The sequence below is a fragment of the Camelus dromedarius genome, chromosome 25, assembly GCF_036321535.1.
Source record: "Camelus dromedarius isolate mCamDro1 chromosome 25, mCamDro1.pat, whole genome shotgun sequence".
NCBI lineage: Eukaryota > Metazoa > Chordata > Mammalia > Artiodactyla > Camelidae > Camelus > Camelus dromedarius.
The window spans coordinates 9,527,699-9,749,561 of record NC_087460.1 but is presented as its reverse complement, the minus strand read 5'-3'; the positions used below and the strand labels follow the sequence as shown (position 1 = coordinate 9,749,561).

Sequence of the window (221,863 nt, the reverse complement as noted above, 5' to 3'; positions counted from 1 at the left end):
TTAATTTTCATAGTGCCTTTTTCACATGAGTCAGCCGAAAAGTCTGCAATAAACAGTATTTGCTATATGTTAATAAATGGCTTCTGTTTCATTGGCACAAGGGACCTTTGGCGTGGAGACTGGGGACCGGGGGTGAATGGAGTGCAAAAAACAGAGGCCTGCTCTTGTTTTTTTTAAACTGATTTCCAGTAGAGTTCTGAGTGGGTAGAGACCAGTCTAGAATACTTTCTCCAGTTGTTTCTCTCTTTCCACCTCTCTCTCTTTTTAAAAAAAATTTTTTAACCTTTTTTTAAACTTTCTTTATAATTGAAGTACAGTCAGTTTACAATGTTGTGTCAATTTCCATTTTTCCACCTCTCTTATTTCATCATCTTTTTCTTCTACCTTCTAGTCACAGTTGGTCCCAGCAGGAAAAACAAACTTTGTATAGCACTTGTGATCACTAAATGCTTCCACATAAGTACTTTGTTGGGCGTCTGCAGTGAGTCTGTGAGTTGTATTTTGTAGATGAGAAGACTTAGCTTCCTAGAGGCTAATCTTCCCCAAATGGTAGGGGATGTGGGAGCCTCTTGTTTTCAATTGCTCAGTCTCTCCATAACATTGTCCCTCGGACAAAGCGAAGCAAACATGAGAACAGTAAAGAATTGTAGATCTTTCCCACTTCATAAGCACTGACACATGTTTATAACAGCCCTGATTGAAAATCTCTGCAAATGTAGGGATGAGACCAAAGATATTAAAAATGAAAAGTTAAAATATCTTGTGTGTAATGTAGCATATAATGTACCATATCTGATATTAAAAGAATTGGTATCACTTATGTCTGTATGTTATAAAATTCCAAAGGGAACTATCACAGAGGGAGTAATTGGAAGACGTAGGTACCTCCCTCAGGGACGCAGGGACAAAGAGAAGGGTTGGGATCAATGGAATTTAAAAGCTTGAGGGAGAGGTACTGCAGAGTTTGGATGCAGACAGCTGAGGAGCTAGGTCACGGGATGAGATGTTTGGAGGAAAGGACCCACAACTGGCAAACAGACCTCGGAGAAGGGGGCCCAGCCTACCTGGTGCTGTGGCCTCAGGAATTCAGAAAAGAATTCAGCTGAGAAAATAGCTCAGCAAATCCATAGAGCCAAGACTCAGAGCTCCAAGGAGAGTATGCCAGCCAGCTGACCCTCGAGGAAACAAGGAGGCTGCTTCCAGGAGCGTGGGGGTCACTAGAACCCGCCGGGAATCGCCTGCTACTTAAAGAGTGAAGAACGATGATTAGGGTGATGTTGACAAGGAGCAAGAAGCAAAACAGAAGGAAGCAAGTCCCTCGTTCCCCCTCTAGCTTCCTGTGTCCCTGTAAGCCCTTTTTGGACAGAGTCGATGGTCACCCACCTGGCAAAGCCCCAAATCACAAAGATGAGTCTAAAGGGGTAGATTTGAAATGGAGAAAACAGCTCAGTATAACCAACCCATTTCAACTCTGGCTACTTAGCTTCTATACGTCTTTGAAATTCCGTAAAACAAGCAAACAAAAGAAGTTTATGCTTTTACCGCAAAAGGTGCCATCATCCTTCTCTGTTATCTAAATGGTATTTAACAGAAGAAATTGGTTAAGCAAGGCAAAAAGAGAACACTGAGACTTCACAGAGGTGGTAAGAATAGGAAGCAGTCCCCACACCTTGAGCTCGGGCTGCAGGTGAAGAGGCTGGGTTTGTCAGCGTTTAGAAGCCGGGAGGAGGGCAGGGCCGTGGGAAGCGTGGGCACAGGCACTGTCTGATGTTGTGCTGATGCCCCAGGAGCGCAGGGCAGAGATCCCTGGCTGAGCTGGGACAGAGGCCCTTGAAGGGAGATTCTGGACAGTTTATGCTGGTGTCTGACGGGGCGCAGTGATGTTGGTTCTGGAAATGTAGGGGGAAAAACTAGAAACTAGAATTGCCTACTGGAATCAGTTCCTGCTGCCAAAGTGGAAGCCCCTTCGCAGGGTTAAGCCCTTGTTCATGGTGGGGCCTTTGTGGAGTTTACTTCTTATTTCTTGCCATTAGTGTTCATTGAGTTTTGGGAACTGTGGGATTGTAGCTTTTAGGAAATCTGGTAAAATTTCAGTCAATATTACTATTTTTATTTTCCTATCCCTCCTGCTTTCTTTCCTTGGGAGACTCCAGTTTCATGTACGTTAGGCCATTTGAAGTTTTTCCCGAGCTTGCCGAAACTCTGTTGACTTTTTTAACTCATCCTTTTTCCTCCGTGTTTCATTTTGGGTCGTTTCTGTTTCTGTCTTCAAGTTCACTCGTCTTTGCTTCTGCAATTCCTAAGCTGCTTTTAATCTCTTCGGTTTGTATTTTTCATCTCAGATGTTAAGAGTTTTCATCTTTAAAAGTTTTACTTTTTAAAAAATATCTCCCATGTCTCTACTTAACCTGCTCAATATTCCTTCAACTTTATTAGCCGTATGGAAGACAGTAAAAATATGTCTTAATGTTCTTGTGTATTAATTCTGCCATCTTCATAACTGCTAGGTTAGTTATGATGGATTTTTTTTCTTCATTATGGGTCTTACTTTCTTGCTCTGGCTGCTTTCAAAATTCTTTTCTGGACCTTTCTTTTTTAATGTAAATTTTCAATGGGTGCCAGATATTGTGAATATTACCTCGTTAGGGGCTGGATACCTCTGTACACCTGTAAATATTATTGTGCTTTGTTCTGAGATGCTATTAAATTACTTGCTGAGAGTTTGATCCTTTCTGATCTCGCCTTTAAGCTTTGTTAGGTGGAAGCAAAACAGAATTTACATTAGAACTAATTTCAGCCCGCTACCGAGGAGGCAAAACCCTTCTGAAAATCCAGCCTATTGTTCCACACATTGTGATGTTTTCCACTCTAGCCGGTAGTAATATGGACTCCTCCTGGTTCTGTGTGAGCGCTGAGAATTGTTCCTCTCATCCTTTTGGGTTGTTCCTTCCTCAGGCTTGGGCAGTTTTCTCATACGCACACAATGATTCATACCCCGCTTCAGACTCCACTGGGACCCTCTGCCCATCTCCAGAGCTCTCTTTTATGCAGGTCTCACCACGCTATTGTGCTGTCCTGTGAATGTCAGCTAGGCCACGGCCCGGGAGCTGAAGTTCACAGGACACTCTAAGCTTTGTCTCCTCAGCTCAGGGAGCCTGTTGAACTCCATGTGGGATCTCCATCCCTGCACTGAAGCTTGGAAAACTCTCTAGGCAGACAGCTGGAGCAGTTGTAGGGTTTTCTGCCTTCGTTTTTCATCTTTCATTGCCCAGTGTTCAATATCTTGGAAGCTGTTCATATGTGTGTGTGTGTATATGTGTGTAAATATGTGGGCTTTTTTTCATTGTCACATGCTAGAGGGTAGATCCAGTCCCTCTGACTCCATCTTGGCTCAAACTTGGAGTCGCCTTTGTAAAGTCTGTTCTTTACCATGTATAGAAATCTAGGTTGCCGGTTTTTACTCTAGAACTTTAAAAGCGTCACGCAATTGATTTTTGTCTTACATAGTTCCTGTTGAAAAGTCAGTCATCATTCTTATTTTTCCCTCGAGCTGCTTTCAAGATTCTTTTCTGTATCCTTCGTCTTCAGCAGTTTGATTATAAAGCTGATAGAGTTGACGTTCTTGGTGTTAATTCTATGTCTGTTCAGTGGGTTTCTAGATTTTTATATCAGTGTTTTCCTTTTTTCCTTACAATATTTTTTTTTGCTTTTTTTTCCCTTTTCCCCTCCCTAGCCCTCTATTACATATATGTTAGCCACTATCCCAAAGATCCCCAAATCTCTGTTAATATTTTTAAAATCCTTTCTTCCTCTTCTTCATGGAAACTTATGTCAATATGTATTCAGCTTCACCAGCTCTCCTTTTCCTCTGTGATCTTTTTTCCAATATCTATTAAGTCAATATAGTGAATTCTTCTTTTCAGTTATTTTATCACTTCTAGAATTTACATTTAGTTCTTTTTTATAGCTTCCATTTCTCTGCTGAGACTTTGTTCACTCATTAAAATAATGTTTCCCTTTAATTCTTAGAGCAATTTTCTTGTATTTCCATAGCACATAAAGGCTGCTTTATCTGCTAAATCCAACATTTGGGCCATCTCAGGCTCAGTTTCTTTTGATTACATTTTCGCTCACGCACTACGGGTCCTATTGTCCTAACTCTCTGTATGTCTAGTTATTTTCTATTATATATGCTTGACATTGTAGGTGACATGTTTTAGATATTTTAGAATATGTTATCTTCCTTGGAAGAGTATTTGTTTTCATTCTAGGAAGCAGTTCTATATTGGCTGATCACTTTGATCTTGTGGAGCTTTGATTTTTGCTTTGTAGGATGAATTATGGCAAGTTCAATGTGATTTACAAGATCTTCTAATTTGATGGGACTCGACCTATAAACTCTCTCTCCTCTGCAAATCTTCTCAAGACTTGATTTCAGGCTTTGTCTGTACCTATCAAGAGCATTTTTTTTTTTTTTTTTTTTTTTTACTGTGGAGTCCTTACTTCTAAGGCATGCCCTTTTTTTAAAGATGAATGTCCAGGATATTTTGTATCTCAGCTGGAATCCTAAGGTATTAAAATGTGTTAAACAAGACCCTTCACTTTTGCTGGGCTGGCCCTCTGATGTCTCCCAACAGGGTGACCTCTGGGAGCTCTGTGCCACTCTCCACCTTGCAGCAGCTCCTCTGGTGAGCACCAGGTGATGTTGCCCCATGGGAACTGGGTGGATTCACTTAGAAATTTCTGCAGCCACTCTTGGTACAAAGGCCTCCACTCTGGTGCCCCTTTTCAGAATCTCCAGCCATCTCAGTGCCCTGAACACCGATCTTTGCTTCCTCAGCTCAGCAGGACTAACTTGCTCTTATTGGAGCCGAGGGGCTATACCTCCTTTGAGGAACTGTCCTCGAGGAAAGGGCCAGTGAGTTTCCTTCTCCCGAGGATTGTAGTCTTGTATTTCTTATAAAAGGTAACCAGTAAATTTTACTTCTTCCGCTGACCTGACTTAGGAGGCACTGGGTCATGGGAAGCTAATGTGAGAGATACTCTAATCACTTACAACTCCTCCTTCCACACTTTAAGAAAATTCATAGGAAAGTTTGAGTTTCACTTGTTTTCTAACACTATGTTTATAGAGGCTGCATTGCTACTGGGTAGAGATTTCACTAGGCTGGTCCTTCTTGCTTCTCAATGCTTACATAAGAAAGGTGGATCAACATTAGAAAGTCGTACAGATTCAGTAAAAGGATTTTTTTAAAATAAAGACTGGTTGTTTCTGAGTAAGAAAAGACAATGTTCATTCAGTAAACATTTTGTTAAGTGTCTACTTTAAGAATTGGATATTCAGAGAGAATCCGAGATGCAGCTTCTGCCATCAGGGCACACACAATCTGGAGAACCATTTGCAGCTTGCTGTATTAACCCCTGGTGCTAGTCTGACTGATCTCCTGGGGCAAAATTATACCCTCAAACTGCACTGCTGATTTCTCAGAAGCTGTGACTTTATGTTTGTAACATTTTGTTCTCCCCAAAGAGAATGCTTTTAAGTTAGCTTACTCAGAGATCTTTGTAGGGTTGTGCAAAGGGCCCCTGGGAATGAATGGGAAGGGAAGGTAGTTACCATTCTACAATCCTCTTCTTGGATCTTCCTTTCTTTATTTAAAACAAAACACAAAATACTCAAAGAGCTGTGGTAGCTATGGGCAATTCCCAGAGAAGGGTTCTATTTCCAACAGTTCTGGGTCCCAGACAGGAATTTTAGTCTTTATTCCCATCTTCCCCGCCAATCCAACCCATTCTCTTTCCACCATCTTGGGTCCTCAATCCCTTCTTTTCTGCAGGCCTCTCCAAGACCTACCCCCACCCCACCTCACAGCATCCTTTCCTGGATGCTTTGTTCCTTTCTGTTCACAGGCTGAGGACAGAAAAGATGCTGAAGAAGCTGGTGCTCTGAGCTGTCGTCTAAGATGTCTTCAGGTTTTTGATGGAGAGGTGCATTGTTACCAGGAAAAAAAAAATCTTCTAATACCCAAATGTTCAGATTTATCTTATTACATTTGTGAAAGAAAAATTATCAAATTAAAAGTTAGTAAAATTCTGCTAAGATAAAAGGAATTACTAAAAACTGTACTCTTAGATTCTAAACTGAATTGAGGTAGGACAGGTCTATCGGGTCTCCAAGGGCAGTGAGGTCTGCAACCTGTATTTCAGTATCAATGGGGTATTTTAATAGCTGAGATGCTTCCTAAAGAACCTTGGGCATATTGCGTTTAGTTTGGTGCTGGGATGAAGTGGGCAGCGAACCAGGGCTCCTGCCAGGCCCAGATGGTCCTGGTCCAGGCTGGTCACTTGGGCTCTTTCCTTCCTGACTGTGGTCCCAGGCACTTGGCCCAATTCCTACTGCTTTTCTAGGCTGCCCCACCTGGGGCAACCCTGAAGCAGTCAGTCTTATCCCTCAAGCATGGCTGTGGGGTAGAATATAATTTCTCCAGCCTCAGTCATTCCCGCTATCCCCCTAAATGAATACCTCGTCTCTTTCAGACAATGGAAAATCCAGGAATAAAACTCATGCACACACACACACACACACACACACAAATGGTGAGTAACTCATATCTGTAGGTCTTCCAGAGCCTGTCCTGATGTATGGTTTCTTTCTCTGAGCTGGGATCATATGGTAAGGGTTTCTTCTCTCTCACCTATTCTTTTTTTTTTTTTTTAATCTTTTGTTTTGTCTTTTTTCTCCTCCCATCTATTCTTGGAGGAAGGAAAACAGGAACTGAACGTATCTGTGCTGAAAACTTTCACATACAACCCCACTTCACAGATCAGTGTGTTGAAACTCAGATATAAGCAGCTTGTTCCACAGTCAGTGGAACGACTCAAATTTGGACTGACTCCCTCAGACTTCTGTATATCCTGCAAATCTTCTTTTCTCTCAGATATCCTAGGTCAGGGTATAAAAAATTTTTTTAAATGGAAAAAGCATTTTTTAACACATGAAATTTTATAGACTTTGCTACTGTGTACAGTAAGTAAAAATCAGAGTTTCTCTCGTTGAAGCGGGAGCCTCATTTGGAAATCACTGGTCCAGGTCCCAAAGATTCCCTGCTCCCCGCAGGCCCTCGGGGGTGAACAGGAAGGTGGATTGGGAGCTGGTCATTCCACAGCAACAATTAGACCAGGAAACACAGTCCTTGGTCTCAACAGTCACTTACTTCTTTGGAGAGTTTCAGATGACCTTTGTTTTCCATGTCCCTAAGGGCTCTGGTGACCCTGCCGTGGACAACCTTCAGTTTTGTCAGCGTCCGCGTGACACGACTTCCAGAGCTACACATGACAATCCGTCTTTAACTGAGCGACCTACCATGATCAACCCTTTTGAGAAGCATCAGTGGAAACTGACAGCAGATGTCCTGCTGTTCCGGAAGGCCGGGACCCGGAGAGATCACGGCTTAAGTTTCCTTCTGATGCAGCCGAACGGGGCTGTGAAAAACCAGAGGTGGTTTTTGTTATGTGCGTGTGTCATGTTTCTGCTGCTTTCTAAGCTCTCTGGCCAAAGTGGATGTCATATTCTGTCCTAGGCACGGCCTCTGAGTGCTCAGCCTGGGCCAAGCACCAGGCTGGTGATCGGAGAGCTAGGAAACGAGCCAGCTGATCTGAAGCACATTACATCAGACATGGCCCGAGGTGGGAAGGAAGGCCTCCTTGCTAGAAAGCAAGGAGGATTTTGGCTCTGAGAGATTGGATTCAGTAACTTCACCTCCTTGGCTGGGAGCCAGCCCTCTTGCCAGCAGCTCTCATATGGTCTACAAAAAGTTCAGACCCAAAGTCCCCGATCCCTGCCTTACGTGTTGACGTCACAGCCTTCCTTGAGAGATCTATCACCTTGCTGGGGGCAGGGAGAGCTTTAAGGAAAGGGGAGATAGCACAAAATCTGATTGAATATTCTATAAGAGTTTAAAAAAATCTTACTAACTTTTCTAACTTTAAATTTGGGGAGCAATGTTGACTCTGTAGTGGAAAATTGTAAACCCTGAATCAGAACGCTGTCCATCCATCACCTTCCTTTCAAGTTAAATAAAACCATATAATGGGTAGGGGTGGCTATATTGGCGTTCAACATTAAATTTAGAAATTAGAGTCTTGTAGTCGTTTCTCAATTAACTTCAGAAATTGGTTTTTGCAGTCAAGGAATTTGATCTCAAGAGCACTTGAAGTTAAATATTTTTTTTTATTCCGTAGTCTCCAGCTCTCTCTTTGCACCGTGCTGGCTACTATGAACTGCACGTGCTAATGGTTCCATGTTCAGGACCCTGCAGCACCTCTCAGATGTTTAAAACAAAACCCCACACACCTTAATTAATTATACAGAGGCCCTGGCTGTCTCCCCTCTGAATTCTTAAAGTTGAATCCTGGGGTGGAAATTAAACTGGTTAGAGGGGCCCAGAGGGTACATGAAAGAATAAAAGACAAAGCACCTTGATAGGATTTATCACATCTGATACCCTTTTCACCCACAAACTAGGGAGCTATTCCCAGGGAAATCCACAGTTCACTAACTGAGACCCAGGAGAGAGAAATCCCAAAGTCATCTGTTGGTACTAAAACCCAAATCTTCTGACAGATTGACCCTTTTCCCATCACAAACTCTCCAATTTCAGGAGCACCAGGGTACCAGTGGACAGTGATGGCTGCAGGAACCCCTTAAGGGGTGAATGATCTGGTCAAGGGCATTGGTGTCTTCTGGTTTTGGAAAGTTGATCTGGGACTATTTGATCCCTATCTCAAACAGGTGCTTAAGAAAATCATAAAATATTTAAGAAGTGCTTTAAGTTTCAGGAAAGTAACGTTCCAGGTGGCAGAAATGGGAAATGTGTTTCAGGTACCAGCTCGCGTCTCCTCGACTCCCCCAAGGTGGCCCACTTCATCCCGGCCTGGCTGTGTGTGAACACCTAAGGATGTCACACGTAGACTTGCCACCTTTCTGTAGCCATGTGTGTTGCTGAGAACAGAGTGATACATTATTCACATGTCCAAGAAGGGACTTAAAGGGGTGAGAGTGAGAAGAGAAGGAGGTAGCAGCAGGGAGGCGAGAAGGGGAGGAAGGGGGGCAAGTGAAAGCTGACAACGCCGGGGAGCCCAAGCTGTTAACCTGCGGGGTCTGGATCTCCTCTGCCGTTCCTCCCGCAAGGCGAACCTGAGACTCGCTGGCCAGCTCTTGCAGAGAACTGTGCCAAGCTCCGCTGTGGCCAGGCCGTCTCGGTGACAAGAGACAGTGGGGAGCAGAGCTGTTCACTTGGCATCCTTCGCCATCACTATGGTCACTGATCAAATATGAAACTGATCCCACACACATGGCTTCATGAAGATGCTCAGGGAAGAAGGAAGCCAGAGCAAGGGGCAGTGATCAGACACACAGGGGCACAGCCTCCTGAAACACACCCGGGAGGTCTCAGGTCAGCCACGCTGCCGCAGTGAAGCAGCCAGCTTGTGTTTACTTTCAATGCAAAACGTTTTCCTTTGTGTATCATCCCATCACCTCTTATTTCTCAGGAAGTGACACAAAGCAACAGGCTTCACGATGCCATCAGTGTCCAGTTTGTCAGCGTTCATGTCACACTACACAGTCAGGTACTGTAACTATACAAAATGCAGAGAATAAAATGTTACTAGTTACATGGGTTAAAATGAAACTGACAGCCCCAAAGAAAACGAAACAGAAAGAAAGCTGTCGGAATCCACAGAGACCCTTGACAATATTACCAAAAAAACAAAAAACAAAAAACAAAAAAAACCAAGCCAAATAATTGTCCTAGCATGCTTCAGTTCATTGCCATAACTTCGTAAGTTCCCAGCTCTTTGGGGGAAAGAAAGTGCGTGTTCACAGCCTACAGTTCGCAAAGAAATAGCTTTTACACATATGCAGGTCAACGGAAAACAAAACAAGAATGCAAACTCTAGGCACCAAGATTGCTCAGACAGCAACGAAGTCTAAAGAACCTGATTTCCAAGTCTTCTGAACCAGATCTGGTTTGTTGAAAAAAAGTCTAGACATTGACATTAGTCTAAGAGGGCCAAGGAAGACACACTTAATTGTTAATAAGGGGAGGGAAAAAAAAAAACATCAAGAACTAGAACAATTAAGACTTAAATATTTTTCCTACTCTACGTTGAAGCTGAATCCCAGCTTTTCGTATTTGGAAAAGATGCGCAGTTGGTCTGCGGGGAGCAGCCCTCTCTGTTCCCCCAGCCACCCTCTCCGCTCTGACCCGGTAGCCGATGGTGGAGGACAGGTCGCACTGGGTGGGTTTCCTTGAAGCAGAATTACCATTTCTTCATGAATGGCCATTTCTCTTTTTAACAATGAGGTATAATCTGACACTAACAATGCCTGTGCCTTTTCTTGGGCTACTAACTTGATCAACAGTGTGGGCAGAAAACACTCCAATGTTCTGGTGAAATCACACACATATAAAAATTATTGCACTTAAAAACAACAACAAACTCAGCCCGACCAGCAAAGGGCCAGTGGAACTCTTCGCAGGTGCTGCCCTTCCTGCCCTTTGCGGAGCGTGTGGACCTTTCTGGAGTCCGGTTGAACTTGGTCCGTTACTGAATGTCCAGAAGTGAGAGAGTCCAAAAGACACTGTAGGCTCTTTAAGGCTAAGTCTTCCGGTGCTTCTATGAGAGAAATGATTTCCTTGGCCACATACTACAAAGCAGGGCTCTTTTTAACAAATGGCTAATAGGGCCCCCAAACCACGCTGGAAGCAAGGGGGATGGGTGCACATCACATCCTGTCCTGTGAATGAGAGAGAGAGAGACGCGGTAAGCAGCCTGGGAGAGCAAATCCACTCAGCAACAGCTCTGTGGCTGAAGTACAGCCGTCTCCTCCTGACGCCATCACCAGCTCTCATTACACTCAGCCCCACGGCCCACGTGGACGTGGGTTCCCTGTGCGCCTTCCTCTGTGCAAGTCCTCCTCTCTGTGGCTCTGAATGCCCTTCCCTCCACCTGCACTGTCTGTCTTTCTTTATTCTTCATCCTCTGCCTCTTCATGCTTTCTGTCTCTGTTGATGGATGTAAAGGTAAAACACTAATCCTGTCCTGGTACCACTGACCCATATCTTTCCATTTTCCTTCCACAACATACCCCTGTCCTCTCCCCACACTGTCAATGCCCCCCTCCTCTGCCAGCCTCAATATATTCAAACACCTTCCATGCTAGGTTTATTGAACTGAATTAGATTATCCTTTACTTCAGCCAAGATTACTTACACCTCCAAAATCTGATCTCCTAGTGAAAATGTGAGCACAAAGCATTGGTTATGTTATGAATTTTTTTTTTCCATGAAGCAATCAAGTAAGTGCTTGGATGACAGATGAGATCAAGGATTTCAAACCTCTGTTCTCCTGAGACTATTGGCAGCATTGTTTTTCTCCTTCGAGGTGTCTACTTCAGCTCATGTCTTCTTTATAACCCCTTGCATGATGCTTGTAATCAATAAAATAGTTGCATAAAATATCTAGATAAATAGAGTCGGATGGTACTATCCTGATATTGCAGGCACAGATCCAACATCAGAAGAATCCTGGGTTCAGGGCGGAGGGGATGGAGGGCAGGTCTTTAGGAGTTGCAGACCACACCCACCAACCAAGGCTCACTGACGCACTATCTGCTTCCATATTTGTCTCTCCCTATGACCACCTCCCTGTGACCACCTCTGTGGGGACAGAGTCCGCACAAATGGCTGCTGCTGCCTTTGGTTGTACCCCTCACGCCCTCTCCCGTTGTTCCAAGTCCAGGTGCCTGTGACAGGCTCTCCTCTACTTACTGCTCCGGATTCTGAACTAGGACTTGCTGACGTTCTCATAGATGACGTCACTGATGCAGAACTGCTGCTTCTTCTTCGTCCACATCAGCTGCACACACTGATGGATGAAAATGTACTGCTCCTGCGCAACAGGAAAAGCACGTTTTAGAGCAGGGTATCTTCGTGCGAATGTGTGCAAAAATGTAATATTTTAATACTTTGGCATTATTAAATACTATGACGTGATGTCAAATAATTCTTATTTATGAAACACAATTTTGTAACTGGGAAATCCACTGAAAATCAACTGTAAAAATATTTTGATTAGTAATAGGGCTTAGACCATCATGACTTAATGCTAAAGACAGTGAATATTCAAACAACTAATCAAGGGGCTATTTTGAAAAAAAAAGTGCATCACCTCATAATACATTGAAAAAATTCTAGGAAATTTAATAAATTAAGCCATAAAAGTATGAAGGAAAATACAGGTTCATTCCTCTCTGATTACTTTAAGGAAGGATTTTTCTAAACGTTCAACAATGAAATAAATTACAAACAAAATTTTCAAACTATTGTATGTAAAAAGCAGTTTAAAAACAGAATAAAATAAAGGGCAAACCAGAAACTAAGAGGCACACAAATATTTTCTACAATTGTGATGAATGTCAACACCCTTATTTTGGTTTAGAAGTCATCGAAATCAGTAACATGCACACTTAAATTGACAAGTAAATAAAATACGCCAACCACTAGACCAAAGGTCCCAGGAAGGCAAGGACTGTGTCTTTTGATTCCTAATGCCTAACACTTAGTTTGTGCTTATTTAATGTTTTTTTAAAGTAAGCTGAGGAAATATTAAAACATATGCAAAAAATGGCCAAGTAATAAAAAATGTAAATTAAAGCAATTGTTTTTCATCTACGTCGCAAAGCTAAAGGAAAAAGTAACATTCTGTGAAGCGTTGAGTCTGTTGAAGCAGTCATTTTTACCTATTGTTGGTGGAGGTACAATTCATAAAATGCTAATAAATGACACTGTGGACAGATAAAAGTAAGCAAGTAGGAAATGATCCAATTTAATGTCCTATTAAAAAGGAGGATGTTTTAAGTAAGCAACGGCATATCTAAAATGAAACATTATTCAGTCTTTAAAACGAGATTTATAGAGTTTTAGGCAATTTGGGATGATCCCCTTAGCACAATGCCGAGAGAAAACAGAATGCAAAATTAGCATATGCGTATAGAGCATTTGAGCTCCATTGTGTGAAAAGTGTGCTTGCCTGAAGGTCGAGTTGAGATCAGCCAAAATACTGAGGGTAGCTGTCTTTATGCCCTGAAGTCAAGGTCATTTCATGATTTCCTTTTTCCTCATTTCCCCAGTTTCTCTCTAAGTAACACCATGATAAGTAACCTTCAAATAAGATCCATTTAAGATAGTCACATGGGATTTCAAGGAGCCTTTCGTGTGACACCCTCACACAAAGGATGAGGTTAGGTACTTCGCACTTCCCTGGGTGGATACCCAGCCTCATTGTATTTTTCAACAAAATTTGGAGAAAATGTTTTCCCTTATTTTGTGACAATGTCACATCAGTAGCTGAGCCTCTCCTTCTTGTCGTGACATGCCCCTCCGTGGTTTCTGGCTCTGTGTCAAGCATGGGGCACCAATAAGATTTCTCAACCCGTAACTGCGCAGTGGCCAAACTTTGTGTCCAAAAAAAAAAATTGTAGCTAGGCCACAGAAAAAGTAAATAAAAGACAATTTACAGACACATCTCTGCACGTTCCTGAGAAATCTAAGCCGCGGATCAGGAGGGCTGGCCACTCAAAGCAAGGCCCTAACTGACCTCCAGGGAAAGCCTGTTAGAGGAGAACTAAAGAAAGCCTTGATGAAAACAGCAGAGCACGCAGGGGAGGCGAAGACCGTCCGCACGTGTCACTTGACAGTTTCAGAGCACTTGTCTAGATGAGCTCAGTTCACCAGGTGTGCACTTTACAACGAACAGTTCATGAATATTGTCGTTCACACATCACAGAGGAGGGGCGGGAGCTCTGAGAGGTGAGGCGAGTTGTACAGTGGTCGTGCTGGGACCCGGGCCTCTTGTGGGGTCAGGCCTGAGGATCCTGCTCTCTGACTACCCCTTGCTGCCCTCATGCAGAGGTCCACACAGCCTGCCTGGTCAGCCGAGAAAATCCAGCCCATGCATTGTGTTGCAGGGACCTGAAATGTGCATCTGAGGATGTGGTCAAATCAATCAGTGACTTCTGTTGTTTGGAGAGAGGGGTGGGGTGGTAGGATCAGGGTGATGGGGCAGCCTAGAGGACATAGGAAAATGAGAAACCAGCATGGGCAGTCACCTGCTACACTATATGCTGTGATTTCTATACACGTATAGACTCAGAAATCAACTGGAGACTCATTCTGGCCTCTTGAAAATCATTAGTTTCAAAGAGGTGCTCTGAGATGCTGAAGCTGAAGAAAATATTATTTTTTTACTCTGCTCTTTTCTTATGAACCATCAGTAAACTAGGAGGCGGCAGGGCAAGCGTGTGAATGGGCTCAAGGAGGATGTTAGGAAAATTCTAACGTTCAAAATACAGGTTGAACCACAAAAAGCACAGGAAGCAGGGAAAACAGAGGTAAATAAACGGACAAGACGTTCCAGACATAACTTACAAAAACCAGCACAAATAAATAACTGGAGAGGATCACTGCAAAATCCTGAGGGAACGCAAGAGTGAACCGTAACAGCTGGGAAAAACAAGTAAACTGTAGTGACCTCCGCCTCTTCTGCTGACTTTGAATTTTCCCATGAGAGTCCAGGGAAGGGATATCATACTTTAAAAAAGACTGTGTCCCTGGAGATGTCAACCTAAAATGCTATCATAAACAAAGAAGCAAGCAGAATTTGGGGAAAGAAAGTTGGGGAGAGAACAAAACTGGTTCTCAGCTTGGCAGAAAGTCACATGGTGGCTGCCCTAGTTTCATGGGATCATCCAACCTGAAGGAAGATAATGGTGCTGAAAATTGGATGGAGGGTCTGTCATGTGAAGGTGGTTTTTAAAAGGGGATTAAGATTCTGTAGTTGGAATGAATGGTGAAAGCAAACAGGCTATAATCAAAGCCTATAAAGTTATAAAGGTTTTAATTAAGCCAATGAGGGCAGACAATTCATCAAATCCAAAATACTTGAAATAAGGAGTGGCTAAGAGCTTCAAAGGAAGCTCGGGGATTAACATACATAATGGGGAGTTTTAATCATATAGTAGGTTATAGATTTATGGAAGTGAAAGCCAAAAATATGGACAGATTCACAAAGCACTGTCTAATCACTAGGTAGTGCGCTTCTCTGGGAAACCAGGACATTTTAAACTTATAACAAGTTCATGTCCCCAGAGCAGTCGGTTAGAAGGCGGCAGGACTGGCATGGGTGGGCTGTTATACTAAGGAAGGGAGGATGCTGTTACAGGACTTAATCCTAATCACCCATGAGCCATCTGAATGGGGAATGAGTTACTCTTCCCAAAGTGCTGTGATCTTGCTGTAGCTCAGAAGTAAACCTTTGGAACGGTTGTGCCCAGCCGTGGTCAGAAGGGAACGGGGAGGTGAGGGAGAAATGTAAAAAGGGTGGGAAAGGGGAACCGGAAGCATGGAGAGACAGCAGCCATTACTGCAGGCTTTTGAGTCACACTGCCATCTAGTGGTGGCTGGTGGGAAAAGCCGGAGGAAGATGAAGGCACCTTTTTTTTTTAACCTCCTGGGAATTGAGTCAGAGGTCAGGCCAGGTTGTGTTGTATCCCACCAGCGTTCCTCCCACACACACTTCTTGAGAAGAAGGATTAGTGTTCACCTAAAGCTAAGAAGTTGCAAGTACGGCTGGGTGACCGGGATTGCGGAGAAGCTATGGTGCTTAGGTTTGGAGCGCACACAGGCGTACGCCGTGCACTGCTGGGCTGATGCCCTCTGCAGGCACCGGCCCCGGGGGTTGCCGCTCCAGCCTGGGTGCATTCTAAAGCTTCAAGGGAGGAGAGGACTTGGGAGAAGAGGAGGAGGAGGCGCACGTAACACTGACAGATGTTTCTGGGGATGCCTTCACATTGTTACAATGATGAATCCACTCTAAATCAAGGAAACTGGTGGCACTGGTAGACTGGGGACTGAAAATCCTTAAAATCAAACGGGGGACAGAAAGCATAAATCCAACCCATGTTATTATCAAAAGTGAACTGGGATAGAGAATCCCACGGGGGACAAACTAATGACAAGCTTATTGAATCAAATCTAGCCTTTTAAATAGAAATTAAATCACATCAACTCCATACCAGATTTGGTGGCATTTACTCAGATGCACTTTTACGTTCACCAAACTCTTAGTCTATTCAAAGAGCTTTATTCCATTATAGATACATCCATGTGTTCTGTATTACTGAAGGGCGTACGACACCAATAAAAGTGCAGGCACTATAAACCGAACAGATTTTCAGAGGCCAGTATCTGTTTCTTTTATACCTTAGAGTAGTTTGAATGCACACAATAAGAATGACAGATGGAAAAATAATTTCGTAGTGATGGTTTTGAAATATGAGATTGAATAATGGAATGTTTTCCCATCAAGGGCAAATTTCAAAATACATATGATTACGTTCCTACCTCTGTCTGTACCATGGACATCCGGTATGACCTCATTTCTGACACCAGCCCAAGGATGTCCACAAACTCATGATCCCGAATGTGCTGCAGGAGCCGGTCCAGGGCAATGAACGTTCCTGTCCGCCCGACTCCAGCGCTGAAAAAGAGGTCCCAACAGTACGTTATTCAGGAAGTGCTTCTATACTGTTGGAAACTAATCGGCCATTCATTAAAAACAAAAAGCCAACAGGTAGCATCACTGAGAAAAAAAGAAGACTAAACTGACAATATTTCCCACTTAGCTGATTTTTAAGTATGCATTGTGGTTGGTGTGTCTCCTAATGGCACAGTTCTGACTCTCACTGCCACCTCCCTTTAAGAGGTATGGGTCTGCACTGCCTTCGCCACACCTGCCCCTCCTGCCCCGGGCTCTGTATTCCTGAGGGAAGTAATGATTCCACAGGGAGCCTGCTGGAGAGTTGGTTCCTGCCCTCAGCTTGTTGATACACATAAACAATTCCAGCTTTGTGAGCAGCGTCAGAGGTAAGCCCTCATGCCCAGCTTGAAAGTCTAGTTGGATGCCCACACCCTAGATCGAACTCTGGGGCCACAGTGAGTTGTGTGTCTTCAACCCTGGGTTGAGTTCATCATCCCAGACCTTCCTCAGGGCACATCTGCCCTGCTAGTGAGTGCTGGTCTGCTTCAATCTCCCAGGGACCTTTTAGGTAGTTGCCTGAAAAATCAAATTTAGTCTTTGGACCCAGTCTCTTCCAGTCCCCAAATCCCAGTGCTCAAAGTGTAGAAGTTTGTGGAGTGATATGAGCTGACCAGTTGCCCACCACAGTCCCCAGGGTTGCAGCGAAAGTCAGCTCTTATTTTCCTCCAATCACGCACAGGCTGAAGCGCCAACTGGTTCTAAACTCCGAATTACGATGCAATACGAGAAAAGAGAAATCAAGACAAATTTACACGCCGGATTTGCTGGGAGAGAAATCCAACATGAGAAACCGCAAGTTCAGAGCCCTGGTTTGCTTTTTCTCCCAGACAACTTTCTTCTATCACTTTAATATGATGAGAAAATATATATGTCAACATATAAATACATATACACATATGGCTTATACCAACAAAATGTACATCAAAATTATGAGCCTTAGTTTTGAGATAATAAATGTGTTTCAACCAACAACATCAAAAAGACTTTTAGAACTCCTAGGACTTCTCTTCTCGGATACAATGTTCTGTCTCCGGGTGAACACTCGGGAAGTCACCTCCGGAACTGTTCCTGCATGAAAGAATCCACGAGTCTGACCTCATGGTTGGGCAGCTTTATTTTCTGCTTTTGGAAAAGACCGTTTGGAGACTAGATCATTTCATCTGGCGAGGCAAGGCAAAGACAGCAAGGACAGTCTCCCTAATCAGAAACCTGGTAGTTTATGAAGCATTTTTCCTTCCAGGGAGACACGTAATCTTCCTCTCTCTCCCTCTCTCTCTCTCACTCACACACACACCGCCTAGCCATTCTAGTTCACCAGGCCAAGGTACTAGATCCAGGATTACTGGCTGCCAGTCCCTCCTCTGACATCTTCACCCCATTTCTCTCTCTCCTGTGCAGCAGGAGCACATTGACACCCCCTGTGCTTCTGAGGTTGCATCAACATTTCACAACACTATTGTGTCACACTGATGGATTCTGATGGAGCTTTGTTCACCTGGCAGGAAAGAAGGCTTAAATTCAGAGATAACCCTTTGCGTCAGGAATTAGCATGGTCCTTGATTTTTGATAACGCGATAGATCATGCAGCCCCTTTCATTTCAGCTGTCTGGAAATTTAGAGATAATCTTGAAGAGCAACCTAGCAAGTATGTTTATCTTCATGAGCTGAATGTTTTCATTTCTTCTCCCTTTCAACTTGCTCTTACTTCCATTTCTATAACTCAGGGCTGTGACTGGATATTTTTAATTTGATCTTGTATTTGGCTGTGTTATAAACCCCATGGAATCTTTGATGGGATAGGATATCCCATCGTGCTTAAAAGCACGGCCTTAGGAGACGGGTGTGCCTGGATTTGAACACTAACTTTTCCATGTTCTCCTTGCATGAACTTGTGCAACGCCCTTAAACTCTCTACTCCTTAGGGCTTTTTAAAATCTGAAAATGGGAATAACAAGATTAATTTTATCAGCTACAAGGTATATGATAGCCATATTGCAAGTAAATTGTGTATCTAGAAAGACATCAGTTAATCAGAAATTTAAAATAATTATAATTCATGTAACTGTTAATGCAATCTGATGGGCATTTATGGGATGGTGGGCAATTTCCTGTATGAAACAAAGCCCTAACAGACAGCGCATTTGGTGAGGTTACCTGCAGTGCACGGTCATGGGTCCTTTGCTCTTCGTGGCTTGCTGCCGGACCATGTATACAAACTGCAGGATACTTTCTGCAGCGTCCGCGGTGGGCACACCGTGATCAGGCCACGCGGTGTAGTTAAAATGCATCACATCCTGCATCTCGTCAGCCTTCGGGAGAAAAGCAAGCGTTAATCTCTCAGTCCACCAGCAGGACGGCTCCGGCCCCCACTGCAGCTCAGAAGCCGCTGCGTAAGGTTACAGTAAAGCCACACCCCACACCCGGTGGGTACACTTCCCTCTCCAGCTCTCGACACTGTGTCTGACACGAAGCAGGCCCTCCAAAAAGGGACTAATTGTCTAAAGCTTCAAATGGCAGGATAAATAGGCTAACCCCTGCCTGTGTAGTGATAAGAGCTTAAGCAGAGCAGGGTTTGCATTCTGGCTCTGCCATGGAGAAGGTGCATCCGCCCTGAGGGATGAGTTAAACGCTAGAAGATGCTGTCGGTACCCGACTTGGGTTCGCTTGGCCAGGCCAAGGTGCTGCCAACAGCATCTATCTAGCGACACCCTCCTCCGCACAGCTGCCTCCCATTAAAGGGAGCTGCTTGGCTGGAAAGTGCCTGAGAGATCGCGTTCTCCAGCTGAGGGCAGTCAATGAGCGACTGACCCTGGGGCACAAAAAGTCAGGATGGGACAACCCTATTGTGTCATTCGTGGGACCTGGCTGAGGCTGAGCCCACGGCTGTGTGTGGCTGCTTCCCTGGGCCATCCTGTACTACTTCTCTTGTTCCCGTACAGATTTTACCCAAGATTACACTTCCGAAAAATCCTCTATATGACAGTCCCTGTCTTGGGCTCTGATGCTAGGGGACCCGAGCCAAAACAAACTCGCTGAACACCAGTTTCCTCTTACTTAGAAGGGTCTAATGAAAGCTAGGGTAGTGTTGTTGCAGGGATTAAGGTGATCATGTTTGTGGAGGGTGGTGCCTGTTCCGTATCATTATCATTGCAACTACCAGGTAATTACTACCGCTCCCTCCCATCAAGCACAGTGCATTTAAGTGGGTGCTTCTGGGAAGGCCAGGAAGTGGGTATGTTTTGTTTATTTCCCTATTCATGTGAACCCAGGCACCAAGTAGACTGTCGTTGCCTCTGACCTGAGTAAATATCAATTAGGATGTGGGTCCTTCAAGAATTATGTTTTCAGACCCTACTAATTTATACACATAAAATTTTATTCTTCTCTTGTTATCAACTGTCAGAAATACTCCAAACCCAACCCTCACAAAGGTATCATGGATCCCCCATCCCTCAAACTTGCTAAGACCCTAGAATCCACTCAGTAGATGGAATACTATATCATGATTTGGAAGAACTTGGTCTGGCTACGAGTTTGGAGCTAAAGTTTAGGTTTTCAGGTATTAAAGAGAAATGGATTTCAAAGAGTCAGTGGTCTTGGGCGAGGTAAAAATTGTAAATGTAAATACATGTAAATAAATAAAAATATAATATTTGTATAAATATAAATAGCACTTCAATTAGACCCACTGTCCCTTTGGCCCAAGGCCATCCATCCCCAGCCATGAGCAGTGCCTCCCTCTCCGCGTTCAAGGATTTTTTCTGAGACACATAGAGTGTGAACTCTGCCAAGATGCTGGCCATGCTCCCTGCTGTCTTCAGGAAGTATGGCAAGAAAGTAACTCAAGCATAATGAATTGTGCAGAATGAATGAATTACTCAACACTATGAGGATTGAAGGCTACTCTACTCCATCACCAGATAACTTTGGTTGCTCAAAAAAGTTCATGAAAATGTTTGTTCTTTTCAAACGTGGCTCACAGGATGAGCATAAACCTTGTACATTGTAGAACATATACGTGTGTGCATGTGTGTGTATGTATATTTCTTCTAATACAGTTGATCTGAAAACATATCCAGCTAAAATTCACAAGGTGGTTCAAAAACAGGAAAGCTTTAAATGTCATCAGTCTCTCAGCAGCTGCCGTCTCAGTGTCAGATGGGCGATTCTTGTCAGCTGAACAGCAAGGCATGTGCCAGTGGGAACAAACAAGTTTTTGCTGGTTTTTCGTCTCCAGTTCTCATTCAGTTCATGCCAAGTTTCAAGTACTGGGAAGTGACAAATTGGGTGTTATGGTCCTTTTCCTCCTTTCTTATTCAATGAGAAAACCCTGCTGGTTACGTCTTACTTCGCCATTCCAAAATGTCTCTTACCAGGATTTCCTTGTTTATGTAATTTTATCTGATTATACTCTGAAAGATTCCACATATTGAGATGAAGGGAATAAGGAAGTGTATAAGCAAAAAATGAAAAATAAAACAGATAAATGTATTTATTAGCAATGCGCAATGAAGGTAATGTAACCTTTGCAGGAGCTTAAAATTTAGACTCTGTATGTCTATGGCCCAAAGAGGGCACTCTGGGACCAGATGCTTGTAACTACTGTACAAAAACATTACCAGAAAATTCTGTTGTTCATCGTTTTATTCCTGTGTTTCAGGTCCTTTGCATGGTTGCCATTGAAAGGTCATCAATTAAGACCAAGGACAAGAAGCACGATATTTATCATGCAGTGATTGATGTCACCTTCCCTTGTCAAGGGAACAGTCCCTATTTTTGCTTTTTTCTTTTTTTCTTCTAGAGGCATAACCTAGGGAAAGATTTATTCTATTCAAATATATCCCCTATCTGTCTAGCAGTTCATACTGGCTTTGTGGCTAAAATAGCCATGACAGAATGCAGAGTTCAAACGGAATTCTGATTGTCAAATATTTTCTCTGATGGGATAAGTCTGTTGATGTTTTCTCAGTGCTTTATTATTTTTGAAAACTTTCATTCAGTCACTCATTTATCCCTTCCACAAAGATTTATTAAGTGACTAAGGGTTGGGATTACAAGGATTATTAAAACTGGGTACTTGCTTCTGACACGCATGGCATACGGGGCCGGGCAGGGAGGCAGACAGGAGATGAGAGAATTGTAACCAACTACGATGCCCTGTGACGGAGCCATATACATGAAACCAGAGCAGGGGAGGAATGGGAGAGAGGTCTCTCGAGACTAGGGAAGGGGTGTGACATTTGAGCTAAAACTCTGTGTTTGAGCAGGAATGCGCTTTGGCCATTTCAAAGAGATGGTACACCAAGGAACGGTTTGTTACAGTTACACTGGGATTTGCCTAAATTCTCAATGTAGCAAAACCATTGTTAACTACTAGTGGCAAAGAAGTGAATTGTTTCTTGTACTGATCAGTAAACGGTGAGTTACTGAGTGCATGTGTGGTATGGATATGAGCTATCATTTTTGTATCGTCTATATGAAGGGTCAGCACACACTTTCTGTAAAGGGCAGGTGGTAAACATTTTACATTCTCTGGGTCATACAGTTCCTTTTGCTACTATGCAAGTTTGATGTAGCGTAAAAACAGTCATAGAAAATCAGTAAACAAACTTGTGGCTATGTTTTAATAAAATGTTACTGATGGATGCTGGAATTTGAAGTGTATAATTTCCATAGTATTCCATGTAAAATATTCTTTCAATTTTTTTCCCACAACCTTTAAAAAAGTAAAACTTATTCTTAGCTCATGGGCTTTAAAAAAACGATGTGTTTTTAACTTATTTTTTTATTTTTTATTTATTTATTTATTTATTTATTTATTTAAACGATTTTTTTTTAAAGTTTGCCACCCTCTGGTCTATACTGGGAAGAAAGGCTGTGGACAAGGACATTTTAATGAGGACTTTCCTGTTAAGCTTTGTCCTCAACAGAGCACGTTCAAGTGGAAAATGCTGGTAAAGCTCCCCTCCTGTTTTCTGGGGCCGCTCTCTGTGAAGAAGGCCCCAGGGAGACTGCGGCTGATGTAAGGACCTAGCCCTGCACACAGACATTCAGCAAGGGCTCAAAGGCCTGTCAGCAGAGGTAGCAGGCTTACAAAAAAAAATAGGCTTTTCTGACCTTCTAACCACCAGAAATCAGCAGCATTTCAAAAGTGCAATGAAACCATGATTAATTAGGTCCAGAAGTACCTTTGAAATAATAAAAACCAAAGTAGAACCAAATATGGGACAAAGCCAAACAAAACTCAAACTGCTATACCTAAGACAACATTTTAGTTTAGAATGTGTTTGTATCTCCTACATACACTCACACACGGTCAGTGTAAGTAGTGACAACGTGTCTCTGCTTGGTCATGCCCGGTTACAGTGAGTCACTGTGTCTTCTGTCACCCTAGGCTTGTCTGAGACGGGGCAGTGCAGCCTTCTGGCTGCATCTCCTTGGGCCCTCCAGCATTTCATCCCCACCATTCTCCATGAAATGGGAAGCAAGCACATCACACCTGGGATTTTTCTCTTGCAGGAAGCAGGGATGTGATTCTCCTGACCCCAGGGGGGTTCCCTCAGCACGAGGACAGCCCTGAACCTGTGCTGCGTGACTTACGTAGTTGATCCGGAAGTGTCTGCAGGCCCAGTCGTCCTGCTCGTCCTCCGAGAGCATCTCCACCGTGATGTCTCCGTAAGCTATAGGTTCTTCCGTGAATGGCCAGTAGTGGTCACATTTCACCTGAGGGGTTAATAGCACAACCGTTTAAAATGAACAGGCGAGGGGAGAAACAGTCTATGCTCGCTGAGGGAAAACAAATGACTTGCCTCTGAAGGACTGTATAGGATTATTGTGAGGATGAAGGATGAATTAACTGGAAGTTTCTGGTACCCAGTAAGCGCTGACTGTATGTCACTGGCTCGTGCAGGTTTTGCTGCTCAGGGGGTGGGGGGTGACCCCACTAGGCACTTACCCTCCTTTTCTCGTTGCACTGTGTGAGCATGACAATAATCTGAGACTTCTGTTGCAGGACCATCTTCCAAAAGTCATTTCTGGTTTCAGGCAGTGGCCCCTGTGTCGCGATATACTCCTGGGGTGAGTTGTACCCCTGGAAGGCAAGGAGCCACAATCAACACCAAATGCAGCTTCACACAAATGAGAAAAACAAACCCTGAAAATTCACTGGGGATAAACTTGGCAAAGGATCACATGCCTGTGTAGGCAGTCATGGCAACTGATGGTATAAATCCGTATGATTTTAAATATTTTTCTCGGGAAGCCTATAAAATCACACCCACGCCTTTTTACAACCACCACCACTGTTTTATAGACACATATAAGAAGCACAGGTGTTCAGGGGGAGCTCTTTGAATTTGGTTGCCGACACCGAAATTTAAACACAAGCAAGATGATCTTTAGTGTAATTATCGACTTTCACGTTCACTAGTCCTTCACAAAGAAATCTGAGTATTACTAATCTCTGGATTTCTTTTTTTCCGTTATTCATTATTCTATACGGGAATAATGGAAACCGTTCTTTAGAACTGCATTGCTTGGTGGAGGACGGCTCTCTGTGGAGCTGTTCAACACATCCCCGTGGCCCTGGTTTTCCTCCTCTGGCTGGGCTAGAATTTGGATGCTTGATTTTAAAATTTTTTAAATTTTGTTTACTTACAGGGATGTAGTTGGCATTGATGTAGTCTGCACCTTCCTCTTCGTTCATGGAGACTAATCTTACTCGGCTAAAGTCATCTGTAAAGAATAAGGAGAAAAGAAAATAGTAAAAATCAGAGTGGATGGAAGAATCATCTTCACTCCTTGTCCCCAGTATCAAGTCAAATCTGTCAGTGAAAGGGCAGGTAGATAAAGTTTATTTTAGCTTGATATGTTAGCCATACTGCAATCTTAGTTTCTTGTTTAAATAAATATATAAATATCTCCAGGATTCTCTCCCCACCAGCGCTCCTGTCCCTGGAAGAGTTGTCTCCAGGTTTTTGGCGGAGACTGTGCGGAATACGCACAGGAACTAAAGTATCTGGTAGGTTGTGTGGAAGGCTACAGAGTGCAGCCTAAACACAGGACTCCCATCTCACTCAGGGGCATCCAGGGAATTCACTAGCTTTGGGAGACCTAGAGAAGTGATGATGGAGTTGATGGGCTTTTGTAAATGGACTTCAAGTGAAAAAAGTCAATCCTGAAATGTGTACAGATAGAAGATGTTATAACAATAATACCACCCAATTTTGTCAAGACCCCTTATGAAGGAGAGAGTTCTCCTTCTAGAGCTTTCCACTTTTTCCTTCTTTCCCAGCTCCCCCTAGAGTGTTGCAGAGAGGAAAGGTAAATCGATATGGGAATCTACTTTAATTGTCCTGTACGTACTTCATGTTACTTTTCCTTTGAATGTTACTTTTATTGCAAAATGCTAGCAAATAGCAGAACTTGCCGGAAGCAAGAAAGGACGCTTTTTTCACACCTTGCACTCCGTCTCCATTTTCAATGAACTGACTGAAAATTGGTTATGAGCACAAATGATCTTACCCCTAATTTGGCTGAGACCTTTTGATCTCCAAAGGGCCAAACTGTCAATCCTTTCAGTTCAGATATAATTCATTGAAAAGCATAATAATTACATCTTCCTACACAGGACAGGGCAAAACGACATCAGTGCACCAATGAGCTCAGCGCAGCCACAGGCGTGGCCAGGAGGGTACAGACCATGACTGGGCCTGCCTGGCCAGAGATCGGTGGGACTGACTAATCCACAATGACAGTCCTTCAACCTTTGGGAGACACGAATAGGATTTGCGCTATCGACAATCTTACATGGCAGGATGTTCGTGTAACGGTTTTTACATCGGTTCAGGGGAAGGTCTGCCGCAAAGTGTGGAATGTCCAGTCCAATCAATTTCAACTCCTGTAAACGACAGAGAACAGATGTGAGATTCCCGCGCATGGTGTGGGCTGGATTATTGTTCACATGGGCTCATTGTTCATATTGGATTATTCTTCACGTCCTGTAACAGAAGGCTCACAGTGACCACACCCCCTTTGCCTTATGATGGCGCAGTGGCTCCCTTTGGGGACAGAGCATACTTCTCCACCCGACTTGTCACCTTGCTTTTGGCCAATGAATTTGGATGGAACGCACATCTAATCAGAAGCTTTCAATGTGCTTGCTCAGCTTACTTTCCTCTCTTGTGCTTCCTGCCATCTGCACTAAAAGAACACGCCCAGGGAAGCTGCCAGTCCCAGGATGAGAAGACGCACGGAACAGACCTGACTCAAGCAGAACCACCTCAGCTGTCCCACGGGCCCACGAGTGAGAAAAATTAATGTTGCTGCGGGTCACTGAGATTTTGAGGTTGTTTCTTATGCAATTTTATTGCAGTAACAGATGACTAATGTAATACACAAACACATCGGATAGCTAAGTGGTCATTTGGAGAAGGAAAGAATTAAGTGCATCACACTCAGGGTATGGAAATTTTGGAAAGCAGAAATAGGTTTCAGACTTTCGGAGGTACAGGGTAACTGAAATGTATGCAATTTGCATAAATATATAAGGAATTGTAGGTATTTCTCCTGTAGGCAATGGGCTTTCGAGAAGGTAGTAAAAGAGAGAATGAGGCGAGTACGGAGCATTCTCCACATTACAAGATACAGGGTCGACAGTCATTAAGTCTGGTAATGAAACCCCCAAATAAGGATAGAGCAGTAGTGGGGAGGCACACCTGTCGATGAAAATAAGAACACCCAAATATCTGCTGGTGTGTCACAGCACTCATGAATTCTAGTACCGGAAGGTGCACTGATAGGGCAATTTTTATATAAACAGATGATCAACGTACTTCAAAAAGGTTATGTTACTGCAAAAGAGAGTTTCTAAGCTGCTCCGTCATGTGTCTGATAGGAAACAAGAGGTTGGAGTCAGGCCACCTGGATTTCCCTGGAGGCACCACTTACACTGTGATCTACATGAACGGTGCTTCCTGGAATTGTGCAGTGCACAACCTATACAGCAGATCCTGTACAAACCTGAGGGTAATATTAGTAACGGCATACATAACCAACTACAAATGGGGTTGCATATATAGTATGCATTTTTCTATAAGCCTATTAAGGGAAGAAGTAGAAACACCACTTGCTGTAAGTTTTTTTTACTCATGTGGGATGTTACTCCTCACACTTCCTCCCAATTATTATTTCAAAGAATCATAAGCTGGAGGAATATTTCTTTGGGGGAAGAATTTTGGAGAGTTTTTGAAAGACTTTTGAGGGGAGTTGGAAACATTTGGCAATGTTTTGAGAAATTGAACAGGGATATTTCTTTTCATGCCATTTGCTTCTTGGTTCAAGGGCTCATGCAAAGCAAATGCTTTAGACATCAAGTTCTTGGTGCGTCTGCTGTGTCCACAGAGAAGGTCGTTGGTAGCTAGTGTGTGTCCTTAATAGCTCTGGGATGCAAGCTGCAGTCAACAAGGATGAAGTGACCTCAGTTGCCCAGATTTCTCTCTTCCTTTGATTTCTCATCACTTTGGCTTTTCAAGCTCATAAAAATCTCAAGTTCGTTGGCCCAAGTTGAAGCCAATCTCCAGATCAACAATGCTGACTTTGATCCTCCAATTCACAAATTTAAAAGATTTTTTCCATCTCAGGCAAAACCTTTGCTTGCCAAATGCCCTTAAACAGAAGCTTGTCATTTTGCCTTTATAACTTTTTTTTCCATTTTAAAGAGTTTTCAAAGACTGATTATATTGTTCTTATAAGAAACAAAAACATTTTTAGCAAACTTCAACCAAGTCAGTGTTATTTTTAGATTAGCGCCTTAGCTCCTTTTGGAAGTTATAAGCTTACTTAAATGATACTTCCATTGCTTAAAATTTTTTGGAAATCTACTTTCTTTGGGGAGTGCCTTCATAGATAGTTTGTCAAAATATCTGGCTTATTTCAGTGGACCACTTATACACTGCTGGGTCTTGAAAAAGCAGTTCAGTTCTCCCTGACATCAGTTTAGTTATCTATAAGATAAGGCTAGTAATTTTTCCACACCTTCCTGATGTACAGTGACTATGAAATGAAATGATTAAACTCAACAAATATTAATACAGCCCTGTTGATCTTGACTGTGAAATGCTTCCTCTTTGTTTATTTTGCTTTGCCAGGCTCCATAATTTCTCCCTCCTTTGCTATTTGCACTAACCAACCAGCAACTCCCGCCTTCGAGTCCCCCGCTTTGAGAACAGACTGATAAACTGCAGGAAAAGGAACTGTGCAAGCAGATTGAGGCTGAAAGCTGGAGCACGTATGGAAGTTGACTAACCGACAGAACTTTAATTGTGTGTTCACTCCCTGCTGTAAATGCTCTCGGTTGATAGCAGAGGTTTAATTGACTGAACACTGGAAACGTAAATTGCCAGAGTTAAACTGCAGCAAATCAGGGACGGCATGTATACACAAAATGCCTTGTGATATTGTAATTTAGCCTGGCACTAAGTGGAAAATCAAATTCTGAGTTTCCAGCTCAATAGCTTTGCAGTTACCTTCTTTCTAACCATATGGAAACTCCAGAGGCTTAAATCTTCATGAAGGCCAAGTAGGAGGTGATGGCCTGAAACCAACATAAATCATTTTTGAAATTTCTTTTGCTAGTTTTGTTTCTGATATAATTTATCATCATGGGGTTCCCTCCCACCCAGGTTACATAGTTACTTATAGTGGATTAAATGATGGTCTCTCCAGAGATACGTCCACATCTGGACCCCTGGAACCCGTGACTGTGGTCTTGTTAGGAAAAAGAGCCTTTGTAGATATAATGAAGCATCACAAGATAAGATCTTTCTATATTACCTGCTGTATTAACCCTGAATCTAATGACTAGTGTCCTTAAAAGAGACAGAAGAGGGTGAGGCCACGTGGAGGTGGAGGCATTGGTTCGAGTTATGCAGCTACAAGTCAGGGATGCTTGGAGGTGCCAGAAGCTGGAAGAGGCAAAGACGGATTCTTTCCGAGAGCAGAGGGAGCACGGTCCTGCTAACACTTTGAGTTTGGACTTCTGGCCTCTCAAATTGTGAGAGAAGACACATCTGTTGTTTTAAGTCACCAAGATTGGGGTAATTTGCTGTACTGGGAAACTAACACAGGCACCAGCACCAGCGGCAGTCTGAGTTGTGCTGGTTGTGTTTGAAGCACTGTCTTGAAAAGCAGAGCGCAAACACGTGCGCTGTGTTAGTCAGCTGGGGTTGCCGACACAAAACGCCACAGACTGGGCGGCTCAGGCAGAAGCGTGTTCTGCACGTTGCTGCCTTTGTCATCACCCGGCGTTCTCCCTGTTTGTCTCTGTTTTTGTCTTTACATAAGGACACCAGACATACTGGGTTAAGAGCCCACCCTCCTCCAGTCTGACCTCACCTTAATTACATCTGCTAGGACTCTCTTCCTGAATAAGGTCACGTGCTGAGGTACTAAGAGATTACGGCTTCAACGTATCTTTCTGGTGACACAGTTCATCCTAGAACAGGTACTCGGGAGGAAGGATGGAATGCTGTAGCGAGGGGAAACTTGGGCAGGTGAGGGGAGACTGGGAAGAAGGAATCAACCTCAGGAGAGTCTGCCAACAGCCAGAGGGGCCGTGGCCTGTAGGGTGGGATTTAGGGCAACACTCCAGTCACCAGACAGATTGCCAGTGCAGGTACTTGGCAACAGGGACAGCAAGGAATGACAGCAGAGAAAACTCAGGTCTGGGAATCAAGTAAACCCCCTGTGTGAGCACTGTTGGAAAGGGTTCGAAGTGACTTATTTCAATGATGGCTGCAGGAAGGTCTCCAGAGAACTGGACTAAAACACAAGTAAAGACAGCCACAAATGGAAACTACAACCAGAAACCAAAGGTCTTCTGTGAACCGTATGGTAAGTAGTGTTGCCTTGTTTTGATCTTCGTAACCACATTTCCGAACAAAGGTGGTAAGGGTTTTCACTAGCATCCCGATCAAACACAAAGCACAGAAATTAATGGCAAAATGAGCAATTTGTGATACGTCTTGTGGGCTCCTAAATCCCAAGCTCTAAAGTCTAGCTCTCCAAAGCCTTTCCAACAGGAGACATAAGAAATGAGGAGCTGAATTTAATTCCTGGGTCCCAAAGCACCTTAAGAAAAGATGTATATTTTCATTAGAAGGATAGTCAATCTATCCAGCAGATCCAAAATCAGATGCAGAGTGAAAGAGAAATTTATTCAGTGAATGCAAATTAGCAGTTCATACAGCTTCACGTGTGATTTATAGTTGTACCGGTGATACATATGAATCTAGACATTCGTTTCAATTTGCATAATGCTTATAAATGATGTAATTTCTCAATATGAGCGCAATCTTTCAATGTCAGTAACAAAATAAATACACGTATGAAGCATCATTATAAACAGGACAAATAAACTGCTCGGAGACTGAATTTAGCTAGCCCAATTCAATATCCTCTTGGGTTCCCATTAGAGTAAGAAATATTTTTTTCCTTAAGCCTCAACTATTTATCAAGTTCAGGGAAATTTGAGGGCTACCACGTGAAAGGTTTGACATGCACCCTGAAGTCAGGTCTGGGAGTGCAACGCGCCTTTGAGAGTAGAGGAGGTTACCCTGACACTGAACCTCAGGATGTGGGTGGAGCTGGGGGCTGGCAATTCCTGGGAGGCTGTCAAATAAAAAAAGGAAGTGAGTCAGACCACTGGGCCACTGCTTAAGCCTGAAACCTGCAATCTAAGCCTGTGATTTAAAACAGACTTCTGGAGAGTAATTTGTGTTTTCTCATCAGAGCAGAGATGCAGTATCAGGACTTGGCACCAACTACACTACATATTTGACCAATTATATTCTAAGAATAAAGGTATGTGGGAAAAAAAATCTTCATAATAAGTAAAAATACTAAACACTCTTCAAATCAAGGTGTGATGGCTGATTTTATGTGTCACCTTGCCTGGGCTACGGCACCAAGGTGTTTGGTGAAAGTATTTGTTTAGATACGAATTACACTTACAATCGGTAGACTTTGAGAAAGCAGATTACTCTCCATGATGTGGGTGGACTTCACCCATTCGGTTGAAGGCCTTAAGAGAAAAGACTGATGTCCTCCAAGGAGAAAGGAGTTCTGCTTCCAGAAAGCCTTTGAACTTGACTGGCAGCATCAGCTCTTCCCTGGGTCTCCTACAGATGGCAGCCTTGCCAGCTCCCACAATTGTGTGAGCCAATCCTGTCAAGTAAATCTCTCCATCTCTCTCTTTCTATATACATGTGTATCCTATTATATTATCATACATAGGATATACATATAATAATTACATAATCATAATCAAAATATAATTATATAATGTAAAATAATTACATAACATAATTAACATTATGAGTGCTTATATGTATGTGTGTGTATATACATCTCCTGTTGGTTCTGTGTCTCTGGAGAGCCCTGACAGATACACCAGGCACACAGCTTGGATGTATCCCTGGCCCACAGTGGTCCAGCGTCTCTCAGTGGAATACTGCTGGCCTGGGACGATCTTTGCTGTGCAGGACTGTCCCACTCATTGCAGAGCATCCCTGCCCTTCTCCCCATTAAATACCACTGGTAGCTCCCTCCCAAGTCCTGAAGACAACCACACACTCCCAAACCCCCTCTAGGGGACTGCCTGGTACGAGCTCAGTTGACAACAACTGATTTTGTTCAAATTAACCATCTTATAGATGAAGAAACTGAGATGATGAGAAACTGTGATTTTTTTTCTCAACATTAATCAGTGGTGAAAGGGTAGTGAGGACCTGGGTTTTTGGACTCCCAGTTAAGTGTATTCCTATCCCCCTTATAAATCCTATGAAATAAACCTGAATGTGTTCATTGATACATTGAGCATATAAAAGTCTTCAGTATGTCATAAGCGTTCAATTTATGACATAAAATGTAAAATTCCACTTTTCACATATTTGAAGCAGCTGAAGCTAAGATCTAATCACTTACTGCTTGGTTCTCCAGTGTCCTCTCTTTGTTTGGAAATAATGCTCCCCCTCTTTGGTTTAGCTGTATAGCGAGAGCTTCATAGATTGTAACTTCAAGGAGATTAAAAATGTACCTAAGTTATAATTTTCATTGCCATTATCAGATTTATCTAGATATTTATTTTCTTCTGCTTTTTGGCTTATGTTTTCTTATCAAAAGTCCCCTCCTTTCGTCGATTTACTCTTTCTGAAGTGTCATCCTCACCAGAGATCTCCAATTCAAATCGAGTTTCTGTTCTTTGAGCTGTAGCATTTGGTGTAGCATTTATAACCTCTTACGCACCAGCAAACAATGGCTAACTGAGCCAGGCTTTATGTGGAAGTTCCCATGACACAGGTGGTAGTTAGGGGGCTTGGTGTCTGATAATGTATAAGGTTCTTTTCATCCTTAAATGCCCTGTTAGAATGAACACCCACACCAGGACTCCTACTGCTTCTTGCAGACCAGAGCTGTCCTTGGCTGATTCCGGGAAAGAAGAAATGGTTGTGAATAATGAGGAGAAAGCAGCTACAGTCTACAACCTGGTGTTTCACAGGAAAAAGCAGCAAAAGGGCTTTTTAAAAAACCCACATAATTTGGCAAAGTTACTTTATCTTTCACTTCTGCTTGGTCTCCCTGAATCACGGACCACCCGAGCCTCCTGTAGGAGTTTAAAGGATGAGAGGTTATCTAGACTGTGTTCTGAGCTGGGAAGTGCATGGGAGGAAAGACTGAGGACCAATCACATCCCTTCCACCACTGAGCTCCCAGACTCGCTCATTTCCATACTCTGACACACGGTCTTAGACTCAAACACTCATGCTTCAGAAAAGGGACATGTTGCTAATTTTGTTCTTCTTCTACACAAACCATGTGTAACTCTCTTTCCCCAATTTCTCCAAGAAAATAAAACCTCCCAAAGACCTATGAGGTCCCATAGTGAGATATACTTTATCCACTCACCTCAAATTGAAGAGAAAATTTATAGTCAGAGTCTTTGGCCATATCCTTGATGTAGGCGTCAAAGTCATCCAGTTGAACTGGGCTTTGTCAAACACAAGAAAGGTACTGATGTTATTAAGTAAAACCATTAAAGTTTAAATGTATTATCTGGGTCCTATAATGCTCTTAAAATCTACCCAAATCTTAACATAAATTAATCTATCAGATTAGTTAATCAACAACTTCAAACAAATATATGTATTGAATACAATGTATTTGCTAATAGGATGTAAAACCACAGGTGGATGATATAAGCTGAGTGACTTGCAGCAAGACTGAGGGAGAGGCCAACTCTGTGGACCCCGCCAGGGTGGAAAGTTGATGCGGAAAGGAGGGGATGAAGTGGAGATGGGAAAGGGGAGCCAAGGGGCGAGGCAGCAGCGTAGGTGGTGGTGGGGCATTTGGAGTGAAGGGGAAAAGATAAACAGAAGGTAACTGGAAAGATGGGGGGAGACTCTCAAAAAATGGCTTGTAGAGAAGGAGAGAGGATGAGAAGGAAAATGAGAAGAAGGAAGGAGGAAGCTGGCTTGATTTGAGGTTTTGGCTTGTGGGCAGGTTCCACGTCATCCACACTCCACCCAAACTCTGGTCCACATCCTCCTTCTCTCTGCCTGGGTCTTGGGAGGAGCAAGGCCTGAGACTGTCTCCCCTTTTTGGTCCCAAGACCCTGTCCTCCAACCTCTCTAGTCTATGCCTCCACCTCACTTCACAATCCAACCAATGATTTTGGGCAGCAAAATCTTCCTATTTCGGTCCGATTATTCCTTCCAGCTGACAGTGTCTCTCCTCTGCTTTGGCTGTTCTTGTCTGTCCTACGTCACTAAACATATGCCAATGGGATGCGTACTGATTTGAAATAGATTAAAGAAAAAACTATTCTGTTATCTCTGTGTGCCCAAACATCCCTCAAGGCTAAGTAGAAATTTTTTGCATCAACATTTCTTTTGTATTACGTGCTTCTTTAGCACAGATACCGTAGATCTGGCTGGGACCCCTAACTGCCGCCCCGTGTTAATTCATCAACATTCTATCCCAAGCAAGTATGAGGAATGGACTTGATTTATAGGAATGTTCCACTCTTTACATGTAGAGTTTTTAACTAAAGGCCCGGAGGTGATGATCTAATTAGGCTTTTGAAATCAACTGGTAGTTAATTTTCACCCATCAGAATTATAATTCTTCTGACTTAATAGTTCAGTGGATAAGTGAAACCACAGGCTAGCTAAAGTAATTACCCTTTTCCATTTATTATAAAGATTTCCTGAGACAATATCTATCGAAGTATTTATTACATCAAACAGAGTAAAAGCCTTTCCCTGCGATAAGCACAGAATTTGAAGCTACAAAGTGGCAGTTTTTGGTGCTACTTTGATGTAGCTAAATGTCAGATTTTTTTTTATAGATTTAGAACAGTAGACTTCCTTCTGCAAGATGTTTAAAATTCCTAACAACCCGTTCTTTCTCAGATTTCATACGGTGAGAATTTTATTCCTGACTTAGTTTCTGTAGTACACTTTCTTAGTGGTCATGGTCATTCATATGTGTAAACACACCAACACTCAATAGTTCAGCTATTATAATATGCATTTGCCTTTTTCTTCAGCATCCCTTCTATTTAAAGGCAAGCGATCTTTTCCACTTGGAAAGTGAAGATCATTATAAAGAATACTTTTTTCAAATGAAATAGTAAGAAAAACTTACTTAGTCAGTTTCCTCTTCTTTAAACCATTTTTACTCCTGAGAATTAAAAAAAGAAAAAGCAAATTTATCTGGGCAAAAGAATTGATTAACATAATGATTAAACTTGAAGAGTTTTAAATAATTACATCAGGCACCTCTATTTTATTTAATTTTTATTACACCTACCTCAAGTTTGCTTAATTACCTTCCCATAAATGAGATGATAATGTTAAAATTTTCAGATTTGTTTTTTAAAAACTTTACTAGATTTCAGGAACATACCTGCACTTTATATTTCAGATTCCCCTCCCCCCCAAAATGAGTTGCTCCTAGGGGTTCAGTTGCTGAAGTGTTTTGTACACAGACAGAAGTTATCTGCTCCCTGGATAGTCCGGGTCCCACAAGCGAGAAGGAAAGCACTGAGGAATAAAGGAGCGCGCTGATGGTGGCAGGTGGGGCATGTCAGTTTCTTAAATAAAGACTAAAATAACCTTTCCGGACACTTTAATTGAGAATGTGAATTTTTTTCTATCAGTGTTGTCATGTATCTTACATAATTCTACTATGGCATTAGTCTTTTTCAGTTTTGAACTAGGTTTTAAGCTACCTGAAGAGTTGTACCTGCTTGTCCTAATTCGTTACTAGTCTGCAAGGTTGAACTCATGTAATACTCATGTATGTTTCAGTTAATTACATTTTTAGGGGGATTTTAGGATAATTGTTTTCCACCAACAAGTAAGATAACAGACGTAAGTCAGATAATACTAAGATAGTATCTGTGGAAAGATTTCATTATTGTGTTTTTATTATCTGATGCAAATGGTGAATACTGATACGTGATTGAGTATGAGTGACAATTTTTATAAGTCATGTTTAGAGGTCTTTCAAGATTGATGGAAGCACCCAGACGTTCAGAACATAAACAATCTATAGTAAATAGCCATTTGTGATCTGAATACTCTTCTGTGCCAAAATTCTAATTTATATTGAAAATTATGAATGCTTGGGTATCCCCATTTCTGGAAAGTCTTTAGCAGAATGAAGCACTGCTTCTTCTGAGCTTTCATAAAACTTGGTTCAGGGAGCATTTCTTACATGGTCTGACCATCAGACACGTGCTCCTCTCCTGACTGTCCTTTGTCCCCAGAGCTGAGCGCAGTTAATGGGACACTAGTGGGTGGTCAATAAACGCTTATTTAGTTGAATTGAAACAAAACACCTTTGTTATGTTACCCACACAATTTTAATTCCATTCAAGATTTGCAGACACTAACTACTATATAGAAAATAGATAATCAACAAGTTTCTTCTGTAGAGCACAGAGAACTGTATTCAATATCCTCTAGTAACCTATAATGAAAACCAATATGAAAATGAATATATGTGTGTATATATATATATATGACTGAAACATTATGCTGTATACCAGAAATTGACACAACATTGTAAACTGACTGCACTTCAATTAAAAAAAAAAAGAATTTGATATTAGATTTGGGCTCATAGGGGATCCCACTGGGGATATGGGACTTGTGGGGGGGGAGAAAGTAATGCCGTGAAAGACACACAGAGAAATATCCACAAAGGCAAGTCGTGCTTCTGATTTTCCTTTTCTAGTTTCCGGTGGTTTCTATTTCTGCCCAGTTTTGAATGAAGACCATCCATTTGATAGTTCTTGTCCTTTTTTTCCTCCTTCATCCTCTTTGTCTTCCATACTTGGGATTTAGAGGAAATAGACATTCTAGTTTTTACTGTTCCCTTCCCTCCTCCCTCCCCCAACAAATCCACTGTCATACTGGACACAGCTGTACCATGTAGGCATTTGGGAACCTAAAGAAATATGTCTCATCATCACTTTTTAAAATTGAAGTATGGTTGATTTATAATATTGTGTTAGTTTCTAGTGTACAGCATAGTGATTCAGTTCCACCTGTACATGTACATTTTTAATATGCTTTTTCATTATAGGTTACCCTGGTCGTTATTAAAGCCTAATTTGTAAGTTACCCCATCAATCTCTGTATTATTCCTTACAACTGCATATGAATTTATAATTATCTCAACATTTCAACATTAACTTTAAAAACTTTAAAAATGAAGATATGCAAATAAGCATAGATTCACCTGATTTAAGCTTAAAACAAACTGTGGAAAATGAGAAAGTCAGAGAAGTAAGCAGGGAAATGAATATAACAGTATATGCATTTTTCTTTCTTTTGTTTTAGTTGAATTCTGTGCAGTGTACTTGAAGGGTATTTGCTGCAGGCATTCTAATAATAAGCAGAATCCTTGAGGATGATCAGTCGATCCTGAGTTTAAAGCAAATGTGTATTTTGAGGGTCAAGATGGAATTTATGTGTACTGCTCATACCTGAACACTATCTGATGTTAAATACTTAAAGTATTGATTGACTATGGTGAAGTCCTCTACTGGAAACTTGTTAAGAATAAACATAGAATAACGTCATTGTAGTAATAGCTTCATCATAATAGCTTCTCATCAGCTAGTACATTCCTCTGACTTAAGTACTTACACATCAGTGTCCACCACGCGTCAAAAGTTTTCTATCTAGCTCTCTTTTTAAAGAAAATACAAATTCCGGTATTAACAATCCCCACTGTGAGGCAGTTCTGTTTTTATATTTCTCCCATTGCAACTCAAAGTCCTACACTTTGCCCCCTGTATTTATTCTGTCTTCGGAGGAGCTGGAGAGCATTTGATCAATTGCCTTTTTGAATAACTAACCCTCCAGATTGCTTAAAGCTTGAACTCTGCACCCCTCCATAAGCCATTTTCATTTCCAGTCTGTGAACAATTTTTATTGCTTTTTTCGGAGTCCTTCTCAAGTTGTCCACATTTCTGGATCTGTCTGTACATAGTTTAGTATCTAAACACCATGGACTAATACTTAAGGACAATGATTTTTTTCCTTTGGGAAACTGCTACCTTTTTCCTTATGGCTCAGAAAAAGCCCTTCTAGATACTTTAGCCTCAGAATTCAAGATTATTATTACTACACTTTATAAAAGTTGAGACGGACACCCTTTGAGGTTTGATTATTAAAATGATTTTAAAAATCAATAAAATAAGAATTGAAAGGAGGTTGCTTTTTAAAAAATTTCTACCACCCAGTAATTTATTTTAAATTTGAGTACTTTCAAATTCCACAAAGAAAACTGGAAAAGGAGCAATCTTTTGTCTGAACTCTTTCTTCTGTGCTCTCAGTGATCTAAAACACCGCAACATCCAACATACACAAACCTCAGGGCAGGGCTAGTAAATACACACAGCCTGGAATCACAGTGCTCTTTGCTCCTGAATGGAATGGTCCCACAGAAAAAGCACAGGGTACGGCATGACACAAGGGCACCTGTTACATATGAAGTGAGCAGAAACACCCTAGCATTTTCCATATGCATGATGAGGAAACCTGCATAGGGCAGAGGGCCTTTTAAGCTCATTTAAAAGTCAGGCAAGTTGTCTGCAATGCATTTTTCAAATAATTTGGAGCAGACTGCAGTCCACTGCAGGATACGCTGATTAGCCTTGTCTTTGTTGGCACTGACAGTCCTCCACGGTCACGTATCAGTGTTTTCACTTTAGCTTTTCTTTGAATAAAAGAAATTTAAATGCATTTGGACAATACATACTGTAAGCTGTTTGCATATACTAAATTTAAAAGACTCAATATTAGAGTTTTTTTCCTTTAAACACAACAGAGTGCGAATCAGGTTCTTCACAACAGATTGAATATTAAGCAGTGCTTCAAAGAATGAAGGGGAAGGAAAAAAGGCCAAGTGAATAAACACTGAAACATTATTTTCAAAGGGGGAATAGTTTCCATGTTTATTCAAAGGAAGTCGCTTTTTAGAGAGGAAAGAACAGATTTCAGAGACACTTGGTTCTGGAACCTGGGTTTTCTATATAGTTGTGTGAGGTTAAGATAGTTAATCTCCTTATGCCTCTATTTCCACATCTGTAAAATGGGGCTGAGAATGCTCTCTGCAGAGTTGTGGGGCCAATTAAATAAGAGAATTACACAAACAGGCCTGCACATAGTCAGTTGTTCAATATTCATTGGGTTACCATTATTATAAAAATATGAAGGCCCCAAATACAGAGTATAGTATTCAGGGTTTCTCTACTTAGAGCATTTCTTCCTTCTTGGAAGTATAGCGCTAATGGATGGAGATGGTGAGAAAAACAGAAAGCATCATTTACAAAGATGAAAAGCCAATGGATTGACTCAACAAAGAAACTAATAACTAGCAATAAGTGGAAGAAAAGCTTGCCAAGAACATCACAAGACGAAAATTTAATTGGGAAGACATTACAGTTAGCATCTTGGTACCATTAGCTACGTTCATCCATTTCAATACATGTTTAATAATTTTACATGCTGCTAAACCCATATACTCATTAAAAAGGATTTTCCCTTCGGTTTACTTCTTGAAAGCTAACTTTTAAAGACTTTGTGTTAGACAAACAGTAAAAAAAAAAAAAAATCACTTACCAAGGATTAATATAAAATGCCAAAAGATAATCAGTCCAAAGACATGAGGGTAGCAGGGTTAAGAAAGCAAATATACTCCTACGCCTGTGAGCATTAATAGATAACAGATGTAAAGATGAAAAAGTGAGCAAGAGTTAGTAATACAAACTGTGAACAGAGATCAGTAAATTACCTGCTGGGATTAATTAAAATGACAAGCACCTTAATTACAATTACATATTATTCAATTCTGTGAAATTTAAACATGAGGGCTTAAGTACTATGATACTACCAAAATCAGTTTTATTCACACGTGGCCTTGTTGTAATCAGATATAATTCTTTCAACTTGGTTTGTGTCAGTTAGTCTGCTATTAGGTGATTACACTTTGCATTCAGTTAAATGAGGCTCTGAAATGCCTCATTCGTTATCTCCAGTCTTACTCTTGGATATTACCCTTGCCGTGTTAAGCGTATTTTAAAAAACCTCTAAAACATCGTTTGATAGCTGACAGCAGCTTGTGTAAGGAAATGTAAATGGTCAGTTTATGAACACTGATTCTGGTAAGTAATTTTTCAGGACACATACTTATAAAGCTGTACTGCTGGGTTTGATGTTCTATAATATTTAAAATTTAAATTAACACATCATTTCCAAAAAAAAAGTCACCCTTAAAACAGAGGTATGGTATGACACCCAGGTATCATTCATTCAAGATACGTAGCTCATTACCTGTCTAGTTTCTAATCTTACTTACATTCAGTTGAGTGGGAGCAAAATTATTTAGTTTCACATTAATTCTAATTCAGACTTGATTTAAAATGCCTGGTTTGAATCAAATTTCAGGTATTTAAACCATTTGTGAAATGGAACATTTATTAATGTAGATTTCAAAATAGCCTAAGTTTGTATCTAGAGTTTTTCCGAGAATTAGGGGAGAAAATGTCACCTTGTTACTTTAGCTACTACAAGTCTCCACCGAGATATGTAGTCTCAGTTAGCCAGAAAATCCTGGTGCTGGCAAAACCGTCTTTACCCAGAGCTGCAAGAGAATTTTCTTAATTTTACAGAAAGGTCCTGGAATGAATTCTCTTTTGCCTCAGTTCTCCCAAAACTGGTCTCTCATGAATTTTCCGTATTGTGACCGATTGCGTAGTCAGTCAATTCACAGCCCTCCTGAGTCACAGGTATAACTGGCTCCGTTCCCAGATGGGCCCCTCATCACTACTCTGTGGACTGGGCTTTTTTAAGGGTGGGCCAGGCAAGAAACAAACATGAGTGAGTTAGTCTCCTCATTCGGGAAACAGTGCTAATTACACTTGAACAAATCTAGAAATGTTTCTTAACTTTTTACCATCCAGAGTTTATCTGTTTCTCTTTCTTCACAGTTGGGTGAATCATATCTGAGTAGCCAAAATTCCATTCAGGTTGAAGCTTCAGGGCAGCACAACGTATTGTCTTGTTGAAAAGAATCCTATTTCAACTAGAGTTTCAACTAGAGTGGGTCTCAACTAGTTGCCCACTTAAGGAATTAGAATTCATAGTTTAAAGAAAGCCCTCCCTCCTTCATTAATTCTGAGGGTAAAATTTCCAGTCTTTATTTCTTTCAGATTAACCATTTTGGGGCGGTTAGGAAATAGAAAAGAATCACTTACTGAGGATTAACCTGAAATGTATGTATATTTAAATGTGCTTTGCATGAAAGAAACAAACTAGACCATGGAAGCAGTGCTGGCGTATGAAGCGGTTACTTAGTCAGCAATCTTGTTGGGTATTCATTGCTGAGTATAGGATTATTAATTTTCCTGTATCACTGTTAAGTGTAATGTCAACTGATTTAACCTCATGACGATGCTTTCTTAATTCTCAGAATACCTCTTCCCTCCAGGTCCTTAATACTCAAGCGTAAAGAAACAGGAGGCTACGTTTCTCATGGAAATTTCCTGGCTTTGACAGTCTGCTGCCTGTAAGCGTAGGAGTTGAGAGCCCTGGGCTGTACACTTCTACTTGATTTTTGAACCAAAGTGGCGGCTCATTTCCCCAGGCACTAAAGTGCAAGTTTTAAATAGTGATCTCCCGCGGTTTGCACGGAGCCTCCCCTCCTGCCTGCAGCCACTCTTGTTCAGCGAGGCTCCTGCATTTCATTCCAGCTCTTCTGCAGCCGCGTCCTGGGTGACTTGCACAACTGCACTTGTCCTTTGTGTAATATGGTAAATACAGAGCCATCTAGTGTATTTTCTCTCCTTCTTAATTGAATTAAACTTATATCAACGAACGTACTCAGTGAAAAAGATGTAATCTTTAAAAATCCACTATCATTGAAATTATGAAAGGATAATCGGGCAAAACTATCTATCCCCCTAAAATAATGCAGTTGGGTTTGGAGCACACACAGCGTAGCTAAGCCATGTAGAGACTCGTTCCAAAACAACACTCACCAGTTGTATGGAAGCTTTCCATCTCGCTCTAAGGATGCAAAATTAACAAAAGTGCCTGCTCCACACTCCCTGTTGGAAAGAAACCACAAAACCAAGGTTACTGCTTGACAGAGTGCTCTTTACCTTGACATAAAAGAAAGTCTTTAACAGCTAACCTTCACAGCATTAAATTTAAAAAAAAACCTGATATAATTTCCATGTATTCCTATTTTGTGTATGATGCAAAATAGAAAGCTAAAACAAAACAATTTTTCACAAGGGCACACGCACCCAAATCAAGTTATTTGAAGCCAAATGATTGGTTCATAATCCTTACCAAAGGGCACTCATGATCCTAACAGAAATCTTTGAACTATTTGGGGTACAATAGTTTTTACAAAAAGCCTTCAATAGTAAGGTATAGAAACTCTCCTGGACAGACCAAGGGCTTCCCATTTTTAGCAAATGTTCTTTGTTTCTATAGCATTTAATTTTCTCTCTATAATGACACATGGCTCCAACTGCATTGTTTTCTTCCTCCAGAATTCTCCCCTCGTATTGTGATGCTCATTTAATTCATCACCTGAGAGTAAAGGAGTGATGCATATGAAAATGAAATAGATGGGCTTTTGCAGAGCTTCCTATCCAGAAGTTTGCCTCTTAATCTGTCAGCAGAAAATATTGTTAAAGTTTTATTTTCCAGAAGTGGAGGAAAAAGGTAAACATAATTCTCATGCTTTCCCCACCTTTCGCTTAATGTCATGAGTAAATAACATAGCTCCCTGGGGCGCATGCGTCTCATTTTTCCCTCTGTAAGAAATTGATGGGCTTATTCAGAACTGAAGCAGATTTTGCCATTATTGGCACAATGTACTAATTACTTCAGTTATCTGCCTGTTCTCATTAGAGTGTTCAAAGACTAGCTTTCTTCCTTGAAAAATACACTAACATATCATTTCATGTTGTATGTATTATAAATTAGACCTCATCAATTAATGTTTCTATGTCAATGTCCTGTATATGGGATTTATTTTACTCTCTAATTCAAGGGTTCTTAATCTGGGGTCCAAGGATAGAATTTAGGGCTCAAGGAACGCAAGTGGGAAAAAGTACACCTTTTTTTCACAACCTCTAACTAAAAGTTAGCAATTTCTTTAGTTATTAAAGTAGGCAACAAGAGCCAATCATATCATCAGTACTTTTGAGATTTGAGAATAGAAATTGCATTTATTTTTCTATAATAGACTTGCTGCTGATATTAAAATATGGTTCACAGTCATCACTCTGATGAAATTATGAGCGTTCTTACACACCTTACTAAATATTGTTATGTGATGTACTAATAAAGATGCATGCAACTCATTTGTTTTCTGAATACTTTGATTACCCTATTTTCATATAATTAATTTCTTTTTTTTAATCCTATGTGTTTTATTTTAGGCACTTAGAAGGAAAGCACTGTTCTTGAAGAGATCCACAGGCGTCATTAGACTGCCAGAGAGAATCACGGCACAAAATAATGTTAAGAATATCCACTCTAATGACCAGCTGGCTGGAGTAGAATCACTCCTCCGAAAGATTCTGCTGTATGCATCACAAAGGATGCTCCTGCAATGATACCTTCATGAATACCACTGCTTCCATTACTCCCTTTGTTTCCGCCTCTCCCCATTACCATTGTGGGCTAACATTTATTCCGTGCTTCCTATGACTCTACCATAGCTGAGTTATTGCTCCTAGCCATCTGCTAATGTAGGGCTGTTATAATCTCTTCCTGATCTACATTTTTTCCTTGGCTTCCAGGACCTCATTCTCTTAGTTTTCCTTCCACTCCACCAAATGCCTCTTGTTGGTCATTTTTTTACCATTATCTCTTATTTTCTCCCTGAAAAGCTTAATATTAGTTTGTTCTGGTGCTTAATCCAGGGCCCTCTTCTCAAATTTACGCTTAAGTCCTGGATTTCATCCAGTCTGTAGCTTTAATAACATTTGTATGGTAAGAATCCTAAATTTCTATCTTTAATCCAGACTTGTCCCCCAAACACCAGACTCTTACGTTTGGTGGCCTACAACACACCTGCCCTTGCGGTCACCTCGGATTTGACATCGACAAAACTGGAGTCCATGTTCCTCCAACTCTGAAATCCTCACCTGGAATCCTATGTCAGTTGATAGCAGCTCCACCCTTTCAGTTGGTAGGTTTGAAAACCGTGCCACCAACCTTGACTCTTACTCACTTCCATTCCACATCCAATTCGCTAGCCAACCCCGTGAGCAAATACCTCTATTTTCAAAATATATCCAGAATCAGATCATTTCTTCCTACCTCCATTGCTACTACTCTGGATTGAGCCAGTATCACCTCTTGCCTGGATCACTGTAATGGCCCCTCCAGTTGCCTTCTCTCAATACAGACTCTTTTCTACACAGAAGTCATAATGAAAATGTTAAAACATAAGATCTCCTGGCCCCAATCCTGCAATGGCTGACCTCTACTCTGAACGAAAACCAAAGACCTTACAATGGCTTACAAAGTCCTGTGGGATCTTGTGTCATCTCCTGCTAGTCCTCCCTTCATCTCCTCCGCTGTAGCGACACTGACCTCGCTGCTGTTCCTGGAATGTGCTAGGCATGCTTCTGCCTCAGGGCTTTTGCTCTGGCTGTTCCCTCTTCTGGGCACACTGTTCCTCCAGATAACACATGACTAACTCCCTCATGTTCTTCAAGTCCTTTCTCAGATGTCAGCCTTTCAGTGAGACCCACCTGCCTCCCAGGGCTCCTCCCCCCAGACCCTGCACACCTGACTGCTCTCCTCACTCTGCTCTCTTACTCTTCTCCCATCACCTGCTGATGTGCCAGGGAGCCATTTCACTTCCACTTTTATCGTGTATTGTCTATCTCCTCAACCAGAATACAAGCTCTGTGAAGGCAGAAATTACTGTCTGCTTCATCTGCGGCCATATCCCAAGCACCGGGAGGAGTCTGACACAGAGCAGGTGTCCAGGAATATTTGTGAAGTTAACGAATGAGGTTTCAATGAACCGCACAAAGTCACATAGGTTGTAAATTAGAATTTGACCCCAAGGAGTGTAATTTCAGAGCTTTATACTCTAGCCACAGTGCAGTACCACCACCCTCCTGATCCTTCTAAGATTTGTTCAAATGCTGGCATTCAAGAAGCTTGATTTTTATATTCAGAACTAATCCCTTTTCTTGACTTTCACGGCATCCCATTTTTATCTACTTTCTGGTACAGGGAAGTTTATACCTTTAAATATATTTGTTTATGTATATATCTCCAGCTAGGTGCTAACTTCCTGGTGGACAGCTTGGATTTCTGACTGTTTTGATAGTACTATATAAGGTAGCAGTTAAATCATTATTGGATGGATAAGTTTATTTATGAATGAATAAATGATAGAACTTTGAGAAAGGAGATGAATGTTAATTGACATTTCAGCAATAATGGGCAAGTATAAATTTGATCCAAATTTCCTAAACCCAGTAATACTCAACTAGGCAATATTTTTTTTTAAAAAGAGAATTGATGGATTGTTTGGATAATGCAGGGGAATCACAGAAAGAACTTGAGAAAGTGCTTGGATGATAGATGAATCAGTGATCAAAGGAACAGGGAATCAACAAAATCATGAATCAAAAGGCTTTCAAAACTGCAAGAAAAATGACTCTGTGTAACAAGGACAGAACCAACAAGGGTACCTGAATGGACCTAAGCATAAACTTGACAAATATTTTCTAATAAAACAGCTTCAGCAGAACCAATGAAGAAAGGGATTTTTTTCTCTCTTGTGGTCTCCACATATATTAAGTCCTCTCATTAATCATACTGAGTATGTCTTTCTTTTAGTCCGAAATATGTTTGAAAGTATCCAAATACAATGAATGGACCCCAATGTATGGGCTACTTAAAAATGACAAGATTGATAGCAAGGGGTCTGGCTTTGTGTAAACAAACACTCTTTCGCTTTACTATTTCAATGGCAATGTTTTCTAAAATAATATTTAAAAGTCTACTTAGAAAACACAGGGTAGAAATAGACAGGAAAAACTGAAAGCAAACTCACCGCTGTATAATTTAGGTCTGCAAAAGCCATACACGTCTGATAAATAAAAAAATATTTTAAAGGCTGTAGGCAAAAGGTTAGCAAAACACAACTTACCTAGCCATCTGCAGATGCTTTTTCCTCAGAATGATAAGGGTAACAAGCAGCAATCCAATTAGCAGCGTGCTAAGGATGGCCAGCACCGAGATGACTACCACGTTGGGATTCACCTCTGTAACTAAAGAGAAAAGGCAGACGGATTCATTGCAGCTTCCATGCCATGGAAACTGACAGAACCATTCATGGTTTTTCATCTGCTCTCAAGACTAGCGAACGTGTGCTGATGACAACAGCAACAATGATGTTTGTCTAAGCCTGCAATGGCCTCCTCCTTACTATTACTTAGTAAAGTGGATTGACAAATGATGCGCAGGTGGCTGGAAGAATTGAGTCCATTTCCAAGACCCCCATTCAGGATGCTCTTCTAAAAGGAAAACGTGAAATGTAAAGAATGCAGGTGCCATGGTTTACGTTCATCTGGAAACAAAAAATCCAGAAGTCATTGTCATTGTTTCACATTTTCAAAAGCTTAGAGAGCGGCGGGCTCTTATTTTATGCCCACGACTTTAAAGTTAGAAAGCACAACTGTACATTTCCCTCGCAACTAATAACGCACATGCAAAAGGCATGAGCAAGCCGCCATCTGCTGCAGCACTCGACACATCGCTGGAAGCAGGCAACCGGATGATCGGTAACCATATGTTTAGAGGTTTCCCATCTGTACAACTCAAGCGACTAAACCTATTAGTAAGTCGTAGGGCCTTTAAGAAGAGGGGTTGTGTCCCTTTCAATACTAGGTCTTCTGTGACCCACCTTCTACAGCGCTTACGCAGTGCCTACTCCACACACTACCTGGGGGGGCAGGGTGTTAAAGGTGGGAATTTATGTCACATCTTTTTATAAAACTCTTAAACGTGGACTAGAGGAAAAGAGGCGCTACCATCCCCTACATTGATGATAAAGGCACAGAAATAGCCGGCCCCCACAACCCCTAAGGCTCTGGGTTTTGGCCATTTCCCATCTGGTCAGTACAGCTGTGGGAAGAGTCCTGGAACAGAAGGACCATTAGACTGGTGGTCAGAAGAGATTGTTCAAGTTCGCCGCACTACTGACTGCCTTTTGGGGAAGCTATTTTATTCACCTCTCCTGGTCTCATTGTCTCACTTGCAAATAAGTTTAATAATAATCACCTATTTCACTGGTGGCTGTAGCGATAACAGATATTAAAATATTTTTAGAAAAGTGTTAAAAGGATGTAGAAATGAGAGACCCTTAATATACTTTTCAGGTCTACTTTTGCCCTGTCTTCTGAAAAAGACAAAAAGAAAAAAGAAAACAAAACAAAACATCAAAGTCTACCCTAGCCGGCACTGAATATAACATATGATTAATGTTACGTACATAAAAATGAACCCAGTAAAGGGGTCATGTGGTAGTAAGAAGCTTGAGAGAGCGTCTCAGATTGCAGAATCAGACTCAAGCAGGGGAGTAACACAAGTAACAAAACTCACAAAAAGAATAAGGAAGTGGCATTATTCTAGAATTTCATCAGTTTCTAATTTCCCCACTTATACTTTCTGCTGGATTGGAAACTTTTCTGCTTTGACCCAGGAATTCAGGTTCTCCATTATCTGATCAGCGACAGCCAGGGGCCAAAAGTAGGCCAGATGTACCTGAGTTGATCCGGGCACTGTGGTTACCACTGCAGAGGATGATGGAGATTATGCAGTTGATAACAACAACTAGCATTTAGATAGCATACGCCAAGGCTTTCTATACTTTATTTCTAAGCCTCAATACAACTCAACAAGGTATATATTATTATTCCAGTTGTATGAATGGAGAAAAGTTTCGGGGATAGTAAAAATCTTTCCCTACATCACATAGCTAGTAAGCAAAATTCAGGATTGAAATGAAGAGCTCCCTGAACCCAAAGCTTGGAATTTTTCAATGCAACATAGGTTTTATTAAAAAGACGGATTATCTATATTTAAAAAGAAAATTACAGAAAATCTGGAAAGGTATCATTCCCAAAGACACCAGATTCCACCAATGCCTGTAATTACCCATTGTTGAGACGGCTATGAATGTCGGGACGCTGGGGCTGTCGTGGCTGAAGCTGGTGACACTGCAGTTGTAGGCGGTGGCAGGAAGGAGGCTGGAAATGGTCACAACATGAGAAGAAACAGAAACCGGTTCCTGGCGATGCAGAAAGCAAGGGAAATGTCATGTTATCTTCATCTACTTTGTTTTTTTAAATTATTTTTTGGATGAGCAGGTAACGTGAACAGAGCAAAAAATTTAAAAGACAGAAAAGGATAGTGAAAAATCTTTCCTTCTTTCCATACTTTCCATCCACCCAACTCTCTTCCACGGAAGCAGCCACTATGTGAGGTTTTTAAATTTTTCTTCCCATCTATATTTTATGGACGTATAAACATGTAAGATATAGTTACAATGTAAGTGATAACATAGTTTACACATCATTCTGCTTTTTTTTTTATCTTGGTTATCAGCATATTTTGGCATTCTTTCCGTATCAGCACAGATAAAGCTGTTTCCTTTGAAGGGCTACATAGAAATCCACTGAAAGAACATACTTTATTTGACCAGTCCTCTATTAATAAATGTTTAAGTGGACTCTGATTTTTTTTGCTATTACAAACAGTGCTTGTACAGTGAACATAATTTTCACAATTATGGGAACATATGTATATGTACACACATTCATTTAATACATGTATGTATGTGTGTGTGTGTGTATATATATGTATATACACATACACATTCGTACACAAAACCTGTGTATGTGTGTGTGTGAATATATATATACACACACATACATATATATATATACATATATATTCACACACACAAACACACTCATTCCTAGAAGTTGAATTGCTGGGTCAAAAAATTGTACATTTTTAATTCTGTAAGCTATTGACAAATTCTCTTCCATACACATTTCCCAGGGACCCATCTACCTTCAATGTGCGATAACACCTGTTTCCCTATGTTTGTTTCAACACAACAAATTCACAGATTTTTTGAGCTTTTCAGATCTTATCAGTGGAAACTCTACCTCATTGCAGTTTTATTTTGCATTTCTTTCACCGTGAGTGAGCCGGATCATCTCTGTCTATGATTAAGAGTCTTTTGTGTTTCTTTCCTATGAAATATTTATTTGGGGGCATTGGTCGTTTTCTTTTTCATTTGTAGTAGCTCTTTGTATATGAAGAACACTGCCCCCTTTGTCTGCATTCTCAGCTTTGCCATAGGCATAAAGACTTTGTGTTCTCAAAAATGTTGAATATTAACTTATTCTTGAGTAGAGCAATTTGTTAATTTGGTGGGCCCCTGGCCAGACCACTGACCAGTACAACCGGATATAAAAAGATGATCTAGCATAACACTCTTTTTCAAAACAAGGATCTGCAACACCTCTGCCTAAAGATGTGAGAGCCAGCAGCACAGATGTCCCACTCCCATCTCCTTCATCCTATAAAAGACCGATTGTAAGAAAAGATGTCTGCTAACAGGACTCGGTTTTAGTAAGTAGCTACCTAACCATTGTTTTCTTAAAGGGAGACGTGACTGCAGTTGCAGAGAAGAAATTTCACTGCTGGAAGAGCAGTTATTTTCAAAAAGGATTCTTAGAACAGAAAGGAAAAAAAAAGATTCAGCTGTTCGGTACAGACCAAAAAGAGATAACTTTGTAGAAGAGACTGTCACAAAGGGAAAGGAATCAAAGCAAGTTATCTTAACACTCAGGATGAAAAGATTCTTACTCCCAGAAATCCTTTTCCTTTTCAGTCTCATGAACTGCATTCTTTAAGAAGCATTAATTGTTCCTGTGTGTAGTATTGGTCTATGCACTGTAGTTTGTGACATCCCTCACAGACTTGCCCTTTTCCTTCCATGCCTGGCTGTAAAATATTTTCCCCTTGTGGTTTTGTTACCTTCAGGGATATGGGTCCATCTCTCTCTTTCCATCCGATTGGGCCTGGTGTATAACTCAGTATTCATCACGTCTGCTGGTTGTGATTCTACAACTTTAACAATCCCCTCTCTTAGCCTTCACTTCCCCAAATAAAATTATCCTCCTTACTAACTAGAGACAGACCCTTCTTTTAAATTCCCTTAGGAACATGGATCTGTCTAGTTTTATTTGAGTTATTTCTACTCTAATGCAATATCCACAGCTCAGTAAGAAACAATTTTGAAGGCCAATATTGATTCTACCAGTTGTGTTCCATCCCATGCCTTTCATGTAACTGTGCTTCATTCATATTTGTTAATTATATTTTTTTGACTTTTTTTTTGGAGGGGGTAGGTAATTAGATTTACTTATTTATTTTAAATGGCAGTACTGGGGATTGAACCCAGGACCTCATGCATGCTACCACTGAGCTATACCCTCCCCCCTGAATTATATTTTAATTCAGTGTCTTCAAACCTTTCATCGATTTCATGGCTAAAGGGAACACGAATCAATTTAACTCCTCCCTATGACCCAGAGTGGCAAAGAACTGGGGACAGAAGATAAGTACAAAGAAGGAAACAAACTTTGTGACTTGGCCAGTTCTAATAATAACATATTTGGAGCCTGTTCTAAGAGTAATCATACATGTCTATCACTGAAACACAAAAGTGCAAATGAAAAGTTTTCATTTTGTATCAAAGAAATAAAATATTTTATTTTGCTCAGATAATGAGTCTTAATCAAAACTCACTCAGAAAAGGAAAATCAAAATGCACAGTACCTGGAGTTTTGTTTCCCGACTGGAGCCAAGTTGGTGACAGAAGACTTCGAAGAAATCAGCTATTCCGTCTTCCACCCACAGCAAAGTCACTGAAGTCTGGGTTTTATTCACTGCAAAGAGTGATTTCGGAGGAGCTGGTTCTGAGCAAAGATAAGTTTAAATTTTTAATTTAATTTAACAAGTCTTTCTTCTTTCACTAATCAGCAGGATAAAACAGGTGAAAAAATCCTAATATAGGTAGTTAAGAGCACCATAAACATTTTATATTGCTTTTGAAATATGTCCTTCCACAAAGACAGTCATCTAACTTGGAAGGCAAAATATTTTGCCTTTTTATCCCCTTTCATTTTATACTTCTCTTTTTGAAACACTTCTGTTTTCTACTTCAGCTTTACTATAGGCATAATCTATTAATAGTTTTTATGTCATCTACACTGGAGTTAGCACTGTCCACATAATACAGAAATTTCTGAGTGAGAATCAAAAATCTGTCTTAAAAGGCTGAGAAAAATGGAAGTGATGGGGTCCCTTCTAAAGGAGAGATGCAGTCTGGTGTGTAGCCAAAAACCTGTCTCTCATTCTCTGGAGACTATTTGGAATAATTTAGCCAGAGGAACTCCTTCTTGAAAATTTAGTCAATATTAAGAGGGGTCAAACTAAAGAGGTAATACGATTTTTTAAATAAAAGGATTGATGGAAGAAAACTGGACAGTAGATAAAATGTTAGAAGATTGATTTCTTTATCTTATTCTTTCAGCCATTTAATCTCGATCAATAAATTAATCCATCAGTTAAGTAAACCGTTCTGTCTGTGCCGTTTCATATGTATTTCCAGCAACCGAGTCACTGGACATGTTGGCTCGATACCAAAAGGTTGTCTGTTCCCCAGTTCTAGGAAGTGGTCTGCTATCTTATTCCCCTACTGCTGAGTCTCTCCTGGTCCCCGCCCTGTGCCCCTGTCCTTTGGGCATTGGCTTTCCCTCAAGTTCCTCCAGTACACAAAGTGCTACGCCTGAAACTAAGTTCTTAAGCCGGGGTCTCTCTTTCCTGCTGTCAGATCCCCTCGACATTGCTTGTTTGGACATGCATCCTGCTGTCAGACTCACATGATAGCTTCCTCTGCCCATTAGCATCTCCCTGACAGACAGCTCTCCACCCTGTTGCTTGTTACTTGGGCTTCTTTTCATTATCTGCCCCACCCTCCCAAGCCTGTTCTACAGCTGCTGGCTTTTAGCAGTGTTCGAGAAAGCCCGAGAGGTCATTTCACTCTTTTGACAAGTGATGTGTCTTTGTGTGGGAAGGTTTGGACCTTCTTCCTAGAGTATCATCATCACGGCCCTGTCCAGAACCAAGAAGTATGCCAGAATCATTCTTGACGTGATCTATCGCAGGTATCCTAAATTTGTGTCCAACTGAAAAAGAAGCATTTTTCCTTTCCAAAGGCAGCCTGACAAGGTGAAGCCAAAAAGTTGAAGGAGATTAAAAAAAAAAATGACTTGGTCTTGGGCAAGCATGATTCACAGTAGACGTCAGGACCCCTATTCTCATTTGTAATGAATTGTTCATCCTGTAGACACTGCATCATCTCATTTCTTCTCTGATGATGACTGTTGATGAAACACAGAGGCTGACCTCCACTTCCTACATCCTTCATAATTGTCACTGCCAATAGGAGTAGGAGTCAGAGGCTACGCCCTCCAGCAATTCTGACTCCTGTAGAACTCGGATCTTTGGAAGCAAGTGTGAGGTTGTCTCAGGTAGATACCCTGGTAAAGTGAGTCTTCCTGCTGACCATCACATAGGTAATACTCTTTCTCAACTCAGTGCACCCTGTCTTCTCTTATGATCATCCTAAAGTCAAGGAAAAGTCTTACCTTCTCCTTTGAAGACTTATCTGGTGATTCTGTCTCTCAGTGATCTATCCCTTCATTGACTTTCTACTGCCCTTAAGTATTTCCTTTGGGATCTATGTGAGTGTAGTCCAGATTCTCCTGGGTCCTACTAGATTTTTAAGAGCTGCAGCCGTGTATATGAACTATTATATACAAGATAGATAAATAACAAGGTCCTGCTGTGTAGCACAAAAACTATACCCAGTATCTTGTAATAACCTATAATGAAAAATAATTTGAAAAAGTATAAATATATATATTTAAGTGAATCACTATGCTGTACACCAGAAACTAACACAACATTGTACATCAACTCTACTTCAATTTAAAAAAAAAAGAACTGCAGCCGTGTTATAAGTTATTTTGTATTCATTTTGAACTAGCCACGTGTGGGCACTCAATGAATCTTATCTTTCGACAGATTTAAAATGTTAGCTAGGATTCATTAACCAGAGGTGTTAGGATTCCAGCATCGGGCAAGAGCAGACACACTGGAGTTGAATCTGGATACTCTCTGCCTTTTTATAGTGATTCTATTTGTGAGAAGTCATCAGCTCTCAGTGGCAGAGTTAAAGACTTTCATGAATTAGAAGTATTCTCAGTGGTCCAAAAAAAAAATGATTTAGGTACTGGAGTAGAGGCTTCTTTTGTTCTGGCTGAGGATGCAGACCTGGGTGATACATAGATCCTAAGGAAAATCTCCAAAGGATGTGGGACCTCTAACAGCCATGTAGCAAATTTTTTTTTTTTCAGGGGACATATGAGGCAATAATTACTCTAGGGTCATTATACTTATTATCTCTGCATCCTTCATTGAAAGACATATGCATTTCAGCTCTGTAGGTCAATGAATAGCAGGCACAAATCACCTGCTTGAAGACTGGTTATGATCTCTGGGATAGGTGTATATAGACGTAATAGGAAGAAATTCCACCCTGCTATTCTAAAGAAAATAAAGTCATCAGAATATTTCATAAGTGGAGGTGTAATTGGATTGGGAGGGGCTTATAATTGAACTTCACTGCCCAAGACAACATCTGCCCCAGGGAATGTATCAAAAATTAGAATTGTAATGTGCAGTACAGCAGCTACCAGCCACGTGTGACTACTGAGCGCTTGAAATGTGGCTAGTCCAAACTGGGAGGGGCTGCAGGAGTAAAACACAGCCTGGATTTCAAAGACTTCGTGTGAAAAAAGAATAAAAATATCTCATTAATAATCCTTTACGTTGATTATACATTGGAATGACCCTACTTTGGATTTCCTTGGTTAAATAAAACATATTAAACTCAACTTCACTGTTTCTTTCTACTTCTTTGTAATCTGGCTAAGAGGAAATTTAAAATCACCTGTGTGGCTCTCATCATATTTGAATGGCGTAGCTACTGAGTTAGAACATCCCTTCCTGTTTGTAGAGAAGTCTAGAAATTCTTGGCAGAAGCTGGTCAGAGGGACTCCCCTGCCCTTCTGCTGTCCATCTCTTTTCATGAGAAGGCAAGGTCTGCTCAGCCCCATGGCTTAGGATGGCTTAGAGGGTCATGCCCCCATCCTTAGACACAAGACTAAAAGTGGGTGATGGCTAAATATTGTTTAGGCAATTTCATATCATAGGGAATGCAATGACACACAGATGCCTTTCGAGTGGCCTCTGCCTCTGTTATGGTCTGAATTGTGTTCCCCAAAATTTGTATGTTGAAGCCCCAAATCCCAGCCACCTTAAAATGTGACTGTAACCAGAGATGGGGCCTTTCAAGAGGTGATTATGTTAAAATAAGTCCATTCTCCAATGGACTCATCCAATCTGGTTGTAGTGTCCCTAAAGTAGAGGAAATTTGGGCAAACGAAGAGACAACAAGGATGAATGGGTACAGAGAGCAGACATGTGAGGACACAATTGGAAGGCGGCCGTCTCCAAGCCAAGGAGAGAGAAGCCTCAGGAGAAACCAAACCTGCCAACCCCTTGATCTTGGACTTTTAGCCTCCAGGACGGTGAGAAAATACATTTCTGTTGTTTAAGCCACACGATCTGTGGTGTTTTGTTCTGGCAGCACTAGCACGCTGATACAGTCTCTGATTGCTCAAAATATCAAATATAGTCTAGTTCACAAAGGGAGAGAGATGAAGAGTTTGTTAACGTCATGGAGAGTAAATGAGCCTTAATGTATAATGTACACCAAACACTTTATATAGCATACAATCATGTACATATTGGTTATAGAACATCTTCTGGTTATCACTTTTTCTCTCTCTCTAAACGACATTTTAAATTTCTTCAAAATTCCCCTGCACCATCATGTCAGGTGTCCTTTGGTTTAAAATTATTTCAGAATCCATGATATTTGGTGTGAGAACCTATGGAGATGGGGAAAGGAGACAGACAGTATTTTTAGAAAATAGGGTATGGCTATAGGGTTGTTTGCTTTTGAATTCTCTAAAAGCTTGCTAACATGGCTGGTGTCATACTCAAATATGTGGCCCTCTCTCTTTCCTTCTCTTCTCTCCCCCTCAATGCCTCTCCTTTTTGTGTTGAGAAGCCAAACCTAATTTTACAAGAAAATCAAGTACTATGCACAGAACACAAGCAGAATGGACAGCAGTAACGCTATTCCTGCCATTTAATGCAGGATGGATCATGAGGGGCTCATTCCACCGCCCAGCATTTCCCGGGAGTGATGGTGACCTTGGGCGAACTCTGAGCTAGTATTTGATTTTTCTCTGCTCTAGAAGCAATTCTCCTTCTCTCCCTGGGAATTCCCAAGGGAGTCAGGCATCATATTTAGCCATGGAGCAGAACAAAATATATTTATTGCCCCACATCCATCTTTCTCTGATGGTTACGACATTGTTTCCTATTTTAATACGACCCATTAGCTTAGCCACCGATAGAATGATGTAAATGAGGGTTAAGAGTCTGTCTGTAAGGGCCAACTAGTTTCATTCTGTTTATATCTTATACCTTTGAACTTGGTGAGTCATTTTATAAAAATGTGTGACATTGGTGATAAGGGGAGACTCAACAGAAAAACATTGTCAAAATTGATGGACAGCGCAGGATATAACTCCAGCCCTCAGCCTCCCTGAGAAAAATTTGCTAGCATCCTCTTCACACCCCAGAGCTGGTCTTTAACATCTATATTATAGTCAGTCTTTTAAATCTGTCTTTTTTTTCCTCAACTCAAGCAGTTTTACCTGAAGCAGTGCAAGCCACAGAACTTACATTCAACCTGGCCAAAGAAAACACCTGTGACTTAAGCAGGGTAAGCTGCATAAATTATGCTCAACTTGGTTAAAAACAACATCTGCTGAAGAAAGCGCTATTTGAAAGGAAAACAAAACAAAACAAAACAAAAAAACCTAAGGGTGAGTTAAGATTGATAGGCCATGAAATTAAGAAGAAGAAAGTGTATGTTAAACAACAGAAACCTTTATTCGACCTGAAGTTTATTAGATCCATTCTCTTATTGATTTTAGGAGATGCTTCTCCTTTTATACACTTGTAATTAGAACATTTAAAATAACCTTGGCAGATATAAAAAGAATTCAGGCAAATATTTAGCATGAAATGATAATTAGGCCCTTTTCATATACAGAACCACAGGGTTCCCTCAGGAATCAGAAATACCTGTCCTGTCCATTTTGTCTTAAATAAATTCTTCACGGCTTATTGATAGCAAGTGGGATACCCTTTTCTGCGAATCACTGGGTCCGTCTGTGTTATTACCAGCTCACATAACTTCTAGAGATTAGTAGGACTTTTCAGAGAAAGCCCTTTTTTTTAGATTTCCTTAGTTTCAAAACAGAAACTCTGACTTCCTCCTTTTTTTGGTTTCAGGAATATGTGTTTTTACTTTGCATTTTCCTTAGTTAGGACTTCAATATTGCACAAACTCCAAGAAATAGACCATGACACTTCCTGCATCATCAACCTTGTTGCCTTTACACGGAGCTCAGTTACGAGCTAAATCCTAAAGCTGGAAGGAATGTTAAAGATCATTTAGCCTAGACTCTGGTTTTGTAGAGAGGGCAGCTGAAATTCAGAAGGCCTGGGTTTCCCTTGCTAAGCTGACACAACTCAACTTTGAGAGCAAGAACCCACAGCTAAGAGTCCTTCCTGCGTCCAGCTTCCTCCCTAAAAGTATGAGCACTTTCCACTAATTTCCATGTAACTAGGGATCATGAGGTCTTCTGAAAAATTCCTTTACCCAGAAGACAAGCTTTTCCAGGGAGGGCATTTGCTTGTGTATTTAAATTGGTGCCGGACATCCCAGTCACTGCTCAGTTACCTGCTTGGCTCACTCCATCAGCTCCTTCAGGCTGTGGCTGAAATGTCACTCTCACAGAACTGCATATATCCAACTCACTGTTTCCAAAATTGTGAACACAATGACTTCAACATAAGAATAAACAAATTTTCTCAACTGGGAGTGAGACCAGGCAGGGCAGTACCTTGTAATGGCTGGGCTTTTATAAAGTCAGAAATTACATTTCATCAAAATGGATATAATTATTGTCATCTACTGAAATTTTATGAGAGAGAAGAGAGAGCAGATTCTAACATCCCTCAAACTCCTGACATCTGTGTCTACAGTCAAAGTATATTTCTAATCTATATAAAACCTTTCATGACTGAGGTTAAGGAAATCAAGCCAATGTCACAGTGCTCAAATTCCAAAACAGGAACAGAAAGCCACAAGAATGGGTGTGAGGCTCCTCCCTGCCCTGTTAAATGTGTTAATAGGAAAATGAAACCTTTAGAAAAATAATACCCCAAATCCAGGAAAACATAAGAGATGGATTAAAACATACTGTTTCCAGACCCAGGCTCAGTGGCGTGTAAAGTGGATCGAATTTCTCTAGGTTCCAGCTTGCTCGTATGAGGACACAGCACTGAATTAGCTCCAAATCTTTCCCAGCACTGAAGTTATCTGATTCCTCATCGTGAATCTGCTTGAACAGGTCTGCGGTCAGGATGGAGCAGATGTTTGGCTATGGCGGTGGACACATTCTGGTTTTTGCCTTTCTCTCACCTCAATGGCAAGAGTTCCTTCCAAGTCTCTCTTGCTGCCTCCTCTCCCTCTGCTCAGTGGTCCTTCTTGGCTAGACCCGGGGTTTCTCTTCTCTGTTTCTACTAAGTACTTGATGGTCTTAACCAGACACCCCCAAATTTATGTTTCCAGCCTAGAATTCTCCCCTGATCTCCAGACACACGTATCCACAGTCTCTTTACTTAACAATTGCTCTTGGCTATCCCTTCAATTGTTTTAATCCTTGACCCTTGCTTTACCCTCTGTTGACGCCTCCTCCAGTTTTTCTCAGTAACTTACACCATCATTCACCTTAGCTGTCCAAGAGCAAAGCCTGGGAATCATTCTCAGCATCTCTTTCTCTCGTTTCCTATTTTCACTCCATCATAATCAGAAAGTTCTGTGGACGCAACCTCCAAAGCAGCTCCTGAGTTCTGTCCACTCTTCTCCATCTCCTTTAGTGCCATTTTAGTCAAAGTTAGCATCATTTCCTAAGGCACTTGTTTGAAGTAGAATGCTGTTTTTAAGGCTAATGACAAATAGCCCCTTGATTGGTGTCCCTACCTTAATTGCTGACTCCCACATCCTTTCTCCCTTGAGCAACCAGAGGCATTATTTTCGTTTTTTCTTTTTCATACCCTGCCCCAGGATTATTTTAAATATAAATCAAATTATTTATTTTAAATTCTCTAAATGGCTTCAAATTGCACTCAGAATGAAATCTCAACCCCACGCACTGCAAGTCCTGTATAATCTGATCTCTGCTGAGGCTTTCCGCCGCCCATGCTCTTTCCCATCCTTTTCATGGCTGATCCTTTCTTGTTATTCAGATCTCTCCTCATCGCTTCCTCAGAGGCGATTCCATAGCCATCTGCACCACACCACCCTGCTTTGATGCTCTGAAAAGCACTTATCGCCACCTTTCTCTGCGCTAGATCATAACCTCCTTGTGAGCATAAAATGAACACAGCCCTTTGGGTTCATTATTACAAGAAGTCTAGCCACTGAACAGTACTGAGAAATTTCTCAATATATATTTCCTAAATAAATTTTAATGAATGGATATTCTACTACCATAGATCTATCTTATGATACGTCCAACACTTCTCGTTCTTACTCATTTCCTTCCTTTTCTTCCTTTCTCCTTCTTTTTCAGGTTGGAAAATCGGTCGTCTGATGCAACCTTATCAAATCCTCCCAAAATCTGCCCAGAGTTCCAGGTAGCTTCACCACGACTAGAAGTTATGACTGGTTGCTGGTTGAAGCCACAGTTGCATGCAGACCAATGAGTTCTTGTGAAATGACAAGTCTTAGCACAGATTTGATTGACATTTGTATTGACTGCCAAGGGGAGCTGTCATCACCTATCACCATAGTACCACGAAACTTCTGGCAACCTAAAATTCTTAATGGCATGACTGGCTCAAAGCCCTGCAAACAGAACCACTGTTGGTACCAGTCTTCTTGTGGATGTTTATTAATGACATAATAATTGAAAAAATGTGGCAATTGTTTTGAGAGCTTTCTACCCTTGCACATGCCATCTTGGATTAATTTATATTGTACTGGATTCACTGATAGTCTGGTTTCTTTCCACAGATATAGATCTTGGCCTCCATGAGCATAAGCAGAGCCAATCCAAAGACACCTCTACACAGAGAAATGAAATCAGGGTTAGCCCAACCCGTGTCTGTCCTAGGTTAAAAGCAGCATTCTGATTTAAACAAGCCCTGAAAACTCTGTGTGCCAAAGCTGTACTTTTCTGTAAAGTAGAATTAATTTGACTTCTATGTATATCAAATGACTGCTGTATAGAAACATAAAAATGATAAGAATAAATGTTTTATAAAAAATTGGAGTTATTACTAAAGCAAAATGTTTCAATTCTCTCAAAAGTGAAACTTCTTTCGGTTAACTATAATTCTAATTTCAACTTTGAGGTCTGTGGTTTCAGTTCCATTCAACAAGTATCTACAGAGCATCTACAGCACACAAGGTATTGTGTGTTATAGAAAAATGGAAAGAGCTTGTGAAACACAATAATGTGATTAGTAGGATGGAAAATGGACCTTTAGACAGATGAATAAAAAGAAGGGTTATTTAGTTTTCCGGGGAAAAAAAGGCTGAGAACAGCCACGTTATATAAGGATTGTCTTGTTTTCAGAGAGGAACAAGATAGAACCAATATTCTCTCTGATATTAAGATATCAACAAGGAAAAGCCTATTGATTCTAAGAGTTACAATTCACTAGAAATAATTGCTGTGGGAACTTGCCTTCCCTCCTTGAATAATTTAAAGGAACTTTCTAAACTGGTTCAGGCAGTCCTGTCTGTTACTGGAGAGACATGGAGGCTGAAAACCTCGCAATAACTTTGGGAAACTAACTTGGTTTTTGCTCACACTCTTATGCAGTGTGAGTATAATTGTCCCAATTCATGACTTTAACCCATATTCCTGAGGCTTCGTAGATCATCCACAGTGTTACATAAAAATGATAGCAAAGTACACAAGAGGTCACTGAACACATACTTTAAGGGAGACTAACAAACCAAATGAGTTGGAGGAAGCATCTAGAAACTGAAGAAACACTTACAGCTGCTTGTAACACTAAAGCATGGGGAAAGAAAGGCTTGGGGAACCTAAGTATAATCTTTAAGTAATTCCAATCACCTGGAAACAAGTTTTCAACTTACATTTATAGGAAGGGCAAAACCAGAGATAATGGTTGGAATCATAAGGCAGGCAATTTTTTACAACAAGCAATGTTGGAAACTGGTGATCTACACCTCCCTGGAATTCAGGTATACACTGCTAGGAAAGACTAGATTGCCTGCAGTGCATGAAAGATTGAACTGTACTCATGATTCTCAATTGGAGCAGTACCGCCCCCTAGAGGATGCTCAGAAACTTGCAAAAATGTTTCCAATAGTCACAATGGAGGGAGTTAACCAAACTTCTGTGGGTAGGGCTCAGAAGTTTTAGATGTCCTGCAATGATCCAGGAAGTTCCAAAGAGAAAACTGTCCCATGTCCCACATTCCACTTTAATTTCTAATTTTTTCACCAGGATAAATTCACTATAAATATGATTACAAGTGCTTTACCATGCAATTAATGTTGGAAAAACAATTTAAGGTTAAGCAAAATAATTTTGAAGAAAGTTGTCATGAAGAAGGACACTTAAATGTGATTAAGATGTTATTTAAAAGTTACTCAATGATTTACTTTTTCTGCCCAGAGTGCCTGTTTAGTACATCATGAATTTTCAATTACCTATTTGATTTTAAAGGGTTTCGGTGCAAAAGCTTAGTTTTTACTTTGGCAAATAAGAGCCAAAAAAAAAAAGATTAAAGATTTAGTATCTTATGCATGGAATTATAAAGAAATGTAACTAGTGGTGTAAACTAAGAAAAGATTGTGTTTTGTTTTCTTTCAGATTCTCCAAGAGTCTTCTAAAAGTACATACCGACAGCATGCTTCTCCTGGCATTTAAGCTGCTAGTAAAACATCCTGGGTCATTCTTTGTTTATAGGTGCACATATGAACATATGTAGTAACAGAGATAGTTTGGGACTCTTATGGACAGACTCAGACACAAAGTATAAATTAGCAGACATCTGAAACAGTGAGGTCAGTAAGGTGCATTAAGTGCTTTGAAAATATTTTTATTGCCATTCTATATATTCATCTATTTTTAATGAAATTATAGTTGACACAATTTTATGTTGGGTTCAGGTGTACGATGATTCAGTATTTTTATAGCTTATGAATTGATATTAAGATGGCTAGCTATGTATATATTTTTAATTTTCGAGTGTAAAAATGATGAGATCTCTGCTGTGAAAATTACATATTGAAATGCATTTTTTTCAGGTTCTCTCTCTTAAACATACTGCCCCAAGAGGTCTGGCACCCAACTTTTTTGCCAATCTGTCCTCTTTCGCCTGCTGTCGATTACAGGATTTCACCTCTGAGATTCCTTTAAATAGGAGAGACTAAATACATACTTCAATATGTGGTAGCTTGTTGAACGCAGAAGATGAATTTTGTATTACATAGTGTAACTTCCCGGTTGTTTTTCATAGTATAAAGCATTATTCTGACACTATGCTACACGATAAATTCTAGCTCATTTGCAAGAATCTCATATTTTGCTCATTTTCTCTCATCCACAGGCCATTATTTTTCTTGGCATGTTTTCTCTAATTAAGGTTATTTCCCTCTTTGTCTCATCATAGGCAAATATATCTAGTCTCTTATTACTTATCCTAACTCTGGACTTTAGTCTAGGGTCTAACTGAACATATACTTGACAGTTCTTTATTTTTAATTAATAATAATTAATTAATTAATATAATTTTTATTCCTTTATTTGTTTTTATGCTTCTTATATAGAAGAACTACTTATTCTGTTACTTCCTGTAAACTCACATTTATTCATTTTCCTTATATGTGGTCATCAGGCAATTCCATTATGACTTTCAGAATAGCTAAAAGCTGTACTTGAACATATACGTAGGGAATCCATATTATTTTTTATGAGTTATTTTTTATCTTGGTTTCATATTAGAGGTAGGATATTATCAAATAAAAAATCAATATGTGGATTATTTTATATATGAATTTCAAAAGATACTAACGAGGGCATTACATAACATTCATATCAAAAGGGAATGATGTCTGATAGGGCTGAGAACACGGCATGAGGTAATCTCTAAGGTCCTTCCATCTCTCAAATCCTAAGACTCCTTGGTTCCTCTAACCTAACTGTGAAGGACGAACGATCTCCCAGCACAGTAAACATTGCACTCACAGAAACTTATAAGTTGAATGCCTTTTTTGAGAGTATAAATATCTCTTTTGCATTTATAAAAGACAGTGAACCTTTTTTCCCTATTTCATTGAGTTGAGAAGTCCATGCTAAACCAAGAGACACAAACCCTAGTTCTCCCAGCACAATGATTTTCACACACACACACCTGCGTCCTCTTCTTACCTAGCTTGACAAGGCGGAGCATGGAGGTATTGCTTCCTCTTTCAGTGCAAGCGGTTACGGAGAGGTTGTAGATATCTCCTGGAGGCAGGCTGAGAATTGCAGTCATGACATTGCGTGTTACCTGCAAGATAGTCCAAATCAAGGATTTCACCTTCTAATGACCTTGAACCAGAATACGATTCCAAACAACTACAGGGCTATCACGAATATTCTCTCTCTGTTCTGAGCTGCAACCCACAGTTGATTAAACCTTATGATATGTTACTTCCTCTGAAAATGATAAATGCCTCAACTGAGCCAAATGCAAGGTAGCTCTAAACATGCATAATATATATCAGAACATTTATGTGTTGAATTTCCATCTTTGAAATAGGTATTACTCTAGTATTTTTCCTCCTATTCACAGCAAATTCTAGAAAAGGCAATTACGAGGTTGCCACTGATCCAAACATTGCTCAGCCTCAGCTGAGGAGCTCAGAAGAAATCAAGCCATGTCTACCAATACCTGGCTTCTTAACTAAAGACTCCATTTCTCAGTCTCTTCTATAGCTGGTCGGGACCATGTGACCCAATTCTACCCAGTGGATAATAAGAGAAAGTCGCTTGGGCATCTTAAAAGTCTATTCACACCCTGTAGGTGCTGGGCATCTGCATCCTCTCTTTTCCCTTCCTGCAGGCTGGAATATGGATGTAATGATGGGGAAGGTTCTCCTGTGCAGATGAGGACTACACAGAAGGGCAGACAGGGCAACAAAATAGAAAGAATTGAACCTCTGGATCGTCCCTTACAGCAGAGGTGCCCTGTTAGTCCTGGGCACCTTGACAGAGACACAAACGTTGACATTTTTATGCCGGAGTCTTTTAAACAAATTTCATTATAGTCATTTAGTCTCTCCTTTAACTAATACAACGTCTAAAAGCTTAATAAGGCAGGAGAAAAGAAACCAGTATTTCCAACGTACTCAAATATTTAGGTGTTGGGGACATGTGGCGAAGATAATGAAATATATTAACTGTAGTTTTCTTGAAAATGTTTGGTATCCTGAAGCAAAATCTCAGACCATAACTTTAAATACAAGTGAAGTCAACAGTTACAACAATGACAACTCACGAGTAAAGATGAAAAGGTACGCCCTATGAAAGGCGGCATTTCATTGTTGTTCACTATTCTATCTCCTAAGGCTAAAACAGTGCCCACTGGCATACAAATATTTGTTTAACGTCTCAGTAAATGTTTAATGGTTTTCGATAGTGTATGCAAAGAAATGTTCAGATGCCCAATACTGGGATACAAAGAAACATACGCTCTTTTTAATTTTCTTCTTTCCTTCTGCAACAACCATCCAGTGGAGCATTCTAGAATGGGAGAGGTCAGTCGTGTCATCTCCATATGTCCAACTGATGTATAACAGACTGTTGAAATATTCCACAGAAGTGATTTCTGGAGCAACTGGAGCTACAAGGGAAGACAGAGGCAGACTTTAGTGTAACAGACTACTAATAATTGAAGTACTTACCATTAGAACATGAAACCCCATATAGAGTTAATTTGGAGAATTAAAACTCACACCAAATGATGGTCCTCAGGACTCTTGGACCTTAGTCTTAAACTGACCTTCCTTTTGGTCAGTAATGTAGTGAAGTTTGGTTGTACAAGGGGGGCACCTGTTTTGGGGACCCCACCTTGTATGGCTCAGACACCAGACAGCCAGACCCATTTGTATCTGAGGACAGCGGGGCGTTTTATACTAATTTCAGTTACAAGATTCCCTAAGACGTTCACTTGCTTGGGTATGCTTGTTGCATCAATAAATTAGTATTATTAGGCATTGGTGAACTTATTTTCCAAGCAGTACTGGAAACTCCAGGGTCCTGTAAAAATAAATCTTTTTCATTGTGGTGCAGCAGAGAAGTTTACGGGAATAAAGGACAGTAGGATCAATGAGGAGAGGAACAGAAAATAAATGTTATGTCTACAAGATAACAGGACCACGTTATCGGCAGCATCTAGCCCAGTGCTTTGCGGAAGCAAAGAGCCTTCTAAATAAAAGTTGCTGAAGCAAGTATTAAGGGAAGGAAGGAAGGGATTTTTAAAAATCATGCTCCAAAGCAAAATGCTACACTGAGTTTATTCATCTATTTTTATATTTTCATACATTTAAATTTTAAAAAATTCCAACTGGGGAGGAGAGTTCACCATAAGCCTTACAATATATAAGCCCTGAAAGCATACTTGAATTACTTTTTAAAGTAGCTGATAATTCTGAAGATTTTAACAAACAAATACACAGTTGAATTTAAATTCTATGTGATGTTGTTGTGAAGATGCAGCCCCCAAACAACCAACATTTGGAAGAGAATTTCTACAAATCAAAAAAGACTTCTTTTCTTTAACATGCACTGATACTTACAACACACATTCATAACTAAGGATGCTTTCAAAAGCAATTACTCACTGAAGAGGTTTGTAACAGAGTAACCAGCACACTTCTGCTTCATGATAGATATGAGTAACGTTTCTATATGTTCGACAATGAATTCTTGAGCTATCAGCAATGTCTATAGTAAGTAACACAAACCCACATCATATTGCAGAATATTCTAATAAAGGATAATAACCCTGGTTTCTTTATAGCTTTTTAACATCTCTCTACATAATTCATTATATGCAAGTATCTATGCTTATATTTCTTCAAAGTCTCATGTTCTAATTCGACTAAAGACAGGAAACATATTTAAAATTGCAAACCCAGAATTACATATCTAGCCCTTCACAGAGATTAGGTCTTTAGCTTTTTTCTATTCCATGTTGCTTTAAAATCCAGCATATTGCTGACAGACCACCAGATGTCACTCTTTATTTATTAAACATTATTTGGTGCACTAGCACAACTATGAACTTGCAGACAACGTTGCTTAACGAAGATAGTGGACTTGAGGCCCTGGTAAATCAGACCTCATTCAAATACTTTCTTCCTATGCTCTGTTATATTACACAATTTGGCAATCTGAGTGACATTGCAAACATATCTTACTTGCTTTAGAATTGAAATGAGGGAAGAAAGGCAAAAAAAAACTGCTAAAATTTCAACTAGTTTTAAATACAGGTATAAAAATAAAACTCAGCCACCATGTATATTTTAATAGTGATTTAGATTACATCGTTTAATTCTCACACTACCCTAGGAGGTATTATGCCCATTTTATAGAGGTGAGAATGGAGACCACCTGTGTCGCTATATTTAGATAAGATTGTGGACCGCCAGTGTCAGCTTGCCTTAGTAGTTGGTCCCAGGAGAAAATAAAAATTCCCAGTGATCAATTTATTGGAGACAATAGACTGCTCACCTCAGCGAGTAGCTTGCTTTGTCCACCTAAACCATTATCCCATGAACTTTTCCCATCCCCAGACGGTTCCCGGCTTTGAAAGGCACACCTAAGCCACTTCAGTTCATAACTCCGGCTCCTGTTAATACTTCACTTCTGATGTCCCCCTTCTGAGACACCACGAAGACTGTCCAGGCGGTCAGTGACTTAGTGCAGTGGGTCCTAATACACTTAGTTCTGTTCTACTAGCCAGTTGTTAGGCAATATTTTGAGTTGTACCAGTGAGAAAATAGAAGTCCAGGATCATTAAGATAATTTGCTCAAAGAGGGGAGGGTGTAGCTCAGTGGTAGAGCGCATGCTTAGCGTGCACAAGGTCCTAGGTTCAATTCCCAGTGCCTCCATTAAAAATAAATAAATAAACCTAATCCCCTCCCCCCCAAAAAACCCAAAACAAACAAAACAAACAAACAAAAAAGGATAATTTGCTCAAAATTCTACAGCTGGAAATTAACAGAGCCAGGTCTGCTCTAGCAAGAGTTCAGAGGTGAAGTCTGCACTGCTGTCTGAGAAGGAAAGAGCATTCTCAGAGCATCAATCTTAACAAAGTTAAGTATATGATTTATTGATACAGTGAAGTTCAATTATAATTAAGTATGTGATTATTAAAACCATCGAAAGTCTAACACAGGGCTTGTTAAATAATTCTTATTTTCTCCTTTTATGGTCGTCTTTCATTTCTCTACTCTAAAATTACTGTTAACATGTGGAACAAAGGCAACTCTAGATCGTGGCCAGGAAAGAAAAGCGACAAACTGCATAAGCTGGCTGTATAAGAATTCGCATGATGAATTTCTTTCCGTCATTTTTTAAATTGATAAATGTCAACAGAGTAAAGCTAGATGTCCAGGGTGGAAAATATTTTGTGAAAATCATTCCTCATCTAAACACTATTTTTTTTCTTAGTTTTTCTCATTATAACTCTAATTACAGCAGTCTAATCAAAAGTTCTTGAAAACTCTCAGTTCCAGCAATGAGGGTTATGTTCCCTTGATGAATTTCTTCTTCCTGTTTTTACCTCTGCCCAGCTCCGCTGTCTCTGTCATATGTTAGTGAACTAGATCGTGTAAGGCTCGGAAGATCCGACACCAACAGCTTTTTAAGTGCTTAAATTTTGTGCTGTGCATTTTGCTAAGCAGCTTATTTAACTGGGAATTAATAATAGGTAATGATAACAGATAATAAATACTATAATCGTCCCTATTGTACACATGAAAAAAACTGAGGCTTAGAATTGCCTTGCTCAAGTTTACAGGTGAGCCATGACTCACACGCAGGCACACCGTCTCCAAGCCTGTTTCACCTCCTGCAGTGGATGATGCTGCAGTCAGCCTGTGACTTTAAAAATGGCTTAATTAGTAAGGAAATGGGGGCACTCTAGTAAATACGATTATCAAATGGGTAAAATCAATTGAGTGCAGTGTGAAGCTGAAAGCTCTGCCCGCTACGTTTCGACTCAAATCAATTCCAAACAGGGGCACATGAATCAAGGGCAGTGATTCAGAAAGAAATCAAGGGCAGTGACTCAGAATAAAAATTGTATTTTAATTTTTAAAGGCTCTCGTTTAAACAAATAATGAATTTTCAGAATCAAGTGTATCATCTTGCATGCTACTGATGCTTCATCGGTCCCGGGTGACTGGCCAGCACTTTCTGGAGATGTGTCCCTTCAGAACCTCCGCAAAACAGTGATCTCTCCTCGTGGAACCACTCCCCACATGCTCACCTGTTATGAAGCTTATGGTGGAACTGTCACAGCAGCTCAGTTCTGGGTCTCCCCATGTCACCATGGTAACTCGGAAGTTGTAGTACCACGCTGGCAGCAGATTAGCTATTCTCTGAAAAAAGAAGACACATGACTAACGGGGAAAATCATATTTTTGGAACTGATTTATGTACTTCTTTTAGGCTATGAAAAAAATAAGTAATTTTTAGTTTTGGTCCTGTGCCTTTTTGTATTCCCAAATTTTCCATTAAAAATATTATTTTTGGAAAGAGGTGAGGTGTAAATAAAGTGACATACAAAAATATAATGTAATTTTTAAAAAGTGATTCAAAGATACAGAGTAAAATACTTCCATTATTGGTTTCCTTTTGCAGCTTCCTAAGTTACATCACATGAGTGAGACAGTCCTTATCTGTAAGTGACTGTCTGTACACGTCCTCCTGTTTCTAAGACAAATGACCTTTCACAACTCTATATTCTCCCAGCTTGGACCATAAGCAGGCATCCATATGAAGTGGCAGTTACTAGAGTTGTCAGCTGGGTAGAGGACAATTGTGCACTTCATGTGTGACCTATAGGTAACCAGCACTTTAAAAATTATTCCAGCCTTAGAAACAGCAACCTTCACATGCTCTCTGGAAGAACACCCTCTAATGGCCTGACATCATAGATTTTTAAAGGTTGTTTTTTGGAAGGGGGAGGTAATTAGGCTTATTTATTTACTTACTTTATTGGAGGCACTGAGGATTGAACCCAGGACCTTGTGTATGCTGGGCAGGCACTTTACCACTGAGCTATACCCTCCCCCTTAGACGTTTCCCTGATTTGTTGATGTCAAGAACAGTCATCACTGGATTTAAAACCAGTGTCAACTAATTATTGAATAACTAAAGGAAATCTCTTGTGTTTCCCTCCTTAGGAACAGAGAGGAACTATAAGCACTTGAGAGCTCCACTAAAATGTGGGTTAGCAAATATACTCATTTGAAAGTGAAAGCCACTGGCACAATTTTTGCTCTCTGCCTCAAAAAAAAAACAAAAACAAAAACAAAATTAAAAGCAAAAACAACCCCAAACCTTGAAAATAGCAAGCTACCTGTGTGTATTTACAAAATGGTCTAATTTATAGATAACTTTTCAGACACATTTGGTACATGAAGGCAAGTCTGTTTACACAGGAAAACATGACAGCTGGTTAAGGACAGGTTACCACTGATGCAGTTAAGGAGACAGTCGCTGCTATTTCATAGTAGGTCGTCCACTCTGATGTCATTGTTGTAGGATTGAAATAAAACATTTCAACCACGTATTTTCTGAACACTCCTAAGTAAGGTCTGGTCCAGCTCAAAACCACTGCCGTAGGACCCAAGGGATAGAGCATTAAATCCTTTATTCCAGTTGGAACTAAGAAGAGAGGGGATTAAAAAATAAGAAAGCCAAGAAGCAATGTTTAACGTCTTCGCAATGGCTTCACACTTGTACTCAATAGCTAGATTTTTCATTCTTCTAATACAATCATTGAAGACTAAACGTACCTGCATGAAATTTTCTTTTTTATCAAATAATGGAAGCTAAGGATGTCTACCAGGTATACAGTTGTAGTCATTACTTATTCTGAAGGTAGAATATTGAGTGAACAAGTCAGAGCCTCCCAGATATGATGATAATGAATTGAGTTTGGACGTTGCACCCTCCAAACAGTATCCTGATTAAGTTACTATTCTTGTGGGTGGCGACTTACCAATAGCGAATGTCACAGGGTCTGAAGGTGGTCCAATCAAAGGGCCTTTTCTTAGGTACATCACAACCTGGTACTGGGCACCAGGGACCAGATTTTCAATAATAGATTTGCTTGAGTTCACCTTTAAACCAAACACCCAATAAGATTTATTTAGAGCTGGGTTTTCAGAATGTGACACAGGGGCTGAAATTGTATTCAGGGACACTTTGTGAATCCACAAATGCCTTTGAAATCCAGAAGCCTTAACTCATGCTGGGGAAGGTCAGATTTCAAAATTAGAATGACTTATGGTTTATGTGAACACTGAAGCGAACCCAGAACATTCAAATTCTATGGCTGGATTTAATAAGTCCCGTGAACTGCTTTATACCCATCAATGTCAATTGTAACTATGTACACTGGAGACACACCAGCCTCTAACCATAATCAAATCAGCAATACCATAAGGATAGTCTGACATCCTAAACTGTAGTGTCAGCTGATTACATAAAAACATCAGTGCAGGAATGCCTTTAGTCTCTCGTCACTTAGAAGCATATAGTATCTATTTAGAGTGATGGAAATGACCTCAGAGATTATCTAGTCCAAATCTCTCATTTAATAGATCAAGAAGGGAAAGCTAGAGAATGGCCAAGGTCACTTATTTAGATCAGCGTTGCTACTGGAAGCCTAGCACTGTGATCTCTACTCCATGATACAGGCAAGTCACAAGGCGAAGCAGCAAGACACAGTGGTAAGCACTTTGCAAAGTGACTGTGACAACCTGCCAAGACTGAATCAGGAAGAAACAGGCAGTCTGAGCAGACCAGTCACTAGTAGTAAAATTTAAATAATAATAATAATAATAATAATAATAATAATAATAATAATAATAATAATAATAATAAACCTCCCAGCAAATGAAAGTCCAGGACTGGACTTGTACAGCACAGGGAAATACAGCCATTATTTCGTAATAACTTTAAATGGAGTATCACCCATAAAAATTCTGAATCACTATGCTCTACAGCTGAAACGAACATCATACGTCAGCTATACTTCAATTTTAAAGGTACGGTGATAAGCACTTTGCAAGACTACTGTGTCCCAATAAAATAATGTTGTAGAGAAAGTCTTTCATTTAGGTGAGCTTTTTTTTTTAACTGTTATTTAAAAAAGAAACAAACATTCAGTTATGTAAAAAATGCCACATAGAGAAAAGTATTGTGAAGAGCTAGATGAACAAAATGTATGCATTGAAGTTGAATGTTGGTGTGCACAGGAACTGATGCCTCAACTAACAGGTTAAGAAACGTGCTGCTTTGCCCTTTTGTGTCTCTAGTATCTAAGACAGTCATGCTTTGTGGGAAGAACACAGGTTCTCTATTAGACTGCCTGAGATCAAAGCCTGACTCCACCCCGTAGAAGCGTGGAAATTTATTCATAATTTTTAACTTGTTTATGATTCTTACCTTGACTTCCTCAGTGATAAACTATCAGTAATACTATCATACACATCATGGAGTGTAAGGGTCCCTAAACCACAGTGTCAGTAAAGTTAACTCATGACTCATTAACCTTAGGGCATCTAAGGGATGTAAAATGGTAAAATTACTACAGAAAAGAGTATGACTCAGTGAAGAATATTGTTGACACCTTACCTATGCTGTAAGTTTTAAGTCTCATCATGGTTTTAAGAATAAACACAGTATGGTGGTAGCTCACAGCAAAAAAGAATGTGAAAATGAATATATGTATGTTCATGTATAACTGAAAACTGTGCTGTACTCTGGAAATTGACACAACATTGTAAACTGACTATAACTCAATAAAAAAATAGAATAAACATAGTATTGGTCATATGATATAAATGTTAAAATCTTTCCAATACCAGAAACTAATTCTACAACAGTAGAAACTGGATAATTTGAACTGGTACAACTTGTTCTATGTCTAAGTAGGGGAACAGTATAACAAAATTTCTTTTCCAGTAACTTGATCAAAATAAGATTAAGTTGAATTAATAAATTCGCCGTTCCACATTTTCTTTCCTATTTACACTCAGAATTTCTTGTCCGTGTTTTAGGATTTTAATCCTGCTGGAAGCCATCTAGACTGTTTGTCATCTCATCTGACACCTTCATCTGATAGAGCATTTCCTGAAGAGACAAACCATGCATAAGAATGCGAATGTTATGTGGAAATAAACGGTACTGTTTTATTTCTTTAAGACATATTTTAAGTGATAAAACTAATAATGATAACTGTAAAAATTGTCCACACTGTAGAAGAGTGAATGAAGCCAGTTGGAAGTCTTTCTGTCCTCCTCCCACCATCTCCCACATTTTGGCAGGCAATCCTCTAGACCTTCCTTCATACATACATGCATAAATAACACGATATTGAACCTATAGATATTACATTATCAGCATCGCTCCAAACATTCCTCTTCAACTTAACACATTAGAGACACGTGAACAGACCTGCAAAAGCTACCCTTGCTCACTCCTTTAGAATATTTAGAACCACACAGCACATAGAGCGCAGATGGTTTCAGGGGGGTGTTAATGTTTCTTTGGTTTGATAATATTTTAGGCAGTAGTTGACTTTAATCATTCAAATGACTTTCATTTGAATGAATCCTGGAATCAGAACCACTTAAATATGCTATCATAATAAATTCATCCTAGGGAAATTACACTGCCTTTTTAAAAAGTAAGAAGCAACAATGTGTACATACATATCACACTACTAAAAAAATCAGAAGAGGGCCAATGATACGGCATATGACCTTCATGACAAATTATAAACACGAATTTCCCTCTAATTGTTGAGTATTTGCTGAGCCACCAGCCTCACTTCTATCCTTTCATACCTTTTTCTTTATCCTGGACCTACTTAGGGGTGGATTGGAAGCGGGAAGGGGAAACACTCCAGTATTAAGCTTACTAAATAATGCGGATTTTATTCTCTAAAGATTACTACACACTCCTCCCCCAATTTTCACCCCATCTTTGCATTCCAATATCTCTTCTCTCTCATTTCTAACTGGTTTAAGTCTCCATTTCAGAGAACTCAGTAGAGTCCAGTGTATTTCCAATTAGGGACCAATTAGTCTTATCTCTCCTCAGCTTAACATATAGGAGCAAAGATGTACCAAAAGAGCACAGGAAATATTTGATAGACTTTTAAATAATGGGGTTAAACTGGATAATGTTGTATAGCACAGGGAACTATACTCAATAGCTTTTAATAACCTATAATGAAAAAGAATATATATAATATAATATATATATATATACAACTGAATCACTATGCTGTACACCAGAAACTAACACAACATTGTAAATTAACTATACTTCAATTGAAAAACAAACAAAAAGAATGGAGTTCCTTTGAATCTGAAATGGTCTTATTCTACATTTTGTAGCCCTCTTTCCATTAGCCCTTTCTGTACATTTATTAGTTACTCACGTTTCTATGGAGAACCTCTAGAACCTCTTCATTTTCTTCTCTGGACCCAAAAAGTATTCAGTTAGACCTGCATAATAATAAAAGCTGGCAATTTGGGGCACACATTACTATTACTGTGTTCTAGACGCTGCATCAAGCATCAAGTCCTTTTATCTTTATTACAACTGTATGAGGTTGGATGTGTATCTCTTGATATTACAGATTAAGACGGTAAGACTTATAAAGAGCTGAAGCCCAAGGGTCTGAAACCCCAGTCAGTTTGATTCTGGAGTCTATGCTTTTAGTCAGTACTCTTGACGCTGTCACGGTGGGCAGTGAGGGTGACCCTCCCCTCGTGCAGCTCCTGCAATCTGGCCAAACAGCACTTGCCTGGAAGTCAGATCACTTGAGCCTGGGTCTCAGTTGTACGACTCTGGGCAGGTCCCTTAAATATTCTGCCTCTTAGCTCTGTCATTTCCTCATTTGTGAAGCTTGATAGATCAATTTATCTCTCTTTCTGAGTTAGTCACTTCTTACTTATACATTCCTATTAATTGTTACCCAAACAATTATAGACCAAGCAGATCACATATAAAAATAAATATACATCCATATATTGTATGATGTTCCTTAATTCTGAAATTCATGATTGTAAGTCTTTGCAGTAAAAGCACATTTTACTTCAAAGAATTGTCTGGGTCCTCATGTAACTCCGAGCACTGCATCGACATAGGATTATTAACGAATAGCACTACAATGGTTGTTGAGAGGGATACACCACAAAATCCCTTTCCCACGAACATTTGCATATAAACTCATATGCAAAACAGCAACCAGACGTGAATTACATACATATAATGAGGACAAAGTCAAATTCAGGGGTACCAATGTACCTAATTGAAAGGCCAGACACTAAGCTTCATGAAGTCAAGGTTCAGACCAAATTTGTTCTTATGTCTAGCATCTCACACAGGACCTTCCAGAACAGAGAAGTCGATGGAGCGGTGGGGAGGAGCAGGGGCACTAGCAGCGAACCTCATGGGTGATTTAGGTAATAGATAAAGCCATGATCCTGTGGTACAGGTGATGAGATGATGGCAGGGAAAGAGTAGGGAGAATGAAACCATAAGAGAGTGAAACATTGTGATTAATCATTAACCTGGGTTCAGCGTTAGAGTCACTCTTCTTTTTGAGCTGCATTTTGAATTTTCTATTTAATATAATCACCATACCTCTGAATATAGAACTGAAGGAATGTTATTATTTTTTTCTTTCTGGATAGTGGATGCTTTAAGCAATAACCTTAGTCGGACAGATCCTGGTGAGAACGTCTTCCGGATTTCTTGAGAATGGCCACGTGACTCTAGGCCAGTTTTTGAGACTTTTTGAACTGATGCTTCCCCTTTGAAAATGTGTGTGTGTGTGTGTGTGTGTGTGTGTGTGTAGTAGGGCAATGGATGATGATGATGTAGTAATAACATAATCCTCAAAACATTCTTGTGATTGAGATAACACCTAGCACAGTGGTCTACTTCCTGCCCTCCCAATATTTCAAATACTGGCCTCCCTGCCTATAATCCTTAACCGTTTCATGTTTGCTTTGTTTGCATTTCAAGAAGTCTTTATCAAAGTGCACTTAGACCAGGCTTTCTCGGATTCATTTGTAACTCACAATATCTATCTCTACGTTTAGCCTTCAGCTTCTATGTAAAAGATATGTAATTTGTACATTAGATGGAGCAAAAAGAATTGTACCAGAGAGCAGTCAAGTTCTAGGTCATGTTCTGCAGGAGCAACACATTTTCTATCAATGTAAAGAGTCAGTCGTGTCGTGTACGCTCGGGGAAGGCAGATAATAAGCCGCACAGTGAGCTGTGATTACTAGTTAATCGGTTTAGCATATTTACTCTTTAATTTAATTCAAGTCAAGAGGTAGCCTCATCTTCAAGTAAGGGCTTATTTCAGCACTCTAAGGCTTCCGAGAGCTCCAAAGGCCATGCTTCTTGGATTCATCTTATTAATTTAAAATTTCTCACGCTTTGAATTACACTAAATGCCTAATTTTCATGGGATAAATGGAAATATTCCAAATAGCTTTCACATGGCAAACATCTTTTTTGAATATGTATTAAATTTCCAGTGTACGCCACATAAATTGATAACTTAATTTTTTTGCCTTTAGGCCAGAAAATATTGTGTTTGTAAGACCCCAAGAATTAGTACCTTCGATCTTAGGAAAAAAATAAAAGCAGGTTTTAGGAAAACAAGACTGGGCTCCAGGCTTCCTGCGGGTATTCACGTCATCTGTGAGCAGGGTCTGCTCTGGGGCCCAGGCTGGCGGCTTCATTCAGTACTGATGATCTGGTGTGGGCGTTCCTTCCCATAGCCACGCCCAGAACTAGTGATTCCCACGTGTCTCCACTTGCCTCTTGCAGTCCCTTGTGCTCGGCTAACTCCTATTTAGCCCGCAACACTCTCCTCGGTTATGCTTAGTGAGGAGGGAGTTTTTCACTTTATGTACTTTCAATTTTTCAATTTTTTTCCATGAGCATGCATTATTCCTTTATAGTTAAAATGACAAGGAAAAGAACTAAAAAAAAAAAAAAAAGAAAAAAAAAGAAACTAAAACAAGCAAACAAAAACTCCCCCAAACCTTCTGTTTGGTTGTCTCCTCCCCAGGAGGTGTTCTGACCGGTTTCCAAATCCTCTTGTCCCAGTCCATATTTATTCATGCCCTTCTTTCTGTGAACTCATAGGGCTTCTCAATTATCCACTATTTAAAATTTACTTTTTAGTTTTTTACTTAAGTATAGTCAGTTTACAATGTTAATTTTTGGTGTACAGCATAGTGATTCAGTTATACCTATATATATATATATTCCTTTTCATATTCCTTTTCATTATAGGATATTACAAGGTATTGATTATAGTTCCCTGTGCTTAACCTAGGCCTTATTTTATACTCTGCGGTAATTATATGTTCATTTACCCATTATCATCATTAGATTATAAACTCTGCAAGAGCAGGATGTACGGAAGCTGCCTAGACCCCCAACATCTATCCCAGCACCCAGCACATCGGAAGTGCTCAGTGAATTCTCTTAAAGGTGGGATGAAAGCAAAGGGAAGACGGTGGCCCTAAGAGGGAAAGGGAAGGCAGCGGTGACGGAAGCGCCCTGCGCGCGGGGCTCCTGGCTCCGCCCCCGGCTCGCGGCACCGCTACCCACAATGCACCCGGGAGGCACCGAGGCGGGTGCCGAGCTCCGCGCGTCGCCTGCGGGGCTGTGATGCGCGGGGTGCGCGAGCCCGTCCGCCCCGCCTCTGCGCTACCTGAGTGCAGTACTGCTTCTCTAGCCTCTGGCTCTCCTTCTGTTTCTGGCACGTGAGTGACACCACAGACACGATGGTGCCGTTGTAGTTCTCTTGGGAAGACGTCCAGGACATCACGGCCGTGGTGGAGCTCAGAATGTGGACGCTCACGTGCTGGGGCTTCTCGGTGAGTTCTTCAATCCACTCTCCCGAAGGACCTGGACGTTCAAATCAGAGCACAAGGGAGGTTTCACGCTGAGTTTGTTGAGCTACAAGATTCTAGTTTTAAAAATCAGGTTGTTTCCCTTTTGCTCTTGGATATTCAAAGTTAAGACTGGCAGCCAGACTGACAGGGTTTTACATCCTCTGCTTAGCTGCAGCCTCCACTGGGTGACCAGCCATTAACCCGAGCAACAGCGTGGCGGCCGCAGCAAAACCAGTTCCGCTGAGAGACAGGAGCTCCACTTCGTTTGTTACGTGCATCTGAGACTGTTCTGGTAAGTTCTTCACCAGAAGGAATTTACTTCTCTTTTAACAAGGGGTGGGTGGGGCAGTGTGGCATTTATTTCATCAGTGTTTATAATTCCTTTGTTGTTGGAATCTTTGCTCTCTGGAAGTAATGACTTTGAGATTCAAATGACTTTGAGCCTCTACTACCGTTGTGTGAAAAGAAATTTCAATTTGGTGACAGCGGGGTCAAAGAGGCAGAGTTGTGACTATGTTAGAGAAGAAATAGGCAACCGCCGGGCCCAATTACAGAAGCTGGCTGGAACCGGGGAGGGGGGAGGGTAACTTGAGGACACGGTGGATTCCTCACTATAAAATATCTCCCCCAAAGTTCCCCTCCATTAGCTTTGTTCTCTTGAATTTCCAAAGTGGTTAACACAGTGCCTGACACGTAGTAAGGACCCAAGAAACGTTAAGGTGATTATTATCTCCCAAAAGCCCCTGTTAAAATGCCAGTTCTTTTATTTGCTTAGGATACATTTCTCAGTTCTTTCCTAGGAAGCTGTATTTCTGGAGCCCAGGAGAGAAGGGTCTGTTGGGGAGGGCAATCCCAGGCTCACAGTAAATGAGGCAGGGGAAATAACAATAAAAACGATAAAGATAAAAATGATGGCACAGAGCTACGGCCAGACTCTGTTTTAAGTTTATGTGTGTTTACATATTTGAATCCTTTACTTTTTTAAACTAATCCATGAGGTCAGATCAATACTAGTATTAACATCGCTTTCAGATGAGAAAACTGAAGCAGAGGTAGTGTTAAGTAGAGCTGAAATTCACACACAGGAAGTCTGGTTCCAAAATCCATGCTCTTAATCCCTTGTATGAAACTTCCTGGAGCTACCATGAAACAGTGAAAAGCTTGTGTTTGGAGACAGGAAAATTGGCCGCAAAGTCAGTTTTGCTCATTATTAGTGATGCAGCCTTGGGTGAATGATTAACTTCTCTGAATCTCAGTCATGCATTTGTCAGATGGATGAGTCACAGAACGTTAGGAATGAAAAGGACTTTAGCGTTCTAATGCCTTATTCTCCTGATGAGGAAATGAGGCCTAGAGATATGAATGACCAGCCAATGTCACAGAAGTAGTAAGTGCCTGGGAACCAACCCAGACCTCCTGTCTTCTGGGTCAGGGCTTTGTGATAACTTATCATGATGCCATCTGATTAGTCTACTTCACAAGACTGTTTTTGGGACCGAATGAGATTATAATGTGTTAGAGAACTATCTAAATATGAAGTGTTATTACTATTATACATATTATTGGGGTAGTAGGGACACAGGGAGAGATGATGGGAAGCAAAACAAATTCACTCACGTAACGATTTTACATTTGGACTGACCTGATAATCAACCCAAGGTGACAGGTCACTCCAGGCTCCGTGGAAATGGACTTTGCTATGAAATATTGCTAGAGTCTAATTCTCGTCCTGACACTAGGGAAAGTCACTACACTTTCTGACACAATTTTTATTTCCACCTGAAAAATGGGATAAAAGAAATGTTCCCTTCATAAGACTGTTGGGAGACTAATGCAAATTTCTACCTTAATTTTCATCTCTGAGGAAAGCCTTCAAAACTACATAAATACAGTATCCTTTTAAAATCAAAGGTATATACACAGTACACCTGAATAACTCATTATTGCAGAAAAAAATATCTGAAGCTCTGAAAACATTCTTTTATTGGCAGAGAAAATGCAAAATTTCTAGTGCTCTATATTTTCCTAGATGAATATTAATATGATTTCTTTGAAACAGTCATATTTTTGAGCAATTTGACACATTCTCAGCAGCTCTGGTCAATTTGGTTGCTCTAAGAGTAGACCAGAGTACCTGACATCGGAAAGTGGTTCAATAAATATCTGTTGAATGTACAACAAAATTAATAAATAAGCAAATATAATGACCCCAGCCAAGGTTTTACAATTTGGTATGAGAAGCAAGATGTACACAAATAGAATTGATCCGGAAAAATACCACACTCAGATGAGCTCTGTGTTTTGTGTTGTACACTAGGAAACACAGTAGAAATTCAGAGAAGGGAAGAGCTAATGGCCAGAAGAGTTGTGGGAGTTTTCTTGGAACTTTCAGGGCTTCTGTATTGGCAGAAGGAAATCTCTGGGTTAATGAAACATTTTTAGCCTCATGGGGGAAAGCTCAACGCTAAGCTTGCCTCTCCTTCTGAAGTGATATCACATCAAAGATCTCCCGTAACTGACAGACATGCAAGGCAGTCACAGGCATTTTTTCCACATGTCTAGTGGTTGCCAGTGGTGACAATTTTTGTTTCTTAAGTAAAATGGTTATGTGGGATATTTTCAACATTTTTAAGTTGCTAAAGAAACAGATCTCTTCCCTCTGTCCCCCTCCTCTTTCCCCCACCCATCTTTTTGGGGATCCTTTGATGAAAGGTAGTATTTTGCCTCTGGAGGAGATACAGTGGTCATCCTTTGTGGAAAGCAGTTTTTATCCATTACCTTCTGGTTTTTCTTTCTGCTGATCAGAGACACGTTTATCTCCTTGTAAACTAGGAAACTGATTTTTGGCCTCTAAACTTCTAGTAAGTGTAGTCAGATTAGCAAAAAACATGACAGACACACACTATTTTTGTAACTTTTAAAGATGAGCTGTTGCCTTGCTATTATCCCTTATGGAATCAGAAGACTCTGCCCTAAGGCTTGATATTGGGGCTTTTATGATGCTCTGGCTTAAGTCTTGCGCTAACTTTTGGAGACCACCTAGGTCTTACTACACTTGAATCTCTGGCTTTCTTTGAAGCTCCCCAAGCTCGATACTCTAATGAGACTTTTCACAGAGTCCAGCCATATCAATTTTTATCATGGCCTCACACAAAAGTCCTATTTCCAAAACTGGGTGTCCATGGTCTTGGAGAGTTTGTTATGGCAAGTGTGGAAGGTCAGTTGAATAAATGTTCAAGTATCACAATAATAATAATAATAATAAAAATCCTCCAGTTAAATCCGGAGGTAGGGTTGCTACTATTAAACATACATTTATTTCCTCCACTGTCAAAATCTCACGCATCCAGGCCTCTCATGACCTTGAAAAATTCTCAAGGTCTCTAAGGTTTGATGTATAATTGGCGCCTGAACATCATTAATCTCAGCGGTTCCATTGTTCTAGCTCCCCTGTAAATGCAAGATAATTTCTTTGGTACTTACTGATATAGAAGCTGAGTGATTTTGCTGACTGACTGTTTCGCGTTTCACAAGATCCCGAGGAACTGAAGGTTGTCACCGATAACTTATATTTCCCGGGCTCCTTCAGTTCTGTGACAAATTCATGTGCTTCTTCACCCACTGTCAAATATTCAGTAAAGTTTTCTAAATCATGTATAAAAAAAGAGAATATATATGAGTTGATATCTGGAAGGGCCTTTGCTATAGACAAGTCAGTAAGTTTAAAAACAGTATTTTTTGTATTTTGCCTCCTTCCTTTTGTCAGGTTCAATTATACCTCTAATCTAAAATTGCTATTAAAAAAAAAGAAGACTAAGAGTTCAAACTGTTTCTCACGATACTTTTAAATAACCAAATTAAAATATGGTGTCCAAATCCATAAAATAAGGGGTGGATATATACTGCATTCTTACATATTGTTAACCAGTAAAATTATATGCACAAAACAGAAGTATAACGTTAGAGGAAGATATTAATAATCAACTTTCTCCTTTGGATATAAGGGATTAAAAAAACCCAGGACCAAATGTCATATAAGTTCTTTGTGGTTGCATTAAATATCAATAAATGCCTTAAAATATATTGAATTGTCTCTAGGCAGAAATCATCCTTCTGGATATATTTTCTGACACTAGTAATATTTTTCCCTCATTGGTTTGTTTCCAGAAATTTTAGCAGTAAAAATGACTTTTATATTGCTTCAAAGTCCATCTCCTACTGCTTCTTACTTCATTTGAAGTTGTTATTATCATCTGGTGACCACAGTAGCCTTCAACAGAACATACTGCGGTCAGATAAAACATGATATAACCTTCATGGAAATAGTCATTAAAAAAATTCTGTTATAAGACTCTATTTTCCATACAATATATTGAGGAACAGAAAAATAAAAGACAGATTAAGCGAACTTTTTAAAGAAATATGAATAATTTCAGGAAAATGTTAAGACTTTTGACTAAAATAATTGGAAATGATGGAGGATTTTAATTTTATATATATTTGGGGATGGCTGATTGTTTTATAGTCTATATATTGCTCTATAATCAGTATAGAGGAATCCACAGATTTTGTATTTTATTCTGTTAAATAAAATAGGGGCAAACGATATGTCAAAAATGAGACTCGGTGATTTGACTGCCCTTCCCTGTAAATAAGGTTGTCAATTTAACCTCAAATTTTGACAACTTGACAACCTTTGCCGACCCAAACTACTGGCCTAGAAAGTATCAAATGAAGTGCATTATGTTAAAAACAAAACAAACAGCAAATAACTATAAAAACCTACCAAACAGTAATTCAGATCTGATTCATGACCCAAATTTACTGAATGCCACGGCCCTGCTTTTCATAAATTAGTGGGTTAAATATGGAGAATTACCCTCAGATGCCAGCTGAGTGGATACAATATATAATATTAATAGCTTTAGTGGAAGTACCAGCTACTGTTTATTTTCTGTTCTACTACCGGCTCCTCTTTGGGAAAATGTGAGTGGTGCTGGCTTCAGGGGGCACAGCCTAAGGGGAGTGAGAGTAGCCGCATAGGCAGGACACATGTCTGACACTCTTGTAAAAGTAGCCGTGTTGTCAGAAAGATGCTTTTGCTGATTCCTCACAAGTTTGTGTACTGGAAAACAGAACGTCTCCCCAGGATATTTTGTAACTTGTGATGGTTAGAACTGTCATTCAAAATCTTCCCAAATATAGTTTCCTCAATGGCCTGGGGTACACGAAGTGTCAGGTAATGAAATGTACACATTCGCCCGTACTTGCAACCTATCAGCTACCCAAACTGGATTCTGACCCAATCTGTTCATTTTTGTTTTCTGGTTTCAGTCTGCATTGGATACTCAACTAAATTCTTCCTTTTCTTCACCATTTTTCTTCAGATCTTAACTGTGTACCCTCAGTCTTTCTTCCTAAATTTCATTTTTAAGTGTTTCAATTTCCTTTCCTTTGCGCTGTTCCTTATTTCCTCTCGTTTCCGATTACTTTACCTTCTCTTTCTATGTGGATATGGAACCCATCAAAGGCGGTGGGTGGTTTTGGTGGTAACCAACTCAAGATCATTTGTACAGGGAAAAAAGAGAAAGAACCGGCTGTTGATTTCTCAGTCTCAGTGAGCGTACTGTTATTTTCATATTCCACGGGAAGAACACTGACGAATTCATCTTCACTGTCAGGAGTTGCAGATGCACTGTCCCACCAGTATGGCGGGGATGCGGTTTCATAGTCACTGCTGTTAAAGTCAGGCCAACCAGAAGAAAGGTTGCCAGAGGGAATTTCAGGAGTTCCATCTGTGTAATGGAACAATTTGTCTTTTCCCATTGTATCTTGTGATCTCATGAATGATTCCTCTGGGAAACTGCCACTCTGTTCTTCCCAGTTGTTTTTGTTCAAGTTTACAATACGAACTGAGATATTTCGAGGTGGGTAAGGGGCTGTAAGAGAGAGAATTTTTTTTTTCAGGTAACTGTTAACTATTGTAATGAATATCCAATCTATTGAGTCAAATACACAAGCAGATTTATAAAATAGTGTTTAGTTGTGCTTTTACTGTATAGATAATTTACATCAAGAACAAGTGTGATTTCAAGATTTGCAGATACTAATATATGTAAAATACATAAACAACACGTTTATACTGGATAGCACAGGGACCCATATTCAGTAACTTGTAATCTATGGTGAAGAAGAATATGAGAACGAATGTATGTTCCTGTGTGACTGAAGTATTGTGCTGTACACCAGAAACTGACACAGCATTGTAAACTGACTGTACTTCAATACAAATATATTTAAAAAAAAAAAAGAACACCTAAGATTTTGTGCATGGTGTGCACACATTAAGTGTATCACCAATCACACTTCAAATACATTGCTTTGTGATACTGTGCTTGTTCAAGTGGTGATTTAGCCACTCCCAAAGCAGAGTTCTATGTATATTTTTCAGCTTATCACAATCTCCTTTTTTAAAAAAACTCAGTCTCTGTCCCTAAACCTTTCTTACAAAAAAAGCGGCTATTGTGCACTTACAGCTCTCAAGACAAACACTTCTATGACATAGTTGCACTTAGGAGAGTTACATGTATGAACTGCGTTCAGAAACAGGAACACACGTGTTGGAAATTAGTCGTCACTCCTCACCTCTCTAAAATGGAAACTACGTACACAAAATGAGTTTATGAATTATGGAAACATAGTAGAAAATTATGAAGGCTCATCACCTTGGTCTCTGCCTGCAACAGTTTCTACCTATCCTTCAAACAGAGCTGAACCATCACCTGTCCTATGAACATCTAATAAAAAGTAACCTCTCCCTCTTTTTGTGCTGTTATACAACTTTGTACCTCTTTGATAATATTTACCACATCCTGCCTTGTGTGAGTGCCATTAGTACCTCTACCATTTTTGAGGACAGGGAACTATCTCACCAGACTTTGTCTTTATCTCTTTTAGTACTTAAAATAACTCCCAGGTAAAAGGTGCTGAATAATGTTTCTTTATTTGAATAATAAAAAATACAAAAAGAATCTTAGATTTTTATTGACATGGAGTGAATAACTTACTTAGCTGAACTGGTTTCTTTGCCTTGGCTTAATTAATGAGAATTATGACATCTTAGACTTTCAGATCAGCAGGGTCTCAGGGTGATCTATTGTAACACATTCCCTGTGTTTGTATGAATAGTATCTCCAACATTCCTATTGAACACTTGGGCACAGTAGGCTTGAAAAAATGTCAGCTATATTGGTAGTGGCTATGGGTATTTAGAACATGTATATTTATTTTACCTATCCATTCTTCCATCTGCCTACCCATCTGTCCATCCATCCATCTATCCATCCATCCTGTGACTGTTCTTCATGTTAGTGATGCTGCTAAAATTAAATGCTGCAAATTTCAGATACATCTGAATCCCAATATTTTCCTTTAATAATCTGATAATCTATACTAGAACATCTCGTATCTGTTCTTCTGTCATATGGGCATTTTTTTCAGGTTGTAGAATGACTGATGTCGACCTGATCCAGTTAACTTACTTAATTATAACTTTTGGTGGTATCACGTACTTTTTTATTCAAAGATTATAAATCTATTATTACATTGACATTTAAAATTTTTCGTATTGAATATTTTACTCAGTTCCTTTTACATTGATAGCAAATTTGTTTCAGATTATTAAAAATATATTTTCTTTCTTAGCTCTGGAACAGAGTTTTTCTTAGAATGATAGAAAGTATGTGTACAACAACATATAATTTAATAATTGTTTCCAACAAGTTTGACTTATCAGTTCTTACCAGAAGACTTACCAGTTCTATGCCTTTTGGGTTCATGACTGACACCACTGTACTCCACAAGAGTGCTTTTATTAAAAGTTGCCTCAGATACCAGCTGAAAGGTGATATTACTATAACATATCCCTGGCAGCCAGTGATTAAATACTGTTTTTCCCTTAAAGAAATCTAAGAAGAAAAAAATCAGTTACATTAAAATTGTGGTCTTCTAAATGCCACATATTTCTAGAAATTTCTAAATAATTTTGATTAAGTATCCATGAAATACTACTGGCATGGTTAATAATAAAACCTTGATAGAAGACTAGAGATGAAAATTTGGAATTTTGGACTCAAACCTGCAAGGCTTTTTTCTGCAAGAATTGGATACAATTGGAATTAAATTTTTATCATAGGAACATTTGGTGTATTAATTAGAGAAGATAACATACAGAAATTATAGAGATTAGGTTTATGCCAACCATTTACTTTAAGAAAAAAACCCGAGGCATTTTGCCAATTTATGACTTGGGAAAAAGTAATTTTACAAGAAATGTTTACTCTAGACTCACTTGTAGAATATACCCTATTTTTAAAGTAAAATGGTTTGTCTGTCATTTGGCAGGTAAGACCTGCTTGAAAAAAGAAGAAAACAAAAAAAAAATTGAATTTTATTTGAAAAACATTTTATTTGGAAAATAATAATATATTAAAAAATCCAGTCCAACTTAGAAAGAAGTGAGGGAAAGAAACTAAAAGTACCACTTATTGAATGAAAAGCCAAAAATAACTTAAAAATTAATTAACTAAAAAAGAGTGTATTCATTAACTTATTTTTAAACTTACGGATTTTAGCTTAACAAAGTTAACAAAGGAAGTTTTCAGTGACTGCTTTTCAATCATTTATGAACTTGTAGTTTTATGTGATCAATAAGCAAATAAGGTCCTAAATATTAATTTGCAGATAATGCAGTAATTTGTGGAGTCTATGTTTATTTGATTTTTTTTAAGTTTAAAGAACTGTAAGTTCACTACATATGTTTTAAACACTGTCTCATTAAAAAAAAAAACAAAAAACAAACAAACAAACAAAAACCTCCCTGAATCAGGAATTTGTAAAAATAGCAAGTTAAAGTGACATTTTTCTGGATATTATGCCTTGTGTTTGCAGACCTGTCCTCTACCTGGCTTCCAGATGCAACCAGTCAACTTTGAGACCATCATCTACACCCACTGCAGATAAATGTTAGGGTGCTGTGTCCTGAGAATATTTAAATTCCTCCAGTTCAGTTCAGTCCCCCAAAGCTGAATGCCCCCTCCCCTTCTCTCCCTCTCGCTCTTGACCCCTCTCCAACCCTCCCCAAATAGTCTACTCAGAAAAGGTGACCAGGTTCTTTTGAAATGATTAATTCCTCCAATCCCTCTTCTCTCTCTCCCTGCCCACGGGGTCCCCATCAAGCCAGTAAAAATAGTGAAACCAATTTTTGGATGTTAATGCAGTCACTTAGCTGGTTGCACTGATAAATATATACCAAAAAGCCTTGTCTTTTGCATTGGAGAATAATCTTGGACCAGCTCCATGTGAAACTTTGTGAAAGGCACCTCTAGCTTCCCAGTTCTAGAAACGCCCTAATACACTCAGGAGGAAATCATTAGGTGAGGTGCTTCTAAATTTAAATTTGAGTTTGTCTCCTGCACCAGACATGTAGGAATAATATTTGGCAAGAGTAACTTGTAAGTCATAATAGGTTTTCTTATGCTCATGCATGACACGTGATTCTAAAATAATGAACCAGACGGTCTAAGACTCCCCCTAGCACTTTTTCATGAATTAATAACTATTTTTATTGGTTCACTTATGACCGAGTAGTGAATTATAAGACCTCTTCAGAACAAGAGCAAGAGAATTTGGCAAAAATCATGTAAAAAAAAATAGTCATCACTTCTCTTCTTCTTTAGCCTCTTACCTTTATATAACATTGTCCGGTAGTCTTTACCTTCCCAATAGCTTATGTTGACTCTTGTGAAAACGTTATATTTTTCTGGATAATGAATTTCAAACAGGACTCCTGTTTCAGGAGAAGGTTTATAGTCATATATTGAAACACTGGTTACAGGTAGAGGTTCTGCAGAAGAGAAATTAATAGAGAAAGGGGAATTGGGAAAAGAGGAAAAGGCCATTATCAATACTTGGGGAAGTACCAAGGATTACATCTATCAGAATTTACACGTATTTTAATTAGTTTAGTGTCTCACAGATAATTAAAATACGTTAGATAAATTGTTTTCAGTCATTCACTTTTGCAAATAATGCTACAATGAATGTTTTGGGACCAACCTAACCCTAAACCTTACGTTGGAAATCCTGGATAGTAGAGTATGCCCATCTTCAACTATATGAGATATTGTGAAAGTGTCTTCTAATTTTATGTCAATTATCTGTGTGTCAGCAGTGTATGGTAGTTCTATTTCTCCATATTGTTTTCCAACATTTGATTGTATCAGCCTTCAAAATTTTTGCCACTCTGAGGCACGTGAAATATTGTCTCTTCTAACTTCCTATTCATAAAGGAAGTTGAGTATCTTTTTGTGTCAGTCATTCAGTTTCCTTTTTCTTAGAATCGTTTGATTCTTTTGCCTGTTTCATGGGTTCTTTTTCCATATTTTCCTGCTAATTTGTAATTCAGCCTCTGTCATGTCCTACCTCCCCATTGTCATTTTTTATTTTGTCCTATGCCTTTCATCTGGGTTCATCTTTCTTCTTGCTGAAACACATAATTGAATAGTTACTTAAGTTAGAGTGTAGGTGTTAAATTCTCCTAGGCTCTGTATTTTGAACAATGTCTTTATTTTATCTTTATTCTTGATGTAGTTTAGCTGGGTATAAAATTCTGGGTAGACTGATTTCCCCTCAGTACTTTGAAGATATTGCTCCATTGTCTTCTTGCACCAACTACTGCAGAAGAGAAAGCTCCTATCAGTCTAATACTTATTCCTTTGGAGATACTATGCTATTTGTCCTTTGGTACCTTCTAAACTTTTTACTTACTTTTATTTATGCTTGGTACTCTGCCGTTTCTCCATCACATATCTAGGTGTGGTCGTAGTGTTGAATTATGCTCTAGGTACTTAAAATGCCTTGTCAGTCTGTGGATTCATATCATTATTTAAGTCTTGGAAATTTTCATAGTCATTTCTTCAAATATTGTGCCAATCACCCCCTCCATTCTTTTTCTTAAATGCTTAATCTCCTCAGTTAGAGCCTCTCCCACCACCATACCTGTGAATTGTCTCACTGTGCTAAATCATGGAGCAACGACAGTATTATCTTTTAATTTACTAACTTTACTTAAGTGTTATCAGTACAGAATTTATCTCACCTATTGAAGTTTTTCAACTAGTTGCCTTTAGATTTGATTAATTAAACTAATTTTGCCCTGTTCAGCCAATTAAAATATTAAAATAAATAACTGTATTCTTTATTTATGAAAATTTAACTTTATTTATGTGTATTCCCTGTTTTTGTTTTGTTCCTGCCAACTTTTGTTTCATTATTTCTTAACCTTTTTAACAAGTGTAATTCTTTCATTTATCACTTTGTACATCGTATCATACATAAATTTTTTTCAGATTGCTACATAAGATATAATCTAAAATGTTGTCATCTTTATGTCTACCTTTTTTTTTAGCATAGATTTCTTTCTGTGTTCTGAAGTATAAGCCCTGGGCCAAATTTTGTTTTCTCATTGCCCGATTTCTTGCTTATTCCTTGCTGTTTCAAGGCTTATTCCTTAGCATCCTTTCAGCTCACAAAAATCCACAGTCTAAGCAGGGCATATAACATTATTTTGGGGTTCTTGATATTGTGGATGGTATAGTGGTTCTCACAGATTTATCCCCTGAGTCAGAGGGTAACTAACCTTGGTCCTTGGTAGTAAGCCTGTGTGTCCCCTGCACCTCTAGGCCTCCATATGTGCTCTTTTCACAAGCAGGAAGAATCTTTACTTCAAGCAAGGAGCCTGGCTCTGGGCCATATCTAGTGTGGAGCACTTCAATTCTTCCTTTTCTCTAGGGGGCAAGACTGAATACTGTCTTTTTTTAGACCCAGTGCACAGAGGCTTCATGACTTCAGACCACTTCCCTACTTTGAGTTTCTGTTTTGCTTCTGATTCATGGAGACACCTATCTTATTTTTTAGCCTAGCAGTATATTTCTGGTTTTCTTTTTGCTTCTGTGGTGGGAACAAAGAGTGTATGACAAAGGGGGAATTTACTGCATTCTTTGTACAAAAAATTTTACCATGAAATGCCCATTTTTCTTTTAATAACAAAATTTTAATAACATTTGCTATGGTTATTATTTCCTTATTAGGGGTCCCACATAATAAAAACTGATGTTCAAATTGAAGAATACTTTGTGTTCCTTAATTACCTTTGAACTATTCATGACAGATCATGAATAGGACAGACTTTAAAGTTTTGAATGTGACTATCTTAGAAAATAAAAAGAAAAAAAAAAACAAAAGCAAATGTGGAGCAAATACTGCTCCAAGAAAGCAGAGGTTGTTAGTATCTGCTAAGTGCTAAGAGATGTTTCTTTCTGAGATTGCTCTCTTTTGATGAACTAAAACTAAAGAAGCTGTTGGATCAGTGATCAGCATCCCTTGCTTCTGATGTGACCAACATAAGAATATGTGTCTTCTGACATAGTCCTCTCGAGGCAGATGGATGTGGGGTTAGTCACTCACTTCTGATGGCAGGAGTAGGGAAAAGGGACCAGTTTAGGGCCCAGACCAAAGCTCTTGTCCTATGTATAGATGATAATTTGAGACCTGAACTGATGATTCAGCTGTATCCAAGCAGACCACTGAGGTGAGCTGGCAGCAGCATGGGAACCACCATGATCCAGGAAGGATTGTTACCATCACACCCACTAATTTAGTTCAAGTCTTCATCATTTCTTTTGTAAGGGAACAAAATTTGTCACATCAAAATGTGTCTCTGGCATGAGGATTAATTTAGTATTTTTAAAAAACAGAAGACTCAAGAAGAACCTATGATCTTCCCCCTAACTGCCTAAAAGAATTTAGACATGAGGGCCTGTTACCCACATAGAGCTATCACCAGAGGTATCTGCCAGAATATGGGCTAGGATGGTTGGGGGGAAAACTCAGCAGGGCCTAGAGATCAGAGTCCTCTGTGTGTCTTCGGTCTCTGCACGGCCCAGCAAACATGTGTTTACCAAACATTTGTTTGTCTATCTCTGTGTCAGTTGCCTTCCTCCCCTCTGAAGTCCCAAACCACTACCCCCAACATCCTCTTTTGTCTTCAGCTGAAAATCACTTTTAAGGTGAAAGTTTTGGCCATTTTGACAAGATACCAGTTTTCCTGGGTTTCTCCTGTGTATACTCATTATTAAATTTTAGTATGATTTTCCCTTGTTAATTTGTTGCTCATCAATTTAATTCTTGGACCAGCCAGAAAAACCTAGAAGGGTAGGAGAAAATTTCTTCCTCTCTGACACTTTCCTGGAATATTTAAACCGCTTTCTAAATTATTCTTCCTGCCTCCAATCTTACCTTCATTTTTCTTATTTATTTCTGTTCAGAATTTTTAAGACTGCAGGCTACTTGATACTCTCTGTCTGAAACTAATCACCTCCACCTCACTGACTTTTCCCTGCCTGATCTGTTTTGTTTCTCTTTTGCTCCCAACCCTGTGAGCAATTTTCTATTTCATCCATTGGTATTAATTATACTTACTGATCTTCTACTAGATGCAACACACGTTGTTAAGGAGTCTATTTAAATATTTTTAGTACATACAATTTTACATTATTTCATAGCATCCTCTGCAAAATCTACAGCCCACAAACCAAATCTGGCCTGCCACATGGTCTTGTATGATTTATGAGCTAAGAATGGTTATTTATATTTTTAAAAGGTTGACAAAAGTCAGCAAAAGAATAATATTTCATGGCACTTGAAAATTATATAGATTTCAAATTTTGGTGTCTTTAAATAAAGTCTCCATAGAACAGAACCGTGCTTATTTATGTATTGTCTATGGCTGCTTTTCTGCTGAAACAGCAGGGTTGAATGATGGCAACATAGACTGGAAGGCCCACAAACATAAAATGTTTATTACTTGGGTTGTTACAGAGAAAGTTTGCTGGCCCCTGCAATAGATTATAAATTAGCATCTAAGAGAAAGTAATAATCTGCCGAAGGCTACATTATGGTTTCCAGATTTCTTTGGCACTGAAGTTCATGCTTTGATCCGCTACTTAAAATCCCTGTTTGGTAATCTGTCCATGGCAATGCAGGATTCAAGATCCTGTGGCTTGCAACTCTGTTACAAGAAGGAAATTTCCCCAATCGAATCATGTAATGTCATTTCTTTGTATAAGATCTGTCATCATGCCTCACTTATAGATTAAGGTCTGACCTCTTTTGTAAAGTATTCAAGGTGCTTCCCAATTTTCTAGCCACATTTCCTGTCCTTTTCTAGCATCACTGATGCTTTCCATCTTCAGTCTTGCAGTTTCACAAGTGTGCCACGCTGTGCCTGCCTCCATCCTTTACATACACGATTCCCTTTGACTCTGACTGTAACACTTTCCATTCTTTATTCATTTGGCAAATTTTCACTAATTTTTAAATGATTGTTTCTTCTGAAGTGCCTTCCCAATGTACCCTGAGAAAGCTGCCAGTCTCTTACATAATTCTTTATTAGCATTCATCATATTTTTGTAATGTTTTCTCTTTTCCCCTATTGTACACCATCTTTGAATATGGGTATTTTATTTATCTTTATTTCTCTGCCACCTAGGACAGGGCATAGAGAATGCAGGCAGTAAATAAAATAAAAACTCATTTATTTTTATTTATAACATTATTTTTATTTATAATGGATGAATTTGTGTAGAATATTATATTTGTAGAATGTCTCCATGTGTGTTCCGCAATGTTTCCAGCCACTCTTTCTAGGTCTTTACCAACACAAGAGACAGCTTTGTGTCAATAGCACTTTCCAAATTTCTAAGAAGTTGTTTTCATGTATTAATTTTGCCTATTAAGAAACTACTCCTTCTCTCTAAAGTGAACACAATATACTGAAAGTTCTCAATCAGTTAAATATTAATCGGATGTCAGAGCCTAAGGGTTGGGAAACTCTTTTGAACTGGCCAAGGGACTCGTTTGTGCTGAATTTATTCCTTGCCAGGTTTCTCAGCTGTCTCAAAGAGACACCAGACTCAGAACAACTGTAGAGCAATATCAAAGGACTGCCCCAGGGCCAATTGCTTTGTCACTGCTTATTTCATGAAGACAGGAATCTAACACACAATAAATGACTGCAACAAATGTACCCTTTTATTTTCAAGAGCAGTGTGTCAACTCTGTGAGCAGATCCTACAAATGTTTCCTAAACTTTCAAGAAAAGCTTCCCGTTAGAAAAAAAAAGGAGGTGAAAATTCATCATCAGCTGATACATAATGGAATTCTAGAGCTCAGAAGTAATCTTCATCATCACGTATTCAATCCCCTCTCTTTTAAAGGAGGAAGCTGAAACCCAAATATCACCTCACACTTACTGTCACAGAAAAATTTGTGCATTAACCACCAATTCTTACATTCCCAACCTATTATTATTGGTCCAATTAAAAGGCAGAGATTTTTCAGATTGGGAAAAAAAGCAAGATCCAACTCTATGCTGTCTATAAGAAACTCATTTATATATAAAGACACAAGTAGGTTAAAAGTTAAAAGATGAAGCAAGTATACCACGAAAATACTTTACAAAAGAACATTAAAATGTCTGTATTAATATTAGACAAAATAGACTTCAACACAAGGCATATTATTTGGGATAAAAAGGGGCATGGCATATAGATAAAAAGGTGAGTTCATCAAGACGACATAGTAATCCTATAAGTATTTGCATCTAAGAACATAACAGCAGAGCTTCTAAACACATAAAACGTAAACTAAAAGAAGTGAAAGAAGAAATTAGACAAATTTACACTCTATGTCAGTCATTGCTAGAACAAGTTGACAGCAAATCATTCAGGTTGTTGAAGACTTGAACAACCAACTTGACCTAATTGACATTTATTGAAACTTCACCCAAGTGCTCACAGAATGCACAACAAGATAGGCAATGTTTGGGTCCATAAATAAATCTCAGCAACTTTCCAGTAACTGAAATGGCAAAAGTATGTTCTCTGGTCATAACAACATTTACCTAGAAACCAATAAAAAGATCTCTACAGAAATCACCAAATTTTTGGACATTCAACCACACACTTCCAAGTCCACATGTCAAAGAAATCACAAAAGAAAATAGAAAATATTTTGAATAGAACTTACTGCAGGTGCTAACATATCAGCAAGATATTCCAGAGATCTTTCATCAACCTACTTAACAAATTTCTTCGTGAACCGTTACAAAGAACCGACTCCTCCAGCTTTGTCTGGTGGGAGTAGCTGAGCGCATGCTAATGAGTGTTGGATCAGCCAAAGTCACTGCAGTTTTATTTTGCTCTGTGCCTTAGTCATTTTTTTCCTGGATCTCTCTCCTGTTACTTGCTCAACTAAATTGAATTAATATTTATTGATCACAATTAAGCATAAGGCTCATGGTAGGTGCTTATGAGATTGTGAAGATAAGGCAGAGCTTCTGATTGCAAGGATTTATGTCATAGGCATTTATATACCTAGATCTACTGTCTGGATCTATTAACTTCTGATTCACCATTTCTGGAGCTTACTTAAGACAGTATTTTACCAAGCAAGTTCTTCCTTTAATTTCACTAGGTCCTTGATTTGTTCATTATATCGGTCAACCTTGAAGGTCTTGGGTCTGTGCCATTCCTAATTTTTAGGACTCAGTACTGATCTTGGGACTCTGCCAAGGGAAACTTTAATTAATTTTTGACAGACATGTTAAAAATATGTCCTTTAGCTTGGTTCTGCGTTCTTGCTTCTTGATGTTTCTCTTTCCTTGTTTATTTTTCCTGACAGAAAATATCAGTATGTCCTTTTCCTTAACTGTGGCCAGAAAGATCATGTATAGGTGAGAATTAAAAAATTACTGTCACTGGAAAATGTGTACTGTGGAACAATGACCAAGAAGGACTTTGCTGAGACATTAAATTGCTCTAGTGACAAACCTACATCTTACAGATAACAGTTTTTCTTCCATACCTCGACATATACAGTAGAGTCAAATTTTACTTTGCGATTAGCTATTAAAATCAGAGAGTAAAATGAAAATCACATACAGTTAAAAACCATTCCTGAGTAATTTCTAGTATCAGCATGACCTCTTACGACACACACATACTAAAGGCTAAAACGTCAATGAATTTTTTTCCTTGGCATTCTTTTGGACAGTGGAAGCCTAGGCTATTTTGAGGGTGAGGTGGGGGAGAGCAACTGGTAAATAACAATTTCTTTTTCATCCTCTCAACTAAAAATGCATAATTGAATTTGAGCCAGCAAAGTACAAGTATAAATTCATTGCCTCAACAAGCAAATTGCTTAATACGAGAATATATGTTCTAGGAAAAAAAAAAAACTTAGTTCTGATCATAGTATTAAATTGTACAGCAGAAAATGATATGGTCCAATCATGAATCTAAAATTGTTATTCAATCTCAAATACACTACTGAGGTTGACTTTTGTTTGGTTGAGAACACGTTTTTGTGTAGCAAAAGGTTACAGTAAAACCTGATCAAGCCTCGGTAAGAAAGTATATTCTTAACGTAAAGCAGAACTTTGAATCTTGTCACTTGACTTCAAAGCCACTGATCTAACCATTCTGGGCGGACCCTCCCTCAGTGAGACCCATGGGAATATACACAACGAAGAAACAGAGCACAGCATCGCACATGACGCTTACTTGTTAACACAGTGATCGATCTGGATGGCTTGGTAACCACATTTCCATTTACCACTACCAGGGTAATTATATAGTACAGGCCATGATAACTGGCCTTAAAGATAATGGGAGGAGGCAGAGTACTGTTGAATTCCTCAAATTCGAAGAAGTAATTTTTTGATTCACCAGTTATCTTCACAACATACACAGATGATGGACTCATCACATCTGAAGCTTCTAAAGAGACAGCGATACTGTTGTCATCTTGGACTCTGACATGGAATGTTGTAGCATTCTGTTTAAGAAAAGAGAAGTAAAAGAGAAAATGGAGGTCAAATTTCAGGTTCCTCGCAGTTAAATTATACTGAGATAATTTTCCCAAAATTTACGTTGTGATAAGCATTGCTTTGTGAAATAGGGTGACATAAGTATTTTAGTGTATAAGGAAAAGCAGAAAGAGGGAGATTAACCCCTCCTGGGACTATTCATCTTCTCAAGTTTTATTACTTTTAGTATTTCTTCTCCACTGAAAAGCTGCTTCCAGTTCACAGATTGTGCCATGTAATAAACACAAAATAAACATCATGGAACTGCATAAAGATGAATGAATAAAAATCATCTTGGCACTCGACTTCCGGAGAAGTCTTTGGTTTCAGCTATGTTGAAGAAGCTGTATGGTTTGAGGAAATATTCTATTTTACTTTGGAGGGAGTAACACTATGGTCATCCTAGGAAAATTCTAGAAAAATGTTTCAAAGTAGTTATTTCCTCTCTGACTTCTCGTTGTCAGTTCTGAAAACTAAAAAAGTCAGGACTGAGAAACCTGTGATAATCCTCCTCGTTAAAGGTTAGCTGGCCCTTAATAAGAGACACTAAGATGTTCTTTGAAGAAGGAACCAGACTGAGGCTCCATGGTCACCGATGGAAAAGTCAGCAGTTAGTGGACTGAAAACTTTGAAAATGTGTATGAGCGGTATTTGGAAAATCATCCGTGTAGTTGATTTAAATATTCCTTCCCGATTCTTTCCCACACCCCACAGGTGTGTTCTTGTGTTCTCTGGTCTCAAACAAGACTCGTATACTTCACGACACTTGCTGTTTTGCTTTTAATTTACCTTTTGCATACATGGTGTCCAGGGCAAATTATTTCTTAGATTTGAGCCTCAGGTTTCTCTTCTATGAAAGTGGGACAGAAAAATTGCTGAAACTCATCAAAGACTGACAAAGATCCAGGTACTAAGCTAGGCAGGCTATAAACACAGTTATCTCATTTAATATTCAGAGTAAGCTCAGAGTTAGATACTCTTATTTTGAATCTCAGTTTGTAGCTGAGAAAACAGAGAGCCAGAAAGATTAAGTCACTTGCTCAAGATCCCACATCTAGTTTGGACTCGTAACCACTGACTTATACATAAGTCACAAGACTGAGCCTCGTTGTTCCACATGCCTCTGCCTTCTCCTCTTGACTTATTTTGCTAACATTGAGTCTGACACACAGAATATAGCTGATAAGTGTTTGTTAAATGAATGAAAGAATTGCTGATTGAATTAATTAAATGTGGGCATTCTCCTCTTAGAATTAATCAACTTATTGATTGCAGCACCTCACATATTGTCAGCAGCTAAATCAAGCATGCAAGATGGATCAGTCCCCTAAAAGACACTATACAAATCAATAATATACTGATATTGTTTCTTTCTATTTAATTTTTTAAAAGAAATCTAGTTTTTACAGGTCCTAGTATTTAAAAAGAATACCTGGCCAATAACAGAAGTTTAATTCCATATTAACATTCAGTAGACTTAATTGCGTTCATGACATCCCTACCACACTAGACTGTAAGTTCTCTAAGGACAGTGACTGTGTCTTATTTCCAGCTGCGTCTCCAGCTCCAGGACCAGGCCTGCCTTATGCCAGATGCTTTGTGACCTGGTGACCTGGGCAGCCCTGCGAAGATTTCTATAATACAGGATTGTCAGCATGGGTTGATTTCTTGACTGTCCCTTTTTCCAAATTGTCTCCCATCCTCAGATACAGGGGTATGTTTCTAAAATTGAATTCTGTACTTTTGGGACCAAACATAAACTGTGACCCATTCTACATTACCAGTGGTCAGGTGGAAGTGTGAGGCTAAACCAAGCACTGAATATCCAACAGCCCTGAAATCTAGTTTTTATTCATTATTGATTATAGATGCTGATTCACTGACTCAAAAAATAATATGTTTATGAACATCAAATATATAACTACTGAGACTTTTTAAATTCTGTTTTAACAGCCAGTAACTGAAAGTGTTTGTAATGACGAAAAGAGGAATAAATAAACTCAATTTTGTAAAGTGTTTGAGAAATATATGTCTAATGTGTCATGATGCTTTGTAGACAGTTGAATCTTCCAGGGAAGGGAACTAATCTTCCAAATGCTAACAACAGCTTTGGGGATGATTGTATCAGCCAGGAAAATGCGCATTGGCCCGTGTGCTCCTAGGTTGCCAAAAATAAGTCAAGGGTGGGCTAATCAGATTCAGTCAGTGGGACTAATGAGAAGAAGGCAGCAGGCCAAGTGTGATCCAGGCAGTGAGCCTAAAAGAAATGTCATCTATGCTATTTCTTTCTTCTCTGTCCTCTCTGCTTCAGCTTTTCCTGGAATCTATATTCAGGAGAAAATTCTGAATGTACGCTGCAGGCATGTCATCCCTGCTGAGAAGCAGAGCAAGAAGGAAGTGTTAAAAGTCATCGAAATGGATCCGGTAAACTTAAGCAAGGCCAATGCCGATTTATTTGGGGGACAGAAAAAAATGTGTAAAACTTTTTTTTTTTCCCTGAGACTGGTAACGGTATTGCTTCACTCTGCAGTAAAAATATTTTCACTGAAATTTCCTTTGCATAACAGAGTTTTATATAGAAATGCCTCCAGTCCAACACCCTCATTTCACACTTGAGAGCACAGTGGTGCACATGGCACACAGCTAACTGATGTCAGAACAAGGTCTAGGACACACATGTTAGACGCCCTTGGGATTTCCCCTTCCTGAACTAGACGTCAGATGCTTGAGGCAGCAAAAGGGGCCTGGGTACTTGGCTTCAGCAAGGAAGGGAGAACCCAGGAGCCTATAACCTGTTCTTTCGCCAGTCCTAGGAAGGAGAAGCTACTGGAGACAGAGTGGGCAGCACTAAAGGGAAGAAAAACACAGGACGAGTCCTAGGGCCGTAAGACAAGGAAGAGGACTGGCCTCAGACCTGTACCCATCACAGGCCCTAGGAAGTCTTCCACCATCCCTGACAAGTGGAGCAGCTGTGGTCTGTTGACCCATCCCTTGATCTGGACCAGGCTTTGCACAGAACATTTTATATATATATGTGTATATATATATATTTTTTTTACTTACAACCATCTTCAGAAGTAAGTTATTATTCCCATTTTACTCAGAGAGATTTAATAATTTGCTTAAAAACACAGCAGTAGACGTGGAATCAGAGAGTCTGAGCGTCTATTCCTTCTTCACAGCATGTTGCCCGTCAGAACGTGGGACAGCCCAGGGATCTCTCAGCTGCATCTTCGTAATTTATAAAACCAGAGTAATTCCTATAAGTCATGGCGTTTTTGTAAGGGTAAAATGGCTTTCGTAAAAATGTTAATGGTGTGGACTCAATGAATATCAGTTGTATTTCAAAAGTTACTGTGTTTCAGTGAAGTTTTGAGCCACTCAATGACCTTTAAACTATAGAGGTTCTATAAACATTCATTTAATTAGCTTGAAAATCCTACAGAATCCTGTAATTATATTCACTGGATGTTTTATTCACAGAAGCTTGGGGAGCTACCCATTTATTGATTCAGCCACAAACATTAGCTGAGTGCCAGCGTGGTGTGAGTCATCACCCTAGGTGTTAGCGAAAGACAGGGTATTTGAGCTCCAGCGAGAGAGGCACACCCAAATGCAAAGTCGTAACCCAATCTGAGTGTTATTACTTACGGACTTCTAATTTTTTATTATTTTTGAATAGATAAATGATCATTAAAGTTTTTTATTGAAATATAGTTGATTTACAATGTGTTAATTTCTGGTGTACAGCATAGTGATTCAGTTCTACATATATGTATCATTTTTCATACTCTTTTTCATTATAGGCCATTACAAGGTATTGAATATAGTTCCCTGTGCTATATAGTAGGACCTTGCTGTTTATCTGTTTTATGTATGGTAGTGAGCATCTGAAAATTCAGAACTGCCAGTTTATCCCTCCACTTACGGACTTTGAAAACCTGTCCGGTTGATGCCTGCTTTTACTGCCAGTCTGGGATCTCTCCATAGATTGTACCCTCTTCTTTGCAGCTCTGCTTCTTCTCCCATTATAAAACCAGTAAGGGATGCTAATGGGGGTGCTGATTACGGTGACCCACTCCCAGAGCAGAGCAGGAGGTGCCTGGACTCACTCTGGGTAAATCACGGTGGCCATCCCTTCTCCAAGAAGATAGTTATGGAGATGCACTTGTGGACCAAGCCAGCCAACCAGAATGCCTGCTCTGACATTTGATAACCAGAATTAGTGGGAAGGAGCCTTTTCTTCTCTGGTCTCAAGTATGTATGGATGCAAAGCTGGAGAAGTCAGTGTCTGTAATTTCTGCCCTGTGGAGATAGCTGCTTGAGGGAGGCTGTCTGATTTGTTCTGAGGCCCCGGTCTCAGTCTTCTTAAGGCCCAGCCTCTGTGCAGTTTGGTGACATAAGTGAATAAATCCCAGTTTATGGTTTAAATTGATTAAGCTGGACTTCCAAAATTTGCAGCCAAAGGTCTTGGTCAATACAAGAAAATAGTTCAGTGTTACAAACGCGTAGAGAAGAAAGTAATTCATTCTGCTCCTCTGGATGGATATGAGGGAGGATTTCAGGGTAGAAATGATACTTGAAAGATACTCAGGAGTTTCCCAGGGGAACAAAGGTCAGGGAAGTCATCTGGAGAAGGAAGAGAACGCACACTGCTCCAGAGGGGTTAGGTTGTGGTCCTGCTGCTCAGAGGAGGGGCTTAATAGCCCAGTGCCAGCTGTGCTTTGTTACAGGGAATCTGGATATTTTTTAGGTCAAAAGAAATGACGAACTGCTTTTATGCAGAAAAGTGGCGTGATTAGGCAGACCACAGCTCAGAAAGGCTGCTACAGATCAGAGTATTGACCAGTATAGTTAGGAAGTGGCTGACTGGGTCCATCTAAGGCCGGCAGACAGTAAGGAGGCTGTTGTTACAGTTCGCATAGGACCTGATGAGAGTCCAGGCAGGTGCTGCCTATGTGACCTGCCGGTGTGACTTGCTTCTAGAACATTGTCAGTGCTCCAGCTGGCAGCCCAATAAACGATTAGACTCACTAGAGGGCATTTTAGAGGGAACACAGAAAATGCTGCTGTGCTAAGGCTACCCCGTAAGAAGCAATGGGAGGCTCGGTTCTTTTTAACAGAAACAGTAGCTAATTGTTATACAATATTTATGACCTATTTTTCTCATTGATTTTCTTTGGGACATGTAAATTTTAGGAATTGTATCTTTTTAGGACACTTAAACCATAGTTCCCAGAACCGTTCTGACTTTCACTCTACTTATCCAGTAATCAACATTACCCCTTTTCACGAACAAGACTGGCCAGCATTCCTTTCTCTATTGTGCTTGTGTGCAGCAGCCTGAGCGAACCTGTTTGACTGAAGGTTACCATGGGAACAGTTTCCAGGACCTACTGTGCTGACAAGTCTGGGGACCCGTGAAGCTATGCCTGGCTGATGACTGACTGGGGAGGAGCTGGGTCCAGAATCCAGGAAGCCATCACAATCATTTGTTCTCCACAGTCCAGTGATCAGGCAAATTCTGCACATATGTGACATTCTTCTGGCTTAATGTGTTACCAAAAAAAACAGAGGTTCCTGACAGGTTAATTCTGTGAAACAAGCATTATATTTTCATAAAAGGAAGCACTGACAAACATAATTTTGCCTGAATTTTTAAAATTCTCCATCTCTCTTCTCTAGCTTTACCAGTATTTATCGTTTTTAAACGGTTTTACCTCAGAAAGACGCTTGTAGAAATGTAGCTTGTCCCACGTATTGAAAGATAATGTGAAAGATGATGGCGTTAATCATTGATGAGTTTAGTCACATTTCCCCACAGGCAGGAAGTGTCTCTCCAGCTGTGACACCCATTAATTAAATCCTGATGGCAGTTAACAAAGAGTGCTGTGTGTGTCTACCACACACACACTTCACCGCACATGTAGGTGTGGCCCTTGTGACCTCTGTTAAGCACTGCCCTGTAACTCCCCTCCTCGTTGGGTTGTTCACATTGCCAACAGCAGAACTTGCAGACCTTTAAAGCAAATTGCTTCTTGTGCCCTCCACCATCATTGGGATTTAATGATTTTCCTGGAAGACTGCTCCCTCCAAGCCAAATAAATTAAGGCCCAGAAGTCAAAGGAGATGAAGTGCTGTGTACTTAACATACATGCTCTGCTCAGTGTCTACCTTCATGGAATTTAAAAAAAAAAAATGAGTGCCTGCTGTATGCTTGGTGCTGAGGATAAGATGGTGAAGAAAAGAAATGTGTTCTCTGTCCCAGTGAAGTTCAGAGTCTACAGCAAAAGAAAGGAAATACACCAAGTTAAATAATTCAGTAACTACAAGTGAAAAAGGCCTTGCAAAGAAGTGCCTGATGGCAAAGGAGGATCTAACCTAGAGGAAGGAAGTGTCTGTACAGATAAGTACAGGCTGCAGTAAAAGCTGGCCTGATGATGATTTGGAGAAAGAAGATGATCTATGAAGAACAGTGTGTATGAAGATTTGGGGGCTGGAGAAAACATAGTGTATCTGAGAAATCAGAATGGTTAAGAGTGGGGACTAGGTCAGGGGATGCTCTGCAAGTCTTTCTTAAAAAGTTGAGGCTTGTTGCTCCAGGTGATGGGAAGGCACTTAACGGGTTATTGAGCAGAGGAGTAAAACAATCAGATTTGCATCCTGTAATAAAAGCAAAAAATCATTATGCTAACCACTGGCTCCCAAATTCCTATTGGAGGAACTTTTAATAAAAAAAACTTAATTAATGAACCCCTTGGGACAGAAGGGAACGGTCTAATGGTATGATCAGAGGAATCTAGGCAAACCAAGGAAAAGAAAAAGGCAGCCAAACTGGCATTCAAGTTCCAAAGAAAAGAATGGCCTTATTGCAGAAAGTAAGGGGGAGACAGAGGAAGGAAGGGGCTGGAAAAAGCACGGAGAGAAGGGACAGCATGAGAGTGTGACATTGGGACACAGAAGGAGCAAGCAGCCAACAGAAATGTCCAGATGGTGAGGAGGTCAAAGAGCATTCTAAAACTGGGCATGCCTAATATTCCATCTGAAGTTAGCCTTCTGAATGGTAAGCACTCCTCCATCTCCCCAGACCCTGATCTTTACTGATGAGTGCCACAGTCAGACATACTTTGTGTGAGTGGCTCATTTGTGGGACTTGCTGAAGGGGCTGAGTTTCACGTGCTTGTGTTAGGACACAGGAGTGGTCATCGGGGAAAGTGGTACCCAAGGGAAGAGGAAACTGGGGGAATGAAAACCTCCTCCAAATTAACAAAATTCCCAAGGGGATTTGAACATCCATTGGAAATGGGAAAAAATTTAAAATCAAATTCATTTAGGTCTCAGGGTGGGCAGGAAGGTCCTTCTGGTTACAGTGCTGAGAACTGGTTGGAGAGGACAGGCAGCAGTAGGTGTGATGGAAATATTCTAGGGGAGAAATTATGGTAGCTCAGAAGAGTGTGGGGTCAGGAGAAATTTAGAGGGAATATTCCTCAGAATTTAATGACTTGAGATTTGATGGGTTGTGGGCTGCTTGTGGTGCTGATTTTATACCCATGCTCACACCTCGTCATCATTGTCATCACTGTCGTATAGAAAAGACTCAGGTGAGCAGATATGAGCAGGGTGGGAATGAGGTTGATGCGTGTAATCAGTTTAGTTTGATGCATAACATGGGGCATATCCAAGGTCAAATGCCAACTAGGTGGTGAGATATGTGGATCCAGAATTCAGAAGAGAGTTCTGGATCTAATATTTGTAAGAAACTGACTTACAGATGGAAGCCGGAGCCTGGGAACTGGGGGGATACCGCAGTGCAGTGATACAACTACTACTATTAATAGCACTTACTTTTATTAAGAATCTACTTTGTGTTAAGAACTTTTTAGGCATTACTTTGCTTAAGCGTCTTAACAACCCTCTAAAAATAGATATTATTATTATCATTTTCCCGATTTGTAATGGAGCCTCAGAAAGATTAAGTAACACCCCTAAGGTCACATAGATTTTATGTGGTGGACATGAGCATTAAATCCACGTTTCTCTGATTCCAAAATCTGTGCAATAACCTTGACACTCAGCTTCAGGTCTGTGCCCACAGACCGTCTTTTACCTTATTCCTTTGCAACCATGCGGTGTGAATGTCGCTTTAAGATCACTTGTCTTTATTGCATGGGGAGTTAGGGGACATTCAGAGGTAGTGGAAAGTATAGTCACTTAAAAACAGAGAGCTCAATACGATTGTCACTTCCATTACATACAGACTATCCGGTAGAGATCCCATGGAACCTTCGTTTCTGCATTCATAAAATGGGGAGAAAATGCCTACCTTACAAGGTGGTTGTGAGATTAAAATGAAAAAATGGAATTAAGATACTTGTCGTATTTTTTGCCTTGCACATACTGAGTGCTTTATTTTGGTGGTTTTTTAAAAGGTGGCAGTTACACTTAATGAATTTGACTAAGGAAGCTCTTATTTGAATATGAGAAGAAATCTAAGAGACAATAAAAGAAATTTTTCACTTGCATAGGATCCTCAACATCATAATACAACTCCAAAACAATCATGCAGTTTTTCAGTGTGGATTTTTCAGGAAGAGCGGTAGCTCAGATTTGCTGTTACTTGAACTAGTTATAAATATGATTCATTTAGAAATACTATTTTTTATTGTCTTTGTAAAGTAGCTTCTAAACTAGTCTCTCTCCTGTTTCTCCTTTCTTCGGATTACTGAATCATGAGTAAGAGAATTACGAAGTTACAGGGTCTTGGTAAAACAATAGGATTATGAGAACAGGATTATGAAGAGTAAGGAGCATAAAACTTAGGGTAAGAATTTTCTTATTAGATTGTTGAACACAGGCAAGTTATGCAGCCTCTCTGAGACAGTTTTCTCATCTGTAAAATGGGGTTACTACTTCCTTTAACTATACTTTTGTGATGACTATTTTGGGTCATGTTTGTAATCTACCCGGCACAGCTGAGTGCATTCCCAGTGCCCAGTGGACAGCGTAGTTTTGATTATGTGAATGTTCTGAATTTAAAAACTTGGGGGCAAAAAAATCACTGAGCTTATTATTCACTAGCAAATAAAAATCCAGATTCTTTAGTGTGACACTTACAGCTTTTCACCATCTATCCCCAATTTACCATCTTATCTTATCTGTCACTAGTTCTCTGTCGAGAACTCCATGAATCCCACAAACTAGTCAAACTCCCCATTCCATGTGCCCACGGGCTTTCTTGCCCCTGTGGTTCTATTGATGTGTTCCTTTTGCTTGAAATATCCCTTCCCTCACCTTGAATATCCAATTCTGGCACTTATCTCCATCAAGTGCCACCTTCTTGGAGAAGTCTTCATGACCACCCCAGAAAGGATGAGTCTCTTTCTTCCCATAATCCCATAGTCCTCCATCTAAGTCTCTCCCAGCACACATCACTCAGTACATGGGATCCTACAAACTGTATAACAGGCCGATTTCTCTTACAGTAAGGGGTGGAAATCATTTTAAATGACTCTTGCCAAGATTCTGCTGTCCTCGGGTTAAGTATTTGTAACATCTACTTGGACCATCAGAGGTTAACATTTTACACATTCGTCTTCATTTCACAATGTTAACTTAAAATTGTCACTATTTCTTACTTTCCACGGCATGAGTGATATGTTCAGCCGGCACTGAGGCTATTTTGAATTACAAGAAGGCTGGACCAACAATTTGATATTTATGTTTTATAAATGAAGCTCAGAAATATCTTTGTCTTTGGCAACAGCTGTAAAAAGACAGTATACAATTTACTGCACCAAATGAAAGCATCCCATTCTCTGGGAAAAGATGGCACTTACAGAAATTGTGCCATGGTAGTTGGTATGGAAATAACCTTACTTTTACTTGACATACTGCACTTGTTAATTGGCATTTCGTCATTAAATATTTTCCTATTGCCCTGCACAAGGTGTATTTTAAAAGGTGAAAAATAGAAATGTTTACATCACTGAAATAATTTTAAAAGGTGGTCTTTAATCATTGGAAAATTTTGATGGCACAGAATCTAATGGTTAAGGTGAACATTTTTCGTAGGATTCTGTACAGAAATGTTTAAATCTCTGTCTACATCTTTGATTACTGTTTTAGTTTCTGTTCCTAAGGGCAGCAGCTATTACTGGTAGCATGATACAAATACCTCATCCAATTTGCAATAATCTACACAATTTATGTTCAGCAAAAGGTCTTTAGTTACAAAGCTTTACTTAATTCATAGTAAGACTTAATGAAGTCATAGCATGCAGTGCTTTTACCAAGTCGTGGCTGAGTGTGGGATCCATGTGATTTTTAAAAACCAATATCCACGTGCTTGAAGTTCTGAAACACACCTTTCCTTTCTTGAATATCCTGAAATATAATACTTACAATCACTATTAATTTTCCATTTGCTAACTACTCTATTTCTTCCTCCCTGAATAATATTCTACTTTTACCTTCTTCTCTTCCTCTTTTTTTTTTTTTTTTCATTTTTTTTTTTCTCCCTTTGTATTTCTTTTCATGGTCTGTCTTATGCTGTGTTTGGTTAGTTCTGTGCATACATTTCCTGGTAGATTTTAACCTCCCAAAGAGAATCAGACTTCACTTACTATCCATCACAGAAGCTAACATAGTACTTGGCTATTTGGAACTCAATAAATACTTACAAACTTAAATCCAGTCATCCATCTACCCTATGTTTATTGAGCCTTTAGCCACATATTCTTACTGTGTCTGTTCAGCTTATTCTTATGTGTCAGACTGTTTCTTATTACAGCTCAGTTTCTGGGTTATTACAGCAAAGTCATATCACTGTATTTTAGAAATAAAAGATTACTCAGCCAAACTAAGATATTAGGGAGAGAGAGGCAAGGAAGTAAATGGGGAGAAAGCAGGAATCGGATGAAGAGGAAAGACTAAGGGAATATAAAGAAAGAATGGGTGAGAGCTAATGAAGAAAATTAGGAGTAAGTGTAACAGTGAACAATAAAAACAGTGGTGCAGTAAGACTGGCTTTTTGTATCTTTGCTGGTCAGGACTCTTACCTGTGTTATCATTTAATATCTCCCAGAGAAAAAAAATCAAGCTGAATTTTGATTAGTGTCTCAATTGTTTCCTTATCCACCATCCACCTTCCTTTCTTTTCTTCTGTGACTGTGTTATAATTTGTTTCAGATTTGCAGATAATATATCCTTAAAGACTCATGTAGAAACCATTAACAAATCATATGTTGCTATGGGAACTAATAGAGATTTAATCATCTAACTGCCCACGCAGAGGCCGTCCATCCACTTGGCTAAGATGGTGCTGCAGAGATTCAAATATTGGATGGGAGACTGGACTTCAGGACCCCTTTCAGTTTATAACTTCAGAGAGTTATGAATTAATAAAAGCTGAACCTATGAGTAATTTCTAAGAATATTAAGAAATGTATGCCAGATTTCCTTTTAGGTCATAGGTACCCAGGATCTTTTTTTTTCAAAATGACCATTGCTCTCCAGCCTTTTCCATTAGCTTAACCTTCAAGGAAACAAATCATGGAACATTTACTGGAAGAATTTAATAATACTCTATGACAATTCAATACAGTATTTTCTAAATACATTGTTGCAGAATTTATAATAAATATGATTAATTATATATGTTTAGTACATAACAAGATGATTTTCGGTTTCATTGGAATAAGAAATACCATTAACCTGATGCATTTTGTTTAGTTGATTAATGCATCTAATTTTTTGTGTAGTCCCCTTAGGATTCAAAGCGAGAGAGAAATTTTTACTTATCAGGTAATTATAATTAAGCCCAAACTAACTGCTATAATTAAAGAGAGAAGAGAACAGTGGTAACAGTAATAGCTAGTGTATATTAAATGCCTAATATGTGCCAGGGTTTGTTCTAGGTGTTTTAGATTAATTATGCCTTATCCTAAAAACAATATTTAAAGTTTATTATTATTATTTTATCAATAACTAGGAAGTGGAAGACATAAATCAAATGATAATCTCTAATGCTTACTTGATTTTAGTTACAAGAGCACGATTGTGAGCTAGGGGGGCTGGCTTCAGACCTCGCAAAGTTTAATTTTAAATGAGCAGGAACAGTAAGAAGCATCAACTATTATGACAAGAAGCACAGTGTACTCTGGCAGCAAGAACACCTTACCTAATGATGATAAAGTTGATGCTTAAAAGATTGTCAAGACTCTGGTAAACAGGCTGGAGTGTAGGGGATGTTTCAGGCAGGAGGGGCTGAGTAGTATGTTCAGAGACAGAGGAGAGCACAACATCTTCAAGGAACAGGAAATGACTTGAAGATCATGACCAGGTGTCTGGGCATCACCTTGGGGCCATTGAAGTGTTCTAAGCATGAGATGACCAGAGTTAGAGTCTCTTTTGAGAACAAAAGAACTAGCAGTGGTGTGGAGCCTGAATTGGAAGAGGGCAAAACCAAGCAGATCAGTTAGAAGACTGTAACAATAATTGAAGCAAGAGTTATCTGGACTTCGCTGTGGCAAAGGAAACAAGGGTGGCAATGAGAGATCTATTAAGGAAGCATTAGTAGGTCGCAACAAGTTGTCAGGGTAGGAAGAAGCCTGGAGATTCTATTGTCCAAACCCCTTCATACAGATGAGGGAACTCAAGACCTGGAGATGGGAAAGAACCTGCCTAGGGGTACCTGCCTGCTTAGAGGAAAACTATTAAATGCAGTTTTTCTTAAACCCACTCCAGTGGTATTTCCATTGTGGTATTTTGCCGTCCCAAATCTACTCAATCAATCAATTTTTCCCATTTCTGCCATAAGAAATAAAGCTTACTTTGGTGGACTTTCTGCAGAGATGCAAGGCAAATTTGGCAGTTAGATGAGCAGGCAGAGTTGGAATCTGCTGTTGTATACAAGTGGTTGCCTTCTAGGGGCAATGGAAAATGCCCACAGAGTTTATCAGTTTTTGACAACAAATGAACAAATCCCTTTGAAATGAACCTGACATGATATATTAAACTCTTAGTTTCAAGAGAACAGCAATCCAATATACCTATAATTTTTCTTTTTTGTTTAAAGACAGTAAGATGCAACCCAGCTTTGTTGCTGGCAAATTTAGCTCTCAAAAACTACTTCCTAGAGCCTCTTTTTGTGTGTGGCAACTAATAGGTTTGTGGCAAATTCAGGAATCAACTTTTGGATACGTCCATTAGGAGTTCTACCAGACATTCATTAGTTGTCTTTAAGTTTAGTAATTCCTTCATCATGGAGTGTGTTATCTCATTCCTAGAGCTAACTTTGTGTTTTTACTAAGACCCAGCATAGGAAAAAATTGTCATGAAATCCCTCCCAAATTGTGGTCGATTTTATGACCATGAAGGAACCCTGCCAACTGAAAATTGGCACTTGCCATCTACCTCTGCTGGGATTAAATCTCTAGCCGCTGCAGCCACTGACCTCCAGCACTCCCTGAAAGGAGTTCAGAGTGGAGATCAAGAATGAGGTGCTCTGTGCTCTGGGAAAACTGGCAGAACAGGCCTTCAGATAGTTAGATATTTTCAGGAGAAGATTTTATGAGCCCAAATTCTTGCACCTTCTCATATCTAGAAAAGCACTAAAATCATTAGTGGTGACATCTGCTCCTCCTGACTAGCAGCAAGCCTCTGTCTAAATATGTGCTTGACTGCAGGTACCCCCTTCACTAAAATCATACATCATACTGAATTTCCCCCTCCCTCTTTGGAGCAGTTCCTCAGAGCTATCTGAGAGGCTGTCTCCCGGGCTATAGCCCTCATTTTGCCCCAAATAAAACTTAATCCACAACTCTCACGTTGTGTGATTTTATTTCAGTTTTGGCACTGCCTTCCTCATCCAAACTTTCGCCATCTGTCTTGATCCAGTGAGATCAGAGATGGCTGGAGGCGAAAGAGTTAAACTCGTAAGTGCGGTCACATCCAAAGCTAAGGAGGCAAGTTCCTGCTGAGACAGGTACCCTGCTTTTCACTCACGTTGCTTTGCCTTTTTATTCTCTGTAAATGGACTGGAATTGAGCAATGAGAACCTGCTGTGATTTTTTTGTTGTCAGATTTACTTATGCACAATTTTGGAGCTGAAGTTCTTTTATGACATTTGTACTTTCTACTACTTCCCCCGCCCTGCCCCTGACACCCATTGACAAGGAGAAAATTTGTTGTTGGACTGTTCCACTTGCCATAAGAGTTATGTGGTAAGAAGCAACCGTCCATCCATAGGGCTGGTTCTCTTACTCTTTCCAGGCAGCCCTCTGCTGGGGGCAGAGGGGGTGGGAGTGGGGGTGGGGGGCTTGGTGATTCATGTGCTAAATGTAGGTTGCAAGAAGCAGCTACCAAAGGAGTCGCAGGAGGTTGGGCCACTCGCTGTGAGCCAACATGACGCGTGGTAATTACCCTAAGCATGAATAATGTAGGCCCCTTGCAGGTGTTACTTTTTTTTTTTTTTTTTTTTTTTGTCTTTGGGTGATAAAAAGGAAAGAGGGAAGTACAACTTGGCCTGCTCTTTCCAAGCTGGCTTACCCCAGGAGAGTCTTTTTCTCACTCCTTACTTATGCAGTGAGATGGATCTTGGTGGCACCTGATGGGATCTTTCCCTACTTCGCCTTTGGGCCCCAGGTAGACAAGAGAGGGCTGTCTGATGCTCCCATTATTTTAGCTGTTTCAGCAGCTTCTGCTCTGAGGACCCTGTGGGGCCTCTTTGCCCCCCATCCCTTTGGTGAGATGGGGAAGGGACTAGAAGGTTTTGAAAGGTGTATTGTTCTCATTCTGCTTCTTCTAGTCATTCCTTTTACCCTGACCAGGTGACTTTAATTACAGAAGTGTGGGCATATTAGTAAAATTTAAGCCTCAAGTAACATGAAATTTATGTAATTTTAAATACAAACCCCACAAGTGTAAGAAAAAAGTTGGAGATAATTTATTTCTTTTCAAATTGAAGAACACTAGAATAATCTACTGAGGAAGTACACTCCATTATGCATTTTCTAAACATATTAATACCATATTAACAAAGCCTTGGAGTCCTAAGTGATTCACTATTTTAAAAAAAACCTATGTATTATAGTACTTTTCATTAATATGCTGTAAATTCTACTTTGCAAATATCAATTTCGTAAGTGCTCTCTATCCCAGAAGAAATAAGTTTATCTAAGTTAGATTTGGCAGATACATTTCAGTTGAGCTGTTTCTGCTCTTCTTATTTTGACATTTGGCTGAGTTTTGTTCCAGGCATGTCAAAGGCCTGCCCTAGGGAGATAAGGATTAATTAATTGAAGATAACGTACAATGCAGAAGGTAAGGAGAAATTTGCGGACTTGTTGTTTCTGTCAGTTCAGATTGAATCATTTTAGTGGAGCATTATTTTTTTTCCTTAAATGGAGATACCAAAGTATATTTTGTAAAATAAAGAAAAATAATGATTATCCATATGTCATGGGCATATAATTGTTAGTTAAAAAGGGAGGAGAAAAAATCTTACTTAGATATAACTGCAGTTATTATTAGGTTAAACCATACGAAATTACTAATATTTAACCAAATACTTCCTTGAAACTGGGTGCTTTGAAAATAAAAACCAAATAACATCAGCCCTTGTATTTCCATACAATAAATGCTTCTTGGGCACCTACACTTTTTCACATTCTAAGGCTGTGTACTTGATTGATGGGGGCCCCAACCCAGCTTCTTATCAAAGTATATAGAGATATGGTGATAGAGATATAAAAATATTGAGCAAATGATCAATTCAGAAATAATAATTCACTTCCATGAGTCATAATATTTTACTAAAAGAAACATATAATCATGGTGTAAAAATTAAGAATGTATAGGAAACAAGATACTAATAACAAAGGGAAAAAAGTCCCTCATAAACCCATCACCCAGAGGTAGCCACCGTTACACTTCCTGACTTTTTCACCATGTTACTATTCTTTAATAAAAATGAGATTACATGCTTTACAAAATGCTTTTACAAAAAAAACTCTGCACTTAAATAAACATTCTCTGCTTGTATTGATTTTAAGTGTCTGTATACGATTCCACTTTTGGGTGCTTGGAACTTTATAGCGTTTGCCAATTACAGAGCCCATAATGAGAAAAGAAGTCCTATGTGCCTCAGTAATTATTACTCAAAGGACGATCTGTGGGACAATCTAGTCTGATAACCATTTATTAATCATCTGTGGCAAAGTAAGCGCATCAATTGAGGGTAAGCATTAAAAGTCATTTATAACAATTTGTCACAGTATGCTACATTTGCTGTCATGCCATAAGAAAAAAAATTTGGTCTTGTACTTTATATGTCTCCTTTAACTTAATTGAATTTTTTACATATTTGTTTTTGATGAAAGTACTGGTCCATATAGATTGGGGAGCGGGGACTTGTTCCTTTAGCACAGATAGTTCAAAAAGTGAAACCAGTCTAGCTACACTGATGGAGAACTTCTTGGCCCAGAAATCAGTCTGAGCCAATGGCTGACGATAGAAATGTTTTCAGTAATATAGCAGCTAAAATTTAGGGGAGTGTGGGTTGGCATTTGGGGTGACACGTGTTCTGCTCTCCATGGTACTGAACCATCATTTCTCACTAGAGCCTGGATATTTCTTCTAACCTTGGATAGCTGATTACTCCAGATCAATCTTTCTCAGAAACTCTGAATTAGGAGAAAGAAGGAAAAGTGGGTGCTATAGAGTGGTTAATATGGAGAAAGAGAAAAAAAATTGGTAGAGTTAAAGCATTTTACAGGGAGACTGCCAAAGAGAAAGGAGATGCTTTGTGAATTCATTTATTTCCTTAAAAAAAAAATGGCAAAAGAACAACAGATTTATATCCCATGTAGTGTAAAGCTGCACCAGGAATGACATTAATAAACAAATTATTTTTGAAGGAATGACAAAATATTAACCAAGTGAGACTACATGACCCATTTGTCACGTCAGTTATACAAAAATCCGTATGATTTTCCTTTGCCTTAGTTTTCAAGATAGATGAAAAACCGTGCTCTGTAAAACTATCCCAAATCGTATAGAACCATGTCTCTCATAAGTCATTATTTGAATGACTCATTTCACATACTTTTGGAAGGGCTGTCATGTTTTTGATAGTTAGAATTACTCTGATCTTCTGATAGTGGGGAAGGTCTATTACCCCATCTCAGCTTGCTGCCCACATGTTATGATTATGGGAGGTGCTCCATATATAATAGTGACTGAATAATCTGATCAGACCTTCTCTGCCTTTGAAAATTAAGTTAGAAACTGGGGACATGGGTATTTTCAGGAGCTATACGAACAGAGATCCTTGGGAACAGAAGGGTGAGAGCAGGAGCTATGTCCTGTACCACAGCTGCTAATGCTTCTTTGCAGTAACTCATTATTTTGAAATTGGCTGTCTGTGGTTCTTGCAACCTTAAAAGGACAAGATTATACATATGCTATAATTATTTAATCAAATGCCTATTTTCTTGTATTTAGCTTGTTTCACATCGTCTATTATTATTAGTGATACACTTAACATCCCTATAACTGAATCTTTGTGCACATTCGATAGCTCTTTTATTTATTTATGATTTTATTTTTTATTTAATAGCTCTTACAAATGTCAGAGAATTTTCAGACATTCACTTGATTGAAATTTTAGTAGTTATTGAAAGAAATCAACTCAATTTGACCAGTTTGTCAAAAGGCTACTATAAAAAGTAAGTGTGTTTTATTAATCATAATAGCACCTGCAAAAATTGGAAAAAAAACTCCCAACCACATATGTGTACGTGATACTTTCCGTGTTTTCTGTGAACAATGCTTGATGCTCAAATGAATTTGCAAATCCCTGGCACAAGTATTAGGTTGTCCCCTTCTCCAGGAAATCCCGATCTTTGCTACTTCGCTATTCATCTTGAGAGGAAACAGAGCACTTGCCGTTGGTTTCTTTACCTTTACTCATATGAGAGACATGCTACCAAAATGAATTTACTTTTAGTGTAACTTTGTTGCTTGTGGATTAAAGCCAAAATGCTAAATAGACACCTACCTCTATTTTGAAATTTGATATGAAATGAGAAATTCATGCATTTGAACATAAGATAGTTCATCTGAGTTTACATCTGTTTTCATCTGATAAAGCAATAATTTTTAAATGGTTGAAAGTCCCTTGTGCTAAGATTTGGTAAACTTTGTAATAAAAATAGAGGAAATAATTCTGTGAGGCACATTTTACTGGACCGCTCGTTTCCAAATATGCAACTTTTATGCATCCTGGGTACAAAGGACCTGTGATACAGACACACAAAGGAAACTGAGTGGCTGCACAGTGACCCAGAGACCAAGTATATAATCAGCAAGTGGACAGAAGGCTTTGGCAGATTTTAAAACTTAAGATACAGGGCAACATTTTGTCTTGAAAAAAGAGAAAATAAGCTGCTGAGCTCAAGATCACAATGAACGTTAATTTAAACAAACTAAAGATGCTTGGGTGGTCACGGAGTGTTAGCTCAGATGGCTGCGTGGTAACATGCAGCACAGTTATGGAGAGAGGAGGCGTGTTCCTCTAGGATGAGGACGCAGGTTTAAAATGAATTTCTTAAAATTGGAGGATAGTTGATTTACAATATTGTGTTAGTTTCAAGTGTACCTCAAAATGATTCAGTTATTTTTTTCAGCTTATATTCCATCATAGGTTATTAAAAGATATCGAACAAAATTCCTTGTGCTATACAATAAAAGAAATTATTAAACAATGGTAAACAGTTTTTGAAATTATATATGGTCCTTTGGGTTATAATTCCAAAATCTTCCACAAAGTTCTTCTATTATTAATAATTTTTTCTAAAGTAAGAAGCTGAATAGAAGAATGAGTGAACCCTTTGATAATTACCTGAATTATTTTCATTTGCTTTTTGAGTTGCATGCACATAAAACCTATTTCATCGAACTATAATAATTATTAGAACCATTAAAATGATAATTGCCTCTGAAAATAACCACGGGTTTCTTTTAATCTGGCAATTAGATTGCTCATCCACTAAAATGTTTTAATTACAAAAAGATAATTTAACGTAGCATCTTATTGTAAAAGCTTTGAGAAACTGAGGTGAGAGAAAAATGAAATACTTCATGATACGTTGAGTGGAAAGAAATGATTAAGTGATGTGACTTTCCAGAAGGTACAGTTTTTGGAGGCACAACTTCCAAAGTGAGTGAAATAATGAATTAATCACCATCTGTGATAATGAGGGATTCCAGTCACTGTATTCCTCTCTCAAACCCAACCTCATTCTTTTGGAAACTAAAGGCGAAGTCTCATTTGACCACAATTCTGGTTTTTAGAGTCTAATATCGTGTATCCAGCAGTTTCTCTCAGGAAAATGCCCACTTTTTGTCAAGGGCCAACTACGGGCTCCTGGGCCAAGCACCCAGGGCTTCTAGGCCTCGGACTGGAAACAGTAACAAACTATTTTGTCCCTTAAGTGACTGGAAGTTCACAAATTGATCAAACATTTTAAAATTGAGGTCAGCATCAAAATACTAGGTACAGTTTTAAAAAACGAACGACTTTACTATTTCCATATAGTCTATGTAAATGCTGCCCTCAGCAAAGCTGAATCTTCACTAGGATGATTTGAGAGTTTGACTTCAGAGTGGTCCAGATATCAATGCACAACACGCACACCATTGACCTGAAGGGGGGTTTGTCACCTCTTTTCCTTGCAGGGACATTTCGAAACCGCTCGTAGGCTGAAATCCCGCGTCCTTCCCTCGTCTTCCTTGGTTTCTCTGCAGAACCTGACGTTACTTAGTGCTTTTACGCGCTCTTCTCTGGGCTCCTGTCACACCACAGACTCCTCCCCTAGCCCATACCTGCCCAACCGTCCTCTCTGTCGCCTCTGCCTCCCCCTGACAGCTCCTTCCACCTGTCTTATGTTCATATCTTAGACTCTCATTTTTTCCTCCTCCCTACTGTCTTTGTTGGTGATTCACCAGGAATTGCAGTTTAGTTACCAACCCTCGTGCAAAACACGCTCAGATCTGGTTCTCTGCTCTTGGTATTTCTTCCGAGCTCCAGACCTGGGTACTCAGCCTCCTCCCCGAGATACCCACTCGAATGTCTGAAAGACACTTCAAACTCATGGTTCTGAAAACAAACTAAACCTCACCCCTAAGCCTAACTTTTATTTGGTATTCCCGTTTCAGAAAAGGGTCCACTGTCATCCACCCTTTGCGAAATCTGGAAGTGTGGGAGTCAACGTCAACTCCTCTCTTTTATCACATTTGATTTGAATTTACCATTTCAAATCAGTGAGGGAAACAGTGGCTAATACAATAGAAGATGTAACATTTGAGGGGAAAAACATGGTCTCTAACTCAAATTGTGCAGAATAATGAATTGTAAATTGATTAAAGTTTTAAAGCAAAAAGTCACAGAACCGCAATATTATTATAACAATGTCTAGGAAGTAATTTTTATAATCTCTGAGTTGTAAAGGTCTTGTTTAATGAGATATAAAATAGAAGTATTATTAAAAAAGAAACAGAGGGTCATGTTTTAAAGAAAGCAGCTTAGCATCTGGCTGAAAGTGTGGGCTCTAGAATGTGTCCTGGACTCAGACCTACTGACAGGTTTTGAAACCTCTCATGTTCGGTTTCCTTACTTGCAACTTGGAAATATTAATACCTTCCCCCTAGGGTTGTTGCGAGGATTGAATATGTTAACACTTTTAAGTCACATTAGAAAAATACCTGGTACCCAAGTGTTTGTTTGCTAGACTTAAAAAAATAAAACTCATGTACAGGGGGTAAAACCACAGACAAAATAACAAAACAGGCAAAATGCTGTAGAAGCATAAGCACCACATAAAAATGACAAATGGGGACTGTCAGTCTTCGTAATGAGTTTCTACAAGTCCAAAAGCAAACTACAACAAAGTATGAGCAAAACAGGTGAAAAATATAAATCAAAGGAAAATGGAAGCCAAGTGGCTCAATCTCACTCTAACTTCTGGTCATTGGGAAAACACAGACTTAAATGGTCGTGAAATCACTGCAGCTTTCGGAAGGAAGCACTGATGCTTCAGGGAGAAGAGGGGCACCTCTCTAGCCTCCCAGGTGAGACCTGGTGGCCTGTGGGGTGACAGTCCCCATCGAATGGCCAGCACAGCGGGGCCCCAGCTCATCCTCCCCACTACGCTTGAGTTGCCCTGGCCTCACATCCATTCCTGAATATGTTGCACACCTACTGAACATCTGCTGATATTTCCTCTGGCTGAAACGTCCTGCTTTTCTTTCTTCATCTGGGAACGTTCTCTACATTCTTCAAGAGTCAGCTCAGATGTTTTCCCTTCTGGGAGATCTTCCTTAGCTTCTCGGGAGAAATAAAGACCTTTCTTTCATGCACTCATTATTTTTTGATCTGTACATTAACTATGAGTTGATCACCATCTCCTAACTTGTTTTATCACTCTGTGTGCTTCTCTCCCAAAAGATTACAATCTTCCTTTCTTTCTTTAGGACCAGCACATAATAGGGACTTAATCTTTGTAAATGATGAACAAGTATTTATTTTAAAATACTTCCTTTCTGTTTTCATGGATAATTACAAGTTGATTCCACAGTAACGGATCCATTTGTATTTAAAACATAAATCATACATTTTCAAATGTTAAAGGAAAGTGGGATATTTAAGCATCAATCAATGCCATTTTTTAATTTCCATTGTCATACTCTAGTGGAAAAAGCCTCTTCAGAAAAACAAGTTACCTTGTCAAATGTGTGAATTTTGATGTTCTATACATACAAGATTTAAAATAGAATGTGCTCTCTGTAAATGAATACGAAGATATTTCACTGAAAAGGCAATACATACGCTGCATTTCCTTTTCTTACAATATTTATTTGAGAATATTCGGTTACAGCCCAAAGTGCTGGAAAAATGCTGATGATTGGACATGCTGTCCAGCAAGTCAGAGGTGCTTCTCCTTGTTGGCTGCCTGTCCTATTAGCCTGTCATATTTTAAAAGGCTAATGAATTCTTTTTTGATGACCAGACTCTTCTCTGACTTTTGCACTTAAATTCTCAGCTGGAGGAGGGTGAAAGCAGAAAGACAGGATGGACCTACCATAAGCTGTCCCTAGCATCATCTCTTATCATCAGCGTTCACGGCATCAAGTCTGAGTCATCTAAATGGGTTAGAGAAGTAATTAGGCTATTGACAGGCAGAAGCTATGGTTGCGAGTGAACCTATGATTACCCTATTTCTTGCCTTTTGATTCAGCGTAATACTGAAAGCCAAGAAGCAACTCTTAAAACCAAAAAACCTGAGTTGCCATTGCACAAATGTGAAAACAAAACAAAACAAAAAAGCCCTCTATGTTCCCCAAATTATGTGATAGATGGAAATGAATCAAAATGTTTGCATTCACCTTAAGGCTTAAGCAATCAGAAAAGTTGGGTTTATGAACAGAATAGTCAATGGTATCTGATTATTCAGAAATATTTAAGTTTTATAATAGTAATTAGAATAACTCTAATAATATTTAAGTGCACTTAGCTACTTATTTCACACTCTGGTCCAACATAGCTCATCTCAGTTTACACTTCTACATGAAATAGGCTATAATTAAATACAGAAAAGATTTCCAATTACGAGCTAATTCATGTTTTACCAGTTTATTTCTTACATCTTAACCTTCTGCCAAGCATTCATTTAGAAGATAATTAATGGTCTAAACGTGTAAGATTAATAAATTATAAAAACTCTAAGAAACCTTTGAGAGCACCTCATCCAGCCACCTTGTTTCACACAAGAGCCACCTTGTTACCCATGGAAGGTAAGGGGTTCTCCCAGGGTTCACTCCCTCACTCCAGTGGGGAGTAGGTGAGAGCTCATCGTCCTCTGTCCCAGCAGGGGGTGCTTTCTACCAGGTGACCCTGCCTTCACCCAGTCTTCATTTTCTCTAAAATGATTCTCTCCCTGAATGCATCGTATTTTCTCTTTCTGACCTTTCCCTTAAAAAGTTAAGCAAACAGATAAGAATTTGCCTTTGCATATCAATGTGATCATAACTTTTTAGCACTTAGGGAGAGGGATGTAAAATGGGATGCAGAGAAATTGATAGATGGTAATTATCCCATTATTACAGGGAGGAGAAATGTTCTTCAGTGTTATGTGACACAAGACTCTCATCTTTAATCCACATTTTCTGCTAAAACAGCAGCATTGCTTTGTGCTGTCTGATTAATTGCTAAATATTTACCTTCTTCTAAATATTTTATATCTTATTGCCCAGTCCCTCATTTATTATAGCAAACATTTCTTACATCTTGTATTATTTACACGGCCAGGAAATATGAGAAGGATGTTGGAATTAGCCACTAATGAGATGAGCCCAAAACCCTGGGGCCACATCCCTGTGCTGTCAATTTGCAGCCGTGTGGTTTAGACAAGTCACCTAATTTCTCCAAGCCCTGATTTTCTTCCTGAAAAAATGAGCATTCTACTATTTGGAGGAGTGAGAAAAATGTATATAGGCTGAACCTTATTCCATGGCCGTTTCTCAGGTTAAAAATGTCAAATATTGGCCATGTTATTTGGTTCAACCTAATATAGAAAACATTTGGCACATAGTAGACACTCAATTAGATATAATGTAATTATTATAATTATCTTTCAAGATACTTTTTACCATTTCGTTCATCAGAATGAATTAGAATTCGAATTAGAATTAACATCCTCATGCCAAATTGTCATCTTCGCATTTATGTAGCAGCTGCAAAATCCTCAGTTTGGTGATTTCCAAATTCTACCCCCTGGGGAAAATTATTTTGGATTCCTTGCAAAGCTTTACTTAGCAACTCTGTGGCAAAAGAAATACCTTAAATGGAATAATTCCTTTTTTTCCCCTTTTTTTAAATGGAAGGCTTTGCATTTATTTCACTGTTCTCTTGTAACTAGATTTTAATAATAACAGACAAAATGTTTAAAAATATATCATGAATCAGGTGTGGTCCTACGAATGTCATATGTCCTCAACAAAGTAGGAGCTAATACTGTCCTACTTTGAAAATGAAGAACTGAAGTACAGCCCAAGGTCACAGAGCTAGTAAAAGCCAACCTGATGTTTGAACTTCGTACCCTCTTCTGCTTCACACTAGAAGTCACAAATAAACATATTTCCAGGGATCTTGAAGGAGGGAAGCAGTCTGAATTGCCTCATGCTCTGGCAGGTACTCTTTTCTGACGTTTTATAAATGCTATTTTTAATGGGGAGCCTATGGCTACATTGGCCTTTCTTCCAAACTCCTGAGTCTGAAAAATTAGATCGCATCAATTAGCCCCCTTTTTATCATCACTGGAGCATCTTAAAATGATAAATGAACCAGTGGGCACAAGTGAAGGGGAAGGAGGCTTTTCTCAGTGAGAACACGAATGTTTGCAAAAGCTCAGAGCTGATCTGCACCTCTTTGGTCTATGCTTCTAACTCACCTTTGTTCTTTCAAAATGACATCTATTTTGATCTTTGGTGAACTCTGACTTGAAAGTCTAACTAGTTTAATGTGCATTAGTAATGCTGTAAATTTTACATTGTACAAAATGTGTCACCTATCATGCGAGGTCTGACTCTTGAAACTTTCAAAAGTATCACAGGTTTCTAGTTTTATTACATTATTTGTGTGTGTGTGTGTGTGTGTACGTGTGCGTGTGTATAGTGTGACTGGTCCCTACGATCACTTCCACTGAAGACCCTTTAAGGAAGACCAATTATATCTACACCTCGGAAAGCTTATAATCCAAGCCAGGAAACAAGAAAACCACAAGAACAGGAATTGAATTAGGCAGATCACTCATTCAGCAGACATCTGTTTAAGCTCCTCTCTGTTCCAGGTCCCAGGAATCTAGCAGCGAATACAGTGGACATTAAGCAGTTTACAGGGAAGTTACTTTACATTAGTAATTAATCTGTGCTATAGTATGAAGAACTTGGGGTGATTAAGCATGTTCACATTGTGGGGAGTAGAGAGGCCCTCTGCATTGCATCTCTTTGCCTGTGCACCCCAGAGTTCTTGTCTATAACGAGGCCCACAAGCTTGTGCTTGAATGAAAAGCAGCACACTGTTGCCTTCATTGAAAAAGTCTTGCCAAGAAAAAGATAGTAGCTGAAATTGATAGCATGCCTAGTGATGTAGGTAATTTATATTCTGGCACAAGGTCCTTATATCATTCTACCAAGGTCCTTCTCCGGCTGCAGGCTAGTAGGAAATTGTTCCCAGATGGGCAGCCAGACTTCTGACCTTACTTGGGACTGCACTGCCCTGGACTACATCCCGCCTTGTTGAGCGTTATCAGTGGTGGACCCAGTTTGCAAAGGCTGTAATTGGAAAGCGTGCTTAAGGAGAGTCTAAATCTTAGTGTTAATGGCCCTGAAGAAGCCCAGGTCAGCGTAGGCTTCGGAGGCAGGGCAGATAGAAAAGAGAAATTAGAACAGAACAGCGTTCCTGTCCTTCAATTACATTCCTTTAATTACTCTGGTTAAGACTCTACCATCAGCTCCTTTGTGAGAAGGAATTGGAGTGTGGTCAATACTTACCAGGAACTTGTTAGAGTAACATCTCAGACATAATGTGTGTGCAAGTCTCCTGGGGACCTTGTTAAGAATTCGATTCTAATTTAGTCAGTCTGGGGCAGGCCCTAGTTTCTACATTTTTAATGAGCTTCCAGACAATTCCAGACTTTTAACAAGTCACACTAAGTCATGAGATGTTTATGGTATTTCCAATTCATTGCATACATTATTTTTTTTTATTATTATTGAAGTGTAGTCAATTACAATGTGTCAGTTTCTGGTGTACAGCACAGTGTCCCAGTCATGCATATACATACATGTATTCGTTTTCATATTCTTTTTCATTAAAGGTTATTCATTGCATACATTATTATAGCAAATTGGGTTCAGTCATTCTCAATATACATTTTTACTATTTTAATGAAGACATGAATTACATATCCTCTAACTGTTGTATTCAAAGTTATTAAAAATTCATAAGTAATATGTGTAGAATTCACTTATTGATGTCTATATTTGCACAGGTATTATTCATTAATTTTTAACCTAGTGCTGGCTTCCTTTGCATTTAGTTGGACTGTGTAGAAATAATGGACTTGACCATTCCCATGAATTTGTTCAGATGGTTCCATAAAGCGCCTGAGTTTAGAATCCCCCGGCTCTCAGGAAGGCATGAACAGGGCTAGAGTAGATAAGAATTAGAGAATCTTTCAACTACATCCAATCTGTATCAGTACGTATAGACAGAAACTCAATATAGAATTTATATCCTGGCCACTTTTCCATTTCTCCTCATATGGTATATTGATTTTTCTATTACTGTTTGTCTCTGGCCAACCACTGACACAAGGGCAGATTCAGAAAGGTAATGAAGAGAAAGCCAAGGAACTCGAGTGTTGCTGTTTACGACTTAGAGAAAACACCGCCCAGTTCCACTTAGTCACGGAGAAGAGCATGTTGAGTTGCCAAGAAAAGAGACAGTGGCAAAACCACTGCCAGGATGTAAAGAAACTGTTGTTTCCTAACAGAGGCCTGTCGATAAAGATCCTGAGAAATCAGATTAGCAGAGGGAAGCCAAGAATCATGACCATGAACCACAGCAAGTGGGAAATGTTCAGTAAGCTTGAGACTCGGGATTCATTCGTTCATTCACCGTGTCAAGGACATGGCATTGGCAAGGGTTCCAAAGTCTTGAGTCCGTGCCTTTCAGTGCTGCTCAATAAAACGTGTTCAGTGGACATGAGCTAGACACTGTACAGAGGCAGGCAACACGAAGATGAAGAAGAAATCATCCCCGGCCTCAAGTGGTCCACTGCTTACAGGACTGATGGAAAAATAAATCAGAGATTAAACAGGATAAATGCTGTTTGCCCCGCATCTGAGTTATACAGTCCTTGAATGAAAATAGATGTTTTTGGGGTTCTGATGATAACAGAGCTCTTTATCATGTGATAGACCCTTGTTTTTATAATTTTCTTTTTCTAAAGCAAAAAGGAAACTTCTCTCTTCTTCATGACAGCCTTTTGATAATTGAGGCTGGCTACCATAATCATATTTAGCTAGTTCTTCAAACTAAACACTTATTTCTTTTTCCAAAGAATAGTAGAAAGACATATATTTAATTCTTAGCATATTATTTTACCTAATCAAGAGTGAATCATACATTCATCTCATCTAACAAAAACCCTGGTTTATAGAAGAGAAAATGGAGAAAAGAAGGAAATGTGGGGACAATTTAAAACAGTAAGTTTCTCTTACCTTCTCTTGAGAAAGCTACTGATTAGCTGGGAGACAGCAAAGAGACCGTTTAGGGCACTTTGCCCCTGGGCAGCTGGATGGGTCAGCAAGGAAAACAATTTGGGTTATTTATGGATTTTCCAAAATCTGAGTGTTTTCCTGTGAAGTGTGCATGGCAGCTGTCTCTGTATCCTGTCTCTGTTCTTTCTTAGCCTCTCCGTCTTAGCTGTGCCAGCTCACCACCTTTTTTCTTATTAGAACTTCTCATGCACTAAATGCTTGCTAGATTCTGCACCATCTTGGTGGAGTTAGCTTTTGAGCTTATTTTTGAAGAAATTAATGGGCAGTGTTGGCCTCACACTCTCCATGGTAACATTATAGTCTTAAGAAATAATTGGATGGATTGAGACCAATTTGGCATAGAAAATCAAGTACAGATTCGAGAATGGTACTTTCTTAAATAGCTATATTGGATGACTAAATTTCCTCTTGCAAGAAAAAATAAATCTCATCCATTTCCTCCTTTTTTTTTGTGCTTTTAAGAATAAAATGTTAGTTGACACTGTCTTGCTTCTCTTGCAAGTAATCAGATAATTGATTTTCTGGCCAAGGTAATTGTGAGGAACAAAAGCCGCCCTAAAACGTAATTCATATTATGACTGAGGCAGCTAAATAAATTAAAATTTGAGATAAATACTGTCAAAAGTATGAATCAGACCATTAGGAGGACACTGAACAGCAAGGGCACACTTCCAACAGAACAAGCCTAAACGCTTAATTTACTAGAATAAAATAAATTTTTCTGTTGGTTTTTTTGGCGGGGGCTTTTTTTTTTTTTTTTTTGCAGAGGATTGAGTTAAGAGAAGGCAGAATAAAGAAGAAAAGAAAAGGCAATGTTTCATGCCAGTGCACCTAGCTAGATTCTGATTGAGCAATGAACGTCTGCTCAGGACCTGCTAGATGCGGGGCACTGTGCCAGAGGTTTGCATGCTTCTAACTGAGTGTGGGACCCAGAGAACGGCACCACTTGTATCATTTAGGAGTTTGTGATAAATGAATCTAAATCTGCATTTTAATAGGGTTTCTAAATCTTATGAATATCATTCATATGTAGAGTTTAAGGCACTCACTTCTAATGCAAACAGGAGAGCTAACATTTCTTAAACATTTGTTGGGATGTGTTAAATTATTTCTGGGAATCCGGGTTTTAACAAGGGACCCAGGAGATTGTTATGATTAGACAAGTCTGGTAAACACTGAACTGGATAAATAACTATACAAGCAGGTGGGGTAAAGATCAATTGTTTCTCTTCTAATTACCGTGCAATTTATGTTTTGTACTTATCAGATAAGTGGCAATATTTCTTTAGTATGTTGATGCTTAAGCTTTAAATTTCAATGTCACTTGATGCCGACTCAGCATTTCTAAACCTCTTTAACTGTGGAACGCTTTGCTCAAAAGCAGTATTTTCCCACTTAAAATCTTTTAATCACTTAAAACCTTTGTTTAATCTCAAAAAGAGTGTGTTTTTAAAATCTAATAATGTATTTTTAGTCAAAGAATATAATCATCCACTATAAAATACACCCAATCATCAAATGTAATAAGAACACCTATTCATTGGCCTGTATTTTTCTGTAAGTAGAGAAAGGGTTTTGTTTTGTTTTATTATTTGGCTTGTTGGCTTAAAACCACACACATTCATTGTCTTAACAGCTCTGGAGATGAGAGTTTGAAGTCACCTTTACTGGGACAACATCGAGGTGTCCTCAAAGCCATGCTCCTTCTGGAGGTTCTAGGGAGCATGTTTTCTCCAGCTTCTAGGACTTCGTTCCACGTGTAGCAGGAGAGTGGGGCATGAGAGGATGGCCATTTCCCGGGTCTTAGGAGAGTCCTTGGGAGGCACCCTGCCAAGTGAGGGCCCATGGCTTTTTGCAGAAAAGAATTCAGGAATGAGCCATAGTAAATGAAAGTGGAGTTATTCAGGGAGATACACACTCCACAGACAGAGTGTGGGCCATCTCAGAAGGCAAGAGAGGCCCCAGGAGGTACCCATTCCACAGGCAGAATGCTGTCTGGTCCATCTCAGAAAGGAGAGTGGCCTCAGGGTACAGGGCTTGTTAGTTTTTATGGGCTGGGTAATTTCTCACGCTAACGAGTGGGAAGGTTATTCCCACTGTTTTGGGGAAGGGACTGGGATTTCCAGGAATTGGGCCCCTGCCCACTCTTTGGCCTTTTATGGTCAGCCTCAGAACTGTCATGGTGCCTGTGAGTGTAGCATTTAGCATCCTAGTGCATTATAATGAGGCTCAAGGTCTACTGGAAGTCGAATCTTTTGCCATCTTGGGCCTGGTAGGTTCTAACCAGTTTTGTCCTATCCTGTTTTTCTCAGTGGCTGTGTCATTCTTTTAATGGTTGTGCCCTGCCCCTTTTCCTTCCTGTCTCACATGCATTTCTGGCTGGAGGCCCCCTCCTCCATCTTCAAAGCCAGCAACATAGCTTCTTGCCTCAGCTGTCATTGTCTGCTTATTTTGTTCTGCAGTCAAACCTCTCTGTCTCCTTCTTATAAGGACACTAGATCACCAGTTTATTATAAAAAGATGTAATTGAGGAACAGCCAGGTGGAAGAGATGCAGAGGGCAAGGTATGGGGAAGGGGCAGGGAGCCTCCGTGCCCTGACCGAGTGTGACATTGTCCCCAAACCTCCATGTGTTCACCAACCTGGAGGCTCCAGTTAAGGTGTTTTATAAAATGTAATACTGTTTCTAATAATTAATGGCTAGCATTTGAAGGTATATCTTTCAGGCAAATGTAAAGATTATCAAAGATTATCAAATATGCATGTATAAGACACAAAGTAAACATTATTCTAAACAATTACTTAGGTTTATTTATAAGTCACTTTCCTATAATGACTCAACTAATTATAAGTAGGATGACAAAACATTAGAAGTTACGGGAACATTAATTAAGGGTTTTCTTCATCCCCAAAGCAGCAGCAGCTAAATGTATATCTTAAAAAACAGAAAAGAAAAAAAAGAAAACATTGTGGGTGGTTTACCCAATGACCCCCATAATAGCCTTTCTCACAGAAAAATATTTTATTTTGCAGCATTTTAAAGCCAGATTATAGAACTGCTTATTAAAAAAAAGCCATACTTTTTTTTGAAATGTATATAATATGTTATAGCTGACATTGTACCTTGGTTTAAGGACATACCAAATATTGAAAAATATCTAATTTCTAAAAATTGGTTTTCAAAAGGAACAGTATCCCTTAGGGCAGGAAATAATAACACTGTGTGTTTTGAAGTAGTGTAAGGCATCTTTCAAATGTTATTCTCACCAGAAAATCTGGCATTTTTGGACTAAAGAGTGTTAGTTTCAGGCATAGGTGAGTGACCCAAAGACATTTTGCAGTTTTGCTGACATGTGGGTCAGAGACTAGTGAGTGAAGACAATAAATATGGTAGTAACAAATCTTGGCATGCCCCTCAAGGAGGCTTGTTGGCTCTCTCTTCTTATTCAGTGACACTTACTTAGATTGTTTTTAGACTGCGTGAATTGTGCAGCTTGGCCAATATAACTCATTTTCCCACAAATTGTGATAGAACCAGGTTAAACAGAGTAAAACGATCCCAAATCATGATGAGTCTTTGTGGTAAATCATAGACTATGCGGGGATTAAGATCTTTGAAAAGAAATGGAATAATATAAAATCACTTTCCAAGTAGACGGCGTTCTGATTGCCTGATTTAAACATCATGGTAGTATTTAGTGTTGTCCTTTAGATTTTCTGTCTTAAATATCAGATGGGTCCACCAAGCTCTTAGGTCAAAGTTGAATGTGGTCTAGTGTCAAGTTCAGACTTTAGAATGGTATTAGAATATTCCGTACCAATACCTAGTCAACGGTGAGTACGCTGAGGTCCCAAAGCCCCGCTACTTTGGTGTCAGCTTCACAGATACTCTCACCTTTTCTGTTCCCTTTCCAAGGTTAAGGCATACGCTCAGGAGGAGAAAGGAAAGCAGAGGATTTAAAGAAGTTAAAAATAGGACCGCTTCCTCTAAAGCCAACTTGCTGCATCATCAGGAAAAAGCCCTGCACATAACTCTCTCTTTTATTTTTACATGAAACTACCGTCTACGTTTTACATGTAGTCAGTGGAAGCAAATATTCAGAAAAATTTAGGCAAATAACTAACTGGGACCATATATAACCAATTAGAAGTGGAATTAAAAATTTGAATAATTGCTTTAATTGACTCTAGAAATAAAGATAGAACCTGAGTTACCAAACATCCTTCTTACTTTTTTAATTAAGTGATTTTAAAAATGACTGAATGACCTAAAGGGCATTCATTATCTTTTAAGATACAGTTCGAATGTCATTTTTTTGGTAATCATCAACATCACATATCTCGTAGAGGTTTAACTTCCTGAGACTTTAATTTAGTGAGCTAACATTTCCTCGTTACCAAAAATATTGCATAATCATCCATGTAATTCCTTTAGGAAGTTAATTGCATAGGATCCTGATCTCAGCTTGGAAAATTAGCTGTCAGGGACACATAATTTCTGTGTGCCAGGATTTAAACTACTCTCCTTCCAATTTTTATTGTCAAATATGAGGAGCTATATTAGATGCAGAAGTCAATAATATATCACTCCTTCAATAAGGAACTTGTGGTTTCCTGGTCATGAATGATTCTAAATTCCACTCCCCTGGCTACAGTATTCTCTCACAATACTTCCATTTCTATTAGGATGCAGTAATATTTTTACGATTGGCAGGACTTTCCATTAGCCGATGATGACAAGCAGATTTGAATCTAATTTATTAGACTCCAACTACTTACATAGAATAACTTAAGTTTATCTTTTCAAGAATACCTAGAAATTACTAATGAAATCTGTTTTCATCAGAAGTATATGTAACTTAAAAAATACAGAATTATTAATATAGAATTAAAGAATGATTATCAAATTTAACATTGTGATCATGTAGCATTTGATTATTATTTGAAGGGTGGCAAATAATATCTGACAGGGTGGTGAGTCTGACTAGCGCTCTGGGGGAAAACCAGAGGACAACACTAAATAACACAGGATTATATTTAACTACCACTTGGTTTCTAGCATATTTTTTACTTCTTTTGTTCTCATTTTTGTTTTCTTTTGGAAAAATAAAAAGATTTAAAAATACCTGTCCTTACAAGCTACAAAGGAGTGATTTACACAGAATCACATTTGTGTGTTTGGGAAATGAAAATACATTGAATATTTACAGAAAATCCATAAACTCACATGATGTAAATGGTACATAATAAATAATACATATTATTATCATTCTGATCATATTATTTCAGTTTAATTAATAGATAGATACTACTGATACCTGATGTTTGCAATGGAAATGAAAGTAAGCAAGCATGATGGTAGCTGCTTGTTAAAGAAAGTCTTCGGTACTATATTTTGTTTCTAATGAAGACTATTGTTATTTTGTCCTAAAATTTAGATAGATAATTTAGATTTTTTCCCCCCAATCCATCCCTCTTGGAATCCACATGCCTTTGTTCGTTGGGGACACCATGCCTGCTGCTAACTGGAGAGCCAAGGGGGACAAGCCTGATCTGGGGCTCCGGCTACCCCACCCCTCAAGTCTTTACCAATAAAGGTGGTCCTCACGCTTCAGAAACTCTCAGATTCCCCAAAAAGGAGATATTACAAAAATGCAGGTGTAAAATATTCTCCAAAAGAGGATGCTTCTCTAGAAGCTGAGAAACCTGGCTCCATCGCCCTTGGCTAGAAACCCTGCCCCAACCACTGCCCCCATCACCTCCCCACACACTGCACCAGCTACCTCTGCTCAGGTAACCTCTTGCCACATCCCCAGGATATCCCATAAGTAAAGCCTTAGCACTCACTGTACCCAATACCCCACCTTCTTCCTTTTTCCAGATTCATCCTTCTTGCACCCTCCCAGAGTAGGTGTCCTTCGTAGCCCTTCCAGCTCTCTGGTTTTCCCTCAGAGCACTAGTCAGCCTCACCCCCTGTCAGATATTATTTGCCACCCTTCAAATAATAATCAAGTGCTAAATAATCACAATACTAAATTTGATCATCATTCTCTAAGTCCAAAACTTCTGTACAAATACAACACAGAAGGAACCACTATGTTGAATGTTGAACACTGCACATTTGGTTAAAAATACTCTCAACCATCAGTAAGGGAAAAAAACAAACTCCATTATTAGGTTAGGATACTGAGACTCAGTGTGATTTGCCGTGGCTACACATTAAGAAAATGAATGAGAGAAACATGATTCAAATTCAAGACCTTCAGTCTTTGCATACTTTATTCTTTCCCTTTGCCACACTGATTTTCCGTGGTAATGTATTCAACAATAATCTTACTGATATAATTATGCACCTGTGAGGAAAAATGGTCATGGAGTTTAATGATTTTGTGCTAATTCTGGAATTATTTATTATCCATTGTCTCTTGAGGTTTCTGGGGAGATTGGACAAAAATATAAAAAAGGCAAATATAAGTACAGAGTAGCATATGGCAAAGACAGAACAAACAGAGAAGTGTTGAGAATAGGTAATGATCACAGAGAGCTGAAATTTCAGAGACTTTCCAAAAAGAACTAGGACTTGAATTCAACCTTGAAGCAGAAGGAGACTTAAGATATTAATAATAGCAAGAACCATTTATTGGATCCATATGTGTCAAACTTAGTTCTTTATAAATATCTAATGCTCTTGACAGCTCAAGGAGATTGATATTAGTATTGCCATTTTACAGGTTAAAAGAAAATTGGGCTAAGAGAAATTACAGTGCCTTTGTCTCCTTTAAAGGGGAAAATAAAGTGCATTTAAAATTTTTCTCACATCTCAGAGATAACGTTTGTGCAAATAATCTACATAGACAATTTGACCTCTATCAAGCTTAAAAAAAAGTTTTCAAATGACCTAAAGAAAGAATGGAATTTCACATCACTGATCTACTGTCCAAAACTATGGCCATTTTATCAAACATAGGATGTCATTGATCTTATTTAGGGAGAGTTTACTTGATAATACAGCATTTTATCAAGTATTAAAGTAAAAATGACCAAATTTATCTCTGTTTTTCTAATGTGGGATAATGAAAAAGAATAGTGATGATACTAGCAGAGACCAGAAATGACCAACATCATTAAAAATGCTCCCACCCCCAAATAGAGAAGCGTTCAGACAAATCCAAAGGAGGGAAATATTCAAATGGTTCATATAAAATATGTATTCTTTCTGGAAACAATAGGATCTCAATCCTAGGAATCCGAAATTGAAGAATGATAAGAGAGAATACTTAAGAAAATAATCTTGAGCTAGAGTCTGGGATTTTAAGGAAATCAAATCAGTTCTTTCGATCAAATCCCCCATCCCATCCCATCCGCACCTGCTGGTTCTCATCATTTAATTTCCTTATCTTGTAGGAGCAGTCAACTTTGAAATTGCTTGGCAGGCAAAGTGAAGGAGCCTGATAAATAAATAGATTATTTCAAGTCTCCTACACAAGGAAGAATGGTCATCTCTATACTTTTCCTTTATAGTTTTCATTTCTACCCTCTTCTCTTTGAACCTGTAAGAGCCAATTTTCATATTTGGTGAACAAAATAAAGAGTAAGAGAAAGTAAAAATGTTTGGGGTTATTGCAAGAGAAAAGTTAGAAATCCCAGCTGTAATTGCAGGGGTTGGAAGTTGGTCATGGGCTATAGTACAGAAGCTGATCATACAATACACATGGAGTTTCTTTGTTCTGCTTTGACAGTCTAAGTAGACAGTAAGCTACATGAAGAGGAGAAATGCATCTTCTGCTTTTTCTGTTTCCCTCACAGGATCCAGGATTGCCCAAAGACTGATTATTTTTGAGGACCTTTTGGGCTAGACACTATACTACATTCCAGGAATTAGATCGATACTTTCAGATTTGGTGATCAATTGCATCAAGAAAAGATGCTGGTAATTTTGTGTTTATGTACAAAATGAGTTTTCATGAGCCCTTGAAATAAATTGGATGATGAATAGAGATCACAGTAGGGTCTAGACTGATATTTGTTCTTAGATTTTTCTAAATAATGCTGAGTCAAAAAAAAAAAAAGGAATAGATTGGAGGTCAGAATATAATTTTACCCTTATCTCAGAGATGAGGCTTATTTTAAGGTAAATGGTGAGGGGACCAGATCCCTGAAGTTGGTAGAGGAACAGTGGTATTCTTATTCCTGTGTTCAAAAGCTGGGGGAAAAATTCAGATTGTGACCAAATTAAATAGTGCAAATAACAAATAGCTATAAACTCCTTTGTACAAAACCACTGACTATTTCCACATCTTTGCTTTGGTTTTTATTTCAGTCAGGATAATACTATTTAGTCTTTAAATCCTTGCCACTTTAGTGACTAGAAAAAAAAAATCAAGGAAAGCAAAATGTTGTGCTATTTCACTTTAAATTGGTACAAAATTATCCTCTTGGTATGATTTTTTTAAGTCCTTATCTTGATATGCCAAATGTAAATTGAGAGTCAGAAGGTTAACAAAATATTATAATAATCCTTTCTGAGCCTTATCATTTATGTGACATGGTGTGTACCTTCTATTAGCACAATTATATCTGGACACTTTGAATCTACAACATTCATTTTTTAACTGTGACCTGATTCCAAACCCTGGAGGAGACAGTCATAAGTAAACTTAATCTAAGACCATGTCATTATTACCTCTGTTTAGCCAAGGAAGTTCACTAGAGGAAAAATGCATATAAAACAGAAAGTGAGCAAACAAAAGGCTTTAATACAAAAAAAAAGAAGAAGAAGAAGAAGATTAAAAATTAGTTATCTAAATCACTTTTAAAAATGGCAGTATTTCAAGGTGGACACTGTACATGAGACTATAAGAAAAATTGATGCTGATTAAAGCATGCTCCATGACGGAAGTTTCAGGGTTCATGATTGATTTGGCTGCTCCAAAAACATGAATTTCATTTGACATTTCACGGTTCTTTATATCTTTTCTGGGCTTACAGAAACCATTTCCCTGCATATATTCCTAAACACGTTGTGCAATTTATTTTAACAGTATCCATGCAATGATGGCATACACAGTGGCCGGCAGAAGATGGATTGTGTATGTAACTGTGATAATTACAAATCAAACCATCCTGTGAGTTAGAAATAGTTAGTTATGGTTCCAAGAGTGCTATAATGGACTCAGGTGACCCCCGAATTCTGGTCCCAGTGCTACCACTACCTTCTTATGCTATGGTAGGCAAAAGACAGCTTGTTTGTTCAAACCATCAATTAAAATTAAATAATTAAATGACGCAATGAAAAATTCCATTCAATGACTGTAATATCTTCATCTGAAATGAAGTTTCCTTTAGCAACTATACAAAAATATTTGGAATTTGCACTTGATCTCTCAATGGCAGGTGTCATATTCGCATCTTTTTCCATTTTCTTTACACTGTACACCTCATGCCATGTAGCTCGTTTGGTTCTGCTCCATTGGTAAGATTGTGTAGTTCCATTAATCTTGGTAAAAGGAAGCAGTTTATTATTAACTCATCTTCTCATATGAAAAAAGCTTATGGTTCAGGATATATTATTTAGAATATTAATAACTAATTGACTTCTAATAAATTGAAAATGAGAAACATTTTAGAATCCTTTCTTCTCTTTAAGTGCACTGCTCTGTATAGTCAAATGAAAATAAAGATAATCTTGGATAATGGTTTCCCAATTTTTTTTTCACCAAGAAGAGTATCATTGATTTTCTTCTCCCCACATGGTTTCTATATTATTAAACATTTTGGTCTACCCAATAGGTAATAAGGAAATAATGCATATTTCCCTTTGTGTTGACTGAAGATATATAGGACTATCAATTAGAGGGTCAGATTAGTCTGAGTTACCACTGCTACCATGCTGAGATGATTGAAAAACAAGTTGGTCCAAAGCTCAGAAATATATAAAGTTTCGGTTGGTCTGCATGGTCTTCATGCAGGCAAAGGAGCCATTTCCACTAGAAACACCAGAAGAGCTTTTCTAAAATTGAGAGTCCCTGGGTTCTTAGATCTTTTACTAGATGGCATTCATGATATATTCATGTGAGTGTAACAGTAAAGCAATCAGACTTACTTCTTCCCTTAAACACACGCACAGAAACGTAGGTTTAGCTAACTCTCTGCTGTCAAACATTGAGACGTACTGCACCTCTTAAAGTGCAGAGGTCTGCTGACATGGAGAATGGAAAGAATATGAATTCTGAGTTAGAACATCCTTATTAAACATGAGTCATTTGTAAATTTTTTTCTCTTAGTCTCAGTTTATATATATATACATGTATATATATATACACACACATATATATGTAATTCAACCTTGAAAAAAGGAGGAAATTCTGCAGTATGGGATGGCATGGATGGACCTTGAGGACATTATTCTAGGTGAAATAAGCCAGACACAGAAAGACAAGTGCTGCGTGATTCCACTTTTATGAGAAAACTAAAAATAGTCAGATTCATAAAATCAAAGACTGAAATGATGGTTACCAGGGACTGGGGGGAGGGTAAAATGGGGCATTATTAATCAATGAGTCATAAAATTTCAGTCAAGTAGGATGGATAAGCCCTAGAGATCTGCTGTACGACACTGAACCCACAGTCCATGACTGATGTGTATCGTAAGAGAACAGATCTCATGTTATGTTCTTAATAAAATAAATAAATATAATAAAAAACTAAGATGAAAGTCAGACATAAAAGAAATATCAACATTTATCATCTTGGTTATCTAGAATATTTTATATGTATATATATATATATTTATTTATATGCATTTGAATTATTATCAAATAGAAACCTAACAGCAATTTATACAGAAAACTCTCAGGTCCCCAGGAGTATGTCCAAAGACCCCAGGTGAGAAGCACAGCTTTAAGGCATAGTATTGTGGATTTATTCCTTCAGACAAGGCTCATATTGTCAGAATTCTATAGTTAAAAATCCCACTAAGCAGAGGCAAACACATTTCACAAAAAAATCTTAAGTCTCAAGGAAGATTTCCTATTGGGTTTTTCTTATTGCTCTGGCTAAACCTTCTAATTTAAGTCCCCAAAGCTCCTTTTATGTCCTACATTAAAGACAGGATTCAGTCTATCCCCATCTGGTTACCAAAATATTCCTGACACTTCTTCCACTTATATTGAAATAAAATGCTAGGCCATTTCTGTGTTTAAGAAGCATGACCTATAGTTAGGATTCAATGAAATGATGAGATACAATTTATACTCTAATGAATTTTAATTAATTTTTAATTAAATATAGAAAATTGAATGTTCAGGCAAAATACAAAGTTATAGTTGGCAAGGAGAAAATGTGTAATAGTCCTGCTTTTCAGTCAGCCCTGCAGAATGTGTCTAAGTCTGATTTGCACAGCAGTGCAAAGCAAGTAGCCACGTGAACCAGTCTAAGGAAATCCAACCTACGAAATATTTTACAGTTCATTTGAATAATCGCTTTAATGTGTAGTGAATTTTTCGTTATTTACCTGAAGGATATCTACTTTACATTTTGTGGATAGCAATTTTGTCATCCCTGAAGGAGTTTAATCAAACTGAACAGATGATGTGAGCTGAGGCAATGCATACTCATTTCATCACTGGCCCAATCGAAACGTACTACGTCCATATGAGCACATGTATTTCACAGAGAAATTCATACAGAGAAAGAGACATGGCTTTTGCTCTTTGTCGCAACTACTCTTCATTGTGATTCAGTCATCTTTCCTTAAATATTTACTGTTCTCCCTATGTAGTCACACTGACACCTGCCAAATACTTACGATTCTTCTCTTTGGCCCCCTGTAGTTGGATATAGTCAGGTGACTAATTTTGGCCAGTGAGTTGTAAGTGGAAGTGTCTTGTGCATCATTTTTGGGTTGGAGTGTTTAACTCTTGGTTAAACCCTTAGAGAGTCATTTACCTCTGGTTAAATTTCTGGAGAGTTTCCTCTTTCCCTTTCTCTGGCACAACGACCAGCAGTATTTGAGATGATGGCTGTTCTTGTGAGCTATGTCCCTGAATGACAGTGATGGGGAGATGGGTAGAGACTATAGTCATATAAAATGATTAGAACACAAACCTCTATTGCTTTAAGCCACTACAATTTTAGGGTCATTTGTTTCCATTTCATTACCCAGGTTATTCTAACTGATACAAACTCCATGCAACACCTTGTGCTTGGGGCCGAGGATGCATCAGTGAACAAGACAGAAGTCGTCATTGGCCACATGGTTCTTGTATTTTGATGGAGATGCTTAGCTCCATGCACTAGAATGGAAGCTACCTGAGAGTAGGGATTTTTTTAATATTTTGTTCATGGCTGGATCTTAGAGCTTAAAAAGTTCCTAGTGCGAAGTAGAGTCTCATCTATGTTTATCTGTTAGACAAATGAAGGACAAAGTGAATGAGCTAATAAAATATTGATATGTTTCACAGTGGAAATGTTCAGAGTGTGGAGACATTCCATAATGATGTGAGGTGCCCAGTCCACCTAAGGGAAGAAGAGGTGACATCCTCTTCTTCAGAGAGTGGCTTTGAGAAGCAGGAATTACCCAGGTAAGGGATGGCAGCGTGAGAAGGGAGAACGTGTTCTGGGCAAACGGGACGGCGTGTGCAGATTCACTGACATGGAATGACCCCAGCGTGAAGGAGAAATGATGGTGATTTAGCTTAAAGGCAGGGATGGTAGGCACAGTGGTACAAGGGGTGGTGGGTGAGACCACTGGGGGGCCTTGTGGGTCTTGTTAAGGACTGAAGACTTTAGGAAAACTGGAGACAGCGTTTGAAGGGATTCTTATATTCAGGTTGTTGTGAGGAAAATAGACTGGAAATACTTTAAAAATTGGAATTTATGCAGGATATTTTTTCGATTTATTCCTGCCTCTGACTCAGAATTAAACACAGTAATCTGGAGCTTAGCAATTTACCTCAGTCTTCTGATTAAAACTAAGCACTGACTGGTTACAAAGGAGGAACCTGCTGTCTGCACAGCTCCCTCCCCACTAACGAGACATCGTATAAAACCTTAGTCTCATATTACAAGGCAGTGTGGAGAGAATGCACACAGAATGTGCTGGAAGATAGTGTTCATTTCCATACCAGGGTCTCTTTTGAAGATCTTTGGAAGCGATTTCTTCCTAATTTGATACTAAGAATAGATTTGCTTATCTTAAGAAATATTCTTTTTACATTTTGAGGACAGGCAAAAGTTGAAGCTAATCAATTTCCCTTTCTCTGTGGTTGTGTTTTGAAACGCTCAGGACAAACGTGTGACCCACTTGAAGTAACTGTAGGGGACAGCATGTGGCTGTATATTAATCTGTCTCCTTGGTACGTTTCTGCCCTTGGTTTTGCTTTTTGTTCTTACCTCTCATTTAGGTCATCCTACTATGTTTTATAGATTCATGTTATGTCATCTTAAATGTCTTTTTGGTACTAAGGACAGTAAAAACAAACATTTCAGAACCTCTAGTCAGGTGAAGAACAACCTGGGTGTAAGAGTTAAGCAAAACACTTTTCTATGACATCACTTTTAAAAGACAAGAAAAATAGGAGGCTGATTAATCTTAGTAGATTAAGAAAATCACTCATTGGTTGCCTACTATGTGTCAGCTGCCATAGGTTCAATGGTGAGGTCTGTACCTTTATGAACGTCTAGTTTAGTGGGGCAAAGCCTGGATCTGTGAGAAACAGGATTGTATTGTGTGAGTTCCCTTCACTGCATACTAGTAGGGTTTAGAGCCTGACTGCCTGGATTTGAGTTTGACCTTGGGCAAGTTGTTTGACTTTCTTATACGTTAGCTTCTTCATGTGTAAAATAGTGACGCTAGTGGTGCCTACCTCATAGGATTGTTGTAAGGATTAAATGAGTGAATGCATGAAAAGAATTCAGAATAGTGCCTGGCAGGGTTGTATTATTGCTAGAAATTATTATTACCTATAAAGAGAATTGGAGAATGGAATAACGCTTAAAAGTGTCCCTGTGAAAGACACAATGGGATATCAAAGCTTCCTTTTTCTTACTTGCTTCTAAATGAAGCACCATAATGCTGTTGAGAGTTATGAGATCATTGAGAAAGAAGAGACCTCGGGAATCATCTTGGACAATTTCCAATTAATTCAGAAATCTCTGCCACTTTCCCAATGGATGCTCACTCAGCCTCCTTGATGGCATTTGCATGAATCTGGAGCCTACTCCTGAACAATCCAATCCATTCCATTGTGGGGTAGCTCTACTGTGATTAGAAAGCTCTGGTAGGGTTAAGCCAAACTCTAAAGAAAAAAAAGAGAGACACTAAGAAGACTGGGTTTCTGTCTTGAATTCATACACCAGTGGTGTAATAGCTTCATATGTAAAACATGGTAATTACTAAGTTGTACAGTTCCTTTCATTAAGTATATTATATTGAAAATATTTGAAATATAATATGTAAACATTTAATCCACAAGTATTTACTGAGGACCCAATTTGAATCAGGCATATAGTTAAAAAGTGTAATTTCTGTAAAGGATTAGATTTCTATGATGTTGAAACAGGGACGGACACTCCAGGGATTCAACTAAATTTACTAAATTCTTACTTATATGGTAGGCAATTTAAATGTTATTCAACTCTCACACCCTTTATGGTAGGTATATTGTTCTTATGGTAAAGATAAAGTCACTAGAAAGCCAACATTCAGAGTTATTTTTCTGAATAAGGACAGCTTTGGTTGGACCTGAAATTGGAACACATCTTTGTCAGTTTTTTCCACTGATCCGGAGGTTTAAAGGTCAAAAATAATAACAGATAGTAAAAATGCCCCTGTGGAGACTTGGCTTCAGGGTGCCAACGAACCATTATTTTAAAACTGTAGGCCAAAAAAAGGGAAGTTTATTAACATTGGTTCTGAATATTCGAACAACGCTGTGCTTCTGTGAGTGGCTGATTTCACCAGTACAGTAACAGTCTATTTATGTGCTTCTCATGATGTCATTAGTATTTAAAGTGGCTCACCATTCACTTGCATCGGTCCCATTGTGACCACTTTAAATTTCTCCTTATCTCTCCCATACTTATCTTCACACTGAAGATAGGAGCAGCGCTGTGTTGAAAGCATCAGGTAATTCTTCTCTTGCCTCCACGGTGCCAATCTGTGGATACTGGTTTTGATTTGGGGTTTATTCCTTTTACTCTTAATTCTTCAGAGTAACTGAAAACAGGGGTCTAGAAGGGTAATCCATTTCCATAATGATACATAAGCCCCACTTCCACAAGGCCTATTTTGGGAGGATTTAAGTCTTCAAATAGGTACGGTTTTGGTAACATTGGTCCATTAGTGCTCAGAACTTTCCTGTATACTATCTGCATTTCCCTTGCTTCCCCTCACAGAATCCAATAGACTGTAAGATCCCCGAGGGCTGGAACTTCTCCTGTTTTGTTCCCAGCTCTGAAAATAGTAGATTGCACATACATGCTCAATTAAGGTTGACTGATGGGTGAATAAACTCAGACCAGACCCACAAACACTATCCCCTGGGGGCCATTTCGCCTTCTCAAGGGACTGGATGGCAGGTTGTATATACTGTGGGAAGGGATAAATTGGGAATTTGAGATTTGCAGATACTAACTACTATATATAAAATAGTTGAACAACAAGGTCCCACTGTACAGCACAGGGAACTATATTCAATATCTTGTAGTAACCTATAATGAAAAAGAGTATGAAAACGAATATATGTTTGACTGAAACATTATGCTATACACCAGAAATTGTCACAACATTGTAAATTGACTATACCATAATTAAAAAATTTTTTTTTTAATTTTAAAAAGGTGAAATAAGCTTGGGAAACATGGGAAATCCAAGTTCACTGAAGTATAGCTATTTCAATAAACACTGGATAACTGAGGCCAATTCCAAACAGTCTAACTGCAGTAAGTCCTCAGTCTCCTGACTGTCAGCCCAAGCCAGGACCTTTCAATCAGAAAGAACTAGCTTGGAACCTAACTTCTTCATTGTGTTGCCTGGAAAATGGGGATAATGATATTAATCTCTGAGTGTTCTTGCAAGGAGTAAACAACACATGTGAAAACATATTTCACAGTGATTGGCACATAGTCATTGCTTAATGAAAGCTTGTTTGTGTTCTTCCTTTGTATAAATAAAACACAGTTGTTAGAGATATAAATATCAGTTGCTTAGATCTTGGTGACTAAGGAAAGCAAATCTAATTAGAAAGAAATGTAATCTTTGTGTTACAAATTTTGACGGTAGGCCAGTGACTAAAATACTGTATTATTTCAGTGTATCATAGTACCTTTCTATAGAGGACAAATATGATATGGTCTTAGAATTTAGTGATGCATTATAAGTAAAAGAAAAATACCCAGTAACTCATGTGAGTGCCAAGCTCCTGGACAGCCAGTGGTGAAACTTCCAGAGCTTGCTTTAATTATGTCAGTCGCAGAATTCAGCCACTTTCTGGGAGAGTAGTTTCTAAAAATATTTTATCTACAATATGTGGATCCTTCCACACTTCCATTTTCTTTTGTTAGACTTCCCATAGGAAGGCAAGGAATTAAGTCTGTTTTACTATGAATGTTCAAAGGGAAGGACTATTGGAAGAGGAGAAAATGACCTAATAAAATGCTTCCTTGATTTCGATTTCATTTGCTTCCTCTACAAACTCATGATAAGAGTCCATATAATGTCGAAGAGTGAGCCTGTGTCAGATGAAAACCTTAACAGGGAATGAACCTGTAGTCACTTTATCTGATCCTATGAATTTTTGTTTCTGGACTCTTTGTTGAATGAAGAATTCCCTTTTGATTTTTTCTTTCCCTAATCATACATTAATATCACATCATGTTTAGAATTATATTTTGGATCCAACATTTTACAGTTAGTTCTTAACCATGTAAAGAGTGCTGACTCAAAGCAACTTCTATGGAGTAACTTTAATTATAAAGCATAGTGGAGGTGACGTCACCAAGATGGCGACAGAGGTGTTCCTGACTTTGCGCCTCCTCGCAAGGAGAACAGTCGAAACTATTCAAGAACAGGACACCACTGGGAGAGTCCTAGGACAGGAGGGTGGAACTAAATCACCTTCCTGCTCCTCAGAGACCAAGGCAGACCGCGTTAGGAGGGAAAAAGAGCAGCTTCTTGGGGACTGCCCTGCCTCTCCTCCAGGCCCGCACCGCGCTAGACAGAGAGGGCTCTCCTGAGCCTTCAGTCCCTCCAGTGGGAGAAGAAAATCCAGAGAGAACAAGCAGCTCCCGCCCCCAGCACTGTGTGTTGCTTTGTGGGAACCCCTGCTCTGATCTCACACCACAGGCATTGTAGGCGCATCTGTGGGGCTCAATCACTGAGACTCTGACTGTGATGGAGAAGGGGGAAGGGGGAAGGCGCTTGCAACAACCAGCATGTGGATCTTGGCAGATTGAGTCCCCACCCGCAATCTCCGAGTAGTAATCCCAACTAGTGGCTTTACTTATCTGCAGAATCAAGTTGGGGGTGCACTCTGACCAGGGAACTCAATGGGGTGCAGATCTGCCTGATCTGAGTCCTCAAATGAGAAGTTTTACTGGCCCTGCAGCCCAGCTTGCCCACGCCCAGGCAAGGCGCTAAGTCACAGCCCTACCCACTGTGGAGAATGCCTTCCAGCCCAATCTGACCAGAAGGGCTGGTGACACCTCCCGGAAGCTGTGCAGCCCAGGGGCGCTCAAGCTGAGGCAGGCGGGTAGAGCTGATTACCCCCAGAGCAAAGTTCATGCTGGATGTGGAGGCTTCTCATGCTCTACACCCACAGGGGGATTAATTCACAGCCCAGGCTGACGGTAACTCCCAACCAGAAAGTCGGTTTGAAAAATTCCTGTAGCCTGGGGCGCTCCCCCTCTCCCACCCAGGCATGGGGTGACTCCCAGCCCCATCTGACCAGAAGGGCTGGCAAAAACACCTGAAAACTGTGTGGCCCAGTGGCGCTTGAACCAAGAAAGGGGCAGGCAGAGCCAACAGTTTGCAGAGCAAAGCCAGTGGCCCTGTTCGGCCAGGGAACTTGGGGCATGGGGTAGGACAACAAAGAGCTTTAGCAGTCTTCGAGCTGCTTCCCCCACCGTACCCAGGCAAGGACTCTAACTCATGGCCCGGCTCGCTGCTGAATATATCCTACAGCTGGTCCAAGCAGGGAACCTGACCAGAGTACACAGGGAATGGCAAAGCTCGTTCAGCAGCCCTGTGTACAGCTGCACTTGAGCAGACAGCACAGCCTGGGGCTCCCCCCATCCACAGAGCAGGATCACTGGTCTCACCTGACCAGGGAATTCAGTGCACACTCTTGTCTGATTTGGGTCCCCAAACAATGAGCCCATCTGAGTCCCATCTGCTGCAGGGAAGCTAATCCACAGACCCATTTACAACTGAATGTAGTACTTAATCCTGACTGTCTAGTAAGCCTGACCAAAAAAGCCAGGCAACTGCAGAGCCCCATCCCACAGCCTCACTTGGATAGGGGATCCAAGCCAGTGGTCCTATCCAGTGACTCCCAGCCAGTGGCATGCCACACCACCCCCAACCTCAGAGTTCAAATAGTTGCTCACCCCACAATAGACAATAATAGCAGGCTGTACCTGTCCAAGGACATTCATACACCAGCATATGCACCCAGAAACCCAAACTGAGCCGACTGGTGAGGGTCTGTCTCTGCCAAAGCAAAACTGTCAAGTCAGGAAGAGGAACCCAATTACTCAGATGTGCAGATACCAATATAAGGAATGCAGGGTCATTAAACAAACAAACAGGTACTGTTTCTATACACGAACAATGAATTTTCTGAGGAAAAAAAAGAAAAGAAATTGACCCCATTTACCATAGCATCAAAAACAATAAAACACTTAGGGATACATTTAATCGAGGTGACACATTTCTACTTTAAAACTGTAAGATAGTAATGAAAGAAACTGAAGAGGAAACAAATAAATGCATAGGTGTTCATGGATTGGAAGAAATAAAATTGTAAAATGTCAACACTACCAAAAGCCATCTGTGGAGTCAATGCAAACCCCATCAAGATTCTAATTGGCATTTTTTACAGAAGTAGAAAAAACAATCGTAAATTTTATATGGAATCACAAAAGACCCTGAAAAGCCAAAACAAACAAACAAACAAACAAACAAAAAGGAATGGAGATAGCCAAGACATGGAAACAGCCTAAGTGTCCATCAATGGATGAATGAACAAAGTGTGACATATATGTGATATATACACGCACACGCACACACGATGGAATGTTATTCAGCCATAAAAATTGAGGAAATTCTACCATTTGTGACAACATGGGATGGACCTTAGAGGCATTGTACTAAGTGAAATAAGTCAGACAGAGAAAGGCAAATACTGTGTGATCTCACTTACATGTGGAATCGAAACCAACCAACCAAACAAACAAACTTTTAGAAAAAGAGATCAGACATATGGTTACCAGTGGCAGAGGGTACGGAGAAGGGAGGAATGGAGGAAGGTGGTCAAAAGGTACACACTTCCAGTTATAGGATAAATGAGTACTAGGAATGGAATGTACAGAACAATGACTATGGCCATCACTGCTGTATGATTAGATAGGAAAGTTGTTAAGAGAATAAAATACCAAGAGTTCTCATCAAAAGGAGAATTATTTTTTTCTTCTATATTTTCTTTTTATTGTCTCTATATGAGATGTTGGATGCTAACTGAACCCACTGCAGTAATAATTTCACAACACATGTAAGTCAGATCATCATGCTGTATGCCTTCAACTTACATGGTGATGTATGTCAATCATTTCTCAAAAAAAACTAAAAAAAAAAAGAAATGTAACAACACTTAAGGCTATAGTATTACTTAGAATATCTCTATTTTTCTCCAAACAAATCATACACACCTAACTGAATTATTTTTCTGCACTTTAAAGGAAATTTTAAAACCACAACTGAAAAAACAAGTATGATTCAAATAAGTCCAGTATCAATGATTACACTTTAATTTGCACATGCACACATACAAATATATACACTCAAATACATACATATATATAGACATGAACCTGTGCATTTTTGTGCATATTCACATATACATTTATACATCCCACATCATATATGTTCAGATACATTTCCATGAGAACACATCCAATGAAGCATCCTATGTTTTAAAAGAAATAAAGGAAATGAACGTCTGTGGAATACAGTGTCTTCCAGTAATGTTATGCTGCACACACACACACACACACACACACACACACACACACACACACACACACACGTAATCTGTGTTCTCATTGGTAAAAAGGACTCATGAAGAATTAGACACCTGCTTCTGTTTATAACCTTAACTAGTCCCAAAGGCCTGATTACTTTGAAACAACCATATACTTGTCTTGGTTCATTGCTTAATCAATCTTTTCAGGCACACCAGAATATCCCCTTTTCCGATACAAGGGCTTCATCATCAGCGTGTGTGATCTTTAATTCTACAGTGCTGTCATATATTAAGAGACAATAAAATGAAATAGGCTGTTATCTCTTAAAAAGCACCAATAATTCAAATTTGGACAGCTTCAATTTGAGCAAGGTAATTGTGGAATTATGCCTTCCTTTTCTCATGCTGCAGTCTAACATTTAATAGTTTTGCAAATCTTCCTGCACTAAGCTACAAGCAATAAGAAAATAAAATTAAGATGTTGGTCATAAAATTAGCCAATATAAGAGACTAGAGATTTGACTCCAAGAGGGGGCTGTGGGAAGATTTTTAATTATTCATATTGAAATTGGAAGAATGAAGACATTTAGGAGAAAGAGGAATCTCTTTTTACCTTCTTATGTCTTTGATTTCTCTCCATCATCTGAGTAAAACTCATTCTTACTGTTTCAACACTAAATAAAATCATCAGCGGCCACCACCTTGCTCTGTTTCCTCCTCCCCTTCAAACTGTCATCCCTTCACTTTTCCTCTTTTCAAGGGCCAACTGATTAAATAGTTCAAACTCATTGCCTCAGTTTCCTCAGTTCCCCTGCAACCCTCAGCCCCCTGCAGTCTGACATTTTACCCTGCTCTTCTGCTTCAACTGCTCAAGCAAAGGAAAATGTCGTCCTATTTTCTATACCTATTGGCCCCATTTCATTCTAAATTCTATTGTGACACTCAGTGACATTTCACATTGATTACCCCTTCTCTCTCCTTAAGAGCATTTTCTTCCCTGGGTTGGTTGATTATTGCTCTCGCTTCATTCTCCTTTCTGACCCCAATCTCTGTGTCTTTTTTACGGGACCTTTTCCCTCTGCCTCCCTCTTAAGCACTAGTGTTACCAGAGTTCTCATCCATTCTATTGTTTGTGATTTCTTCCACTCCTGTGGTGTCCTCTCCAGGTGATAAGCAGAGTTTTGGTTCAAGTCTGTCTCAAACGCATCTAACAGGAACATAGAAAATCCCTGTGGTTATTCCCAAGGCTTCTGAATGTGTCTTTCGGGCAGCTACACCCTGTCCTTGGGAGAACCCTTACATTGACTACCTGACGCTGAAACTCCTGCTCTCTGCCACTGTTACGGTCTGCTGGAACCTTGATCATTTTTATATTATGCAACACCTCAAGTTGATTTACTATACTGGCGATATAAATAGTAGTTGGACATGATTAACAGCAATTGGCCAGTATTTTAGGCATCCTAATAGATTGCCTATGAGTCAGCAGGCAAACGTCAATAGGAAAAGCTCATAGCCAAAAAATGCCCTAGGGTATCAGAGCAAGGCCATTCCTTTAAGAGCAGAGAATTGTGCAACATCTGAAAAATGATTCCTGGCATGATATGGATCCAAGTAGAGGCCTAATGTCCAACCTTGGAGCACCAGTTGACCATGGGACTAGCGCTCTGTTATGTAACCCACTGAGTCATAAGTTTGGGCAGGAAGAGTCGTGATCTATTGTGGAAGGACCATTCAGGATTAAGTCTGAGGAGTCCCACAAGACACAAGTGAATTACATAAACACGTGGTGAAGTGCCCGAGTCAGCTGTATGGCAGCAAACCCCCTCCCAGCGCCCAAAGCTGTGGCGTCACGGGCCTCCCTAGGACGAAATGACGGAGGAGACAGCCATCAGGGCCCGATTCACAAGTAGGTTGGTGTGATCTGTTTGTATTCACTTGACGGACTAACTGTTACAGTCTAGGCTCACTTCGGGATGGCTCCAAGGGACCTGGTGAGGGGACCTGGTGAGATTAGAGTCCCAGACAAATAGCATTTAGAAGTTCACTTCGCATGGAAGGGAACTGGCCTGGGTTTGGGGCTCCTGGTCAGAGGGAGTGGTTTGGCTCCTCAGTCAGGACTCAGAAGAAAGACAGAAGGTAAGACACAATGAAATCTTAGGAAGACGAACGTGACTGGATATATATGGGAGTGGGCACAAAGTGTGCATTTGTTCGTGTCTCATGTTAATGCCCTCCAAGGAGCACCCACCTCAGAAGAGGCACCCAGTGACCTTCAAGTAGACAGGAGGACTTGCCCTGTGCACGTCAGCTAGCCTCTTTCTTTGTCAGTGCTAGCCGAATGGCACCATGAACAGAGTGACCACATGGGTGCAGTGGCAGGGATAAAGCTTTGCAGACTCAGCCTCAGGGCTCCCTTCCTTTAGCATTTATCCAGCTGCTGCCAACTAGTCAGGACCAGAGAGCAAGACTGACCATGTAACTTCTACTTCCTGCCATGAGACTGCTTGCACGATAGTGTGGAGCATCCATGGGACCATGGCTGGCTCTAATGTGTGCACAACCAGAAATGCATGACTTCAGTTCCAACCGGAAGTAATAGATATGGGGAGCAATGGATAAATGCTTCCTTGTGTTGCCCTCCAAGTCACCAGTTCTGAAACATACGTCATAAGGCCTTCTAGAAGATCCTGTGAGACTGAACAAGGGTTGCAGCTTACCAATAACACATTTTCAAACTGGTTTTTCTTTTCCCTGTTCAGAACCACTGCCTCTCATGCTTGGCTTCTAAGATTAGAAACCTAAATAAAATAAAATACCTTTATACAAGCTGTGACCTCTGGCTTGCTTTAGAGGGAAACCTAGGTTAACACAGGACTTGAAAAAGGTTTTGAAAGAAACTTATATTCGGAGGCTCTGGGGAAACATGAAGTGAAGGGGCAGCTAAATCCTGTCTGTCAATTTCTTGAGCCTGACTTGCCATAACAGGCAATGCTGGGAGTGGAGCCACTTATTGGATCGGGGAGATTAACAACTGAATCTCAGATTGTGGAATTGAATATGAAATTCACCCAGAAATTTTTGGCCTTACAAGAGTTGATTTAATGTGAAAGGAAGAAATTGGTTGATAGACAAAGCTGAGAGAAAGGATGAACTTATCACAGTAAATAAATAACAACAAATTATTGAATGTGACAGCAATATTTGGGGAACACGGTTAGACAAATCACTTCATTAATAAACTGAGCTCCCTAAACGAGAAACTAGAGTAAAAGTTGCCCTGAGTGTCATTCTTTACTTTCACATTTACTGTACCATTCACTCTGCGAATTCTTGTTACCTGGTTATTTAAAGATTCCCTGGAGGGGAAAAAAAAATACTGTCAAAATAGATCTCTCTTTAAGAAGACAGAAAAAAATAGGACTTTCTTTTTCAACAGTCAGTTAGAGGAAGGAAAGAGGTTAAATAGTTTTTTAGGATGAAGACAAGAATGAACACCTCTTTTGGATTTCCATTTTTTAACAGGGGGATATAACATATAGTTATTAAACATGAAAACCTTCCTGCCAGTCACATCAGAGAGCAAAATTACTTAAGGAACTTTATTGTTAACACCCTATGGGTGTGCTCGCTGATAAAGACTTTTTTTTTCCAACTCCTCTGAAACTAATCAGAGCATTTTAGAGCAGCACATTAAAATGCCCACTAAATTTACATTAAATTGGACAAGTTGTTATCTGCCCTACTGAAAAAAAGCACATGGGGTATCTATTAATCACTGCTTAATGCTGAATATTAACACACGAACGTTTTCCCATTAAAGGGTTATTCAGCTCAAACACTAGGACCTTATCATTTTAGGTGTTTTATTATTCTTTTGGCATTTGTTAATGGCAGGCCTCTCTGGCTATTACCAAAGGTCTTTCAAATCTTATCATTTCTGAGCAGTTTAAAGTATGGGAAGAAGAAAGGCTTCAATGTCTTTTTAATTAAAAAACAGAATATTATAATAAAACTAGGATATGGGTGGATGTATAGCTCTTCTGTTGATTCCAAAAGAGGTGTAGACAATTCGTATGTAATATTTATTCTTGAATTTACATAATTGTTCCTTGAATTTGTTTGAAAAATTAAAACTTTCCTGGGTAATTTATGTATTATATTCTCACATGATAGAAATTTATCGTACTTCCACTAGGGAGACAAACCTGCACATTGCTTTTTACAGTTAAAAAAAAAAAGAATTTGTGCTTGCAAGGAAAAAAAACCCCACTCTTTTTCGGTATTCCTTGAGGCCTTCTGCAGTGGCCTGGCTGGAGTTTACGCTAAAATGAGCACTGTTTACAGCTATGTGGGTCTCTTTTTTGCTCTCCTTGCTGAGTGCCATGATTCACACAAATCCAACGGTGAGATCACAGGAATAATCAGCCCTGTAGGTGTACAGCTAGAATCTCTGAAAGAACCAGAAACAAACCCCTTGAATTCTGGTGTAACACTGATAACAGAGAAACTGTTCTTCTAAGACTGGTACCATCGGGAAGATATGTTTCTGAGTTTGAAAACCACTGTTGAAGATTTTTCTGGTTGGTTATGAAGTAAAATATTAGTGTTCCAGCATGATTTCTTTTACTAAAACAACTTGCGTTACGGGCCTGTTACACATTTCTTAGTTCATTCATTCATTCAGTAGAGACGGACAGTACCAGGTTGTGCACTAGATGTGACAGCAGATGGCATGGCCCCTGCCAAAAGTAAATTTATGGTCAAGGGGGAGAGGCAGGCGGAATTGGGAATAAAACACTAGGGGAGCAAAGAGGAAAACGTATCAAATGCTGCTGAGGACATCACGGAGGGCTCCGCTGAAGAGAGAACATTTGAAGAAGAGCAGGTGTTATCAGGTGGGTGAGAACAACTTCTGGACACAGGAACAGCATGGGACTTTGGAGCTGGTGAACATGGGTGGAAAACTGAGAGTTCTAGGGCATCAGATCAGGCCCTCTCCCCCGTTTTTTAACACCATGTTAGGAAGTTTGGGCTTTTTCCTGGGGGCAGTACCATGGCCCTCTACAAGGAAAGCCACGCTTTTCTTTAGGATGCTCATGTTATTTCAGTTTTGAGACAGAGTTGGCTCTGAGAGTTCTCATGGGCTATGTAATTTGAAAATAGAAAAGCTTTCTCACTGATATTTCAAGTCAGCCTCCGGTCTTCATCTGAAAAGATTCAAATAGCAAGTATTAATACCTGGTGGCCTAAAATAAATGGCAGGGCCAGCACAACTATTTATACAAGCAGTTTCTGGGGAACCAAGAGCCTTAAGTCTGGATACCTGTCTGTTAGGGAGGAAGATGTGGACATACAGGTGAGTGTCTGAGAAAGCCAGTTAAATACTGAGCATCCTTATCATGAGCAGAGCTAAGCTACGCAACCTTGTGTGTGGGGTCTACAAGTCTGAGAAAATGTTACTATTATATACGCTACTGACTATGGGACAGGAATCTGAGACTTTTTAGTGGAAAATAATGTTTTTTGCCTTTATGTGGAAAACCCACAATATATAGTGTATCTTCAATCCAGTATGCCTATATGGGTTTAACCATATGAAATTCCCTATATGTGACTGTCTTTGACATGCAAATTGGCAGTTTCATATGGTTCAAAATAATACATGCACACATATGTAAGATTATATAGATCAAGTTATACATGCTTATCAGGTTGTGTAATCAAATTATCTATCAATCATCTGTCCATCTTTATCTTATAGAGAGAGAGAGACAGACAGACGGAAACAGAAAGAGACAGACAGAGGCAAAGAAACAGAGAAGAAGCACTGAAAATTGGCTTGACTATTTATTGTGACAGTATTCACCAAATGTGTTTTACAACAATAAAATGAGATATAACAATTACTAGATATTTCTAACTCCTGATAAAATGATTATTATATTTTAAGAATAGTGGAACAGAAGTATATTTATATGATGAGAAATACTTTATTTAAAAATTAACTCCTTATGTAAATGCAATTAGACTCATCTGGGACCTTCTTACTCTATACTTCTATGTTTCCTCATCTGTGCCCCTTATGCTACATTCTCTGTAATTCGTTCAGATCTAATTTATAATCTGTCAGTTAAGTGTATTCTGCTAGTTAACACCTCCATTTAATTTTTAATGTTCATTTAATTTTCCCATATGTGGAAGTTATTGTGGTTCCTTTTCAAATATGAGTGACCAGTTTTAATAACCTCTTGCTCTTTATATTTTAGCCCTAAATTAATTTATTTAAATATACCATCTATCCTTATTGTAAATTCTGAATCTTATTAGGCAAATATCTGAAATCTCATACATTTGATTACGTTGCTATTTTCCTAGTCTCCAGCTTATACCAGATTGTCTCCTTAGGTTTTGTGTGACTCAAGTGTGCACTCATATTTGTGAGCTGTGGTAAGCTTGAGTGAAAGGTATATTTCTCCAGGTACAGAGGTAGATTCATCATAAACAAAATATTCCTTGCAGTTTGGGGGCCCTACATTTAGCATGCTATGTGGCTGCAAATATCTAAATATGATTTAGCTTGTATTTGCAAATTCTCGAAGAGGGATTTTTTTTTTTTAAATCCCCACCCAGAACCAAGGCTAAGACAAAAAAAAAGTGTATAAACATAAATATAAATACAAATATTGCTTTTTGTCACTGTTGGTCAAGTTTTCTTATTGGTCACCTTCTACCCAGGACCCTCCTCCCTCTCCAGAACCAAGTGTAGACTTTTCCGGAGCTGCCTATGTGTGGCTTGGTCTCCAGTCGGGTTCCCCACACTGGTGGCGCCACACTCGAGAACACTGCACCCATGGTTGCACTCAGGTTGTGAAGAAGTTATTCTTTTCGTTGGTCCTCTGCTCTTTCTTCTTCCTCAAGTCCTGTTCTCCTCTGCAGCTCATCCATCCAAAATTACATTTAAAGTACTTTGTATCTGGAGGGTTCTGGGAAACTTAATCAACCGTAACGTCTATAATAAAATGGATTTTAAAGTTGCAATGATTGTTTGCAGCCTACAAATTGTTGAATTGACCACATGAATGATTGCTTGGAAATCAGGCATAGAAATCTCTGGTAAAAAATAATTTAATCAAATGTATTTCGTTTAAGGTTATGAAACTGTGTTTCGGCTCAAATAAATCTGTGTGGATACGTTTGCTGGTTCATATATGTATCAATTTAGCATCACTACCTAAAATATTCTTATCCGGAATCTTGACAAGGGAACAATGCTTTCAGAGTGATAGTAATATTTTCTATTTTTTCCATAGGTCTTATTTGTAAGATAAGAAGATTTTGTCATATGTGGGGAAAACTCAAAATTGTTGGGACCCAGAGATATTTTAATTGTAGCATTTACCCAAAGTGGAAATGTTTTGGATCCCTCAAATTCTGTATTATTTTTAACATCTCAAGGGATTTATTCTTTGTGATATGTGAGTGCTAGGGACGAAATTAGGTCTCCCCCAAATTCATATGTTGAAACCCTAACCCCTGATGTGACTGTATTTGGAGACAGAATAGGACTTTTAGGCAGTAATTAAGACTAAATGAAGTCATAAGATCAGTTCTAATGTGATGGGATTGGTGGCCTTTTAAGAAGAAGAAGAAAGAGATCTCTTTCCCTGTCCGTTGTGAGGGGACATCGTGAGACTGCAGCCATGCCAGGAAGAGAGGGCTCGCCAGGAGCAGAGCTGGACTTTCCAGCCTCCAGAGCTGTGGGAAGATCCATTTCTGTGGTTTAAGCCACCCAGACCATGGTGTTCTGTTTTGTCAGCCTGAGGTGACTAATACAGTGAACTGAGGCACAAGAATCAGAGTGCATATAAAGATTTATAATGAAAGTCAAAAGTTGTGCTTAGTTTAAAATTCTTCTAATTTTTATGATCCTTTTGAAGTGGTTATAATCCAGCCTTTGCACACTGTCTTTTCCCCAAGAACAGAACAATAACATATCCATTCAAAGGGCTTTCCATCTGTCACTTGAACATGAATATACTGCCCAGTTTCTCTTTGGAGACTTCTGTTGGAAGGGTGATGACAAACCCTTTCGTGCCCTCTGCCATTCCCTCTTACATGCCACCTGTCTCAGGCCCTCACTGCTGCCACCACCAGCTCTGCATGGGCTCTAATGGACTTCATGATGGCCTGTTCTGACGGCCTCTCTCTCCACAGCCTGGGCTGTGAGGTCCTCCCCTCCAATCCCAGGGCCTCCCCGTTAGAGCTGAGACGTGTGATATCACCGTCTGCTCAGAGCCCGTGCACTCCCACTTGGAAGTGTGGGGAAGTTAATGTCCCTTGGGGTAAGTCTTGGAGCTTTGAGAAATGGGAGCTTGCAAATAAATCCTTCTCTATTCCTCCCCCCAAATGGACCATCTTAAGATGCAATAATTCATCCAGCCTCTTGAAAGATGGTCAAAAATGTGTGCAGTTTTCTCGGTACCAAGCAGCGGCAGACTTTGTAATCACATGTATCTTGTTCTCACTTCTGAGCTAACTCCCTTTTCCCTTCCTCCTGCTTTCCTGAGATTGCACTCTCTAATAAGACAGTAGCACATGAGCGTTCAGCAAGGCTCTGTTGGCTTGAGAATCAAAGCTTAGAAAGATGGTTGTAGAAATGATAAGAAATATTTTTAGATTTTCCTAAACTATTTTGCTCAGTTAATCTTCCACAAAAGGCTATTATTAGCTATAGTACCTCCACTAGAGAGACAAGGGAATTTTAAACTCATAGTTTAAAAAATCACCTAAAGTTAGAAAGCCACAAGATGTGCATTAAATGTGGAAAAATATTTTCCAACTAAGAATTTAAGTCTTAATCATAAACACTGCCTGAGAGATCTTTCCCATTTAGGGAGGGGAAAGGGAGAAGAGAATGAAACATTTAAGTCTATTTTTTGCCATTAACAAAGGCAAATGTGTCTGTGATCAAATTTTCTATGGGAATTCAGGGGAAGAGGAAATATGTAGCAATAAACCCAGGGGGAAAAATGTGCCAGTTTTTTTATCATGAAGTAGCAGCACGGTGTCTTGGGATGTTGCTGTTGCCTTCTTGTCTTCTTGGTTATTAGTAAAACAACAATTGAGGTTTGGAACTGTCAGGGGGTTAAGGTTGAGAACAAACTGATACATAGCCTTAGAAAAGTCATTTGACCACCGTTACCTGCAAATATACAACATGACCACATTAATGGTCTTAGCACTGTAGTGCAAGGGATATAGAAAACAGCCACAGTGAACGACAAGTTTCTGGTAGGGACAAGGCTGCTTAAATTGATGTGTAAGACATTGAGAGAAAACCATTGTTAGGTTTGAATATCAATGCCAAAGAGCAAGCATTTATTTTAAATATCCCATCTAACCCATATTTAAAGAATAGTGCAAGCACAACTGCAAAAATTACAGGATAAAGTTTGTGACCCCGATACAACAAAAATCTCGAAAAATAGAATTCTGAGACTGTTTACTTTGTGTGAGGATACCTCACTGATCAATTGTAGAAACTAGATGACTTTCTCTCAATCAGAGATAAATCTAATAAAAGCACATTATTCAGCCTATTCTGTCTTATCTTTAGGTTATTATATTCTTAGGATTTGATTATGCTTTATCTTCAAAATTACAAACTAGTCTTTCAATGATTATTCTGTCTTCTACAGCATCATTCACCATCATTCACCAAGAAGTGTGTCTGCTGCTTTAAAATCTTCTTTCAGAGGAATGAAATACTGTCAGATGACTGAATGATATTTTTCAGGACCAGTTGATTGAAACCCACTCAAATGAAATTCTTATCTATGTGATCATAACTATTTTGGCTCAAACTTCTTTAGAATACAATTGAAAGGTCAAAAAGGAAGACAATGAAAACAAGAAAAATTACACTGTGTATTAGAGGTTACTTGTTTTAGTTCTATTTGTAAAATTTATTTTTCTACTCTTTCTCTACTTAATCACCTCATCAGATTCCAAGCGAAACTGAAATAAAGAACTCCCTGGCCCACTGGCCAAATTTCTCCTTTAGATGCATTTCTCTGCATCAGCAAAAGGCAACATAATTTTAAGTTTAATTGACATATCCAAGATCCCATTTGATTTTGCCAAATGTGCCTTTAAAAAAATATGTATAAATTGTTGATTTGTGTGTCCATGTGCTTGTTCATCTGCCTTTTCTGTCTCTGCCTTTGTGTAGATTTCCCAATCTGTCTCTTTTATATGTCCTTGCCATATTTATTTATTTTCTCCTCCATTGGCAAAAACTTACATATAAACTTTTTTTGCATTTATTTATTGAATTCCCTGTTCACAGTTTTAAAGATTGAGCATGGCATTATAATTTTTCTCTTGCGTCTATGGTCCAAGATGGAAGCAAAGTTGGGAACTAGCATTTATTAATGTCTTCTGAAATAGCCTACACTCTATGTAGTATGTATCTCTCTCAATAAATCTACCTCTGTTCGAAAAAAAAAAAAGTTGCATCACAACTGAGGGCCTTCAGAGCAACTCTTCCTCAGTTGCTTTATACTGTTTCACACTGAAGGATCTCTTGGAGAGGCAGCTCTTAGGAGTGGTGGAAATAGAGAGATTTTTAAAGTTTCCCAAAGTTTGTTTTGAATCTGTCCTCAATATCAGCTGAACTTTTTCATCTTTTTTTCCCCCAACTCACTCTGCTGTTTCTTGAGTGTACATAGTATCAAACTTTTCTATTTTTTTATTTAGGGCAATGTTTATCTGTCAAAAGTTGAGGAAACAGAGAGGCTCAAATAATACAGATAAACTAGTATTTATTAAAATTATAGTTATTAAGCACCTGATACACATAAATCATTTTATATAACATGATGACTGATACTTAATCAACACTCAGCAAATACCGATTTCATCCACTTGTTTACAACCAACCATAAATTTTATTAAAGATGGTAGAAAATACGGCAACAGATACGGATCTGACATATCATAACAGCTTCTTATAGGCACTGCAATTACTTCTACTTTAATCTTTCCACGTATTCTAACTGGATTCCATGTAAAACATCTGCAGACATTAATTACTGCCTGTCCTATAAACTGACACTCCAGTTTGCCCTTGTGACAGTCATGTCATTAACTGACTCAGAACCAACTCTAATTAATCAGCTGACAAATATAGATGGTCCACCTGCCTACACCCGTTTTAGTCTGAGTCTAGCACAAAATAATATCCTTTGCAGCACTGCCTGTGAAAATTCTGGGCACTGAGAAGACAGTCGATTTATTTCTGAGGCCAGATTATAGAGGAGAACTAAGTGTACTCATTATATTTCAAAATCAATATCTAGCTTATCTTGAGTGATTTGTTCAGTTCACAAGCTAGTAGGGAGAGTCCTGTGTGTCCTTCCCGTGCCCATCCCCCCACCTCCAACAACTTTTTAATGTTGGTAAGTTCTCGCATGGCATTTACTTTCAAGTCATTAGCTTTAGTGTTTTGGCTGCATTCCAGTCTGTGTAATGACACTGTCCTCCCTCTTTAAAGAAAAATAAAATCCCACCAAATCATGATGGTTTTAATTACAGAAGTTATCTTTACTTCCACTCTGAAGACAAGTGAGAAACTACCAGATTGAATTTCCACTGCCACATAGCAGCTGTGGTCAAACCAGAGGCACTGGGTTTTAAGATAGGTAGACATCTCCTAGCTGGTTCCATAATGGACTTTAGAGTCTTTCTGATACAATGCATCATGGAACTAGACTGTGCTATTACTGTTCAAGCAGCTCTTACTATGGACGGCAAAAAGTGAAGATCTTCCTAGTTTATTATCCTTTAGGCTCTAAGACTCACGTTAATCAAGTATCTCAGTTCTTAAATTGTATCCCAACATGCTAAGAAGGCAGAAAACATTCTCAGCACATACGAATGAGTGATGCATTAGGAATATATACAAACACTTGGCATACAGAAGAATTCTTAAGGAACATCTAGTGAGCAGACTGTCTTTTAGGGGCGCTCAAAATTTAAAGAATTTTACAAAGTAAAATTCCCTTAAAAGACTATTTTAATTTGCAAACAAAATTTTAAATGCTTCACATAAATGGAATAAAATTACAAACACGCATATGCCTACAATATATGGCTGGCTTAGTGAATGCCTGAGGATTGTCATTTTCATGTAATCAATAGTTAAAATCAGAATGTGAACTTGAGGTTTTGCTACTAGTTTTAAGATTAACTGAAGTTGCTGGTTGTAAGGTATTACAGCTTTTACAAGATGTAAGTTTTTTTCCTAATCATAATACTTGCTCATTGCAGAAAATTTGGAAAATCATTATCTCACCAACTTGAATAACCTAATATGAAGAGTTTGGTGAAGATCTTTCCATATTAGTATCTACATTATAGTAATTGCAGCCCATTTATTTTTTCATTTAGCACTACACCATGAACATTTTCCTTGTTGGTGTTATGCAACATTAAAATTCTTGCTTGCAAAGTATGAACACGCCTTAATTTATAATCTCTGGTTGTTGGAAATTTAGGCTGTTTAATGTTGTTAGTATTCTGAGCACTGTTGCAATGAACATTCTTCATACATGTCATTGCAGTCATCTTTAACAAAGGCTTTGTATCATCTTTCATTAATCCCTTAGGATAGATTTTTGTGTAGAGTTACTGGGTTAAATGTATTCATGTTTGCAAGACTTTTCATTTTTAATGTCATTTGCTCTTGAGAAGTTTATAGAAGTTTTCCTGTATCACTACCAACAAAAAGAATTATGATTTTTTTGCAAAAAAAAAAAAGACGAAAGAAAGAGTTTCTTGGTAAATTTTTATAATATTCCTGCCTCTTGGCCATTTTTATTTTCTATTTTGGAATCACTCATTAATTACTTAGCCTATTTTTTGTATGGAAATACTCATCTTTCAAATTGATTGACAAAAATTCTTAATATAATCAGAGTATCAGGAATATAAAAAATTAAGACACTTGTCATACATGCATAGCAAATGGCCTTCTCCCTTAACTTTTCTTGGCTTTAAAATGTATTTATAATAAAATTCGACATATAAAAGGTTTAAATTTGTATGCTTTTAGAATTATGCTTTATGTTTTGAGAAGTCTTCCACATGGTATAAATTAAATTACTACTCATATTTTTAAAACATTATTTTATAGTTTTAATTTGAATTCAAGTCTTTAATCATTTGGGAATTTATTGTGATATTACAGCTTTTTTTCCATTGAATTGGTTATGACAGACTTGAAGCTGCTATCCGGAGAATAATTTACTACCTTCTTTTTTTAACTCATTGATGGATTTGAACATAAAGGAGGCTGAAATTTTAGGAGTGTAGAGCAACAGGGAGAAAAGCATTCCAAATTTTCTTTAAAATATGTTAAATGCTTATACTAGTTTTTGTGATAATCTTAAAGTTGTACAAAGGCTTTGTCTGTGAGAAGTTGACTCAAACTCGAACCTCTGTTAAAGTATGAGTCACGTAATTGAAATAACGTATATACTGATATTAATCTTTGAGTAGGAAATAAACAAATTTAAAAAGTTTGATTGATATGCCTCAGTTTTCACTTGTCAGAATTTTCCAGACCCTGTAAAGTCTTTCTCGGTTATATTATTAAATATATTGAAGGAAACGTTAGAGGCTGGAAATCACTTTGAATACTATTAGTGACTCTGTTGTAACCAGTAAGCTAAGGAGGAAAGAGACTAATGAGCTAATACAATGCAAAGCTTAAAGTCTTTGTTAGGTATCAAATTTATAATCTAATCATTCCAACTGAATATTTTAGTTAACTAACCCACTATGTATTTCGAATTTGGGAAGGCTTACAGAGGAGGTAAAATTGGATGGATTGTTTAAATAAGCCATAAGGATATTACTGAGAAGATTTCACATCCTAGTTGGTAGGTTTATACCAAGCTCTGCATCTTTAAGTGTTGCTGTGTCTGTAAGAGCCAAAATGGCACAACTGAGGTTGAAGTTGAAGACTTCAAGGTTGAAGAGGAGAAAATTGACTACTTTCTTCACCCGTCATCCCTTTGCTTTGAATTATAGGGCGTGTCCCATTAATAACACTAAAACTCAAAGAAATCTTTCTTTCCCTTTATAGATTATGTGTCCACTGAACCCTTCCGATGAGAGATTTCTGCTTTTAATTTTAGTTATAGAAAATGATATTGACTGAAAGCCCAATTAAAACTTCCCTTAAGACCTGCAGCAGTCCCCCTCACAGCCACTGGACGGTTAGAGAATTAATGAAGCGGCGCATTGGCAGACTAAGCTCCATCCATCTGACAGGCTCCCGTAGTGAGACTTAGAATTTGCCCCCTCAGTAGTTCTCCGCCCCAGGATTTCACAGCCCCGAAGTGAGTTGACCCATAAAGAAGAATGTGTAATCGATAGCTCTCTCCTGTTCTCCCCTCACCACTCTTCCACCACCCCTCCCAAAGCAGATAAACTTAATTTTCAACTAAGAAACAACCCTCTTTGTCATCTCAGAAATAAAGCAGGCCCACTTAACTACTTCCAAAAATTAAAGATGCAGCAATAAATGAGAATCATATGACATTAACATTCTCAGTGCTGAGTCTACTACGACAATTTGGGAGACAAATTTAAAGAGAAACGAACAAGAGAACAGAAGGTCAACCTTTTTGGAGAAATTTACCTAGAGGATAAATCCAGACTCACCAGTAAATGTCATATTTATCTACACTTTTGATATTTATTCATTCATTTCCAACAACACATTCATTCAACAATATTGTTTTGAATTCTGCTCTGGGCTATGTGCTGTTCTAGGTGCTCAGGGTGCAGTGGGGTTTAAAACAGGCAACCCCCCTGCCTTCCTTGTAGAAATGAAGACAATCAATTAATAAGGCCAAGAAATAACTTACATAGTGTTTCAGCGGCGGAAGTGCTAAGGAGGAAAGTATAGCAGGGAATGCTGCTTGCAAGTGATGAGGAGACGGTTAAACTAAACTGTAATATAAAGTGGCCAGTACAGGGGCTCCCAGAGGTAACATCTGAATAAATAGCCACATATGGTAACGGATCAATACTAGTTATGAGTTACCTGAAAATAGGGACTGTGTTTGTAAGCAACTCTTGCCCCCACACCTGACTGGCTGCGATCCAGGATTAACACTATTCCTAACATAGTTAGATATTGCCAGTTATCTGATGACAGCAGGCACTCCGCTCCATAGCTTTTTAGTGGCAGGGATGGATGCATACTGATCCAGCCCCAAATTTTGGTTCTGCCTTTCTTATGCCAAGAGCGCGCATTTGTAAGCAAGCGAATTGGGTTGAAGAGGGTGTTCTTTGTTGATGGAATAGAAAAAAAGGAACTGTCCTTTTCTACTGATTTTCAACAGGATATGACAGATAAATAAAAAGTCATTTTATACACGCAAAGAATATTCCACAGTGAAATTACTATAGCCACAGAAAAATCCAGAAAACGGAGGCTAGATTTATATGAAACAAGCATTTCAAAATCTTCTGTGCTGTGAGTTTAAATGACTAACGTTTGTTGGCAGTCTTACATCGCCTATGATACAGGGGATCACAAAAAAGCTAATACATTTTATCGGTCTTGTCTGCAACAACTCTGGACCCCAGTTCAGATGACTACCTTTAGATTTTGGGGGGAGGCAGTACAGCTTAGTAGCTACATAGTCTGCTCCACTGCTTACCAACTGTGTGCCTCCCTGCTGCCCGACTTCTTGCTCTGTAAAATGAGGATAATAGTACAGACCAGATTTGGGAGTTAAAACGATGCTTTCTGAGCTGGAGTAAATAAAACACAAGAAATGGCAAAGGGGATATGAGAAAGGACAGGAAGTCAGATCACTGTAAGCAGCAGGGGTTCCAGCACAAGCAGAGAGGGGAAAGGCAGCTTAGGTCTAATTCCTCTTAAATCCCACGCTAGAAACCCTGTTTCTTTGCTTAACCCTTCTCTCGACTTTTATCTCAAACTCAGATTCTGTTGAAAACTTTGCATTTCCTTTCCCCAAAGGATAAAGATGAGCAGTTACAAAAACGACACACCCAATAGCCCAGAGCAGGACTTGGTAGCAAGACCAGCGTTTGCTTGTAAAAAGGAATGGCTTTTTACCCTTCACAGCGGCCAGGGAAGCCCGAGAGAGTGAGGGGTGCTGTTTAGCAAGAGGAGCTTGTGTGGTTGCCTCTTGGTGGAACTTGGGCCTGTGAGGATGAACCTGAAGTGACTTTCACCATCTAGGGATTTGCTCAGCTACTGGCAGCTATTCTGGGTTGTATCTAGTTAAGTTCAGTGAATGTTCCTTAAAGGGTCTCTCCCTTTCATGTAAATGTGTTATTTAGGAAAAAATGCAACTTCCATCTGCTTCCGTCTACCTACGGTAAATTCTTGCAGTTTTAGAAGATATATATTAAAATAGGTTTTTCAGTTATTTTAAAACCATTCCTCGCTCCCCTTAAGCAAAAGAAAAATCATGTTGCAATGAGCGAATTTTTGAGTCCTAAAGGAGCTGAACATATTACAAACAGTAATAGTCAAAAGGTTGAATTGCTTTTACTTTTTGAAAACTAACTTTGCTACACATTTGTTTGAAATGCACTGACGTAAATTGAATAGCCATGTGGACTGGCAAGATTTCAGGGGAGAGGAGGGTGAATGGAAGAAGGGAAACAGAATCCAGAATTTAAGGTTCCTCAAGAGCAGTATTGGATGGTAAGAGGTTGTGTCCAGTGTAGAAAAAGCAAAGAGTAAAAATTAGATTCAGAATTCTTGGCAAAGACAGAAGCAAATGGTCAAAGCTGGAGAAGTGATGCTGAGCAAGGATGAAGCCTAGTTGTGAAAAGGAAAATGAGTCAAGTTCAGAAGGAGAAAAGGTAAAGAATAGGTCAAAAGGCAGAGGTCAAGAGATTTAACAATCTACCCATTAAAAATGGCATTGTTTCTGGATTTCCAGGCCAGGGGTCTCTAACAGCAGTGAATTGGTATTAGAATAGCAAAATTTGGTTTATCAGTTTCTTCAAAGGACATGTTCATATCGTTTAATTAATGGGCCCAGTGATTCTACGATTTGAGTGATATCAGTATGCACTGTTTCGTTGCAGGACAAAATCATTCAGTCCTTTTTTTTTAATTGAAGTATAGTCAGTTTACAATGCTGTGTTAATTTATGGTGGACAGCATAGTGATTCAGCCGTACATGTATATATTCTTTTTCATTACTGGCTATTACGAGGTATTGAATATAGTTCCCTGTGCTCTGCAGTAGGGCTTTGTTGTTGGTATCTGCAAATAGTAGTTAGTATCTGCAATTCCCAAACTCCCAATTTACCCCTCCCACCCTTATTCCCCTCTGGTAACCATAAGTTTGTTTTCTATATCTGTGAGTCTGTTTTGTTTGTAAATGAGTTCATTTGTGTCATTTTTTTTAGATTCCACATATAAGTAATATCATATGGTGTGATATTCTTTCTCTTACTGGCTTACTTCACTTAGTATGACAACCTCCGGGCGCATCCATGTTGCTGCAAATGGCGTTATCTTATTCTTTTTTATGGCTGAGTAGTGTTCCATTGTATGCTGAACAAGAAGTATACACCACAACTTCTTCATCTAATCATACAAATATTTAGGTTGCTTCCATGTCTTGACTATTGTAAATAGTGCTGCTGTGAACTATTCAGTTTTTATTCAGCCAAATGTATACAGACACTGCAAAAATTCAGAGAAAGTGTGGGGGCAGGTATCTAGCGTTGTTGCTAAGACTTAATAAGCCCTGCAAATCATCCCACCTCCTTCTCTGTCAAGCAAGGCTAACTCCCCTGTCAGTTTAATTACAGTCAGGAGCTTGGATTGCTGGGCTGGGGTGTGGAATGTGCTTCTCTCCCAACACAGGGCTCCTTGTCACAGCACGGACTTGACTTGTCGTGATATAGTAATAGAAAACCCTACAATTACAACGAAATAGACAGAACGTTGATAAATGGGGTTTTGGACTAAAGCATTTAGGAGCCCACAGAAATCAATTATGGTAAATATTTCCAGAAAACCCACCTGACATTCTCCTGAGAGTTTTTAACTATAGTGATTTATCTGCAGAGAGAGAAGCCAAGAAAATGCTTTTTCTACCTGGGAAATGTACCAATTCTGTAATAATGAATATTCACAAGGTACTAATGACCTCTCTCTTTTACATATGCTTAGAGGTTTATCTTATCTACTGGCACAGGTGTCAGGTTGCACGCTTTATGTTCCAGAGTGAAGCCTCAAAAATGTCTCATATGTCATATTTCCAGATCCTCTTGTGACTTTTATGTAGATCATATTTTTCCTTCTGTGTTATACAATGGTCAATTGTCAGTGTTTGCCAGAATTATGAAAGTAACATAGATTTAACAAGTGAGGCATAAATTAAACAGATAGTCCTCCACCATTATCTCATTTTAGCTGCACCTTGTTTCATTGATTTATGTGTGGTGTATATCCTAATATTTTCATGTGCATAAAATTCTGATGCTGGCAAATATCTGTGAGTTTACAAATTCCATCATAAGATGAACTCTTGGAGTTTTAGTGAAACTGGTAAAATGAAACATTAAGTCAGTGCAAATCCTTCAATCTCTATTTAAAGAAACTTTAAAAGAACAGTGATGGCATTTGTTTGCAAAGAGCTTTAAGTCCATCACAATTATTTTTTGTTGTGTCAAACTAAATAAGGCTTTGAACTATGAAGACTTTTACTTATGTAGAAAGAGTCACATTCTTTTTTTCAGTAATCAGATGAAACCACTGACTCACATTTAGCTTCTTGTCAAATAAAGCTTCTAAATTTTGTATTTTTTAACTCACTCTGTTATTCTGTTGCTATTAAGTCATATCTTCCCCACCTTGCATTTGCTCGCTTGGACCCTTGGACCCAAAGACAAGATCTTACATTTATCCATGGTAACTTTCATCTTGCTTTCAGCTGATAGCTCCAGCCTATTCAAATCTTTCTGGACTCAGATTCTGTCACCCAACATATTCATTATCTTTTAAATCTAGGCATGTTGAAGGAGGTGTGTTTAATTTGTAGCCCAGCCAGTGTTACACAGCTGTTCTTCGAAAAATAGAGCATGATTAAACATCATGTGGAGGAGAAGTAATTGCTTCCTTTTGTCTCTGGAGAAGATAGTTTCAAAGTCTTGCAAAACTAAAATATTGAGGAAGCTCAAGGAATTAATATTCTAAATATTTACTTTCATTCTATATTCATTTCAAACTTCATTCCCTAGGGAAACTAAGCCCCAGTTTGTTTTGTTAAGAGAGTGCCAATTTTCCTCCCTCGACATCCTCAAGGTCAGCACAGAAATTAACTTTTCGCCATCTTGAATTTACAATTTAATCTTTCTCTTAAGTTTCATCCCAATCACATTTTGCAAGGTGTCCCAAGGGTAGTTTGTGTAATTAACTTTAGAAAGCTCGAGTAATAATAAAAAATACATAATGTTTTAAAATGTTTCAACTGAAAACATTTTGGTAAATAGGTTTAACTTTTCTAGTTTGGAATGAGAAAATTCTGTATGCGTTAGTCTATAATAATGAGACTAGTTAACTCTGATTTATATTTTTTAAAAGTTTCATGTAATTTATGAATGCTTGTTGAACATGCATGTTATAATTTCATTTATTTAGAACTAGAATTTATATTATAGTTTAAGGCATTTCTAGATTAGGAGATTATTCCTTTCAGTGTAGTGATTCCTGTTTTACTGGACCCAGTTCCTAGTTCCCAGCTCATTTCTAGTGAGCTCTAAAACTTCATAACCTATATCATAGAAGAAAGGGCGTGTGAACGAAGACGCATTAACCTGAAAAAATGCTCTGTAAATAGCAGGCATTTCCTATTTGCTGTTTGCTTTGTAAAGGCCTGACCTACTCTGAGTAAATCTAACATAAGAAAATACTTAGATATTTAGGGACTTTGAAGAATAGATGAACTTTTAATACTGGAATTATACTGTATTTGTAAACCAAAATAACAGTAAATATGGCACTACTGTATAAAACCTGATCTCTAGCTCTGGTGCATACGGCTGAGAATGAGGCTTATGGACTCGGGACTCAACTCTGTGGTTGGTCATTTTGCACTGTTTTCTCAGTAGTTACTGGTGGCTTTCACAGTTCCTGGTGAATCTGGCACCTTCAGTGATTTTCAGGGATGCTTCAGGAGCTTGGAGAATGAGATGCAATGGCAGTGTGTTTTCCAGTAATAACAACATGGGAAAGTCCTTCTAAATGGGGTCCATGGGATAGTTTGTGCTTGTAGGTTACGCGGTTCCAGAGGAGCCAGGTATAAGCATAGGAAGAATGAGGGAAGAGTCATCTCCTCCACACAGAAGTTTGATGTACTGTTGAATATTAGGGGCCACATATATAGTATATTTTAGCACAGCATCACATCTACATGGTGACAAAACTTGAAAGATTTCTTTTTTGACATTTGCCAAACATCCACAAAACTAACTTCATGTTTTAACTCACTGTCATTTGTTCTCTTCATCAAGACCAGTTGCACTACTGGATGCTCGATTCAGTTATTTGACTGAACAGAATAAACTGTTATTCCCGTGGCAAATTCAACATCCATTAGTAGAATACTTTGTTAATGAAACTTGACCAAATAAAGCCCCATTCTTCTACTGTTCTGAGTTTCTGAAGCAAGTGATTCCTGAACCATTTGCTAAATATTTATCATATATTCTCTTGTATTGGTATAAGTTTTTAACATACAACTATACACAATAAGTTAAAATATATGTATATGACTAAATAGATTATAAACTGTTTAAATCCTGGTGGCTAATAACATGTTGATTTTTTTGTTGTTCCTGCATACTACTTTGGGACAAGTACATAAAACAGGAGATATGACAATTTTTCTTTGTCATAGATATTCATTATGTTGATATGTTATTTGTGTTTTTTGACCATGGATACAAAGTGTATCATGATATGCTTTGAAAATGCATCTTCTGTGCTATAACCAGAGATCTTCAGTCATTAGCCTCAGATCACTCTTCCTATATTTTTTATTTTCCTTTTTTTAAATTATTGGAGTATAGTCAGTTTATAATGTTGCATCCATTTCTAGTGTGTAGCATAATGTTTCAGTCATACATATATATACATATTCCATATTTTCTGAGCACGGACTGTTTGTCAGACAGGATTGTAGATGCAGAGAAGACAACAGTGAGTCACATTAATAAATTCCTTCCCTGATGCAACTCATATGTTAATGTAGATACAGAAGTAAATAAAATACTTCCGGCTTGTGATACATTTTATGAAGGATATAAACACAAGGCTGGTGATTTTAGAAAAGTGAAATAGTGGGAGGGCCCATTTTTGACATGTGTGTTCAGGAACAACCTCTTTGAATATGTTGATTTTTAAGTAGAGTCTTGAAAGATAAGGAAATCATAGCTAATCACTTGAAGAGTTGAAAAATATTTGAGGCACAGAAAATTGGGAAAATTACTGACTCTGAGTAAGGAATGTGCTTGGGGAATTCTAGAAACGGCTTCATGTCAGTGTAGTTGAAGCAAAGCCAGGGGGCTGTACAAGATGAGGTTAGGTAGTGGAAAAACAAACTCTCTGAGCTCACAAGAGAGGTCTGTAGTGATGCTGGACACAGAATTGACGTGAAAAAACAACTTGGTTCCAGTAAGTCAACAAAAACAAGTTAGAAAAGCATGATAAAAAAAATAAATCCATTCTCAATGGCAACCAAAACTTTTTAATATCTGAGAATAAATCTAGCATTCAAAATTAATAAAACAATAGCAAAGGGCTTGCAAGAATGCCTGAATGGAATAGAAAGATATATATATATGTTCATACATGGATGAGAATCAATTTTATTTTAAATGTTAATTATGCTGCTCCCTCCCCCCCATCCCTCCACTCCCGTCCCCGCCGCAACCAAATCTACCCATTAAAGTACAATTTGCCTCTAGTGGTCTCTAAAGTAATGTACTCTTTCTTTCAGAAATAGCAGGTTAGATCTTCTGGGAAATACACGATGTTCTTGTACCTCATTTATATCAAACTTGCTTTGGAGTGTAGCCCAGTTTCAACTGAGGTTCTGTATGACAGAATTAGACCAAATGCTGGGGTGCAAATTTGACCTCACCCCATAAAATATATCAGGAGGGAGTAAATGAAAGTGATGTAGAAAATGCCAAGGGTCTTTTGGAAGATTCAGGTAAACTGAGCATAAAATCGCTAGCAGATGTAAGTAAAATTGAACAGAAGTTCTGGCAGTGACAAACTTTCCATGTGGGCCTGGGCTTTGCACCTGCCACTGACAACTTCTGTTCACATTTTGCCAGCAACATCTGTGACAGGAATAAACAGGTAAAAGATACACACAATGAATTGAGGCAAAGAGCACATTAGATCAACAGAAGGGAAACCTGGCTTTTCATTCTGTTGTTGCTTTAACTGCTATGAGAACGTGGACAAATCCTGTAGCATTGAGCTTCTTTCATTTGTGCAACTCGGAAACTGGATTGGAGGTTCTCTAAAACCCCAAAGCCTGCCCGAGCAGAATTGACCATCTGCAGCAGAAAGCAAGCCGGGTTCATGGTTTCAGGCCCGTCTGAAATGTCTGGAGACTCAGGGGAGCAGGTAGGTGTAGGCGTGAAATTGAATAACTGTCTCCACCAAGATCGGAGAAGTTGGGCTCGAGAATGGACAGACTGTCTTAAGGAAACGATGTCTATGACTGTTCACTTTCCTTCACACAGAGTCAGCCCACAACGAACATCTGCTGATTTGAAAATATTTTCTTAGTGTTCATTTCCATTTCATTTAAGCCATTCGGCATATTGAAGCGAATCAGTCAAGTCACTGCACACGCCATGCAGGGGGCCGACGGCAGGATGAGTAGAGCTCCCTTGAGCACAAGCTGAAACAATCACCCGCAGCCGTCAGTTGTTGACAGCAGCACTCAGAATACGCTCGCATGCAGTAATTAGAGATGGAGAGGCACCATTTCAATGTATTTCAGCAGCAGAGCTGCTAAGAGAACAAAGGCAATCGCTTGTCTGCTTATGGTGAATTACTCGAGACAGCAGGACCTGTTTATACTCCACACCAGGCTAGCGTGCACACCACGCGCACTGCACAAAACTGCTGTCACCAAGGTGACAGCCACCCCCATGGTGACTGCATAGAGGGATAAACAGTAGAATGAAGGCAACCTGGAAGCTGAAAGCAGCAATTATCCACAGCTTTGACCATGACTCTTGAAACCTCTCTAACTAAAACCACACCGTCTACCTGTCTAATGTACAGAAAAAAGATCTATAAGAATAAAAAACGGAGAGGGGTTGATGATTTTTAAAAAGCATAAAGGAAAGACATAAAAACAAAAATAATAACATTTTTGAGCAACCACTGTATTTAAGATTTAAACGTGGATTAACCTATTTCATCCTTCGGGAAGAATGAAGTGGCTTTCAGAGAGGTTTTAAGTACTTGGCTCAGGGTTACAAAGAAGATAAAACCTGTTGTTTGCTGTAAAGCCTGGTGAACATTCTGCTATACGATCCAGCTCTTAAAGGTGGAAGAGGAAGAAGAGGGCAGCATCTCCAAGAATGAAGGGCTGCTTCATTCCTACTTGATGCTATCGAACAGGCATAAACATTCAGAGGGGAGTGAGCTCCAGGGCCCAGGAATACCCGCTTTTTTCCTTTATGGGCATTACTTCATATCAGAATCAGAAAAATCCACAGCTATGAAATGTCTTTTCTTCGTTGTTAATAGAGCACCCAGGATCAAAATTAAAATTTGAAGTGACTTCTTTGCATAGAATAGAGAAGAAAATTTTGGAAAAAAAAATCTAATTCTTAAAGTTGCCTCTAGAAAATTCACACACTTGAAACCCTTCTTTCTCCAAGACAAAGTCACATGCATGAAACACTATTCTGTGTAAAACTCGATATGAAATGTTTACTGTGTACCATGATTTCCCTGTGTATGTTACATTGATTGTATCTGAATTTCCTTTGGCTGGTTAAAATTCTGAATTTTAATTCTATTTTAGCCAATATTAACATCTATAAACTTTTGACACCAAAAAAACCAAAAGGCTACTTATTAATTCAGTGAGTCTCTGAGCAACGTTTTTGCCTATAACGGTATCAGGCAAGGCTCCAGTCACAACTGACGCCTGTCATTTTCCGTAATTAAAAGTACACAGTCATATTTATGCATTCTGCCTCTAGCAGCTGCAGTTAGATGAACTGTGAACAAAGAAAACATTTTGACACAGTTAATTATATGGCAGTTCTTCTTTGCTAGCAAATACCAGCTACCTCCTTACATGAATAAAGGAATTTTTTGTTATTTTTCTTTTATATAGTAATATAAATAGCCATGAAAAACTTCAGTTTGCACTTACAAGGAGTTTTAACTCGTCAGTCTAATAAACATTAAACTATCTGGCAACTTTTAATGAAGAGATGTGATTTTCAGATTTAAAGGATCTGATCAAAGTGTTCTTTTGCAGGGCAAGATTTCAAGCGTTTTTTATTTGATTTGATTTTTTTTTTAAACTTCAGATGAAGAGAAATATGAGAATAGGATTTAATTTCACTTTTGCAGTTGATCAGAGATCACGGATAACTTCCTGCCTTCCTTGGCCTGGATCTGAGGGCAGTGCTGCTTCTTAGGGAAAGTCTTATCAGGCAACACATGTCCATCGTGGAAGTGTTTCCTTAATAGTGAGAATTAAAATTGCTCAGAGAGCCCTGGGCTGTTTCTGGGCAGAAAAATGAGATTCACAGCCCAGTTATCTGCTTAAGACCATGCAACGAACATGGAAATCGGACCACACTTACAGTTTCTGACATGCAACCCAAACTATGATTAATGATGGAAAAGATCGTTTCTAGTCACTATCTTCAGTCCTTCGGAGGAGAAGAGAGTTGGGAGTGAAGCAGTGAGAATTGCAGAACAGGTACTCAACCCAACGCATAAAAGGTCCATCTCAACGAGAGCCCTGCTAGGAGGCAGAAATATCGCCAACATGAGTTCATAGCTGCCTTCATTTCTACATTCATTTAAATCTGTGTGCTCCGCTCTTCCTTTCTCCCTCGCTTCAGCCTCCCTCTCCTAAATTCCTTTACTCCTTAGACTTCCAAAAATAATAGAATTGAAAAGATCAGTACAGAATAAATGATGAGGTTTTGGGGAAAATGTGCAGAGGGGTGGAATGGCTGTGCTGGTAACCACATGCAGAGAGGATTCTGGGCTTTCGAGACTATAAAAGTTTGATTAAAATATACAACAATGTACTGAAATTTACTTGGTGGTTATGGGACCAGGCTTTGGAGTCAAACCCATTTGCTTGGTTACTTCAAGCCTTGTTTTTCTCACTAGCAAAATGGGGGTCACCCTACTTGTCTCAGAGAGCTGTTGTGAGCATTCAGTAAGATGATGTAGGTCAGGCACTCTAAATGGTGCCTCTTGTTAGCCCTCCGTAATAAATAAATAAACATATACTTCTAGACTAGAAAAAAATGAGGTTCTTGTTACATCTATAGTCAAATAAATGCTTGCAGTTCTTTTAGATGAGTGAAACTACTTAAACGCTAGCAATTTTTAGCTTTATGATATGTGTGTGTGTGTGTGTGTGTGTGTGTGTGTGTGTGTAGTGAGGAGACTTCCATGTCTCATAGATGTCACAACCTGATTATGAATAGGAGTGTTAAAATGAACGTGTGGAAAATGAGCTGTTATATGTGAGAAAACATACATGGATAATGATGCCAGAAACCAGACCATGTGCAAAGCAATTCCTTCAACAATCAAGTTCCTCAGGAAGTAGACAGTAGATATTTATTTCTAATACATATATTTTCTGGATGGCTGACGGGAGTCTGCCGCACAGAGGCACTATGAAAGGATCTGTGTGGATTCATCGTTAGGCTAAATGAGAGTAACCAAGCCTGGTTATGTGTGCTCGGCTTCCAGCTCACATGCAGCAGAGCTGAATCACATTCCGCTGTCATTAGAATGACCTAAGCAGTACCAGTTCACAGTGGAAGAGGACACCCCATTCCCAGTGGACCGCCACACTTCCGGAAATCTATTCCTCCCCTTGCTTCTCTATCCTGGGTGTTCCCTTCCCTGAAAATAGCGGACTCTACAAGTATCAACCATGAAGGGCTCCTAACGTTCTCTAAAAATGGTGCTCAAATAATTTGGGGAGAATTGATGCAGCAATGGTAGCTGGTGACGTGAAATGAGCCCCTGAGCTCACTCTCCCTGTTGCCAGATCCATTACCACGGCTCCGTGCAGCGCTCAGGCCCCATCCGGGTGCCCCACTGGGCGAAGGCCGAGACCCAAGGCAGTGGCGGGATGTTTTCTAAGGCACATCCACGAAGAGGGGCTCTGGCTTCCTCTGTCCCTGCAGAGCAGAGACATGGAGCGCTGCGCGCTTTGCAGTCTCTGCTGGCGTGGAGAGCCCCCGGGGTGATTTGCAAATGTCATCTCCTCTGAGGTCACTTATTTAGGAAACTTTCAGTATGTTTAGAGCTGGTGGAATATGAGTGTTTGCATGGGGTGGAAAAATATATTTTGGGAGGGAGAGAATCTTTTAAGTGAACAAAGGTTTTTTTTTTTTTAATTAAATCTATATAGGTTACACGTTATAGACACTCAACTCAAACCAGCTTAAGAATAAAAGGGATTTATTTTCTTTCATATTGGGGAAATCCAGTGAGGCATGTCTGGATCCAGGTACTTTAATGATATCATCAAAATGTGGGCTTTTTTTTCCTTTAATAACTTTACTCTCTTCTCTGTCGGTTTCATTATGTGTCCAGTTTTCTCTAAGTGGTAGCAAACTGGCCCAGAGAGCTCAGGGTTTTTGTATCCTTTCATCTCCTAACCTCAGGAGAGTCTCAGTTTCCCTGCACCCCTCTTAAATAGCAAAACCTGATTATCTCTACTTGGCTCACATGCCCACTTCTAGACCAACTTTTGTGTCCAAGGGGACTGGATACCCTGATCGCCTAGCCGGACATGCAACCTTATAATGGAGGCAGGAATGTTGCCAGTGGTCCTGCCAGAATCACTTGGACTAGAGAAGGAATAATTCCTGTAGGAAAGAATGTAAGGAACATATTCATGACAGATTTCAAGTATTTATTGGAATATGTTACTTGTCAATTAAACGCTGGACTTGAGAATTTGGTGGTTTCGAGAGTAGTTTCCAGACCCCTTTTGCTTTTATTTCCAGGGTGACTCTGAAGCCAGACCATTAGTCTGTAGCTTGCAGACTGTAACACTTTTAATGAAACTAGTTTCTCAAGTTTTTGAATCCAGAAACTTGGAAGGTCAGACTGTTTCCAAGTCCCTCACACCCTTTATTCTCTGCAAGAAACTATTACCACCAGGAGTTTCTCAAGTTTCTGTTTTGTATGTCAGGGCCACAGTAATGAGGGGAAAAGAAAAAAGAAATCAGGAACTCTCCTCTAAGAGCTCATATGCTAAGGGATCCGGTGCTGAAGCTGGCATGGTGAGCAAAAGGATGCCAAGCCTTGCCGCTCCATGGGCCAAGTTCTGTTCCAGCCACATGTCTGTAGCTTCCATTGATATCAGTGGGAGGTGTGTGTGTGTGTGTGTGTGTGTTAACTGAGGACAGAAGCTGGCTGTGTATAAATAGCTCTGCAGTGGTGAAAATCGCTTCTTGTGTGTCTGGTACAACAGGGGTAGTCTTTTGCAGTTAGTGGCTGCTTCTCCCTCTAATAAAGCCACCAGGCAGTTTCAAGAAATCCTGTATCAGAATATTGGAAGGCAGTGATTTCATTTAAAAGATTTTGATCCGAGGACAGGGAGCAGTATGGCCCTAAATTTCTCTCATTTTCCACTAGCAAACTCAAACCAGATTTAACAATTCTGTGCAAAACTGGCCTTTGCTCTTCTTTTGGCTGAGCTGTCAAACTGCTCATTGACAAGATATGCAGCTGACTGGAGGGAGTGCAATGGGAAGTCAATATGTTCATTTAGGGGTTAAAATGTTATCTAAGGCAAAAGCTTACATTCGCGCTGGTTGCCACTCCCATAGAATTGCATGGCATAGAGGGTCTTCCATGGGAACAGAGCTCTGATCTTGTCAGGCAGGACGCATGGGTAGGATTTCAGACTCTTGGTCACCTGTCATTCTGCCAGCAGCCCCAGGCTGGCAGTCAGCACACCCTGAGCCATCTTCCAGCTTCAGATGAGAATTTCTTTCAGAGCAAGTTAAGGATAGATTCATACATCACCCGTTAGAAATAGGAGATTTCTCCAAGATTTTCATGTGCAGTATTCTAGTCTATGAAAGTTATAGGCAGATGCTTTTCAAATCCATATCTAGTCCTCATTCTAAGCTCATATCTAAATGGCTTCCAGCCACTTCTACTTGGATATCCCAGTCATACCTTGAATTCATCCCAAACTTAAATCTATCTCACTTTGCCCCAACTCAGAAAATTTCTACTATGGCTTCTTAGCTGACAAGTGCTGTCTTTAATCGAATAATTCCAGTCAGAAAACTGGTAATAAACCTTAACTTCTCTCTTTCCCTCTTTACCACATCTACTCAATCTGAGCCCGGTTGACTTTACCTATTACATGTCTCCATTCTGCTGTCTTCTTTCGGCTCCCTGCTCCTGCCATGCAGAATGGATCAGAGCTCGGGTTCTAACCCCATTCACACCCAAGCTTCAATCCCATTTTTGTTACCTCTTTGAGGGGAGCACATCTTTTTGAAGGGTGCATCTGTCTAAGCTTAATTTCTTTATCTAGGAAATGGAAATGACATCTACCTCACCAGGGCTGATTAATAGGTGTTAAATTAGATTATACATGCAAAGTGCTGGCACAGATGCCGACACACAGTATGGTTCTGGCAAATGGTAGCTGGTGTGAAGCAGGGACGTCATCCTTCCTCACTAAGACTATTGCAGCAGTCTCCCTGCATACAGTTTTGCCCCTTTTCTATTCTTTATTCTACATACTGATGTTTAACCTTCTAAAATGTAAATCCTTCCACATTATTCATTCAAAAATATTTTGTATGATAAATAAGTCCCTGTGTCACTTACCCATCTATTTATTCCATCTCAAACTGCACCCCTTCTTTGCCTGACATCTTATCAACTGGTGCATTATCCATTCATCCATCCAACCAACTGGAAAACTAGCATTGATCATAAAGACCCATCTTAGAATTGTCTCTTCTCTGAAACTTTCCCTGATCCCATTCCAAACAGAGTTGGCTCTGTCCTCAATTCCATCACTGTTTTCTGAAGATTAAAACCTATATATTTCAAAATTTTCAATATTTCATTATCCGAAATTGGTCTTACTTGTCCTTAAATGTGTTTTTCTGACCAGACTCTTCTGTGGTCTTCAAGAATCCTTGAAGAAGACACTGTCATCCAGAGTATATCTCAGTCATTGTTTGCCCAGGAGAGTTTAGTCTGGTGCTATGTTAGTTTTCTATTGTTGCCATAACAAATTTCTATAAATATAGTAACTTAAAACAACACAAATTGATTATCTTGCAAGTCTATAGGTCAGAAATCTGGTCTTAAGTTTGTGTCTTGAGGAATAAGCAGGGCTTTTCCAGAAGGACCTAGAGGGATGGAAGGGAGAAGAGTTCTAGGGAGAAGAGGAAAATGTAAGCCGTTCCCCCAGTTTGGAAGGAGAGGGTCGGGAATGGTCTGTGGTTAAAGGCTCATCTTGGCTGAGCCCTAGAGGGTGAATAGGCACTTGTTGAGTTTAAGGGGGGATGTGGGAGAAAGGAAATTTCCAGGCAGAGAGAATGGCATAAACAAAGGACTGGGGGATGGTGAGAATGAGTAAGAAGGGTGAGGAACTGAGAGAAGTTCAGAATGACCACAACATAAAAGCAAGAAATAGAGAAGAAATTATACTAGAGGAGGAGTTACAGACGAGATCAAGAAAGGAGGCTAAGCCTGTGAAGGAGCATGGATTTTCTCCAAAGAACCATGGAAAGCCATTGATGTGCTTTAAACAGGGAGGTGAGACGACAGGTTTTCATCTTGCTCAATTCCATTATCCTTTGACTAACTGAACCCCCATGCGGGAACTAATCTATTCTTGCTCTATCAAGACATTCCTCTTTCATTGACTATCGTATTTCTTTCTCCACAATGGATAGAACATACAGGATGCTTCGGAAAGATCGGCTGATGTTCTTCTAGTCTACAAAATCAGCCCTGAGGGAAGCATTAACTTTGCCTGGGTCAACAGCAGATTGGGTTGCACAGAGGTTCCCTCAGGCTCTTTCTGTCTCTGGAAAGGCGTGGGCAATTTCCTAGAGCTCTGCATCCAACAGAATGGGAAGCAAACCTCCACACATAAAGATGAGCCAGGGGTGCTCTTATCATATCCAAATTGGGATGCAGTGGGGGACACAAAATAACACGTAAGATAGCACTTTGAAAACCTAAGCAGAAAGCAGATATGAAATACAACTCCTGGAGGCAAAGTTCTGTGTGGCAGGGTTTGTTCTCAATGGTAGTACATTTAGGACATCCAATTACTGCTGCACGAGAAGAAAAACTGAGCAGGTACTCAGGCCTGACGTTCGGAACGGGGATTTGAGGATACAGGCAGTTTATATGTTTATTGGAGAAAACAGAGGCACTAAAACCTAAAAGTCTAGAAAGAGGAAAGAAGGCAGAAACTTGGATGCTAAGATCCAAAAAATAAAAGAAAGATGCTCAAGGCACTAGAGAAATGAGACCTATCCTTTTGGTAGGAGTTTCTGATTCACACTTTGTTCTTAAAAACTAAATAGCTGGAAGAATTTTTAACACTTCTGGAAAACAAAAAGTCCCCTTTCCACGTCCTTGTCCTTCATGAAGTCTGCAGTGCCTCCCTGACACTTACAAAGATAAAAGGAAGTGGAAGGACCTGGAGAGCCTCTTCACAAGCAGTAACTTTTAAATTTGTGGTTATTCTATAAAATAATTGACACAGGCAATTGGATTTCTTGTTACAAGATGTAAACAAGCTGTATGCTAGATTCAGGAAGCTATCACCCCCCACACAATGCTCAAAACTGTAGTTATTTTCTGATGCTTTAATGTATATATTTCAATGATTTATATATGAGGGCAAAAAAAAAAGGAAGAAAGAAAAAAACACTCTGTCTATAAAAGTAGTAATAAAAGTATCGACCAGAGAGTAGAGAGGGAAAGATGGGTTAAGAAGAGAAACTGTAGAAAGACAGGCTAAGGGGCTGGTAGGTGTACACAACTGGACTCACTTTATTCCTCTGTCCCCAAGAGCTGTTTTAGCACCCAGTGGAAATCTTATCCAAGTCCAACCTTGGGAGATGAAGTGGGCAATGATGAACTGATCCTAAATGCCGTGATCTGTGGAATTCTTCCTGAGCAAGGTCGTTGTATCAGAGCATTCCAGGATTTATCGTGGAGGTATGGTGCCATGGAAGTGAGAGGTTGGTATGCTAGGCCATCTGGTGAGATGCAACTTGTCAATCTCCCAGATGGCTTGTGAAAAGAGAGAGCCTTGATATTGAACTGAGATCAGCATATGAAAAGAGCCATAAAATCACAAAATTAAAACGCTTTTTTTCCATATATTACTTTGAACCTTTCACTAAGGAAATTTTATTTGAATTTTATACGATCTGAAAGAAAGATCACATATAAAACCTTTAATTTATAATATGGAGTCACTTCAATCATATATACCACAATTGCTTTCACCTCTTGTAATAGGTGTTTTTATTAAACTTAGGTTACTGGGTTAGGAGGAAGAAATTGATGTTATTTCTATTGATTTAATTCCATATATCCAAGTTTTGTAAAACTTCTGTGAAAGGAAGTCTAGTGGAATTCGGTTATGCTTCGGAAAAACATACACTAATAAGTCAGTGCCATGTTTGTGACGTACATATGTCATATTACTTGACGATGATCTGCTCTTTGAACTTAAATTTCCAAATAATGTATTTTAGAGCCATTTAATTACGTTCACTGATCATTCTGAAAATGACATAATCAGAAGAAGTTACATTCACAGTATGACACAGGGCCCATGTTCCTGTAATTCGAGGATTTTTAACATTAACAATGTTCAAAAACATTAATTTTGAAATGGTGCAAATATCTTCTTATTACTTCCCATTTCTTTTTTTTTTTTTTCCAAGACATAAAGCCTGCTTTCTATATTTACCTTCTATTTTTGCCAGGACACAATAATAATTAGGTAGACACATTAAAATTCTTTAAGTTGAGATGTGTTCATAAAAACAATAAAGCTAATTTTTTAAATTTTAATTGTGAATTCATATAAAATGGCTACTTATTTCAGACATTGAATATAAAACACAAATACATTTGAGATAAATAGAGCTTTTAATAATTTTTAATATCTCTATAAACACTGGGGAACTTATAAATAAATACCTGAGGCAGAGTATCAGATATAAATAAATTTTGACCTTGAATCTATTTTTACATTTAATTAAGATGTCAAACTTTTATAAAGATAATAAAACAGAACACATGTAACACAACTTTTTCCTTTCTTTATATTTATGTTGTCTTGTTTTTCAATCTTCAAGCATGCTACTAAGCATTTGATTACTCACTGTCCACTAGTTTATTCAACTCGACTAGAAAGTAAACAATGTAAATGAGGGGAGGATCAAATTAGGTAAGTAATTTTTGCTAATGTTAATGTGATGGGTATTGAGGGGGAATCCAAGCTGCTGTCTAAATAGAATTTACATATGTTTGAAGAATTACTGGGACAGGAATTCCAGAAATCCATCGGCTTATAGCTGAGAAGCTGCAATGGGAAAAACATAAAAACAAAACACAAGCCTGACCCAGTAAGAAAGCCTTGGTTATCAAAGGGATGGAAATTTTTGAGCGCATCAGGGAAGGTGCTGCGCTTGGCGGAGGTAGTGCCTGGTAGAGTGCGGGAGAAGTCTAATAGGGAAATGTGGGCTTGGAAGGGCAGAGATGGTCCCCCAAACTGGGACTCCATAGCTAACGCCCCACTAGACAGTCCGAGAAATCCACCGAGTGGGCATTTTATGGGAAGAAGGCAAATGTCTCATGTGCCTTTATAATTGGAATTATTATTGTAAATATGAATCCATTTGTACCCACAGATGAGTGAAACCCAAGAAGACAGTGACTGCTTCACACAATATTTAGCATACAACTGTTGCTCCATAAATGTTCATTGAATGAATGAGTGAATTATTGCTGAACATATATGAAAGATGATTAGTGACCAGAGACAGGAATGCTGTACGAATAGAATGCTTGACAGTATGTTATGTATGAAGTTAGGGGGAAAATCACTTTTTTATGGGAATGATCTGATCAGTAGATAAGAAGTACAGCTGATGTGAAAATATTTTGCCTTTAGACAAAAACATTTAGTGAGTTTGCTATATCTTTCTATTCATATAATCAAGCCATGATTACAGGTGACCCAAAGTTAACTTGGGTATGGCAAACTTTAATTTTTAAGAAGGAAAAGAGTGTATTATTGTATTATTATAGCACGTCATGATACACACTACACATGTGGACAGATATATATGTCTGTATATATATACATACATACACACACACACACACACACGTGTGTGTGGAAAAACACCTCTATACCAGCGCAAATAAAACAGGGGATGCAATTACTTTAACAAGATAATATTTTGTATTTAAATTGTGCTTTACAGTTTACAGAGTGCTTTCACAGGCCATCTCATTTAGGCTGCACTGTAATCCCGTGAGGTGGGAGCGTTTGTGAGTCTCATTTCTGCAGAGAGGTGACGGGGCTAAGTGATCGTGGGCAACTACTCTTTTCTTTGCGCTGCCTTGTTTCATTGCTAACTCTGAACATGTTTTTCATCAAATACTTGGCTTTCTCTAACCTGTGGCATATACTACCTTTTATTAAACAGCTATTAAAAGTTAGAAAATATATTCATTCAAAAATTCTCCCCCCGCCCCCCAGCCATCATTGTGTTTTGAAGAGATAGAAATCTGCAAAGGCAATACACCTTGAATAACAGTGCAGCACGTTTTGTCATGAGCAGTTTGTTTCTTCAAAAATTATCATGAAACAGATTGAGAGCTAAATATGAAATGCAGAGCTCTCCAGTTAAAGCAGAAACCTCATTTCATTCAGATCAACTCTAGACAGACGAGACAGAAGAAATGACTGAACGAGTATTCTACTTTTTTTCCGTCCTGGTAGAATACCTCTCAGCTCAAGGGTCAGATAGTTTACGGAGGGGATGGTAAGACTGACTGCTTGGCCAATAGCTTTCTCAGGAGGACATAGTCTAGCAGGGTAATAATCACGTTCTGGGTCCTTCCTTCTATAGAAGCGTTGTCATTTTCATAACTTTCATATACAGAGCTTAGTATCTCATGAGCAAACACAAAATTTTTAGAAAGGAAAAATGACATAGCCTTGGGCAAATGAAGTAAGCTCCTTACAATTATATTAACAATAAATGTTGTTCTGCCATATCTTTTTACAGATACTCTAGGAAATTAAATAAAAAGAAGAGAAAAACAAACAAAACTCTTATCTTCAGGTATGCTTTTGCTTTGCAAAACTTATTTCACAGAACAGGCAGATATGTAACAAGGGGCCTCTTGGGGAGGTAATTTTTTATTCAACTTGACATGCAAGTTATGAGTAATTAATTATGTCTTCTGTTTACACTTTGTCAGATAAGAGTATTAAACAGGAGAGCCGAGAGGAACACAGAACAGTGCCATTAATCTGTTTAATTTGCAAATCTAATGCAATCAAAAGGAAGACATAAGTGTTAAAGCATTTTTTGTCCAGGTGGGCTCTTTCACAGAGGGAAAGGCCTGTCTGAGGTGTGAATGTCGCATGCAGTCAGCAAGCCCTGCGATCCCACGCAGGCTTCTAAAGCCAGGGCCAAAATTTTCCCTCGTGCTTTTGGCATTGACTCTGAAAGCTCTGGATACACAGCAGCTGAACCCCCGGGCTCTCCACATCAGCACATTCCATTCCATTCAGCTCTGGGCAATTATCTACCAAAGCGCAGACACCACAGATCTATTAAACCGAAGGAGGTGATCAGCAAAGGTATAACCCTGACACTTGTGAATTTACAGGAGTCCCCTGACAGTCAGCAGGCCTGGGTCTGGGGCCATGTGACTGACAGATTGATGAGTAGAAAAGAGAAACTGCTGGAAAATCTTTGGGTGAGCAGAAACTAATTCTCTCCAGGACTAACCCATACCCCACTTCTCTCCAAATGGCCGCCCCACCAAGGACTTAGAAATGGATCCAATCACCCGTGTCTCAGGAGATGTCTATAGTAAGAGGAAGAGGCAGGAGTTGTGAGCTGGTGAGTTGAGGAAAGAAAAACCATGACAGTTTTCACACAACACAGTGTGGTGTAGTGGGCAAAGGTTCTATGTTCCAACAGAGGTTTCATTCTTAACTCCTTCTGTGTCCCTCTGAAACTTTTTCCCCGTTATTGAAGTGGTGATAATAACATTCAGGATTACATAGGGATAGGCTGAGATCATGCCTGTAAATACCCTTGGACAAACCCAATACACAGCAGCCACCCAATAAATGGTAGTGACCGCCAGCATCATCACCATCATCCTCCGTAAGGCAGTGAGGTTTGGAAGAACTTCTGATTTCCGTCCAAGATACAAATATCAGTTCTTTCCTTTGGGACAAACTTTACATACAAATGTGGTACGATTGGTGGTCTACTGATTGCTGAGTTGGTAGGATGTTTATGTACATAACAGAGAGGTTTAGATCCGTTATTTAGTTTTGTCTAGTGAAATGTAATTTTAACTTTGTAGTTTTATTTATTTTTTTATAAGGGAAAAAGCAGCAATTCATTAGCAGCAAAGAAAATCTGAGACAATAATATTAACCATATACTTAATTGATAGCATGATGTATTAACTTTGTAGTTTTAAATAAAGTGGGAAACTGTAGAAGAAATTCTACATGTGTGGGTTATATACATGTGAATAATAATTACTATAATGAACGTGGCCATTTTTTAGCCCCATGCAGAGGATATGAATTTGAAAGTATGCTGACGGTTACAACTTGTCTCTGAAAAGAAAATCCATTTATTTTTCATTTATCTCTAAGAATGCATACAGATTAATGCATAAACAACATGATCCAGGGGACTTTAAGTCTAGGGACTAATTTACTGAACTACCCAAGCAACAGAGGATTATTTTATCTAATTAAGACAGAGCACACGTATTTAGAATTAAGCATTTGCATTTAACAGCAAATTCAGAATTATAAAAGCAATTAAAGCTAAAATGAGGTATGATAATTTTTTCCTGCACACCACTGCTGAGTGAACACTCATTTGAATGTTTGCCTTTGTAGCACTATTGAACAGAAGGCTATGAATAGAAGCTCATGGCTGGGCAAAACCACCTTTTCCACCCCACTTCCAACTCAAATCTGTCCACCCTGTTTCACTCATCCCTCCTAAACAGGACAGATTTTCTCATGTTCCTACTTTTGTTCCCCTGTTTCTCCAATCTGGAATGTTTTCTTTAACGTAGTTTATCTACCTGAACTTCAATGGACCAAGATTCAGATCAAAATTTATCTTCCTTCATGAACCCAGTGCCCCTTCAAGTTCAAACGTGCTGTCCCTTGTCTCAGGGGAAAGGCGCTTAACTGAGCAGAGTTTTCTACTCCTTCAGCCTTCTCTTACTATAGTCAGTCAGTATATTGGCCTTTTAATTGTAACATGTTTATGTTATTTTCCCTTATACTATAGACTTCCTGAGGGCATAACTTTGTTTTATACTCTTAAAAGTGATGACCACAGCGCCTTCCTTATATGTCCAGTTTAATACATGTTTGATGATTGACTAGCTAATGTATTTAAATATCTATTCACCTTCATATATCCTCCATTCATCTCCTCTGTTTTACTCAAACCTCCTAAGCTCCTTTTATTTTCTATTTCATTCTATTTATCTTATTCCCAGATATGTTACTTAATAATTGCTAAATGAATGGAAGAATGACATTACTTCATCAATCAAAATATTTCCTCCTTACCTCCCACAATGGTAATTTCCATGACTCCATTTTTATACTTGATCTTAGCCAAAAGCCCGAGAAGCGATCCATGACTCCATTTTTAACTGCGTCTCTGAAGAGTTATTAAAATGTTGTCTTTAACATTGGTATTACAGGGATTATGAACGGGAATGCCTTAACATTTGGTCCTTCCCAGAACTCAGTGGATAAATCTCCTAAGAAAATAGTTCAATACACAATCTTCCTCATAATGCATTTGACTTTCCAGATGACGTTTTATTGAGGTAGGTCCTGATTCTTTTTCACATTTGTTTAGACAGCCTTACCTTTCCTGCAAGTTCAATTGTTGTCTTTCAGAGATAGTCCTCATCAGAAAGAGGCTGTATTTGTCAACTAGTCAGTTAAAATACTTAGCAGAGTGCCAGGCACACACACACACAAAAAGTTAAACCAAACTAAACAAAATTTATTTTTTATACTTTTTCTTTGAGAAAATTACAGATTTATAGGAAGTTGCAAAGAAATGTACAGGAAGGTCCCATGCCCCCATCCCCCTGCCTCCTCCAATGTTGACACTTTGCATATCAAAAAGGAAACTAAAACAAGGAAATATCCAGACTATGAAACTGACATTGGTACAAGCCATGGAACTCATTCAGATTTCACCAGTGATTATGCACTTACTTGTGTGTGTGTGTGTGTGTGTGTGTGTGTATGTGGATCTACTCGCTTTGATCACCTTTATAACTTCGTGTAACTACCACCACCATCTAGATACAAAGCTGTTCCGTTATCACAAGGCACCTTCATGCTACCCCTTCACAGCCATGCAAACCTCCTCCCCTCCCCATCCAATCTCTAATCCTTGGCAACTACAAATTTTAATTACAGTTCCTCTTGTAAGGCTGACTCATTTTGTTTGGAGCAGAAGTTTTCAGAGATGAGTGACATGGATGAGGAGCTAGGGACTCCTTCCTGCATTAAACATGTTTGTTCATGTATTCAGGAAGGAGTGACCATCTGTCCTGGTTCTCCCAGAACAGGCCGACTTGTTTCTGCTGTCCTGGCATAATGAGCCCTTTCAGTCTTGGAAGTGCCGGGGTTGGTATGAGACATTATACAATCACTCTGATTCAGATTCCTTAAAGATGCCAAGCATTGCTATTATGTCTGCTCAGCTAGAGTAGAATTCAGGTTTTGTAGACTGCTCTTCTGTAATCTGTCTGAGTACCTGCGGAGTGACTCTGGAGTCTGAGAAATGAGAAAGTCTTTCAGCAATGAAGTCTCCACTGTTTCTACCTTCTCCTTTTCTGCTAGGAAATGTTTCTTCTTGTGAGTGCGTTTATGGCTGGGGACAGCTTCCAGGCTCATGTCTTAGCTCCAGTGTCATAGTTCCCCAACTGGAGAGGAGAGTATTTTTTCCTGCCATTGCCCGTTTGGAAGTAATTGCAGGGAGAGGTTCTGATAGGTTTGACTTACATCACACACCAATCTCAAAGACAGCGGTCGTGAGATGCAGTCCCCAAATGGGCTTAGCTTAAGTCAGGGTTCATCCCTTGACCAATCACTCTGTCTAGGGCATTAAGGTCAAGTAGGACACTTTCCAACCACATGAATGAGAAAGGAGGGGTCTTCCTCAAGGGATGGCAGGTGGTGGAAAAGGTGGCAGACTTTGCCATTGGAAGAACGGTGATCTGGGCAGCCAGTATAACTTGTGTCTCCAGTGAAGAGGTCAGCACATTGCCCAAATGACACACAGCTGAGGACGCAGCCAAAATTGAACCCTGTATCTTCTTCTTCTTACAAAACTATATTCTTATGTTTTTTTCTACACGATATTTAGCTGTGGAGAAATGGAAAATGAATTCCTGTCAATATAGCATCTTCTGAAGTTTTTCTACATGACTAATTCTGAAGTGATCACACTAACGGAAGGCACACACATAGGTGATGGTCCTCCGTACTTCATGGTCACAGTCACTATGAATGGTCATTCATGTCCTTCACTGGTGCAAATACAATTGGGAATTGAATGTAATTGACCCACAGACCTATGGCTTAATTCCTACAATTGCAGAGGACTGAAAATGCTCAGGTCTTGAAAAAATTATCATCATACATTTAAGTGAAAAGAGCATGCTAAAATAGTAGGAAAATTTGATACTATCTTTTGGTTTTTTTTTTTTTTAACATACCCACGCAGATACACAGACAGGAAAAAATTTGGAATGATAATATCCCCAGATGGCAGTTATTTTGGACTTGAATGTGTAGGAATGACTACTTTCTTCCTTTCCTGTCTGTTATACTTTACATACTTTCCACAATGAACATGTATTGGTTTTCAAATGCTTGATCCATTATTATAAAATTCTTGTGTATGGTGATACATGCCTGGTTCAGACTTACTTAAAGATTTCAAATTAAGAACTCCCTACTTCAGAACCACAAGAAACCGCACAGTAAAAAGGCTAATTGAAGGTCTGAGCATAGCAACAAGAATTTCAATAGAAAGAATCTCATTAGGTTCCCAATTAGCCCTCAAAAAATAAACAAAAAGATGTGTCAACAAGCCGATGAAAAAAGACGTAAAGCTACAGCTATCTTTTGTTAGTTGCAAATAGACAGAAAAAAAATGAATCCAAGGAAACATCCTGGAGTACCTCCAAAAGGTGGCTGGTTTTTAGCAGATTTAAAAGTTTCACCTAATTAAAAGAAGCACTTAATAAGCTAAGTTCTCAGGATTAAGTCCATAGTACTTAATTCTAAGTCCTTGCAATCATTTTAGCACAGTTTAGATAATACTAGAATCTCCATATTACAAATCTGCAAATCCCAAGTATCTGATCATTTTGACTGAGGCCTATAGTCAGTTCTGAGAGACTAATTAAAAGTATAATTTAGTTAGGGGAAATTGTAGAAGCAATTCCCGTTGACAATGCAAAATAAACTTGGCTACACCTCATCACTATATTTGTATGTAAATAACTCTATAATAACCTAGCTTATTCTGAAATCCTTTTAAGGAGACCACATGACTCACTTTAATAATGCATTACAGACGTTGTACAATTCCCTTGGCTTTTTATTATTCACCTTATTAATCAACTTAACATTCAGAAACTTTAGAAGTCAATTTTTCGTCCTAGATACAATCTAGGAATTTTAAGTACATTCAAGTAACAAGGTATATTTCTTATGGTAATGGTGTTGGCCCTTATTGTAAATATGATGTTTTTACTTCATGGTATTTGTCAAGAACACCCTTCATTTTAAGGATTACACTTCAGTTTTCAGAACAATGTCAAAGTAAATACACATCCCAAAGCAATATTACTGGAATGTCTTTTGTCTGGGCCACCAACTTGACTCAAATAGGAAATTCCTGGTTTAGCTGAGAGAAAGGATGATGGGTGACAATTAGCCTAATTTTGATGCCCCACACAGAGGCAGAAAGAGACTCATATAAATGCATACTTGGAGATTTCCAGAAATTTTGATTTGATATTAAGAAAAGAAAGATTGCAAAACTTAAGAAGAGTAATTTATTAATCACTATATTATTATTATTTTTATGTTCCCCAGATGCACTTCTCCTTATTATAAATTCATTTTAGAGTGATGGAGTGATTTTAGATGGGCTGTTCAAGAAAGACATGTTGAGGAATTGCCCTTTGAGCAGACTGGCACTCTCAACCCCTTACTGTGGTTCATCATGGAAAGTCATTGGGAAGAATGAGAACTGTCTCCTGCCCAATGGCTCTTGTGGCCATAAAACAGAAGAAAGGACAAAAGGTAGAAAACCTGGGCTGGTGTAAACAGCTTAAAGTGGTGTGACGGAGGGCCGAGGACAGGACAGGGATGGCAAGCTTCTCACATTTTATCTTTATAGCCTGTCAAGTCGGTTGGCAAGCAGTTGTTCATAATATGCAAGAAAGGGGGGACAGTCACAACATAGTGTTGTACTAAAATGAAACAGAAAGACACAGCAAGAAACATTTCATCTCAACACCAAACCAAACCAAACCAAACAACAAAACGACTGTCCAAACATGGAACAGCCACCTCTCAGCTGATAGTAATTTCACCATTTGTGACCAATTGGCAGTAACATTACAGATAAGATCTAAGTACCAGCCTAAGTACTGAACCAGATGAACTTTGAAAAGTACAGTTTTATGACTCAATGAAATACACTGAACAAAATATATTGTTCTTTTAAGTCGTATGTTAAGACAATCATATGGGAGAAAAAAGTGTTAAAATTAACTTTCTATCTTTTTAATAGTCAAAAGCCAAAGAAACTTTTTGTATACACAGTTAACAAACCCAGAATTAGCATAATCCATAAAATAAGGAAAATATGCATTTTTTTTCTTCAGAGACAGTTTCTTGAACATCAATCCTTGATCAGAAAGTTGGGAATAGTTGCTCTCCTTCATTCAAATTCTTCGGATTCTGAGATTTAGATTATGGTCACTCTTACTGCTATGTTTTCCTCATCATTAAGGTTACTTTTCTCATTTAAAAAAAGAAAGAGATAAAGAAAAAAAAGTGTCTCGTGTACATGCATAGATATTGTTTCTGACAGTGTATTCACTATTCCCATGAACCAATTTTAGAAAAAGAATTCTGCAATCAAACTTGGGAAATGCTACATACAATATTTTCCTTCTGGAAGCACAATGCATATTAACATAGTGAAGGTTCTAAGAAACCCTAGTACAGAAAATAATAGTAAATGAATGAATACTAGTTTAAACAAAGTTAAACAGATTACTTCCCCAATTCATGTCACCACAGAAGTATTTATTTTTAACAGCATCTGTTAACATTGTAAGTCTCTAATGTTCCAAGGCAGTATATTTGGGGAGGTTCTGCTCTGAACATTTTTTTTTAATTGTTCTTCCTCTTTGATTTAGCTTTGGCTGTTTTTGCAATCCTATTTCTTTCCTTCTCTTTTTGTTTTTGGACATTACACTTATTGAGTGCTTACTGTAAGCACTGCTATTCTAGGCACTGTTTAAAGTACTTTCTGGCCATCATCTTACTTATTCCTGACAATAATCATCTGAGATATATACAGCAGATCACCAAAGGGACCCCAGAGAGATGAAATAATCCCCCCCCACCACCACATCCTGCTGCTGGTAAGAGGCACAGCTGAGAGAGCCGAGATTGAAATCAGGTCTCTCTGACCTGAAGCCTGTGCCTTTAACATACAAGTGACCATTCTTTATTCTTCAGCTCCTAGAAGCATGCCACTCTTCCCAAGCTCCAAGAGACCAACAACCTACCCACTTCTCAATCCAAAGATATTTTCCAGATCTTATTTTATAGGACCTCTCTGTTGCGTTTGAAGCTGTTGGCCAGTCTCTCCCACTTGGAATTTCCTAGGCTTTGGGTTTCCTTGATTCTTACGCTTCTCTGGCTGTTCCTTCTTCAACTTCTAAGCTTCCTTATTATCGTTAGTGCTCCTCAGGGCCCCACCTTGGCCCCTTGCTCTTCTCTCCTTTGCCCTCTGCTGGGACATCCCCATTCACACCTCCAAGCCTGTCCTCTCACCCTAGGCATCATATTCATATCTAAGTACCTGCTTTTTTAGGCACTTCAAACTCAAGAGGTCCTCCAGTAACCTCATGATGCATGATAGCAGTGGAGGTCCCAGCAGGACACTCGGGAAATTCTATAGAGTTTAATCAATAGATTATTAATGTGGAGCAGGAATAACAATACTAACCAGGGATGATCAAGTACCCAGGGACAAGCGGCAGTGAGAAGCTATTACCCTAAGGGGACAAGGGATAGACGCTGTTTTTGGAACTTGGCCAGAACTTCATTTGGTAGGAGGGGCTGACTACAGAGTTGGAAGATGGAATGAAGACACTGCCTATCAGGGCCCAGCCAGGGTGAACACCAGGGGAGTATGGGCTCCGATTTCTCTCTCCTAGCAGTAATCTTCTGTTAGATCCTCCTATTAGTCAAGATCACTACAGGCCAAAGGGCAAGTCTTTACAGGGAACCTTTCTGGCACTGAGGGCGGAGAAGGGGAGAAGCTTATCTGGAGGAAATCAGACACTACCTGTACATTTGGTATCTTAAAGCTGCAGCATCTTAGGCAAAGGTGTCAGTTACCCGCAAAGTACCTTAGACTCCTCTTTCCCCAATTTCTTACGTCTAACCAGTCTTGTCGGTTTAGCTATTTTGAATACTGTCTGTCTTCCTTTAGCCCCTTTTCCCATCACCCTAGTGTCAAGGTTTGTCATCTCTTAATTGGACCATCGGAATACACTACACTGTGCCTAGTATGTAGTCTAATGCATTTGTGGTGTGCGCTTACAGAGCAATCTATTAGAATAAAAATATATGACCAAGCTTATTATTTATCACATTTCTGATAACATTATTATTGATAACTTCAGAAAATGTAAAAACATATTAAATATAATTTAGAATCTCATTTATGCATTCTATTGCTGTTTCTCCTGGAAATTTTTTTTTCCTATTTTCCATTAAGATAAATGAAAATATGAAATATTTAAAATTGATGCTTTTCTCAATCCATTGTTTCTGTTCCACTGTCTCCTCGTCAGATATTCATAATTAATGGTCCATGTGAGCAAGAAGTGACTCTTTGGTAAGAGAACATTTGCATCCTTTAACGTTTCATCCACTTCTAAGGTAGATGTTACTGTGGTGCTGAAAGGATAGCTCCCAGTCACCTGTCGACATACTTGAGTTTGCTTTGCCAAAAGAAAGACTAATAACAGAACTAGAGTAGACACACCGAAGACATGAGTGGTAGGTAATTACCTCATAACTTCACGACACTTCTCCAAAAACATCTCGCTTGAATTTCTTTTAAAAATTTTTATGTGCAGTATAGTAGTCAAACTAGGACTTTTTTAAAAAGCAGTCCTTATCTTTTTTTTTTTTTTTCTCATTTTCCCCAAAGTAAAAACCCTGAGGCAGGATAAACCAAAGAAGACACGAGAAAGTTAATTGTATAGATTTGTCTGTCACTGAAACTGAGAGGTGGCATCCCCTGTAAATAGAGAAGGGGAAAGTCTAGAGACTTTGTAAAGGGTATTTGCAGGTTGGAGATGAGGACTTGGAGAAGTCCTCTCCAGGTTCAAGCTGACGCTCCTTGTTCAAAGAAAACCACGCTCACCACCCACCCCCGGGCAGTCCTTTTGAGACTGGGGAGCTTAGCCCCCTGGTGTGTAATTCCAGCAGAAGGTAAATTAACACAAAGCCGCCGCACACTGCGCTGGGGGAGGGTGGAAAGGTTAAGCAGCACTGGGGTGCAGTAGCGACCAGAAGGGAAAGTGACCTCATTTTGTCTGAGGAAGCATCATCCAACAAGCCCACCTTTGATGTGGATGCCAGCGGCGGGGAAAGAGCACAAAGGGTGAAAGCTGGAGGGAGCAAACTTCCCTATTCTTCCACCCCATCCCTGAAGCCCGCCGGGAACACGGAAACGCGAGGACAACAAAGCTTGCGCCCAGGCTACACAGCCAGCGCCTCCAGCAGCCCGGCCATCGCGCCCCGGGGCGCGCCGCTCCCCAGCGACAGAGCGAGGACCCCGGAGCGCGGGCGCAAGCAGGACCACGGAAGCTGGGCGGGGTGGGGGGTCCCCTACCTTGAGCAGCACAAAGAGCCAGAGCAGAGGCAGGAGGCGGCCGTGCGTCCTCGTGGGCAGGTGCCCCATCGCGGATCGGAGGGGGAGCCGGGGGCACTGTGGCGCCAGCTGGATACCCCTGCGGCGGCTCACAATGGCGAACGGGGGCTACCACCTCAGACCTCGGGCGCCGAGACTGCTCCCGGGGGGCGCATGCTGCTTTTCCAGTCCCCCTGCGCCCGCTCTCTTTCCCCTTCTGCGCCCGGGGTCCTCCAGGAACGTGCCAGGCGCTACTGTTCTTTACCAGCTAAGGATGGAGAGGGTGGGGATTGGAGAGGGCGAGGCTCTGCCGCCGCCACCACCGCGGCTGCCGGAGGAGGCGCGGGTCCACGTGGTGAGCTAGAGGAGGGGGCCCTGCGCCCAGCCCGCCGCGGTCCGCTGGCAGCAGGGATACTCTCTGTCTGGGCTGCGGACTCATAAAGTGACAGCAGCCTCCCAGCCCTCCCAGCAAGATCCGCCCGCCTCTTACCACTGGGCAGCCCCCACTCCAGGCTCCGCCCCAAACCTTTCCAGTCTCTGGGACTCAGGAGTTCTGTGCGGTTTCCCTGATTGCTCTTGAGCAAGTCAGGAACCAGATCCCAGCCCCTTCTCCATCTTCCTACACTTGCTCTCAGGGGAGTGGCGGTTGTGATTGTACTGCTAGAGTTCAGTGTGTGTGTGTGTGTGTGTGTGTGTGTGTGTGTGTGTGTGTGTGTGTTGGGAGGATAGTCCTCCCCTCTTCCACTCTCTTCATTTAATTTAAACGCTCTCATTCTGTCTATCCCACACTCACCCAGGGGGAAATAGCACAATTATATACTTTTTTTTAAATTTGAAGTCAGGAGTTCCTGTAAACGTCAAAGGCTGTCCTTTGATACCTGAGTGGCACATAGAAACGGGTTGGGTCACATTATATTACATATATTTCTAAACATCTAAATATTTATATACTTTTTAAAATATTTAATCATTAAAGAAACTCAAACTTTTCCAGAGTGGTTATGCCATTTTACATTCCTGCCAGCAATGTATGAGTAGGGGGAGCGGGGAAAGAGGGTGTGTAATTAAAAAGTGGTAACATTAGAGATCTTTGTGGTGATGAAACAGTTCTCTATCTTGACTGCGGTGGTGGTTACCCAAATCCACCCGGTTGATAAAACTGCACAGAAACACACACACAAACACACACACACACACACACACACACACAAATGAGTACATTTAAAACTGGTGAAATCTGAATAAGTTCTGGTGAAGGCTACCGATGCCAGTTTCCGGGTTTTAACACCTACTATAGATACATAAGATGTTACCTTTGAAGGAAACCGGGGGAAGGAACATGGGACCTTTCTATACTATTTTCTTTATTAAGTCACAATTGATACATGACATTATATTAGTTTCAGATATACATCTGAATGATTCAATATTTGTATATACAGATGGCTGGTATGTATGTGTATCTGAGAAAGGTTTAGATTGAATATATTTACACAAGTATATATGTGTACTATGTTCTCATACACATAAATATGGAATAATGGTCTGAATTTTTGTGAGAATATTGTCTCTGGTGTCTTCCTTTAGAAACGTCTTTTATTGTCACCATCTTCCCCTTCAGATGCTCACTTTGGTGGCCTTATGCCAACTCTTTGTTGGCCTGGACCTTCTCTTTCTCTTAGGAAAATACTAGTTGCCTGTCCATCCCTCTGGGTCAGACTCATTGGCTAAAATCTTACTCTTGGGACAGGACTGGTGGGGCTTTGGTTTGGTACATTTTCTTTTTCTTTGCAAGCTCCTGAAAGTGGCATTCTATTCCTACCCACTCCCAAAAGCGGTGCTAAAATGATCTTATGTCTAGTACCAAAATGATACTTAGACAAGTGACATAATCAAACTCATAAGTTGCCAACGATTCCTCTTTTGAATAGAGTTTGATGTTAAAGTGTATGGGTGTGTCCGTGTTGTGGATTATAGATAAATATGAAGATGTGTGTGTGTGTGTGTGTGTGTGTGTGTGTATCGATACATGGATGTAAGTGTAACTGATGTAGGTAAGGAATTAGGAATCAAATCCATTAATCATGCATTCATCTTGTAAATGCCAGAAGAACTTGCACAAGGATGTGTGTTTTTATAATAATCATATTTTGCTATGTTGTCTTTCTATTTTTTTCTTCACCACTTATATCCCAGTTTGCTCAGCTCTTTATGCCCTCGTACATGTGTACACAGGGACCACTTTCGGGGAACAATAACAGTAAACAATAAGATGTAAAGCATTTCCCAGTAAGGTATCATTTATTAACATTAATATTCCACTAAGTGACACTGTGCTTGGCTGGCCTGAAGACAAATGATATTATTTCATAATCACAGAAAAATGCTCTCTCCTGAGAAAAGTATTTTATTTAGCTATTGCTGGAAAAAAAATAGTTTCATTTGTTTTTAGTGCACTTAATACAGTAACAGTCTTGTGAATCTTTCCAGGAGAGACACTCAAGAAGAACGCGAATTCTGTGTCATCAGCCACGTGGGGCTTTCAATCCATAGAGAGTGCTGTGTGTTTCTTTGAACTATTGATTGGTTTTTCCAATGAAATACTTCCAAAGTATGGTAAATCTTACGTTGCTATTTTCAAGACTCCAAATCAGCAAGAATAGCCATGGACATTATAAAGTGCATACCACCATGTATGCATCAAAATGTTTCTTCTGATTTCATTATCACAACAACGGGGCTCGGTATAGAGAGCTGAGATCATTAGCACCAACTGTTTCCCCCATCGTGCTGCTTTTCATGGAGAAATGATACATGTGGATAAGACAGAATCTTTTGCATGCCCTAAGACAGGCATTTAAAAAGGAATTCTCACAAAATGAAATAAAGCTCTCTACTTTCTTTGGAAATAATAATAAGGTGGTTAATGAGCAAGAAACCGGAAGATCTTACTTTTTTTTTTTTTTTGTAATCTGTAGGAAGCTTCATCTTTGTTAGGAAAATTAATCTTTCCTAAATATGTAAAACAGTGCGTGTGCCTATGTGTTCACATCTGTCTCTTCTACAGGAAGAGAAGCAGCAGCAATGGCAGAGACGAGCTGTAACCCCTGTGAGAGCTTTAATGTGGAGTCAAATGGAACTCTCACAATGCCCTTCCAGTGGAGTTCAGTCCTGTCCTCCAGGGACCGACTCTAATGCAGTTCAGTGTGTCTCGTCCTGGCTTCCCCTGCTGAAACTGCCTAGCAGGCTGTCAGCAGTTTTGGTATTACATTGTGTTTATGGGGGTTGCTCAATGATGAACACTTTACTCTTTATATTGCAGAAAAGACTCAAGCCATTGATCTCCAGACTCCATTCCACTTAAGAAGCTATGCCTTCTGTCATCCGTATCTCACGTATTACAACTGTTATCTCACATGGACTGTGGATTATATGTAATATGGTCTCCAGACCAGATGATCAGGGAGCTTTCTGATTTTCTATTTATTTGAGCATTTGTTTTCGTTTCTCTCCTGATGAACACTGGTTTCTCGCCTAAAAGACGTGCTGACAATTCATAAATTCTGTCTTTCAGAATGAGAATGACTGGCAGCCCTCAGGTGGATAGCATGTTCCAACTGCCAAGACTTTTTATTCTTGCCGCGCTTGAAAAACAGTGAAATTCACTACAGAAGGTCGTTTCTGCTTTTACGTGAGCCTCTTTTTTCTTCGTAATTAATTCCTGTGAAGGGATCTATCTTCTTTCACTTGACCCTTAACTAGTTTTATGAGAAGTCAGATAAGAATATTGTATTACAAGGTATAGGTTTTATGACACAAAATTACCCACTTATTCAAAGGAATAAGAAAATATATGTAGAAAACATGAGCAGAAATTTCGATTGGACACAAACTGCAGGCTGTAGAATGAGTCACCCTGAATTAGGAAGGTAGGTGGTCATTTCAAGATACTATTCCTTCTTCCAGTTATATTCTAGAATTGCTGTGTGTTGTTAATATTTTCTTTAATAGACTTAATTTTTTTTAAAAAAAGACATTAAACAGTCCTAAGTTATACAGTTTTACTTTTCATATTTTTACTTGTTAATATGTGATGCATTGGCTAATGAGCTTTTATAAAACATTTTTCTGGCACATTGTTATCATTCGCTCATCTAACTTTTCTTCATAACTAGGTTTGTTGACTCTATAATTTAAAGCATTAGCATCCTGTGTGGGAGGAATCACTTTACCTTGGCAAAAGGCATGGCTAGAACCTGAACATAATTTATAAATAAAGCAAGACATATTTGCTAAGTGAAAATGATGTCTGTGCACCCTTCTTTCATGTCCTCCTTTACTTTCCTTCAACTAAAGATGGAATGCAACATTTACTGTCTACTGTGTGTCACACATAGTGTCTATATACTTAAAAAGGGGTTGCCAGTATGTAATTATGGAAAATTTGGTCATAGTGATTTCACAGTAACTATGAAAAGATTAATCACATACTTCAAAAATGCACTGCCTTAACTGCTAAGAATTTTACCAAGAGGCACAATACTATTGCATTGACAATTTTATTTCAAATCAATTGCATCAAATCAATTTTTCATGCTAAAAATTATGAAGTTAATGATGTTTTCAAATCTGTGTGAGATGGGGTAAAGATGACTATAGTGTGAAGAGGAATAGGGGATGCCACTGATAGTTTGGTGTCATTACTGGTCCTAGAAGAATCCAGAAAAAAAAAAAAATCAAAGATGGCACCAATGTTCTGGGGGGAAATTCCAGTGCCAAGGGAAGAACGTTCTCCTCTTAAAAGGACATAAAGAAAAGGCATAACTGTGAAGCTGTACATTTCTAGATACGTTCGTGAAGTATGATTATCCATAAAAGGAACAATTTGGGAGAGGGAGTTGCATGTAGAGATTTCATCTGTTTTGTTTGGTAGTTTGATATTGCAGAGAAAGTTACAAGGGTAAGTATTTATCACATGCTTAGAGGATGCTCTGAATGAAATCCAGTTAGGGACCAATGTATGTCAAGCCTGTGGCCATTCTCTGTTAACTCGCTGTCTGACGCTACAATGGTCATTTCCAACCTTTTCTGCTCAGCTCAATTGTCCAACTCTCTGTCCCGCAGACCCTTACAGTGCTTTGGTTTCACCTTTTACCTTACAGAGAAAATAAAAGCCATCAAGGGACGACTTTTTTGGTCTTCCTTGACAGTAAACATAATCCCACCCATATCTGTTCCTAGCTTTCTTGTTAAAGACAAAGAGCTCGCTCTCAGTAACCCTCTAAGGCGAATTCCACTGTCTGTTTTCTAGAACCCATTCCTTCCAGCCTTCCCTACCCTCTTACTTTAAACCGCTCCCTTTTAACATGTTCCATCCCTCGGCTTTTTAACCATGTTCATACCTTTTTAAAACTGAAGGAAAGAAAATCTTCACTGAATCATACATGCTCTCAGGTGTTGCCTTTTCTTTCTCCTGATGCTTCACCCTTCACAATGTTATTTCCCAAAGTGTTGCATATATTCTCTGTCTCCATTTTTTTTCACCATCTATTTATTTTTCCAACCACTCTGGTGCGGCTTCTACCCCCATCATCTCACCAGCACTGCTCTCATGAAGAATCTCTTGGTAATATATGCTATGTTGGCTTCTCCACCCTTTCTGAAACACTCTCATCTCTGACTTTCAATAACTCTGCACATTTCTGGTTTTTCTTTGCTGTCTCTGATTGTTCTCTTGAAATCTCCCTTGTTGGAGCCTTCTTCCTTTCCTGTCCATTTAATTTAATTGCAATTTTCAAAGCTTAATCCTAAACTCTATTATTTCCCTCTGTTTTCATGCCCTCGCCAATCTAATCTATGGCCATGTTTCAATTCCCACCTATATAGATGATCCAAAGAGTTATGTCAGCAGTCTTCATACAAAGCTCTTTTGACCCATGCAGACCCAGATCCCTAAATGCATGCTTAGGAGTCTTTTTGAATGTTTCAAACACCTCAAACGTAAAAATTCTGAAACAGAACTCATAATAATTCCCCCAGAATATCCTATCTGCATAAACAATGCCAACACCAAAGCATCTGCACAAGCCAGGATCCAGGGAGTCATCCTTGATGCCTCCTGCTCCTCCCCTGTAGCACCGCATCCAGTTAGATCCAATGTCCTGTCATTTTACCTGTGAAATAATGATTATGTCGATGCACTTCTGTCTGTCCCAACCACCTTCATCCTAGTTCAAATTACCAGTATCTCTTGCCTGAACTATTACAATACCTTCCTAATTGCCAGAGTCTACCTGTTGCCTCTACGACTCCTTCTACTTGAGCCTGAAGCATAATAGAACCTAAGGGAGGTTCCATCTGCAGCCCGTGGGAATCAGTTTTTGAGGCGCAAATCTGATCACTCTGACTCTCTCACATTAATCCAAGCAATGGCTTCCAAATACTTCTAGGATAAAATTCTTCTTTGTGCTCCATAAATCCCTCTGTCTCTTATCTGCATTCCAAGTCTGTCACACTCCCATCTCTTTTGCTCTCGAAACTTCTAAAACTCCAGCATATCACGTGTCCTCCTGACACTGGGACATGTGCTTGCTCTCGGTGCCTGGAATGCCCCTCTCCTCTCTTTAATCTGATCTCTGCTCCAACTGCAATTCCTGGGCCTAATCCCATAGTTTAAGGTTTCATAGCCTATTTACTGTTTTTATTATCGAGATCTCATTTTTAATCACCATTTATCTAAGGAATGTCTCCTTCACTAGACTGTAAACTCTGTAAGCACAGGAATTATGTTAAGTATTTGCTTGTTATCTTCTCCAGAGCACTTAAGTCAGTTCCAGGAATAAAGTAGCTACTCAGAAACTATGAGATAAATGAATAAAGCAGCATAATTGTCAGTGATAATTTCATTTTCAAACATGGAAATATGAAATATTTACATGAATGTTTTGGCTTGATTGTTCAAGATGGGAAGCTCTACTCCAGGCTCACTTCTGCGTCTTTCTATGAAACAACAGAGTCAAGAAAGTAATACTTGCACATGAATGATCCTGAGGAATGTTGCACATTGGTAAGATTGGTGAGCGATCAAGGAAAGGAACACAAAACAGCAAGTAATTTTTATTTACAATGATAATTTTACTCAAAATTTAGTCAATCTTTCAACTTTTGAATGAACAAAGAGACCACAGTCTATACAAAAGAATATCACTCAGGAACAAAAATAAATAAACTACTGATAAAATGCAACAGCGTGAATGAATCTCAGATGCATTATGTTAAGTGAAGAGAAGTCAGCCTCAAAAAGCCACCCGCTATAAGATGCCATTTATGTGTCATTTTGGAAATGGCACAACTATAGGGGAGAAAAAAAAAAACAGATCAATGGCTGCCAAGGGTTGGAGAGGATGAAAGAAGTTAACTAAAAAGGGACACAAGTGAACTTTGAGGGTGATGGAAACATTCTAAGTCTTGATTTTGCCGATGGTAACATGACATGGGTTTGTCAAAACTCATAAAATTTTACCTTAATAAAGACAAACTTTACTGTATTTTTTAATTTTAAAAAAGACAAAAAAATCCAGGCAAGACTTAAGTATAGTCCAAAACACTCTGTCCCATGACAAAGTAGTTTTTTAAAATGACAATATTACTTTACATCCATACACATGAGTATCAGTATTTCTAAGAGCATTTCAAAATGTTTAATGATAACAGTATTTTAGGATAAATTCTTTCTGGAGATTATGTGATTGGCTTTCCCAAAATATCTCTGGATAAAATCTTAGAATTAAACTTATGAAATCACTTAACTCTCTCCCATTTTATCTCTTTTTAGCTGAAAGATTTAATGGAGTATTTATTAAGTCACTCAGCAAACATATGCTTTTCAACTCCTGCCCTGTTGGGCTCGACAAAGATACAATTGTTGACTTCTGGGAGTTTTCAACCTAGCAGCAAAGATAGTATATATACTTAAAGACTTCGCCTTATGTCTCATAGTCCAGAACTGTCATATGGGCCCTTAACTTCAAGGGATCCTGGGAAACTGAACATCTAGCAAAAGGGAATGGAAATGTCATGACTAGAGGAGGGGATCAAGAAGGCGAAGTAGAAAGACCCTGAACTCACATCCTCCATGGGAACACCAAACTTACAACCACTTATAGAGCACCGAGCTATGAGAACGACCTGATCTAGTAGAAAATATTTTCTACAACTGAAGATATAAAAAAGGAGCCACAATGAGTTGAGTAGGAGGAGCAGAGACTCTGTCTAGGGAGGACCCACACCTTGGCTTAGCAACCCACAAGTAGGAGGGGAATCGTAACCACAGAGGCCCTCACCAAGAAGCAAGGGGTCCAAGCCCCACAGTGAGCTCCTCAACCCATGGATCCTGTACCAGGAAGGTGAGCCTCCAGGAAGCTGGACTTTGAGAACCAGTGGGACTTACATTCAGGAGAGCCTGACACATAGAAGGTGCACGATAAATATTTGTCAAATAACTTGATAAATTATAACTTAAGACCTATGTTAATTTAATTTGTTTTATCAAAAGGAGAGATTTTTAAATTGTTCATATAGTACCAAAAAAGTAAAAACGTGCTCTAAGATCAATAGGATCCTATAAAAATGACCCAGGAACAATATCAAAGGGGCTCAGATACTGTGTTTTAATGCTCAGAATAATAATAAAACCTAGAAAGGCCCCAAAGCAGTGATCTCTCTGATGTGTTCAAGGAGCAGCCAAAAGGGCTTGGTGTCTATACATATACACTCTTTATTAAACAGTTTGCCATGAGTATTTTCATTCTCGTTGGATTAATATTTATTTTGTCATTAGCTAACCCTTAATTAGACAAAAGTTCTCACTCATTTATTCTTTTTTTCAAACTGTATATTTTAAGTGCCTACTATGTTTCCAGTATTTTGGGCTTGGTCCTGTGGCTATAAACATTGTTACTTCTATTATCCTTCTATTCCTTATGCTTTGAAAAACTCTCATTTGGATTTTTTTAGCGGAAACCAAGGGTGAATATTGTTATTTTCAGAATGTTGAAAATAGATACGCAAACATCAAATACATATACATGCATCTACCCTGTTTTACCAACCACAGCGATGTCAGCAAAATTCCATTTCAGAAACTTTGTTGCAAAAAAGTGACTAAAAAAATCCCACTACAGATACATTCAAAGATTTTATAAAGTCAAACGAGTTAAATTACTTTGAGTTTAAGAAGCCAATTAAATATCGGAGTTGTGGGGTCCTTTGGCAATGACCTTGAAGAGCTGAAGGATGTCCTGGGAATCTCCCTGCTTCACTCCTGAAGCTGCTAATTCTTGCAGGTCCCCACTGATCCATTTCAACTACCATCGGGCTCTTGATCCTAAACAAAATATGCAGGCCTGTCCTTGATATCGTGAACTCTTATTGCGTTAATTTGCTTAAATATAAAACCTCAATGTAACTTATGGTCATTTTTTTTTTTTTTTTGGTGGTAACTGTAAGGTGAGGAAAACATTTCTCCCCAAAAGCTGCAGAAGATTGATTTCCAATTTCTAGACTCCCTGGGTCTCACAAACTAAGTGACCAGGTTGACAGCGATTTAGTGAAGAGTGATTTATTTCCATGGGTAACATGTGTGCCTTCTTCATCTTCCTCATAACATTTGAACTTCAAAATGGTAGAAAAATTAAGTCGATGCCGAATTACCGTGTCCCATATAACATCCGTAACCGCAGCAGCTAACCAACCTGCATTTCTGCTTCTTAAAAGCACAATATCCAAAATTACTAGAAGTTCTTCATAAAGCATGAAATTACCTCCTGTTAGAGTCACAAATTGGAACGGGAGCATAAAATAAAAGTAAAGGTCTGTATCAACACGAAGAACATTTGCCTTCTTACAGATGTGCAAAGCAGAGCTCAAGCAGGTGCCAGGTTCTGAAAAAGCCCTAGAGCAGCTAAGAAATAGTTAGAAGCATCACGCTTCTGGGAAATGGAGTTTAGAAATGATTAATATGGGAAATTTCTTCTACAGAGAATGCAAATCATCCCAGAAGCAAAAAACTTTTAAATGTCATCACTTGTGCTCAATGAGAAAAACATACTTAGAAATGCCGAGAGATCAATAAACTGAATGTCCCACTTCTTATGAATTGTTCATGAAAGTTGCATCTACCCAGTGAAGTGTGGAAAATAATGAATGCCCTGGAATTTGCTGGTCTGAATTTCAGTGTTACAGAGATTTCAAAAATAAATGAGTCACACATGTAACTTTAAAGGTTAGCAAATGTTAAATAAAACCAAAAGGAGTCATTGAAAAAGAATGAGATGCTCTTACAAATACTGAAATGTAACAATCTCCAAGATATGTTAAGGAGGAGAAGCAATTTGTAGAAAAATATATATGATGTAATCCCACTTGTGCAAAAATAGGCATGTGTGTCAGTGGATAGGAAAAGCTGCCAGAGAATTGATTTCTGAAGAAGGCAGAACGGATGCAAAGTTTTACATTTTATTTGACATACTTTTATAAAGCTGAAAAATTTCACATTGAGAATATATTTGATGAGCCCACAGGCTTTATAGTCTATAAAACAATGTACACGAAATAGATACACACAGAAAAGCCACCAGTTATAAGAAAGAATTGGAACATTGAAGAATAATTTAAAAATAAGTGAAAGAATTACTAAAGACATGGGAATATTGGAATATAAATTGGAACAGCATGAATGCGCTTGAAATAGACACAAAAAAGTAGTCATATACTATTTTATCAGGATAAACATCTGTAGGAAAAAGGTCCTCGAACCAGATCCACATTACTAAGAACCATGCCAGCATTTTGGTTGGCCAGTTTCCCATAGGCAGCTGGGACAAAATACAAGTGTATAACAATGCCTATGAGTTTTCGAGTTGCAAATAAGCTCCTATCACTCCATGTTTTGGGGAAAAAAATCAGTATTATTGTAGCAAGTGTATTACTTTGGAGTGATGATAGATTAGAAAATGTGTGTTGTTCTGTATAACAGCTAACACATTTAATTCCTTGCCGGTCCTTTGGAATACATTTTTTCCCATGCAGTATCATTAACGTTGCCAGTATCAGACATTTGTGCTGCTTAATATTCTGCAGTGAGCCAGGAAAAGCCTTCAATGAGTTTAACTTTCCCTCAGGATTATGAATTTCATTAGAAACTAACAGCAATTAAAATATGTCTGAGAGAAGTTAGTGACATCTGTATTGAAATAATGGAGCCAGGAGGATGTCTCCATCAGCCTATTATGGTTAGCAGAGATAAGGAGGGTAGGAAAAAATAAATGTGTCTTGGTCGTTTCCTTTCATACATACACCCAAATCTACACGTGATTTGATTCTGAAATGTACAGGAATAAAACACCTTTTATATTTCTGATTCAAACAAGCACAAATTTTTACTCGGGGAAATTTTTTTTTGTCATTTGTCATTTCTGATATTCTGAATCTCAGAACACGATAATTTATCCCATCACAGAGGGAAAGAGTTATTCATTTATATCTACCCTCAAATCATATCAGGGAGAATTTAAACTACTTTGGCATTTCCATATTTCATGTGAAATGTTTCTAAATAATTAATGAAAGATTCCAGAAAATTGGCGCTGAAGACTGAAAGCATGTGTAATGTAGACAATTGAAATGCAGACATGCTTATCTTTCAAAATAAATAAATATTTTAAAATCCCTTTGCATGGTTCTGTTCAGGATGTTGAAATGGACTCAGTTTTATTGTAGGGGATGCATTATGCCCCAGTGCATGGGAATCTTGTGGGTCCTGGAAGCTCAAATCTGAACAGTTCTATTTCTCATCCTGTAGAAGTAACTAAAACCAAATTTCCGAGTCACCTTAACAATGGAACCAAATAGAAGACCATGCAAGGCCCTGTATGTGGTGACAGCCTGGCAGTGTGTGTCAGGAAGGAGGAAGTGATTCTGTCTCCTGACAATGAGCAACTTCAGGGCACAGACGTAGACCTAAGGCCTTAAAAAAGGAGCAAATGTGACAATGAATATATGTATGTTCACGTATAACTGAAAAATTGTGATCTACACTGGAATTTGACACAACATTGTAAAATGACTATAACTCAATAAAAAAAAGTTTAAAAACAAAAGAAGCCTTTTTAAAGGCCTTTTTAAAGAAAGAGAATAAAAACTGAGGACCCAAAATTAGGCATGAAAGTAAATATTTATTTAGAATGAGAAAAAAATCACAACAAACTGCGAACTTTCAAGTTAATAATTGCACAAACATCATAAAAATCCAGAAAAACAACCTGCACTTGTATCGGCTATATTCTTGTTAGAATTTTTGCCTACACACTTTGGTACCTACTCTGGTTGCCTCTTTGTTTGAAAATAATATTGCGATATCATTTTCAGTTGAAAAATAGAAATATCATCCAGCTTTCCCTCTAGCACGGTTGATCAAAACTTATATTTTATTACTAATATTTGGCATGCATAAAACATTGACTTCCCACACATATTCACTTTATGGGTGAACCTTAAAAGCACAAATTCTGATTTCATATTGCTTAACTGCCATCAAAAAAAATGATCTGTTTATAATTGTATATGCTACATTTTAAGAATATGTCTGACAGGAGAGAATGTCCATATTAACAAGTTACTGAAGATAAAATTCTCTCCTTACAATTTTAACGTCTGATGATTGGAAGAATTTTTCAGACACGTGTTCACAACGTTGAGCACTATTTATGAGTAACATTTCTTTCTGGTGCCGCATCTTGGTGTCAGGATGCTAGACTCAGACAGTGGGCATTAGGTGAATTCCTGGAAGCCATGCCTACACCGACAATAACTTTTTATTTCATGGAAGTGACTGTGACCTACATAAATCTGTTTCTAAACCCAAAGTAAATGCCTCACCAACTTAACTTTTCCTTTAGATAGATCTTTAAAATAACTGGGGCTCTAAGCAGAAACTGTACAGTGGCAGTAAAGTCAGAGTATACAGAGACAGGTGTCATAACTAATTACATTTTAAAGTCTTACTTTTCCAAATTTTATAAAAACATGTGACCATGACAACATGTCGATAGGGCTCATCCCAGAGCTTTGTAAGGGGTCTTGGGTCTTAAGTTTCATTGACTTCAGAGCCTCTGCCAGCCACTCACATACATACCTTCCCCTTCCTTCCTCACGGATGGGAACAGGGCTGGCGTCTTCTAGCTCCCTACGTCCTCTTTGGCTGTAGACTCTCCTTACTTCAGTTTGCTAAAAAATGTTGGTAGGGTTAGTAGTGGTTACAACAAGGTGACTTTTTTCTCCAGGATTGTCCCCAACCATCATTACAAAATCCAGAAGGCATTCATCAGGACTATACAGAGTAAACACCTTCAGTAGTGCAGTGAAGCATCTGCTACCACATGTGCTTGTATGTGGCGTGCATTTACTGTAACCTGTTCTGTGAATACATGGCAAGTGGGCGTTGACTGTAAGTGAGGGCCAAGGACACTAAGCCTTAGTGAGAGCATTTCATAATTAAATTAAGTGACAGTCATCACTACACTTAACACTACAATGGCCTTCATTTTAGATCTTTATCCCCTATTGTTTTCTTAAAATATTTCTGCCTGCCACACTTTTCAAGTTACCATTGTAGCTACTTAAAATGAATATAAAGCAAAAGAATTCCTGAGCCACTGCTGCTAGGAAGCCAGATACTGAGAATATACAGACACAACATGAAACTACACAACCCAAGTGGGTCAATTTTCAGTTTGATTTTAGGCAAGGAAGAAACCTTTTCCACTAAAGGGAGTCAAACACATTTCCTCCTTCTTCACCTTAGGATTACAGAAAACTCTCATTGTATACAGAACAGGGAATATGTCAAAGGTGACATAAATATAAACTAATATTTTAAAAAAAAACAGGACAGAGAACACCTGGATGAAAGGAAAAGAAACCAATCCTGGAGGACAAAGTACTGACCCTCATAATGAGAAAATTCCAGAGCGATCAACCTGCCACGAGGTAGCAGCTCAAAGGTACAGGAAACAGTGCCACGGGAGGGGCTCGGCACTGACTTCCTGTGGTTGGCGGGTTGGGTGCTCAGCAGTGGGGCAACAGCCACGCCAATCTTGATGAAGGGGCAGCTAGGTTGATGAGGTCATGCACAACCACCATCCCTGATGGATATTGTGAAAACAGTTCTATACATTGTTTACCGGTTGTCTGAAGACATATACCATATGCAATAGAATTGCACCCCAACATCTAAGGAGTGTGTGCCAGATGGTACGATTATGAGTCTTCAACAGACCATTCCACTGCTTGGTTTTTCTGGAAAAGGGGATGTGTGGAATATCAGTGAGTTGTGGGAAGAGTCCATCGCTGCATTTTGAAGGGAATAAAGGTCCCCCACTTGGATGTGATGTTGGCTAGGAGAGCACAGCAATGAGTAAGATTTTCTGTAAGCAGACAAATGGTTATTGGGGCGACAGCCCCGCAGACAGGAAAGGCATTTTCATATCCAGAGTGACTGCATACCAGGAGCTGTGCTGATTTTCTCTAACAGAGATACCCCATTCTAAGCCACACCTGTGGTTGGTTAGCATCACCTCCCGATCAAGTTTGCGCTAACTCACTGCCAAACAGGTGAGTTAAATGGTCAGAATTACACCCCAGAAACTTTCACACCTTTGTGTGTGTTCTTAATGGTGCAGCCATAATTTTTAATCTCCTTCCAAGGCTGCCCACTGGCAGACCAAACCAAAAGCAAGTGAGTGCGTTGACGTGGTCTACACAGGTCAGCCCCCTGGGACAAAGAGATGGAAGGGCACATGGAAGATATCTGACTCAAGCTGAACGATTGTAAAAGGAAGTGAAGGCATACAGTTTAGAGATAGTTGTCCAGTCAAGAAAGATAACGCAGTAGCAGAAGAGAATCAGAAGAGGCATGTGTCTAATATAAACCATGCTGAGAAGACATTTTGCTGGCTAGAAGAAGGTATCTGTTTGAGCACAGAAAAATTCAAGGTAACTTTGATCAAGACCAGTAGTAGAAGGAAAATCTGAACTTTTGATGTAGCCAAATGGGAAACTGGCTGGTCTGTAGTATATGCTAAGAGGTGTCTATTTTTAGAGACAGATTTGTTCCTTAAGCTCATTCAAGCTATATTCTGTATCTAGCCATTCAAGCTGTTCTTGTCTACCTACATATCCTTTGAAGCTTCATTTATTCTCACAGCCTTTAATATAGTAACTCTGCATTATTAAAGCAGTAGCCTCCAAGGCTTTTTAAGCTCTCGCTTTCATTAGTTAAAAAGTTCTACAAAATTCATGTGTGAGCATTTTTCAAATTTATCGACTCCATAAAAGTGTAACTGTTCTAATCAAATATGTACTTTGTAAAACACCCAAATTTGCATTTTAAGGATGAGATAGAGCTAAACAAGACAATGTATTTTAAGTGTTTTATGTTTAATAAAATAAAAACATTCAGTGCTCAGTAAAAACATATTACAAACAGTAATTTTTCGTGAGAGAAATGTGTTGAATAGGCTTCACTAATATTAAAAATCTTAGTTTGAATATTCTGTGATACAGTGATTCAGTGTCTGTCCTAAATTTAATTTTTACAATATTTCTTATATTATTGTTGAAGTTTGATTAATGTTTGCTGATCACTTAAAAATACATCTCCAGATCTCTGGGGTTTTTTTGCTCTGCAGCCGTCTCTTCCCTGACTCTCTGTCCTGCAAACTCTAGCCACTTCCGTCTTCCCAGACCCTCAGCTTATTTCTTCATCTCAGACAGGTGACTTGGTCCCACCTAGGTTTCCCCTTCTTGAGCTCCTGCAAGACACTCTCTTAAAGCAGCAAGTTGAGAAAATCATAGGTTTATCTTCCTGGTTTACCACCTGTCACGAATCACTGATCTCTATGCCTGAATTCCAGTGTTACAAAAATGACAATTTTATTTATTGTGTCTATTTTTTAAAAAATTATTTCAGTCTAGAAGGTAAATCTAGTTACTGTTACTTAGTCTTTGGCAGAAGTGGAAGCTCCTAAATTCATTTTACTTTAAAAATTGGTTTGAATGGCTATCAGATCTGAAAAAAAAAGGTACCTCCAAACATATACATAGATGCAAATAAATGCAGTACTTAGTGGTCCGTGCTTATTATATCGTGCGTATTCTATCCATCAATGACACATACACTTTTGGTTGAAATGTAGCTGTTGTATTTCTATCTTCCCAGATGCAATCATTTCTTGAAAACCAGTGGAAATATGCTGCATTTTTATATTTTAAGAAAATGATTTGAAGTGCATCAAAACCCTTTATTTGGAAAACTTTTTGAAACAGTTTAAGTAAATCTGTGGTCATATTTTTAAGTGTGCAGAGATGACACACAAAACAGCTTCAGAAACAAAATCACACAGTGACGCAAACACTGGCAGGGAGCGGTTCTCAGAATGTACTCTGCGTGACAGGGAGCTCTTTTTAAAAACAGGTAGGTTCTCACTTGTTAACAATCTCACTTTTACCTTGAAGGAAAAGATTAAATCTTTTTATTTTAGGAAACCTACCTTATGAATAGCCTATTACCGCGAGTCACTTGTTCTCACTGAAAAGGTCAGCAAATTGAGTTTCATGTGCCTTGAAACATCAGTGGAAAAAATTGTAGAGGTCTGTCTGCATTTTCCGGATGCTTAGATTCCAAATGTCTTGATAATTGCGATGGTTCCACGTTACGATTGTCTAACATTTCAAAGCAGAAAATACACCTAAATGGTGAGATGCAAATAGCCTTGATAATTTTGAATTATTTGGGCTTCCCTCCTGTCATGTCTGTTTACATCCTTGCTGTTTCCACCTCCTGATGTGCTCGATAAAGAGCTCAAACATGGAATAGAAGATTCTGCCAATTCTTGTTGTTGGCCTATGAGTTATTGCTATTATGTTTTGGCCAAGTTTCTTTTTTACAAGGTGGCATGACGTCTCTGGCAGGAAGCCATCACTGTCACCTTCTCTGCACTTAGAACCTGCCCCTGCCCCGGCTTGCTTCAGCTGCCACGTGTGACACATGCCTGCCTTCCATACACAGTGACCTGGGGCACATATGACGAGACAGTAAAGCTTAATTTCCCAGTTTTTTTTTTTAAATTTAAACTATGTATTTAAAAATTCTGGTATTTTAATCCATATCTCACAATCCAGAGAAGACTGAGTTGGCTTTAGACCACGGAGTTTACTCAGCTAAAGTAGAGAGCTACAAGAAAAGAGAGAATTAGATTCTTGAGGCTCCAGCTATTGAGTGATGGAAGCAAAGACAGACCACACAAGCAACTACGGGAACAATTAACAGCCTGCAAGCAGAAAGGATCCATCCCACAGTGTAGGAGTGCTCACTTTTCTCCACACTCTCTCCAGCATTTATTGTTTGCAGACATTTTGATGACATCCATTCAGTCTAACCAGTGTGAGATGATACTTCATTGATTTGCATTTCTCTGATAATTAGCTATCTTGAGCATCTTTTCATGTGCCTCTTGGCCATCTGTATGTCAAAAACAGATTTTTCAAAGCAGCTAGAGACGTACTTTTAATTTTATCATATTTGGAAAGATGTGGTCCATGTAGGCAAGATGCATGGTGGTTGATGAAATGATATTCAGATGAATATACATGTGTATATTTTAGTGTGTATTAAAATTTTAATTAGCACTTCAAACTTGTAGTTTCAGATGTATTACCTTAAAAAGGAGTTTGTTTGGAAACTATTTAAAAACAACTATCAGGTGAACAGTTGCATTCGTAATATGCAAATATGGTGAAACAGTGCAGGTGGGAGGTGAACCGCTGAGGGTTTGAGAAATGCTGCATCGGCTGCTTGCAGCTCCATGTACGTCACTTACGGGTTTTGTTGACAAAGAGCTTACAGGCTGTTTTAGGCTGGGTTCCTGAGAGGCGGAGCCTGAGGCAAGGATTTTTGTGCAGATGATTTATTGAAGGGATGCTTTTAGGGAAAACATGAAGGGGAGGAAAGGAAGGAGAAGAAGTTCGGCAAAATCATGATGTGAGGAGAAACTTAGCGGCAGACTGAACCCCCGGGGAATCTGGGTGAGTAAACAGAAGAGTTGCCAGGCCCAGAGGCAAGGAGACCCCGCTGTTAGAACCCCACTTCAGTCTGCCATGGGCTACATACCACGTGGGGGATCGGCACAATTTCCCTGCGTCCCATGGGGAGGTGGCAATCCTCCACAGAGGAAAGCAGCTGTCCCAGACACTGGAAGAGAGGCACGATGGCCTGGTAAGGGGACCTGAAGGGGACACCAAGAGCATATGCCATACAGTCTCGCTCAGAGGAAAAAACATAATGGAAACAGCAGTAACCATCCAAAGTGCCTTGAGATAGCTAGCTGGTAGATTACCATCCGGGCAGCTCTTGGAGCCAACTCGGCAACAATGACAACACATCATTTGTAAGAACTTCAGGCAGAAGAGGAATCTCATCGGTTCTAAGGGTCACGTTGACTCTCCCTGTCCTGGTGTCTTGCTTTCTATATTGACCTCCCTGGGGCTGACAGCCTCGGATGACACCAGCCGTGTTGGGACCTGCCATTGGCAGGGATGCGCTTTGTCTGATGGGTATCCAGGCCTGAGTGTTCCCTGGATGTGGTCCTGCTAGCTTATACTCTGGATTTCTATTCAGTCATCCTAAGGAAGAAATATTCCCTCTTCATTATGGAGTCTATTATGTAGGGATAAAATGGGCAGAATCAATTAGGTGTGTGGCAGGCACTCAGAGGAAAGAGAAATTAGGTTTCAATCTGCAAAAGACCTGGCTTCCGGCGATGGCTGGCCCACTTCAGGGCATGCCAATTCATTGCCGTTGACCAAATATTTCCACCTAATGTCTCGTGAACACAAAGCGGATGCATCTGATTAAGTGCTCCCAGCTCTGGCTGTCCTGAGTGCCTCTCTGGCTGCTCGCCCTCCTGCTGCTATTCTGGGCGCTGGGCTGGGAGCTGCTGAGATGCCCCACGTGCACCCCCGAGGCTGCATCCCCAAGGCTGCCTCTCCGTGGAGCCTGGTGCCCGGCAGTGTCCCTGGGCACTCTTCGGTCCAACTCCTTTTAGCTCTTTTCTGTTTTGTTCTCGCCAAGTTCTCCTCCACACGTGTCCTGCCCAGCAGACCTCGCCCCCTTTATTCTTCCTGGAGGCTTCCTATCTTCTTGGGGGGGTCTGGCTGCTAATCTGCTGGAGCTCCACTGGGAGTGAGAATGTTCAGCAAATTTGGTTAATGACAGCTGACTTGGGTCCCAGGCAACCAAGCCTGCACGGAGTATTTCCGGTTGGACGTCATGCTGTGTGGCCCAGCGATTAACAACTTCAGACTGTAGAGCCAGACTTGACTTCATTTGGGTAATGCCACTTACTGCCTGTGTTATCTTGAGCAGTTTATCTGCTTTCCTGATCTACTTTCCTGTGCCTGAGAACGACTGTCTGTATAATGGAAAGAACCTACTTCCTCGTAGGTTATCCCTGTGGAGTAGTCCTCGCAGGTTATTTCTGTGATGCATAGAAATGGCTAAAGATAGTCCCTGGTACATAGAAAAATGATGAAGTATGAGCGATTTTCATTATTAGCATTATTTACATAGCTAATATTTATATTCTTCATACAGCTCTTCTGTTCTAAGCAACTGAAGGTCTCTGACAGCTTAGCTGATGAATTCTCATCATAACCCGGAATTATTAGGTTGTATCTTTCCGTTAACCAAAGGAGAGCACAAAGAAATCTGCCTTGTCTCACATTAAAGTATTAATTTTATGCAGCAATGGAAAAGAATGAGTTTGATTCATTTCTAATACCTTGGAAAGATAAACAAGATATAAAATTGAAAAGCAACTGAAAGTCACAAAACGGTTTATGTAATATGACCCTATCATCCCATTTGATGTTAAAAAACATTTATACATATATATAATTACATATGTGATTATATTTCTAGGAATTATAATATGAAAAAATGTTAATCTTTATAATTTCTGGCACAGGAATTATTTTGTTGGAAGAGACCACCTTTGTTGAAAAGAAATTTCAGGAAAATCCCTGTGCAGCCAGCTTGTGTCCAGGAATCCTTGGTGAAATGCTTCTGTCGTTCTCAGGCTCTCAAGCCCAGCACATCACTGTTACTCTTATTTACAGTTACAAGTGCTGATGGGGAGCGGGAGAGTCTGGGGTGAATGTGTGTCTGGTTAGGGTACCCAGCATGGGGGTCCCTGTCTTCCTTATATTTTCTGCTAACTTTGGTAAAAGACTTGACAGAGAAGTAAAGCCACAGAAATCTTCCATAATCAGTGATTATGCACCAGGCACATTCACTTAGATTTCACCTACAACTTTCTCACTAACCCCCTGAGTTAGTCATGGCAGGCTCTGTTTTACAGATGAGGACGATGGACTCAGATAGATTTGCCTGACAGCCAAGTTCATACAGCTAGTCAGTCTCAGGGTCACTGCTGAAACCCAAGGTTTTTGTGGTTGTGGTTATGTTGTTTTGTTTTGGTTTTTTATTCCTGCCTCACATGGGGTCCTAATCTGCCTGCAGATGTTAAACGCAGCCCCCCTTGGGAGACTGCATTCTCTAACCCTCCATCTTATCTCATAGTTTCCTCTTCCTCCTTGTTAATCCCTGCCTGCTGCTTGCAACCTGGCCAGTTTCTTCCCCATCTATTCTGTAGTTGGTTCTGTTTGTGCTTTAGTCACGTTGTTGTGTGGAGATTTTCTTTTTCTCAGTCATCTCTATATTTAGTCTAACAGACGAGCTCATTGAGGGCACTTCCATGCTTTGTTCACCTCTCCCTTCCCAGGGGAACATCACAGTACCAGGAATTCAATGTTTTTTGAGTACGGATTGGTTGGACATATTAGTCAGCCATAAAAAAGAATGAAGTCATGCCATTTGCAGCAACATGGATGGACCTATTATCAAATTAAGTGAAGTAAGTCGGACAGAGAAAGACAAACATCATATATATCACTTATATGTGGAATCTAAAAAAAAAAAGGCACAAATGAACTTATATACAAAACAGAAACAGACTCACAGACATAGAAAACAAACCTATGGTTACCAAAGGGGAGAAGAAGGAAGGGAGGGATAAATTAGGAGTTTGGGATTAACAGATACACACTACTATATACAAAATAGGTAAACAACAAGTTCCTATACTCAGTATCTTGTAATGACCTTTAATGGAAAAGAATCTGAAAAAATATATATATATGACCAAATCACTTTGCTGTACACCTGAAACTAACACAACGTTGTAAATCAACTATACTTCAATAAAAATAATATTTTCATGCAGCAAAAAAAAAGGGGGGGGGGGAGACTGGTTGGATACATGGATGAACAGATATGGTAGAGCTGTATGTGTTCATGGCCTTCTGCCAACCTCCACCCACCTCTACATCTGCCCTTCATTCCTCCAAGTGCAAACACAGTCCCCTTCCCACCACTTTTTCCTTTATTGCTACCGTGAAAGTTTGCCTCCCTTCCTTTCTCCCCACGTTGTTCTGTGGGAGCTGCAAAAGCTGTGTCTGCAATGGCAGCATTCCTACTTGTCCCTCCTGAGAAAGCCTTGGCAGAGGAGAACAGCACCCAAGTGGACCCCCAGACCTCATCCAATGAGACAGTTGAGAGACCCATTAATAAATAAAGTCAGAGCCTTTCCCATAGCTTTACATTTGTGGACGCCGGGTATATTACGTGAATGGCTGACTCTTGACATTTTAAAACTATAAAACATAAGTCCTTGAACCATATTTGTATTTCATTTATGAGAGTGTGAACTCTCATGAGAGGAGAGAGTCAAGCCAAAAACTACTACCATCCATTAACCCTGGTAGGGAGAGGATGCCGTTTATCCGCAGGAGTGTGCTGAAATCCTGCCATCTTGTGGCCAAAGGAGGCATGACATCTGTTGATTTTCTAAATTCTGAAACTGGCGTAGGGAACAGGAAGCAACCACAAATTACCTAATTTACAACCATTCTTCTCTGCTACAGTGCAGAGTGAACTGGCCTATTTCCTTCCAGCTCCACCTTTGGTGCTCAGCATCTCTGTTTCTGAAAAAAAAAAAAAAAAAAAAAAAAAGTACACATTTCAGTCTTTCCAAAAATGTATTAGGCAGAAAGCTCGCTTTCACAGTCCATGTACCCAAATGAATTTTGCTGCCGGAAGATACATAGCACAGAAATATTTTGGTTTCTTTGAATCTCAGGAAACAAAAGTAATTGATACCTCACGCGTGCTTTTCTCCACTTTTCTTTTCTTTGTCTGTGCGCACCCTCCATAGAAACATAGTTCTAAACACACAAATATCAGCGAGGATTCTAACAGACGTTTAGTCGACATGAGGGTAAACAAAAGGTAAGTAAGTGATGAGATGGTGATTCTTCAATGAGGCTGCGCAAGAGGCCACGCTATCGGATGTCAGCGGAAGCAAAAGCCAGCTATGTCCTCATCTCCTTATTTGTCCAAGTGGTGCCCCCAAACGGGAGGAATTTTTCTCTGAAAGCCACTGCCCCACAGACAGCCTGCACATGTAGAAAGTCAAGGGGACATGGGAGCCACTGATTTGATATTCTTGACAGTGGGCAGACTGTACAGTGATTAAATGCAGTGGATCCAGCATACATTTATCGTAATTTGATTAGAGACTAATGAGCTATTAATTCTGCTAACTAACATGTAAAACAAACCTCCAGCCCGGTTAGAGGAATCAAAATCTCTCCAAGTGCTTCAAATTATCATAGAGATTGTAATTTGTTCTGGGAAAACTTCCTGTCTTTTTTTTTCCCCCCCCATCATTTATAGCATTAATGATGCTCAGAAGTTAAGCAAAGTCCGGTGCCAGTGAAACATATTTTGTGTGCAGGAGTGTCTTACTTGGTAAGAAGTCCAATCCAGGTACTGGAGGTGCTTTATAATAACATCACACTGCTGCAAATCATAATTCTGTGAACACCTGAGCTGATGCAGAACTTTCGAGAAAGAAACTTTCTATGACATTGGAAAGGCTGTGCTTTGTCACATCTGAAGTGAGCTACTGGGGACGCTGTTTCAAAAGCACTGGCTGTTTATGTAGATCTCTGGGCCCCATGCCCGACGTATTGGACCAGACCCTCTGGAATGAGCCCCTGGACTCTGCATTTCTGAGTTAGCTCAGGTGACGCTTGTGCTCACCGATGTTTGTGAATGCTTCCTCTAGAATAGTCGTTCTCAGCTTCCCAGAGAGCATTTTTTAAATGATTCTTTTTTTTTTTTTAATGATGTCCTATCTCCCCGAGATTCTGAATGAATGGTCCTGGAGTGTGGCTTAGGCATCTGGCTTTTTCAAAGCTTCCCAAGTGATTGTAACATACAACCAAGGTTGACAACCAATGCTCCAGGACAAAAAAAAAAAAAAAAAAAAAAAAAACGCAATTTTTTTTTTTCCCTATAAAGGCCAGATAGTAAATATTGTAGTTTTTGCAGGACAGCTGGGCTTTGCCACACCTCCTCTCCTGTGCTGTTGTAGCTTGAAAGCAGCCATGGATCATATGTAAACAGAGAGATGTGAACCGCATTCCAGCAGAACGTTATTTACAAGAAGAGGTGGTGGGCTGGATTTGGCCTGCGGGCTGGAGTTTGCTGACCTCTGGTCGCCAATTTAAGGCAAATGCTTAAGATCCACCCCAGGCTTACTAAAGCAGACTGTGCTTTTTATACTGTATACACATCAAAGTTCAAGAAGCTCTCCTCTAGGAGACAGCATGGTGTGGAAAGGTGATGGCAAGTACTTACCACACCCTGCACCCCACCCAGGGCAGCTACTGTAAGAAGTCACGGCAGCCTCTTCAGTAAGGTCTCCAAATGACTTCGGAATCATTCTTAGCTCAGAACTCCAGGTAACACCACTTATTAGCTGTGTAATCTGGGACATAGCGGTCAATTTCCTGTTTCCTCATATATTAAATGAGATAGTTTACAAAATTGCCAAGCACCTTTTTTCCCCCTAATGTTCTGTAATTCTAAGTGTGGCCTAAATAGTTGACATAAATTAGTTAAAAATTAAACTAATTGAAACAGAAAGCAGAAACCAGAATTTTGTCCTTCAGAAATTGAGAAAAATATCCTAGTGCCCAATGACTAGAGGAAATGACAGAAATCCTGAAAGAGAGGATGAAAATTTTCTCCTAAGAAATCGAACTCCCATCTCCTAGAAAACATCACGTAACTGTCAGGAGAGAAATAAAAGAGGATACTGGAGAGTCATTTTTTTAAAAAATCAAAAAAGAACTGTTCCTATGGATCAAAGAGGAAAGGAAAATGAACAGACAAGTGAAGGCGCACATTTCCCAGAAAAGAGGATGGAATTTGAAGACATTCATTTAACTTTTTTTTAAAAAAATAGCTTTTCCTTCGCAAATATGAAAGAAATTCGCTGCTTCCCCATTAAAGGGGAACTGTTATGAAGTTTGTTGATTTATGGCTCCTTAAGCAAGCACATTCCCTGCTCTTCAGCTGTTTGGATTATAAACCAGGCTGCACACACCGCTCCCCGTCTTAGTCAGTCCGACCTCGGTGAAGGCGGTGTGGTGACCCCGGGGGGCTAAGGTTTGCAGAACCAGCCCGTGTGCTTCGACACAAGCACTCAGTGCGGCGGAGGTTTAGATGGGGCCCCCCCTCACAACTGCCGTTAATTCACAGGGTGGAGTGTTAGACGTTACAGCATCCTGCAGACAAAATAGGACTAAACCTGAATTCTCTCCCCGCCGTTTACGATTGCTTTGACTTGGGCCAAATCCCTCACCATCTTGGACCTTCAGTTCCTCAACCATAAAACAACCACATGCCTCAGGACTGATGTCAGCATCAAGCGGATAAAGAGGGTTTTTGCCCAGCCCACAACACACATCATTCATTATTAGCTTCCTTCCTGGGCCTTTTTTTTTTTTTTCTTTTCAGTTTTTCAGAGAAATAAAACTTTTTTCCCCCTGGTGAGTGCCTGGTGATGAATATATTATTTATATAAATTTGTAAATCCAGCCATGGTGAAAAGAGACTCTAAACACCTACAAGTAAACGGTTTAATGCATGAGCTGAACTTTAAAGGCACAACCTGAACATAGTTTCACAGTTTTATTCTAGCCACTGCCTCCCTGTTTGCTCTCTCTCATCTCCTTTTCCCATCTGTTGATGCTCTCTTGAGTGATTCCAGTTTTCCAGTCACTTTAAGGTATTATAAGAACATGATTATTTTTCAGGTATAAAAATGCCCAGTTAAATCTAAATAAAAACGTTCATCTCAACTTCGGTTCAAAACTCGTCTTCTTCACCCAACTCAGCCCTGGCTTAGGGCTTGAGGATCGGCGATGAAAAAGAGGGGTGTGACTGAGGGCACAACTAGCACAAAAGGCATCTTAACATCCGTTTTTAAGAGTATCATTTATACATGGAACCTAAAAAAAAAAATACAAATTAACTTATTTACAAAACAGAAATAGACTAACAGAATAGAAAACAAACTTATGGTTACCAAAGGGGAAAGGTGGGAGGGATAAATTAGGAATTTGGGATTAGCAGATACAAACTACTGTGTACAAAACAGATAAACAGCAAGGACTTCCTGTCTAGCACAGGGAACTATATTGAATATCTTGTAATAACCTATAATGGAAAAGAATTTGAAAAAGAGTATATATATGTGTGTGTGTGTGTGTAACTGGATCACTTTTCCGTACACCTGAAACATTGTAAATCAACTATACTTTCGTTAAAAAAAAAATGGCCCTTTTGAGTAGCCCCAAGTCAAGGTGGGTTAAAGGTGTTTGGCTGAATTTCAGCCGCGCTGGGCCCCCTGACCAGGCACCTTAGTTCGCAGTCCATGCTGCTGAAGGGAGTGGCGTGAGGGCATTTTTTCCCCATTATTTGTCCTGACTCTTCCACTCCCCCTTCTCCATTTATTCTTTGGCTTCTGGCTCCTTGTAGTAAAAGGGAAAGTGGATGCTTTATTTCCAGAAAAATGCAACTAGTGTAATTCAGTGAACGGTGTGCCCTGTGTCTCATGTTTAGATGCTGCCTTCTGGTGTGGGAATCTGATGGATTTTGGGAATACCCGGTAGTCCTTGTGCATAATTCCAGCCCAGGTCTCTGAGGACTCTGAGGCGACCCACACTCTGTATGTCTTCAGCTCCCAGCCCCCAGCCGTGCACCCTCAGCCTCTCTATGCTGTCGTCTTATTCCTGCAAGATGCACTTTTGACTGAGGTCCTATTTGTCTTCTAAGGCATCTCATTGGCCCCTGGGACAATACGGCCGTCCTGCATTGACAAATGGTTGGAGTGGAGTTTGTCCCCTCTCACATCTCCCTGTCATCAAAAAGAGTCCATAGCCTCCTGCCTCCAGACTTCTCCAGGCAAGAGATAGGCGTCAGTCTCTTTATTCACCTATAATTGAGGGGATATGTGCCTATTTTTCCCAAGAACTGTCTCACCAAGCTCCACTCTGGTGTCAGACAGAAGCAAGCCTGACGCTTCTACAGCTGGGGACTTCTTGCAGTCATGCCCATCCTCTGCAGGAATCCTCCTTGTTGACTTGCCACGGAGTCTTGGGGGAGGGAGACTCCCCTGCTTACAGAAACACCCTCTCTCCAGAGACTTTTCTCTACGACCATGTGGTGCGTATGATGGAGCCGGCTTTACCCTTGACGACAGGGAACTGTGAACCAGGCTGACCAATAGGATCTTGTATTCCCCCGGACACAGTGATTGGTTTAGGAATGAGGCTAAACCAGGGCTATCAGAACTAATCCTTGGACTTTGGCTGAAACATTCGGAAGACAGTATTCTTCTACTGTGTATGCTGAGAGGATAGAGCTATTGGAGTCCTCTCACTGCCATGAAGAGAAGGCTTGCCTGGAAATAAGGTCAGTGTGGAAAAAAAACAGAAGTAAGAGATGAAGAGAGTCTTGACAAGATCATATCGGCACTTGGATCCTACGTGTAGTAGCTAAACCCCCTTACATTTCCCAGTATTACTACTTTCGGGTAACACACACTTCCACGACAGCATTCGCTGAATTTGCTGGGATTTTATCTACCTCCTTTACAAGGCTGAGATCTCTGTATTCTCCCGTGGCCAAAACAATGCAGTGCTTTTCATTTGTTAAGCATCCAATGACTATTGGAAAAAAATACATAAATTTTAAAATATTGATTTGAGTAGCACCAAATGCCCTACCCTTTCAAACTTATCATACTGAGAGTCACTTGTCTAGGGTGAAGGAACTGATTACCCAAAAGATGACAAAGATGGAGATGGTTACCTACATTAAGCTTACTTAAGGCAAACACATGGGACAGTTTTAAGGGGACAGAGCCTGTCACCACTACCATCAGTCTTTCCCTAGTCAGGGAAGTGAGAGCTCCTTAAAGATAACTATAGCTTTTTTCACTCATGAGTTGGTGAACAGCATGGAAGAACCTAACGTCCTACTTCTCTGAATGCGCAGGACATGCATTGACAAGTGTGAAAATCCTTCCCTGCTCATCCACAACAGACGCACTAGTACTGATGAATGTTGTTTGATCTTACTTGTTAACCATCATCTAGAAAAGCGTTTCAAATGGCGAAGTTCAGGAAGAGGTGAAGTCCAGAAAAAGGAAGGGGCAGCTGAAGGTCCCACATACTTGGAGAAACACCAAAAAGCATCAGAAAAGTAGAATTGAGGGGTTAATCTTGAAGCAGGCCATAGATCACCAGAAAACTCCCTTTGGAAATCTTTATGATAAGCACTTCCTGGGACACCCAACTGGTCTTCAGTCCATAAACATCAGTGAAAGGTGTTAAAGGGGAAACACGAAGGAAGAGAAACGAAAAACCAAGGGCTGTTCTTCACTCCAACATCAGCTCTGATATTGGCCTATTGATTATGATGAAGAAACTGACTCCTCCAGGTGAGGGGAATGGGGATCACCCTTGTTCACGGGAAGAATAGAAACCAGTCTCCAAACTGCTCTCAGCAGAATGTTGGCACCACTGCCTGCCCAGATGGCCTCCAAAGGACAGAAAACATGGGCACCGCAGGCACTCACGAGAGAATTCAGCCACCAACCGGCTGCTGGTCATAGCACATTCCAGTCACCAGCTGCTGACAGCATGTTCCAACTCCAGGGAGATGTTCATAGAGACGAAGCCAAGGAAGAGACCAACTGTGAATTTCATTTTGTTCTCTAAGATCCCTCCTTGTGTTTCACTGGATAATGACCAATCTTTGTTTCCAGCAGAAATGTTTTCACTTACAGTGCAATTTATGACCTCAGCTTTTATAGAAATTGAGACGCATGTGTTTTTCTTTCTTTCTTTCTTTCTTTCTTTCTTTCTTTCTTTCTTTCTTTCTTTCTTTCTTTCTTTCTTTCTTTCTTTCTTTCTTTCTGTTTCTTTCTTTCTTTCTTTCCCTTTCTTTCTTTCTTTCTTTCTTTCTTTCTTTCTTTCTTTCTTTCTTTCTTTCTTTCTTTCTTCATTTAACATTTTTCCAGTTTTATTGAGATGTAATTGAGATGCAATATTTAAGTTTAAGGTGTACAGCATAAAGATTTGACTTACCTACACCATGAAACGATTACTGCAATAAGTTTAGTGAACATCCATCATCCCATATAAACACACAATAAAAGAAAAAGTTTTTTTCTTTGTGATGAGAACTCTTAACGACTTTCATATGTAACGTACAGCAGGGTTAATTATATTTATCATGTTGTACTTGTTTGGCTTACAAATAGTACTGTAGCTATTTAACTGCCTTTAGACAGTTCCTCGACCCCCAGCCCACACCTTTGATAACCACAAATCTGATCTCCGATTCTATAATGTAATATTTTCAATAATATTCATATATATATATATATATATATATATATATATATATATATATATATATATATATACATCACATCTTCTTTAAGCATTCATTTATCAGTGGGCACATGGGTTGCTTCCATACCTAGACTATTGTAAATAATGCTGCAATAAACACAGGGACACATATATCTTTTTGCATTAGTGTTTTGTTTTCTTCAGTTAAATATCTGACAGTGAAATTGCTGTATCCAATGATAGTTCTATTTAATTTTTTGAAAAACCTCCACAGTGTTTTGCATGGTGGCTGTACAAATTTACATTCCTACTAACAGTGTAGGTACAAGGGTTCCCTTTTCTCCACATCCCCACCAACATGTGTAATTTGTTTTCTTTTTTAATAATAGCCATTCTGATGGGTGTGAGGTGACACGGCATTGTGGTTTTGATTTGCATTTCCCTGATGATTAGCGTTGCTGATCATCTTTTCACGTGCTTGGTGATCACCTGTATGTCTCCTATGGAAAAATGCCTATTTGGGTCCTCTGCCCATTTCTTTGTGTTTTTTTTATGTTGAGAACATACATGAATTCTTAGTATAGTTTGGATGTTAACCCTTTACTAGCTGCATCATTTGCAAATACCTTCCCCTGCTCAGTAGGCAGCGTTTTGCTTGGTTGATAGTTCCCGTCACTGTACCAAAGCTCTCTAGTTTTATATAGTCCTGTTTGTTTATTTTTGTTTATGTTTCCCTTGTCTGAAGACATAGATCAAATATAAATATATTACTAAGATTGATGTCAAAGAATGTACCTGCTCTGTTTTCTTCTAAAAGTTGTATGGTTTCGGGGTCTCACATTTAAGTCTTTAATTCATTTTGAGTTTCTTTTTGTATATAGTGTAAAAAAGTAGTCCAGTTTGAGTCTTTTGCATGTGGCTGTTCGGTTTTCCAAAGTTCATTTTATTGAAGAAGCTCTCTTTTCCCAGTTGTGTACTCTGGTCTTCTTTGTCATAGATTAATCGTCCATATATGTGTGGGTTCATTTCTGGGCTCACTCTTCTGTTTCATTGACTCACGTGTCTGTTTTTGTGCCAGTACCATACTGTTTTGATTACTGTAGCTTTGTAATATAGTTTGAAATCAAGGGGTGTGATGGCGCCAGCTTTGTTCTTCTTTCTCAAGATTGTTTTGGCTATTCAGGGTCTTTTGTGTTTCTGATTGACTTTAATTTCAGGTATCCAATCTTTCTCTCTTTTTATGTCTCTCTTTTTCTTTTAATTTATTTTACATACTTCAAAAAATTAAATATTAAATATTCTGTCCTACATGTATTTTAATATGCTTTATCCAAAAGTGAATAGAAAATAAATAAGAAATAAATGATTAAAACTTCTCTGCTCTCCTAAAAACAATTCTTAAATATATAACTCATTGTTGAAGGACTCACTCATTCACTAAATATTTGTGGACTGCCTACTATGAGCCAAGCAATGTTCCAAACTGTGGAAAAATAACAGTAAACAAAGCCCCTGCTCTCCTGGAACTTACATTCCAGTGGAGTCATCTAGGATAATAAATAATTATCACCCAGGTTGATAAACACTCCTTTACATCAAGGCAGCCAGTTCAGAACAAAGGCTTCGTAATTTCTGACGATGGCATACTGGGGGAGAACGTGAGATACCAGGTTTAAGGATGAAAACATATTGGTCTCTTTCTGACTGGATCCCTGGTGTGGCAGCCAAGGAATGAAAGCACTGAAAACACGATGGCAGTGGCTTCAGGCAATGACGGTAGCAGAAAAGCCAAAAACAACAGAAGGAAAGAAGCTACTGGAGAGACGGTGGCTGTGGCTGAGCAGGGAGCCCAGCTGCGGACCTCTTGGATCACGAATGCACTTTAGCTTTACTCCAGCCTCTAGCCCTACAGTTCGTGCTGTCGAAGTGTCATAGTAATAGCTCCTTCTTCCTCAACAGAAGCAGCACCACATCTCAAACTGAGCCTCTTAGAAGGTGCTGGAAACCAGCACAACCGTTCACTCTGGGTGATGGAATGGTAGGTGTCTAACTTTCCACAGAACTTCAGAACTCAGTGAACAGTGGTTTAATGATTTCTTCCTGTAATGTTGACCAGGAGGCGGTTCAGGTGTTAGCATTCCCAAATTATATAAAAACTGAGACCCAAAGCTATTTATGATTTGCCCAAGCTCCCAAAGTTTATTGACGTCAGAACTGGGCTGGGTTCCTTTTTCTTCGTCCAGGGCTCTCCACACTTCATCAAGATGTGGTAAGTAGGAAGTGGGAAGATTGTCAGGATAAAAGCAATCATAATCTAGCTAAATGCTACTTTAAGGCAAAATTTAAGGAGAGATATACCTGCAAATTTTGAATCAAAAGAAGAACGGTTGTAATCATTCTGTTTTTAATTTTCCCTATTCATGTCATCCTCTGGTTAGGTTCATGAGTGAGAAATTCAAAGCAGAGACACAATAAAAATAAATCCTTGCTTTATAAGGAGTGGGGAGCTGTCTTACTGGAGGGAGAAACAAAAATATTTGAGAGAACTTTGGATGGCTTCTATGATTTCAGGTAAAAGATGTCTCTCTGGATAACTGAACTGAATGAATCCTACAAATCTTTCCTGTTCTTAGTTCATTTCTTTTCTTTTTAGTTCACTAGGAAGACTATGAATGATTGATAGCAGAGAAACAAAAGATGAGCTCTTCCTACACCTGAGATGGAAGAGTGTTTAAATGTGCACTTTGCACTTGTAGTGAAATCAACGCAACTTGTGTGTCCGTGATGCTGGACGATTAATCTTCCGTCTGCTACGTTAGCAGATTTTTTTTATCAGAGACCATAATAGGAGTCAATTCTCCATCAAAGAAGTGCTATAACATATTATTGAAATTTCCCCGAATTGGGAAAGATATCAAATCAAGAAAAGCTTGTTTCTCCCTTGTCAGACAATTGTTTCAACACACTCATCCTGAGAGCCTCCATCCATTAGCACCACCTTTTCATTTTTGTTACAACAACAGAAAATTAGCTAAAATCTGACTCACTGCCATTGTGAAAAATACTGGCCGGCCTGATGTTTTCAGATAGTTGGTATAAGCAGCTCCCTACGAGAGATGATTTCAACCACCGTAGAATGGGAAATCAGTCTCTGTTATCGCTTGATATTTACCTATGACCTCATTTGATTGACACAGGAAATAAGCAGTGGCTTTTGCCTCTGTTTTTCAGCCTAGACCTTACGTTTACATGTAAATTTACTGGATTATTTACCCCACACAAGGTTGCCTCCTTAAAAAAAAAAAAAAAAGACTTGCCTGTTCTGGACCTGACGCCTAAAATCTGCAGTCGTTATTAAGATGCAAGTACCACCCAGAAGTGCCAACAGCCCACTCATTGCTTCTCAAAATTCAGTGTGTATCACAGCCACTTGGTGTACTTAATAAATACACAGATTTCTGTGTTTCCTACTACAGACTTGATGAATCAGAACCGTGTGTGAAGTCCAGGAAGCTGCCTTTTTTCTAACAAGCAAAATGAGAACTAAAGCAGATGGAGATAGAGACAGCAAGGTAAATAAACAGGTCAGGGTCTAGTCATACAATGGAACATCTTGCAACAATGATTCTTATTAGCTGGTTGACCTTTTGAGAAGCAGGCACATTATTTCAAATAAGAATTACTTGGGCCTTAGAGGAAATGAGATACAGATATTTACCAGAAACAGGTTTTGTCAAGAAGAAAGGAAAACTGACAAGAAGATGCTGAGCACATGAGGAAGATGATGGGACGGATTTACAGCAGAGAGTAACTGAAACGCATCGGAAAGAGACTTGCTATTTCAAGACGAAATTTGTCCGCCTCATGTATTGCCTGGAAGTCAGCTCTCTAGCAGGATGTGGATGATTTGCATTTTCCCCTCCTTTCTTTTTGTAACCGTGGATATCTTATTTATCATGACCAGCTTTCTACTAGAAGAGCTAAGAGTTCTTTGATAATGATCTCAGTTTCTCCACATAACATTTAAGCTACTAGAGAATTTTGCATGATGAAAAGGGGTTGGACTGAAGGCTGGACTTGGACACTGTGAACATGCAGGAGTTTCCCTCTTTCCCAGGCGGCCTCACACCGGTACACATCTGTAACGCACGTGACCGTGAGAACGAAACGTTTAAACGCTGATGCTCTTAAACTTCTACAGTCAGAGAGGATGTTCAACAGCTTCACACAGGACGCCTTATAAAACGATAGATGATAAAGTCTTGAAGCAATAAAACTTTTACATCCTGAGATTCTTTTACAAATGGTGGTAAAGTTTCTGATACAAGAAAATGGTGGTGTAACACAGACCAAATGAGAGACGCACAGGAAAACCAGGGAAAAGTCAGTATCTCTTAGAAAGCAAAGGGGTACAAAGCAAATGCAACTAATGAGTTCTCCCTGCTACGTTGTGTTTTTATTCGTTTCTGATTTACCAGGAATGAGTACTAAAGTGAGGTTCTGAAATAAACTACTCAGATTATTTACATATGATATTATATGTTTTCAACCTTCTTTTTGCACACTTATTTAATTCCACATATATATTTTTTAACCACTAACTGTATACAAAGGCAATGAAGATTTTTGAATGAAACATTTTGTAGGAAACAAAGCTTTTAGCAGGTGAGATTCCTCAAAATGGCAGATGATGTCAGAACTCTTACGATGATCAAATAAAGGATTCGACTCTCTCTTTGTTTCTACATAAGCTCATCGATGTTAATTTCTTCTCCGAAAAACATTATAATTTCTTTTAGTGAGGTGCACACAAGATCAAGATTCTTAAATGTCATTTAAAAAAAGAATAGGACATAATATTTGTGAAAGATGGTATTTGACATAGTACTGAGTATTTTTTCTCATCTGACATAACATTTGATAAATTAAGGTACAGAAATGGTAGAAAAGTTGACTTAAGAACAAAGTGTTTTTAAGAGTCATAGATTTTAAAATTCTCTTTTATCAGCATATAATCATTCTCATGTAAAGGAAGAGAAATTCCATTATCTTATCTCTTATTTTAGTCAGACAGTATACATCAGGGTGGTTTCCAGCATACAATACACAAACGGAATAATTGTTGACCAAAGATCCAAAGAGAAAAGCCAGCTCATCCAAACTATAAAATTAATTGATTTGTAAATTATTTCTGAACACTTAATTCCACGTGCATTTATTGAACACTGACTGTGTGCAAAACCTTTTAGCAATGAAGCACTTCAGAGGAAAGACAGCTCACAGGCAGCAGGAGAGGTGTGTGTATAGATATATATATGATTTTGATATGAACTGGATATGATAAATACCATGAAATACAAATTCTGCTGGAACACAGGCTCTTTGAAGACTCCAAAGCCAAGAACTCTGCTCAGTAATACAAATAGAATGTGCTATGGGGATATAAAAAGGAAATACGAAATTTCATAAAACATCAGGGGGAAAAGAGGGGACTTTAGACACCATAATGTCCATAAGTTTCTAAACACTTAAGATAGTTTAATAGTGTTAATGAAATGGTTTCCTGTCCCCACCCTTGCTTGATTCCTGGAGATGTTATTATCATTCTGTAACACTAGGTGGCACTAACAAATGCAGGCATTGAAATGAAACTTAGTTTCAAAGATTTGTGCTAGCCTGCCTAGAATGGAATCATTTACCTCTTCTGAGGGACTTTCCCTGAGTTAGCCAAAGCTAGAGAAAGAAAAATACTGGCAGGGGTAATACAGTTTTGTGCAAGAACAAGGATTCTATCTATACTAGGATTTTAATCAATATTTCTTTGTTACCATTTGAAAATTAAATTTTCTTAGGACTTTGCCTCTATAAGATCTTAATTTATTTTTAACATAGGAATTTAGAAAAAAATGCTTTTTTTGAATTTGATGCATCATATCAAACTTTTTTCAAACTTCATTACATATTTAATCAAATTCCTTGGGCGTTTTAAACTGTAATGACAATTTCAGTGTATCTGGATTGTCTTAAATGGTTAATTATCTCAGGCATACAGATTATATTTTAAATACCCAAATACAGATCTAACAACATCTTACTAAGCACTAAATTTGTAAATCCAATAAATCAGATGTATAAACATTGTAGATCAAGTTCTTCCAAGCATTTCAAATAGCTCGAGACCCAGACCACACGCACAGTATCATCATGATTCCTTACTAACTGGCCTGAGCCAAGATACATTGCTGTGGGCTCTTTGGCATGGTCACATCTCGACTAACATGTGAGTAGGAGCTTTCTAAAATTCTCTTTTCCTCTGAAATTAACTTCGTACTTAAATTTATGTGATTGCAACTCAGTGCCTTTGCCCCAAACAACTGGTCCTTTAAATTCAAAGGGAATTTTCAGGTCTTTGCCCTTAAAATTCTTATGTATAATTATTATATGACATCCTCATTGAGGCCTAGATGTGCTGATGGAGTTCAGAACCTTCTCCTCAGGCTGAGTTCCACCCTTTCCCTTTTCAAAATTTGTGTATCTCAGCTGTTTCATCGACACCAGTCTGGAACTTCCTTTTATC

The 221,863-nt window shown here is 39.3% G+C and overlaps 1 protein-coding gene and 2 long non-coding RNA genes across 4 annotated transcripts; 2 read left to right on the top strand and 1 right to left on the bottom strand.

The window, feature by feature from the left end:
- Positions 1 to 5,632: 5,632 nt before the first annotated feature.
- PTPRO (protein tyrosine phosphatase receptor type O) lies at positions 5,633 to 186,791 on the bottom strand. Its single transcript, XM_031444044.2, has 27 exons — positions 186,319 to 186,791; positions 93,535 to 93,808; positions 85,599 to 85,757; positions 83,668 to 83,820; positions 81,349 to 81,792; positions 79,337 to 79,498; positions 75,670 to 75,866; positions 68,908 to 69,028; positions 68,377 to 68,570; positions 67,168 to 67,279; positions 63,361 to 63,512; positions 62,057 to 62,177; positions 50,145 to 50,284; positions 47,445 to 47,577; positions 45,436 to 45,556; positions 41,276 to 41,344; positions 38,859 to 38,942; positions 34,366 to 34,401; positions 32,626 to 32,707; positions 25,471 to 25,561; positions 24,320 to 24,396; positions 23,618 to 23,752; positions 23,263 to 23,385; positions 18,817 to 18,971; positions 16,467 to 16,602; positions 11,835 to 11,955; positions 5,633 to 10,801 (listed from the first exon to the last, which is right to left on the bottom strand). Exons 1-26 carry the CDS (start codon positions 186,385 to 186,387, stop codon positions 11,851 to 11,853), a joined length of 3,645 nt encoding a protein of 1,214 aa, XP_031299904.2. The 5' UTR covers positions 186,388 to 186,791; the 3' UTR covers positions 5,633 to 10,801; positions 11,835 to 11,850.
- On the top strand, positions 75,741 to 101,779 carry LOC135319316 (uncharacterized). Of its 2 annotated transcripts, XR_010377808.1 has the most exons (4): positions 75,741 to 75,835; positions 76,023 to 76,145; positions 96,151 to 96,263; positions 99,179 to 101,779. It is a non-coding gene; the product is annotated as an uncharacterized LOC135319316 (long non-coding RNA). The 2 variants fall into 2 exon arrangements; XR_010377807.1 differs by lacking the exon at positions 99,179 to 101,779 and having other exon boundaries at positions 96,151 to 96,519.
- Positions 172,860 to 195,212, top strand: LOC135319317 (uncharacterized). Its single transcript, XR_010377809.1, has 5 exons — positions 172,860 to 173,032; positions 178,832 to 178,960; positions 189,911 to 190,027; positions 193,299 to 193,445; positions 194,171 to 195,212. It is a non-coding gene; the product is annotated as an uncharacterized LOC135319317 (long non-coding RNA).
- The last annotated feature ends 26,651 nt before the right edge of the window (positions 195,213 to 221,863 follow it).

What these genes read in the sequence shown, in the direction of transcription:
- PTPRO (XM_031444044.2), bottom strand. Translation starts at nt 186,387, where the DNA reads ATGGGGCACCTGCCCACGAGGACGCACGGCCGCCTCCTGCCTCTGCTC. An exon ending in AGAAGCAGTACTGCACTCAG is followed by an intron (nt 69,029 to 75,669) that starts GTAGCGCAGAGG and finishes TTTGGTTTAAAG; the next exon opens with GTGAACTCAAGCAAATCTAT. An exon ending in GGAAAGCTTCCATACAACTG is followed by an intron (nt 38,943 to 41,275) that starts GTGAGTGTTGTT and finishes TAATGCTCACAG; the next exon opens with GCGTAGGAGTATATTTGCTT.